The sequence below is a fragment of the Ornithorhynchus anatinus genome, chromosome X3, assembly GCF_004115215.2.
Source record: "Ornithorhynchus anatinus isolate Pmale09 chromosome X3, mOrnAna1.pri.v4, whole genome shotgun sequence".
NCBI lineage: Eukaryota > Metazoa > Chordata > Mammalia > Monotremata > Ornithorhynchidae > Ornithorhynchus > Ornithorhynchus anatinus.
This window is the reverse complement of record NC_041751.1, coordinates 27,059,422-27,347,779: the sequence shown is the minus strand read 5'-3', so window position 1 is coordinate 27,347,779 and position 288,358 is coordinate 27,059,422. Positions and strand designations below refer to the sequence as shown.

Sequence of the window (288,358 nt, the reverse complement as noted above, 5' to 3'; positions counted from 1 at the left end):
CAAGCTAATCGCGTTCGCCACTGTGTCCCACATAGAGCTTGCAGTCTTAATTCCCATTTTACAGATGAAGTAACTGAGCCACAGAGAAGTGAAGTGATTTGCCCATGGTCACACAGCAGACAAATGGCAGAGCTGGGATTAAAACCCTGGTCCTTCTGACTCCCAGGCTCGTACTCTATCTACTAGGTCATGCTACTTCCTGTCTAAGTAAGAGGGAGAACAGGTAGTGAATCCCCATTGGGCAGATGTGGAAACTGAGGCCCAGAGAAGTGAAGTGAGACTAGCCCAAGGTCACACGGCAGACAAGCGGTGGAGCTGGGATTAAAACCTGGGATTGACTCTCCAGTTCATAGAAGAGGAGCAAATTTCTCCCAGCAAATTGAATTGGAGAAATTGATGGAGAGCCTGAATCACCCAGGACGAGAGGCTTCCTGAATTTAAAGGGCAAGCACAGCAGTTAGAACACATTTACATTTCAAAATGGAAAATAATCCATAGCACACAAAGAGCATTCAAAGTCAATTTTCATCTACACTGAATTATTTCATGCATATAGAGAGTCTATAGTATTTTGGTTTTCTCCCACAGAGAAGACAGGCTGGTACATAATGATACCATATTATAGCCCAGGGTCTTTTTGATCATTTACAATTGTCTCATTTTCCTCTCTCCATTGTGTCTGTTAAAAGCATATTTAAGGAACTGGCTATTTCTTTGTAGAAGATTCTGTCCTAAAGAACTGAAATATTTAGCATTCAAACCATGCTTTCTCGCACTGAAATATTGCCAAAAAATGTAAAAACAATTGTACCCTGCGTGCTGGAAGATGCAGGTTTGCTCTGTTTTGGAACAAGAAGCATGGTCAAGTCATCCAAAGCTAAGTTTGGTGCTAAGCACTTCTGAGAAAGACCTGTGATATCTATAAAACCAGAGACTAAAACGGTTTGAGAATTATGACTCCTGCTTTGTGATTTGGACAGAGACACAGCTAAGGAAGGTAGAAGAACAGGGAAAGAGAACAGCAGATGAGATGAGACAAGGTGCTTGTGAGTAAAACGAAGTTCAAGAGGATCTCTTGGATGAAGAAATCAGAAAGAAAGGAGGGTTTGGGAATCCCATCATCATGATCGCCGGTGGGACTGATGGACTGAATAAGCTACAAGCAAGTGAGTCACGCGTGATACCCACTGCTGTCATTCCCACGAGAGGTGTGATAGGAAGAACACAAGAGACTAGAGCTAGCTGCCAATCAAGCATCTTTAAACCCACTCCTCCCCAGGGCGGGGTAACACTTCCACTCATTTGGGAAGCAGCATGGTGTAGATAGAGCAGAAGGTAGTCAGATAATAATGTTGGCATTTGTTAAGCACTTACTATGTGCAGAGCACTGTTCTAAGCGCTGGGGTAGACACAGGGGAATCAGGTTGTCCCACGTGGGGCTCACAGTCTTAATCCCCATTTTACAGATGAGGTAACTGAGGCACAGAGAAGTTAAGTGACTTGCCCACAGTCACACAGCTAAGTGGCAGAGCCGGGATTCGAACCCATGACCTCTGACTCCCAAGCCCGGGCTCTTTCCACTGAGCCACGCCGATAGTCAGAAGGTCATAATAGCTTCTAATCCCGGTTCCCCCACTTGTCTGCTGTGTGACCTTGGACAAGTCACGTCACTTCTCTGGGCCTCAGTGACCTCATCTGTAAAATAGGGATTGAGGCTGTGATAGGGACTGTGTCCAACCCGATTTGCTTGTATCCACCCCAACGCTCAGTACAGTGCCAGGCACATAGCGCTTAACAAATGCCATAATTATTATTAATTATGCTTTTCATAACCCCATCCCTGGATGACACAGTCAACTCCCCTTGGTCCTCCTGAAGATACTCCCCTCACCGCCCTCATTAGTCCCCATGCTGTCAGTCGGGTTCCGCGACTTCTCATTGGTGTTTGAGCACCAATTCGGTCTCCAGTGGTCCCCATCCGTCGCTCTTAATCCCGCCTCCAACGGGCCCACTGATCTTCCCCTCGTGGCCCGATCTGCCACCTCGGGGGCCCACGAGGATTGGGGTGGGGGGCTGAGGAGCATGCTGAAAAGTAGTACCCGTGGGCGGTGCAGGTACCTGGGTTAACTCCCTGGAGGAAGGCAAAGGTAAACCTATCCTTGAGGATTTTACTGAGCAAGATAAAAGCAGTCATAAATTAAGACATTTTATTTGCAAAGAAAAAGAGAGAGAAACAGACCACAGAATGCCGCAGTTTGGCTTAGCGAAAAGAGTAAAGAGTTGGGAATCGGGAGACATTTAATCAATCGGTGGTGTTTATTGAGGCTTTAAAGGTGAAGCAGCGTGACCTAGTGGATAGAGCACAGCCTGGGAGTCACAAGGACCTGGGCTCTACCACTTGCCTGCTGTGTGACCTTGGGCAAGTCACTTTGCTTCTCTGAGCTCCCGTTACCTCGTCTGTAAAATGGGGGTGAAGACTGTGAGCTCCGCATGGGACGCGGACTGTGGCCAACCTGATTAGCTTGTATCTACCCTAGCGCTTAGTACAGTGCCTGGCACCTAGTAAGTGCTTAGGTCCCATTTGTTATTCTTATGTGCAGAGCGCTCTACTAAGCACTCGGTAGAGTACAGTGCAATGGATTTGGTAGGCGCATTCCCTGACCCCAAGGAGTTTATGAATCTAGAGTGGGAGAGACGGGCATTAAAATAAATCACAGGTGAGGGAAGGGGCAGAGGGTCCATTAAATGGCGTGGGGCTGGGGGGTGGGGTGATTATCAGATCGCTTAGGCAGGCTTCTGCAGGTTGGGTTTTAGTGCATCCTCCCTCATCCTGAGGTTAGGTGGGAGGGGGAGAGCTGATTGAGTGCCTTAGTTGCCTCACCCCTAAAATGGGGGTAAAATACCTGCTCTCCCTACCTCTTCAGCCAGTAGTATTTACTGAGTATTTACTGTGTGCACTATGTTAGTACTTAGTTTGGGAAGGCCACTTAGGGGAGATATAATTTTAGCAGTGCTTGGAAAATGGAGAGAGTGGTGGTCTGTCAGAGGGAGGGAGTGAACCCTGCGTGAGACAGGGGCTGGGTCTAATCTGATTATTTTGTTGTACTCCAACATTTAGCACATGGTTAGATAAACGCCTAAAAGTGCCGAGGTGGTATAACCTGGATGGCGGAGGCTTAATCTTGGAATGCCTCCTGGAGAAAATGACTCTTTGGAAGGGAAGAGGCATGGTATTCCAGGCAGAGGAGAGGGCATGAGTCATGGTGAGGCAGAAAAATTTCAAGTGAGAGATGGTCAGGAGCAGGGCTGAATGTAAAAAAAAAGAAGAAAGAAAAGACATGACATCGTATGTGTTATGCCAGATACGTAACGTGTGCCGATGCTATGGGCTGAGTTGGATTAGCAGGGGGACAAAACTATAACTGAGAGAGGAAGTTGTAGTATGAATTCATGGCCTTCCACCTGGCGGGCAAGGGACAGAAACGGCAGCGTGGCTTAATGGGAAGAGCACGGGTTCCAGTCGTGGCTCTGCTACTTGTCCGTTGTGTGACCTCGGGTAAGTCATTCACCTCTTCTGCACCACAGTTTCCACATCCGTAAAATGGGGATCCAGTGCCTCTTCTCCCTCCTACTTTGATTGTGAGTCCCATGCGAGATAAGGATTCCCTTGTATCGACGCCAGCGCTTAGTACTGAGCTTGGCTCATGGTAGGTGCTTAACAAATACCACAGCTATTATTAGCAACCCCCAGGAAGGGGGCTCTAGCCTTCTCTTCCTTTCTCCCCAACACCCAGAGTATCCCAGTGGGACCACGAGCCCACAGTTGAGGTGGTACAAGGGCTATAGAGCCGGGCCACCCTTTCCCATGCAGAACTGAAGTCTCCCTCCTCCTTCCCTAACGTGTACAAGCCCCTCCTCCGCGGAACACCTACCTGGGCTCCCTCCCCTACTATTCCGGTGGCAGCGGGGATAAGGGTGGGAGGAAGGGAGCCTGTGGGCCACCATCACCCCCTTTTGCCCCAGAAACAGCCCGACTGCCAGGTTCGTGTTGGCCGACGAGCGGCGATTGGCCGTGGGCTTGGTGGCTAAATGGGTGGCGAAGTGGCAGCCGAGAGACCCGCCTGGTCTTTAACCGGACCGTGCCGAAGAGGCACAACGCAACACGACCCAGCCCTGTGTCCGTTAGGAGTGCAGGGCTTTTTTTTTTTTTTTTTAGGATGAGGCCTAGATTTGCATATTTTTGCCTTGAACATTAAAATTCCACTCTCCAAAGCCATTTGGATTGGCTCGTGTATTTTCCACCGGGCTCAGTATATCATTTTGAATACAAGGTTTCTTCAGCAACTGCTACAGTTCCGGTATCCGCAGCTCTATCCTGCCAGACATTTCCAACGGCTGCCTACTCTTGTGTCATCAAAATGATACCACTCACCAGCCCACGTCCTCTGTGGGAACCTCTTCCAGTGAATAGATCATACGCATTATTCAAAGGTAATCGCAGAGACGTTCTTTTGGCACCCTGGCATCCCGGCATCCCATAAATGTCCATAGGCGAGACCGGGTGAACGGGATGAGGATGGGGTTCCCTCTAAGCCGTAGGGTTCCTAATCCATCGGGACCCGCCACTCGACCCCAGACAAAAAGCCGCCCGATCCCTCTCGTCGAGGCCGGTCACGATTCCTTTCCATCTTTACCGCCAACCTGGCCGGTAGAACTGTAAATGACGTCGCCACCCAGCACAAAACGTGACGTCACATCTGTGTCGAGGCTTGAATTATTGCGATCCTGGTGTGCCGGTACCCAGCTGGGGGATGTGATGATAAAAGAGGAATTCGCATTTCTACAGATTGGCATTTACCCAGGGTGAGGAGAGGAGGAGGGGCTGGAAATTAAACCTCCCTCTGTCCATTGAAATTATCAGAAGAAGGCTGCTTCCCTGTTCCCCTACTTCTGGCCCCCTTAACGCACCAGGGATCGATACCCTGCCTTGACTTGCTCCATTCACCATGGCACCCTAATAATTCACTGTGGTATTTAAGCGCTTACAGTGTGCCAAGCACTGTACTGAGTTCTGCGGTAGATACAAGACAATCAATCATATTTATTGAGCACTTACTATATGCAGAGCACTGTACTAAGTGCTTGGGAGAGTGCAGTGCAGCAGAAATGGCAGGCACGTTCCCTGCCCGTAAAGAGCTTACAGTCAGATCAGACACAGTCCCCGTCCCACAGGGGGCTCAACGGTCTAAGTAGGAGGACAAAGAGCTCTTGAAACCCTGTTTTACAGATGAGGAAACTGAGGACTAGAGAAGGGAAGCGGTTTGCCCAAGGTCCCACAGTGGGCAAGTGGCAGAGCCGGGTCCTCTGACTCCCAGAGCCGGGTTTTTGCCACTAGGCTACCCTGCCCGGTGCCATGCCCAGCTCCCAACCTATCAGCCGCCACGGAACTGGAATCCACTCCACAACTGAAAGTCTGTCGGAGCTCTGGAAATTTGGCACAGTTAAATCCAAAACCCGATGCCTCGTTGGTATCCATTTGGCTCCGGTAGTCAGTCAATTCATTAAGCGGCACAGCACCGTGCAACAAAACTACATGCAAATGTTCCGTTCTGTTAGTCAGCTGCTAGCAACTGATTCTGCTTTTTCTTTGGAAATGAATTCTAAATACCACTGTCACTGGGTCTGAAATACAATGAGTTATAATAGAAAAGTCAAAGACTATCGAACAGATGCTTTAGCATATCCTCATATGACACTAGGGTATTAGTCTTGTCAGTTGTGCAGTATGTACTATATCGCTCTCCCCTCTGTTGCTAATATAATTCATGAAGCTAAAACAGAAGCTGCCCACCAGCTGGGAAAGAGTGTAATGTAAAGCAAAATCAAAATATTATGCTATTGAAGATATAAAAGTACGTATGTAATTATGCTGCTTCTACTTTGCTTTGGATTCTTTCCAAAACGGCAAGTACTATAGGCCCGTCTAGTTTTTTTCTATTTTCCCCGTAGCACGAAGCTTGGTGGCTGGAGGAAACTTAGGTTAAAAACTAAAGGGGAACCATAATCCATTGTTTGGCTTTTTATCATCTTTGAAACCAAATTATACTTGATATCGACTGGTATCCCTTAGGCAATAATTTGGTTATTCCAGGAAAGCCGTTCAGCTTTACCGTGTAGGGACATGTGCACTAGTCAAATTCTTATGTTAATCCACAAGAAGTGTTTACAACTGGGCTCCTTTACAAATCTTTCTCTTCCTAAGACCGTATTGCTAACACACAGATGTGCTTTCTGTGGACTGCCTGTTCTAAACCTCAACCGAGAAACCTTTAACAACAAAATACAATTTATTTTTATGAGATAGCTTTCACACTACATTTCATAAAATGCTTTGGAAAGACAAGTACAATGGAATGAGAGTACTTTACTGAATTGGTTACGGGTCCTTTTGCGCAACCTGGAAAGCACACTGACTAGTGGAAATGGGGTAGAGCAAAAGAAGAGAGCCCCCAGTTGAAAACTGGTGAGATCGGTGTGATCAAGTGGTCTGGAAATTAGTGAGCTGTAAGTGTAACTTAAGTGCCCAAAGTCACTCAACTAATTAACCTTTCAGGCTTCATTTCCCTTTTCTGTAAAGTGATTCAAAGGCACTTTGAAAATGTAAAATTCAAGAGAAACAAAAGAATTGCTTAACCTCTCAGCTCTACCTTTGCAAAATAGGGAATAATTACTTGATCTTAAATAAGAGTTAACTACCAAGTCCTCTCAGCTGAATGGGGCTCTGGCAGTTGACATGGTATTACAGTCAACCTTGATTATTCAAGGGGTTGAGGCTCCATTTGGTGATTATCCAGGCCCATTATTCTCCTCTTCTGCCCCAACTTCAGGCCATTTTGGTCCTCACTTAGTTCACACATTGGAGAAGGAAATTTAAGAGGGTCAATTGTATTGAAATCCAGTCTGACCTACACAGAGGATAGGGAAGGAGAGGTGGGGAAGGTTTTGGGAAGGAAACTGGACCTCCTAAACACTTGGGGTCTCACCCCAAAATTGCTTCCCCCTCCCTGTAATTTATTTTAGTGTCTGTCTGTCTCCCTCATTATACTGTAAGCTCCTCGAAGGCAAGGGATTCTGTCCAGGAACTCCACTGTATTCTCCAAACGCTTAGTATGCTGCTTTACAGAGTAAGCACTCAGTGAACACGATTGATCGAATGGCCTGCTAAAGGTATGTAGAAAGACACCTCATAATTTGTATATTGCCAAAACCTTTTCACTTTCATGATCTTCCTTTAACTTCACCACGTCCCTAGGTATTTTTATTTCCATTTTCCGGATGAGGAGACCGAGGTTCAGAGAGGTTAAAGTGTTTTGCCCAAAGCCATTCTGCAGCCTAGCAGCGGAGCTGGAAGTACAGTGCAGATCTCCTGACTCCCAAACTTGTGTTCTTTACACTAAGACCAGGCTGTCTGTGTCCCCGCCCTGCCCCCGGCCAACTCTCCCCAACTCTGAAGACTAATATAAGAGGAAGAATGCTCTGTCATCCCCTCTCCACCAATCCCTGTACCGGAGCATAAAGGATGGCATTGGATGTGTTGGGATTGGGATCGTGGGAGGAGCAGGAAGCAGTGTTCTTGGAAATTCTTTTAAGAGCACTTCTGCTACCTCCCCATTTCAGATAGATATTCAATAGTATTTTATTCAATAGTATTTATTGAGCGCTTACTAAGTGCAGAGCACTGTACTAGATAGATACTTTCCTTCCACATCAGAAGGTGCACACAGGGAGGTGAATGCAGCCAGGAATGCAATCCACTGTCACTGGACCCTCATTCTCTGCTCCCTAGTCTAAGCTCCTTGTGGGCAGAGAATATGTCTACCATCTCTGCTACATTGTACTCTCCCGAGTGCTTAGTGTAGTGCTCTGCACATATCAAGCGCTCAACAGATACCATTGATTGATTGATAAGCAGAGAGTATATGAAGAGGATGGAGGAAGGCAGTTGTCAAAGTGTTGTGGGAGCAACCAGAGAAAATAAGAGCCTACTTCATGCCCCGTGTAAATACTGTCGAGATGGGTTTGAGGGAGGAAGGTGGTTTCACTGGCTAAATTGAAGGTTTGCCTAATCCGTGGATTTTCATTGATCCTCATTATCCTCAGACTACCGGGAGTTGGTTGTACCGTTATTATTGATGTTCATGAGGTGTCAGAGGATTAAGTGGATTTTTTCATAGAGGAGAAAGACTTCACTAATAGCCAGTCCCATTAAGGTGAGAAAGAAACAGACGGAGACGTCAACGAGCGCTGGAAGGAAGGGCGATTTAAGACCGTAGGAAATGTTCTTTCCAGTTTTAAGTGGGGCTGTGGCATAGTCCAGTCACAGTTGGGGTGAGGTGGTGTGCCATGGGGGATTAGGAGTCAGGACCTGGTAGGCAGCAGGCCTGCCTCCCATAGAGCTCATTTTGTAGCCCCTTTTGTAACTCCTCACCATTAGCTTTCAAGCACTCAATCACCTTGCCCCCTCCTACCTCACCTCCCTACTCTCCTACTCCAACCCAGCCCACACACTGCGCTCCTCTAACCTTCTCAGTGTACCTGGAGCTCATCTATCTCACCATCGACTCCTCGCCCACATCCTGTTTCTGGTCTGGAATGCCCTCCCTCCATGCTACAGACAATTACTCTCCCCACCCTTCATAGCGTTATCGAAAGCACACCTCTTCCAAGAGGCCTTCCCTCACTGAACTCTTCTTTCCTCTTCTCCCACACCCTTCTGCGTCACCCTGACTTGCTTCTTTTATTCATCCCCCATCCCAGCCCCCCAGCATTTATGTACCTATCTGTGGTTTATTCATATTAATGGCTGCCTCCCCTTCTAGACTGCAAGCTCGTGGTGGAAAGGTGCAAGCTCGTTGTCTGTTTATTGTTATATTGTACTCTCCGGAGTGCTTAGTTCGGTGCTCTGCATACAGTAAGCACTCACTAAAAACGATTGAATGGATGAATTTATGGATGAATGAATATATTTATGAATGAATGAATGAATAACCAGACTTCTAGTCAGTCTGAGCTAGCACTTCAGCTTCCCTGGACAAAACAGAACTCTGGCATTTCTCAGCACCTACCTGTGAGGATGGGAGGGTTCAAAAATGAACATCTGAAACCAAAGGTTATTCTGGTCTTTAAAGACACACGGTTTGGGGCTGTGAAAGTCTGGCTTGCCCAGGAGGAGTCAAATGTGCCACTCTCTTAACACTGGACAGGAATGTACTAACATTTACTCAGAGCCAGTTTTATGCATGGTCCTGGGCACAGAATCCTGGATATCTCAGGCCTGCCTGGAGCTTGGGGTGACCCTGGGGAGTCTTCACTAAACAGCAGGAACTCTCAGAGAGATTAAACCTGGCATGGTCATTCTCCTGTATCAGGGGACTTGAGATGGTTTCCAGAAACCACTCCAAGCCTCCTGAAAAAAGGACTCTGGGGTGAGTCCTGTTAGGGGCTCCAAGATAGGTTGAGCAGAATTGAGAAGCAGCGTGGCCTAGTGGAAAGAGCACAGGCCAGGGAGTCAAAAGGGCTGGGTTCTAATCCCGGCTCTGCCACTGGTCTGCTGTGTGACCTTGGGCAAGTTACTTTACTGCTCTGTGCCTCCGTCACCTCATCTGTAAAATGGAGATTAACACTGGGCCCCATGTGGCATAGGGACGGTGTCCAACTTGATGATCGTGTATGTACCCCAGGCATAGTACAGTGCCTGGCACACAGTAAGCACTTAACAAATACCGCTTTAAAACATTGCGGCTACTCCTGCTGCTTTCCCAATTCACGGACAGGATCTCTGAAAGAGAAGTCTTTGTGTGCTTACCCTGCCTCTTCTGGGCCAGATATTTGGACCTCTGGAGAGACTCTGAGGAGGCTCTCCAGGCCAAGTTCGGGAGCCAAGAAAGTAAACAAGAATTAAGGAGGAATAAATGGCAAGACAGAGAGGTGCAAAGTTTATCTCTTCAGCATAAATATGGCAAGACTCAAGAGCCTTATCTGAAAGTGTAAATATATTTTTTTCCTTGATCAAGGATCTAAAACCAGCAAACAATATTTATTCCACGTGAAAGTTCTGCAGTCAGATTTCGGGGGGGGGGGGGGGAAGAGCTGAGTCATGAAGATTTAAATGAACTTCAGACTAGTGTGTGGGACTGATTTACTTTCCTTTCCAGGGACTGCTACACCCTGAGATGTTCCCAGAAGAGTACTTTATTTTACCTTTCTGAAAGGATTAATGAAGTATACACAAAGAAAAGTAAAATCCTAAATTTTTAAGTGAAAGCAGCCCATTGAGGAAACAGTTTGGAATGTCTTGGATCATGTAGAGTAGTGATTTAAAAATCACAGGGTATGATAGACTACATGCCCACCTGGACCACAGTAATCATGAATCAGAGAAAGAGCCAAGACTCACTTGGGGAGAAAAGAATAAAATTGCCTGGAATCTTTTTTTTTTAAATCAAATCAACACCCTAGATTTTATTTCAATTCAATTTGACTCTGTCGTATCTATTAAGCACTTACTGTGTGCAGAACACTGTACTAAGCTCTTGGGAAAGTACAATACAGCAATAAAGATAGACAATCCCTGCCCTCAACGAGCTCTATTTTACTGGTGATGGATATTTTCTTTCATTTTTCAAGTGTCTCGGTCACTTGTTGAGAGACTCTTGAGGGAAACCTCTGTCTGATTATTGTCAATCTTAGTAATTATAATAACTGTGGTCTTTGTAAAATGCTTAAAATATGCCAGTCACCAAACTAAGCGCTGGGGTAGATACAAGACAGATCAGCACAGGCCCTGTTCCACCTGGGGCTTACAGTCTGGGGGTGGGGTGGGGAGAACATGTATTTAATCTCCATTTTATGGATGAAGAGACTGAGGGACAGGGAAGTTAAATGAGTTGTCCAAGGTCACACAGCAGGCAAGTGGCAGAGCTAAGAAAAGAAGGTGGGCTCAGATTTCTTTTTAGCCCATAGAATGCACCTGGCCTAAATGGGGTGTGGCTAGTAGATGAAGTAGGGGACTGAGCCAGTGGCTATTCTCCAATCCCACACTGGTGGTTGGTATGTTCCTGAGCAGGGTTTCCTACAATCAATCAATCAGTTGTATTTATTGGGCAGAGCACTGTACTAAGCACTTGGAAGAGTACAATACAACAGAATTGGTTGCTTAGAAAGGCACTGGGCAGCAAGTGTTCCAGTGCCTTTGTAAGCAACCAATTCTGTGCTTTAGATTTATAATCCCCAGTGCAAAAGAGGAGATTCAAAGGCGTTGGACTGTATTGTGGCATTTCCTGAGAACTCTTCACTCAGATAGTTAATACTCACAGCTATCTCATGAGGTGGATTAATGACAGTGATAATCGTGGTTTTTGCTAAGTGCTTACTGTGTACCCAGCGCTGTACTCCAGCATAGGGTAAACTTCCCTTCTAGACAGTAAGCTCCTTGCGAGCAGGGAATAGGTCTTCCAACTCTGTTGTACTCTCCCAAGTGCTTAGTACAGTGCTCTGCACACAGTAAGCGCTCAAAAACATTGATTGATCGATTGGGGTAGATGCAAGACAATCAGGAGAGCTGTGTCAGATGTGTTCATTCCCATCATACCCACAGAGAAACTTAGGCCCAGGAAGTTTCTGAGACCTGTGGGCGAAAGTCCTCGAAGAAAGCAGAATAATCTTCACTCCTCTAACTCCCAGTCCATTACTACTCCTTCTGCTGAAGGACTGTCATTCTAGATTGTGTTATCTGTAATGCATGATCGCAAATCTGTGCTATGACACGACTAGCACTAACATTGCTATACGTTACAGTTCAGGTGGTCTTTGACTCAAGACATTTTGAATTACGACTGGCACTTGTGCTTTGAAATTTACATCTTGCTTCAGCTTTACAACAACAGATTGGTTTTGACTTTTTAAAAGCCATGATGGCGGGGGGTGGGTAGGAGAAGAAGGGAGAAAAGTTTAAAGAGCGTAGAGAGGCTAGGGTTTTCTGATCCCCAGGTGGAGTTACTAGGGAGGGTGACCGTGTCCACTTCACTTCCGACACCTCAAACTTAACATGTCCAAAACAGAACTCCTTATCTTCCCACCCACCCACTCCCACCGACTTTCCTGTCGCTATAGACAGCACTACCATCCTCCCTGTCTCAAAAGCAAGCCTCTAATCGTCACATTATCTTCGACTCATCTCCGTCACTGAACCCACATATTCGGTGTCACCGAATCCTATCAGTTCAAGCTTCACAACATCAATAAAAACCACCCTTTCCTCTCCATCTAAATTACTACCACGTTAATCCCAGCACTTATCCTATCCCGCCTTGATTCTTGCATCAGCCTCCTCTCTGACCTCCCTGCCTCCTGTCTCTCCCCACTCCAGTCCATACTTCACTCGGCCACCTGGATCGTTTTTCTACAGAAATGTTCAATCCATGTTTCCCCGCTCCTCGAGAACCTCCAGTGGTTGCCCGTCCACCTCCGCATCAAACGGAATCTCCTTACCATTGATTTTAAAGCACTCAATCACCTGGCCTCCTCCTGCCTTATCTCCCCGATTCCCTACTTCAACCCGGCCCACTCACCTCATTCCCCTAATGCCAACCTACTCACTGTACCTCAATCTCGTCTATAATAATAGTAATGTTGATATTTGTTAAGCACTTACTATGTGCAGAGCACTCTTCTAAGCGCTGGGCTTGATACAGGGTAATCGGGTTGTCCCACATGAGGCTCACAGTCTTAATCCCCGTTTTACAGATGAGGTCGCTGAGGCCCAGAGAAATGAAGTGACTTGCCCACAGTCACACAGCTGACAAGTGGCAGAGCCAGGATTCGAACCCATGACCTCTGACTCCCAAGCCCAGGCTCTTTCCACTGAGCCACGCTGCTTCTCAGATCTCACTGCTGACCTCTTACCCACATCCTGCCTCTGGCCTGGAACACCCTCCCTCTTCATGTCTGGCAGATGATCACTCTCCTCACCCTCAGTTCTTTATAATAATAATGTTGGTATTTGTTAAGCGCTTACTATGTGCAGAACACTGTTCTAAGCACTGGGGTAAACACAGGGGAATCAGGTTGTCCCACGTGGGGCTCACAGTCTTAATCCCCATTTTACAGATGAGGGAACTGAGGCACAGAGAAGTGAAGTGACTTGCCCACAGTCACACAGCTGACAAGCGGCAGAGCTGGGATTCGAACTCATGAGCCCTGACTCCAAATTAAAGGCAAACCTCCTCCAGGAGGTGGTATTCAACGAAGCCCTCATTTCCTCTACTCCCACTCCCTTCTGCATCATCCTTGCACTTGGAAGCAGCGTGGCCTGGTGGATAGAGCACAGGGCTGGGCGTCCGAAAGAGCAGGGCTCTAATCCCAGCCCCGCCACTTGTCTGCCGTATGACCCTGGGAAAGTTACTTCACTTCTCTGTGCCTCAGTCACCTCACCTGTAAAATGGGGATTAAGACTGTGAGCCCAGTGTGGGACAGGAACTGTGCCTGACCTGATTTGCTTGCATCCACCCCAGCGCTTAGCACAGTGCCTGGCCCATAGTAAGTGCTTAACAAATACCACAGTCATTATCATTACTTGTACCCTCGTCTACTTGGAAGCGGTGTGGCTCAGTGGAAAGAGCCCGGGCTTGGGAGTCAGAGGTCATGAGTTCGAATCCTGACTCTGCCCCTTGTCAGCTGTGTGACCTTGGGCAAGTCACTTCACTTCTCTGTGCCTCAGTTCCCTCATCTGTAAAATGGGGGATGAAGACTGTGAGCCTCACGTGGGATAACCTCATTCCCCCGTATCTACCCCAGCGCTTAGAACAGTGCTCTGCACGTAGTAAGCGCTTAACAAATACCAACATCATTATTATTATTATTACCCTTTATTAACCCCACTCTCAGCCCCACGGCACAGATGCACGTGTCTATAATTTATTCATTTATAAATAATGTCTATCTCCCCCTCTGGACTGTAAGCTCGTTTTGGTCAGGGAACATTTCTACCAACTCTGTTATATTGTACTCTCCTAAGTGCTTAGTACAGTACTCTGCACACAGTAAGCGCTAAATAGATATTGATTGATTGTTTCTGATGAAGTAAAAAATCGCCTACCCTATCGCAGAACCACTTAGATTCATTATAAATGCATAAACATAGCTCTACTGCTCATCTATAATTGACTGAGTACATAACTGTATAATTTAGGCAAAATTAGTGAAGATGGCTGTGCGGAGATATAAAGGAGTGGAACGGATGGGGTCACTGCATCAGTAGAGATGATCATCTGACAGGGCAGGCAGTATGGCGTTGTGGGAGAGCTGCGGCCCTGGAAGTCATAGGTCCTGGGTTCTAGTCCTGGCTCTGCCACAGGTCTATTGCGTGTCCTTGGGTAAATCATTTAACCTCCCCATGCCTCAGTTTCCGCATCTGTAAAATGGGGTATTATTACTATGGGGTATTATTACTACCTGAACCCTACCTCGCAGGTATGTTGTGGAGAGCAAATGAAAAATAACTAATGTAAGATGCTTGACAATGAAAGCACCAAATGGAAACTGAGAAGTAACATGGCCTAGTGGCTAGAGCACGGGTCTGGGAGTGAGAGGGACCTGGGTTCTAATGCCTGCTTCACCATTTATTTGCTGGGTGATCTTGGGCAAGGCACTCAGTAAATACTACCGAGTGACTGATTAACGGATCGAATTTTCCTCCTGGAGAAGAATTAGAAAACGGTTTTAACTTTGGTACCTCGCAATCATCAGCCTTAAAAAGCTGGCAGATAAAGCCCAACTTCCGGCCTCCTTCCTTCAAGCCTAGCCACCTCCATACACCCCATTCTCCCCAGCTGAGGCTCCTCCCTTCACCCTGCTTCACCTCGCTCCCCGCTGTGGGAAATAGGCATTGACTATACAGTGCTGGAGTGCTTAGACCAGTGCTCTGCACACAGTAAGTGCTCAATCAATACCATTGATCTAATGTTTTGAAACTTTTTTCAGTAGCATTCATACCTCCGTGGCAGACGTGAGCAGGCCCACTGTTTAGGAAACAGTGTGAGCTCCCGCTTAGAGCGTGAGCTCATGAGGGACAGGGACCGTGTCCGACCTGACTTGTACCTAACCCGGTGCTCGGAACAGTGTTTGACGCAGAGTAAGCACTTAACAAATACCATTTAAAAAAAAGCCCCTCTCAGTGCCTCAGTTTTGTCATCTGCAAAATGGAGATCAATGCTGGGAGCCTCATGTGAGACATGGACACTGCATAGCTACACCAGCGCTTAGTACAGTACCTGGCACATAGTAAGTACTTAAAAGATACCATTAAAAAAAAACAGGGAAGATGGGGTAAACAAAATAAAAGTAGACAGTACAAGGACAGAGGCATAGAGTCACAGGTGCTCCTGACTCCAGAGGGGTTGTGGTTCCCGCAGCTTTTTTATGCTGGACTCCCCACCTTGCTCATCCCAGATGTCTAATAAAAGCCCAAGAATTTCCAGCTTCGGCTGAGAAGGGCCCAGATGGAGGCTCTCTGGCCTATTCGCTCTTTGAAGGCTGTCTCCTCTCAGATCCCATCTCCTCCAAGATCACAGCTCCTTTCTGCCTCCCCACTCAAAGTGGAAAGTTGTGACTGTCCCTTATGCATGGGACAGTCATAAGAGCACAAACAACAGGCATCTATCATAGATTTACAAGGGCTTGCATAAGTGCTAGGGGTAGAATGGGATGAAATCATTCATTCCAACTTCACAACTTCACAGTGGTGTCGGCTGGTATTCTGTATTTTCAACTTCCTGAGGCCTAGACACTGTGAAAGTTCCACGACATTTCCTCATGGGCAAAAATTATATCAACAGTGCGGAAAAAGTCCCCAACAGGGTGATTTACACCCACATTGGGGGACCTAAATAGTAATCCATATTCTAGAGTACTTTCTGGGCTGAAAAAGAGCCCCAAAGTCCAGAAGCAAAAAGGTTCTCAATGAATGTGATCAATTTTCCCTTTTCGGGAAAACTTCCAGGTCTTGCTTCAGTAGAACCTTTCCACCAGGAGAAACCATCATCTGCTTGGAAAGAATTGTCTCCAGAGCCTGGAGGGGTAACTCCTGGGTGGGAACAAGGGATTATTCAGAAAGAGGCCTGGTTCTCTTTTCTACATCTTGTAATGACGGCCCCATTAGGCTGGTCACCTTGAAACACTGAAAACTGTGTCTAGATAAGATAAAAATGCTACCAAAAGAACAGATTACTTGGATGCCATTTTCCGTCTCTTCATAATCTTTTTCATGCAAATGAAATGATTCTGTGCTATTTTCTATCCTCATGAGCAATAGTTGTCAGTAGAATCAGAGGCAAGAAAAATTTACAAGCCTAACAGAGTTTTTGAAACACGAGTTTGCCATGCTACCGTGACCTTTTGAATATTCTGGATATTCAACCATTCAGCCGTTCTCCTTGTATTTCACGACTCTTCCCTAGAAGAGAAGAAGGTGAACTGACGTACAGAGTTGAACAAAGGAGTACATCAGAACCATTCAGAGGCAATCCTCTTCTCATAGCTGCTACTTTGAAGTGACAGAGAGGCAAAAGAGAGTAGTAATAATGATGGCATTTGTTAAGCGCTTACTATGTGCAAAGCACTGTTCTAAGCGCTGGAGAGGATTCAAGGTGATCAGGTTGTCCCACATGGGGCTCACAGTCTTCGTCCCCATTTTCCAGATGAGGTAACTGAGGCACAGAGAAGTGAAGTGACTTGCCCAAAGTCACACAGCTGACAAGCGGCTGAGCAGGGATGATTTGCCTCTGGTGGCACTTTGGCCATCTATTTATTTGTACCCATCACATAAGATCCGGCACCCCCAAATTAAAACCAAACTTGCCTCTTTGTCCTCTGGGTGTGGTCAAACAGGAGGGGAAGAAAGAAGGAAATAACCACCAATGTCTCTTAATGACTTGAACAATTCTGGCACCTAAAAAGAGGGGAATTAATCAGGTGCTATTCATGTGGGCCATCAAATATAGAGGGTTTCAGAAGGACCAAAATGAGGTTTATAAATGTATAGATAACGCCCCCCAATGGCATTTTGTTTCCATTTTGCAAAGACACTGGAGAATGCTCCAAAGCTGGAACCACAGTAGATGCAGCGAGGAGGCTAGGCAGTCGAGTTCCCTGAGATGAAAGCATAGAAATAAAAAGAAGGTAACTACATGATGATGGTGGTATTTATTAAGTGCCTACTCTGTGCCAAGCACGGTTCTCAGCGCTGGGAGAGATGCGGGGTAATCAGGTTGTCTCCGTGGGGCTCACGGTATTAATTCCCATTTTACAGACGAGGCAACTGAGGCACAGAGAAGTTAAGGGACTTGCCCAAAGTCACACAGCTGACAAGCGGCGAAGCCGGGATTAGAAGCCACAGTCTGTGACTCCCAAGCCCGTGCTCTTTCCACCGAGCCACGCTGCTTCTCATGGGCAAAGTAGGTAGCTCTCAGCAAAATGGGTGGTATTACATATTTGGCAGGCGTGAAAAGCTTCGTGACCTATGTTCAGTAATTAATTCAGGGTACCGAGGAAGAAACAGGCAAAGAAGAAAAAATGTATAGGGTGGCTATTAGCAACATGAAGCCCTGATGGATTTAAAATTTCAATTCTGATTATCGAATATCTCCTTAGAAGGATTAGCCTCCCTTTTTCGGAAAGCATTGTGGTGTTACGTTTGTGTGTCTAAAAAGAAAAAAAAGAAAGAAATACACTGGATATGGCTAGCCCTCCAGGCATTTCCTCAAGTAATCCTTGTTTGCTTTGATTTATGATACCTGTTAAGCGCTAACTATGTGTCAACACAGTTCTAAGCACTTGGGAAGGTACAAGTCAATTAGGTCGGACACAGTTCCCCGGCTCTCCTGGGGCTCACAAGTCTTAAGTGGGAGGGAGAACAGGTATTGAATCCCCATTTTACAGTTGAGGAAACTGAGGCCCAGAGAAGTTAAGTGACTTCCCCAAGGTCACACAGTTAGCACTTGGCAGAACAATAGGCAGAGCCAGGAATAAAGCCCAGGTCCTCTGACTCCCAGGCCCTTGCTCTTCCCACTAGGTCACTCTGCTTCCTCGTATTGTTAAAATCCATTCCAAATTTGGACATTTGCTCGCTAAACTAGTTTGAGGCAGAAAGCGGACAGTCCGGTCTTTCTTTGTAATGATACTTTCTAATTATTAAAAGCTGTTACTGATTTAATTCTCCATTTTTTTAAAAGGCTGTGCAAATTTGACAGATTCAAGGGAGGTTAGTAAGTGCATAGTGAAATATTGTTATTATGTTTAATTTAAAACGCATTATTTAACATATGGCACAATTTGCCAAAAAGGGCTTTCGTTATGAATCAGTTAAAACAAATTTATCATTTGATATATGACATGATAATTTACAGGAAATATTCATAATAGATTTTTTAAAACAAATTAAATGCCGCTTGAAGTGTTTACTCGTGAAAATATCAGCCATTTATTAGTTTATCTAAAATATTTGTGCTCCTCATTTTTAAAAGTTACATTACCCCAGCAGTAGTGGAGAAGAGCGCATTTGAAGTGATTATTCATTTTGCTGGCCAAATCTGGCGTTTAAAACTTCACTCTTTTTGAATTATCGATCTTCAAAAATCCCGTCAATCAATTAGTCGAATGGCATTTATTGAGCCCCACAGAGCACTTAGCCAGAAGCCTAGGCTTCACCGGTGAGTATTCACACAGAATGAAAGATGGCAGCATAGCAATAGGAACTGCAGGTGTTTCACCCTATGACATTAATGGCAGTATATATGTATGCCGACATACATATTAAAAAGCCCGAAATGATCTCGAGGGTTCTATCCGCCACCTTTTTTAAGGAGGCGAATACATTAGGTTATTTTATTCCTCCAAATTGAAACATACTGCCAGAAAATAGTACTTAAGGGGCCAGATGAGTTGATGGGTATTTGGACAGAAACTCTTCCGAGGTAATGAAGGCCTTCAAAGCTCCTATGGTCTGTGGCTTTTTATAAACCCAGTGTGACTTCTGGGGTCTGCAATTACATGGGCACATCTTGTCCGAGGCTAGAAGGCGGTGACAGATATAAGCACTTGACAAAAAGACTGACGTGAGGTGAGTTAGGCTGGAACTTTACAGCAGGGAGAAATCTCACTCCCTGGTCCGATGCTCCCTGTCCGTCTCCTGGGTAGGACGCTGCTCCTAGCGTCTTTCATTCATTGACTCAGATTTACTGAGCACTTACCGCGTGCAGAGCACGCTACTGGGCCCTGGGGAGAGTATTCTTTCGTCAGGGTCACATTTGCCTAAGACGGATTGCTGTACTTATTGGCTAGGGTCAGGGGTACGTTGGCATTACCGTAAATTCTTCTTTTGCTAAGCGACGGTGTGAGCTAGTGGATAGAACTTGGGCCTGGAAGGCAGAAGACCTGGGTTCCGATCCCTGCTCTGCCGGCTTTCTGCTGCGTAACCTCGGACAAGTCACAACTTCTCTGTGCCTCAGTTTCCTCACCTGTAAAATGGGGAGTAGATCCTATTTCGTCCTACTTGGGCCGAGCCCCACGAAGGACGGGGACTATGTCCGACGCGATAATCTCGCGTCTACCCTAGCGTCTAGAACAATGTTTGGCACGTAGTAAGCGCTTAATACATATTATTATTGTGATTATTTGAGTGGATTCAGAATATTGAGTGGAAAGCTCAGGTGGAGCATGGATTTCTGGCTGCAAGACTTGGACTCCACACGTTCGCTCTTTTGTTAAATAGTATTTTTTGAGCGACGACTGTGTGCAGAGCTCGGTGCCGGGCACTCGAGAGACTACGCTAGAAAGAGAAGACGTGGCCTGCTAATTCGGTTGTGTTGTACTCACCCAAGGGCTTAGTACAGTGCTCTGCACATAGTAAGAGCTCAATAAATACTACTGATTGATGGATTAGTCCCCTCCTGAAGGAGCTTGTATTCTAGTGTGGGAGAAAGGCAGAAATAGTATACTTTTATTCATTCATTCAGTCATATTTAATCACCTTGCCCCCTCCTACCTCTCCTCCCTTCTCTCTTTCTACTGCCCACCCCGTAGGCTCCTCTCCTCTGCCGCCCACCTCCTCACCGTCCCCCGTTCTCGCCGTCGTCTATCCCGCCGTCGACTCCTGGCCCACGTCCTCCCGCTGTCCTGGAATGCCCTCCCTCCTCACCTCCGCCAAACTAACTCTCTTCCCCTCTTCAAAGCCCTACGGAGCGCTCACCTCCTCCAAGAGCCCTTCCCAGACTGAGCTTCCCCTTTTCCCTCTGCTCCCTCTGCTGTCTCTCTGCCCCCCCCCACCTCCCCTCAGCTAAGCCCCCTGTTCCCCCCCTTTCCCTCTGCTCCTCCCCCTCTCACTTCCCCTCCCCTCAGCACTGTGCTCGTCTGCTCATTTGTATATATTTTTATTACCCTATTTATTTTGTTAATGAGATGTATATCCCCTTGATTCTATTTATTGCTATTGTTTTTGTCTGTCTCCCCCGTTAGACTAAGCCCATCAATGGGCAGGGATTGTCTCTATCTGTTGCCGAATTATTATATTCCAAGTGCTTAGTACAGTGCTCTGCGCATAGTAAGTGCTCAATAAATACTACTGAATGAAAGAATGAATAATGAGCGCTTAACTCTGTGCAGAGCACTGTACTAAGCACGTGGGAGAATACGATACAACAATTAACAGACACATTCCCTACCCACAATAGATACAGTGATACCTCCCAAACCACTCCTTTCCCAGGCCTCATCATCTCTATAACTTCCTTCCGCTGGCTTTATTGAGTACTTCTAGAAGCTGACAGTATGGGCCAAAGGCATTCATGTATTTAGTGTCGAGAAAATATGACTTTTAATAAATATTGTGAGCAATATTTCTATGGTTTAAGATGTAATAGTATTAAGATTTTAACACTGAATTCTAATCCTGGCTCCACCACTTGTTTGCCTTGTGACCTGGGGCAAGTTTTTGTTTTTTAATGGTATTTGTTGGGCACTTCCTGTGTGCCGAACACTGTTCTAAGCTCTGGGGTAGATAGAAGTTAGGTTGGGCACAGTCCCTGCCCTGCATGGGGCTCACAAGTCTAAGTAGGAGGGGAAACAGGAGAACCGAGGCACAGAGAAGTTAAGTGACTTGTCCAAGGTCACACAGCAAGCACTGGGCAAAGCTGGGATTAGAACCCAGGTCCTCTGATTCCCAGGCCCTTGCTCTTTCCACTAGGCCATGCTGCTTCTCTGAAGTCACTTTGGGCCTCAGTGACTTCATCTGTAAAATGGGGATTAAGACTGTGAGTTCCATATGGGACATGGACTGTGTCCAACCTGATTATCTTGTGTCTATTTCAGTGCTTAGTAGAGTGCCTGCCACATAATAAGCACTTAACAAATACCATAAAAAAAAATCTTACAGTTAAGTATAAGAACCTCCTGCCGGTCCCTTCTGGAGCTACAGTTCAAATGTTTTCAGAAGAAAATTACAATTAAATGGAAAAACAATCTGTTGTAGTTGGGCCCCATTCTGTGTTCTTCATTTGGGTAAAATAAGCACTGATTTGTCATGAGTAAACACTGTCACACTGGGCTGCTAAAAATAGATTGAGCATCAAAGAGTTATCAGTTTTGACTGTCAAAACTCTGCTTCCTTTTCCCCTTTAAGTTATTAACATGTCCTATTTTGCTAAACGTAATGAGAGAAATAGAAAGAATCCATACCTTTTTCCTGGCATTGGTCTAAGAGATCCTTTTCTGTCCATAATCTAGTGGGGCTGAAAGAGTAAGAGTAGACGGCTGTAGTTGATTTCTCTCTCTCAGATCATCCTGAAAATGAGAAAAGAGAGTGTTAATTTAAATTCTGTTGCTTATAGTCATCTCCAAGGTCTGCCAATTGCCCCATCCATGCTTTTAAGAACTTTTGCCCGGTATTTCATGAAATTCCATCTGGGCGGCATTATAATACTTATGGTATTTGTTACGAGCTTTCTATGTGCTAGGCTCCATACTAAGCGCTGGGGTAGATGCAAGAGAACCAGGCCGGTCACGGTCTCTACCCCTTATGGGGCTCACAGTCTAAGTAGGAGGGAGGAAACTGAGGGACAGAGAAGTGAAGTGACTTGTCCAAGGTCACGCAGCAAGTAAGTGGCGAAGGCGGGTTTAGAACCCAGATCCTCTGTCTCGCAGGCCTAAGATCTTTCCACCAGACCACACTCCTTCTCTGTCCCCCTTTCCATTTTGTAACTCTGACTGTACGCGTTTATATTCAACACCAACGTATCCACCGACATTGAAATCTTGGGGCACGAGGCATCTGGAAGGATTGCCCCAGGATCCCTAAGGTTCCTGGTGGAGGTGGCTCAGTGTGGTGGATGGGGTGGGATCGGAGGAGAGCCTAATTCAAGGGCCTTGGGACCCTCAGTTACCCTTCCGTAGTTCTGCCCGTGGAAGCCCGGGAATTTCTAGAGTCACTCTGGAGATGGAATGTTTTGAAAATGCCAGAACTCTCTAGAGCTTTAAATCCTCTTTCCTCCAGCACATATTTATGACTCTGAGGAGGGAAACGATTCTTGGTTTTTCCAAAGTGCCCCGTAGAGCGAGTGGAGCAGTTTCTGGAACTACAGATTTGGCATGATTAAGGGGACTCCCCGCCAAGCCCCCCACCCCCCATTCTCATCACTGAGTCAGGAAAAGGAAAGCATCATCGAAGAGGACACTGAGCAATGCAGTTTCCTCTCCAGAGGCTTCTCCCTAATTGTACTTTTCAGGTAGAGGGATGGGGGCTGCCAGGTGCTTTTAGCATTTGCTTCGGTCTTCATTGTTCCTCTTCCTCTTTAACATGTAATTAATCAGGATGACTTAATTTTGCATCCTTCTCAGCTGGCAGTCTTCGTTGTCAATATGTTAAATATTTGATTGTCTGACTTTCTCTATACACAAGGAGACTTAATCAAAAGTGTCAAGCAGGTCAGCAGAAAATCAAGGACTCCAAGTTGAGTTTGAAAGCAACTTCTCACTACCTCCTCCTCAGATCGTATTGTCACAGAGCACAGGCCTCCCAAACGTCTTGCTATTCAAATTTCTTGAATCCAGGTACCGCAAGAGAGGATTGCATTTGCATGTGATGGTGCATAGATGTTTTTATAGTATCCAAATCCTTCCCATTAAGCTAAATATTTAAAGGGCAACATCTTCAAGGAAAAAGAGATATTAAAAAAAACTTAGAAAGCGAATGTTTTGTTGGGTGTGGTTGGGCTCAAACGGCAGAGCTGCAGTCAAAAGATTGGAAAAGCTATTTTTATTTAACATCAAATATGAGGAAGGATATATAAGGGCAAATTATTGAATGAAGTGTGAATTCTATGTAACAAAATGGAAATGGGCTTCGGCTACAGGTCAAGCTAAACTGTTAAAGTGATTGATTATCTTTGCTATAAGAGAGTTGCGATCTGCAGACCTAAGACATTCAAAAAGTGGCCTACGGGTTGCCATGGTAACATCCCAAAATGTACCCTTGTACTAGTTGGGGGCATTTCTGCTTTGGGGATTGACAAGTGGCTGAGAGAAGGTGACTATTCAATTGGCGGCTTACCAAGGCAGTCTGTATTTGAGTTCAGAGGATGTTAGTTATCATTAAGTATTTATGTGTCACTTAATATTTTGTAAAGCACTTTTCTAGTCTGTGCTGGACCTTTGTTCCAACCCTGGGAGGCAATTCTGGAAGGTTATTCTCTTTCTACAGCTGAGGGAACGCAGAAATAGGAGGAGGCATCATTGAAAGGACTTCCAGAGCTCAATTAATCCATGCTCCTGCCTCCTCTCCACCTCGCCCCCGCCACCCGCCCCAACCCAGGGGAATACGGACAAATTCAGGGTAAAATCATTGCTTTCCACTCTTTGACTGTTGGGGACTTCTTATTTATATTGCTGAACTTTCCCAAGCACTTAGTAGAGTGCTCTGCACACGTTAAGCACTCAATAAATACCACCGATTGATCTAACTTGCATCTCTCCTGCCGCAGTTTGAGCCTATTTCCTCTTCTTCCGTTCCCCATGCACATGCCGGCCGAGTAGCTAAGGATTAGTCTTCAGTGATCTTTGACGCTATTATTAGGTTTCCCTTCTCCTCTCTCTCAGGCACAGGGGGTGTAAATCATTTGCCCAAAGTTAATCACTATAAGAGAGGCTGAGACTAGAAAGAGAGAGGGAGTGGTTCATTCATTCATTCATTCAATAGTATTTATTGAGCGCTTACTATGTGCAGAACACTGTACTAAGCGCTTGGAATGAACAAGTCGGCAACAGATAGAGACGGTCCCTGCCATTTGACGGGCTTACGGTCTAATCGGGGGAGACAGACGGACGAGAACAATGGCGATAAATAGAGTCGAGGGGAAGAACATCTCGTAAAAACAATGGCGACTAAATAGAATCGAGGCGATGTACATTTCATTAACAAAATAAATAGGGTAATGAAAATATATACAGTCGAGCAGACGAGTACAGTGCTGAGGGGATGGGAAGGGAGAGGGGGAGGAGCAGAGGGAAATGGGGGGAAAAGAGGGTTAAGCTGCGGAGAGGTGAAGGGGGGGTGGTAGAGGGAGTAGAGGGAGAAGAGGAGCTCAGTCTGGGAAGGCTTCTTGGAGGAGGTGAGTTTTAAGTAGGGTTTTGAAGAGGGGAAGAGAATCAGTTTGGCGTTGTTCTTGTCTGTCCATCTCCCCCGATTAGACTGTAAGCCCGTCAAACGGCAGGGACTGTCTCTATCTGTTGCCGACTTGTTCATCCCAAGCGCTTAGTACAGTGCTCTGCACATAGTAAGCACTCAATAAATACTATTGAATGAATGAAAGGAGGGAGGGCGTTCCAGGACCGCGGGAGGACGTGGCCCAGGGGTCGACGGCGGGATAGGCGAGACCGAGGGACGGTGAGGAGGTGGGCGGCGGAGGAGCGGAGCGTGCGGGGTGGGTGGTAGAAAGAGAGAAGGGAGGAGAAGTAGGAAGGGGCAAGGTGATGGAGAGCCTTGAAGCCTAGAGTGAGGAGTTTTTGTTTGGAGCAGAGGTTGATAGGCAACCACTGGAGTTGTTTAAGAAGGGGAGTGACATGCCCAGATCGTCTCTGCAGGAAGATGAGCCGGGCAGCGGAGTGAAGAATAGACCGGAGCGGGGCGAGAGAGGAGGAAGGGAGGTCAGAGAGAAGGCTGACACAGTAGTCTAGCCGGGATACAATGAGAGCCCGTAGCAGTAAGGTAGCTGTTTGGGTGGAGAGGAAAGGGTGGATCTTGGCGATATTGTAGAGGTGAAACCGGCAAGTCTCGGTAACGGATAGGATGTGTGGGGTGAACGAGAGAGATGAGTCAAGGATGACACCGAGATCGCGGGCCTGAGAGACGGGAAGGATGGTCGTGCCATCCACGGTGATAGGGAAGTCTGGGAGAGGACCGGGTTTGGGAGGGAAGATGAGGAGCTCAGTCTTGCTCATGTTGAGTTTTAGGTGGCGGGCCGACATCCAGGTGGAGACATCCCGGAGGCGGGAGGAGATGCGAGCCTGAAGGGAGGGGGAGAGGACGGGGCGGAGATGTAGATCTGCGTGTCATCTGTGTAGAGATGGTAGTCAAAGCCGTGAGAGCGAATGAGTTCTGTGAATTAAACATCTGAATGGAAATGCAGAGAATTCCAGTCTTGGGAGAACTCAAATCCTGAATACCATTGATTTATTAGTCTGTTTCGTTTTTTTAGTATATCTGTTAAGTGCTTACTATGGGTTGGACACAGTCCCCATCCAACATAGGGCTCAGACTCTGAGCGAGGAGGATTTAATCCCCATTTTATAGATGAGGTAACTGAGACACAGCAAAGTAGAGTGGTCACACAGCAGACAGATGGCAGAGCTGATATTAGAACCCAGGTCCTCTGACTTTCAGGCCTTTGCTCTTTCTACTGGGCCATACTGCTTCTCAGATTTCAAGTTACTCAGGTCCCACATGGGGGGTCGCAGTCTAAGTAGAAGGGAGAACAGGTATGAGGGAACCGAGGCTCAGAGAAGTACAGCGACTTGCCAAAGTCACACAGCAAGGACTTGGCGGGGCCGGGATTAGAACCCAGGTCCTCTGACTCCCAGGTCCATGCTCTTTCCACTAGGCCGCGCTGCTCCACACTCTAGCTAATCCTAATAGCAATAGCTCCACACTCTATTTCATCTTCCACATCTAACTGTAAACCCGATTAGACTGTAAGCCCGTCAAAGGGCAGGGACTGTCTCTATCTGTTACCGATTTGTACATTTCAAGCGCTTAGTACAGTGCTGTGCACATAGTAAGCGCTCAATAAATACTATTGAATGAATGAATGAATGAATAACTCTTATTATCCGTGTTGCTCCTCCTGCTCCCACTATTTGTAAATAATTTATATCTCCCACTCCTCCCATTGGATTGTAAACTCTTCGAAGGGAGAGTCCATGTCGTTTGCTTGAGTTGTACTCTTCTACATGATCAGTACATTGCTTTTCACACAGTAGGCCTTAATAGAGCTCTTTGCTTGACTAATTGATCTATGGACACTCCCCACTGAGATATAAACCACTAAAGAATAAAAAACTGGTTTCTTTGGTGCATCCTGGATCTTTTCTGGCTCTCTGATACTATACTACCACTCCTGGGAACCTCCTGAAGAGGTACCCGGACATCATACCTACAGGATCTGCAAATGTTAAAGAAAGTTTGCTCTGTTCTGCAACCATTTAGGAATAGGAGAGAGCTTGCCAGCTAGATTTATTGGAATATTGGATTTTATGTTTCTGGTATAGACTGCCATATTTTATATTGTTTACATCTAAATAAATCTGTCTTTTTTACATTACCCTGCTGTACTGGTGCTTATAGATAAAGGGTTCAAGTAGCATAATGGGATCTGTACTTGGGACATGCGACCGTGTATCAAAACTGAGGAATAGAAAGGATTTATCTGAAAATTTCCTGCCTCTGTGAAAAGTTGGGCAGCACCAGTTAAGTGTAAGCCCACTGGGAAAATTGAAGTTTCTAATCCAGCTCCACACAGTACCTAGCCCAGTGTCGATTAGCAGTAGAATTAAATCGTGAGGGTGGTAATTATAAGCTAAAATATAGGCCTAGAAAAGCCCTTGTAATGAACAGACCCAGTGCTTTCAGGAGATATTTGAAACATTCCTGCTTTATTCTCATCTCACTTTGATTAGGGGTTTGTTGAAAGTCAAATTTCCCTCTGCACTGAACATAAAGAAATTAGCTTTGGAAGTAATTATAAGGCTCTGCAGTCAGATTAAAGTCTGAAAAAAATAAAAATACTTAAACATGAAAAAAAATTATTTAGTGAGGTTACCACAATTAATGTAGCCCCTTCTTTGTAAGACTGAAATATAGAATTATTTTCTACTTATACCCAGAGTACAAAATAACATGTCCACTTACATTATAGTCTTCATGCATTAGTCTGCTTTATTATTTGATTTCATGTTTTCATTGTTCCAAAGCAATTTTACCAATTGAATCTACAAGGATTTTAAAGCACAAAAGTCATTTTCGATTCTACCTGGAGTTGATGCACCTTCTGCAGTTCCATACATTTGTCTTTGAAATTCCACAGCAAGATTTGTTAACTTTCCCTTGGTATTCCTTTTAAGCATCAAATACTTTTTTTAGCAAAATGATGCAGAATCTATAAATTATTGAGCATTTACTATGTGCAGAGCACTGTACTAAGCACTTGGGAGAGTACAATACAACGGAGAGAACAATACAATATAGTAAGAATGATAATAATAATGATAATAATCCCAGGGCAAGTGGAAGGGACCTTGACACAAAATCAGTCATTCAAAGAAACATGCTCTAACCTGCTATACACCACTTTGTTTTCTGCTCTTTTGTGGGGCTGGCCTGGGCCTACTTCTAAGCTCTCAACATTCCTGTACATCAGTGATATCAGCTAGAGGACTAAAAGAATGAAATCGGGAAATAAGAGCATTGATAATGGTCGTGTCTCTTTCCAATCCTATTTTTCTTTAGGACCCTTCTGTCCATTTGGATTCATAAAAGGAATACATTTGTTGACCTCCTTAGAAAGGCAGTCAGTGAGAGCTCGGTGTTTCTGTGAAATGAAGGAAAGCGAGAGATTGATCTAGGAAAAAGCCGTAATAACTCGTGAGAGCTCTGAGTGCCTGAGGTAGTCAACAGTCAGGGAGATCTGGTTTGGCCTTCCACCCAAGCTGTTTTATGTGGCTCCAATTTAGTCCCCACTCCTCAGGAGGCTACTAGTCCCAAATGCCTGCAATGCTAAAAATACCTGCCTCTGTGAAAGAAATGTTCATTCTGGCCATCCGAAGGGCAATCGAAAATCCCACTAAAAAGTCAGAATAGCTTTTCTGAAAAAGAATGGCAGCAGTGGGGTTTGAAGTCCCACCAGAGTCGTCCTCCCCATCCCCTCACCCTCGCCATCTTGGAACTGAGCAGCAGCTGGGGACAATAATTCAGCTTCTTTCAGTATGAGAAGCATCGGTCCCTGATTCACTTTTAAACCAAAGGACTGAAACTCCGTATTCCTTGATGGACTTTGGGCCATTCACCGTGGTAAAATCAATTTAAGATCTTTCTTTCACTTTGGTACCACTCCCTACCTCTACTTGAACATAGATTGCATGATACTGGTGACTAGAGGACATTTATAAGGGGGATGTGGAAGGGTGGGGAATGGGTAGGAATGGGCAGAAGACGGGATAGGTTGTGCCCATCTAACTGAGGAAAAATCTGAACATGGAATGGACCCCGTGTGCGGATTTTTTTAATCGTATCTGTTAAATGCTTACTATGTGCCAGGCACTGTACTAAGCGCTGGGGTAGATACAAGCTAATCATGTTGGGCACAGTCCATGTCTCACAGTCTTAATCCCCATTTTACAGATGAGATAACTAGGGCCCAGAGGAAAGCAGTGACTTGCCCAAGGTCACAGCAGACAATTAGTGGAGCTGGGTCTAGAACCCAGGTCCTCTGACTCCCAGGACAGTACCCTTTCCATTAGGCCACACTGCGTCTCTGTTTATCGTTTGCAACAGTAAACATGCTGCTGTTGTATTTCAGACATTAATTTGGGAGCTAAATTAATGGCCAAAAAATAGGCTGCCCTGGTTCCTAAAGGAAGCATCCAGAGCCGAGAATGACCTAGTTGCATGAGTTGTACTCTCCTCACCGTGTGCAGGACACTCTACTAAGTGCTTGGGAGAGTACAATATAATGGAGTTGGTAGACCCAGTAGTAGCCCCACAAGGAGCTTAGTGTCTAAGACAATGTTCTGCACCCAGTAAGTGCTCAATAAATACTATTGATTGATTTATAAAGATCTTAGACAAAATCAATCCCTAGCATCGATGCTTGGGGAAACATTCTATTTGCACTTCTCCATCTCGAACAGTAGCCATTTCTTCCTACCCTTGGTTTCCTATCTTTTGGCCAGTTGTCGATCCTCGAGAGAACAGGCCCTACAATCTCACAATTACTCAGTTCTTCTAAAAACTCTGTTGTGGAACATTATTAAAGGCCTCTTGAACATCTAAATATAGCTACAAGCCTGTGGACCCCTTCATGGGACTTAAGTAGATCAGGAATCATAGTTTTTCTTTATGGAAACCTGTTGTTTTCTCCAGCAGCTTGTGTTATCCTCAGTGCCCTCAGATTCTAAACTTAATTATTGATTCCACTCATCTTTCAGGCGTAGAAGTGATGCTCACTGATCTCTAGTTCCCAGAGTCACCCCTAGATACCTTTTAATAGATGAGAGTTCATTCATTCATTCATTCATTCAATTGTATTTATTGAGCGCTTACTGTGTGCAGAACAATTTGGCAACAAATAGAGATAGTCCCTACCCATCAATGGGCTCACAGTCTAGAAGGGGGAAGACAGATAACAGAACCAAACCAAACCACCTTCCAATCTTGCGATTCTGTGGCTGTTTGTGACAACACTTTCCTCCACTCTCACCAGGGATTGCATAACTTCCCCTCTGACCACTGGTGATTTGTTTATATCTAGTTTATCAGTGTGATCTAAAACGTTGCGTGTGCTCATCATGATGTGATTCAGTTTCCCTGTTCCCGCTTCTGATTCACTTGGAAAATCTTTTGTTATGAGCTTTAGCATCACTTGCAAGCTGCTCTTCAAATTCCTCTTTGGCCCACCAAATTTCCTGTTTGCTGGCCACTTTTTATGGTTTTGAATTTCCCCTCTGATGATCTGTCAGTGAGCCATGCGAGATTTCAACTCGGTTGCCTGTTGTTTTGTTCTGTGGTTCACATATCACCTGGTCCTTTATTCTGTTGTCTTCTTAACAGCCTCCAAGCTTCTACTGAATCATTTGTTTTTCAGCTACCTGTTTCAGTGTTTTCCTAACTAAGCTTTCCCTTTTTCATGGCAGGGAACATGTCTACCAACTCTATTGGATTCCCCCAAGCACTTAGTACAGTGCTGTGCATACAGCAAGTGCCCAATACAGTTTTTTAAATTTTTATGGTATTTGTTAAGTGCTTACTATGCGCCAGGCACTGTTTTAAGCACTGTACTAGATACAAGCTAATCAGGTTGGGCATAGTCCCTGTCCCCTTTAGGGCTCACGGTCTTAATCCCCATTTTACAGATAAGGGAACTGAGGCCCAGAGAAGTGAAGTGATTTGCCCAAGGTCATACTGCAGTCACGTGGAGGAGCCAGGATTAGAACCCAGGTCCTTCTGACTCCCAGGCCCATGCTCTATCCACTAGGCCACGCTGCTTCCCTTTGAAATGTAAACAGCTGGCTCCCAGATGCTCTCGTTCCAGACATCGGGTCCCACTAAAATGGAGTCCCTTTGAAAGGGGCACTACTGGAATGATAAGGAACATAGTGGAATTTTAAAAATAGGATTTGGGGGCTGGACCATGCTTCTCATCATCATAGGTGTAACGTAGAAAGCTCAATATTTTGTTTCTATAACCCGTCAGGATCAAGGGTTTTTACTTAGCTGCCAGGGCCTATTTTGTTAACCAGAAAATTGCTCTATAGTTATATCCTTGGCTTGAACGATGAAGGTAGAAGGAGAAAGCAACGAAGATTGAAACTTTCCATGCACTAAAGAGCAATCAGCTCTGAAACTCCCTCTCTGATTCTCTGGTAGCGGCCCAACCAATATGTGCACGGCAGACATAAGGGAAGAAAGAAGACTGAGAAGACAAACTACTTTGGGGAGAGGAAAGAAGTAAATAAAGAACTGGGAGAAAGGTGACTATGTTTAAGATTATATATTGGAAACTACCGAAATGGCATTCAGTGCTTCAGGCGAATGGTGAAAGTTACATCCAGTGCAGAGCGGACTCTGAGAACCCAAGCATTCAACAAAATGGACCATTGGCAAATTCAATTAGCAGGCTACAAGGTAAGATGGATCATTTCCAAACGACCCAGAGTAAATAAAAAGAAAAACTAGCGAACCTGATTTTATTTTGTATAGGTTAAAGAATTCATTGAGCCTGTCAGCCAACTCCCCTTCATCCCTGAGTGCACCTCTTTCCACATGATAGGTAAATGGCGTCCCTATTTCCCAAGCCAGCTTCCTGCTTTTGATGTATTTGGAAAATCATTTCCAATTAGTTTGAGCAATACATTGCAAGATGTCTCCTGATTAGAAATCACGTTAACAAATTATCCTAGTATTTAATACGGTGCTTGGCACATAGCAGTAGACCGTAGCTTCTTCGTCTAGATTGTGAGTTCCTTCAATCAATCGATGGTATTTACTGGGTACTTACTGTGTGCAGAGCACTGTATTAGGCACTTGGGAGAGTACAATATAAGGGTTGGGAGATACTTTCTGAGCCCACAAGAAGCTTACAGTCTAGAGGAGGAGCTTACGGTCTGGGCGTGGTGAGCTGGGAATGTGTCTATCAACTTCGTTGTATTGTACTTTCCCTAGTGCTTAGTACAGTGCTCTGCACACAGTAAGTACCAATAAATACCACTGATTGGTCGATTGATTGATTGATATCAAGTGTTTAACCAATACCACCATTTGAAAAATCTGGACGAGCACAATCCTAGTTTCAGAATCGCATTGATTGCCATTTGGTCTCAGTGATTTCCAACAACATTTTCCTGTAGGTTCAGTGTATTTCTGAATAATTTTGAGCAACACAATTGTATACAAGCTTGCCCAGGAAAAAAAAGCACAAAAACAAATAAAGGTCTTTTACCAAACTCTGAAGGTCAATGGATTCAGCTGATCCCAGACCAGATAACAAAGAAAATGTCAAACCTTTTAAGCAGCGGGGCTCAGTGGAAAGATCACAGGCTTGGGAGTCAGAGGTCGTGGGTTCTAATTCTGGCTCCGCCACTTTTCAGCTGTGTGACTTTAGGCAAGTCAGTTAACTGCTCTGTGCCTCAGTTACCTCATCTGTAAAATGGGGGGTAAGGCTGTGAGTCCCAAGTGAAACAACTTGATTACCTTGTATCTACCCCAGTGCTTAGAATAGTGCTTGGCACATAGTAAGCACTTAACAAATAGCATTATTATTATTATTTCACATTAAACATGCTGTACCCATTTTCCCAGTTCCTCTGAGAGCTCTGAGGGCTCTGTGGGTTTGTGGAGAATGAGATGAGCTCCATGAAATGTAACAAAGGGTCAATAGATGAAGTTTAGGCTTCCGAGCTGAAAGACCAGGCCTCGACACATCCTAGGAAGAAGAAAAGCTAGCAGTGTAGATAAAAGACTACAAGGGCATACCATTAAGCCATGCTGGATCTATGCAGTATTTACAGATGTTGAAATATTTTTATAGGCTTTACAGACACGAGCAATCTGATCTGATTTTTACAGACCGTCCATGAATTTATGGATGGTTGGCAACCTTGGCAGGTAGGCCATTCTGGCCCATTTCCTGTGTCATCGATTCAGTCAGAAAGAGGATTTGTTAGTACAAGTTAATATTCTAGAATAGGTGAGAATCAATAATCTGATTTTTAAAAGGAATTAATGGCACGCTTAAATTGTTTGAATGTAGATCTCATTTTCTTAGAAGGGATACATTAAACCCCGCTGATCATTAAAAATTTAAAAGGTCATGGATTTGGCATGCAGTTTTATTCTCCCTTTCTTACCTCAGGCTCTAGATGGGTGGCAATGCTAATTAGGAGACCATTTCCTCCAAAATGACTGGAGATTATACAATACATACCAAAGGCTGTTATCCATTGCTAAATATTAGTACCTTGGGTCAAAATTTTATGTTAGCAAATGTTCCTGTGGTGAATGATGATTGTCCTTAGTTTTAATTGTGTTTTTTTTTTCCTTCCCCATATCTTTTTCTCTCTCCAGAATGAACTACTGGGGTTGTACATCTAATCCATTGGCACAAGGTTTTAATTGTGTAGAAAACTGTGTGGATTCAGGGCTATTTTCTGCCATCAGGGCTGCAAATGCATGTCTCTGAGGAGTGACGTCGGAACCATCTGTCACCTTTAATTGGTGATGAAACTCCAGCTGACACAGGTGGATTGAAGGCTATAAATGGCGCCGGATGAGGTTAGTTCTGATTCCAATCTCTTCAGGGAGCATCTTCAGGATCTTTAAATTCCCCCACACCCAATGTTCCCGATATCAGATCTTCAAGTCTCCTTGTTGCAAAATCAAATTGGAGCGTAGGACATATACAGCAAAGGACATTTTGTCTCAGCATATTCCTAGGTAAGTGATAAAGACTTCATTTTAGGAAATTAAGATATCTTAGAATACAAAGGACACCAAATAATTGCCAAATCGTGTAGGATTAATAGGTGAATTGGATTATGCCATTTGGGGATCAGCTTCAAGCCACAGTCCAACTCATTCACCGAAGTTGGATGTGCTGATCACTGTCAAAAGGCCCGAGTATCATAGAGTTAACAGCTAGTATTCCCTCCAGACCTGTCCCACCCTTTATGCACCTCTTCTAATCACCTCCCTACTGACTGTATACTTCTGGAGGGCACTTAAATATCTCCCATCCTTGAGTCTCTGTAGTCACACTCACCCAACCCCCTCCCTGGAGCCCACATACCCCTTCCCTTATTAATTTCCCCACCTTCCTTCTTCCCCCTCCTCCACTTCTCATCTCCCAGTTAACTTCTCCTCCAACCCTCTACTTATTCTACCCCACCTCACCCTTTTACTACTCTAGCGATGGTCCTAGGCTGATGTTTAGATGGTGAGCCCGTCATTGGGCAGGGATTGTTGCTATCTGTTGCCGAATTGTACATTCCAAGCACTTAGTACGGTGCTCTGCACATAGTAAGCGCTCGATAAATACTATTGAATGAATGAATGATGTCCTAGTGCATCGGTGCAGTGGGTTAGAATACTCCCCTCCCAGAACAAGCCTACGCAGGAACTCCAGATAGCCTAATCACATCCACTAACTCATCAATCAATCAGCGGTATTTATTGAGTGCTGACTATGTGCAGAGTACTGTACTAAATGAAGGCGTAGTCGGGGAAGTCCTCTTGGAGGAAATGTGATTTTAATAAGACTTTGAAGGTAGGGAGAGTGATCATCGGTCAGATACGGATGAGGAGGGAGCTCCAGACCAAAGCCAGGATGTGGGCGAGGGCCCCCCACTGTGAGATAGATGAGATCGAGGTACAGTGAGTAGGAGAAGTGAACACGCTTGTTTGTAGTAGGAGGTTGGTGAAATGGGCTAGGAGGGGACAAGATGACGGTAAGCGGTTTAAAGCCGTTGGTGAGGAGTTTCTCTTAGATGCGGAGGTGGGTGGGCATCCACCGGAGATTCTTGAGGAATGGGGAAGCATGTACTGAACATTTTTTTAGAAAAATGATCCGGGCAGCAGATTGAAGAATGGACTGGACTGGAAAGAGAAATGAGGCCGGGAGGTCAGCAAGGATGCTGAGGCATTAGTCAAGGCAGGGAGAAAATATGGCTGAGGCCCATTAGATTAGAAACTCATTTGAGGGTAAGGAATGTGTGCCTTTTCTTCTGGTGTTCTATCCTAAGCACTTAATATAGTGCTTTGACCTATTTAGGTGCTCGATAAATGCTCCTGATTGATTGAGGGGATGTGTTGTGAGCAAGGACCACTAAACTATACAGGAGGAAAAGGCAGGTTTGGCAGGGGGCCGAGGGGTGGGGGTTGTTTTGTTTTCTGTGGTACTTGTTAAGCGTTAACTATGTGCCAGGGACTATACTAAGTAACTGGGGAGATTATACTAAGCTAATCAGGTTGGACACAGTCCATGTCCCACATGGGGCTCACAGTCTTATCCCCCCTTTACAGATGAGGGAACAGAGGCACAGAGAAGTGAAGTGACATGCACAAGGTCACCCAGCAGACAAGTGGTGGAGGTGGAATTAGAACCCAAGTCCTTTGGATTCCCAGGCCCGTGCTCTATGCACTAGGCCACACTGCTTCTCTCGATACAGCAGGAGCAAGAGAAGGGCTTTGTGCTACCATGCAACTGCCTTCAACCTTCTTTAAAATGGTCTTATAGAGACGTTCAACATAGCTGTCCTTCATCAGCCCTGACCGTACACATCCACTCCTTGGTGATGATGTAATTGAAGTGAGCATCAGGAGCTTGAAGAAGTGCTTAGGTTGTGCCGTGGATCATTGCTTTGATTTTTAGTTCATGTCTTGCCCGACTGCTTTCTTTTAGGCTCGTTGGACGGGTACATATTTGCAGGGTGACTTTAAGCCTCTCTTCTGTCAGTCGCCGTGGTCGTTGGAAGTGAGAGGGGATTAAGGCAGCTGGCACATCTTACTGAGGCATTATTAGTCACCTCAAAAGAGTGTAAGCTTTGAGGAGGCTCTGCTCTCAACACCGTGTCTGAAGGCTACTCTCTTTCCCCTCAAAAGAACCAATTGTCCGGGGCTTTGAGGCAAGAGCAATCTTAAGTCTGGATTTTGGGTTTCGCTCTATTTGAATAAGCGAATATGATTTTGGCCCGCAGCCTCGGCACTTCAAATGTGATATACCGAAGGTGTGCTGTGGGCAGAGCTTAAGGCCCGGGGTAATTGCCTCTAATCTTTCTGTTGTAAAACGGGATTCAGTCAAGACTGCCTCTGCCCAGCATTTCCTAGGTACGGTAGGGCTCTTTCTACCAGATGTGATACTTCTCATATGGATTCAGTCATAGCTTTCACTTCTGAAGAGAACAGTTCCTTGAAAAGACACCTGGGTACATTTTTGCTCCTTTCTTGTGTTAAGAAAAAAACATCCAAAAAACGGAATAAAACCAAAAAAACAGAGAAAAAAAGAATATCCTCCAGTTACTGCACCAAAATAATGCCATAATGAATGCAGAAAAATTGTGGTAATTACGTGCTGAAACATTCCCAGACTCTTTCTAGGCACAACAAAGGCCTCCTCCAACAGCTTTTCTCCTATACCATATTGTGCCTAGGCTTTTTGAGGCCCTAGAAGTGCTGTTCAGTCATAATGGTAATTTTCTTGTGTGTGCTTTTTATTGGTTTGGCTTTTACTGGTGGCTATTAAAATTCCTTTAATGTACTGTAGCTTTTCAGTGTGGACAGGAATGGGCTTGGGCAACATCTGATTTCAAAAATAGCTAAATTGACAGATAATGCTGACTGGGGAAGAGCCAGAAAACACAGAAAAACAGAGCAGATTATTTTAAAGAGATTACACTAAATTAGGCCCAGACCGGCAACGGAGGTCTTTCCGGTTCAGTTTACAAAACAGTAAGATAATTAGGCTAGGGACAAAAGAACCATGACGTGGGTTATAGACCGGGCCAAAGGAGGACATATTGTTACAGACACAAACAACGCCACAGACCAATAGTGATGGAGGATAATGCAGGGCCTGTGTGTGTGTGTGTCTGTGTGTGTGGTTTTGTTAAATTATAGATTATAAAATTTTATATTATGTTGTATTACAGGTTATAAGATGGAACTTTTGCATAATCAAATACATATTAGTAGTCGCTAAAGAAATCTCTTCTTGATCCCCTGATTTCTCCGAATGGGCTGCAAAACCTGGCTAGTCATTCTCCGATGATTGTTTCAAAAGATCAGAGGTTTTCCAAATGACCAGCGAGTTCAAATAAAGCCCTGGGAAAGGAATGGCCTTCCTTTCAGCTGGGCTAAAGTTAAGATGACCATATTTTTGCAGGCTCAAAATGAAACAGGAGGTGGTGCATCCAGGAGACAGGGCAGACAACAATATAGAGTTGGTTTTGTTTTTTTTTGTTTTTGGAAAGAAATGGTGATAAGTGAAGAGACAGGGAGAAAAAACAAACACTAAAACAATAAGAAGTAGCATGGTTTAGTGGATAGAGCAAGGGCCTGGATGTCAGAAAGACCTGGGTCCTAATCCCGGTTCCTCCACTTGTCTGCTGTGTGACCTTGGGCAAGTCAGTCAACTTCTCTGTGCCTCAGTTACTTCACCTGTAAAATGGGGATTAAGACTGTAAGCTCAATGTGGGACAGGCACCGCGTCCAACCTGATCAGCCTGTATCTACCCCAGTGCTTAGTACAGTGCCTGACACATAGTAAGCTCTTACTGAATATGATTAAAAAAAAGACAGAGGAGTAGAAAGACAGAGGGGACTGAGAAACTGAGAAAGGTGGAGACAAAGAGATGGAGGACAGCTGCCATCCAGGCTGTTGGGTTTTCTCTCACTACCCAGACAAAAGCAAGAACCTAATGTGTGTCCCAGAGATTTTCAAGTGGCAGTATAGAGAATTATAAAATTGTGACTATCCCACTTAAAGCAACAAGTCTTGGGTCACATTAACAGAAACCTTCCATTTCTAACCCTGTCCTCCTTCCTCTTGTTCAACTTCCATCACCCCTGACTCTGTTATTTCTCCCTGTGTCTCTTCCAACACATTTCCCTGCTCCTACTGACTCTAGAAATGAGTTCCCAGTTTTTGATTTCTTTTGATAACTGATGCCTTTGCCTCAAATCCTGCTGAGCGGAGTCTTTATATGCTAGTAAATAGACCAGAATAATATAGTCACTCTGTACCTGTAGGTGCTCAGATTTCCTTCATAAAGGAAGGCAACTTGTGTCTGAAGTTCAAAGCTTCCTGGCTTCTTTGTACAGTTTGTTACCAGTGCACATTTTAGTGCATGTTTGGGGATTGAAAAATAGAGATACCCCTCACTTCTGGCAACTAAAAACTTTTGTACCAGTGATGGAGACTTGGAGAGCTATAGTTGGTAGGTAGGGAAGTAAACTAGACATGGTGTACTGGGCACTGGGCTAGGTGCCTATAGAGAGAGACTACAGAAGCTCTAAGACACTGTCATCCGTGGCTGACTGCCCGATAGACTACCCATTTCCCACTCTGGGCAGTTGAATGGCAAACTACTGTTAAATGTGGGCACTGGACCGTTTCACCCTGGCACCAGCTCCACGATACAGCCTTAGTGCCCACCAGCCTTTTCTGCCTTATCGTCTAGAGTCACCGTCGTGGGCTTCGAAAACTCTGACCAGCTTTCTCACAGAGCAGTGGTCACCGGGGTAGGGCGAGCCAGCTGCTTGTTCGTAGAAATTTAAAACGTCAGGAGTAAGGTAAAAATGTCCAGGATGAGAATCTGGCTCCATGCCCTGATCATAACATTCAGTAGGCCTGTTAATGCCTAATCTTAGCTTGGAAGAGAAAGGGTCTTCCTGACGATAATACTGAACGTTAATTTTACCTTTCTAAAACACCACGCTGCAAACTAATGTTGCAGTTATTTGATTAGGACTTGTGAAGAAAACGTACATTTTCCATGCCCAAAACTTTGTAGAATAAGAATTGTCCACGGATGATTTCTTTTCCGTGGAGAGCTGAAAAAAACGTCATAAAGTGTTTCACTTTCCAAGGGCTTCTAAACACACAGCCCTGTAGCATATTATCCACATAAAGCTCTTAAGCCAAGCACTTAGTGCAGTGCTTTCATTCATTCATTCAATAGTATTTATTGAGCGTTTACTATGTGCAGAGCACTGTACTAAGCGCTTGGAATGTACAATTTGGCAACAGATGGAGGCAATCCCTGCCCATCAACGGGCTTACAGTCTAATCGGGGGAGACAGATGGACAAAAACAATAGCAATAAAGAGAATCAAGGGGATGTACATCTCATTAACAAAATAAATAGGGTAATAAAAATATATACAAATGAGCGGACGAGCAGAGTGCTGAGGGGAGGGGAAGGGAGAAGGGGAGGAGCAGAGGGAAGGGGAGGAGCAGAGGGAAGGGGGGGAGAGGAGGCTTAGCTAAGGGGAGGAGAAGGGGGGGGGGCAGCAGAGGGAGCAGAGGGAAAAGGGGAAGCTCAGTCTGGGAAGGCCTCTTGGAGGAGGTGAGCTCTCAGTAGGGCTTTGAAGAGGGGAAGAGAGTTCGGCGGAGGTGAGGAGGGAGGGCATTCCGGGACAGTGGGAGGACATGGGCCAGGGGTCGACAGCGGGATAGGCGAGAACGGGGGACGGTGAGGTGGTGGGCGGCAGAGGAGCGGAGCCTACGGAGTGGGCAGTAGAAAGAGAGAAGGGAGGAGAGGTAGGAGGGAGCAAGGTGATGCAGAGCCTTGAAGCCTAGAGGGAGTAGTTTTTATTTCATGCGGAGATCGATGGGCAACCACTGGAGTTTTTTAAGAAGGGGAGTGACGTGCCCAGAGCGTTTCTGCAGAAAGATGAGCCGGGCAGCGGAATGAAGAAAAGACTGGAGCGGGAGAGATGGGAGGAAGGGAGATCAGAGAGGAGGCTGACACAATAATCCAGCTGGGATATTGTGAGAGCCTGTACCAGTAAGATAGCCGTTTGGGTGGAGAGGAAAGGGCGGATCTTGGCGATATTCTAAAGGTGAGACCGGCACAGTAAGTGTTCAATAAATACGATTGAATGAATGAATGAATAAAGCCAGCCACGAAATCAAACACTTACATGCTAGCCTGAGTTGAGCAAGCTTTTTGCTGGAACAAAAGCTTTTTGAGCAACCTTATTTCGCTATGGGAAATAAGGTTGAGGGTGATATATATCTGTTGGGCAGCCGGTTTGAATATCTGTACCGATAGTGAGATTGTATCCGTGTGCGCAAGGGTGTTCGATAGAATCGATGAGTGACAATTGTACGCAGGTCAAGAGTGTCGTCGTGTTGCATTTGTTCCCCACGGCACCGGATTTTGTTTTTGTTTCTCCCTCTCAGTGTCATGGTCTTTCTAAAGCCTCTGCTTCCATACAGTCATCCGTTTCAAATCACTGTTCACCAGACTGACTCATCTTCTGCTGAGGGCTATAATTCAGTTCAGTGTCTGTCTCCCGCTGTAGGCCAAAAACTCTTTGTGGGCAGGGAGTGTTTCTATTAACTCTCTTGTACCGTACTCTCCTAAGCAGTTAGTACAGTGCTCGACATACAGTAAGTGCTCAATAAGTACCGTTGATGGATTGAATGAACTGTCTACATCATTTGAGTATTATTTGGTCTTGTGTTTCTCCTGCCTACCGTATTTTAGTTGCCCTATTTCAACGCACCGTAGAGCAGCTGTTTTGGTTTCCTGTTATTGCCCATCCTCTTCATATGTCCCAGACCCCGCTACAGACACACACAGGAAAGGTGTAATGTGATGAGCACTGCTTTGAAACTGGTGGCTTGTGTTCCACGAGGAAGGCGGCGATATCCAATAGAAAGAGCATGATGCTGGTGGAAGTCAGGTAACCTGAGTTCTAGTCCCAGCACTGCCTCTGGCCTGCTGTGTGGAATTGGGTGAGTCATGTAACTTCTCTGTGTCTCAGTTTCCTCATCAATAAAATAGGAATTATAATACCTGACCCTCCCTATTTATACAGTCATGTTGTGAGATAAAATGAGATAGTTGTTAGAGGTGCAGTGTGGCCTAATGGAAAGAGCATGGGCCCGGGAATCAGAGGATCTGGGCTCTAATCCCAGTTCTGACACATCCCGGCGGTGTGACCTCGGCCATGTCACTTAGCTTCTCTTTTCCTCATTTGCCTGATTTGTAAAATAGGGATTCAATACCTGTTCTTCTTCCCACTTAGACTGTGAGCCCCATGTGGGACAGGGATTATATCTGATCTGCTTATACCGTATCAACCCCAGTGCTTAGTACAATGCTGGGGACATAGTAAGTGCTTAACAAATACCACAATTAGTATTATTTTTTATGGTGTTAATTGCTTACTATGTGCCAGGCACTGTGCCAAGCTCTGAGGTGGATACAAGATAATCAGATGGGGCACAACCTCTGTCCCACATAGGCCTCGCAGTCTTAATAGTCTCAATCCCCATTTTACAGATGAGGTAACTGAGGCCCAGCAAAGTTAAGTGACTTGTCCACATAAATGCAAGGTAAAGTGCTTCGTCAAAACACGGACTGTTTCAGAAGGCATGATCAGAGAGACGGGCAGGAAAAATGATTTTGGCACTAATATGACCTGAAGCTGTTTGCTTCAGAACACAGAGCAACAACAGTATGAACTGCAGCTATGGAATCTGTCCGAGATTGTTCCCGATACCTCAAATCGTACATGTTGTTGTCAATTCTACAAATCAGGCAGTGACTGTAGCAGCCATTTCAGTAGTCTTATAAAGTTAAAAGGCATTCTAATTTTCAACATGGGGTAAGAGGAACTGAAGATTTCAGCAAAGCAAAATCCTGTAATTATAGATCTGGAACTTGTGTCTTCCAAGAAAACAGCTTTAGAGCATTTAAGACCAACCTCTCCCACTGCAATTAAAGCGGAAGAAGATAGATGGCTCTCATTTTCTAATGTAATGACCACGGAGCAACTTAATGAAACCACTGCAATAAAAGTTTATCTCCAAATTCTGACCAATACCTTAACTATAGAGCACTGGGAGGGAGAGATATCTTGAAACTCATGGCCTCATCTAAAAATAAATTCCTGTGTCCAAACTTAGGGATAAAGAAAGCAGGATAAACTGAGGCAGTGGGAAAGACAATAAGAAAAGACAACCCCATCTGTGCTCAACCATTCATCCCATGAGTCCATGAGTTTCTTATATCTAATAGCCTTTTAAAGACCTTCTGATATCTTTTTCAAACAAGTGTAACTAATGGGAGAAATCATGAAGAATGTGGACAGTGTTTTTGGGTTTTTTTATGGTATTTGTGAAGTGCTTACCATGTGCCAGGCACTGTACTAAACGTTGGGGTAGATACAAGCTAATCAGGTTGGACACAGTACCTGTTCCACATGGAGCTCGCGCTCTTAATCCCCATTTTACAGAGGTGGTAACTGAGGCTCCGAGAAGTGAAGCGACTTGCCCAAGGTCACACAGCAGACAAGTGGCAGAACCAGGATTAGAACCCAGGTTCTTCTGGCTCCTAGGCCTGTGTTCTATTCACTATACTGTGCTGTTTCTCTAAACCACGCTACTTCTCTAAGTTGAGCCAAATTCTACATTAGAATGAAGTTGGATGATGGTTGGTTCTAAACCAACAGACGGAAACACTTCAGGCAGCAGGTGGTAAGTATATGGAATTTATTGCCACAGGATGTTGCGCAGCAGAAAATATCAGTAGGTACATGAAGGGTTTGGTTAGAGAAGCAGCACGGCCTAATGGGGAAAGCATTGCCCTGGGAGTCAGAGGACCTGGGTCCTCATCCCGGCTCTGCTGCTTGTCTGCTGTGTGACCCTGGGCAAATCACTTCACTTCTCTATGCCTCAGTTCCCTCATCTGCAAAATGGAGATTCATTTTGCATGAATTCATCTCTATTTTGCAGATTCAATATGGGTTCTCCCTCCTACTTAGACCGTGAACCCCATGTAGGATGTGATTAACTTATGTCTATCCCAGCACTTAGTACAGTGCTTGGCTCATAGTAAGTGCTTAACAAATGCCACTGTGATTATTATTATTGTCATTATTATTCTGAATTCATGGGTGAGCAGTCCATAATGTATTACCATAATCCGTAATGGGAAAGTTGGGGATGTAGAGGAGGAAGGTTAGGCGTTTTAGATGGGGTCCACTAGGATAGGAGCTCTCCAGCTATCTTTCAACCTCTTTGGGTGCTTCGTCTTCCTAGTGTTGTCAGGGAGGACAACCGCTACACAGTTCCTCCGAGCATGTTTTTGCCACTGTTGGACTCAGGGCATCTGGCTGGTTGGACTATTGGTCTAATCCACTAATGGCCATTGCTTACGTCCTTATGGAGTTGATAGTTCGAACTCATACATTTTCCTATCTTCCTCTTTAAGAAAAGCTGAGTTAAAGCTGAAATCCCTGTGCTGCAACTTTGAAAATTGAAAAGAGAAAAAATTAGTAAAATCCCCGAGCACTAGGTCAAAAAAAAAAATGCTTGAGACGTCACCCTGCCTGAATGCAGAATTGCTATCAGGAGCATGGGTTACCACCTCTAGCCTATCTCCCCAACAATGAAAGAAAAAGGTAATTGGAAAGATCGAATGTGTTCACATCTAGTTCCTAAAAGCCATATCATACTATTTGATGAAAACAATAGATGAATATAAACATCAATGTGAAATGATTAAAAGCAACCACATGGAGCTGACCTATTTCTAAAGAACAGATGAAAAATGATACAGCTTCCTGGGTTTAAGCTATTCTATTTGGCAAAATGATATGGAGTCATTTCCCTGCTCAGAATAACAAGCTAACCTCCTTTTCCAGAAGGAAAATGGAAGCCCAATTATGGCCTTTCCACAGGTCATTCATTCATTCAATAGTATTTATTGAGGGCTTACTATGTGCAGAGCACTGTACTAAGTGCTTGGGATGAACAAGTCGGCAACAGATAGAGACAGTCCCTGCCGTTTGACGGGCTTACAGTCTAATCGGACGGGCTTGGCCTAACGGATAGAGTTCGGGCCTGGGACTCAGAAGTCACTTAACTTCTCTGGGCCTCAGTGACCTCATTTGCAAAATGGGGATTAAGACCGTGAGCCCCATGTGGAACTTGGCCTGTATCCAACCTGGTTAGTTTGAATCTACTCCAGTGCTTAGTATGGTCCTCGGCACATAGTAAGCACTTAAATAGTATATAAAAAAAAAGGGTTGGAAGCAGAGGTACAATTAATGCTCCCATTTGAGAAGTTTCCACTTCGTTTGCCTCCCTGACTAATACTGCCTCCCTGCTTTTGGGGCTAAACTCTTGCTTATTCCATGTTCCATTCTGAATGATCGCATGACATCTGTTCTGTGGAAAGGGCAGTCGCCGCCGTTTCTTAGGCTCTGCTGCCACAATGAATACTGGGAATTATGCAACGGTTTAACAGCAATAATCTCATTCCTAGGGCAGCTGTTGTCTAAAAACAGCATGCATGCTGTGGCAATCACACCAAAGTTGGTCAACTAATTGTGCCATTTAGATGATCTTCCTGGTATTTTATTACTGGGATAGCAGTAATAACGGGAAAAAATGAAGTGGTGATGATCAGGAATACCTTATGTGGATATATTTAGAAATCAACTGCTCAAAATACGTGAGAACATAAGCAAAGCCATTATTGGGTCAGGCCATTGGGCCATCCAGCCTACCCTTCTCTCTCTAACAGCGGCAACGAGACGCTTGGAGGAACTGGGTGATGGTTGTCCTGTTTGACATACATCCTAATAGATACGGATGCCTCATTTAAGATCCCGAAATTTTCCAGTTAATAACCTACGGATATTTTCGGCCTACATAACTTCCTGTGGCAATGAATGCTTAGCGTCCATTTTGTGAAGAAGTGTTTATTCTTCTTTTGAACCTACCACCACCTTTGAGGTTCAGTGGATGCCTTCTCTTCATGCTGTTTTGAGATTGCTCATCAACGATTCTGCATTTGGCCTGTCAATCAATCAATTAGTCCTATTTATTGAGTGAAACCTGCTAGGGAGCCTATTTAACCTTACAGCAGGTCCTGTTCTCGGAATAATCATGAGCAGATAAGAGAACTCTTTTGGTTTGTTTTTCTCACATAACAAAATTTCAGTAAGACAAATCCCTGGGGAAAGAGTAAAACTTTTCTTATCATAACAAATACAATATGTTATTCATCCTATTATATATATACATATATATATCACATAATAAGCACTAAAACACCATGAAAAAAAAATTCAGTTCTGCAGCTTGCCCAGGATGAACAATGATTTCCACCAGGTATGGGAAGAAAAATTCTGATTATTTTTCATTTATGAATTTCCTGTGAATTGCCGAGTAATAATTACAATAATTATGGTATTTGTTAAGTGCTTACTGTGTGCCAAGCACTGTTCTAAGCACTGGGGTACATACAAGTTAATCAGGTTGGACGCTGTCCCTATCCCACATCAGGCTCCCAATCTTAATCCCCATTTTATAGATGAGGTAACTGAGGCCCAGAGAAGTGAAGGGACTTGCCCAAGGTCACAGAGCAGACAAGTGGTGGAGCCGGGATTAGAACCCATGACCTTCTGACTCCCAAGCCCCTACTCTATCCACTACATCATGCTGCTTCTAGGGGAAGTAGGGGGGAGAGTGGGTAGGGGAGACTTGACCAGTTGAAAATGTAGGGTATTTATTTGTAAAACTGCACTATGTAGTATACTGGATTGAAGACAGAGATGATATTTCAAGAAAGTAAAAGGAATTCATTTTACACATTTTTTCAGAACATCAAAAAAGTACATATAAGTCTCTGCCAGAATACCAACTTGAAATCAAGTAACCCGCTCTGCTTTTTTTCCCCAGTAACCACTCTTAAATGCTAACTTAGGGATGGTTGCCAAACTAGATGAGCTTTTCCATTGCTTCAGAACACTTAAAGAAACCACAAAGGGGTGTCAGAAAACAAAAGAATAATCTGAGAATGAACCTGTTTCAATCACGTCCATTTTGGCTGAGGTGCAAAAGTCTTAGATTCCATCTAGATTGATTGGGTTTCCTTTGCCTCGTAAACAAGGGGGGATTTATGTTCTAGAGTGGAATTTTATCAGTTGAAATCTGAGCTCGGCCAGATTTGCTCTCAGAGGAGTTCTGTGTACGGAATATTTGCTTTCCAGCGAATCTCTGGCCCTCTGTCTATGTATACCTTAACTAATTTTAGAACTGGACAAACATGCGGAAAGATGCCATAGCATTAAAAACTGGCAAAGCTTTTTAAAAATCCTCAAATGGGCCCTGGCAAATTTTCTTGTACTTTTCTAGTTGAAAATCTGTCCATCCCCAAATGTGAAATTGAAAACAAGCAGCTAGATTCTCCCAGGGCTGAAGGGACCCCCCTGATTATGAGTTAGAAATCTTGGGGGACTCCACTGACTTTCAGGCCCACACCATAGCATTTATTTATCAGATTTTTCCAAGACCTGAAGACACGGATGAATATCTTTCAAACTCTTAAAAAAACAACCAGCTTATATATTACATATTTTAAAATGCTCTAGTCTTGAAAATAAATAGAGTGGGGCACCGAGGGAAAAACTAGATTAGCAAGGGAAGGTGTTGAAAAGAAGAAAGCAGACTATAGTAAAATAGCGAAAGAGAAATAATACGGTAAAGAAGAAAAATGCCTTGAATTTACACAGCTCTTCTCTTTTTCGAAGTGCTGTCACATCAGCAATCTCACTTTTCCCTCCTAACATCCCTGTAAGGTACGGAGAGAGAATTATTATTATCCCCCATTTTACAGCTGAGAAAATCGGGACCCAGAGAGGTTCAGTGGCTTTCCCCAAAGCCTCATAGCATTCTAAGTGGCAGAGCTGAGACTAGAATCTAGGTTTTTTGATTGCTAGCCCTAAGCACTTTCCATTAGCTCCTGCTACCCAATTTATTTAACAGCACCCTCGAAGTTCAAATGAATCAATATGTAGAAGCAGTGTGACCTAGTGGAAAGAGCGCAGGCGCAGGCCTGGGGGTCAGAGGAGCTGGGTTCTAATCCTGGTTCTACCATGTGCCTGCTGTGTGACCTTGGGCAAGTCACTTAACTTCACTGTGCCTCAGTCCCCTCATCTGTAAAACAGGGATATGATACCCGAGCTCCCTCCTACTTAGATTGGGTTCTAAGTCTACGTCTGTGTGGCTCAGGGACTGTGTCTGATGTACATATACTGTATTTACCCCAGTGCTTGGCACACAGTAAGCGCTTCCCAAGGGCCACAGTTTTATCATTGTGTCCGAAGAGGCCAAACAAACCAAAGGCTTTCCAGACTCACTAAGCCTTGGAGGACCCTGAAGGTAAAGAACAGGGACTGAGTTAATTTCTGTATAATAAGAAGCAGCGTGGCCTAGTGGATAGAGCCCGGGCCTGGGAGTCTGAAAGACCTGGCTTCTAATCCTGTCTCTGCCACTTGTCTGCTGTGTGACTTTGAGCAAGTCACTTCACTTCTCTGGGCCTCAGTTACCTCATCTAGGAAACAGGGATTAAAATTGTGAGGTCCATGTGCGGTAGGGACTATAGCCAAGCTGGCTAGTTTGTATCGCGTACAGCCTACAATGTGTGCGAGTCCCTAAGGTGTGTGGATTTTTTTTCTCGTAATAAAAACATTTTATTCATTGGATTTCCATCCCAAGCAGTCACTGTTTGTGCTGCTCCTTCACAGGGCATGTGGCAGGGGAGTAATTTACCAGTACAAGACTACAGCTACACCACGTAACTAGCATGATGCTATTGAAAAGTTATTGGCAAACCTGACAGTGAAGTGCTTTTGCGTTGAAGCGCTGGTGGTAGTAACCTTCTAGCCAATCTCTCCCTACTGTGATACAGGTGGGCTCCATCTGGAATCAAAAAAGCTGGATCCAGCTAGCTCTGGGTGCATTCATTCATTCATTCATTCATTGGTATTTTAGTCATGGTTATGTACGCTTGTCCGGGAAGGATTACAAAGAATTGAACTGAGGGCTATGGGAACATTGCAATTTAATGGACGAAGCAAATAAATTGTAGCCACCTGAGTTATTTTTCAATCATTTGAACAATTTATTCTTTTTTTACAATTTTTATTGATCCGCACCATTTTCTCGTCACTAAACCGACATCAAGTAGTATGACCCATTATCTCCAGTAGAGTATTTCTTTCTGAACTTTCATTCAAGGGAGAAAGCTACCTTTTAATTTCATCATCCAATGGCTCCTACTCCATTCTAATCCCTCTTGACCTCTCTGCTGCCTTTGACACTGTCGACCATCCCCTCCTCCTCCATACCTTATCTCACCTTGGCTTCACGGACTCCGTCCTCTCCTGGTTCTCCTCTTACCTCTCTGGCTGGTCATTCTCGGTCTCCTTCGCTGGCGCCTCCTCCCCCTCCCATCCTTTAACTGTTGGAGTTCCTCAAGGGTCAGTTCTTGGCCCTCTTCTGTTCTCCATTTACACTCACTCCCTCGGTGAACTCATTCGCTCTCACGGCTTTGACTACCATCTCTACGCAGATGACGCGCAGATCTACATCTCCGCCCCTGTCCTCTCCCCCTCCCTTCAGGCTCGCATCTCCTCCTGCCTCCGGTGGATGTCAGCCCGCCACCTAAAACTCAACATGAGCGAGACTGAGCTCCTCATCTTCCCTCCCAAACCCGGTCCTCTCCCAGACTTCCCTATCACCGTGGATGGCACGACCGTCCTTCCCGTCTCTCAGGCCCACAATCTCGGTGTCATCCTTGACTCGTCTCTCTCGTTCACCCCACACATCCTATCCGTTACCGAGACCTGCCGGTTTCACCTTTACAATATCGCCAAGATCCGCCCTTTCCTCTCCACCCAAACGGCTACCTTAGTGCTACGGGCTCTCGTTATATCCCGGCTAGACTACTGTGTCAGCCTTCTCTCTGATCTCCCTTCCTCCTCTCTCGCCCCGCTCCAGTCTATTCTTCACTCCGCTGCCCGGCTCATCTTCCTGCAGAAACGATCTGGGCCTGTCACTCCCCTTCTTAAACACCTCCAGTGGTTGCCTATCAACCTCCGCTCCAAACAAAAACTCCTCACTCTAGGCTTCAAGGCTCTACATCACCTTGCCCCTTCCTACCTCTCCTCCCTTCTCTCTTTCTACCGCCCACCCCGCACGCTCCGCTACTCTGCCGCCCACCTCCTCACCGTCCCTCGGTCTCACCTATCCCGCCGTCGACCCCTGGGCCACGTCCTCCCGCGGTCCCGGAACGCCCTCCCTCCTCACCTCCGCCAAACTGATTCTCTTCCCCTCTTCGAAACCCTACTTAAAACTCACCTCCTCCAAGAGGCCTTCCCAGACTGAGCTCCTCTTCTCCCTCTACTCCCTCTACCACCCCCCCTTCACCTCTCCGCAGCTTAACCCTCTTTTCCCCCCATTTCCCTCTGCTCCTCCCCCTCTCCCTTCCCATCCCCTCAGCACTGTACTCGTCCGCTCAACTGTATATATTTCCGTTACCCTATTTATTTTGTTAATGAATTGTACATCGCCTCGATTCTATTTAGTTGACATTGTTTTTACGAGATGTTCTTCCCCTTGACTCTATTTATTGCCATTGTTCTTGTCTGTCCGTCTCCCCCGATTAGACCGTAAGCCCGTCAAACGGCAGGGAATGTCTCTATCTGTTGCCGACTTGTTCATTCCAAGCGCTTAGTACAGTGCTCTGCACATAATAAGCGCTCAATAAATACTATTGAATGGATGAATGAATCTTTTGTACTGTCACTGGAAAATCATTTTCTAGTTCATTTTACTGAATTTAAAAAATAATTCAACCTCCCACACAGAATAAAAAAAATAAAAAGAATCAATTTCTTAGACTGAGCGGTGATTCCATGAGTAGTTTTCACACATGCTGCTAAGTACTACATAGTATTGCCAAGACCATCCTGTTTCTCTATGGGGAGCCATATCAGCTGTAAACTCTATTTGCTGTCAAACGTCTTCTGCACCGATGTCAGAAAAGATAGAAAAGAAGAAACATTCCCAGTTGAATCTTACCTTTATTTTCACATGATCTTGCATTGCCATTATCATCGCCATTTAGCATTTTTAGATTGGGAGCCCCGTGAGGGATGGGGACCGTATCTAATTTCCACTTGTGAAGTCGTCCTAGGTGTGTAGCACCACACACATACGGAGCTATGGTATTCGCAAAACTAATCCCTTTCATCAGGGCTAACCGAGAGGGAGAAGGCCAGTTCAGTTAGCAACAGAGGCATTCAGTCCACGTCTCCCCATTCCTCAAGAACCTCCGATGGCTGCCCATCCACCTCCGCATCAAACAGAAACTCCTTACCGTCGGCTTTCAAGCGCTCAGTCTGCTTGCCCCATCCTACCTCACCTCACTAATCTCTTACTACAGCCCAGCCTGTGCAGTCGGCCCCTCTAGCATCAGCTTACTCACTGTGCCCTGATCTCATCTATCTCACTACCGACCTCTTTCCCACATCCTCCCCCTAGCCTGGAACTCCCTCCCACTCCATATTTGCCAGACCAGCACTCTCTCCACCTTCAAAGCGTTATTAAGGTCACATCTCCAAGAGGCCTTCCCCAATGAATCCTTCTTTTCCCTGGCTCGCTGTCTTTTCTATGTCATCTTTGCACTTAGATCTGTGACATTTGGACGTGTGATATTTGCTCTACCCCCAACTCCACTGCAGTTGTGTGCATTTTAAATTATATATTATAAATGATTTATTCATATTAATGGCTGCGTCCCCTCTAGACTTCAAGCTCATTATGGGCAAGGAATGTGACTGCTTGTTCTGTTGTACTGTCCTCTCACAAGCGCTTAGTACAGTGCTCTGCACATAGTAAGCACTCAATAAATACGATCGATTGATTGATAGGGCCATTTTCCTGGTGACTTCAGAAGGAACACACTGGTTGGGGTGAGAGGAGGGAAAGAAAGAAACGGAGAGGAGAGAGAAAAGACCCAGATAAATACATCTTTGTGCGATCTTGGCCCTTATTATTTTTTCAGGGTTTTTGGAGAAGCACAATACACTCAGATCTGCCATAACATGGATTTTCAATAGCATTTTAGCTAGAATGCTCTTAAGAAATTAGAGAGCAAATCTTCCAAGAATGTGAGCCTGATTGGGCTCGGTTTTTTGTCGTCGTTGTTGTTGGTTTCTTCGGTTTTGTTTTGTTTTTTAATGGTATTTGTTAATGTTATTTGCCAGGCACTGAACTAAGCTCTGGAGTCGATACAGGCTAATCAAATTGAACACAGTCCATGGCCCACGTGGAGCTCACAGTTTTAACCCCTGGTTTAAAGGTGAGGGAACTGAGGCCCAGAGAAGTGAAGTGACTTGCCCAAGGTCACACAGCAGACAAGTGGTGAAACCGGGATTAGAACCCAGGTCTTTCTGACCCTCTGGACTGTGATCTAGCCACTGAGCTGTGCTGCTTCTTGGACAGAGGTCGTGTCCCACATGGAGCTCGTGATCTTAATCCCCATTTACAGATTAAATAACTGAAGCACAGAGAGGATAAGTGACTTACCCAAGATCACACAGTAGAGTACTGGCAGAGCAGGGATAGAACCCAAGTCCTTCTGACTTCCAGGCCCGTGCTCTATTCACTAGGCCACACTGCTCTCTCTATGTGCTCAGTGGGCCACATTATCAAAGAAACTGCTTGACTTATGTGCCTGGGTTTGGAATAGGTGAGTACAACAGCATGGGTTTTCCTTAACACAAGGTTTTGCAAGAAGGCAACCCTAGCATTATCAATTATCATCATCAGCAGTGGATTTATTGAGCACTTACTGTGTGCAGAGCACTATACTTAGCACTTGGGAGAGTACAGTACAACTGAATTGGTAGACACGTTCCTTGCCAACAACGAGTTTACAGTCTAGAGGGGGAGACAGACATTAATACAAATAGATCACTTATATATATGTGTGTGTATGTGTGTGTGTATATATATTTACATATATATATAATTAGTAGATCCCCATTTTACAGATAACGAAACCGAGACACACAAAAATTAAGTGACTCGCCCAAGGTCACACAGAAAGCAAGCAGCAGACTCGGGATTAGAACCCAGCTCCTCTGCCTCCCAGGCCTGTGTTTTTTCCACGAGGCCACGCTCTTCCCTCTGGTCTTTTCCGCATCATGAAGCAAGGAGAGACAGAAACCTCCCTAGAAAACTGTTATCTTAAGCTAAAAGAATTTACAAATGAAAATGAAAGCAACTACAAAAGACAAAAATATTTTGGTGAGCATTTCCTGCTGCACTGGTACTTTTTTCGCAGCTCCCATGAAGAAGAATCGGTGCACGGGAAATACGATCGCTTCATTAAGTTGTCAGCTGGTTAACCAAGGGAAGGAACCTCGTGTTTCTCATCTTTTGGAACAGATATTATTATGTTTCTCCAGAGAGAGAGAATGGATAGCTTAACATTACGCACTTTAGTATTTATGTCTAACATTGCTGAAGAGCACACCTGACCTTATTAGTTGACATAAGAACGAGCTAAGTTTTATTTTGCAAAGTAGAAATGAGATCCTTATTGATGTTTAAGATTCATCATGTCTAGGAGGCGAATTAAGAGGCTTAGTAGATGACCTCGAAATCAAGCAGAGAAATGGGTTATTTCTCTTCCAGAAAGCATTTCATGTCAGCTGAGAAATAAGGACCAGATCATGCGGCAAATTTTGTTTTCTTTTTTTACGGAATTTGGATTGCAAGACCTCAGCCTTGGGTGATGTAGCTCCAAATACGCTGTCAGTTTCCACCTATAAATATGACAGCTTTGTAACATAAATATTGAAAGACTAAATATTTACAGGCAAATTAATGAAGGCACCTTGTGAGAAGCAAATACCGTGTTGTGGCATTACCTAGGCAGCATGCTGCCCGATGACACCATGATAAATGGGGAAGCAGGAAACAGAATCGAGGAGGCCAGAATAACCTTTGGGAGGCTGTCAAACAGAGAGTTGAGTTATCAGTCTCCAGACCAAACTAAAGGTCTACAGAGCTGTCACGGTGTCCAACCTTCTCTATGGCTTTGAGACCTGGATATCCAGCCTCTCGGCCAGTTCCACCAGCATCACTTAGGACCATAACTCAGTGTCAGATGGCAGTATACCATCACTGACGATGAAGTTCTGGAACGGAGTCGGTCTCCTACCGTTGAAGATAAGCTCACTTTAACACAGCTAGCTTAGGTGGGACATGTAAGGGGAATGAAACAGCATGGCTTAGTGGATAGAGCCCGGGCCTGGAAGTCAGAAGGACCTGGGTTCTAATCCAGTCTCCGCTACTTATCTGCTGTATGACCTTTGGCAAATCACTTCTCTGTGCCTTAGTTCCCTCATCTGGAAAATGGGGATTAAGACTGTGAGTCTGATGCCCCGGAGCTTAGAACGGTGCTTGACGTTTAGCAAATACCACTGTTAATATAATAATTCATGATTATTAATATAATCATAATAATGAATGGTAGCGAGATACCCAAGCAACTGTTGTGTGGAGGGCTGAAATTGGGAAACCGAAAGCAAGGAGAGCAAAGAGAAAATTTTAAGCTCACAGTAAAGCAAAGCCTCGGACTGCTGCTTCCCAGCAGAAAATTGGGGGTCAGTTCATTCATTCATTCAGTCGTGTTCATTGAACGCTTACTGTGTACAGAGCACTGTACTAAGTACTTGGAAAGTACAATTCAGCAATAAAGAGTCACAAGGATGACATCAAGGTTGCGGGCTCGTGAGACGGGAAGGATGATTGTGCCGTCCCCAGTAATGGGAAAGCCAGGGAAAGGACAGGGTTTGGGAGGGAAGATAAGGAGCTCTGTCTTGGACAAGTTGAGTTTTAGGTGGCAGGAGGACAACCAAGTAGAGATGTCCTGAAGGCAGGAAGAGATGTGAGCCTGGAGGGAGGGAGAGAGAGAACAGGGGAGGAGATATAGATTTGGGTGTCATCCGCATAGAGATGGTAGTTGAAGCCATGGGAGCAAGTGAGTTCACCAAGAGAGTGAGTGTAGATGGAGAATAGAAGGGGACCAAGAACTGACCCTTGAGAGACCCCTACAGTTAGGGGGTGGGAGGGGGAGGAGGAGGAGCCTGAGAAGGAGACCGAGAATGAATGGCCAGAGATAGAAGAGGAGAACGAGGAGAGGAAGGAGTCCGTGAAGCCAAGGTTGGATAACGTATTGAGGAGAAGGGGATGGTCCACAGAGGCAGCTGAGAGGTCGAGGAGGATTAGGATGGAGTAGGAGCCATTGGATTTGGCAAGAAGGAGGTCATTGGTGACCTTGGAGAGGGCGATTTCAGTGGAGTGGAGGGGCGGAAGCCAGATTGGAGGGTGTCCAGGAGAGAGCTGGAGGAGGGGAATTGGAGTCAGCGAGTGTAGACAACTCACTTCAGGAGTTTGGAAAGGAAGGGTAGGAGGGAGATGGGGTGATAACTGGAGGGGCTGTGGGGTCAAGGGAGGGTTTTTTTTAGGATGGATGGGGGAGACGTGGGCACGTCTGAAGGCCGAGAGGAAGAAGTCATTGGAGAATGAATGTTGAAGATGGAAGTTGGGGGGGGGAGGGAAGGGGCGAGAGTTTTTATAAGGTGGGAAGGAATGGGATCTGAAGAGCATGTGGAGGGGGGTGGCACTGGAGAGGAGGCAGGAGATCTCCTCTGAAGATACTGCTGGGAAGGATGGGAAAGTTGAAAGGGGGGCCGAGAGGAGGGGGGATGGAGGGGGAGAGGGGTGACTTGGGGAAGCTCAGACCTGACGGTGTTAATTTTCCTAATGACGTAGGTGGCCAGATGGTTGGGGGTGAGGGATAGGGGAGGGGGAGGGACAGAGGGCCTGAGAAGGGAGTTAAATGTCCCAAACAACTGACGAGGGCGATGGTTATGGGTGTAGATAAAGGAAGAGAAACAGTTTTGCCGGACAGAAGAGAGGGCAGAGTTAAGGCAAGAAAGGACAGACTTAAAGTTTGTTGCTTCAGTTGCTGAGGATAGACCAGCATGGGGTACTGCCATCGAGCAAGGAGTAGTTCTCTTCCATCTAAAGTCCTGTAAAGAACAAGACACAAGGAGACAAAAGAGAACACCAGGTGCTACAAATATTACGTAAGACAACACAATACAGGACAGCCTATTTTGTGTGAACAATGTAGCTGTGACTGTGGATTCTGCCAATGACCTTTTCAGCAGCATGGATACAGGTGAACTTCACCATCAATGATGTCTTCTTTGAATAGGAAGGACAACTCTGTGTGTGTGTGTGTGTGTGTGTGTGTGTGTGTGTGTGTGATGCGTGTTCATGATACAAAGAGAAATATTAATTTCTATCAATTAAGAAATCAAACCTTTTACAACAGTATCGTAAATCCCGTCTGCAGTTTTGGAAGAAAAAATGGCTCCCAGGTTAAGAATTTCCCTCTCCCCTCCATTCATTCAGTTGTATTTCCACAAGAACATGCTACTTCTCAATGTCATTCAGCAGATCAGTAGCAGAGCTGGCATCAGAACACAGCCTTCTTGATGCTCAGAAACAGTATGGTGTAGTGCATAGAGCAAGGGCCTGGGATTCAGAAGGTCATGGGTTCAGGTCCTGCCTCCGCCACTTGTCTGCTGTGAGGTGTTGGACAAGTCACTTCACTTCTCTGTGCCTCAGTCACCTCATCAGGAAAATGGGGATTGAGGCTGTGAGCCCTACATGGGACAGGGACTGTGTCCAACCCGATTTGCTTGTATCCACCCCAGTGCTTAGTACAGTGCTTGGAACAAACTAAGCGCTAAACAGAGTGGCCAGTATATTCTTCCCTTCAGGATGTCTGGGTGAAAGAAGAATCTGAGAGTAGGGTGGATTAAGATTTCCTATTAAGAAACACATACTCGACCTCCGCTCCAAACAAAAACTCCTCACTCTAGGCTTCAAGGCTCTCCATCACCTTGCCCCTTCCTACCTCTCCTCCCTTCTCTCTTTCTACCGCCCACCCCGCACGCTCCGCTCCTCTGCCGCCCACCTCCTCGCCGTCCCTCGGTCTCGCCTATCCCGCCGTCGACCCCCGGGTCACGTCCTCCCGCGGTCCCGGAACGCCCTCCCTCCTCACCTCCGCCAAACCGATTCTCTTTCCCTCTTCAAAACCCTACTTAAAAATCACCTCCTCCAAGAGGCGTTCCCAGACTGAGCTCCTCGTCCCCCTCTACTCCCTCTGCCATCCCCCCTTTACCTCTCCGCAGCTAAAGCCTCATTTTCCCCTTTTCCCTCTGCTCCTCCACCTCTCCCTTCCCATCCCCACAGCACTGTACTTGTCCGCTCAACTGTATATATTTTCGTTACCCTATTTATTTTGTTAATGAATTGTACATCGCCTCGATTCTATTTAGTTGCCATTGTTTTTACGAGATGTTCTTCCCTTTGACGCTGTTTAGTGCCATTGTTCTTGTCTGTCCGTCTCCCCGATTAGACTGTAAGCCCGTCAAACGGCAGGGACCGTCTCTATCTGTTGCCGACTTGTTCATCAGGAGAATGCTCTGCACATAGTAAGCGCTCAATAAATACTATTGAATAAATACTATTGAATGAACATACTGCCCGCTGCAAAAGTGAGAATCCAGCAGGTTGTCCTTGTTGGAAAAAAAAAATAAAGCAACAACTTGCAGTGAAAACCTTTAATCAATCAGTCAGTGGTATTTATTGAGTACTCATTGTGTGCAGAATGTTGTAGTCAGCGTTTAGGAAAGTACAGTACAATAGTGCTGGTAACACAATCCCTGCCCACAAGGAGTTTACAGACCAGAGGGAGTTCAGGAATTTTATTCCAAGTAAATAATATCAGAGATGTGCCCCCAAACCCCCATAGAGACAATCTTCATTCTAGGTAATAAATATAATCAAGAACAAACAGTGCTATCTACCAACTCATTAGCACCTTCAGAACTATCTGGGGATTGCTGTCACCTACTGTAAAACCCTTTTGAAAGGAAAAAAAAAATTCCACTTTTCACACTAATTACTGACATTATGTAGCTAGCTGGTAATGGATATGGTATTATTTTTTAATAACTTCAGTCAGCTGTATACCTCGGAAAGAAAGGGAGACTAGAGCTCCAGGACTTTCTGGTCTCACGATCGGCTCATCATCTCGCAGGATACAAATCATGAAGCAGCATAGCCCAGTGGAAGGAGCCCCGGCCTGGGTGTCGGAGGACCTGGGTTCTAATCTAGAGAAGCAGCGTGGCTCAGTGGAAAGAGCCTGGGCTTGGGAGTCAGAGGTCATGGGTTCAAATCCTGCCTCTGTCACTTGTCAGCTGTGTGACTGTGGACAAGTCACTTAACTTCTCTGTGCCTCAGTTCCCTCATCTGGAAAATGGGGATTAAGACTGTGAGCCTCACGTGGGACAACCTGATGACCCTGTATCTACCCCAGTGCGTAGAACGGTGCTCTGCACATAGTAAGCGCTTAACAAATACCAAAATTATTATTATTATTATCCCGGCTCCGCCACTTGTCTATTGTGTGATCTTGGGTATGTCACTTCACTTCTCTGGGCCTCAGTTACCTCGTCGTTATTATGGGGCTTAAATTCTACTCCCTCGTACTTAGACTGTGAGCCCCTTGCGGGGATGGGACTGTGTGGCCAACCTGCTTATCTTGTATCTACCTCAGTGCCTAAAACTGTGCTTGGTGCTGAACGAGTATCAGATTTAAATCATGTAACAATACAATAACCATCTCATCATCAAGTAAAGTAGAAGTCTCTGGGAAAGTTATGTCTCTAGATTTTTGCTCCGTGTTGTGCTGGCATAAATGTTCGGCTGCAAGAGGGGAAATATTAACATTTGGAATGGCATTAGCTCCAAATTATTCCATTCGAATTCATGAAGTCTCCTCTCAGTTTGTTCAAAAATATTTTTTGATGCTAAAATCAGAAACTGATTAGGACAGTAAACTTGTCTGCTGGGTGATCTTGGGCAGGTCATTGAACTTCTCTGTGGACTTAGTTTTCTCATCTGTAAAATGTGGATTTAAATATACCTATTGTCCCTCCCCCTAAAACCATGAAATCCATGATGAACAGGGTCTATTTCTGACTTGATTAACTCAAATCTACTCCAGCATTTAGAACGTGGCTTGACATCTAGTAAGCACTTAATAAATACCATAATACTAATCATCTTCATCCCCATTGTACAGATGAGGAAACTGAGGCACAGAGACATTAAGTGTCCTTCCTAAGGTCACACAGCAGGAAAAATGGCAGAGTCAGGTTTAGAACTTAGGTCCTCTGACTCCCAGACCCCTGTTCTTTCTACTAGGCAACACTGCTTCTCTAGAGGCAATATTTTGGATTAGGCAGTTGTCCACAAAGCCCACATAAATATTTATTTTTCACCTGGACAGAAGAACAATTGAACACATTTTTATTGCATGGTTGGAATATAGAATTAGACTGTTTTTAGCCAAAAAAATGATTATTGAAGTATGAGTGACCCAGCTCAATACTTCATTTGGATCGTAGGTAGACGGGTATTAGAAACAGAAATGAACAATAAATACTGCATATTGATTTATGTCTTAAGAGTGTCCATAAGGGAATTTTATCATTGTATTTGAAAATGATGGTGCTGGAGGTAAGAACCTATCCGAGTTGTGAGGATGAGCCTGAAAAGACCAGTCCACATAAAGATTGTTGCTATATTTTCAACTCTTTATGTGAAAATCATAATCTTCTTGAAGACTCTTCTCAGGGAGAGAAACCCCTCTCCTAATTACTGTTCTCTGTGTGTTATTATTGTCTCTCCTAGTGTATTAACTTAACTCATTACCTGAGGGTTTTTTTAATCTTTCAAATATCTGATCTGCTTCGCTGTTGTAAGTGCCCTCTTAAAGGTCAGCAAACAGCAGCTTTTTGGAAATCCTAACTTCATCCATTCTCTTCACAAATCTCAGCCAGAAAAGCTACGTTGCTTTGAGCAGGGCTTCAGTCTTGGTGAACTGACCACATTCTAGGACCTCTTGTCACCTTATGTTAAAGTGTGGTGACGGTATCTGTTAATAACATGGTATTTGTTAAGCACTTACTGTGTGTCAAACATTGTCCTAAGTACTGGGGTAGATAAAAGATAATCAGGTTGGACACAGTCCCCGTCCCACAAGGGGCTCACAGTCTTAATCCCCATTTTATAAATGAGGGAACTGAGGCCCAGGGAAGTGAAGCGACTTGCCCGAGGTCACCCAGCAGACAATTGGTGGAGCCGGGATTAGGACCCAGGTCCTTCTGACTTCCAGGCCCGGGATCTAGCCACTAGGCCATACTGCTATCAGGGCTTGTAGCTGCTGCTGCTGGTGAAACTGCTTGAAAAAGTGGTTCTGTCTTTCTGGTGTACATCCTGGTCTTTCAGCTGTAAGGAAAGGAGAGACAAATTCCATTTTGTTGACCCTTCTTTGGGTATGAAAATTGTTACTTTATTAAAATCATTTTTTGTCTGTTACTCTCCTGGAGACATCATGGGTTCGAATGCCGGCTCGGCCACTTGTCAGCTGTGTGACTTTGGGCAAGTCACTTAACTTCTCGGTGCCTCAGTTACCTCATCTGTAAAATGGGGATTAAGACTGTGAACCCCACAAGGGACAACCTGATTCCCCTGTGTCTACCCCAGCGCTTAGAACAGTGCTCGGCACATAGTAAGCGCTTAACAAATACCAATATTATTATTATTATTATTATTATGGTGATTATATTTGTTAAATGCTTACTACTTGCCAAGCACTGTTCTAAGTGGCCTGGCATATAGTAGGCATTTACGAAATACCTTTAAAAAAAAAAGAAAGTGGATTGACACTATGCTTCCCAGCTTTGGCCTCAGCACTACCATACCGGGCCTTCAGGACTTTGTTTTCATGGCAGTAAATTAGTAAATTCAGTAAGTTAACAATGATTGGTGTAAAGCATTCTTCTAGTCATGGGACAGAACAGTAGTATAGGAATTTGCACCAGAAATTGTGAGTTATGTTGGTATCTTCTGATCATCTACTCCCTAATCTATGAAATACTCCTGAATCAATGGTTATTATAACATGATTTCCCAATAACATGAGGTTCTTTCCTCTAATCCCGGAGAGTGTAAAAATAGGACTGGGAAAAGGAGAGGAGAAATATGGGCAGGTGTTTGGGATATAGTCTTCATTTCTCCGATCGATCCATCAATCACTCGATCGCTCTCAGGAAAATCCAGTGGGAAATGTGGATTGAATTGGCCCATATCAAAATGATTTTGCAGCAGAAGCAAAGTAGATTTAAAGTTTGGGCAATCAGTCGTATTTATTGAGCACTTACTATATGCAGAGTACTGTAGTGAGCTCTTGGGAGAGTTCAGTATGACAAGAGTTAGTAGACCCATTTCTTGCCCACAATGGGAGATGAAGGTAAAGGCTTGGTCTTAGCATGTTCACATCCAAACTAACCTTCTGCCACTGAGGTCTTTCATCGAAAATCAGCAGAAAATTAAGGGATGTAGGAGACTGTGCCCACATAAGTGAAATGGAGTGGAGATAGATGTGATTTTCAAAAAAAATGCCGAGCAAAATTTGCCATTGTGGAAAACAGGGGAGCTTTTGTCCTAAATTTTCCATTTGGCTCTCTGCATTGATCCAGTTCGCTGGGTAATTTTTCAACTCTTCAGTTCATTTTGTCTGTGTTGACACAGCTTGGGTGTCCATGTCCTTGCTCTAGATTTTATTATTTCCGCTCCTTGGAGAATAAAGGCGTAATTAATCCAATTATTCATTTGGACATTTATTTATAGCATGATTTGAAATGTTACAATATTATTATGGATGATTAGGTATTAGATGTTAGGGTTTTATCCAATTTAATCCAATTTCTGCTACCCAGTAATTTTTAATTTTTAAAAAAAATTAGGGTTAAACCCTCCTAATTAAAATTTTTTAGAGGCGGAGTTTTTCGTAAATTTAAGCATTATTTACACTGTCAGGAACAGAATTGACATTCATTTTGGAATGTGATATCTGGAAGGTTTGGTAATTTTAAAATGCATGATTTTTATTTTTTTTTTTCTGGGGGAAATCCCCTTCTTCTCATTCGATAGAGTCTAGGGTTTCCTTGGGTAACTGGCACACATGGTCAGTTTTTGCCATTCTTCTCACTCCAGTATTCAGCCGTCCCCTCAAAACGAAGATTTGGACCTTGTTAGGTTTTAGATTAGCACTACAGTCCCATACCCTGTAATGAACAAGGTTCCTTAACATTCCTTCTTGCATCAGCAGGGAGCTGTAGTGTCGAGGATTTGTTCAGTCCTTTGCATGGGAGGCAGCATGGTTTAGTGGACTGGGAATTAGAAGGACCTGGGTTCTAATCCTGGCTCTGCCATTTGTCTGCTGTGAGTCTTTGGGCAAGTCACTTCACTTCTCTGTGCCTCAGTTCCCTCATCTGTAAAATGGGGATTAAGACTGTGAGCCCCCATGGGGGACATGGACCGTGTCCAACCTGATTAGCACATAGCTACCCTTGTGCTTAGTACAGTGCCTGACACATAGTAAGCGCTTAACAAACACCACAAAAAAAAAAAGCCAGAATGGAGCAATGTTGCTGGAGAAACACTTGTCATACTGATGTTATTGTATATCAGTCATAAAAAGGGAATGCACAATAACCCCCAAAGATTTTCCCCAAATCAGAAGACCGCCAATTTCCCCTGAAAAAATCCATGCGCTATGGACTATGTGGACTTCGGCCATTGATTTCAACTGTTTTCTGGAAGTTCTTCATCTTGTAGTTTTCCGTTTCGCATTTTTCTCCATCTTAAACCAACAATCTGGGCCATATCTACTTGGAGAAAATGAACCTGCACTGACGGAGCAATTCCGCTGTTGCGTCCGGAGGGGCAAACTCGATCCTCGTTCTCTGAGGTAATAGCAGCCTTCTTCGGTCTCGAAGGTTTGTAAGAAAGAGGAATACCTTATTATTGTAACGAAACGTATATTGAGCACTTTGTTTGCTTGGTGCCAAACAGAAGAAGTAACAGTTTCTAATCACAGCATCCTTTCCAGGTTGCACAATAAACATGCTCAAAATCCCCTGAAAATCATATAGCTGAAGAAGCACCATTTGAATTTCCATAACCACTGAAATAATGTAAATTGGATTCCATATGGCAAAGGAACTCCAATAATCAAATGTTTCTAAACATATGTAATGATTTCATTTCGGAGTACATCAGAATGTCAAAGTATCTGACATATTCTCTAAAGCACTTTGAAATCCTGTTCCCGGGTAAGAGAATTGCTCTTCCCCTAGAATAGGATCTCTACATTTAGAGAAAGGTATTTTCGGATGGATCATGAAACGGCATTTATCTTCAAGAGGAAGCATATGCTGAATATGCAAAGCGGGATTTTGTATACTTGTGTAGATGAGAAAGGGAGGATATATGTTCTCTCCTTTTATAGAAATATTCATGGGGAAAGGCTCCCTGTTGAAACTGATTAAAATGATTTCATTCCGATATTTGATTCTTCATAATTAAAACAAATTACTTGAAATGTAACCATCGGCTTCACAGTTCTGTTATAATTGGTGCTATTAACACATGGAGGCTAATGTGTTTAATGCTTGGTTTAGCATTTTCTAGCTGTTTCCTTTTCATTCATTGAATATTGTAATTTATTGTTATTTGCCATTGATTCTCTTTTTTGGTGCATTCTATTAGGCTTATTGTTTTTTGACTTTGACGTAATTGATATTTGACGTTACCTGCATCTCCTGGCTAATGTTAATTACTTTTCGGTAAAAACAAGAGTCACAGATAAAACTGCAAATTTTCTTGTTTAAAAGTAGACATGTGCTGACAAGGATTGAGCCCGGAAGTTCAAGCAGAAACCACAACTTTGACTCGCTCGATTTCTTGAATGAGATACCCACTAAACTAAAGAAAACTAAAGACCAGTTGCATAAAATATTAATCTTTCTTGAGAGAGAGATCTTCTGAACGATCCCCATTTCTGACATGGAGTTTGCTAATTTATGGAGATGATCAGCCGTGGTCTATCTCAACGGCTGCTGGAAATCAATCAGTCGACGGTATTTGTCGAGAGCTTACTACGTGCAGAGCAATGTACTAAGCACTTATACGATATAACAGAATTAGCAGACATGTTCCCTGCCCATAATGAGCTTACAGGCTAGAGGGGAAGATGGGCATTGATATGAATAAGTAATTTATAATATATAATTTAAAGATTACAGTAAAGCCTGTAAATATATATTTATGGTAATTGTTAAATGCCTTCTATGTGCCAGGCACTGTACTAAGCACTGGGGTAGATACAAGCTAATCAGGTTGGACACAGTCCGTGTCCTGCATAGGGCTCACGGTCTTAATCCTCATTTTATAGATGAGGTAACTGAGGCCCAGAGGAGTGAAGTGACTTTCCCCTCTAGACTGTAAACGCGCTGTGGGCAGGGAATGTGTCTGTTATATTGTTATAGTTTACTCCCCCAAGCTTAGTACGGTGCTCTGCACACAGACACACACAGTAAACACTCAATAAATACCATTGACAAACTGACACACACACGTTCCTCTCTTCCAGGAAGCTGAGAGGCCATGATGGAGAGTCTGGTCCTATGCCGTTGAGTCGTCTCGGACCCATAACGACGCTAAGGACACATCTCTCCCAGAACGCCTCACCTTCATCTGCAGTCGTCCTAGTAGTGTATCCATGGAGTTTTCTTGGTAAAAATACAGAAGTGGTTTACCATTGCCTTCTTCCGCGCAGTCAACTTGAGTCTCCGCCCTCGACTCTCTCCCGTGCCGCTGCTGCCCAGCACAGGTGAGTTTGACTTGTAGCAGATTGCCTTCCATTCACTAGCTACTGTCCAAGCTAAGAATGAAATGGGTAGGGCTCTGCTCGACTCTCCCTCTGTAGTCGAGACTGGTAGAGCACTGGAAAGTCTACAGGTGCGACCCCAAGAGGGGAGTGATGGAGAGAGAACTCACCTAAATACCTTGGATTTCTATAGGGCCTGCCCTCCAAAGAGTTCAAAGCAAATCATATCTATTGCCTCATTTATCTTTACAGATTTATTGCTGAAAAACATTTCTCTGGGGTAATGGACAAATAGGGACTCAAAAAAAAATCATTTAAAATTACATTATTTAAGAAAATCCATTCTTTCCTCTCTACCTTACCGGTCTATTGACCGCTTTCCCTTTCAATCCGATTTTATTCATTTTTCACATCATATTTCAGAAACTGTTACCAGAAAAGAATAACAGGGCCCAGGAATATACCCATTCCAGCCCCTTCTTCACTTTCTCAGTTTTCTCTCTTCACTTTCTCAGTTTTCTCTCTTCACTTCCTCCTTGCCCTTGGCATGGATTTTCCTCTCTTGTTCTTTAATGGCCTGGACTCCATATTTATCCTCTTTTATTGACCTTTTACTCCCTAGTTGTAATTTAGGATTAGAACTTGGGGCTGACTCTGAACAAGAAGTAATGAAAGCGATAGACTCAAAAATGATTGCCGGGGATTTTATTGCAAGTGTTAATAGCGGTCATTGGCAGAATGATACCCAAGACCCCAAATTGGAATCAGAGCGAGATCACAGATCATTTCATGCCCTTAAAAGAAAGAGTGGAACACACAAAAGAAGAGGTGATGGATAGTTGGGTTATCTAGCGCTATTATTCCCAACCAGTGGGTTGCCTCGGCAACTCTCCTGGTACGACCTGACGACTTCTGCGCGTCACCGTTTCATTGGGCAGGAGGTACCTGAGCATGCTCAGTCAAGTCAAAGACGATGATGGATCCAAACAGAGATCTCACCGCCTATGAGAGAGTGAACAGTGAGATCCCATTTCTGGCAGGAGGCAGGGAGGTTGGCACAGCCACAGGCCCCCTCCCATGCCATGGGCATGTCCCCAACCGAAGGAATGGATAGAGCACGGGTCTGGGAGTCATGAAGGACCTGGGTTCTAATCCCAGCTCCGCCACTTGTCTGCTCTGTGACCTTGGGCAAGTCACTTCACTTCTGTGGGCCTCAGTTACCTCATCTGGAAAATGGGGATTGAGACTGTGAGCCCCATGTGGGTCAAGGACTGTGTCCATCCTAATTAGCTTGTGCTTTATACTGGGCCGGGCACATAGTAAGCGCTTAACAAATGCCACTTAAAAAAAAGAGAGACAGGAGACCCAGATTCTAATCCCAGCTCTTCTACTGGCCTTTTGGGTAAATCTCAGGCAAATACTGCCCTCTCTGGGCCTCAGGTTCAGGGAATGTTTCTACCAACCAACTATATTGTACTTTCCCAAGTGCTTAATACAGTGCTCTGCACATGGCAAGCTCTCAATAGTAATAGTAAGCGCTTAACAAATACCATAAAACAAACAAACAAGAAGTCAGGGAGCCGGCAGCTCTGAATCCCTCCACCATCAATTAGTCAATCAATTAATCCTACTTATTGAGTGCTCACTGTGTGTAGAATACTGTACTAAGTGCTTGGGAGAGTACAATATAACTGAGCTCCCTGCCCTCAAGAAGCTTATAGACTAGGGGCTCCGGCAGTGCAGAGTCTGCAGCCTAAGCATGGCTCTGCCTGGAGCAGCGAGAAGCTCAAGGAGTCTTCCCTCCAACTAGTGGTGAATTTTAATTGCCTTTGCCCCATATCTCCATCCGTCCCCTCTGAGCCAATCGTGAACCAGGGACTGCGGCTTAGTTAACATCCATGTGTTCGCCAAGCGCTTAGTACAGTGCTCTTCTTTTGGGAAGAGCTCAATAAATGCCATTAATTGATGAATTGTTCTTCCGGGACATAAAACATCATGTCACACATTGTAAGTCCTTCATTAATCTTGCCGATGGAAGAGGAGAACGTAAAGCTGCCCATGCCACCATATGCAATGACGATAAACTCCCTCAGCCGGAAAATACGCGGCAGATGAAAACCGGAAGAAAGCACATATGTGGAACACAATTGTAGCGTATGCTGTTGGTAGGATGCTATGACAGAGGAAGAGATGGACTGCTACCTTCAAATCTGTGACAGATAGGCTGGCTATCTGAGTCTGAAGTCAGCGAAAAAATAAACGAGGAATGATTGTGTGGAGAAGATGAGAAAGGAAGGGTGATGAGAATGGAAGCAGGATCTCTAATCAACCAATCAATCAATAATATTTCTTGGGTGCTCACTCTTTGCATGGCACTGTACTAAGCATTTGGGAGAGTACAGTAAAATTAGTAGACATGCTCCCTGCCCTCGAGGCTCTTACACTAGCGGTTCCCAGTCGGATGAGGGAAAGGACCCAAAGTGGCTACAACTAGTGCTGAGGACAATGTTTGACACATAGTAAGTGCTTAACAAATACCGTTGTCATCATAAAATACCAAAAAAAGCAAAAGTCCAAGGAATAGTTTGGATGGGTTTGTTTGGTCTCCCTGTCAGTGTCTGCCATGTCACTCCTTTGCCTTTGTTTCAGTTTCATCTCTACCTTCTTCGGGCTTCTTACTTCTCCCCGCATCTGGTTTCCATCCCTGTCCTGTCCCCAATCTTACCGCTGCCTCTGAATATGTCTAGGTCCCGGTCTCTGTGATGTTTCTGTTGTGTCTTGGTTTCCACCATCTCTCTGTGACTTTTAGGGGCTGAGTGAAACTGTCTGCCCCTTCTCTTGAAAGCCCCATTCGTGGAAAACCTGCCCCAAGTTTTCTGTACTGCTCCAAACGAAACATTAGCTCAGGGAAGCAGCGTGGCCTAGTGGAAAGAGCATGGACCTTGGGAGTCGGAGCACCGGAGTTTAAATCTCGGCTCTGCCAACTGCCATCTGTGTGACCGTGGGCAAGTCACTTAAGTCCTCTGTGCCTCAGTTTCCTCTACTGCAAAATGTTCTCCCTCCCACTTAAGACTGTGAGCCCAATGCAGGATAGGGACTGTGTCCGACCTAATTGACGCGTATCTACCCCAGCGCTTAAAACAGTGTTTGACACATAGTAAGTGCTTAAGAAGTACCAAAAAAACCAACAACTTGCTCCTCTCTGGAAAAAGTGAGAGTTTTGCACTTCCCTCTCAGATTCTATTTCCAGAGTTTTAAACTACCCTTGGTTTTCACAGAGACATACATGGATTTCCTCACCCCTCTTACATGGACAGTAAATATAGCCAAATTTAATGGGGAAATAATTTACAATTGCAAAGAGCTGGTTTTATTAGTGCAGATTCGTTGATTGCCCTGTTTCAACACTACTGTGTAACATGGAACCTACATTATCATGAAAGAGATCCCTCCCACACTGAATTTTATACATCCAAAGAAATTGGGAATTTGTCACTCATCATAAACTTTTTTGAATGCTCAATTACATCTTCTACTAGTATTTACTAAGGACTTACTGTGGGCCCTTCACTAAGCACTGTGGGGAGAATACATGGGTGGGAATTAGAATCTTCTGGGTGAAGAACTGCTCTCAAGCACTGTGTTTGGAGAGATTTATTCATATTAATGCCTGTCTGCCCCTCCAGACTGTAAGCTTGTTTTGGGCAGGGGGACGTTTCTGCTACTTCTGTTGTATTGTACTCTCCCAAGTGCTTAGTAAAGTGCTCCGCACATGGTAAGTGCTCAAATACGATTGATTGATTGAGAGGCAATGAGCTTTACTCCTGCTTCCCCGTTTAGATTTTGAGCCCGTCACTGGGCAGGGATTGTCTCTATCTCTTGCCGAATTGTACATTCCAAGTGCTTAGTACAGTGCTCTGCACATAGTAAGCGCTCAATAAATACTAATGAATGAATGAATAAATGACACCCACTGTCATGTAGCTATCTGATTCGTTCCAGGTATAACTGAATTGTAAACTAGCATTAACATTTCGTTGCACTTTGATCCCTGGCTTGCCTGGACCTGATTTCATAAGGTTAAACATGTCATCAAGTAGACGGGGGCTCTGTTTTTAACCCTCCAGATGGCCTGTTTTCTAGGATGTTTTGGAAATCCAGTCAACATTTGCAGTACACTCATTCGTTCAATTGTATTTCTTGAGCGCTTACTGTGTGCAGATCACTGTACTAAAGCACTCGTAAGCTCAACTAGCACCAACCAGGCCTGGCCCCAAAATGCAGTCCACGGAGGGGTGGTCATGCCCACCCTGGGCCTGTGGAGGCTGGCGTTTGAGGCACTGCCGACCCTCAGCTGAATGAGAACAATGGGGCCATCGTTTTACCATGCCTGATCTGGTACCGTTGTTCTCTACAAGCTGGGGTGATTGGGTCAAGCAGGGGAGCGAAGGGAGAAGCGTGGCCTAGAGAAGCAGTGTGGCCCAGTGGAAAGGGTACGGGCCTGGGAGCCAGAGGACCTGGGTTCTAATCCTGGCTCTGCCCCTCATCTGCTGTGTGACCTTGGACAAGTCATTTAACGGTACTTGGCACATAGTGCTTAACAAGTACCACAATTATTATTTAATTTCCCTGTGCCTCAGTCGTCTGGAAAATGGGGACAAAGATTGTGAGCCCTTGTGTGGGAGAGGGACTGTTTCTAACGCGATTATCTTGTATCTACCCAAGTGCTTAGTACAGTACCTGGCACGTAGTAAACGCTTAAAGCATGCCATTAAAAAACAAATTGGAGGAGCCGTGAAAGGAAGGTTCATTGGCATCTTCAGGCGAGGGTGGCAACGGTGGAAGTAACCAAGGCAGCCTCAGTTGGGGGTGGGGAACACTGAGCCAGAACCCCCAAACTCTCTGCTGTCATAGCAGGAAGGTTGCAAAATGAGGTGGGGAGGGGTGAAATCCCTGCAACTTAACATGTCCAAAACAGAACTCCTCACCTTCCCACCCAAACCCTGTCCTCCCCCCGATTTTCAGTGCTCTGCTCACAGCAAGTGCTCAATAGATACGATGGAGCGATTGACTGCTCGATCGATCACTCCCGTAGAATCTAGGTGGTGACCGGGAGAGGAGGAATACACAAAGGGATAGTTGGAGTGGAGTGCTGGGTGAAAGGAATGAAGAGTGCGTGGCTTCCCATGCACTTCTCTCTCTCCCCTCTCTTCCCTCCTCTTCTCCAGCAATCAGAAAAGCGATGAAGGAGCACGGCTAAGGGGCTCCGGGCAGAGGAGCACATAAGAACACGTAGGGCAGACGCGTTACTCACGCTTGTTATCAGCAAGTCCCCAATCCAGGCGTTTTCACCCTTTGAAATATCGAACTAAGTGTTCCCTCTTGATTCGTCTTGCTCTGCCGATATGGCAGTCAGCTTTCTTGTGGGTGCATATGCGCTCATCTAGAGTTACAGGCATATGGTCTGTCTTGGATCGCTTGCAGATTGCAAGATGGCGTTGAAGCCAAGCTTGCTGCCTATTTCATGCCCTGCACATTTAATTACCTCTTCATTTGGATGCAGCATTTTATCAGGAGATGGGTGCCACCGAAAATTTAGCCGGATCGAGTCACGGGACACTTTTCAGCAGATCGAGGCAGTTTCGAACTGAAGTCGATGAAGAACGGAGCTTTGAGCTACAGAGCCGTCGGTCATACATGTTGTGAGTCGGTATGATCGTTTCAAAACTAGAAGATTAGTGCAAGCTTCTCCACTCAAGGGTTTTCAAGAAATTTACGACGGAGACATCTCCGGGTTCAGGCTTAATGAGAGATTCCCTTACTGGCGTTCAAACTGATTTTCTTCTTTTTTCTGCTCCCTTTTTAACTTTTATCGGTCTCTAGGTTTCAAGGCTTGACCTTTATTGGTGTTATGATTCTCAGCTCAATCAATCAATGGTATTTACTGAGTGCTTACCGTATGCAGAGCGTGCAGCCCCATGTGGGACAGGGACTGTGTCCAACTGATTAGTTTTTATCTACCCCAGTGCTCAGTTCAGTGCCTGGCACATAGTAAGTGCTTAACAGATACCATTTAAAAAACAACAACCAAGAAACAAACGAAAAACCCACCTCTCATTGAGCTTTTAAAATATTAGAGTGGGTGGAGGTCACTGGGGAATATTGGGAAAGTCACTTGATTGCTTCTCACCTCAGTTTCTCATAGCCAGATAGTTGCTAGTTCTTCTCACCTACTTCATTATTGCTTAAGAATGATAAGATCGTGGTTTTAAAATGTCTCGAGATCACTAGGTGAAAAAAAGGGGTTATGTAAAATCAATGTAATGCTGTGTATGTTATTTTAGGAAAATAAGAGCAATACTGTTATTGAAATAGACTCGAAAGTGAAGAGCATAGGAAAATGGAATTTCCTCATGCAGGAATACTCTGGAATATTTTCAAAAATTATTTTCTGGAACACTGCTGTGTTATCTTTCCAGATAATCCTTTCCCCTTCATATCTTTTCCCATTGTCCACCCCAACTCTTTCAGAATTTCAACAACCTCCTTAAACCCCCAGTAGCTCAGCCTTCCCCGTCTCTCGTCCCCTAGGACCTTGGAGTCATCAACAAATTTCTACATCAACAAAATGGAAATCATCAGATGTGAACTCCCCCAAATCTCCCCCTTGCCTGCCCAGACCATGACCCGCCAAACCCTCACCTACACTCTCTCATCCATCATTCATTCATTCATTCAATAGTATTTATTGAGCGCTTACTATGTGCAGAGCACTGTACTAAGCGCTTGGAATGAACAAGTCGGCAACAGATCCGTCCCAGTCGTCTCCCAAGAGTTCGCTCATCTCCTTTCAAAATTTACCCCTCCACCTGCATCTCAGACCCTAACCCTTCAGACTTCATTAAAACATTTGTTCCCACTCTTCTCCCTCCCTCACTGCTCTCTGTAACTGCTCGCCGCTCTTCTTCCCTTCCATTTTCAAACCCATCGGAGTACCTTCTTTTGACCCTACGACCCCTTCCAGTTATCACCCCACCTCCCTCCTACCATTCCACTCCAAACTCCTTGAATGAGTTGTTTACACCCTCTTGCCTCCACTACAGCCTCTTGCCTCCACTTCCTCTCCTTAAACTCCCTTCTAGACCCCCTTCATTCTGGCTCCACTGAAACTGCTTTTTCCCAAAGTCACCAGTGACCTCCTCCTTACCAAATCCAGTTCTCCTTGACCTCTCAGCCGCCTTCGACACTGTGGACCAACCCCTTCTGAGAATACTGTCAAACTTGGCTTCACCGACACTGTCCTTTTCTGGTTCTTCTCCTATTTCCTCGGCCACTCTTTCTCAAGTCTCTTTCACAGGCTCCTCCTCTGTTCCCCATCCCCTAACTGTGGGGGTCTCTCAAGCCTCGGTTCTGGATCCCGTTCTATTCTCCATCTACACCCATTCCCTAGGGGAGTTCATCTACTTGCACGGACTCAACTACCATCTCAATGCCGTTGATTCCCAAATCTACATCTCCAGCCCCAACTTCCTCCTTCTCTGCAATCTCCTCATGTTTCTTCCTGCCTTCACAACATCTCTACATGGTTGTCACCTCAAACTCAACATCTCCAAAACTGAACTTTTCATCTCCCCTCCCAAACTCTCTCCTTCCCCCCATGACTCTCTCATGACTGTAGACAACAACACTACCCTTCCTGTCTCACAGGCCCACAACCTTGGCATAATCCGTGACTCATCTCTCTCAATCCACAGAGTCAGTCAGTCAGTCGGTCACTAAATCTTATCTGTTCTGCCTCCACAACATCTCCAGAATTGACTTCTTCCTCTCCATCCCAACTGTTGCCCCACTGGTTTAAGCACTTGTCATATCCCGTCTCATCCCATCCCGACTACTGCATCAGCCTCTCCGCTCTCTAGCCTGTACTTCATTCTGCTGCCCGGATCATCTGTTTTGACCAAAATGGTTCTGTGCACATTTCCCCACTCCTCAAGTGCCTCGAGTAGTTGTCCATCCGTTTCTGCATCTAGCAGAAACTCCTCACTGCCAGATTCAAGGCACTCAATAAGCACTCTCTCCCTTAATAATAATAATATTGATAATTGTGGTATTTGTTCAGCACTTACTGTGTGCCAGGGACTATACTAAGTGCTGGGGTAGATACAAGCAAAGCAGGTTGGACACAGCCCCTGTCCCATATAGGGCTCACAGTCTCAGCCCCATTTTATAGATGAGGTAACTGAGCCATAGAGAAGTGAAGTGACTCTCCCAAGGTCACATAGCAGATAAGTGGCGGAGCCAGGATTAAAACCCAAGTCCTTCTGATGCCCAGGCCGTGCCTCATCTACTGTGCCATGCTGCTTCTCTCTTTACTTATCCTCACCCCTCTCCCACTACAATTCAGCCCGCACATTTCACCTCTCTAATACCAACCTAGTCGCTGTCCCTCGCTTTCACCTCACCAGCCACCGGCCCCTTTGCTCATGCCCTCCCTCCTGTCTGGAACTCCCTCCCCCTAAATCTCCGACAGACCAGCACTGTCCCCATCTTCAGAGTCCTGCTGAAATCATATCTCCTCCAGGAAGTCTTCCCTGACTACATTCTCTATCCCCTACCCTATTTATCCTTCTTACCGCCTCTCCCACGCATCGAGTCCCACCACCTAAGCATTCAGATACTCTCCCACCAGTCCTACACTACTAATACCAGCTGCTTCCTTTACCTCTAATTCATAATGTACTTTCCCAAGCAGTTAGTACAGTAATCTGTACACAGTAAGCACTCAGTAAATGTGATTGAATGAATGAATGAATGAACGAATGAATTTTAAGGTTTGCCTCCCCCATTAGACTGTAAGCTCCTTGAGAGCAGGGATCATCTACCAACTATGTCGTACTCTCCTAAGAGCCTAGTGCAGTGCTCTGCACAAAGTAGGTGCTTAATAAGTACCACTGATCACCTGATTGATTTTTAGGTGAAATGTTTAGGTAAAAACTACTGCCTCGGGTTGAGCACTAAGTGAGTGCTATGAAAACTGGAGTAGCTTGACTCAAATGGTATCCTTGCAATTTTGCAATTCAAATCAATAGTCTAGATGTGGTTCTTGCATCCCCCCGGTTAACCCATATAGAAGAGCCCATCCATAAACCACGTGCAGAAGAAAGAGAGATGGTTATTGGGATCAGCAGCTGATTTGCAAGCCTGGAGAGGCTCGGAGAGGAAACAATAAAAGTCAATGATCAGATCTGATATTTATAGTGAGAGGGAGGGAGGAGATGAGAGAAAGACTCGAAATGGGATTAAGAAAGTGTGGAAACCCAAAAGGCTTTCAACGTAACTTACAGGTTTCTTTCTCTTCTTTTCTTTTACTTGGTACAAACTCACGCAGGCAGATCGCTGAATAAAAACAAGAAGCTTGGCTGGTTAGGAAAAATCCTCTCCTCTCTCCATCTAGCTATGCAAGACCATGTGATTTTTCGAGGGAAGAATGAAAATGGCCAAGCCTAAATTCTAAGATGAGAGAGAGCGAGATGGTTTTCAGTAAGATGTTGAATTACAGCAGTGGTTGGATCTTTTTTCTTTTAATGGTATTTGTTAAGCGCTTACTATGTGCCAGGCACTGAACTAAGCCCTGCGGTAGATACAAGCTAATCAGGTTGGACACGGTCACTGTCCCACATGGGGCTCACAGTCTCAATCTTCATTTTCCAGATGAGGGAACTGAGGTCCCGAGAAGTGAAGTGACTTGCCCAAGGTCACACAGCACGCAAGTGGCGGAGCTGGGATTAGAACCCAGCTCTTTCGACTCCCAAGCCCGAGCTCTTTCCGCTAGGTCATGCTGCTTCATTTCTAAGTGACTTGCTGTGTCTTTGGTTAGGTTACCTTGTTTGTTGTGTTGATTATGTTACCTTACCTGTTGCTTTTAAAAAATGTAAAGAACCAACACTTTTCTTAAAAGAGAAAATTGAGGGGAAAAAAAATCCCCAAGTATTTCGAGTAAGAAGATGAAAGAAAGTGTAGCCTCTAATGAGGGCTATTAAAATACAAACCTACTATGCAGTAAGTGCACTGTCATTGCTCAGTAGTAAATAAATAGTAATAATAGTGAATCATTGGCAGCTGTGAGAGCTGGGCTCAAAATGCATTTAAATGCCACCAAATTAAGTAGGCTTAACACACCCTAATGCACTGTCACCATTTTCCATGGAGAATTATCAGGTTTTAGCTCCTGTTTTTGTGACTGTGATTTATTATTATCCCAGGGCAGATTAGACCGGGGTGCTTGGAATTTCAATTGACCGTTCCAGCTTAGAGATTACTTCCTGAACTACCTAGCAACAACCGCTAAATAGGACCAGCTTCTCTTAAACAGTATTTTAAAATGCGGTAATATCGCCCGTGCTAATGTGCCGCACCCTACCTCGCCTTTCCTCTGGACCTCTGAAAGCAGGTGATTTGTAGGTAAAGGAGAATCGGGTTCCTCTCAGTGGTGAGATCCAGCCAGTTTCAGATGTTCAGAGGCTCATTTGGTTTGCTGCTGCAATCAATCAATCAGTGGTATTTATTGAGCGCTTACTATGTGCGGAGCGCTGTACCGAGCGCTTGGAAGAGTATAACTGCGTCGATGGGCACAGTTCCTGCCCACAGTGAGATTACAGTCTAGTTGCTAGAGCGACTTATGAAATCATTTCCAATCGAGCTCTCTGTGCTGTGGCTCCACACCTGACCATAAGAAGCCAGGTGGATTTTCTCCCAAGTCAAGAAGGCAGTGGTCTAGGGTGGAACATTTTAGGGAGCAGTATATTTCGCGGTCACTACTCCCTCCTGCTCCAAACTGTCACCTCCCACCATGGTTAAGCATCTAGCTGCTCAGGAAGGTGCAGTGTGGATTAGCTCACTGTGGGCAGGGAACATATCTGCCAGATCTGTTGTATCTTACTCTCCCAAGAGCGTAGTACAGTGCTCTGCACATAGTAAATACTCAATAAACACCACTGATTGATTGATCGCTTGATCGGAGAAATCAAGACGCTATCTCAAACACCTGCCCGTATTTTTCCTCTCCTTTTCTCTCCTTTTTCAGCCCTATTTTCACACTCTCTGGGATTAGAGGAAAGGGCAGCATCCCAAAATCTAATGCTGATGGTAAAGGAAGCAGCATGGCCTAGTGGAATGAGCGTGGGCCTGGGAGTCAGGGACCTGGATTCTTATTCCAGCTCTGCCGCTCGCCTGCTGTGTGACCTTGGGCAAGTCACTTCACTTCTCTGGGCCTCAGTTACCTCATCTGTAAAATGGGGATTATGACTGTGAGTCCCAAGTGGGACAGGGACTGTGTCCCACCTGATTAGCTTGTATCTACGCCAGCACTTAGTACAGTGCCGAGCGCATAGTAAAGCACTTCCGTGGCTCAGTGGAAAGAGCACGGGCTTTGGAGTCAGAGGTCATGAGTTCGAATCCCAGATCTGCCACTTGTCAGCTGTGTGACTGTGGGCAAGTCACTTCACTTCTCTGGGCCTCAGTTACCTCATCTGTAAAATGGGGATTAAGACTGTGAGCCCTACGTGGGACAACCTGATTCCCCTATGTCTACCCCAGCACTTAGAACAGTGCTCTGCACCTAGTAAGTGCTTAACAAATACCAACATTATTATTATTATTATTATTAAATACCATTAAAAACAGGGAATTGTTGGCCAGCGAATTTAGGAGCTGTCCCTCTTTGCTCTCTGTCCAGCTACTAAAAGGAGCAGAAACTTAGTTTCCAGTGGTTGTTGAGGTCTGCAGTGTGTGGCTGATATCTTCACGGCAATAGAAAGGAACCGCGAAGGATGCGAGCCAGTGGCTGTGTTGGGTTAGATAAAACTGTGATGGGGAGGGAAGGAGTACATATGGTGCAAGGTTCTTTTCCTCTCTGCTGCTACTCAAACAGCAAAGGGAGAGTTCAGTAAGTTGCCCTTTAGAGAAAACAGGATGGAATTTTGACATCAAGAAGACTAGGAGTATCCATGGCAATGGAGGTGATCTCTGGGGATGAGTTCCTCTTGGCGCTTAGGCGATCACGTAATCGGGTCTAACATTTGTATATAGAAATGGAAAACTTAACTTAATTTCCATTTATTCTCTTATAAGCCTATCGAGTCTGCAGGGGAGAAGAATGATTGATTTTAAAATGCCAATCGCTCACCTCTGGAGTGGAAGAAAAGATTTATTTACAGAATAAAATATCATAAAGGCTCCATGAAGAAAAGTCCCTGGGACAGCTTTTCTCTTGATAGCCAAATTTTGTGTTGGCCAATTCTCTCAACCCCATCCACCTTGGTAGCAAGTTCTCCAGATAGGGAGGGGCTGAGGGAGTAAGGTGGAGGGGTGGGGGGTGCGGTGGGGGAGTTTTCTAGATTAAAAAAAGCTCATTATTCCTATTTTTCAAACCTACTCTGTGCAGAACATTGTACCAGGTCCTTGGGAGCAGGCAACAAAAGTAGAAGTCAGCATGATGTAGTGGCTAGAACACAGGCCTGGGAGTCAGAAGGACCTGGGTTCTAATTCTGACTCTGCCACTTGTCTGCTGTGTGACCTTGGGCAAATCACTTGACTTCTCTGGGCCTCAGTTACCTCATCTGTAAAATAGGGATTGAGACTGTGAGCCCCATGTGGGACAGGGACTGTGTCCAACCCGATTTGCTTGTGTCTACCCCAGCGCTTAGTACAGCGCCTGGCACTTAGTAGGCACTTAACAGATACTATTGAAAAAAAAAACAAAACAGGTTTTCAGTGAGAGCTCTCTGCTTTGCAATCTTTTTCATAAAAAAGTGCCGGCGCCCCGGCAACTGTTGACTAACACAGCAGGAGCTTAATGATTGTACCACAAGGAAGGAAATTATCCCCAGAGGGGGGGAAAACTCCCATAGTGGTTTAGTTATTCATTAAACCTACAAAAAAGGGAGGGGAGAAATTACAAAACAAGGTTTTCCCCTCCCACAAACCCCAAGTAAAGGCTTTTTCTATTCCCAGAAGGGCTCCTGCAGCTGTAGAGATCAAGTGGGTAAGCTATCTAAATTGCACGTAAAGAGCAAGAGACACATTAGCCCATTTTTCTGATTCAGAAGGACCCTGCCAAGGATGCTGAAAATGAAACTTGATGTTGCTGTTTTAACTTCCCTTTTCAAGGCAATCTTTAGAAAGTCTGTGTAACAAAATAGTTTCAGTCTGAATATAGAAAGAACGAAACAACCACATTTCGAGTTTTGCAACAATCCTTCTCCTAAAGGGGGAATCAGGGGTAGAACACTGCTTTGCCTAAAGTAGGGGCTTAATAGTTTTGAGGGTGATCATTCGTTCATTCGTATTTGTTGAGCGCTTACTGTGTGCAGAGCACTGTCCTAAGCACTTGGAAAGTACAACAAATAGAGACAATCCCTACCCAACGGGCTCACAGGCCAGAAGGGCTGACTAGAAGGGATAGAAGGGATAATGATGACTGGACAAGTCATGAACCTCCTCCAGGTGACAGCTGTCAACCACACTGAGCCCATCCATCATCACCTCTTAACTGTAAACTCTTTGTGGGCAGGGAACTTGCCCAGCAACTCTTCCATATTGTACTCTCCCAAGTGCTTAGTACAGTGCTCCGCGCACTGTAAGCGCTCAGTAAATACCATTAATTGAGCAGGTGCTGTCTCTGAGAGCCCAATCTTACAGGAGAAAAGAAAAATGTCCGCATGGCTTCAGTTGATCATGTTTCAGTCCTTTTTGCTTTATTGAATACTAAAAGTAGAAGTAGCAAATCTCTCTATCGTTAGCTGGTTTGTGAGGCAGTTTGTGTTTCCTTGCCAAGAAATATGTGCATTCTGAATTTTTTTTCTCACTAACATTTGTTTCATCCATACCCATTGACATCCAACATCCTAGTATTCTAAGACTCAAATATCTTAATCTCAAAATGATCATCTCCGCCCAAGTTCTATCTCCAGACATCGAGTTTGGCAGCAGGTCTGTTTCCAGATCCAACTTCAGTAGCGTTCTGGTCTCTGCTGGATACGCTAGAGCGGTAGATGAGTTCTCTAGGACATCCAGCGTATTAATTCACAGAATTTGATTTAGTGCCCTCATGGAATGTCCCTATTTTTAGAATTTGCGGTCCAGGAATTTACATAGCAGCCAAACCTCTATTAAGTTCAATTTTCCTCCGCAATTACGTAATTGTCAAGGGCTGAATTATGAATGTTGTCAGGGGATGAACTTTAGTTTAAGATGAGTCAGTGAACTAAGAAACTGCCAGCATGAAGACAGCAGGATAGAGTTTTTAGAAAGTAAAATGGGAAATTGTCACTGCCTTTTTCCTGGTGGTCCTAGGCTAGTTGCGGTAGTGATCCATAGTACCATTTGCCCAAGAAGTTGCCCAAAGAACAGCTCATGGGGGATTTCCCAGGGGAAATAATCATGTTGAGGTCCCTTGAAGTGTTTGTGGACGGGATATAAAGAGTCCCCTTTAGACAGCAAGCCCCATGTGGGACATGTCCGCCCTGATCGAGTTGGATCTACTATGTGCCTGGCACAGAGTAAGTCCTTAACAAATACCACAGATGGAATTATTATCATTAATAAGAAAGCCTCAGCGGCATGGCTCAGTGGATAGAGCATGGACCTGAGAGGCAGAAGGACCTGGATTCTAATCCTGACTCCTCCACATGTCTGCTGTGTGACCTAGGGCAAGTCACTTCATTTCTCGATACCCCGTCTGTAAAAATGGGGATTAAGACGGTGAGCCCCATGCGGGACAGGGACTGTGTCCAATCTGATTGAGTTGTGTTTACTCCAGTGCTTAGGACAGTGCTTGGCACATAGCGCTTAGCAAGCACCATAATCATTATTAACACAATGCTTGAGATATAGGAAGTTCTTAACAAACTTCCAAATTTAAGCTAAACAAACCACAGGTGTGATTATTGTTATTAATAAGAAAACCTCTAAGAACAAAGCCTTTTGAGGAAGATAAAAATGCAACAGTCAAAGAGGGGAAGGAGTGGCGTTAAAAACGTGATCTTGATGGATAGTCCCGATGTTGCCGGGCCAAAGGTTCAGCGCTTAGTACAGGGCCTGGCAAATAGCTGTTTTGGGAGGCATTTTGGAATTAAGAGGCAGATTAGGAGTTCTCTTGGACCTTCTGGCTACTTTGGGGGCTCTGGTTCTGATCAGATTGCTGCTGCAGTTTCAGGGTTCAGATGGTTTGTGAACTGGGTTCCCTCTTTCCCCTTTCCCCTCCTTAGAATCATGAAAATGAAAACATTCATTCGACACTTACTCATGTGCCAAACCTTGTGCTAAGCACTGGGTAGATCCAAGATAATCAGATCAGTCACTCTCCTTGTGCTACACAGAGCTCACAGTGAAAGCGGGAAGGAGAATCAATCAGTCAGTGGTATTCACCTAATGCTTACTATGTGCAGAGCACTGTACTAAGCAGCTGGGATGGTACAATTCAACAGAATTAGCAGGCACGTTTCCTGCCCATCACAAGCTTACAGTCTAGAGTCAAGCTTTCAGTCTCGAAGCAGTATTTTAGCCCCAGTTTGCAAATGAGGAAACAGGCACAGAGAAGTTAAGCGACATGTCCACGTTTACCTCATGGGCAAGTGGCAGAGCCACGATTCGAACCTGGGTCTCCCGCTTTCCAGCCCTGGGCTCTCCCGCTACGCTCCATTGCCTCTGTCTTCCCTCCACCTTCTTCTTATCCCTTCCTTTCTCCCTTCTCCCACTCTCTGGAGGGGCCTACAGTCGTGGGTGAGATGACAAGGAGCTGAGATTAACTGGCCACAGTCTCTTGTCGTTGTTATCATATGCTGTCGATTTGTGTCCAACCCACAGCGATGCCGTGGGCACATCTCTCCCGGAACACCCCACCTCCATCTGCAATCGTTCCCACAGTCTCTTACCTAGATTCAGATCGGCAATTGGTCTTTTTAAAAGCTAAAGAGCATTCTTTTATTTCCTAAGGAAGAAGCAGATTCTGACCGATCTGTCTATCAGTCCTTCAAACAGCTCCGCTTTGCACCAAGTAGTAAAATCGCTCGTGATTTCTCACTCCTCTTCCCGAGTACAAGGGGAGAGCGGGTTTCTGTTCAGAGTGATCTCAGTGTCATGGTGAGGTAGAAAGTGTGTAATGGCATAAAGGCAGTCCATTCAGGGGTTAAAACCTTTCCTCATAAATTATTCAGAAGGAATGCACGAATGCACCGTTGCTAATTTGCCTGAATGACTCAACATTAGCAAAGTGTATAAATGTATCCCAACCCATTGGCCTGAGGCAGTTCACTCCTAGAGAATATATTAAACTGTAAGGGCAGAGGCATTTGGTTATTCCAGTGGCCTTCAGAAACCAATCCCTTCGTTTATTTTGACTCGACTCCCAACAATCTACCCTACCAGTTGAATTTCGGTTGAAGTTTGGGATCTGATCACATCACCCGGGGTTATGAGAAAATTTTCTAACAACTGAATGACTGTCAAAGCAAGGAAGTGAATCCTAGGTATAAACTTTTCATTTTGATCTGGGGAGCAAATCTGGGGGGGGGCTTTTACAAAAAATGGGATTTTTAAACTCTCACTTTGTGTCAAACACTGTTCTAAGCGCTGGGGCGGGTACAAGTTCATTAGGTCGGACGCAGCCCCTGTCCTGCATGGGGCTCACAAATCTAAACAGGAGAGAGAATTAGGTATCCCCATTTTACAGTTGAGGAAACTGAGGCCCAGAGAAGTGAAGCGACTTGCCTGAGGTCACATGGCATGCAATTGGCAGAGCCTGGATTAGGAGGCAGGTCCTTCTGAGAGAGCTCGCTGCTCAGTGCTCTCTCCCCTAAACCATGCTGTTTTGCTGGGGGTGGGGGCGGGGCGGTTGATTTCTGCCCGGGTCTAAGAGTAGGTGGGTAAAAAGGCAACCCTAGAGCTGGGTTGGAGAGAGAAAACTGCTGGTACGGCCCAGGAACTCGGTGTGCATATACAAAACTCCCAGCTGGGCATTCAGCCAAGGCAAGAGAGCTCTGCACACAGTAAGTGCCCAATAAATACAGTTGAATGAAGAGAGCCACCCTGCCGTGGAGCACCTGTTTTTTTGTGGGGGAGGGGGTTTATATACATGGGAAAAATCAGGTTTAAATTTGAAAACCTGGATTTTTTAGCTTCTTTTTTTATGGTGGACATAGAGATAATAATAGCGTGTCAAGTGTTTCTCCAGTAAGAGCACTCCTTTGGGGCATTTGCAAATGACAAATCCTGGACCCCAGGCTTCCCTGCTGACACAAGGAGCAGTATTAAGGACCAGGGAGGCCTAGTGGAAAGAGCACAAGCCTGGGAGTCAGAAGGTCGTAGGTTCTAATCCCAGCTCCACCACTTGTCTGCTGTGTGACCTTGGGTAAGTCACTTCACTTCTCTCTGCCTCAGTTACCTCCTCTGTAAAATGAGGATTAAGACTGTGAGCCCCATGAGGGACTTGGACTGTGTGCAACTGATTAGCTTGTATCTATCCCAGCACTTAGTGCAGTGCCTAGCACATAGTAGGCGCTTAACAAATACACTAAAAAAAAGAACTTGTTTATTTCTGGGAAGCAGACTCCACTGCTAAATCTAAATCATTCACACAAGAGATGAAGGAAAACTGACCATGAGGGCCAATTCCCCGCAGTGGGGAGACAGGAATTACCCCAGAAAAACAAATTATGATGCATTTTAAAATGACCAACTCTCCTTAACACGGTTCCGTCTGAAGACAGTGGAGATAGTAGCAAGTCATATCACAGTGTCCTTAATCGACTTGCCACCCTGGCATGATTAGGATTGATTCGTAAATAGACTGTCAGTTTCGGCCGTGATAATATTAAGAGACAGAAAACTTTTTTTAACAATTAAATGTTTTGGGGTTTGGGGGAATTTGTCTAATTAAAAAAAAATTTGTTGGAGAGAAATCAGGTTAAATCGAGTAAAACTCCAAAAATCCTCTCATAGTTATATTAGTTTTGTAGCAAATCAGGATACTATCCCATCTTCTGTCCCTTCCTCCCTTTTTTTCTGGTAGTTACCGTAACGGTTTGGTGGGGGAAGAGTCTGGCACTGAAGTCTCCCAGGACTCTGGAGTATTTGCTCTGCACACAGTAAGTCCCAGCATTTAAACTGAGCAAAAGCAACTGTGATTTGGTCCGAGGCAGCCTGAACAGTTTAGCCAGCATAACCCCAATTCTGGTATATTTGCATATTTTTCTAAAATCACCCGGAACACTTTCAGCAACCTAAGACTGTCCCAGCTAAACCTGAATATAGAAGTTTAAGCAAGGATTTGGGGCAAATAAGTGTTTCCGTGACACTTTTAGAGCCCATATCAGAGTTTAGAAAGGATAGAAAGGAAATGCTATTGCAGTAAAAAAAAAAAATCTTTATATCACACGTGGAAGTTTCTCCTTAGAAAAGCCTTGTGGCTCATTGTTGCTGTCAGAAAGCACATCACAACAACAGCACCAGAACAACAACAGCACAACCAAACTGTGGAAGAATAAAAGCCTAGCTAGCTCACGGGTGATCAGAATGTACCAAGAAAAAAAACTGGGGTAAATAAAATAAACAGAGATGTGTACGAAATGAGAAAGAAGCGGCTAGACTGCACTTTAAAGAAACCCTCTCTCATAGCCATTTCTGGAAGTGTGTGGCAGCTTGATTCAAGGTCAAAATATCTGAGGGTAAAAGGAATCTGACTTGAAATTTAAGGTTTGTCATGGCTGATGGATAATTCTTTTGATGGAAATTCTTTGTAACCGTATGAATATTAAATAGAAGCACATTATCATCACATCTCCACCCATTGCTTTAATTTTTAATGTAATCATTTAGCCTGGCTTTGGATTTTTTAGATCTGTAAAGATCTACCAAATCCAGCAGAGAAGACTGAGGTTTATATAGAGTTCTAACATTTGGAAAAATAGAATTGCAATTTTATGTCACTAGTCAAATGGGAAAATAGACCCTCGCAGTTTTTCAGTTTAGAACTTTAGCTTGTTCACATTTCCTCAACTAGATACAAGATAGATCGGACAGTCTTATGTGGGGCTCTCAGGCTAAGAGGAAGGGAGAATATATAGTTAAACCCCATTTTACAGTGAGGAAACTGAGGCACGGAGAAATTAAGTCACTTGCCCAAGGTCACGCAGGAGGCAAGTGGCAGAGACAGGATTAGAACCTAGGTTCTCTGACTCTCAAGCCTGGGTTTCTAGGCCACGCTGCTTCTCTAAGTGCAGAAACATGAGAAAGATTTCTTGCCCACAAGGAGCTAATGGGGGAGACAGAACATAAAAAAAATTTGCAAATACGGTAGTCAGCATAAATAAATTGACTGTACATATATACATATATAAGTCCTTAGGGAGGATGTAGGTTAGGTGTCAGCGCTTAGCACAGTGCTTCAGTGCTTAACACAAAGTAAGCGCTTAACAGATACCGTCTTCATTATCATCATCATCGTCAACAGAGATCGGGTGGAGGAGAGAGAATAGGGAGGGATGATGGTGCTCTCCGTCTGCGACCAGATCTCCATCTTCTACACCATCGCCCAGTTCGGGGCGGCCGTCTTCACCGTCATCATGACACTGCGCCAGGCTCTGGCCATCCTGCTGTCCCGCTGCCTCGGTGAGCCCGTTGGTGGGCAGGGACTGTCTCGGTTTGTTGCTGAATTGTACTTTCCTAGCGCTTACCGTGTGCAGAGCACTGCACACGGTAAGCACTCAATAAATACATCTGAATGAATGAATGATGATGATGGTATTTGTTAAGCGCTTACTATGTGCCAAGCACTGTTCTAAGCTCTGGAAATAATGAGGGCATTCATTAAGCATTTACTATGTGCCAAGCAGTGTTCTAAGCGCCAGGATAGATTCAAGGTTATCAGGTTGGCCCATGTGGAGCTCACAGTCTTAGTCCCCATTTTCCAGATGAGGTAACTGAGGCACAGAGAAGTGAAGTGACTTGCCCAGAGTCACACAGCTGACAAGTGGCAGAGTCGGGATTCGAACCCACATCCTCTCACTCCCACGCCCGTACTCTTTCCACTAAGCCACGCTGCTGAATGAGTAGTTCAGTTTGAGACTAGTCTCTGCCTTGTCTGATTTAATATCACATTGCCCCACTTCTTTCACACAATTTTTGCTACATTAAAACATCAAAATATGGGCAGGGCAATTACACAGGCCATATAAGAATGAACCCCAGCAATAAGGGGAGTAGAAGAAGAGGAGAGGATAGAATGGAGTAGTGAGGCCTCGTGGTTAAAGCACAGGCCTGGGAATCAGAGGACCTAATAATAATGTAATAATGTTGGTATTTGTTAAGCGCTTACTATGTGCCGAGCACTGTTCTAAGCGCTGGGGTAGACATAGGGGAATCGGGTTGTCCCACGTGGGGCTCACAGTCTTAATCCCCATTTTACAGATGAGGGAACTGAGGCACAGAGAGGTTAAGTGACTTGCCCACAGTCACACAGCCAACAAGTGGCAGAGCTGGGATTCGAACTCATGAGCCCTGACTCCAAAGCCCATGCTCTTTCCACTGAGCCACGCTGCTTCTCACCTGGTTTCTAATCCTAGCTCCGCCACTTGTCTGCTGAGTGACCTTGGGCAAGTCACTTTGCTTCTCTGGGTTTCAGGTACCTCATCTGTAAAATGGGGATTAAGACTGTGAGCCCCATATGAGAAATGGACTTTGTCCAACCTGATTTCCTTGGATTTCCCCTAGCACTTAATACAGTGCCTGACAGATAGTGAGCAGTTAACAAATACCATTAAAAAGAGAGAGAAAGAGAAGGAAGAGGAAGGTAAGAAGGCATGTGAGACTATGTCTCGTACTTCAGTTGTCCTCTCCCAATCATAGCAAATGAGAAGCAGAGTGGCTCAGTGGAAAGAGCATGGGCCTGGGAGTCAGAGGTCATGGGTTCTAATCCCGGATTCGCCACTTGTCTGCTGTGTGAGCTTGGGCAAGTCACTTCACTTCTCTGGCCCTCAGTTCTCTCATCTATAAAATGGGCATTAAGATCGTGAGCCCACGTGGGATAACCTGATTACCTTATATCTACCTCAGTGCTTAGAACAGTGCCTGGCACATGGTAAGTGCTTAACAAATACTGTTATTATTATTATTATTATTTATATAATAAGAATAGTATTTTTAAAGGGCTTACCGTGTGCCAGGCACTGTATTAATAGCTACTCAGTGAATTAATTCTCCTTCCCTGCTGCATTGTCAACATCTCCACTCTTCTTTCTCCTCCTCCTCCTCCTCCTCCTCCTCCTCCTCCTCTTCCTCCTCTCCTGGCATCACCATCACTACATAGTTCATCCTCACTGGGATGTGGGGCCAAGCCAGAGCTACTCTCGCCTTCTGCCCCAGTGCAAGTGGGCCATCTGGAGCCATTCCCTGAGCAGGAGAAGCGGTGTGGCCTAATGGATAGAGCATAGGCCTGGGAGTCAGAAGGTCAGAGCGCATAATAAATGGCACAGTTATGACCACATCTCTCCTTTAGAAAGGTAAAACTATACTCGCGAATTACAGAATTTGCAAAACTCCACAGATCACAATGCTTCCTATATAGATCCCGTCTAATTTCCTTTGCAAATATCTGAGTGGGGAAATTACACAACGGAGGCAGTCCAGACTGTAAGTTCATTGTGGGCAGGGAAGGGGTCTGTTTCAGTCTTCTATTGTACTCTCCCAAGTGCTTAGTACAGTGCTCAGTACGCAGTAAGCACTCAATAAATGCGGTTGGTTGATTGAATTACCTTCGTAAGTACGGTTTATGGTATCACGGACTTCGGGTCTCCCTCTGTTGCAGGTGTGCAGCTTGGCTCTGGCATCTGAGTTTACAGGGACTTGGGAGGGGGATGCAGTGTCTCTGGAGCAATTGGGGATGGGGAGGGGGGACAACGGTCAGAGTCCCTTGGAAAACTGCTCTCATTTCAGGCCAATTGTGACCAATTCAGACTGGCTTCCGCCAAATGGCAGCCGTAGGACATCGTGGCGTAGCGGACAGATCACAAGCCTGGGAGTTAGAAGGTCAAGGGTTCTAATCCCGGCTCTGCCCTAGTCTGCTGCGTGACCTTGGGCAAGTCACTTAACTTCTCTGTGCCTCAGTTCCATCATCTGTAAAATGAGAGTGAAGACCGTGAGCCCCGAGTGAGACAGGGACTGTGTCCAATCTGATTATCTTATATCTACCCCAGCGCTTAGAACAGTGCCTGGCACATAGTAAGCGCTTAACTAATACCATCATTATTATTACTATCACGCCGGGCGAGCGCCGTCACAGTATGTGCTTAATACATTTATGAGTTAAATACAAGTAGACAGGGATTTGGGGAAATGTCTTGCCACGAGGCATGTGGGTGCAGCTTCACCCTAAATTTAAACAAAACATCCTTTATTTAGGACACTACGAATCGCAATCTGTTTGTTTAAAAAATAAAAAACTCTGGCCAATTTTTCAGGTATCGCACTAAAGTAGACATTCAGGAGTGTTTTCAAAGGTACCTCTGATCTGTACGATGTCGTGTAGGTACAGTGCTTGGCACATAGTAAGCGCTTAATAAATACCATCATCATTATAGTTTCACCTCCAAGTTGATGCAACTATTCATTCTCAGTGCCCCATATGTGTGTTTTAAATTGAAACTTGGAAGGCTCCGTCAGGACCACAGTCTAGAGCTTTCTTCACTGAAGACCACTGAAGAACATGGGGTTAGAAAATGCAGATACAACTGGCGAGAGAGGGAGATCGATCAATGATATTCACTGAGCACTTACCGTGTGCAGAGCACTGTACTAAGCACACGGGACAGTACAATAGAGTTGGTAGAGATGTTCCCTGTCCTCAAGGAGCTCGCAGTCTGGAGGGAGGAGCTTACGGTCCAGAGGGATAACAGTACTGGTGGGACAAACTGCATTAGTGATTTGAAAGTGATAAAAAAGAAAGTTAACAGATCCTGTGTGTTTCTTAATGGCAGCTCGTTTTGAGGCTAAAATCGGTCCCGTCTGCACAGAGCACAATCCTCTTCAATGCTGTGGGGGAGGGGGTCTGAAACGCTCTCTGTTAATCAGGAGGAATCTGGGGCAATCTCAGATGAGAACCCTGTTCGTTTTTGACCGCGTTATTCTGGAAGTCTAAGTTGGTGCTTGGCAGTAGACTTCCCCAAAGGCAGAAACACGGCCCAAACATTATGTTCTGAGGAAATTAAGACTGTGAGTCCCATGTGGGACAGGGACCGTGTCCAACCTGATTAGCTTGTATCTACCCCAGTGCTTAGTACAGTGCCTGGCACATAGTAAGCGCTTAACAAATACCATTTAAAAAGATACCCTTAAAGTATCACTCCCCCGACATCCTGACCAAGTATAGACACTTTCAATGGTTTCCACTTCCATATCTGTCAGAGTACTGTGCAAAAAGAAGACTTGGCTTGAAAATGTGTTCTTAGGTAGTAGATCTAAAAGAGGGAAGGGGCCATGCTGATTTAACATAATATCGTATGGCACGTAGAACAACTCCATTTAGTTAGGTAGAAGAGAAGGAGCATAGCCGAGTGGATAGAGCACGGGCCGGGGAATCAGAAGGATTGGTTCTAATCCTGGCTCTGCCACTTGTCTGCTGTGTGACCTTGGCTGAGTCACTCCACTTCTCTGTGCCTCAGTTACCTCATTGCTCCAGTGCTTAAAACAGTGCTCGGCACATAGTAAGCCCTTAACGAGTACCATAATTATCATTATTATTATTAAAGTGGGAATCCCAGCTCTGCCACTTGCCAGCAGTGTGACCTTAAGCAAGTCACTTCACTTCTCTGCGCCTCAGTTACCTCATCTGTAAAATGGGGATGAAGACTGTGAGCCTCATGTGGGACAACCTGATGACCTTGTATCCCCCCCCACCAGTGCTTAGAACAGTGCTTGGCACATAGTAAGCACTTAACAAATGCCATCATTGTTATTATCAATTAAGGGTGAGAGCGCCCTGTGGGACGGGGAACGTGTCCAGCTGGATTAGTTTGTATCTACCCCAGCGGTTAGTACAGTGTCAGACACATAGTAAGTGCTTAACAAATACCATAAAAAATAATAATAGTAATGAGCAGTCCATCACTGCTGGGACCACATTTCTATCCCCATGTCCCTGTGGGATACAGGGCTAGTCTCCAGCTGTGATCAAAGTCAGGGAGGGAAGTCACTGCTCTCGGCATATATGACCATTATGATGGTAGAAGGAAAGACAGTAGAAGGAATTTCCTCCCTGTTCTACCAGACAGCACAAGGTGTTTTGTTCCATTTTTTTCAGAATGACATCTCTTTAAAAACTAATAGATTATGGAAATTGGAAGTTTTCATGACGCAACACTTGTGGGTTGGTGTTTCACAGCAGCTTATGGGGTGGAAAATTCTCTCTTACCAGTAGAGAATAGCTCTTGACAGCTCTCTCTAGAGGACCTGAAAAGTTAATTATGTTAGGTTACAAAAGCAATTTGTTCTGTTGTTTTCGTTCCTGGTATTACTCTGGCAAAGGCTGGAGATCCAGCACCCAAGCCAGACCTGATGAAACAGTGGTCTCTGTCTGGGCCTGGCTTGGCTGGCATGGCAGCGAGATCACTCGATCGATCTTATTTATTGAGCGCTTACTATGTGCAGAGCACTGTACTAAGTGCTTGGGAGATTGCAATACAACAGAATCAGCAGACATGTTCCCTGCCCAAGATGTCTCACATCAGCCTGAAGTGCATCCGGCTAAATTAGAAATGGCTGGGAACTCACTTCTTGGGGGTGGGACAGTTGCTTGTTGAAGGCACATCTCCTCCAAGAGGCCTTCCCTGACTTAAGCCCTCCTTTCCTCTTCTCCCACTCCCTTCTGCGTCACCCTGATTTGCTCCCTTTATTCAACCCCCCCACCCCGCCCAGCCCCACGGCACTTATGTACATATCTGTAATATATTTATTTCTATTAACGTCTGTCTCCTCCTCTAGACTGTAAGCTCACTGTGGGCAGAGAATGGGTCCGATTATTGTTCTATTGTACTCTCCCAAGCATTTAATACAGTGCTCTGCTCACGGTTAGCGCTCAATAAATAAGATTGACTGACTGACAAACACGGGCTACTAAGGAGTTTGCAGGGAACCATACAAATCTGATAAGGATCAGCTTTGCCCAGTGGTTTGGATCCTGTGAGCTGAGCTCAAACCTAGCGATTGAAATTACTGCAGTACCACACTTTTATTACCTTATCCAAGGCTTGATCCAGAGTCGTGAACACATGGGGAGTTTAATAAAGACTCTTTCAGGGTCATTTTGCCAAAGAAATGAAAACTAATATTGAGAGGGAAGGAGCAAGAAAAATAAGTATGCAAAAATAAAAAGGATTCAAACAACTGCCATTTATTCATCTGTATGACAGGCCATTTTGCACGATGCTGTACAGTACACCGGCGAGCACTCAGTGGAAAATAGTTCAGTATGGGACTTGAAAATACTGAAGAAGGAGCTGCATATCAAGTGACCTTTGGGCCCCTGATAGTCTCCCCATTCCCAGCCTCACAGTATTTAAGTATATATATATATATATATATCTTTAAATTATATATTATAAATTATTCATATTAATATCTGTCTTTCCCTCTAGACTGTAAGTTCGTTATGGGCAGGGAACATGTCTGCTAGTTCTTTTGTTTTGTACTCTCCCAAGTGCTTAGTACGGTGGTCTGCACGTAGGAAGCCCCCGATAAATACGATTGATTGATATCTATTCATTAAGTGCTTAGAACAGTGCTCTGCACACGGTGAGCGCTCAATAAATACCCAAGAATAAAAGCTTGGGTATTATTTATGTTGTCCCTGCTGATGAGTTTGGTTCAATAGACTGTCTGCTTAACAATTGAACCCGACTCAGAGACTAGTAGTCCGATATGGAGGCAGGGAATGTCACTGTTTATTGTTCTACTTTCCCAAGCGCTTAGTACAGTGCTCAGCACATAGTAAGTGCTCAATAAGTATGACTGAATGAACGAGAAGGTGTTTACTCTGCTGGATTGCTGTCCCTGTTTCTTGTAGCTTGAAATTCCCCTCAAATAGTATCCATGCTCCAGAACTGACTGTGCTTTTGCCCATACTTCTGATTTTCTTGGTTAGGCAGTTGGATTATTTACCTGTAGAAAAGTTTGTCAGTTTGTTGCAGGCAAAACAAAGGCAATACTAAATATTTTTGAAATACAATTTGTTTGGGTAAACAACTCCGTGGAGGCCTTGAATGGAACAACCATATATTTACTTCTAACATGATGTTTATGTCTTGTTCATTGTAAGCAAACTGTGGTATTTTGACAGAGCCTGGGAGCGGATACCTCCGACTTCATAATGGCCCTGTGGTAATCAGGGAATCAATCAATTGAAGCTGTGTTGCCAGCCTGACTTCAATCCAATAAAGGGGGATTGGTAATGAGCTCTTCTTAGGTTGAAATTGACTTGGACTCACCTGGAAAATCTGGGGTAGGGCAGGACTTCTTGGCCCTTTGCTTGTGGCATATCACGAAGATTAATGTAATAGTCTGTCAGAGGCTTTGTTTCCTGTATAAATATAAGGTATTAATGTGATGGTCAGTATGATATTCTGAACTATGTGAGACCACAAAAGGCCTTCCTTCCCCTGCTCCCCCAACCCCTTTGTATCTTTCCTCTAAAGTCTCAACTTCTCCCCTGTCTTTCACTTGTTCTCCTACCACTTTCTGTGCAGGTCTTCTCTCGTATGATCTCCCGTTTCCAAGTGTGCGTATAGAAATTCTTTACCCTTTTCTATTACTTTGTCGGTGTCATTGTGTGTGTCCCCTTGTTGGACTCCCCATTTATAGTAGTTGCATTTGTATATGTCCGTGTATTTCCATGAATATCTCTTTTCCTTTGAAATTCTGCCCTGTGTGTGTCTGGGGGTGGGAGAGAAGGGGTGTCTTCCTGCCTCCAGCCTTTCCGTCCCCCGATCCAACCCCCTCCAATCTTCCCCAGTTCAACCCTCCAAAAATCCCACCTCCGCCGATGAACTCCGAACAACCCCACGGCCACCTTCTGCCCTCTTGACATCCGTAACACTGTCGTGGGTAGAGGACAGGAGTATACCTCATTATATCATATTATTCATTCTGATTCTATCCGTTGATAATTTCTTTATGTCTGTGTGTCTCCCTCCTTCCCCCCATGAGTCAGTTCCTTCTAGGCAGGGAATACATCTCTTTTTTCTGTTATTGGATGCTCAGTAAATACAATCACTACTAATGATCATTTCTTAGAAGTGACCTGGAGCAAAGGTTGAGGAACCTGGTCTCCTGTGCTCTTCCTCATTCTAACACTCTGGATTTGGGACAGGGCATGAGTTAAGCTCACCAGCGTGGGCATAGAGACCCTCTTCTAGACCTTAAGTTCATTGCGCAGCATGGCACAGTGGAAGGAGCCCGGGCTTGGGAGTCAGAGGTCGTGGGTCCTAATCCCGGCTCCGCCGCTTGTCAGCTGTGTGACCTTGGGCAAGTCACTTCACTGGGCCTCAGTTACCTCATCTCTAAAATGGGGATGATTGTGAGCCCGATGTGGGACAACCTGATTTACCTTGTATCTACCCTAGCGGTTAGAACAGTGCTTGGCACATAATAAGCGCTTAACAAATACCGACATTATTATGGTGGGCAGGGAATGTGTCTGTTATACTGCTGTATTCTCCCAAGTGCTTAGTAGAGTGTTCCGCACACAGTAATTGCTCAGTAAATACGATTGACTGACCGTCAATTATCGATTCGTTTCGGAGGGATAAATGTGGATATGCTCTGGGATTTAGCAATCCGTCGGTAAACAGGGTTTACTGGCGGCTCCCTTGCACTAAACACCGTACTGACCAGAAAGGTCATTAGAAATCATTAAAAACGACTGTACCGAGTATGACAGTACATGGGGTTCTCGTGTCTCTCAGTTTTACATCAACTACAGAGAAGGCGGGAGAGATAGGCTCTACCCCCATCGTTATTCTTAGCGCCTAATAACCTGGGGCTTTATCCCTCGGAGTCAAGCCTTTCCTCTCTTTCCTTATCTTCGTGGCTCAGTGGAAAGAGCCCGGGCTTTGGAGTCAGAGATCATGGGTTCGAATCCCGGCTCTGCCACTCGTCAGCCGTGTGACTGTGGGCAAGTCACTTCACTTCTCTGTGCCTCAGTTCCCTCATCTGGAAAATGGGGATTAAGACTGTGAGCCTCCCGTGGGACAATCTGATGACCCTGTATTTTCCCCAGCGCTTAGAACAGTGCTCTGCCATAGTAAGCGCTTAACAAATACCAACATTATTGTTATTATCTTGGGAAAACGCCAGCGGCTCTGGGGAAATTTGCATTTTGGGGGAAAAAAAAAGTAGGTAAAGGGGTTTTCTTCGATTTCCACCAAGAACCAAAATGTTTATGCACTGAGCTGCAAGTCCTTTTTTAACACGTCACCAATCGGTCAGAAGGCTCGTGGCTCAGTGGAAAGAGCAGGGGCTTTGGAGTCAGAGGTCATGAGTTCGAATCCCAGCTCTGCCACTTGTCAGCTGTGTGACTGTGGGCGAGTCACTTAACTTCTCTGTGCCTCAGTTCCCTCATCTGTAAAATGGGGATGAAGACTGTGAGCCCCACGTGGGACAACCTGATTTCCCTGTGTCTACCCCAGCGCTTAGAACAGTGCGCTGCACATAGTAAGCGCTTAACAAATACCAACATTATTATTAAGGCTGCCTCCACCCCCGCGGCCTCCCAGTTTGGTTTTTATCAGGCTATTTCGTAATATTACTTAATCCCGTTCCTTTGCGGCGAGGGTGTTCTCGTTTGGCATTCCGATGAGAAGAGGCTAGTTGCAACCTCCTCTGGGAGGGGGGGGGACTCGTCGGGCCGCTCACATCCGCCTCTGCCCCTTGTCAGCTGTGTGACTGTGGGCAAGTCACTTCACTTCTCTGTGCCTCAGTTCCCTCCTCTGTAAAATGGGGATTAACTGTGAGCCTCACGTGGGACAACCTGATGACGCTGTATCTACCCCAGCGCTTAGAACCGTGGTGGTGGTTTTTGGTGGTTTTTTTTCCCCCGGTGGGCATAACTTAGGTTTGGAGGATCGGGGGGGGGGGGGGTGTAAAGTGGTATAATAATAATAATGTTGGTATTTGTTAAGCGCTATGTGCAGAGCACTGTTCTAAGCGCTGGGGGATACAAGGTGATCATGTTGTCCCACGTGGGGTTCACAATCTTAATTCCCATTTTCCAGATGAGGCCACTGAGCCACAGAGAAGTTAAGTGGCTTGCCCAAAGTCACCCATCTGGCGAGCGGCAGAGGCGGGATTAGAACCCATGACCTCTGACTCCCGAGCCCGCGCTCTTTCCACCGAGCCACGCTGCTTCGCTCCCCGGCCGGCACGGTACCGTTCTCTTGCCTTTCTCTTTCCGCCTACAAGTTCGGGGGCGGGGGTGGGGAACGTTACGGTCCGGACGAGCTTCTCTGCCCGCTCCAGCCTTTTTTTCTTTGAGCTTTTCTTTCCGCCCGAGTAGAAGGGGGGACCCAACCCGCAGCTGCGGGGTAGCGATATTATCATTTCTGAGAAACAGCGTGGCTCAGTGGAAAGAGCCCGGGCTTGGGAGCCGGAGGTCAGGAGTTCTAATCCCGGCTCCACCACTTGTCGGCTGTGTGACCATGGGCAAGTCACTTCTCTGGGCCTCAGTTACCTAATCTGTAGAAATGGGGATTAATAATAATGTTGGTATTTGTTAAGCGCTTACTACGTGCAGAGCGCTGTTCTAAGCGCTGGGGGAGATATAGGGGAAGGAGGTTGTCCCACGTAAGGTCCCCAGTCTTCATCCCCATTTTACAGATGGGGGAACTGAGGCAGAGTGAAGTGACTTGCCCACAGTCGACAAGGGGCAGAATCGGGATTCGAACCCATGACCTCTGACTCCTAAACCCGGGCTTTTTCCACTGAGCCACGTTGGATTAAGACTGTGAGCCTCACGTGGGACAACCTGATTACCCTGTATCTACCCCAGCGCTTAGAACCGTACTCTGCGCATAATAAGCGCTTAACAAATACCAACATTATTTGTATTACTTCACCTCTCTGGGCCTCAGTCACCTCATCTGTAAAAATGGGAATTAAAAAGGAAAATGTGCGCCCCACGTGGGACAACCTGATTACCCCGTATCTCCCCCGTGCTCTGCACATAGTAAAAATGTGAGCCCCACGTGGGACAAGCTGATCACCCCGTCTCTCCCCCAGTGCTTAGAACAATGCTCTGCACTAGTAAGCGCTTAACAACTACCAACATTATCATTATTATTATCATCTCTAGGAGGACGAGAGGCGCGCGCCGGCTTGATCGGGCCGGCCCCTCCACCCCGCGCTCCTCAGCAAGCCTCCGCGGCCGTTCCGGAGAAACGGGGACGGAAGGAGAAGAAGCAGCTGCGAGAGCCGAAGCCGCTTCCCCGCCGCCCCTTCCTTCCCGCACAAGGGTTTGGGAGGCCTCCCCGGGAGTCGGGCCGGACGGGGGGGGGGGGGGGGGGGGAGGGCAGGGGACGGAGCCTTCCCATTGGTCGGCCTTGCCCCCCTCGGGCCGGCCCGGCCCCGCCCCCCGGGCGGAGTCCGGGCAGGGCGGCTTCCCATTGGTGGACCTCGCCCCCCTCGGCCCGACCCCGCCCCGCCCCGCTCCCCGTGCGTCGTTAAAGGAGGAAGGGGCGGAGGGTGGGGGTGGCGTGGCGTTGCTCGCCGGCAGCCGGCAGCGATCGAGCGAACGGTGGCGGCTGGCTTCGGGCCGTCGCTGCCTCCTTCCCCTCCCGTTCTGTGCCTCCTCCCATCTAGGGAGCGGGAGCGGGAGTGGTGTCCCGCCGCCCGCCCCGGGGAGAAGGAAGAGTTTCCTCCTCTCGTTGCCGCCGCCGGGGTGCCAGCTCCCCGAGGAGGGGTAGTTGGAGCGGGGCGTCCAGCCTGCCCGGATCCGGCGCTCGCTCGCTCGCCCGCCCGCCCCCCGGGGGTTCGCCCCCCCGGTCCCTCGAGCGGCGGGACCGACCCTCTGCGAGGAGGCGGAGGACGGAGAGGCGAAGGGGTGACGGTCGGTCGAGGTCCGGGCCGCCCCCGGTGGCTCCCCTGGCGAGCGGGCCCCGGGGCCGCTTTGCCGTCCGGAGAGCGGGGACGGGGACGGGGTTGACACCCGGGGCAGCGCCCCCAAGTTACCGGCTCGGATCCTTCCGGGCGGGGGCGGTTGACGGCCGATCTCCCCGTCGGGGACGGGAAGCGGAGAGCGGGCCGGAGCGGCGAAAACTTTTCCTTCCGATCTCGGCGGGGCGGCCGGGGCAGGAAATCCGGGACCGAGCTCTCCACCGACCCTCCCCTCTCTCTGCTTTCTCCTCCTCCTCCCCTCTGCCTTTTTCCTTCCCCTTCCTTCGCCGCCACGCTGTCGGGGGCCGAAGTCGGGGGGAAACAGAAAAAGGCGGCCCCCGCGCAGTAGAAGGCGGCGGCGATTCCCGGGACTCCGGCTCCGCGGCGTCCGCAGGTCGCCTCTCCCCGGCCGGGGGAGGAGCGGAGCCTCCCGTTGGAAGATGAAGTTGAGCCGCCAGTTCACCGTGTTCGGCAGCGCGATTTTCTGCGTCGTTATCTTTTCCCTCTACCTGATGTTGGACCGAGGCCACTTGGACCATCCCAAGAGCCCCCGGCGGGAGGGCACTTTCGCCAGGGTAAGGGACGGCCGAGATCTTCCAGGGGAAGGAAGAGAAATGGGGTCTCTGCGGGGGACTCTATCTCTGGGTCCCTGGAGGAGCGACTAGGGTGGGGGAAGGAATGGATCTCGAGGCGGCCGGGTGTCTGTCTTTTCTGGGGGTAGGCTGAGTTTACTAGGAGGTGGCGGGGGGGCGTCTAGGAAACCCGGGAAGTGTGTAGATCGCTTAGGGGAAGGAGGGGTCTCTGGGGATGTTTCTGGGTCTCGGGGAGTTTGTCTCCGTGTTGGGGGATCGGGGGCTGGGGTGTTCTGGGCCTCCAGGGGAGTGGGTCTCGGCGGGGGTCAGGGGTCTGGGCCTCGGGGGGGCTTGGAGAACTGGGGGAATGGGTCTCGGAGGGATGTGGATTGGTGGGTCTCCGGGGGAAAGCCTCTTGGTCTGTTTTCATGTGGGCCGAGTGGAGGGACGAGCCCGTGTCTCCCTTTTAGTGACCACCTGTTGCAGTGGGCATCCCACTCCCAAGAGCTGGCGGGGTGGGAAGTGTGTTACTAGAGCATTGAGGAAGGTGTGTGTGTGTGTGTGATGGGGGGGTGGTGGGGGGAGAGGGATGAGGTCCATGGACACCCTCCAGGCTGAGGGGGAGTCTGGCTTTTTTTTCTTTAACTCCTATCCCTCTGGAAAGGGAGGGAGGTGCAGCCATTTGTCTCCATCTCCAGGTGCAGGAAGGTGGTGCCTGCTGAAGGGGTCAGAGAAACAGGGTGACTGAGGCAACTTGCAAGAAACGTCTCTGCCTCTCTGAGGCCTTTTGGGGAAGACGGGGACGGAGTTGTAATTTGGAGAAGTGTGGGGGTAAGGGGGAACCTGCGTGCTCGGTGAGTGCACTGAGAGATGGAGCCGTGGCCCCCGATTTTCTCCTATTCCTTGGGGCTGGCCATTGCCTCGGGGAGCTGCATTCGCAGCCGAGGACGAGGAGTGTGGCCGCTCTGCCTTGCCTGTCAAAGCCAAGTGAACAGCCCTCTCGGTCTTAAGTGAACAAACGGTTAATCCTCCAGCCTGAAGCTCATTCCCCGAGAGTACCTTGCGGTGGATCAGTGGAACTCAACCACTGTCGATGGAGACGGGTTGGCTTTTTTCGAGAACATCTGAGTTGTAGGAAGGGCCGTGAACCTGTTCGATTTGAACAATCTGCAGGGGGTTGATTCTTGGGACGTCAGCTTTTTTTTTAATCACCTCTAGGTTACATTCGTGGTGTCAAGTAGGAAGAGAGCTTGCTATGCTTCGTCTGGAAGCTACGGGGCGGTCGATCCTGTGTCGTTCTCAGATTGACTCGACTTGCTTGAAGGCTGTGAGGCTTCGGCCTCCCGAAGTTAGTAACCAAAATGTAGAAAGACCCGCTTTTGTTTGGAGCGGTAAAAACTTCCTCCCGCAGCTGGGGTGTAGTGATAGAAGGGTGGTGTACAGATTCAGTCTGAGGTAATTGTACCCTTAGAGGAAATTCCGTAGGGCGAAAACTGGGGAGTTGACTTCCTAGTCCTTGAAGGGAATCAGAGTAACTCGGATCTATTGTTTGTTAGCCGTAAATTGATCCGGAAGACTTGATGCGGAAAAGAGGGGGAACTCTTTTGTGTGGCCACATAAGGATGAAGTGTCCTGCGGGCAGGGAACGTGTCTCCCGCCTCTGCCTTGAGTGCTTAGTACAGTGCTCAGTTCATAGTGGGAAATCTGGCATGAACAAATGGGGGTAGGGGATGGGAGGTAGGATGGAGCTCCTCTTTCTGTCCCCTGCCCTTGACAGTGGCCCACTCTGAAGGGCTCTGCGCATAGTAAGCTCTCAATGAATACTATCGATTGACAGTCCAGCCCATATGAAATCTTTAAATGCGCCGTCCATAGTCCCTACAGAGCACTGACGCGTTTTTGGCTTTGTCCCAGAGAGCAATGTGAGGGGAAGATGTGCTTGATACTTTTAAATAGTCGATTGCCCCCAAATGAAATGATGGCGTGTGAAGTGACACTTAACCGTCAGGAGTCTTGACGTGAATCAAGTGTGTGGGGCTTTTTTGATTACCTCACCCAGTAGCATATGGTAGGGTGGAGGGGTGGATGTGAAAAGAAGAGTAATAGCTGAAATAGGGGAGGGGAGAGAAATCAGCATGTAGAAAAGCACTGTGTTCCAGTTAGGTGAAGAGGAAAAGGCTAATGTTAGATGACTTGTGGTTTAATAAGTTAGTGTCACTAAAATAGTGTAACTTGCATACTTCTGTGCTCTTTAAGGAATCTCTCTAAAGTGCCTCCATATATCCTTTGTAATTATCTCTTAAGATCTCATTTCTTAAGTTTTCTAATTACATTATTTAGCAGTTTAGGAGACTTTCACTTAAAGTGAGCTGCACTTAAAATGGAATTCAAACTACTCCAAAGCATAAAATATGGCTTGAATTCTCCATTGTTCACTAGTTTTTTGTAATTCTCTCTTTGCAGAATTCTTTTTTGGGGCTACATCCAGAAAACTTGCTAGTTGACCTGAGGGAGCACTTAATGATGATAATGGTAATTGTGGTATTTGAGTGCTTACTATGCGCCAAGCACTGAACTAAGTGCTGGAGGTAGATTTAAAAAAAATCAGAAGCGGTATTGAACCCTTATTTTACAGATGAGAAAACTGAGGCCCAGAGCAGTTGTGACTTGCTCAAGGTCAGCCAGCAGGCAAGTGGCAGAGGGAGATTTGAACCCAGGTTCTTTGACTCCCTGGCCTAGGCTCTTTCCAACAGGCCATGCTACTTCCCTGGCAGGAATAATAGTCGACCTCTTTATAATTTAGGGATGATAATGCAGTCTGTGGCCTTGGTTTCTCCTTTTCCCTCAGGTTTCCTGTCTTTCGATCATATTGTGCACTGATCCTCTACTGGAGGGTAAACCCGGGAAAGAACAATACATTATATTTGCTACTTTGATTTAAAAACTTTTCCTGTTCTTTGTTGCACTGTTCCTATGTCCCATTCTCCCACTCCTCATCCTTGTATTTCAGCCTCATGTGTCATTTAGCAGACATTGGAGAAACTGTGGTTGCATGGTCTAGTGGGAAGAGCATGGGCCTGGGAGTCAGAAGGGAGTGAGTTCTAATCCTAGCTCTGCTGCTTGTCGGCTGTGTGACCTTGGGAAAGTCGCTTCACTTCTCTGTGCCTACCTCATCTGTAAAATGGGGATTAAGACTGTGAGCCCCATGTGGGATTTGGACTGTGTCCAACTTGATTAGTGGTTAATACAGGGCCTGGCACATTAGTGCGTAAATACCAACCCCCTGACTCCCCACAAGACTTAAAAAAAAAAAAAAAAAAAACTACAGGAACTGGGGGAAAGAGCCATCATCACTAAAGATGGAGCCAAAGGAAAAGCCTTCTGCTCCTAAGAAGAGATAGTAGTATGTTTTGGGGGAATAGGAAGGCTATTCTGTGCTTTAGCCAGAAGACCATTCTTTTGGACCCAACTTTAGCTTTACCTTGTTACCTAGCATGACTCTTTTCTCTTAGGAATGCACAGTCATCTGGTCTTTGGGAACATCCCTTCTCTTCTGATTCTCTGGAGAAAATGGTGGGAGCATATAGCTCTAAGCTATTCACTCCATCAGGAGCTGTATAAAGCTGAAGGAGATACAGCTGGTGCCATCTGGATCCTGTAAATCCTTTTTACGTGAGCCTTGCACCTGCATAGTAGATTACAGCTACCTGGCTACCCAGCACGCCTCAGGTTTCGGGGAACCACTTTGTCTATATAAATATTTTGAGCCTCTAGTACAAGATAAAAATGGAAAGGAAGATAGTCTTTTTGAATTCGTATTGGAGAAACAAACTCCAATTTCTTGATTGCCGGGGCCTCCTGGCTTTGTACAGCTGAAGGCTTTTAGACAGATGGCAGCCTTTCATTTTGAGAGGATGGCTGAATTTAGGGTGACACAGGACAGGGCATTGGGGAGTGAGGAAGGGGGGGGGAAAGGAAGGACACTTGAAAGCAGGGACTGTCTGTCTTAATTATGGTATCTGTTAAGCACTCTGTGCCAGGTACTGTACTAAGCCCTGGGGTGGATACAAGCAAATCAGGTTGGACAATGACCAAAGTTGATATTTTAACCAGTATTGCAAATTAGAAAGAATAGCAACAACAGAAAGCTCATGTGGGGCTCAGTCTTGATTCTCCATTTTAGAGATGAGGTAACTGAGGCACAGAAAAGCAAAGTGTCTTGCCCCAGGTCACACAGCAGACAAGTGGTGGAGCTGGGATTAGAGAAGCCATGACCTTCTAACTCTCCTGTGCTCTGTCCACTAGCCATGCTGCCTCTCTTAATCTCTCCCAAGTGTTTAGTGTGGTGCTCCGAACACAGCAGGTGCTCAATGACTGTGGAGAGAAGTTGTCAACTTCTCCTCCTGGTGAGGTGAGGATGAATCTCTCAGGTGCTGGGGATGGCTTGGGTTATGTATTGAGGGGGCAAAAAGGGGAGTATAACTCAAACTTGTTTGGTCTTTGTATGTCATTCTCTTAGGAATGCATTGCAGGGTCAGGCTTGGTTTTGAATTACAGTATTGTATTCACTCACATTTAGAGTATACCACAGAGCTTGTCTATTGTGATCGCTCAGATATTTCTGCTGTTTGGTTTTTGGTCCTCATATATTGCTTTGTATTGATCCTTATTGATCTTCATCCTCTTTAATTCATCAAGGATGATACATCACCTTTTAGATATATGGTAGCGGTTTGTCCTCTGTTATGGAAGCAATCCATCGCATCACTTGGAAACCCTCTAGACTGTAAGCTTATTGTGGGCAGGGAATATCTACCAACTCTGTACTGTACTTTCCCAAGCGCGTAGTCCTGTGCTCTACACACAGTAAGTGCTCAAATGTCATTGATTGCACCCCAGATCCGTTTAACCTTATTTTCGGGAGAGATTTTGAACATATTCTTGTCTGGTATTTTTGGATTACTTTACAGTGTCGCCAATGATGCGTAGTGCTTTAACCATCCCATTGTACTGGTAGCTCTTCTCATCCCAGGGTCTGTCAAAACTTCAACAGATGCACTCATCAAGGTAGGATTTTGAGAGAATCCTTCAGTTTGCCATTTGAGTTGTGCAGTCGTAGGGGTGATTGAAGGTAATCAAATCTCTTCTGATGAGTACCAGACTCTGTACATTTGTGTTCATAAGGAAAGCCGTTTTATTCTAATTATTTCCCAAATGCCTAGGATACATCATGACTGCACCCTAAGCTAGGTGCAGTATTTCAAAGTCCTTGCAACTGAAAAGAAAAAATGACCTTTGAACCCCTTCTAGTGGAGAAGAAAAACTGGTTGCCAACTAACTTGTTTGTTTTTTTTAAAGTAGTGAAATTCCAAAACACTGTGCTTGGCTATTCCCCTATTTCCATTGGGTAAAAAATACCTCTGTTCATTCATATATGTTCTTCAGATCAGTGATGTAGAGGCTAAAAAATTTTCTTTGATAGGCATCTTGATGGAGCCATCAAGCTCTTTAATGGGGTGTTTAAATATTGTACACCTGTGGATCATATAGCTAATAACATTGGGTGGATGTTTCATTTGGCTTATTGCATATGAAATACCTTAATTCTTTGGCTGTACATTCAATTAATAGTTTGAAAAGAACAGTCAAGATTGACTTCAGGGTCTCTTTATTGAGTCATGACAGGTAGCTCTGAGCCAATTATCGTTGGAATTTGGGATTATTTTTCCTTAGGTGTTTTATCTTGTACATGCTCACATTGATGCTCATCTGCCGTTTTTTCAGTTCATCCACTCAGCTTTGACATCTTCCTGCAGTTTATTCCCATTTTCATGAGGTTTCTCTTAGAACAGCTTGGTCATCTAAATACAGTCTTGGAGGCTTCTCTGCACACTTGCTCTTCCAGATCCTTTATGAAGATGCTAAAAAAAAAAAAACCCACCCAGAACAAAATATTGGTCCTAGCACAAGTCCTTGGGAGGCCACAGCAGAAACAGTGGGATCTCAACTACTTTCAGTACTCTAATCATTTTTTTTGGTATGTCTTTGCAGGGCATCCCAATCTACTGTTTTCCTTCTGCTTTCATCTGTGCTCTTCTTGCCTTCCATTTTCTGTATCTCTTCCTTAACCCTTCTTCTTCATGACCTTTTCCCTTTTGCTTTATTTGCTGACAAGACTATGTAAGAACATATAATTTCAGTAAATTGCTTCATAAGAGTGAAATTGGGACCACTTAGCTGCCTAACACTGTACTAAGACCAAAATTAGCCATTCAAGAAAGTTGGATGATTAGACATTCCAGCCAGTTGAAAGCTCTGTGAAAGCCCCAGTAATTATGGCCAAACCAGATTCTCAAACAGGACAATGTCCAAAATTGGTATTTAATCAATATTAAATTGGAAAGAATAGCAACAGAAAGCTCACTGACTTAAAACTGCAATTGCCAGGCTGGATTGTCTGATGAGGAAGCAATGGCTGTGGTCACCTTCAGCCTTTCCTGGGGGAAGTGACTGGGAAAGGGTTTAGACGACAACCCCAAATTAGTTCATCTTAGCTTCCTTTTACCCCAGGTGTAAGTTAAGTAGAGATCAATACTTTACCAATGAAACTCTTCTAATGTGGTCTCAGCCAAGAGCGGCTTTGAAGCACCACATAACCCAGGAACCTCAGCTAACAGCATTTTCTTGAAGCTCCTCAAGAGAACACCTAGGCAGAGGAGCCAGTTGCCTCCCAGAATGTCCCAGTAGCTTCTGGGGAGTGTAGGGGAGACCAGCCTCTCGGCACTGTGTACTGTAGTTTGAGCATCTGTTTCCTTCCAGGCATTTCTTCTGCTAGACATATTTTGAAATGGTTTTAAAACACAATGCTTTGGCTGTGACCTTACGTCTAACAATTCCTCCGGTACGGTTGCATTTGCAGCACAGTAGATATTCTGCATCATGTTTGGAAATGGATATTTCCACAATTATTTCTAGGCTTTTGTTGACAATTCCTTTTTTTTAAAAATTTTCACTGCAACATCCAGTGTTCTGACCTGGTGCAAATAGCTCTTTCCCTTGTGATGTGGAAAAAGATTTCTTGCGTGCCAGTCGGTGCATAATCAATCTGTTTTGGCTGACTCCAATGGGACTTTCATGTACACTAACATCATTTTAATATTGAGATTATCCTAGACAGAGAGCACTTGGGACTTGGAGCTTTCTGTTCACAAACTTGGTAATGAAGCATTCTTGATTACCCTTTCTCTCCCATTACACGAGTAAAGTTCCCTTGTGTCTTGTTGGAAGAATAGTTTCTACTTCCTATTGAAGTAGAGGCTGTGTCGAGGCTCACAGCGTGACCTGGTGGAAGTAGCTTGGGCCTAAATCAGAGGACCTGGGTTCTAATCCTGGCTCTGTCAATAATAATAATAATGATGGTGGTATTTAAGCGCTTACTATGTGCTAAGCACTGGAGTAGATAGGTCATTAGGTTGTCCCACATGGGACTCAAAATCTTAATCCCCATTTTACAGATGAGAACTGAGGCACAGAGAAATTAAGTGATTTGCCCAAGGTCACACAACAGACAAGTGGTGGAAATGGGATTAGAACCCATGACCCCTGACTCCCAAACCCAGGCTCTTTCCACTAAGCCACGCTGCTTCTACTTACCTGCTGTGATTTCGGGCAAGTCGCTCAAATCCTCTGTGCCTTAGTTTCCTCATCAGGAGAATGGGGATTAAATATCTGTTCTCCTTCCTTTGACTCTGAGCCCCATATGGGACAGGGAATGTGTCTGACCTGATTATCTTGTATCTACACCAGTGCTTGGCAATAGTAAGCACTCATCAGATGCCATAATAATAATGGTACCTCTTATTATTGTACTGATGTGGCAAATGTGTTGCTATTCAGAGAAATATAGCCACCAGTGCCTCTACATCCTTCAAGATAGATCCAGTGTCTCTAATTGTAGCTCCAAGGCTCCTTGCTTTACTGAGAAATAGTTGTCCTATAGAGTGGGTTTTCAATCTGTGTTTTGGTTAGACTATTGTGGAATTAGGGAATGTTCTTTCAATGCTATGCATTTGTCTGGGTAGAATACCATATAATAGCCGAAGAAAGCTGTATGCATGCTTGGGGTTGGGAAGCACCATGGCCTAGTGGCAAGAGCACGGACTTGGGAGTCAGGGGTCGTCCGCCACTTGTCTGCTGTGAGACCTTGGGCAAGTCACTTCGCTTCTCTGTGCCTGTTACCTCATCTGTAAAATGGGGATTGAGTGAGTGCCTCCTGTGGAACAGGGATTGTGTCTAACCTGATTACCTTGTATCTATCCCAGAGCTTAGAACAGTGCTTGGCACATAGTAAGCGCTTAAATATCATTTATTATTTCTGGTAAGTAAACGGCAAGGTTTTCATTTGGTCGTATTTGAGTGCTTACTGTGTGCAAAGCACTGTACTCTAAGAATGTGTAACCCCTTGCTAGCTGTCCTTCGTTGGGCAATAAATTCTCTAAACCTCCTAATTTCGTAGACGCTGCTGTTTGCTTTCACTTTCACAATTAAGATAGCAAATCGTATGTAGCAAGATGTGGGTTTCCTCTAGGCTTATTCTTAGCATACACTGTTGCCCCAGAAGATGGCTGTTTATTGACCCAGAAATTTGCTCCTGTTTTTTTCCAATATATGCCATCTTGGTGTTCTGGGCAATCTAGCGGAACATTCAGTTCGCCAGTCTTAATGGCCTCTGGTTGCGGTGTCCCCTCCATTTTGTCCAGGATGACTCTTGCATAATTCCCTACTACCCCAATCCCTAGTTTGACACAGTTTCAGCTTGGCTAACCCTACAAGAGCATGTACCCTGCTGTACTTTACTGTTGAGCACCCATTCATATCCACATTAAAGTAGGGAGATAGGATTTTGAATGGCACTACAGGGACAAAACTGTTGGGGAGGAAGCCAAATCCAGCTAAATCAATCGATTGCATTTATTGAACTCTTATACTGGCCAGAGTACAATACACCAGAGTTGGTAGACCCATTCCCTACCCACAAGGGATTTACAGTCTAGAGCTGGAGACGTAATTTAAATTCAACTACAGATATGTACAGAAATGCCGAAGGGTGAATAATTGGTACAAATCCAAGTTCAAGGGTGATGCGCAAGGGAGAGGGAGTAGGGGAAATGAGGGCTTTGTTGGGGAAAGCCTCTTGGAGATGTGATTTTTAATAAGGGTTTTTAAGTGGGGAGAATGATGTGAAGGGGGAGAGGCAGGATAATAATTACGGTATTTAAGCACTTACTCTGTGCCAGTCACTGTACTAAGCGCTGGAGTAGATTCAAGCAAATCGGGTTGGACGTAGTTCCTGTCCCAAGTGGGGCTCTGTCTCGATCCCCATTTTACAGATGAGATAACTGAGGCCCAGAGAAGTGAAGTGACTTCCCCAAAGTCACACAGTAGACAAGTGGTGGATCTGGGATTAGAACACATGACCTTCTGACTCCCAGGCCTGTGCTCAGGATGTAGGCCAGGGGTTGGTGGAGAGGTAGACAAGATGGAGGTGCAGTGAGCAGGGTGACACATTCCAGGAGCTTAACAAGCATGCTGGGTTGTAGGAGGAAATTGGTGAGGTAAGATAAGAGGGCTGAGGTGACTGAGTGCTTTAAAGCTGATGGCAGAGAGTTTGATGTGGAGGTGGATGGACAGCCACTAGAGGTTCCTGAGGAGTGGGGACACAAGGATGGAATAGTTTTGCAGAAAAATGATCCAGGCAGAAGGGAAGTATGGACTGGAGTTGGGGGGAGAAAGGAAGGGAAATGAGCAAGGAGACTGCAGTAGTCAAGGGAGCATAGGATGAATGCTTGGATCAATGTGGGAGCAGTTTGCATGGAGAGGAAAGGGCAAATTTTAGCGATGTGAATGTTGAGCCAACAGGATTTGGTGACAAGTGTAATATGTGGGTGGAATGAGAGAGGTGAGTCCAGGATAATGCCAAGGTTATGGGCTTATGAGACAGGGAGGATTGTGGTGCTGTCTACAGTGATGGGGAAGTCAGGGGAAGGACAGAATTTGGGAATGTTTTATTTTGAATGGAAAGGAATAATAGTGGTGGCATTTAAGTTCTTACTATGTGTCTAGTACTGTACTAGGCGCTGGGGTAGAATATTAGCAAGTTGGATACATTCCCCATTCCACATGGCGATCATCCTCTAAGGAAGCATGTGAACAGGTAAAGAATTCCTATTTTTACAGATGAGACACAGAGAAGTGATATTCCCAAAGTCACACAACAGGCTCTTTTCACTAAACCTGAACTGCTTTTTAAGAGATAATACTGTTGATAAGATTTCAAGATCTTGGAAACCTACCATCCATTAACTTTCCTCACACAATTCTTTGTCAATCACTCATAGTAAGCCAAATCAAAAATGATCTCAAATTGCATTACAAACCGAGAACAAACTGGATTTTGCTCACAATACTTGGCTACCGAGCACACTCTCCCTCTTGCAGCTAAGAGAAAATATTGAAAGTACCAAATCTAAGTTTGCTTAATGGCCTATTATAAGAACTCAATGATGTTTTCAATGAGCTCAGTGAACCTGAAACCAACTTGACTGAAATAAATCAATCGGGGGAGATGAGCTGCAATTGCAAAATGGAAATCATGGTGTTCAACAACAATATGCCTTGTAAATCTATGTAAAAGAGTCAAGTCGGGAGACAGTCTTGCTGAGGCTGTTGAAGATTGAACCAACAAACTTATTGGGAAGAAGGAATGGAATCCAATACCGAGGGCATAGGTTTAATTGTATTTGAGCGCTTACTGTGTGCATAGCACTGTACTAAATGGTATTGAAGTGCTTACTGTGTGCCGGGCACTGTACTAAGCGTTGGGGTTGGATATAAGCAAATTGGGTTGGACACAGTTCTCATTTACAAATTGGGAGGTGAGACTAAGGCACAGAGAAGTGAAGAGCCTTGCTCCAGGTCACACAGCAGACAAGTGGTGGAGCTGGAATTAGATCCCATGACCTTCTGACTCCCATACCCGTGCTCTATGTACTACACCATGCTGCTTCCAGATGCTTGGGAGTACCATATAATGGAGTTGGTAGACCTGTTCCCTTCCCACAGTGAGCTTACAGTCTAGAAATCATTTAGTTCTTCCCTTCCCTTCTAGATGCACTTCAGGACAAGTCTAGAGGAGGATGATTGTAACATGCTCCTTCAGCATGCAGATATAGGTATGTTGAGGAATTAGGATTGATGTTGCCAAAGTCGTCTTTAAAAATGTCTGGGCAGCTGGAACAGAGAATTGGTAGCCAAATACCAGCCTCAACTCACTTATTTCTCAACACTATATTGCTGGATAGGATTATTTCATTGCAAAATAATATGTTAATTTCACTGATATTTTTCTTTTCCCTCTTTGTAGAAGTCCAATTTTTCCTACCTGATTCTCGTGAGAAAACTGTCAAACATTTTGGCAAGTCCTTGTCTGGAAAATCTTGGAATGGTCGACAATGCTTGAATTCTTGTTGTTAGCAGTGTTTAAGGCAATGGAAATGTTATGCTTTGGAAGTTTTTGTAGTAATAAAATCTATGACATCCAGTTCTACCTCTTCTTAAATCAGCCTCAGTGGTTCTTGGGAACTACAGTACAAAAGAGTAGGTAAACACGATCCCTGCCCATTCATTCAATCATTTATTGAGCACTTACTGTGTGCAGAACACTGTACTAAGTGTTTGGAAGGTACAGTTCAGCCCTCCGGGAGCTTACAGACTAGAAGGGGGTTTACAGGCTGTGATCTGTAATGGTGCTCCACATCTGAAGAACAGATGAGGAGCAGTGCAACATACTGGATAGGACACAGGCCCAGGAGTCAGAAAGACCTGGGTTCTAATCCTGCTTCCTGCACTTGTCTGCTGTGACATTGGGCAAGTCACTTAATCTCTCTGTGCCTGTTACCTCCTCTGTAAAATGGGGATTAAAACTGTGAACCCCATGTGGGACAGAGACTGGATCCAACCTGATTACCTTGAATCTACCCCAGAACTTAATACAGTGTGTGGCACATAGTAAGCACTTAAATATAAAAAAAGAAGAAACATAGATTTCAGAAATGCCATTTTCAGGTACAAAAGTACTGCTATCAGTGTCTACCAGTTTGAGTGAAAAGCTCAATGATTAACCTGCATTTTTTTTTTTAATTCTTAGGCACGTGAGTTTTCAGTTAGCAAGTGTGAAATTCTCCTTCTCTGTCCTCTTGCAAGGATGTTTAGGAGAAATAATTTAGGAGCATTAAAACCTGTCTTTGCATGCCCACTAACAAACTTGGATGTAGATCAGATAGTAATTTGGAAGTCAGTTTCCTACTTGTTGGTTGGCACAGATCTTTGAAACTTCGACCTTATAACCAAAATGAACACTCCTGTTATATGTGCGTGTGTGTGTGCACACATGCGCGTGCTAGACTGTTTCAAGGGAGAGCAACCTCAGGCGGATTACTTTTTTTCCCCCCCAATCGAGGTGTGGAGTTTTTTGTTTTTTTAACACATTTAGGAAGGATGGGAGTCTGCTCTATTTAATTGGGGTGACCTTGGAGGAAGTTAGATTGGATCAGAGGTATAGTGTGAAATGGAGAGTAGGCTAGCAGATATGAAGTTATTAGGCTCTGAAGCTTTCCTTTCATGAGAATGGTGATAAATAGGTAAATGAGGACCAAAATTAGGGTTTCTGTGCTTGGAGCAATACAATGAAGGTGTGTGATTCGAGATTCCAGTCACAACCTAGTTTAAAGCTGTAAATGTTAAACTTGATTGATGGATTACTAGAAACCAGTCACCGTAGGTTTACTCATATGGCCATTTTAAGGCTTTGCCTTGCAGGAAAAGCGTTTAAGGGTTTACTCTACAAATAACTCCAAAATAGAACACCCTATCTTTCCTTTTACCCAGATATAGTTGAAGCAGAGAAATGCTTTGTCACGTGGAAGCTCTTTTTGTTGTGGCCTCAACTGGGAGCAGAGAATCAGTGTGGCTTAGTGGATAGAGCATGTACCTGGGAGTCAGAAGCAGCTGGGTTCTAATCCTGACTCCCCACTTGTCTGCTGTGTGACCTCGGCAAGTCACTTAACTTCTCTGTGCCTGTTACCTCATCTGTGAAATGGGGACTAAAGCTGTGTGCCCTATATGGGACAGGGACTGTGTCCAACTTGATTGACTTGTATCTACCCCAGTGCTTAGTACAATGCCCAGCACATAGTAAGTTCTTAAATGCCAAAAAAAAAAAAGCAGACCAGAAATACAGTTTAACCCAGGAATCTCAACTAACTGCTTCCTGAAGTTACTCCCTAAGGAGTATTCCACCTCCTTCCCTTGGGGAGGACATTCATACTCCTGGCAGAGGAGCTCAACTTCTCTCAGAATGCCCAAATAGTGCTTGTTTTTTTTAGTTTTTTTTTTTTTTGGTATGGTATTTAACAGCTTCTTGTGTGCCAAGCACAGTACTAAACACTGGGGTAGATACAAATTAATTGGATTGGGTACAGTGTGTCCCACATGGGGCTTAAGGTCTTAATCCCCATTTTACAGAGAAGGAAACTGAAGCACAGAGCAGTGAAGTGACTCCCCCAAGGTCACACATCAGACAAGTGGCAGAGCCAGGATCAGTACCCAGGTCCTCTGCCTCCCAGGCATGTGCTTTTTCACTAGGCCATGCTGCTTCTCTGTTCGTTTGGGAGAGTTTTGTGCTTGAACTTTAATTCTCCTGCTAGACCAGTTTTGAACAGGTTTTCAGCTACGCTGCGTCAGCTGTGACCTTGCTGTCTAACGAGTAGAAAATTTATTGAGATAAGTAGTTGCATGGGGTTGGAAGTGGGAGAAATGAATAAAAAAGGTTACTTTCCATGGAACAAAAGGACTGGACAGAGAATTGGGGAAAGATTCATTCAATAGTATTGAGCGCTTACTATGTGCAGAGCACTGTACTAAGCGCTTGGAATGAACAAGTCGGCAACAGAGACAGTCCCTGCCGTTTGACGGGCTTACAGTCTATGAGAGGGATGAAGAAGGCTAGGTTCCAAAGGGAATCTAGAAGATTAAGTAGTTGTCTTTACTGTATCATTTTCCGTGGCTCAGTGGAAAGAGTCGGGGCTTGGGAGTCAGAGTCCATGGGTTCAAATCCCGGCTCTGCCACTTGGCAGCTGTGTGACTGTGGGCAAGTCACTTAACTTCTCTGTGCCTCAGTTACCTCATCTGTAAAATGGGGATTAACTGTGAGCCTCATGTGGGACGACCTGATTACCCTGTATCTACCCCTGCACTTAGAACAGTGCTCTGCACATAGTAAGCGCTTAACAAATACCAACATTATTTTCACTTCGCAAGCTTGTTAGATTGTTGCAGGCAAGTAATGTTTCCTAAAACTACTTATAGAGGCACTAGTTGAGCCTGGACAACTTCCCCCCCCCCCCCCCTTTTTTTTTTTTGGCTTCATTCACCCATTTTAGCCAGGGTATTTGCTGGCAAGGTATGAGGTTGGTTGATAGCTCAGTTCAGAGTCATTTGGTCAGAGGAAGAAAGTTTATGCTCTGCACATAGCGCTCAATAAATACCATGGGTTAAAGAGTCAAAGGTCTCCTCTTAAATTCCTCTCCCCCCAACCAAATAATAATAATTATGGTATTTAAGTGCTTACCGTGTGCCAAACACTTTTCTAAGCACTGGAGGTAGATACAACGTAATCAAGTTGGACAGGGTCCCTGTCCCACATGGGGCTCGTGGTTTTCAACCTCATTTTACAGATGAGGCTTGCCTCAGGTCACACAGCAGGCACGTGGCAGACATTGTGCTCTGCCTCCTCACACCTGACAGACATTCCCCTCCCCATGCCACCATGAGGGTGGAAGGACAGTACTCAGTCGATCAATGATACTTATTGAGCACTTGTGTGCAGAGCAGCACTGTACTAAGTGCTTGGGAGAGTACAGTACAACAGTCTGTAGACAGGTGCACAGATGGGACCAGTCTCTGAGAGACCCATTCCTTCCCTCCCCTTACTGGGAATGCTAAGCCCTTTATTTGCCTCGATTTCTGTTGTTAATAGCATCCCAGAAACCTGGACCTGGAGCAGAAGCTGTGTCCTGTGGATGGCAGCCTATTTGGACAGTAGTTGTAATAGTATTTATGAAGTGATAACTGTGAGCAGAGCATAGTACTGAGTACTGGGAAAAATACACAGGTGAGAATTAGACATGATGCCTGGTCTTGCAGGGGCCACTGTCTACAAATAAGGTGAAGAAAGGTTTGGCAACAAGTGCAAGGAAAGATGAGATATTGTACATCATACATAATAATAATAATTATCATTAGAGTATGTGCCAATCCCAGTTCTAAGCACTGGGGTAGATACAAGATAATAAGGTCAGACATAGTCTTGGTTCCACATGGGGCTCACAATCTGAGGGAGAACAGGTATTGAATCCCCATATTACAGATGAGGAAACTGAGGCACAGAGTTGTCCCAAGGTCAGGCAGCAGGCAAATAGCAGAGAAGTAGCATGGTGTAATGGATAGAGCATGGGCCTGGGAGACAGAAGGTCAAGGGTTCTAATTCTGGCTCTGCCACTTGTCTGCTGTGTGTGACTGTGGGCAAATCATTTCTCTGTGCCTGGGGTCTCTCCTTCCATAAAATGGGGATTAAGACTGTGAGCCTTATGTGGGACAGGGACTGTGTTCAACCCAGTTTGGTTGTATCCAACCCTATTTGCTTGTATCCACCCCAGTGAATTCCCCTCTTCAAAACCCTACTTAAAACTCACCTTCTCCAAGAGGCCTTCCCAGACTGAGCTCCCTTCTCCCTCTACTCCCTCTGCTCCTCCACCTCTCCCTTCCCCTCCCCACAGCACTGTACTCGTCTGCTCAACTGTATATATTTCCATGACCCTATTTATTTTGTTAATGAATTGTACATCGCCTTGATTCTATTTAGTTGCCACTGTTTTTACGAGATGTTCTTCCCCTCGACTCTATTTATTGCCATTGTTCTTGTCTGTCCATCTCCCCCGATTAGACTGTAAGCCCATCAAATGGCAGGGACTGTCTCTATCTGTTGCCGACCTGTTCATCCCAAGCGCTTAGTACAGTGCTCTGCACATAGTAAGCGCTCAGTAAATACTATTGAATGAATGAATGAATTAGTACAGTGCCTGGCACACAGTAAGCGCTTAGCAAGTACCACGATTATTATCATTAGCGGAGTGGGGATTAGAACCCAGGTCCTTTGACTCCTAAACCCACAGTCTTTCCACTAGACCATGCTACATATCTAAAAACAACTGAAAAGACAACTTTTTAAAATTCATATTTAAGTGCCTACTATATTAGCCCCAGTACTAAGTGCTGGGATAGATACGGGATAATCGGGTTGGGCCCAGTCCCTGTCCCACTTTAGAGATCACATTCTTAATCCCCGTTTTCCAGATGAGGTAATGGAGATCCAGAGAGGTGAAGTGACTTATCCAAGGTCACACACAGACAAGTGGCAGAGCTGGGCTTAGAACTCAGCTCCTCTTGATACCCAGGCCAGTGCTGTTGCCACAGGCCACACTACTTTATTGGGAGTGGAGGCCCTGAGGGTAGAAATAGGAAGGTGGCACAGGTGTCCAGTGGTTTTCCTCAGCATTTTGGCAATAAGAGAGGGTGGAGCCCCTCCACTGCCCGGTGAGAACTAGTTGGTGATAATTATCTGTGTGGCTTATCCACATAATATTTTGTGTGCTTTCTTATTTTGAATACAGGGCCAGCTTTCAATGTTGCAAGAGAAAATAGACCATTTGGAGCGCTTATTAGCCGAAAACAATGAGATCATCTCAAACATCAGAGACTCTGTCATCAATTTGAGTGAATCTGTGAAGGATGGTCAAAAAAACCTAGAAGCTAATAACTTCAGTCTAGGATCCTTCTCTGAGCTTCTACCATCTGCTCCAATCTCTCTCCCAGTTGATCCCACGGATTGTTTGTTTGCATCAAAAAGCAGAAGTCAGGATTCTGATGTGCAGGTAAGATGCATGAGGATAATTTCCCTGAACTTGCTCATCTTTAGGACTTGTAAGAAGCTTCTCTTTTTGCCTCCCTATACTGTGTTTTTTTTTAGTTCCACTTAAATTGAAGCCCTTTCTTAGCTGCTGTTTGTTTCCTAGAAGGCTTTTTAAGAGCTTAAGTGATTTTTAAAAATGACTTGCCCCAAAGCCTTCCTTTTGGGGTGGGGGGGGGAGGGGGGAGGGAATGTTGTTTCCTTAGCACTTTGATCTTTTGCTCTGCCACTAGGAATATCTGAATTTTCCTCCTAAAACATAAATGCCTTAACTAGGTTGAGGTATCTTCTATTTTGAGGTCTGTCACTAACAGGCATTTAGTTGAATGAAGAAAGCTTGTTATATTGATTTTCAGATATGGAAAGGATAAGTGAATATATAGGTGTGGTGAAATTTTCACTCTTCAGTTTTCCTAAATAATAAAAATGCCCTTAGCAATAGTCTCGATTTTTTTGAAACATGCCAAATAATTGTAAAGTTAGAAAAACTTTCAGCACTATTCTAATTACAAAAACTTCATAAATCAACCTTTTCCCTTGTGTTTATATAAAGCTAATATCCCACAAACACCCTCCAGCTCTAATACCTGACTATGTAAATGAAGTGGAATACATCTCAGATGGCGAGCCTCCATGTTCTAATTTATCCTACATTGTACATTGAGCATTATCCCCAATGCTCAGTATTCTGTATATAGATGCTCAGTAAATATTACTGAGTGAAGAAAAACCATAAAATATATATGGTTAGTTTTAAAAGTGGTGGTCTTGGAAGTGCAAATATGTGTGAAATTTTTTTTGTGCCAAGAGGCTTTTATCCGATGAGCCGGAGTAGGTAACTTATTCAAAAAGGAAGAGCCATATATGAATGTGGTGAGAAGTTCCAAGATAAAGATGTATCTGCCTAAAATGATGAACGCAATCACTTTGCCCAAATTCTGGCATTCTCACTGTGTAAAAATACATAACTAGCATGTAAAACTGAAATTGCTGAAGTTGTTTTGGTGAACTTAAACATTGGATGTGATGTGCAAATTAGTGAGAAGTTGCTAATTTGTGAAAAGCCTGGTCTGCTTTGTGACCCTGAGCAAGTCACTTCACTTTCCTGTGCCTGTTACTTCATCTGTAAAATGGGGATTAAGACTGTGAACCCTGTGTGGGACAGGGATTGTGTCCAACCCAATTATCTTGTTTCTACTCCAGTGTTTAGTACAGTACCTGGCACATAGTAAGTGCTTAATAAATGTTATAATACAAAAACAACAAAAAAACTAAGACCTCCATCAGCATAAATTTAGTATAATTCAGGTTGATCAGATTGAAGATGAGTGGCTGCGATACTGAATATCATAGATTTGGGATAAGCACACTTATCCAAACACATTAAATTTATTGGACTCACCTTCTTTTTGATGGTTCAAGTGATGACTTGTCTATGAAGCCTTCAGCTCCTACTTGATGGAAAATAAACCTTATTGAATCTCATCTGTGATAACACTTCACTGAATCTGAGTTATTGGGATCACAGGGAGTTTTTTGATTGGGTGAAGCAAAAAAAATAATAATAATAATTGCTTAAATTGACCTTTGATCTTTTTAGATGTTGGATGTCTACAGCATTCTTCCTTTTGACAATCTAGATGGAGGAGTTTGGAAGCAAGGATTTGATATTACATATGATGAAAATGAATGGGATAGTGAACCACTTCAAGTGTTCGTCGTACCTCATTCACATAATGACCCAGGTAGTAAAAAAAAAAAAAAAAATTGACATTTTCTTGTTAAGCAATTTACAATCTGCTGGGTTGTCTTCTCCAGAAACCTCCCAAATTTTGATGTTTGGTGTTAAAACTTGTTCCATTTATTTTCAGTAATCTTCATTAGTGTATGATAGCTATCAGAATTGAGGATCCTGAGGAGATTGTAAGCTCCTCGTGGGCAAGGAGTGTGTCTACCAGTGCTATTGCATTATATTCTCCCAAGTGCTCTGTGCACACTTAGCTCTCAAAAAGCACTGACTGAGGGGAATGGTTCCAGAGCCCCCTGGAGTTCCCGACAGAGATCCTAGACCAAGGGTGGCAACCTATGGCTCTGGTTGTTCTTGGAGACCAATGTGGCTCTTGAGCATTGGCCCCCGCTCGGTGGAGGTCATAGACCCCAGAATGATTATCTTAGGATGTTGCCATTTATTTTGCTCCCATAGCTTTTTAGGCAGGAAATAACTGTCCCCATCCAGCCCCTCTGAGCCAAAGTAGAGCCAAGATAAGACTCCTCTCTTTAACTTGGTGGGGTTCCCCCCATCATCTTCAATCTATGGCTCTACCTCTGTACCCCACCACCCCCAACCCCCAGCCATGGCCTCAACCTCTTTCCTTCCCTGCCATTGAGCTGCTCCCCTTCCCTTACCATAAAACAAGAGGAGGAGGATGTGAGTGACTTCATTTCCTCTAGGAAGTGGTGGCCCAAATTGACAGTCCCTTTCTCTTCCCCTTTGAGAGGGAGGAAGCATTTGATTGAATCAGCTGCCTCCCTTCTTCCTTCCTCCGCCTATTTACAAGCACAGCTGTTTTGATTTTTTTAGATCCACAGGTTCCCCTGCTCCCAAGACCACCTCCCCTCCAGCTGAATGCCAGCCAAGTTTTCATTCATGTTGTAGACAACACCTTTCAGCAAATGTTTTATGTGTAAGCATGGTGCTTTGTAAATCTTGGCCTGCCCTCACCCCTTTAGAAATAAAAGTAACTAGGAATAAGTTGCTCCCTTTCACCTCGCCATTGCTCCCTCGATGGAATGTCATTGGCTTAGTAGGAGCCTTTTAAGGATGCTGCACTATCCTCCACAAGGAGAACTTCAAAGAGCTCCCCTCCTAGCTCTAGTTCTAGCCCTGGAAGACTTAAGCTAAACCAGTGGAAGCAGAAACTCACTCATGTTCCTAAAATGGGGGTGGGGTATGCAACAGCATCACTGGTATGAAGTGTTTACCGTGTGCGGAGCACAGTACAACAGAATTGGTAGACATGTTCCCTGCCCATCAGGAGCTTATAGTCCTAGAAGGAGAGACAATTATTAGAATAAATTACGGGTCTGTACACACAAGCTTTGGGGCTGAAGGTGGGGTGAATACCAAGTGCTGAAAGGGTACAGATCCAAGGGCATAGATGATGCAGATGGGAGAGGGAGTAGGGGGGAAGAGGATTAACTGGGGAAAGACTTTCATTTTGTTACCATACATGTATGATGTTTTGCCCCACTCATTTCACTCTCATTCAATTGTATTTATTGAATGCTCACTGTGTGCAGAGCATTATACGAAGCATTTGGGAGAGTACAGTATAACAGTAACCAGACACATCCCCTGCCCGTAGTGAGTTTACAGCCTAGCTTACAGTTCATCTCACCGTTTGCTCCATAACCCCCAACTCCTACCATCTTTGTGACTTATTTTTCCCTCTTGTATGTTCCTCTCCTCCCTTCATTTTCCCCCCACCTAGCTTTTTAAAAAAAAAAAAAAATATTGTCCTGTCCTAGTCACCCAATCAATCAGTGGTATTGATGGAGCACTTACTGTGTGCAGAGCCTTTTTCTACGTGCTTGGGTGAGTACAGTACAACAGAGTTGGTAGACAAATTCTCTCCCAACCCAGACCCCAATCAGGACCCCAAAATTTGTGGAGTGGTGCAGGTAGGGGAGGATAATTGAGAAGGAAGTGCCATAGCTCTTGCTCTGCAGCTTGGGGGTGGGGGCAGCTGATGTGGGAGAAGATAATGCCCATTGTTGGGGCCCAGGTACTTTTCACGAGCAGTAATGCAAACTCTTAACACTTTATTTTTGTGTAGTACCTTTCTTCCTAGAAACTTTAAGATACTGTATTTGATGAATCCTGACCTCTTTATGTAAATTAGAGGCAGGAGGCATTTTTAAAGGTAGGGCTATTGAGGCATAGACAAGTATCTAGATTTGCTTGCAGTCACACAGTGAACTAACTTAAAATGGGTTCAGAACCCAAGTTTACTAATCTTCTTCTATTCCTTTTGCTCTTCCTGCTAGCTCTCTTTGCCACCTGCCTTGATCAGACAGTTTGGCTCACATAATAGCCCTGTTTTCTGAAGCAGATTTAACTTTGTCCATATTTTGACATTAGAAAAAGCTTCTTAACTAAACCCAGAATTTGCACAGATGGTTTAAAGTAATTATCCATGGTAATTATATTTCAAACTTAAATACCAAATCACCTGCAGGACTTGAATCATGTAGATTTCAGTATTCTCACTGTTGAGGGGCGAACAAAATGGAAGCCATATAAAAATCAGTAAATACCTTTGAAAATAGTTTCTGCAATCAAAAATATTTTTCAATTGAAAGAGTTCTTAAGTCCCCCCCAACCCCCCGTGCCACTTAAAGATAGAGCAGTTGGAAGGATTTGGGTTCGAATCCCAGCTTTCATGAGTCTGTGTGACTTTGGGCAAATCCCTTCCCTTCTCTGGGCCTCAGTTACCTCATCTGTACGCCCTATGTGGGTCAGGGACTGTGTCCAACCTGACTACCTTAGATCTTCTCCAGTGCTTTAGAACGGTGCCTGGCACATAGTAAGTGCTCAACAAATACCATGGGAGGGGGGGGGAATAACCAACAAGACTGTGGATTTCACCTATGCGTATGTGTGTGACTGAAAAGGCCAATGAAAAATCCACAGTCCTGTCTGCATTGTTTGCAAAGTTTTGCTTGGTCATGTCTGACATTTGCAGGTCCTGGTGCTATTTTCCCTTTTGCCTCATAATAATTATGGTACCTGTTAAAAATCTGATCATATTGAGCACTTATTGTGCAGAGCACTGTACTAAGGGCTTGGGAGAGTACAGTACAACAATAAGCAGACACACTTTCTGCCCACAACGAGCTTATAGTCACTCACTATGTGACATACACTGTATTGTGTGTTGGGGTAGTTAGATAATCGGGTTGGACACAGTCCCTGTCTCATTGGGCTCACAGTTTAAGTATGAGGGAATAGGATTGAATTGCCATTTTTACATACGAGGGAACCGAGGCACAGATTGACAGAGGATCGCAGAGAAGTAGCAGAGCCGGGATTAGAACTTGGGCCTCTGATTCTGAGGCCCGTGCTCTTTCCTTTAGGCCATGCTGCTTCCCACCTCTATCTCTTTGCTCAGTAAGAGCCACTCCTTTTTTTGTGTCAGTGAAATTTTGATGACTATATGCAAAGCTAACTGCTTGGGTGAATATAACATGACAGAGTTGATAGACCCATTCCCTGTCCACCAGGAGCTTACAGTCTAGGTGGGGAGACGTTAATTAAAATAAATCACAGCTATGTACGTGAATGTGGGGCCGAGGACAGGTTGAATATCTGGTGCATAAAGGGTATAAATCCAATCGCAAGGGCAACACAGAAGATAGGGAGTAGGGGAAATGAGGACTTAGGGAAGGCCACTTGGAGATGTGTTTTTTTTTTTTTTTTAATAAGGCTTTGAAGGTGGGGAGAGTGGTGTTACCATTATTATAACTACTACTATGTTAAATGTTTGCTATGTGTCAAGCAGAGTTCTAAGTACTGGAGAAGGTACGAGTTAATCAGGTTGGACACCGTCCCTGTTCCACATGGGGCTTGCAGTCCGTCAGATATCAGTTGACTATGAAGAGGGAGGGCGTTCCATGATAGAAGCAGGACATGGGCCTGGGGCCAGTGGCGAGATGGATGAGGTTGAGGTACAGTGAGTAGGTTGGCGTTCCAGGAGCAAAGTGTGTAGGTTGTAATAGGAAATCAGCGAGGGAAGTTAGGAGGGGGCAAGGTGATTGTTTTATAGTCAGTGCTGAGGAGTTTGTTGCGGAGGTGAATGGAAAGCCACTGCAAGTTTAGCATAGTATGTAGAGCACGGGCCTGGGAGTCAGAAGGTCATGGGTTCTAACTTTGGCTCTGCCACTGGTCTGCTGTGTGACCTTGGACACACACTTAAAAATGGGGATTAAGAGTGTGAGCCCAATGTGGGACAGGGACTGTGTCCAATCTGAGTAACTTGTACTACCCCAGCTCTTAGAACAGTGTTTGACACATAGCGCTTAAGTACCATAATTATTATTTTTCTTTTTCCATGAGTGGGGAGTTATAGACTAAATGCCTTTTTGTAGAAAAATGAGCAGGCACGATAGTGAAATTAGGACTGGAGTAGGGAGACACAAGAAGCTGAGAGGTCAGTGAGAAGGCTGATGCAGCTTTCAAGGTGGGATAGGATATGTGGAGAAGCAGCGTGGCTCAGTGGAAAGAGCACGGGCTTTGGAGTCAGGGCTCATGAGTTCGAATCCCAGCTCTGCCACTTGTCGGCTGTGTGACTGTGGGCAAGTCACTTAACTTCTCTGTGCCTCAGTTCCCTCATCTGTAAAATGGGGATTAAGACTGTGAGCCTCATGTGGGACAACCTGATTCCCCTATGTCTACCCCAGCGCTTAGAACAGTGCTCGGCACATAGTAAGTGCTTAACAAATACCAACAAATACCAACATTATTATATGTGCTTGCTAGGATCAATATGCAGCTACCCATGGACTGTCTGCATTCTAGTATGAGGCCTTGTTTCACTATATCCTTAACGCATTTCTTCTACCCTTCTTGTTTTGGGTTTCCCAATTTCAGCTTATCACAGAGCAGCTGTTAGAATCCACAACCTGACTCCCAGTGAGCAATAAATACTTTGTTCACTTGTTTTATCTGCCCAGCAGAAAAATGAGGGAGGCAAAAACCCTAGTGGAGTAAAAAAAAAAAAAAAAAAAAAAAAAAAAACCCCCCAAAAAAAAAACAAAAAACCAACGAAAACAGGCTACATACCCTTCAGCTATTGAAATTTACCATGGTATCAGATTGGCTGCAGAGTGTTTGGTTCATCAAATTAATATTAAAACAATCACAAAGATAACATTGTTTTAGGTGGCTTTAGTTTCTACTTACAGAGAGCCTGAGCTAGACTTAAAAGGAAACAGATAAATATCATAAAATCTGTGTCACTCATGTAGGACCTTCTAATTGGTGTGTACTCAGGAAATTTAGAATAAGGCATGCAGAGGATCATGAATTGCTTCTCAGTATCATTATCACTCTGAATTGACGTTTAGTCCAAAGAAACCAAGGTTGTATACCAGTCACCACCTGACAAACTTATGTACGACCCAGCACATAATTGAATGCTGTCACAGAATTCTATTAGTACACTGTCCAAAGCTGTGGTAGATCTGTAATAAACAAGGAGGCTGCAAACTGAATCAACGTGGCTAATGTATCTTTTGGGAGACTCAACAATCATTTATAGCACTACCATGGTAAGATTCAGACCAAATTGAAGATCTAGAGAGCACCTGTGGTATCCAACTTTATTCCTGTGAGATCTTGGTTTCCAATGGATGCCACGTTTGACTTCTAGAACAGCTCCACCAGTGCAGCCTATGGAGAATACTTATCAAATGGCCCGACAGGCTCACGAACGATGAGGTCACTGAATGTGGTCGAGCCACCAATAGCGAAGCAACATTCATTGTGTCTCACCGTCAGGTGCAACAGGTGAGAAGAATGGATTGTAATAGGGTATCCAAATAGTGGTTCTTAGGTGAACTGGAGTGAGGTGACCATAACTCAGGTGGACAGAAGTTTTAAAGACCCAGTGAAGCAAAATATCCAACAAGGTGGCATAGCGGTGAACTGCTTGGAGGCAGCAATAAAAGATGAGGCAGCCTGGCGTATCGCAATCAGAAATAGGGTGACTATCTTGTCGTAAAGGTTTTGAGAAGACCGTCAGAGGAATGAAAAATGCACCAGACACTGGGTCAATGTAACAGTGCAGCCAAGATAAACCTCATTGTCATAGCATAGTATTTGAATACGAAAAAGCACTGTAGCAATCTCTTATGATCTGATAAGCTGTTTCCATCATTACCTGAATAATGAGATCTCTCGACACTCAGCTTGCCAGTTGAAACACCGGTGATGAGTTTATACAAATCTTTGTAGGAGTTTTTTTTTTTCTTCTTCTTCACGATTCATTATTTTGGGGGCATTTGCAGGGATGGAGATGACAGAGTGCTTTATTGTGTTTTTTCAAGGGTGGTCATGGTGTTCCACTAATTGTAAAGAATTGGTCTGCCTGACTCCTCCATTAAATCATGAACTCCTTGAAGCAGGGACCATTGTTTTGTTGGTTCTACTTCTGTAGCACTTTCCCAAGCACTTCTCATCGGAGTGTCTGTATCTTCCATAGTGCTTAGCGCAGTGCTCTGGCACATGGGAAGCACACAATAAAGATTGTAGGTCCAAGTCATCATCATCAATTATATTTGCTTAATAATAATGATGGCATTTAAGTGCTTACTATGTGCCAAGCACTGTTCTAAACGCTGGGGTAGATGCAAGATTATCAGGTTGGATTGCTTAGTGTGTGCAGAGCAGCGTACTAAGCATTTGACTAGAGAAGCAGCACTTCCTAGTGGATAGAGCAGTGGTCCCTGAAGTCAGAAGGACCTGGGTTTCAATCCTGGATCTGCCACTTTTCTGCTGTGTAACCTTGGGCAAGTCACTTAGCTTCTTTGTACCGCAGTCACTTCATCTGTAAAATGGGGATTCTGACTCAGCCCAATGTGGTACAGGGACTGTTTGCAACCTGATTAGCTTTTATCTACCTAGGGCTTAGTATAGTGCTTGGCACATAGTAAGTGCTTGATTAATACCATAAAAAATATAACTGAAGGGCATAGAATCTTTAATGCTTTAGGTCCACTAGTGGATTTTCACTTTTTCTTAAAGAGCTGGGGATGAGCCAGTGCTTATTTTCATGAATGTTTTAAATACTATTTGAATTTTTTTTCCTTTTGTTCTCATTGGAAGTCTATATGTATAATGTTTTCCTCCTGCACCCTCTCTCCACCCAAAATTGGTATACAGTCTGGTATTCTTGAAAACTAGATGTAACCCAGAATTCTTCAAAGCTGTTTGAATGTTTGAAGTGGAGATAATGTAGAATTCAAGGAAACAATTATTCTGTGAAAAATAAAGCCATCATTTTCTTCATAAAAAAAAAATTCATCAAGAAAACCAAAAGAATGTGCTCAAACATTCCAAGGCAAAATGTTGATCTTTTTAACTGCTCATCCTCGTAAAATACTGCTAAATGAATGTGTAATTAGGCAATTTACTCTCTAAATGAGATTTATGAGATTTGTTTGCGTTTTCTACAGCAACAATTTTTAAAGCAAGTTTCAGCTCAGACTGTCTCAGTATTGCATTGCTGTCCAATCCAGATGGAGATATTTTTCATGGATTTGTTTAAAATCCAAAATTTTGGCCTGTGTGCTGCAGATAGGTGCAATAAGGTGCTTTTTGAACTGTTTGCATGACTTCAAGGCATGCATTTGTATGTTTTAAATTTATGAACATTTATGAAAAAATTATTCAACTTTTCTGATTTTTTTTTTGGATTGACTTCACTATAGCAGGTGTCTTTCAAACAGCCAATTGAATATTGCCTGAAATTTATTGAATTAATTTCAAATGTGCCCCTTCAAAACACACTTGACATTCTGATCTACATGGCAGAGTATGATTTTTTTTCATACATAAGCCTATGTAAACTAATAATGCAAGACTGGAAAAAGTCAGCAGGAAAACTTCTGATAACTTTGTTTAATATTACCTTTGTGAAAAATTTCAAACCACTGACCATGAAATTGAAGGCTAGTTGATTGATATATGTTCATGTTGCATTTAATAAGGTGATTAAAACACAATTACCACACCTTTGTATCTACAGTCTGCTTTTCTGTTTCATTTTAGATAAACAGCTTAAATATTTAACTTTCTTGCCAAGAAAGGACAGTGTGTATAGAATAGATAAGAAATATATGAATTAGAGGGTGGACATTGAATAGTCCTTTATGCATCTTTTAATATTCATAGTGTATTAATTTGGGGGGAAATGGATTGTTCCAGTTTTCCAAAGTGGATGACTCCAAATTTTCCATTTTTGGAGGATTGTTAAACTAATTTGATTTTTTTACAAATTGTCATACTTCACAACTTCCAGGAGTATAATCCTTTTGAAATAAGAATTTGTGTGGAGTGTGGCCTATTAGGAGACAGGAGACCTGGAGTTTTGCTCTGGCTCTGCCACTTGCATGCTGTGTGACTGAACAAGTTATTTTAACTTCTTGGTGCCTCAGTTTCCCTATCTGCAAAATGGGGACAAAATACCTGTTTAGACTGTGAGCCCCATGTGGGCTAGGGTCTTTGAATGACCTGATTATTTTGTATCTAACCCATCCCATAGTAAGGACGAGACAGCCATCTTCTTATGTGCCAATTTGTTTAGTTATCTGTCTCCCCCCTGTGAGCCCGTTGTTGGGTAGGGATTGTCTCCATCTGTTGCCAGATTGTACTTTCCAAGCTCTTAGTACAGTGCTCTGCACACAGTAAGTGCTCAAAAAATGCTATTATTGTCACTGTATGGCAACAGTATTTAAGGACCTCAAAATGTGGGTGGTCATTTAGAGTCTGGATTTCATAGTCATAATTTGTATTAATGTCTGTCTCCCTTTCTGGACTTTAAGATCTTGACTGATGGTGCTGTGATTCAGTTTCAGCAATGAGGATACCTCTGACCTTAATCTTACTGTAGTGGTGGTTTTTCCTCTTCCATGGCCCTCCCTTCTTTTTGTTGTTGCAAATAACAACTACTTTTCTTGTCGCCTGCTCAAGCCACAGGACCAAAGGCTATTTTAATCTACTTGATGTTTAGATATTAGGCAACTTGAGTAAAAACCAGTAAGATGAGTTTTGCTGCTGCAAAGGATAGCTGACTTGCTAATAGGATTATGGTACTTCAGTGCTTACTATGTGCCAAGCACTGTTCTAAGTGCTGGGTTAGGTACAAGTGAATCAGGTTGGACACAGTCCCTATCCCACATGGGGCTCACAGTCTTAATCCCCATTTTACAGATGAGGGAACTGAGGCCCAGAGAAGTGAAGTGACTTGCCCAAGGTCACATAGATAAATGGTGGAGCCAGAATTAGAGCCCATGACCTTCTGACTCCCAGGACCATGCTCTATCCACTAAGCCACACTGCTTCTACTGTAGAAAGCCGGGTGATGCAGGACAATAAATAGAATAGTTTAATAGGCCTTAGCACTGCACAATAAATTACTCTTGTTAACAGGAAATGTAACCACAGTCTGTTTTCAAATTGGAAAGGGTCCCCATGTATAAATGAGTGAGCTGAATTCAGTATAAATGCTAGTTTTCATCTATTTGGAAAGGAAATTGCTGCAATGATTGTTACGTGAGCATTAGTGAGTGCATGCGCCTTCCTAATGCTGTCCCGAGAAAGCTGGCAGATTTCATCTTATGACGTGGCTTTGTGGAGTACCTGTATGGGCTATTTTAATAAGTAGCTCATGACACTTATTTTTTTAAAGACGACTAATTGGATTGCACAGAAATCATAAGCAACATGGGGAGTTTGGAAATGAATTTTGGAGGCAGTCAGAAATAACTTTTTGTCCAGTGCTAATTCTTAATCAAAAATTAGTCTTCATTGATTAGGGCATAGACGGTTTTAAGAGTTGCCTTAAAAAAAAAAAAAAATCAATACCAGTATTTCTAACCTCTTCAAATGGGATTGCAGAGGATGTTTTGAGAACGGATGACACATTTCATTGAGGAATAATGGGTCTATATGAGGCTATTTAAGTGCCTGTATATATTAAGTGTAGAAAAAATAGATCTCTTTCGGCTCTATTTTCAAATGGACATAGTGGGCCCCAAGGGCACAAACTTTAATTGAAATCTGAAAAAAAAAATACATTTGAGCCAGAGTTTTTTTGTTTTAAATAAATATGGTTCTTTGGAAAAATGTCACGCTTGGGGGCGGGGAGGAGGCCGGTGGTGGAGGGACTCTGAATTGAATGACAGTCCTGGGCTAAGGACTTTCTTTAATATTTAAAGGGTCAAGATGGGGGTGGGGGCGGAGGAAAGAATGACTGACTGTATTTTGCTTCCCAGGATATATATCGATCAATGGTATAGGTGGAGCATTTCCTTTGCACAGAGCACTGTACTAAGCACTTCAGAGAGTATACCATAACAGAGTTGATAGACATGTTCCCAGCTCTGCAACTTGTTCATTCATTCAATAATATTTATTGAGTGCTTACTATGTGCAGAGCACTATACTAAGTGCTTGGAATGAACAAGTCGGCAACAGATACAGTCCCTGCCGTTTTGACGGGCTTACAGTCTAATCGGGGGAGACGGACAGACAAGAACAATGGCAATAAATAGAGTCGAGAGGAAGAACATCTCGTAAAAACAATGGCAACTAAATAGAATCGAGGTGATGTACATTTCATTAACAAAATAAATAGGGTAATGAAAATATATACAGTTGAGCAGACGAGTACAGTGCTGAGGGGATGGGAAGGGAGAGGGGGAGGAGCAGAGGGAAATGGGGGGGAAAAGAGGGTTAAGCTGCGGAGAGGTGAAGGGGGGGTGGTAGAGGGAGTAGAGGGAGAAGAGGAGCTCAGTCTGGGAAGGTAAGTTGTGCACTTACTACATGCAGAGCAGTGTACTAAGCTCTCTCAGTGGAAAGAGCCTGGGCTTCAGAGTCAGAGGTCATGGGTTCGGCTCCCGGCTCTGCCACTTGTCAGCTGTGTGACTGTGGGCAAGTCACTTAACTTCTCTGTGCCTCAGTTACCTCATCTGTAAAATGGGGATTAAGACTGTGAGCCCCACGAGGGACAACCTGATTCCCCTGTATGTACCCCAGCACTTAGAACAGTGCTCTGCACATAGTAAGCGCTTAAATTATGTTCCTTGCTTTGCCAAAACCTGTTCCTATGTGTGTAGGATTTTTTTTAATAGTACTAGTTAAGCACTATGTGGCGGGCACTGTACTAAGCGCTGGGGTAGATACAAGCCAATCAGGTTGAACACAGGCCCTGTCCCACATGGGGCTCACAGTCTTAACCCTACTTCACAGATGAGGTTACTGAGGCACAAAAGTGCAGTGACTTAGCAAAGTTCACTCCGCAGACAAGTGGCAGAGCTGGGATTAGAACCCAGGTCCTCTGACTCCCAGGCCTGAGATCTCACATCATGCCCCTGATAATATCGTAGTGCACACTGGTGCATCATTTCTGACCTCTTGCCCTTAGGGGGTGATGTTCAGAAAGCATATGTGAATACAGTTTTGAAAGCTTAGTAACAGATTTGAGGGAGGTTCACCATTAGCTTAAAAGAATGGGAGGGGGCCTTTAGCCCCTTTGAGTCGAGAGAGAGCTCTCTAGTTAAGTTATTAATCAACTGATGGTGTTTGAGGGCTTGCTTTGTGACAGACATTGTATTAAGCACTTGGGATACCATACTATAGATTTGGTAGACACGATCCCTACCCCCCAAGGAGCCATTACAATAGCCAGATTGAGTTGTTTTCAGTGGCTGTCTTCATTAGTCCACACAATATGTGGGTAAATGGAGATTCTGAAAAGAGACCTTCCATGACTAAGCCCTCCCTTCCCCTACTCCCCCTCCCTTTGTTGCAACTCACACTTGAATTTGCACCCTTTAAGCCCTCGATACTCACCCTAACCTCTGTCCCCTGGCACTATTATGAATCTCTAATGTATTTTAATGGCTGTCTTCAGTAGTAGTTATTGAGCACTTACTATGTGCAGAGCACTGTGCTAAGCACTCAGAATGTACAATTTGGCAACAGATAGAGACAATCCCTGTCCAATGACAGGCTCACAGTCTAATCGGGGGAGACAGACAAAGCAAAATGGAACAAAACAGAAACTGTCTTTCTTTCTCTAGATTATATAAACACCTCTTGGGAAGGGAACATTTCTACCAACTCTGGTTAAATCAAACTCCCAAGAGCTTAGTACAGTGCCCTGGACCCAGAAAGCACTCAATAAATGTGATTGATTGATTAAACATTTTTCTGAGTACAAGAAACATAAAATGTTCCACAAGCAAAAGGAAATATTGTATTTACTATAAAGTGGTAAATATCCTTAATTCTGTTATTTGAAGGATTCCAAGGACTCAAAATTGTGCGTAACTAACTAGTTACTTTGAGCTCAAAAACTGTTTGAAGGGAATTCCACTTCTGCTCATCTCCACTTTCCTATCCAGTGCTTAGAACAGTGCTTGGCACATAGTGCTTAACAAATACCATCATTATTATCATTATTATATGCCACCTAAAGCTGAGTAGGAAATTAAAATTTCTGGCTGAATCTTAAAGAATGGTTTAAATTTAGGGGCATCTTAATAAATTGTCAATAATTGCAGTTGACACTTTTAACCTAAAAATTCCATTAAGCCAGAAAATGTTGGGAAAATGACAGTTGTGGTCACTGATTAGCCATCTGGCTTAATTTTATATAAAGCATAAGACTCATGCTTAAAACCTAGAGATTCACAGCTTTTCAGTACAAATTTCATTAAAAATGGTATTAAAGTATAATTTAGTCAGATGACAGTTAAAATATATTTATTTCAGTTAACCCTTGCTAATACATAATATAAAAGATAATGTTAGTTATCTTGATTCAGTAGATTATAAATAATGCATCCATCACATTTTAAACCTTTCCAGGTTTTCTAAAATTTTAGTGCTCATGTATCCTTTGTGGAAAATTAAGATTTAATGTTAACTTAGGAAAAGCCAAGATTTTCATTTATTTCCGGTATTAAAATCCTAGAAGCTTTATCTTTTACTCACATTGTAAGCCTTTCATAATTACTCATAGCTCATGTACCTTAAATACTTGGGATTGGGTTAAAATAGAAAAAGCCAGTAAAAATTTATGATTTTGAGACTTTAGAAATTTAGAAATCTGTGGCATATCTTTTTTCAGTTTGCTACTAAATTTCCCATAGGAAGAATTGTAGTTCATATGTTCACCAGTCAAATCCTACCTCTTTTTTTTTAAATCACCTTTTTGCTCAGCTATACACCAATGGTTAACTGCAGTTTTATAATAATTTATAAAAAGAAAAAGCAAATTCAGCATAAAATGGACTTCTTGATTACCCTATTGTGTAGCAGCAATAAAAGCTAATTTACTGTTATATTGCACAATATAGAAAACTGTATGAGGCTATCTTTCAGTTCATTCTCCATTAATTGTGTTTTATTATGATGATAGTATCTATTACAGTTGAGTTTCATGGTAGGTTTTTAATTCATAGCGCTGCTTGTATTTCTCTCATATAAATGTCATTGAAATCTTTTGTGATTATTGAAGGGCAAATGAAGTGTTGAAGGTACAATGAATTCATCAATCTAGCCAAATTTCTGGCTGGAAAGCCTCCAGTACAAAACACCTGAAATGGACTTGACTCACAGCAAATTATAGCTCTGATAAATGCAGCATGTGTGGGAAATAAAAGAAATGATCCAGTTGAATTAATTTTATTTTTCAACTCCTTTGAAGCTACAGCATCTTATTTTGTATTATCCCATTTAATCTAAAAATTGTTATTCATTTCGAAAATCCAACTTTATTTTTTCTTAATTCACTTATCCAAGTACCCAATGATGCATTAATTTTGTGCTTTAGATTAATCGTCATCATCTGTGCGGTAAGACCTTAAGTAATCCAGTCATGATAATTCAGATAATTGATAATCCAGAGAGACACTTAAATGAGGTATAATACTGAATATTTTGTGTTAAGCTAAACAGCCTAATCACAGCAGTGGTAGAGAGAGTTGGAGAACGAGTGAAAAGTGACTTGGATTTCCTTAGCAAACAAACCGGAGTCCTAGCTTTAGACTATGATGAATTCATTAATTGAATAGCATTTTTTTTGGAGAGCCTGCCGAGTACAGAATACTGTCCTAGGCACCTAAGAGAGTATCATGGTTTCTGCCTCTCAGTACCTTAGAATCTACTGGGGTAGATCTTTGAAAGAACCCAGTACCCCAAACTCTGGCATGAATTTCTCCGATCCATTAAATTGAATTGTTCCCCAAGCCTGCATTTTTGGCTGCGATAGAAATCTCTGTGGCTTTTTGCAAGCACTTAGTCCCACTGATAGCTTCAGACAACACAAGGGCATGGAAAGAAGAGGGTCATGTCAACTCTTGCCTTTTAAAAACTCATAAATCTATTCAAATCATTCTCAACCCTATTTATACTTCTGCCTACACAACTTCCGCTAGTAATGGATTCCATAAAATTACCACCTGGGTCACTGTAACCACTCCAGCCAAGCACTAATGTTCATATCTATCCTCTCATGTGTACATTATCTACATATTTGCACTTAAATTCTATTTTAGTGGTGTTTTTCCTTGTTCCCTCAGTTCATGGGGCAGGAATTTTGTCTTGTTCTTCTTTGTCAATTCTGAGTTTTACGGGGTTTTCACCAAGTAAACATTCAGACACAGTAAAATCTAGATTGTCTAGCTGCTTTAGGCTAGAAGATCATTGTAGGCAGGGAATGTCTATTGTTGTACTCTCCCAAGTGCTTAGTACAGTGCTCAAATACAAATGACTTTAATTTAGAATATTTGGGGCTTCCGGCTGAGGCTCCAAACCTGCCACCATTCTCTCGTCAGACCCTGCCACCATTTGCTTGGTGTGAGACTAATTGAGAAATGATATGATAAATCAATTAGCCATTCTGTACTCTCAAGGAGCAGACACCTGTCAGCTGTGTGACTATGGGCAAGTCACTTCTCTGTGCCTCAGTTACCTCATCTGTAAAATGGGGATGAAGACTGAGAGCCTCATGTGGGGCAACCTGATTACCCTGTGTCTACCCCAGCACTTAGAACAGTGCTCTGCACATAGTAAGCATTTAACAAATACCAACTTTTTTTTAATACCGGGGGGAGGGGGGAGAATGACAAATTACTTGCAGTCAGGAAGTAGCAGGAATATGGTGTTGAAGCATTTACTATATGCTAGGCTCTGTTCTAAACACTGGCACTGAGGTAGGTGCAAGATAATCAGGTTGGACACAGCCCCTCTCCCACATGGTCACAGTCTTAATCCCTATTTTGCAGATGAGGTAACTGAGGCACAGTGAAGTGACTTGCCCAAAGTCATACAACAGACTAGTGGCAGAGGCAGAATTAGAACCCAGTTCCTTCTGACTCCTAGGCCCATGCACTCTCCACTAGGCCACGCTGCTTCTCTGTAATAGTTCTCTGTAATAGTAATAGTGTTTAAGTGCTTTCCATGTGCAGAGTGATGAACTAAGCACTTGGGTGGGGCAAGGTGGAGATATAGTCCCTGGCACATAGTCCTTGGCCGTCCAGAGCTCACTAAGGATAAGGTTGGGAAGGGCTTGGGGACAAAGTAATTAAAATGAAAATGCCTAAGTATAAAAAGGCATAGAAGACAAAGCTCAGAGTAGATGGTATTTATCGAGCACTTACTATGTGCAGAGCACTGGACTAAGCACTGGGGATGATTACAGTGCAATAGAGTTGGTAGACACGTTCCCTGCCCAAAATGAGTTTACAGTCTAATAATGATTATTATGGTATTTGAGCACTTGTGTCAAGCACTGCTCTAAGCACTAGGGTAGATAAAAGTTAATCAGGTTGGACACAGTCCCTCTCCCGCAGCATGGCCTAGTGGCAAGAGCTCAGACTTGGGAGTCAGAGGATGTGGGTTCTAGTCCTGGCTCCTCAACTTGTCTGCTGTGTGACCTTGGGCAGGTCACTTAACTTCTCTGTGCCTGTTATCTCATCTGTAAAATGGGGATTAAGACTGTGAGCCCCATGTGGGACAGGGACTGTGTCCAACCTGATGACCTTGTATCTACCCTAGGGTTTAGAACAGTGCTGGACACATAGTAAGTGCTTAACAAATACCATTATTTATTTTAATTCCCATTGTGCAGATGAGGTAACTGAGGCCCAGAGAAGTTGTGATTCACCTGAGGACACAGCAGCTGCCTCCTCGTGGTCCCATAGGCACAGAGCTTGTCAGATGCCAGACCCCTGGTGGCAGAATAGGAGTGGCAGTAAAAACAAATAGGAAGCAATACCAACACTTAATTATAGTAATAATTGAGGTATTAAGTGCTTATGATATGCTAAACATAGTCTTTTTAAGGCAATGACCAAATGTTCTTTTAAAGCTGAATGTAAAACTTGTGAAGACTTCATCAAATGGAAGCCAAAGTAGATTTAATTCAATTCAGACTTATGTGGTGAATTTTCTTTTAATGTAGGTTGGTTGAAGACCTTTGATGACTACTTTAGAGACCAGACTCAACATATTCTCAATAACATGGTGATAAAGCTGCAAGAAGACAACAGAAGGAAATTCATGTGGTCTGAAACTTCTTACTTCTCAAAATGGTGGGATGGAATAGATACTCAGAAAAAGGATGCTGTTAAAAGGTTTGTTTTAAGAAATCAACTTGAATTTATCAATATCCATGGGGTTGTGAGCTTATTTGGTGAAATTAGTTTTATACTTATGCTCTCTGAATATCCATTGTGTTAAGAATCGAATACTTTTATGGGGAAATCCATGTCTTTTTCAAAGAGAGGTGGTTGACTTCTTTTGTTCAGCTTGGAGTGTCAGTACATTTTAAAAAGCCATCCTGCATCTGGTTGTGAAGTTGATATTGGTTGCAACCCTCCTCCAATTGGATGATTTCATGGACTTCCAATCTAGTCTCATTTCTGATGCTTGGGAGCTATTTTGGACCTTGGTTTAGTTCTTTGATACTCAGAAGCATTGCTGAATATAGATCTTCCTTCAGTTTAGTGGGATTATTCTGCCTGTTGAGCAGCTAAAGCTTTGTCACTATCAACTCTAATTCAAATCCAGTCTTTCGTTTAGGTTCAGAAAACCTTTGGATCCATCAACGTTTTCTATCGGCCCGGGGCAGTTTATATCCATCCTACCAGTATAGGGTCACCCCATCCCTTTCTTGGCTACAACCACCATTCTTCTTGTTCCTTGTAAAATGAATCTAAAAGAATGCCAGTGTATGCCCTTACGAAATGCAGATTCCTCTGAAAATGACAAAGCATAATAGAAAAGAGTTGAATTGCTTTTTTTGGACTGCTGCCAAGCTCCAGGTGTTAGGCAAGGACTAATTTGCAAGCCATAGCTAAGTGGAGAACTTGTAGTATGTGTAGTTTGCAGTGTCTGTTTTTCTTTGTATACAAATAAATGGAAGTAAATATTGGACATGTAACTAAAATCCTGTTTGCAGAGGAGCTAACTTTGAATTCCATAGCTAACTTTTCTTTAAAATCAGTTCTCCTATTGGAACACAGAGCTTACATGAAGGATTCTTTAAATACTCAAGAGAAACGGTTTAATTGATCAGTATAATATGTTCTGTTAGGCTTATTTGACTTTTAAACTCCACCTGAATTCTTGCGTTTATTTCAATAGAGTTGGAATAACTAAAAACATTTTAAAGTTGTATCTGGTGGTTTTTAATCAGTCACGTTTGGAATGAAAACATCTATGATTATCTTAGAAGCACTTTCTCTCTAAAGTTCTTCAGTGAACCTCACTGAAAATACATTTCAATAGAGATTTAAATGCATGTTAGAAAATTTCACATTCACTTTTCACACACTTGTCTTTTTTCTGAGTAACAGGTAAGTTGGGAAATCAACAACATGGATATTTGTGGTAAACAGTAAATTGCGAAGAGTCTGATGGGAATGGTCTTGAGTATAAAAATTGTTAAATACACCATGACATAGACCCGAGTGCCAACTTTTCATTTGCATCTGGGAGGAATGGGGAGGAAGGGTGTTGAAATAGGAGAGCCAGGGAGTGGAAGACTAGAGAGAGGGAAGAGAAAGGCAGACCAGGAGGAAGAATTGGGAAGCGGAGAGGAAGAAAAAGGGCTTACTCACCTTGGCTGCTCCTCAGTGAATGACCACTGTTTCAACTCCAGTGGATAGCCAAGATTGCCTGGGCAGATTTGGGTGTTGGGGTGGGAGGTAAGTGGACACCTCTTCCTGGTGCTTTGAGCAGAACTCTGAGGAAACCTTCACCCCCAGTCCTGGTGCCTGATGAAGACTCAGAAAATGACAGTGGTGGGGCTGGTATCCTTTTCTTTCTCCTGCTGTTGGCAGTGGGCGGATGGTGGCAGGTCTATCTCTACTCCATCTCTGATCACTCTGGGGCCAGGGGGTGCTAGGTATGGGTGTCTAAAAAGCTTTGGGGATGAAATCATTAACTTTGCCCCTTAGATGTCAAACCCATGAGGGCAATCGCCTCTGTTGCCCTCCATGAAGCCAATTCTTGTGGTATAGACTAGGGTGGCCAAGCCTCACGAACTGGAGAGATGTAAACTGAAAACATAACACGGCTGAGAGCCGCAGATCGACCAAAATTCCTAGAGCCCAAATGGCCAGCAGACATTCTGGAGGGAAAAGAGGGTGTGTGGTGGCAGTGAGCAAGAGATGGCTGGGACTTGATCCACATATGGGAGCTGGAGGAACAGCAAACGTGTTAATTGTATTGTGTGCAGAGCACTGTATTAAGCACTCGGGGAGAGTACAGTGCAACAGAGTTGGTAGACACATTCCCTGCCCACAATGGGCTTACAGCCTAGAGGAGAAGACAGATGTTAATAGCCGCACATAAAGCCTTTAGTTTTGATTTTGATAGTATCCAAAACTCATATTCATTAACCCACTGAAGGGCCCACTAAAATTACAGCAGTTTGAAATATTGCAACAACTTGGAAGTTGGGACATGTGCTCAGTGAAGGAACGTTTTGAACACTTAAACTGATTTGTCTCGCTCAAATAGGCCTTTACCAATGTCTCTCTTGTGCAGGCTTTTCAGATGACACAAGATAAAACTCTTGTGATCCCAAGCATGCAATACCAAACTTGCTATCATCAATCAGTAAGGGCACCCTGTCTCAATTGCTCCAAAAATGTGCCACTGCTTTCTCCAAAAGGCAAATTTAACCTTCTCGGTCCTATCACTTGCTGGGTGACTGAGGACTTTTGTTCTCACACTTAGATAATGTTTTTCTAGGACATTTGCATGATCTTAAAATTGAAAGAAAAACAAACAAAAATTAAATTAAGGGTAAATACCCGAAAAGCAGTATGGTGGAAATGTACCTTGAAGAGAATTCAACTTTTTGCATCTTGGCTATCAAGGAGGATAAACTTCAATTACCCTTCAAGTATTTTATTTCCACTGTTGGAGACAGACTGAGTTGGCTGAACTATCGGTCTGACCCAGTCATGGCATTTCTTATGTCATATGCGTAGAATAAATTAGATTTTATAAAGCCACACTTGATTTGCAGACCTTTGGAAAATGGTGGTATCCATTTTTCAAAAGTTACTGTAAAATACTGAAAATGCAAAATGAAGTAAATTGAAAACCAGTGAATCTTATGAAGAAAACCAGCAGGATGTTGCAGTTTAAGACAAGCCATTTGTATGTGCATGTTTATTAGGGTTAATATGAATCCAGCTTCTTAACATTTTTTTTGTTGTTGTTTTAATTCCCTTTGAGGTCAGGTTTCTGCAGCCAAAGTTTAAATACAGAATTGAGGCAATTATCTGGATTCATTGCTTTCTATCAGTTCTCTCCTTAAGTATCTGTTGTCTTTATATCCCAGTTCTTGCTCTCTACTCCTCGCAAGCTAACCTTATTAATCTCTCTCTCTCTCAACTCTCCTGTCTCTAGCACATGGCTCTCATTTAGGAAACTTCTGTCAACCCTGGCCATGTCATTACAACAGCTACCTTCAGCACTTGTATGTGTAGTGATATACTTCATACACATAGTAAGCACTTAACAAATAGCATATGTGAGTGAATGAAGTGCAGCTTCCCATAGGAAATAGTGTAAAGTGTATTAGTGTGTCCAAGTTCAAATCATTATATAATATGAACATACACATATACATACATATACACATACTTTCAGGTCACCTACAGCACCAGAGTTAAGTTCTTGTGAAATGTCATGAAAAAGTTGGGCTGTAGTGTTCACCTGTTCCTGACAACAGGCACGTGCACACAAGCAGTTTCTTGAGTCATGCAGCATACCAAGCACAGAATGACCTTGTCAAAAGACTGTTTTTTCATTCCTTAATCACATCTTAGCCAAAACATTTTTGAAAACATGCATTATAACAGGAGCATTTGTATTAAAAAAAAAAGTAAGACTATGGTAGAAAAAACAATACAGTTTCTTGGTCAAATTAGGTTTCCAAATGGTGTGCTTGAGGTGACTTTTTTGCTATTTAAGCTACTTTATAGTAGTTCGAAAACCGTGGAATTAAATGGAAGCAACGAGTCTTGGTAAGGACAGTAGATATCATTTGATTCCAACTGCTTCATCAAAGCATCCATATTTGAATTTTTATTTTTTTAATTCACCTTTAAAAGATTCCTACTTCATCCTTTTCCCCGTATTATCCTGGATATGTGATTATACATTCATGTGGTTTTCTCATGTGAAATTAATTTGAGTCTCCAAAGTTCACTTTAATGATGCATTGTTTGCTAATAAATTGCCTGTTTCAACTTCCCCATTAGGGAAAAGTTCTGTGATAATCATGTACATGTGATGAAACTTTAAATCTGTGATCATGGTATCTAGGAAAAAATAGGAATGATCAGGATTTTTTTTTTTAATGCTAATTTTGTAATGTAGTCTTTGTAATCTTGACCCGATCATAGAAACTTTGAGGGGACTGTGACAGAATACTGCCTGGGAAGTAGTGACTTGCACTCTGGAGTCCTAGTTAAGTGGTGAATTTGGGGTCTTGGGTAACAGGGCTGGGCTTTGTCATATTTTTTTGTTCCTCTAAATTTAATTAAAAAAAAATTATCTCAGTCCTGAGATACATCCTCCAGAACAACTTAAATTTAGGAAAAAACATTAAACAGCTACATCCTTCTGTGTAAACAGTAGGGAATCTATTCTGTTTCCCTGGATCAGTGGTGGCCAAACTGTGATTCACCTTCAGTTGCTGGGCAGCTTGCACACATATGATTTTTTATTTATTATTTTGCCATTGTGGCAGACTAGTGTGCTGCCATTCTAGCCCATTCAGTGTGGGCCTGGGCAGAGTAAAGGTGCAGTGAATGGCCTCAAGCCCCTACCTTGGCTGTCTCTTGGTTGCCACTGCTGCTGAACAACACCCTTCTCATTCATTCATTCACTCAATTGTATTTATTGAGCACTTACTGTGTGCAGAGCACCATACTCGCACTTGGGAGAGTACAGTATAGCAGCAGACACATTCCTGCCCATGATGAACTCAAAGTCCATAGAGAGAGAGACTGACATTAATATAAATACTAGTATATTATAAATATTATATTAGTCTTCTAGACTGTGAGCCCATTGTGGGCAGGTTGTCCCTGTTGCTGAATTGTACTTTTCAAGCTTTTAGTACAGTGCTCTGCACACAGTAAGTGCTCAATAAATACGATTGAACGATTGAATGAATAAACAAAATTTTTAGATATATACATGTGTGCTGTGGGAATGGGAGGGAAGAGGAAGGAGCAAGTGAGAGGCACAGAAGGGAGTGGGAGAAGGAGAGGGCTTAGTCAGGGAAGACTTCTTGGAGGTGATGTGCATTCAATAAGGTTTTGAAGTGGGGGAGAGCAGTTATCTGTCTGATAGGGAGGAGGGGGTTTCAGGCCAGAGGTAGGATGTGGGTAAAAGGTCACCGGTGAGATAGATGAGATCAAGGTACAGTGAGAAGATTAGCATTGGATAAGGTTAGCAATAGACTCTTCTCCCACTTTCTCTCCCCTTCCCCCTACACACACACACACACCTCCCAAGATCTCCCGTTCTCTGCCACTCATTGACATCACCCTCACTCTCCCAAGCATACCTCTTTACTCTTTTGGTTAAAGGATTTTTTTTCTTTTTTTTCCCCCATCTGCTACTTATGACCATACTATCTTTCTGGCTTACAACTCTTCAGTTCATGAGCCTTGGACATCCATGTTCTAGATCCTTTGAAAGTCCCCGCCCCCCTCCACACTTTGTCAATATAAATAGATTTTCATGGATGGGCAGCATCTCTCCCCTTCAGATTTAAGATTTATTAGCCCTTTCTGTATTATGACATATGTATATATAGAAAGCTGATCAACTATCGGCTAGAATCCTGATGGAAGGACAGCAGTAGGATCTAAAATCATCAGGACCATTGATTATCAAAAAGCAAACTTATTCCAAGAACTGTAAGCAGTGATGATGATAGTCTTCTAGAAGGTCTCTGGAAGTATGCCTTGGTAAATATTTTGAAGTAAGCTGCTTTTAAATATTAGCTTTATAAAAGTGTGAATTCTTAGGCAGTACATTTTAATCCAGTTCAGAGTAATTGGTCTAAATGGAGCTGTTCTCTAGGGAGAAAACCCAGTGTAATAGTACTCTGACAAACCACTGATTGTGATCAGTTAGTGTGGTTTTATACCTTAAATCATAGCCATTAAGATGCACTCAAACTATCCGCGTTTACTTACTGTGGTTAAAAGAAAACCAACAAACTTACCACAGAAAAGTGTTGTTTAATTTTTCAACTATTAAATGGTGTTGTAATGTATGGATCAATCAATGTTTTTTATTGAGTTCTTACTGAGTGAAGAGCACTGTGGTAATGTTTTACTGGTATTTTAAACTCATTATTTCTAAAACTGGCATCTTGTCTCCCAATTCCATGCCTTCATTCATTCAGTAGTATTTATTGAGCACTTACTATGTGCAGAGCACTGTACTAAGCACTTGGAATGTACAATTTGGCAACAGATAGACAGTCCCTGCCCATCGACGGGCTTACAGTCTAATTGGGGGAGACACAGACAAAAACAATAGCAATAAATAGAATCAAGGGGATGTACATCTCATTAAGAAAATAAATAGGGTAATAAAAATATATACAAATGAGCAAATGAGCACAGTGCTGGGGGGAGGGGAAAGGAGAGGGGGAGGAGCAGAGGGAAAGGGGGGAAAGGGGGCTTAGCTGAGGGGAGGTGAAGGGGGGGCAGAGAGGCAGCAGAGGGAGAGGGAAAAGGGGAAGCTCAGTCTGGGAAGGCCTGTTGGAGGAGGTGAGCTCCCAGTAGGGCTTTGAAGAGGGGAAGAGAGTTTGGCGGAGGTGAGGGAGAGCATTCCAGGACAGCAGGAGGACGTGCACCAGGGGTTCACGGCGGGATAGGCGAGAAGGGGAGTTGTTGAGGAGGTGGGCGACAGAGGAGCGGAGCGTATGGGGTGGGCAATAGAGAGAAGGGAGGAGAGGTAGGGGGCAAGGTGATGGAGAGCCTTGAAGCCTAGAGTGAGAAGTTTTTGTTCATGCGGAGGTTGATATGCAACCACTGGAGGTTTTTAAGGAGGGGAGGGACATGCCCAGAGCGTTTCTGCAGGAAGATGAGCCGGGCAGCAGAATGAAGAATAGACTGGAGCGGGGAGAGACAAGAGGAAGGGAGATCAGAGAGAAGGCTGACACAATAATCCAGCCGGGATGTTATGAGAGCCTGTACCAGTAGCATAGCCGTTTGGGTGGAGAGGAAAGGGTGGATCTTGGCAATATTATAAAGGTGAGACCGGCAGGTCTTGGTGATAGATTGGATGTGTGGGGTGAATGAGAGAGCTGAGTCAAAGATGACACCAAGGTTGTGGGCTTGAGAAACGGGAAGGATGGGAGGGAGGATGAATGAAGGGAGCAAATCAGGGTGACACAGAAGGGAGTGGGAGAAGAGAGGAGGACTTACGGAAGGCTTCTTGGAGATGTGCCTTCAATAGACAAGAGAATTGGAGGAGAGGAAGTGAAGACCAGTGGGTATAGACAATTCGCTCAAGGAGTTGGGAGAGGAGTGGTAGGAGGGAGCTGGGGCTATAACTGGAGGGACTTATGGAGTCAAGGAAAGACTTTCGGGCAGATAGGGGAGACATGAGCATGTTTGAAAGTCGGGGGAAAAGCTTGAAGATGGGGGCAAGGGCTTGGATAAGGTGGGAAGGGATGGTGTCAGATTTGCAGGTAGAAGGGGTGGATTTTGAAAGGTTGCAGGAGATCTCTTGAGATGATATTGCTGGGAAAGATGGGAGAGTTGAAAAAGAGGCAGGAGGAGTGAGACTGAAGAGCAGGGGAAATTTTAGGGAGATTACTCCTGATGGTTTTTAACTTCTGTGTGCATGGCTGGGTCACTGTGGGCAAGAAATGGGGGTGGTGGGGGGACAATGGTGTTCATGCTTCATTTTCTGACCGTTAGTTTTAAGGTACTCCATCAACTGTCTCCCTTTATCAACACTTTGCACGCACTACACACTTTATTTCTACACACAAACTTTCTCACTATGCCTTGTTCTCGACTCTCCTGCCTCTGACCCTTTGCCCACACCCTTCCTGCTTCTAACTCTCTCACACTTCAAACTGGGCACATCAAAGCTCCTCTCATCTTCAAAGCCCTCCGGAAAGCTGAAGGTGAGCCCTCAGTTTAATTTTTATCGCCAGTTCATATCCTCCCACTTACCACTTCAGCAATTAAACACTCACAGCCTTCTGTAGCACTTCTGTTCTCAGTGATTTGCATACTCTACTCTGTAAGAATCTATTTTTTCACCTATCCACTGCTTCAAGTCTCTCGCTCTCTCATCCAGTCTGCAAATTATGGTCTGCCTCTCCCATTAGATTGTAAACTCCTTGAGGGCAGAGGTTGTGAATTTTAACTTTTATCGTGCTTTCAAGTGCATCATACAATGTTCTGCGCAAATATGCATGACATAAATACTATTGATTTGCCTGTATCTTTTTTCAGTGGTAAGATTGTGGCCTGCATGGTATTCACATTCTGAGCTATTCCCCTGGAAATGTCATCTAATGAAGTTTCAACTCATGCCCTCTATCTGTCCCCAAAATAATTAGGGTAACTTGATAAATTCATATTTAAAAGATAAAGCCTCCATCATTTATTTCAGAGTTTATATTTTCTGAACAGATCTTTTGGATTGTTAAACCGGATTGGTCTAATCCCGGCTCCTCTGCTTGTCTGCTGCGTGACCTTGGGCAAGTCACTTCTCTGTGCCTCAGTTACCTCATCTGTAAAATGGGGAATGAGACTGTGAGCCCTATGTGGGACAACCTGATAACCTTGTTATCTACCCCAGTGCTTAGAACAGTGTTTGGCGCACATTACGCACTTAACAAATACCATCATTATTATAAACTACACACTTAATTTTTGATGGGCGAAGCTGGTGAGTCTGATGTTTGATCGGTTCGAATAGCATGCCTAGTCATCTCTTCTCAATAGAATCCCTTTTGTGATAAGAGGGAAGTGTGATGTGTCATTAGCCCTCTTTCATTTCAGAAGAGTGATTTTTGTGGTAATAGGTAGAATTCTGGTACTCTAATAGATTTGGCTACTGGGCTTACATCTATCAGTTTTCCTCAGGAAGCTTTTAAGTAATAGTTGAAATGACCAATCATTTTTGCTATATTACCTTCCATTGTAATTATTTTGAAAATAGCCATTATAATTGCCAGAGATGACTTTTCAATGGAGGAGAATATTACCAATTCATAAGCTCGTTACATTGGCTATACAGTCATATTGTCAATCAGTCTCACTAAATCCTGACACATGGGGAGAAAGAGGCTAGAAAGAGGAGAAACAAATTTAATTTAATTTTGTTCTGCTTGTAAAATGATGTATTCTGGTCTACAATTAAGTCTTTTTTTTTTCCTTCCTCGTAGAAAAGAGCATTTTCGTAGTAGTGGCCCTTAATATCATTTCTGGCACACAGTAGAAACTCTCTGCTCCCAAATCAGTCTACATTGGTTCCTATTTTTCTATTCTATAGGTCCTACTACTAATAGTGGTTAAACTGTCTTTTGGTTTTGAGAATTGGGATGATTTTCTTATCAAAGCATCTTCCAATTTTCTCCCACTCCAACATAACTGAAACAGCATTAGTGACTTTGAGGGTCTTAAAAAGGATGTGCCCCCATATGCCAGTTTTTCCCTTCCCTCCCTTTGAAATCTGTTTTAGAGCAATCCTATAAATCATATTTTTCAAGTTCTCTACAAAGCTTGATTAATCCCTCTGTAGGAATTAGAGGTGAAATCATGCCGAGCACTTTACTAACCTCTTGGGAAGGTACAATAGAGTTAGTAAATAGGATCCCCCTGCCCTCAAGGAGCTTACAATCTAGCAGGGGAGACCGACAATAAAATAAAATACAGATAGAACAGCAAAGATAGTTTATTGAATTTGAAAACTAGATGAGGCTTCAGTAGCGCTGAGCACAGACACCAGACCAGCCTGCTAAGGGCAATTATATTTGTCTCCCCCTCTAGACTGTAAGCTCATTGTGGGCCAGGAACATCTCATTGTTGTACTGTACACTTCCAAGTGCATAGTACAGTGCTCCACACACAGTAAATGTTCAATAAATATGATTGACTGAATAGTAGTAATCAGTATTTAGTGAGCTCTCATGGGGTGCTTGTGCTTTACTCTTTGACACCAGATCCCTGAAGAGCAGCATGAAAATCAATCAGTGGTATTTGAGCACTTATTGTCTGCAGATGCTATAAGCACTTGGGAGACTAAAGTATAACAGATAAGGTAGATAAGTTCCCCATCCACAAGGATGCAACTCGGAGCGATGGGAATAAATTGGAAGGCTTGTGGGAGGAGATGGGATTTTAGGAGGTTTTTGACAATGAGAGCTGTGATCTGGTACATCTGCGGGGAGTGGAAGCTCTAGGCTGAAGGAACTGCATGGATGTGGAAGCAGAGATAGGAGGGTGGGAAGCGAGGTAAAGTCAGAAGCCAGCAAGTCCGTTGCGGTTGGCGAGCAAGCCTCTAGACCAGAGTGCCCCTGACAGAGCTACTTCTAGTTGAGGTTGCTGCTCTTGATGCCTACCTAATGGTCCCAGTCTCCCTGCCATTTTGCCTATCACCACTTGAACAACAGGGATATCATGGAAGAACTGCCTGTCTACTTTTTCGTTGTCTGTCTTCCCCTTCTAGACCGTGAGCCCGTTGTTGGGTAGGGATCGTCTCTCTATGTTGCCGAATTGTACTTTCCAAGTGCTTAGTACAGTGCTCTGCACACAGTAAGTGGTCAATAAATATGATTGAATGAATGATGATAGTGAACATGGTATAGGTGACTCAGATCCTGAAATGGTGTCAGTGGCGATAGCAGCTGCATCATGGCTGCCCCTTCCTTTTAGGAGCCTGAGAGGGATTTGACTCCCTTCGCCTCCCTCTCAGAGCCCCGTGGATCAACACAGAAGCCATATTCGATTACCGTACCGGCACTTTAACTTTCTCAAAGTTGTTCTGTGACTGAGAGGAGAAGGCGAAAAGGAAATCTGATCACTTTAAAAACAATCAAACCTGAAGTATGTTTGAGGTCCATTAATTGAAAGTCTGAATCTATTCAGGTTAATAGTGTGGAAACATGGGAATTCTTGGAAGGAATTGTAGATGAAATTCGAAAGCAGGTTTAAGTATTTTCTAAAGGAGGTTGAGGGTTGAACATCAGTCAAACGCATGATCTCCAACCTCCAGGGAGAAATGGAACAGAATGATATAAGAGTAATAATTCCTAAATGTCTGTCAAACAGTCTATCTCCACCCCAACTTGGCCCTTTAGGTTTCAACTGCCCTTAGCAGCCTGATTAGTCTGTTCTGTTTATCTTCTGGAAGTAAGCACAAGAAATAAGCACAAAAGAATTTCATTGACCAGATGGCAATTTTTGAAACTTTTCACAGCACAGTCAGCTCTCATTTTCATAAACATTTTATTTTTTCATTTTTAAAAACAAAGTCTATTTGTGTATGCTCCTAAATGAGCCTGAGGTGATTTTAGGACAACAACCTTTCAAGTAAAAGCATACAGCTGGCTCCCTTCTGATTACTTAAAATAAGTTACTTTGGATTCAGTCTTTTTAAAAGTAAATTCTCCATTTTCTTCTGGTGAAGTTTGTCTGACCTATAGTAATTTTTTGCTGAATCCATTAGTTCCTAAAGACCAACTAAAAGCCTCTAGGCATTCTGATAGAATGTGTAGGCACTAATGCCTCTATGGTATATGAAATCCCAGTAGGCAATACACATTTTAGTAGTTGTCCTTCATATCCAAAGATGCCACTGATGGAGAAACTCATCTAATGAGTTTGTGTGAAAGATGCAATGTGGGTCCACAATCCCAGCCATATTGTGTGCACAGAATGCTGCCCCTTGTCACGTCTGATATTTGTAGGTGCCTGGCGTGTTCTTGCTTTTGCCTTCTTGTTGCATTCCATAAGGAGTTTTGCTCCCAAAGAGCTGGTCCTATCTTAATTGCAGTGCTCCAGGCTGGTCCGTCTACAGCATTTGACTTCTAGTTTTCAGCAGCATTATTTGAGGTTTTGTTTTACTGTGTCCTAAAGCATTTCCTCTGTTCTCCTACCTTTTGGTTTCCTATGTTCAGCTCCCCATACAGCTGTATCCTGCTGTCCCTTCCTCTTCATATCCGACAGACGATCACTCTTCCCATCTTCAAAGCCTTAGTGAAGGCACATCTCCAAGAGGTTCTCCCTCCCCCACTAGGCCCTCATTTCCTCTTTTCTCATTCCCATGTGTGTTACCCTTGCGGTTGGATTGCAACCTTTGTTCAACTCTCCCTCAGCTCCACAACACTTAAGTACTTATCCGTGATCTATATATGTTAATGTGTCTCCTCCTCTAGACTGTAAACTTGTTGTGGGCAGGGAATGTGTCTACCAAATCAGTTATATTGTACTCTCCCGAGAACTTAGTACAGTACTCTACAAACAGTAAGCAGCAGAAGCAGCAGCAGAGAAGCAGCGTGGCTCAGTGGAAAGAGCACGGGCTTTGGAGTCAGAGGTCATGGGTTCGAATCCCGGCTCGGCCACTTGTCAGCTGGGTGACTTTGGGCAAGTCACTTAACTTCTCGGTGCCTCAGTTACCTCATCTGTAAAATGGGGATTAAGACTGTGAGCCCCACGTGGGACAACCTGATTCCCCTGTGTCTACCCCAGTGCTTAGAACAGTGCTCGGCACATAGTAAGCGCTTAACAAATACCAACGTTATTATTATTATTAAGTGTTCAATAAATGATTGTTTTCAAAAAGTCATTTTACACTCTTCTCTGGAGTACATTAGCTCAGCCCAGTCTTCATCTTGATTATGTAGAAGGTTAGTGTATGTGATGCAAAGGTAGAGGACCACCCAATATAACATTTGCTACCTTCTCTTAATGTTGTTCTATACATATGAATCCATATCTGTGATGGAGTAACAATGAGTATTGTATTTGATGGTTATGGGTAGGGAATATATCTGTCAACTCCATTACATTGTACTCTCCAAAGCACTTAGTACAGTGCTCAATAAATATGGTTGATTTAGCTGAGTATCTATTGGAACAGGTCTGTTTTATAGGTTTTAGTAGTTCTTGCAGTGATATTTGAAGTGGATAGTTTTATTTTTTTAAGTAAAATTTCTAAAATGTACATTTCATTTTTTTTTTTCCCCCAGGTTACTAGAAACCGGACAACTGGAAATAGTGACAGGTGGCTGGGTCATGCCTGATGAAGCTTCTACACATTATTATGCTTTAATTGACCAACTTATTGAAGGGCATCAGTGGCTGGAAAAGAATTTAGGTACACTTATTATCCCCTCTTTCAATTGGGTATTTTCTGCTATCATGCATTCATGATCTTATTTAGTTATACGTATTAAAAAATGTGGCAGGATGCATTAGGATTATCAGAGCTATATAAAAAAATTGATATTTTGCACAATGAAGTCCCTGAAGGTGGCACTAAAATAAGCTCCTAAAATTAAAACAAAAAATAGAGCTGGCTTTTTTTAATAAAATTCATTTGTAAGAAATGTTTAGTGTCCAAAATTTGGGTGGGTTTTTTTCCTCTTTTAATCTCAGCCTTCGTTTAGCAAGCCATGGGGCATATAATATCATTTTTCAAAGTTGCATTTTAGGGAAAAGGTCTCTATTCCAGGGCAGATACTTTGAACTCATTTCTATGGAATGAAAGCTTATGTGTTTACCCATCTATACAAAAACTGCGTTTTTAAAAAGCTGCACACTTCACCCAACTCTGCTATAATGTGAGTTGCTTTCTTGCAAAATCCCATGTTGAGGAAAGCTTTCATTGTAGCTCTCAAATGCAGGTTCATTTGCTAACAACTTTGTATCAACACCACATCACGTTGTATCTGTAGCAGGCACATGTAGGCGGAAGAACGTTCCCAATTCCCAAACAACATTCTAGATAAAATGCATAATGGAAGCACACCTTATAGCAGAACTGAATGTACTATGATATTCTTTGGAAAGTTATTAGTGAATGTTATTAATTAAAACAAAAGGATAAAACTGGTGACTATAACTTTTCAATAATATCTTGAAGTGACATTAGAGAGCAGGACTTCCAAGGAGCAGGAAATGAATCTAGGATTGAGATGAGAAATGGCAGGGGGAGGGAAAGAAGTGGGAGGAGAACATAGGAAAAAAGAGTCAAGAGGAAGGAGCAATAGGAGGGATAGGGTGAGTGAAACAGGGGGCTCAGATTCAATTTTTTTTAGCATTATTTTAAAATGGCTTATTAATCAATTAATGACATTTGAGCACTTACTGTGCAAAGAGTGCTGTACTAAAGTATAATAAAACAGTTGGTAGATATGATCCCTGTCCATAAGAGCTTATATTCTACTGGGGGAGACAGACATTAAAGAAGCTTAGCCTTTGTGTAGTGTTTTTTTTTTAAATGGGATGGCCCAAGGATTAATTTTAAGACCATGACTGTAAGCCCGTCAAACGGCAGGGACTGTCTCTATCTGTTGCCGACTTGTTCATCCCAAGCGCTTAGTACAGTGCTCTGCACATAGTAAGCGCTCAATAAATACTATTGAATGAATGAATGAATAAGGTGTGCTTGGAGTTGTTCACATTTTATGAACTAATCCCATAAGAATGCATAAAGCAGCATGGCTTAGTGGAAAGAGCATGGGCTTGGGAGTCGGGTCATGGATTTGAATCCTGGCTCTGCCACTTAGCTGTGTGACTTTGGGCAAGTCAGTTAACTTCTCTGTGCTTCAGTGACCTCATCTGTAAAATGGGGATTAAGACTGTCAGCCTCATGTGGGACAACCTGATTACCCCATATCTACCCCAGTGCTTAGAGCAGTGCTCTGCACATAGTAAGCACTTAACAAATATCAATATTATTATTATTATCCTTGCACATCTTTATGACATTCTCTCCTCTCCGTGGGAATAGGGCTGTGAGTGTATTACCTTGTGAATTTCTGGGTCAGGCCACTTGAAAAAGAGAGTGGTTTGGGTGTGGTTGAGAGAATGTACCAAGCTACTGAAAGGTAGGTGTATCAATTTTTTTTTTCCCCCAAAAAAGGCTCTGTTGCAAAAACCTATACCTTTACCCCTTATGAGTAACTGCTTCAACTGCCTAACACTCTCTCGACCCATTTGCAGAATGGGGGTTCATCTCTCTTAGTCACTTAGGAGGTATATGATTATTTTATCGAAGGGAAGAATAGAGGTGAATGGGATGTCTCTATGGACTAAAAGGCAATGTTTGACTTTTTTGATCCCCTTTTAAAAATACTAAATTTCTGTTTGTCAACAGGAGTGAAACCTCGGTCTGGTTGGGCTATTGATCCTTTTGGACATTCGCCGACGATGACTTACCTTCTGAAACGCTCAGGATTTTCCAACATGCTTATTCAGAGAGTTCATTACTCGATTAAAAAATACTTTGCTACCCAAAAGACCTTGGAATTTTTTTGGAGACAGAATTGGGGTATGTAAAGCTCATTTAGAGGAAAAAAAAATCTTCAACTGCTGAATATGCTGTTTAACAAAATACAAATAACATTTGTGACTAAAACCTAAGAAATCTTCCGTTTTATTGACTAGATCTGAATAGCTAAAAAGTTGATTTGCCAAAGGATGTCTAAGGGTCATGCACTAGACGTATGCACATTTAATAGAGATGATCTGCACATGCTGTAATCTGATGCCTTTTTTTTATTGATTGCAGGCTTGAGACTTCAAGTAGGATTTTCCTATGAAAATGATGGGTATAATTTTTAGTTAACACAATATTTTAGACCACTTAAATAGTTATTTGGTACTAATTACAATTCTATGAAAATCACTGTAAAGTCAGGGGGCAAATTGGGAGATCTCACAGTAAAAAGAATCCAAAACCTAGAAGCATATCCCAGTATCAATCAATGATGTTTATTGAGCACTTACTGTGTGCAGAGCACTGTACTAAGTACTGGGAAGAGTACAGTTCAACAGACACATTCCCTGACCACAAGGAGCTTAAAATCTAGAGAGGGAGATTGACAATAGAATAAATTACAGATATGTATATAAGTGCTGTGGGGTTGAAGGTGGCATATCAAGTGCTTAAAGAGTACAGATCCAAGTACATAGGCAATACAGAAGGAAGAGGGAGTAAGAGAAATGAGGGCTTAATTGGAACAGGTGTCTTGGAGATGCAATTTGAAGAAGGCTTTTTAGGTGGGGAGAGTGGTGGTCTGTTGTATATGAAAGGGGAGGGACTTCCTGATCAGAGGCAAGATGTTGGAGAGGGGTTGGCGGTGAGATAAATGAGCTACAGTGAGTAGGTGGGCGGTAGAGAAGTGAAGCTTGTGGGACTGGGTGGTAGTAATAGGAAACTTAGTGAAATAAGGTAGGAGTATTGTACTTTCCCAAGCTTGTAATAGTGCTCTGCTCAATAAATACAATGGAATGAATGTATAAAAGGGAATTGACTGAGTGCTTTAAAGCTGATGGTAAGGAGTTTCTGTTTAATGCACAGGTGGATGGACAACCACTGGAGGCTCTTGAAGAGAGGGGAAGTTTTTTTTGTTTTTTTTTTGTTTTTTTTTTGTTTTTTTTTTTTAAGAAAAATGATCTTGGCAGCAGAGGCGGGGGGTCAGCGAGGAGGCTGATGCAGTAGTCAAGGCAGCATTTGATAGATGCTTGGATCAGTGTAGTAGTTAGTCTGAAACTCTCAAATACCCATGAAGCTCATAGTGGGCAGGGAATGTCTGCTAACTCTGTACTCTCCCCAGCACTTAGTACAGGGCACCCTATGCAATGTAAGCACTCAGTAAATATTGTGAATTGTGTTTATTTTTCCATACTCTTGCAATTACCAGTTGCTTTCCCCATTCTTGCTGCATGTATGCAATTTGTTTCCCACAGACTGTGAACTCTGCAATTGAAGGGATCATGTCTTGTACTCTGAGGTGCCTATTGAATTATTTGAAAGAATGCCTCCATCTATGGTGTTTTTTGAGCACCTACTATATGTTGAACACTGCACTAGTCATTTGAGAGGACACAACAGAATCAGTAGATATACCTACTTTCACTGGGTTTACAATCTAGCAAATGAAAGAGAAGCTGAGGTTCAGGTCAGATGTGCACCAAGAATATTATTCCTGAATGAGATCCACCTGATTCCGTAAACAGATGTTGGCCATTAGAAACTTGTGTTGTAGTAGAAAGATCATGGGCCTGGGAGTCAGGATCTAGGTTCTAATCCCAGTTCTACTACTAGTGTGCTGTATGGTCTTGAGCAAGTCTCATAACTTGTCTGTGCCTGTTTCCTCATCTGCAAAATGGGGGTTCAATACATGTCCTCCCTCTTATTTAAACAGTGGTACAGGGACAGTTGCTGATCTGATTAACTTGTATCGCAGCACTTACAACAGTGGTTGGCACACAGTAAGCACTTAGTAATTGCCACTTGAAAAATTACCATCTTAACTGTGCTGAATCCCCATATCATGGTGACTGGATGAACCTGTGCAAGGCCTAAAGGAGACCCTCACATCTGGAGGTGGTCCCCCATAAGCATGGTACCCCGAGGCTGCAGAAACCTGGAGGTGGTTGTCTGAGGGTGCTTGGGGATTATGCCACTCTTTTACCAGCAGCCCATGGGGGGCCTCCATTTCTCCACAAATTCTTTGGCAGGCTGTGCTCTAGTCACCACAGTGCCTTGACCCACTTCCCAAGAGCTAAAGATCTCTAGTTTTGTGGGAGCTGTTAATCTGCTTAGAATGTGACCAAACTCCCCTGTGTATGTGGAGGACCCACCACAAGGCTGTTGTGAAATAAGTTGAAATTCCCTCTCCTAATTTAACAGGTGAGGAAAAAGTGAGGCACAAGTCAGACTGCTGATTTCAGTTGAGATTATTATACTACATTGTTGGCCAAGACATTGTTGGCTGAGTGGGACTGAGAATGGTGAGCTTTATCAGGACTATGAATTGAATGCTGAATTGGAGGGGGGAATTAAAATGAATTTTGATGGTTAGATTTTTCTTGTATAGTTCCTAAGGCTTTCCTGGGCAACTTTATATTTGGTAACATTTTTCATTTGGATTGTTAAATTGTATTCAGTTTTCTTAGCCAGATATGGCCAAACATTTCTTATTCCTGAAGATGGAGGCAGTGGGACACTTTACATTTAAATGTAGCCTGAAGGAATGACATTATCAGTCTGGCTTTATGTGTTATCTGAATTAGACTATCTCTATAGGGGGTGGAATGTCTATCTTTGTGACTCATGCTTTTGACTAATAAAAAATGATTCATAAGCTGCATTTGCTTTAACCATGAATGACCTTTCTCTTGTTTAGAATGCACAAAATGGTAGTTCCTGCCAAATACGGCACGGAAATTGCTACGTAAAATTCCCAACCCCCTGTTTATTAAAAATATATATATATATATATATAGACATTTTTGGAAGAGAATGGGAGACAGCCTAGTCTATGGTCAGTGTACTGGGAGTTGAGTTAATGAAATGGCCTTGGAGGGGGAAAAAACATAGCTATGCTTGTTAATCATTTCTAAAATGGGAGGACTGACTTCCTTCCATTGCTGAATTTAACATATAAAAATGTCATAAGCAGCTATTTTGCTCCTTGAAGCTTTTCTTATTTCCAGATAACGCTCTCAGAACAAGTTTCCATGAACAAAAATCACAAATGATTGGTTGTATAAGTTGACCATGAATTGTAATATAAATGAAATATGTTTTATTTTTCTCTCTATTACTCTTTCATATTATTTATGGCTTCTGCATCTTTGATGGACTTCTTAAGCTTGTAAAATTGTTGTCATGAAGCAATCAGTCATATTTATTGAATGTCTACTGTGTGCAGATTCCTGAACTTTGGTGAATAAAATACATAGAGATGATCCTTGCCCTCAAAGCATTTATTATAGTGGCTGGGAGACAGACACGGGTAAACTCCTTGAGGACAGGGATATTGTCCATTTACTGTATTGTGTTCATAGACAAGAGGAAGATGGAAAAGGGGATATGTACACAAGTCCTTAAGTAATAGGGTAGATTTGATTATGTACATAAAGTGCCAAAGGAAGTTTTGACTCCAAAATGCTGATGTGGCAGCTTGAGAGAACACTGCTTTGCACATAGTAAGTGCTCAAATACCGCTGATTGAGAACTATAACCTGGGGAGATACGGGATTAATTGGGGAAAGGCATTTTGGAGGAGATGTGATTTCAGACCCAAATAAGTTTTCTTGACAAATTTCATCAAATAGGCTATCCTATTAAGTATGTAAGTGCTTGTAATGAATAATTTCTAAGTCTAGAAAATGATTTATTTCTTTCATTGTCTTTAGGCCCATAAGGAAAGTAGCTTAGCAATAGCTAAACCAAATTCTCACCAATCAATTAACCTGGCAGGAAAATGAGTAATATGTACTATGTCAAAATTACAGAATAAATACTTCGACTTCAGGAACTCTTTAATCTGGAAAATTCTATTTGATTTGCAGTCTTTTTTAAACTAACAGCAAATGAAGATCATTTTTTTTTCTTAAATCCAGATATGTAACAAAATGGCTAATAGTTTATATTAAGTTCACTGAAAATGGAGTTCGGAATGGGATTGGAATGTTTTGGCACTGAAATAATTGACCTTTCAAGGTTGCTTTTAAAATCCTTGTCCAACTTAATGTGTTTTCTGGGTTGTTAATGTGGAATAGACCAGAATCAGAACTAAATGATCAAGTAGTCAAAGGCCACATCTTACTCTTTGGCAGTGAACTGGCTTCTTGAGGTGTTCTCTCCCAAGCGCTTAATACAGTGCTGTGCACATAAGCACTCAATAAATACCATTGATTAAGAGTGGAGAGTCACACTGAGGCAGTACTTTGGGTCCTGCCTAGCTTATAAGCATCAATTACAGAGTATAACAGATTTTAATACTAAACAAACCCTTTACTTTAGAAATTCGGGTAGTTTTTAGAGCAAACTGAGTAAGTAAACACTACTCTCTTCTTCCCCTAGTAAAGCAAACACTAGAGTGATTTTTCCAATGGGCTTGAGCCAGGATTGCCTGGTTTGCTAGGAACACTAGAGCCACTAGTTGAAAAGCATTGCTTTTTGTCTGTAGTTGAACTTCATCAAAATTGATGTTTTGCTCTGTCAGTTGAATTTGTTAAAAAAAGAAGAAAAAGGTAACTGCATAGACAAGTTTCTTTTCAGGTGAATGTTAGATATGATTTCGCTCATGCAATTGTATTTGAGGGCTTACTGTGTGCAGAGCACTGTACTAAGTGCTTGGAAAGTACAATTCCGGCCTTAGTTAAGAAACACGTCAACTTGGAGATAGGAATGTGGTTTAGGGTAGTTTCTTTGGGTTTGACACAGATGGGGTTATGGTGGTGAGAACAGGCTGAACTTAAATAAATTCTTGCCTAGGGAATCAAGTGCTTTTTTGGAATCAGGTAAAATGGACTCTCTAGTTCTGCTGTTGATTTGGGGTAATCTTGAGCAAATAATGCAGTTTCTGGCCCTTTGAATTTAGTACTTATTAGCACTGCTGAAAAGTGAAGATGAATGAACATATGTATTCATATTGAGTTGGTTTTGCTACAGTACTTAAGTCACTTTCGGTCAGGTGTTAGGTGGTTAAGGAGGCATATTCTCTTCCAAGTCACCAGGGCACCATTTTGTGCATTTTGCCTGTTTTAAGCATTCTTAAAGGTGACTAAGTGCATTATGCACTAAATGGTACCCTGGTGGCTTGAGAGTTGATGTATCTCTCTAAGTGCCTAAATTACTACCTGAAGTGATGTAGCCCCAGAGGAAAATGTCACTTAATATGAGTACTTTGAGCATTTCTCGGGAAAGTTGACCTGAATGAAAGTTGTATGGCCTAGCAGATAGAGCTCGGGTCTGGGAGTCAGAAGGACCTGGATTCTAGTCCGGGCTCTGCCGTTCATCTGCCCTGTGACCTTGGGCAAGTCACTTAACTTCTATGTGCCTGTTACCTCATCTGTAAAGTGGGCATTAAGACTGTGAGCCCCATATGGGACATGAACTGTATCCAAACTGATTAACTTGTACCTAACCCAGAGTTTAGTACAGTGCCTGACACGAAAATGCTTAACAAATAACAGTAAAAGAAAAAAAGTACATGTTATTGTTTTCTGTCTCATTTTAGATTTGGGATCTAGCACAGATATCCTTTGCCATATGATGCCCTTCTACAGCTATGACATCCCTCACACTTGTGGACCCGATCCCAAAATATGCTGCCAGTTTGACTTCAAACGACTTCCCGGAGGCAGAGTCAGTTGTCCCTGGAGAGTTCCTCCCGAAGCAATTCACCCTGAAAATATCAAACACAGGTAGGAAACCTTGTATGTAACTTTATATTAGATAAGTTTCCCTCCCCCACCCCCACAACAGCTGTAACATTCATTGCATAAATGTTAATGGAAACTATTACAATGTAGTTAATTACATCATGAATTAGGCTGTCTAGGATAAGCAGAGTGTATCTATTGCATGGTAGGTACTGTAGTTCATTGTGCAATTGGTACTCTCCGATTTGCTTGTATCCACCCCAGCACTTAGTACAGTGCCTGGCACATAGCACTTAAATGCTGCAATTGTTATTACATTTCAATGTTGTCATCTCAGTCTCACAGTACACAGTAAGAGCTGGGTTATCTGGCCCTTTAACAACTAGAAAACTCTGGTAACCAGCATTACTGATAGCCCCATCATAGGACTAATCTTGGCAGAACAATATATTGTGGGGCTTGCTTTCACCTAAAAGGCAGGGTTTACAATGACCAGCATATGAGTTATTTATATGGGATTTTCTTGTGGAAGTTCCAGAAATTCTCTGGGATAAGATTTTTTTTTTCCCCCCCTCTGAATTTCCAGAGTCTACATTTCCACCAGATATATGAACTTTAAGTGTGGCTCAGAAGTAACTAATAAGCTTCTGTAAGGACTTTTATTCCAGATCTTATAGTTCTTACTCACCCTCTGGATCACTATGCAAAGTCCTCTCCCAAGGGTGGTTCTCTGGGTCAGCTCTGACTTGGCAGCCCTGCTTCTCGGCTCATCAGCACCTCTCATTCTCCCTGCATGTTGTATAACAAAGCTCTTACTGTACAAACTTCCATGCCTAAGATTTTTTCACACATAGCTTTTTGGTTTGTGTGATGGAATCTCATGACAGGGAAGGTCAGGTGAGCCTCAGTCTTAAGAATTCAGGACCAAATACCTACCCAGAAAAACTGTCATTTTATTGGCTTGTGGAGAATGATTCGCCTGCTCTTGTCCCTTCTGGTCCATGTTTGGTTTAGGGTACAGAGTGCATTGAGCAAGTGATCAGGCTCATTGAGAAGTGAATGTGCAGTCTTTGCCCTCATTTGTCTTTAGCTTCCAATTAGACGTAAAGCTGATATAAAATGGGGAAGTGGGGCTCTCTGAAAATGGTAGTCTTTGTAAAACTGGGGGCTTAAGCTAAAGTATATTGTCACTTATATTTCTGACTTGAAAAAATACGTGACCTAAATTTGGAAAAAAGGGAAATAGCTTTGAAATTTTTTCTAGAAGTAATCACTTTGCCCTGGGTAATTTGTTCCTTGTGTTTTACTTTTATCTTTACTATTAAGAGTTTTTTAATGTAAAAGCTGGCCTGTGTTAATATCTCCTATTATATTATATACATGCTTTCAGAATTCCAGCAACTATTTTACTTTGACTTTGTTACAACATGAAATGTTAATTTCATTAAGCCCCGTTAAAATTCACAGGGGCCAGATCTGTTGAGAGTTAGATTATTAAAGTGATCCAAAGTTGCAGAAAATAATTCTTAACTGATGGTGTATTTAGAGAAAACTAATTTAGGGTTCAACTCCACTAAGTGTTTTTATTGCCCTGTTATTGTTAGGCATTACATATAGCTGAAAGGCATATATTTTCTTTGAAAGACTAAGCAAGGTTAGTATCTGCTTTTCAGAATTGTAATAGGTCAGAACTGAACACACACTAGAGTGTGTGTATGTGTATAGCAATCTGTGTTGGATATGGTATATTGAAGCTACCTCAGTCAGCTACTTGAGAGAAGATGGGATGCTATTGTACAGTCATGGTCAAAGGGGAATGTAGACAGGGGATCTAGAAAAAAACTGGTAATGCTATTCTTCTAAGATGACTAATGGAAATTAGTTTATTAACCCTTATTTCAAATCAAAATTATTTTGCTTTTCTCCTCTTATTGACTCATAGAGCTAGGGGTATAAGCATAGTAAATATATAAAATAAACTTTGAACATCACTGAGCACTTATTGAAAGTTTCATATTAGAAATTTGAGGACTTTATGGAAGACTAGTCATTCATTCAATCTTATTTAGCAAGCACTTATTGTGTGCGGAACACTGTTCCAAGTGCTTGGGAGAGTACAGTATAACAGACCGACACATTCCCTGCCCACAGCAAGTTTACAGTCTAGAGGTTAACCTATATCTAGAGTGATCTAAAGAGCATATAATAAAGTGAGCTCGCTGTGGGCAGGGATTGTCACTGTTGTTGTACTTTCTCAAGTGCTTAGTACAGTGCTCTGCACACAGTAAGTGCTTAATAAATATGACTGAATGAATGAATTCAATACTTTGTCTTATTTTCCCTCTAAGTCACCCCACTGGTTCATTGTAAATTTTATGTTCATTTTTTTTTTTTCTAAAGGGCCTGGATGATTTTAGATCAATACAGAAAGAAATCAAAGCTTTTCCGTACAAAGGTGCTCTTGGCCCCACTAGGAGACGATTTCCGTTACAGCGAGAGCTCAGAATGGGATCAGCAGTACCAGAATTATCAGAAGCTTTTTGATTATTTGAATGCACACCCTGAGCTCCACATTAAGGTAATGTGAAAAATTTACTTAGTGATCTGTTTAATGTTGACCATTTTTGGGTAAAGGTGCTCTCAAGTGTGGTGTCCCTAATTTGCTTATTCTTTTCGCACTTATTCCTACATCATTTAGAATTTGTAAATTTTACTAAATTGGTAATGCACTAAGGTAAAAGTTAGCATATGTGTAAATTTGAGTTTGAGGTTTTTTGTTTTGTCATGGAATCAAGGCTTTAACTGTCATAATTAAAAGTGAAGGTGGATGCTGAATGATTTGGCATTTGATTTTGATAGCATCCTAATTTCTGCCAGCATTTTCCCCCTCTCGTGATTGAGTAGAATAACCAGTAGTATTAAGTACTAAGTGCTGGGGTGGATATAAGCAAATTGGGTTGGACACAGTCCCTGTCCCACGTGGGGCTCACAGTCCCAATCCCCATTTTGCAGATGACATAACTGAGGCACAGAGAAGTGAAGTGATTTGCCCAAGGTCACACAGCAGACAAGTGATAGAGCTGGGATTAGAACCCATGACCTTGTAACTCCGGGCCCATGCTCTATCCACTACACCATGCTGCTTTTCTGTTGCCCTGTCAGGTGTCTGGTGTAGTGGATTGGCCACTGGAATTCTGGAGAACAGTAGCAACCACATCAGCACAGATTAGTGTTGAATTGTCCAAAATGGGAGATGGGCACCTAAACACTCTCCTTCCTCATGCTACCACTGGCCATGAGTTTGATGTAATGTGCCTCAATTAGAGCAGTAAAGAATATCTCATTAGACTGTGAGTTTGCTAAAATATCATTAGTGGAGCATATCATTGGCGGTGTGGGTAGCTTTTGAATAATATGTCTATTTAACTTATGGTTCTCTGATAGATAATAGTATTTTGACTTGTATTTATATTATTGTACCAAGATGGACAGCCAGAAAAAACACATTTAAAATTTAAGTACTTCATCTTGTACAGGCAGTACCTCAGTGTAATATCCAAGATATTTGCTTTATGATTTCCAGTTGACAAGATGTTTCATAGAGAAATGGTTCATCTTCATTCCCAATTTGAATGTATGATTGTGGAAGTAATTAAGGATGGGGGAGAAGCTAAGCTATATTTTTCCATGATTACGGTATCTATTAAGCACATTCTTTGTCCTGAGCATTGTACTAAGACCTGGGATAGACAGAAAATAAGCAGTTGAAGCTGAAATAGATACAAACAAGATGAATAATTAAGACATGGTCTCTATCCCCTGAGGGTCACAATCTAAGTGGAGGAGTCTAGGTACACAGAAAATTGGACTATATTGCAAACTTTTAGAGCAAATTTTAATGTGCTCTAAATATGTCAAGCTACTATGGGCCAGAGTTACTCTTGAAATTTCAACCACTGTTTCAACTGTTAACATCCATGCTACATAGTTTGAGGTTGGGATTTATAGGGTCTTTAAATTCTTTCAATCATATTTAGTGATTACTGTGTGCAGAGCACTGTACTAAGTGCTTAAATAGTTTCTATTCCCTGCTCATTTGTAGTTATCCCACTTCATGAGGGACTAATATCCCAGAACTTCTCTGGTAATTCCATTTTTCAACTTGATATTAAGTATGGTTTGTAGGTGCTAGTAATGAAAGCTCAGGTGTACTGCAGGACATGTCTTCAGTGTGTTGCTTGAAAATGTGGGGAACAGTTGTATCATGGAGTACATTTTCCCAAAGACTTGCACATAGTGAGGTTTTGGTCCAGATTCCTTTCCCTCCACTACCCCTAGAGATTTGTCAACACCTCCCCCACACCAACCTAGGCATCCCAAGCATGACTTCCTTCTCCTCTGCCCCACCCAGAATTTTTTTTTCCCTGTAAACAAGTGACTTAAATGGTCTGCACTCAAGCCACGTGTTTCCTCTTCCAGCAGGAGGAGGGGCAGGGGAATGTTAGAGTCTCAGCTGGGACCCTGCTGGCTAGCTACATGTGTGCTGGGCTACTTACTTGGTTTGACCTCGTAACTTCCTAGATGATAGCAAATGCTTTTGTAAGATTGATTTATACAGATTAGATGTCTTGATGTTCCTTGTACCCTTGTATCTAGCAGGTGGCAAAGATCGTAGCCACTGAACCGTTACACGATCTAAATCTAGATTGTGTTTCTGAAAGCACGTTTTTAATGATTTCCTTCTGAGGATCCAGACTGGGTTCTGATCAGCAATGGATAGCAGACTGTTGGTTTTGTTTTTTGGGGTTTTTTTTTCCCACTTGCTGAATATGGTGATGGAATTCAGTAGCATTTTTTTTCAATATTCCATATGCTGTGGAAAAGCCTTTGCAGATGTCTGAGTTCTGTTTCTTCTCCATGTTTTAATTATTGACTGTGATGCAACAGATCTGGGAAGCTTGACCAGCTCTTTACGTATTAGCTTTCACTAGATCTTCACCCAATGTGGTGGGCAGTGTATTCAGGATAATTTTGAAGTATTGTTGGTTCATACACAAGATTCCTTCCTTGTCTATGATAGGGTGGGGTTATAGCTCTCAAGAGCATGAATCCATGTGCGAGTCCTTAGAGTTTATTCAGGGATTTATAAAATGCTGTAGTTTGGTTTGCAAAGCCCTGGAAATCCATTAGCCTTGGCAGTCCATCACTCTTTTTTTTCAATTTGGTATTTGTTAAGCACTTACTAAGTGCCAGTAACTGTACTAAACCCGAGGGTAGATATAAGCTAATTGGGTTGGACACAGCCCGTGACCCACATGGGGCTTAGACTCTTAATTCCCATTTTACAAGGTGAGGTAATTGAGGCACAGAGAAGTTAAATGACTTGCTCAAGGTCACAGAGCAGACAAAGGGTAGAGCTGGGATTGAAACCCAGGTCCTCTGACTCCCAGGCCTGTGCTTTATCCACTAGGACATATTTCATATGTTCTTTACTTTGATTTATAGACTTCAGTATGAATCCTTTATATTAAGATCTCAAGGAGCCATAAGATGTTGACAGTGCATTGCTTTCTTTACTGCAAGTGATGTTTTTTTCATTCGTGAGTCATTTTCATTGAAAATATTATACATGTATTTTTGGTTTGAGGTCATTTTTTCCTTTTCATGGAATTATTTGATTACAAGCTTATCTAGAGCATGTTTTATGTAGTGAGTTTCTTATTGAATGCACTGTTTCCTATCCTGTACAGTTGAAAAATCCTATTACCACTAGTTATGCTTTATCTCTTTAAGTGAAGTATAAAATTCCACAGGTTTGAAGAAGAAATCCATATGTGCACTATTTCCCTTTCTAGTAGCTTAATCCAGTTATTAACTTTAGCTTCCTTTTGAGTCTTTTCTATATATCTGTCATATAGCTGGTCATAAGGTCAAGCTCTGAATATTTCCTGATGACAGTCATGGTTCTCCTAGGGATAAGGCAATATTGCTCTTTGGAAATGGTAATTTTCTTAACCAGACTCTTCATTTAAAAAATAAAAAAATAAAAACTTTGTATATTTCTTGGACAAGCACAGAAATTGTCTGCCATGGTTCATTTGAGATGTACTCCAATGAATGACTTGGAATCAGTTGATTTTGATGAAAATAAGTGTGGGATATAGTAGCCTAAATCACTCCTTGGATATATAAATTTTTACCACCATAATTTTATTTCCCATATAAATTGTCAGCAATTGGAAATTGGAGATAATTGTTTTCTAACCTGTTTTTACAGATACGCTTTGGGACATTATCAGATTATTTTGATGCCTTGAGTAAAACAGCAACTTTGGATGAAAACAAATCAGCATTTCCGGTCTTAAGTGGGGATTTCTTCACGTATGCTGACAGAGATGATCATTACTGGAGTGGATATTTTACATCGAGACCTTTCTACAAACGAATGGATAGGAGTTTGGAGTCCTATTTAAGGTAAAGGCAACCACCTTGAAAGAGCTCTTTGCAGGTTAAATGCCAATAAAGCAGACTAGTTTCATGCTGTTGTGAAGATTTTATTTGAAAAGTAACATCAAAAAAACCCTCATCGTTAGAGTGTACAATGAAGCGGGTTGTAGAGCATCTTTTAGGAAATCTGGATCCCCTCTCTTGCCCCAGGCTACTACTCCACAGTGCAAAAACATCATCAGAAGCCGGGATTAATTAAAAAAAAAAATACTAATGCTATTTAAGCATTTACTATGTGCCAAGCACTGTTCTAAGCACTGGGGTAGTAGGTACAAGGTTATCAGATTGGACGCAGTCCCTGTCCCACGTAGGGCTCAGAGTCTCAATCCCCATTTTACAGATGAGGCAACTGAGGCACAGTGAAGTGACTTGCCCAAAGTCACACCGCAGACAAGTGGCAGTGCTGGAATTAGAACCTAGTTCTTCCTGGATCCCAGGCCCATAAATTCTGACAAATTTTCTAGAGTAAAATGATTCTCTAAATTATGGAATATTCATTCAATTGTATTTGAGCGCTTACTCTGTGTAAAGCACTGTACTAAGCACTTGGGAGAGTACAATACAATAGACACATTCCCTGCCCACAATGAGCTTACAGTCTCGAGCTGTAATGAAATCTAAACACTTGTGTGCCCCCTGGAAAATGCATTTTTGATATAGTTCAGAGATATGTAAGCTCGATGCTCGATCAAAATAGCTCATTGATTTACCTTCCTCCCTCCGCACCCACCCACCCCTCCCCCCGACCCATATAGTTGGGCTCTATTCCTGGGCAGACCATGGGGTACATGCTCCATTTTAGCATTAAGTACTAAAACTTACTCTGACTCTTTCTTGGGAATTATTGGGTGAATTTATGTGTTGTTGAACTCTGTCAGGAACTTCGATTCACTTAGGGAAACCTCAGGATTTTGTGTATAATTTAGTATCCTCAGGAATCCGCAAACTATAAACTTCATTTTAGACTGTAAGCTCCTTGAGGACACAGATTGTCAATGAATTCTGTAATGTATCCCCCAAGTGCTTAGTACAGTGCTCCTGCACACGTAAAACACTCAATAAATAGCATTGAACTGATTCAACCACCCATATTGCTTCTGGGCCTGGAATCTATCCCAAAGGTGATTTTTGGAGCTAGGGTATCCCACAACTTACCCAACTGATTGGCATTCACTCTTTTTGCTGTGGGATGCATCCCCATCTGGTAGGTTCCCAGCATATGCCAAGTGGAAAATAAACTGAGATTTCATACCTTCTGGAAGCCTGAAAAACATTATTCAACCCCTTCCACACCCTTGTCGTATTGAGATAATTCTAAAATCTTGTGTTCATCTTTTTTCTTGAGTTCCAGAGCAGTTCATGAGCTGTTTTTTTCATTGTTAAAGTACTCACCACTTTGTGTTGTACAAGATGGTTAATATTATTTTAAGTGGAATTATTATGGGTTTGTGTTTCACAAGAGATGTCCGGGACCATGCAGAAGCATTCTGGAAGTTCTTGAGTGGTGTCAAACATTTTTGAAAAGTATGTAAGCTTTATAGTATGGACTCAGCAGAAATGTTAAATTGTACATGAAGTTCTTTTTTTTTTTTTTCTTTGCTATATCATTAGGGCTGCTGAGATTCTTTATTCTTTGGCACTGATACAGTCCCAAAAGTACAAGATGAATGTATTTCCTTCTTCAGCACATTATAAATTATTGACAGAGGCCAGAAGAAATCTTGGACTCTTTCAACATCATGATGCAATCACAGGAACATCTAAAGACTGGGTGGTTGTGGATTATGGCACTAGGTAATGTAGTGAATGAAAGGTGATTCTTTGATTATTTTTTTTAAGTTGATTCAGCAATCTTCTAGTTTTCTGTTTTAGAAAGCTATCTTCAACGTACCTGCCAAAATGCTTATCAGGCTGCTGCTTTAGTAATAATACAAAGACATGCTTCATCAGAGGCCTGACAGTGCCAGAATCATCTCTCAAGAAACCCAAGCTGACAGAGTACAAGATTAAGAAAATCTTTCATGCTCAGTAGCTTCCCATTTCACTCAAACATTTTCCTTCACTATTAAGTTTTGCCATTGATTGTATGCATCTGGTTGTAAACCTATAGGATTGTGATATGAATCAAAATTGTGTGAATATTGAAATATGAAAAAATTTTCAGTTTTCTTTAAGTTTAGTCCCAGACTGCTGGCCATATTTTGTGCACTGCTATGCTAGATATTGAATTAAAATTCACATGAATTGGCTGAAGAATTTCGTATATTTAAATCATAAGATTTAAAAATTAGACAAAGCATTTGCTGTTTTTTTTTTTAAAAAAAAAAAGAGCATTCCATATGCCAGGTGAGTCACACAAGTGATCCGTACCACCCAGTATTCTGTGTCTGCCTGGAGGAACCCTGTGATGGTGGTTTAACATCCATTCTGAAGTTTATTAATCTAATGTCTTTAGTCTCCCCTTTCTACATTCCCACCCATTCTTCTAGTTTTCCATTATGGACCACTTATCTATGTATTTGTCTAAATCTCTCTTGAATGCACTAATGTTTTTTTTTGCCTGCACGGTTTCTAGTATGCCAGGTGTACCACTGTTTTATACAGTGGCAGAACTTTGCTTTTGCTTTCTCTTGTTTCCCTGATGTTGCCCAACATTTGATCAGCTGCATTGGGTTGTTGATTTAAAAGCACAGTTGATAGACTTTGAAATCTCTTTGCTAAATCATGAAAGGATTGTGGATTATTTTTCTCCATCTGTAATATCTTATACTCACTCACATGGAAACTCATCCACCCATTTTGGGCCATTCACTCAGGTGTATTAAATCATCCTTTTTTAAGGTATTTTATGAAGCGCTTACTATGTGCCAGGCACTGTACTAAGCACTGGAGTTAGATGCAGGTGGGACAAAGTTCATGTTAATTCCCATTTTGCAGATGAGGTAACTGAGGCCCAGAGAATTTAAGGGACTTGCCAAAGTCACCCAACAGACAAGTGGCACAGCCAGGATTAGAACCAATGTCTTTTTCACTCCCAGGCCTGGGCTCTATCCACCAGGCAACACTTCTTTTAGTAGTTTATCTCCATTTGCCTGGCATTTCACCACTAAGAAGAGCTTCGTGTCATCTGCCAATCTAGAGATTTCCCTGCTCACTGTTGATTCCAGATCATCTATAAGACTGTTAAATAAAACCATTCTAGTACCCATCCCTGAGGGACCCTACTATTTATTTACCCTTCTCCATTTTTAACGATAGCATTTACCCCCATGCTTTGTTTCCTATCTCTCAGCTAGTTTTCTATTCCTAACAGACTATAAAAGACCATTCCCTCCAATCCCACAATTACTCAGTTTTTTTAAAGTTATTGGAGTGGAACATTTGTCTACTGGCTTCCTTCTACCCTCATGCTTATCGATACCTTAGAAAAGCACAACCTGCTAGGGAAAGACAACATGGTTTACGTAAAGGAGTTGTTCAAAGTGCCCACTAATTCTAAACATATTCATTCTACTAATTTGCCACCATTTACTACCTGAAATCGTGCTTCGACTTCCCCAGAGGTGGTTAGAATTTAGCAGTGCATCCTGTCTGTAGTCTGCAAATGTACTTAAAGGAAAAAATAACAATTCTGTGAAGGAACCTGAACTTTGGCTAGAAGCAATTTGGCTTCAGTCTTGCCCTGTGATTTTCTTTTTTTCACTTTTTCCCTTCGTACTCTTTACTTTGAGTAAATGTATCAGGAAAACCGTTGAGTATTCTTGAGATTTGTCAGATAAGTGATTTAAGGATGAATTAAAAACAAATGTCATGAGAAGGATTGCTTGTTCCTTGAGCAGAGGCTTTGGGAAGATTGGGATACCAAGAGGCTGATTGAAAACCATCTACAAGCACTGTAAGTGACAAATGTATCACCGAACCCAAGGACAATCTTTATATCGACAGACGTTTAAGTGAATCGGGGAATCAGTAGAGGAGGTGACCCGCTTCCTTGCTAACTAATGAGACATCATTGCATCATTTTACTCTCTGCCCTGGCTACTTAGTAGAATAAAAGATCTAGTTAGGGATTTCAGAAGTGTATATTTCTTTCCAATCTGGCAACATCTGCAGGTGGTAAGAGAGAGCCAAGCAACCTGACCGATCAAACTTGGAACAGATAGGAGAGGATCGAGGGGGCAAGGTGGTGTTTTTCTTCGAGCTCCACTCCCATCAACCATCCACTCGCTTCTGACTCATTTCAAAGTTGATCGGTCATATCATTTTTTTTGCCATGCTCCTCAGATGGCTTCTCAAGGTTCATCATTCCTCAGAGTGATATTCTGCTGCCTTTTTTTCTAATTAAATATTTATATGTGCATTGGGCTCAGTGTCATGGAAGCACATTTGTAATTCTATAGCTCTTTAGTGGATGAAATATTAGACAGCGCAATAAAATTTTTGCAGAATTGAAGTTGTCAACTGAAGTTCCTCAAATGATGAAACTTTGGTGTTAATTCTACTACAATTTTCCATCTGACATGATTTTCTCAAAACCAAAACATTGGAATTGTATTGGCCCAAGCGCTTAGTTTAGTGCTCTGCATGTGGTAATCACTCAAATACCACTGAGGAATTGATTGACTTGTAAAAATCCAAGCATTTTGGTTTTTGTCAATGTGCTGACTACTAAAATCAATCAGTGGTATTTGAGGGCTTAACAGTAAGCGCTTGGGAGGTGTACAACATTCATTCAGTCGTATTTGAGTGCTTACTATGTGCAGTGCACTGTACTAAGCTCTTGGAAAAGTACAATGCAACAATAAACAGTAACATTCCCTGCCCACAACGACCTAATAGGCTAGAGGATGAGCTTACAGTCTAGAGGTGCACGACAGAGTTTGAAGAGATGGTCCTTACCCACACTGAGTTTACCAACTGAAAGAAAAGGTTTCATTTGTGTGTTATCAATTCAGTTTAGACATGAAGCACAAGAAAAATATAAGTACTCCTTTAGGAATGTGTGTCCATCAGCTCAAGGCTTAAGTAGGATATATATATATATATATATATATATATATATATATATATATATATATATATAGTGGAGCATCTGAGGGTTTTCCTCCAGATTTCATTCTGGGTAAAGATTCATCATTGGTTGGTGGACACGTAAAAAGGAGCATGATATTGAGAGCAATCTTAGCTGGTCTGGCGAAGGATTATTTTAAGAATTGATCTGTGTCATTGTATTCCAACAAGTCTTTCATCCCTCAAAGGCACAGCGTTCCAATATGAGTACTTTCGGGCCTGCCATAGCATGTGTTTTCACTATGCTTTTTGGCTAATATGTTGTTAGGCAATTAGAGAATATTCTTCCGACTGCATGAGCCAGTTTGGACGCAGAGTATCCCGTTATCGGAAGACGCTGCTCGTGCGCATGCTTGTGAAGCTGGCTTTGGTTTCCCTTAATGCGAGGCTTTGCAAGAAAGCATATCTTGCATTCTAGGAGAACTGGATGTACTGAAGCTACTGCAGTGAGAATGAATGCATACTGGGAAAATCTTGGGAAGGGGGAGATTTCCTTCCTCAGATCTTTATACTTCCATACTCATAGGTTGCATCTTTCTAATCACCTTGAATGCTGGTCAAATTCGTCAATGGGAAAGCTTACATTTATTTCCTTAAAAAAGAGTTTAGTCACATAGTTCTGTGATTTTTAGGTGGTATAATTAAACGGTGAAAAGATTTTTAGCTTTTAAATTGTTTTTCAAATGAACCTAATTTCTTTTAACAGACTTCTTCATTCATTAATGAATTTGAAGAGGGTAATCAGAGAGTCTGCTCATATTCTCATTTTGAAGGACAAGGACACCTATTCCTATAATCCCTCAACTGAATTCCTGAAAATGGTGAGTTGACTATCTCGTAGCTTTGCACTCTCTCTCACAAAAATATATTATTTTATTTTTGGCTTGGAGTGGGAGAATGGTGCGAAGCTTTGGGTGAAGAAATACACTGAAGTAAAACAACTATTTGACTGCATCGCTTAAAAAATTTGCCTTGTAAATTTGCTCTCTATTCCTCCCCCTGAATTCTGTGGTAAAAGTGCATATATCTCTTCTTTTGAATTACTTTCTGCCTGCCCTGGCATTGAAAGACCTCAGATACTAAGGTAGGCATGAGGGAGGGCAATAGGCTGAGAGATCAGGTGGAGTGGAAAAAAGCAGAGTGCTAGGCAAAGTGGGAGGGGGACAAACAAGAGAAGCCAGCAATTATGAGATAAGCAAAAGCATGGAGCAGGACAAAGGTTGACAAAAGATAGGCAAGGCAAAGACAGGAAAATTGAGAGCTGCAGAGAGAGGAATTCGAGGTAGAATTGAGGGGAGGCACAGAGAGAGGACAAAGGGTCCAGATTGTTGAGGGAAAAGATGAGGGGACAGAATGAGAGGTGTGTGTGTATATATAGAGACTTGTAAAAGTTGAGAGGAAGAGATAGACAGAAGGGTTGAAAGCCATATGGTGAGAGGAGAGTGGGAGGGAGTTTTCAGAAAGTGAAGGAAAGAAAAGGGACAGAGAAGAGGAGAAGGAAAAGTAGATTGGGCATCTCTTGTAATAACATCATGGTCCTGAGCTTTCAAAATTGATATTGCTGACATTTGAGATACGGCTTTGAGGTACAGCTGATTGTGGCAGTGGATGATCTCTTCTTCATCTGCACATGTAAATATTGTCTCATAACACCACAGCAAATTAGTTCTTCTCAATTTTTCTATCCTGCCTCTTAGTTTCGTGATCTTCCAGAAGCCTCTACTCTAAAAAGAATTAGTCCTTTCCTGAACATTGCATTATAGGTTAATCATCTTCCACTGTTGTTTCCCAGAAGTCTGTTGTTGTGCTGCATCATTTGAGGTTGCTTGTCAGTATATCTTTAAAATGTCTTAGGTTTTCTTTGCTTTTGGTTCCCCTCTGCCCTCAGGAATAGTCTGGATATGATGCTTTCATCCATTCTTGCATGCCCCCCCCCCCCCCCAGTGAAGCTGTAATGAGTTTAGCATTTCTTATTTTTTAAGAAGCTTTTCAGTCCATGTCTCCCCACTCCCCAAGAATCTCCAGTGGGTGCCCGTCCACTATGGCATCAAACAGAGACTCCTTACCATTGGCTAGAAAGCACTCAATAAGATCACCTCCTCCTACATTACCTTGGAGATCTACTATTCATTCAATAGTATTTATTGAGCGCTTACTATGTGCAGAGCACTGTACTAAGCGCTTGGGATGAACAAGTCGGCAACAGATAGAGACAGTCCCTGCCGTTTGACGGGCTTACAGTCTAATCGGGGGAGACGGACAGACAAGAACAATGGCAATAAATAGAGTCAAGGGGAAGAACATCTCGTAAAAACAATGGCAACTAAATAGAATCGAGGCGATGTACAATTCATTAACAAAATAAATAGGGTAACGAAAATATATACAGTTGAGCGGACGAGTACAGTGCTGTGGGGATGGGAAGGGAGAGGTGGAGGAGCAGAGGGAAAAGGGGAAAAAGAGGGTTAAGCTGCGGAGAGGTGAAGGGGGGATGGCAGAGGGAGTAGAGGGAGAAGAGGAGCTCAGTCTGGGAACGCCTCTTGGAGGAGGTGAGTTTTAAGTAGGGTTTTGAAGAGGGAAAGAGAATCAGTTTGGCGGAGGTGAGGAGGGAGGGCGTTCCAGGACCGCGGGAGGACGTGACCCAGGGGTCGATGGCGGGATAGGCGAGACCGAGGGACGGTGAGGAGGTGGGCGGCAGAAAGAGAGAAGGGAGGAGAGGTAGGTAGGGGCAAGGTGATGGAGAGCCTTGAAGCCTAGAGTGAGGAGTTTTTGTTTGGAGAGGAGGTTGATAGGCAACCACTGGAGTTGTTTAAGAAGGGGAGTGACATGCCCAGATCGTTTCTGCAGGAAGATGAGCCGGGCAGCGGAGTGAAGAATAGACTGGAGCGGGGCGAGAGAGGAGGAAGGGAGGTCAGAGGGAAGGCTGACACAGTAGTCTAGCCGGGATATAACGAGAGCCTGTAACAGTAAGGTAGCCGTTTGGGTGGAGAGGAAAGGGCCGATCTTGGCGATATTGTAGAGGTGAAACCGGCAGGTCTTGGTAACGGATAGGATACTATTACACTCAAACCTGCAGGCTTCGCTACTCTAATACCAACCTACTTGCTGTACCTTGATCTTGCTGAGTTCCCTTGCCCTCTTCCTACCTCTGGTCTGGAACTCCCTTCCCATTTATGCAACAGGCCACCACTCCTCCCCACCTTCAAAGCCTTATTGAAATCACATTACCTCCAAGAGGCCTTCCCCAACTAAGCCCTTATTTCTCCTACTCCTTCTCCCTTCTGCATCACCTGTGCACTTAGATTGTACCCTTGAAAGACTTGATATTCACCCCACCATCTGCCCTACAGGACCTTATGTACACATCCTTAATTTATTTTGATGTCTGTCTTCCTCTAGACTGTATGCTCCTTGTGGGCAGGGAATGTACCTATTAATTCTGTTGTATTCTTAGTGAACACCGTAAGTACTTAAATACCATTGATTGCAGAGCACTGTATTAAGCATTTGGAAAAGTACATGTATGAATGTGACTTATATATATGTATACACACATGTATATGCACACAGAGTTTATTTAATTTGCTTAGAGAACTTAGATCTACTATAATGCTGGTTATTTGGATTTATATGCATGACAGTATTTTGCAATTTTTTTCCTACTTGGCTTACCGCTAAACTGAAAGGAAATTCTACAGATAATTTTTTTTGGCTCAAAATAACATGAAAAGGGTTAGCTAGCCTCTTTTTAAATAAATAATAAATAATTATGGTATTTTTAAGCGCTTACTATGGGCACTTGAGTTGGTATAACACTGTTGTAAGCACTGGGGTTAGATAAAAGGTAATCAGGTTGTCCCATGTGGGGCTCTCGGTCTTAATCCCCATTTTACAGATGAGGTCACTGAAGCACAGAGAAGTTAAGCATCTTGCCCAAAGTCACACAACGACAAGTGGCAGAGCGGGCAGACATTAGAACCCATGTCCTCTGACTCCCAAGCCCGTGCTCTTTCCACTAAGCCACGCTGCTTCTTTAAAGGTCGCAGGAAAAATAACAGTGCCTGGCACATAGCACTTAACAAATACCATAATAATTATTATTATAAAAAATGTTAGGTGAGTGGATAACTAAAATTGCACAATTGATTGGATTAGCAAGGAGCGAGGGCCAGGTTGAGCCAGGCTAGAGCCGTAGCTGATATCTAATTCTGTTACATTGATTATGGAACTGATCCATCCTGCTCTTCTGCTCCAACTTGCTATCAGCGACAGGCTGAGCACAGTTGTTCCCAAGAATGGCAGTAATCCATGCCAGATAATCTACTGGCTAGAAATTTTCCAGGGTTTTCTTTCTTTGGCTAGAAATTTTTCAGGGTTTTCTTTCTTTGGCAATAGTCAGTCAATGGAAAGCTTACTGCCTGAGGTATATAAAATAAAGGAAAATATATATTGATGAAATGGCTCTCTGCAATCCACCCAATTTTCTTGTTTCTGACAGAGGTTTGTGTAGTTGGCGATAATATGAATCAGGGTAGATACCCCTTGTTTTCTAAGTGTTTTGTTTTTTTCTTATAGCATTTGCTGGGTTTTGCTTACTGGAGCACTCTCACGGCCAAGGATCTATGAAGATTTCATTTTTAGTGGTAGATGAGGTGATTTCTCATCACTTCATGGCTTAAATTCCAAAATGTGCAGAAGAAGAAATTCGTCCCGAGATTAGTTTTACTACAGCTCTTAGTATAAAAATACCTCTCTAAAAATTCCTGACATCAGAGAATTTTGAGTTGTTGTTGATCTTTGTTGAGCTTGACATGAAGGTGTTAGTGTCTTTGCTTATGATAAGGGAAAAGCTACATTTCTTAATGGTGTTGTTGAGCATTGCCTAAGATTGTTACTCTCTAACGTAGAAGTCCGCAAACTAAAATTGATTTCTTCTTATAGGAGGATGATCAACTTTCACAGGATTCTCTGCCTCACAAGACTGTTATAAAACTAAGTAATGAACCAAGGTAATATATTTTTCTCAAATTCCTATGTAATCACTTAATGGTGACTTTTTGGGTGGCTTTGTTTTCTTAGTAATACTGTGGTTTAGTGGATAGAAAAAAATGTGCAGCCCAACTCTTTCACCAGGATAATGGTTTTGTTGGTTTCTATGGGAATAAAATGAATTTAGGTGACTTTATATTCTATTAACTTCTGGCTTCACTAATTTTAGTGATCTGGGAAAGGAGCATAAACATTTTTCTCCTTTTAGAGGAGTTGAGAAGCATGAGGAGGTAAAGATGATTTATCCCTTTCCTTTCTCTTATGTTTTTTATGAAATGAAATTATATTGCCGATAAACTGAGTTATTTTTGAAAGTTTCTACCCGCATATTTTGTTAGATAACATTTTTATTTTAGAAGCAACAGCTACAATAAGCTCCATTTTGTATATGCATTTTCTCCTCATTGGCACATCACTATTGATTTACTGTGGTCATTGTGGAAGGTCACGTTTGGCAGAAACAAAGTGGAACAGATGACAGGCTATTCTGTTTGCGTGGTGGTATTTTAGTTGTCCTTGTATATTTTGGAGTTGTTAAACATTTTATGCTTGATCAGTATCCCCAGAATTATTTCATTAGTTTGATTTTCCTCCCCCACCCCCACATAGCAAATCAAATAGAAATTTTGTGTCAGGAATTGGTGTCTTTGCAATCAATCATATTTGAGTGCTTACTGTGTGCAGAGCACTGGGAAAGTGCAGTGTGACAGTGTAAGACATGTTCCCTGCCCACAAGGAGCTTGCAGTCTAGAGGAGGGGACAGATAGTAAAATTATAGATATGTACGTAAGTGTTAAGGGGCTGAGGGTGAGTTGAATATCGAGTACAGGGTTGACAGAAGGGAGAGGGAGTAGGGGAATGAAGGCAGCTGAGAGGTTGAAGAGGATTAGCAAGGAGTAGAAGCCATTAGATTTGGCAAGAAGTTGATCATTGGTGACCTTTGAAAGGGTAGTTTCTGTGGAGTAAAGCGGGCCGAAGCCAGATTGAAGGGGATCAAGGAGATAAATTGGAGGAGAGGAAGTGGAGGCAGCAGGTGTAGACCAGTTGCTAAGGGAGTTTGGAGAGGAGTGGTAGGAGGGAGATGGGGTGATAAGTGAAGAGTTGAAGGCGGTCAGGGAGGAAAGAAGGGAGGGTGTGTATTTCGAGAGAAGGTAGGAGATATCGTGAGATACTGCTGGGAAAGATGGGAGAGTCAAAGCAGCAGCAGGATGAAGAGGAGCATGGGAAGTTTTAGGGAGATCATGCCTAATGGTTTCAATTTAATCAGGAAAGCATGTGGCCAGGTCATTAGGGGCAAGGGATGGGGGATGTGGGTGACGGGGTTTGAGGAAGGATTTAAACATCTGAAACAATTGGCGAGGGCAATGGGCACGTGAGTCAATAAGGCTAGATAAATAATGTTGTGAGGTGGAGCAGAGAGCAGAGTTCAAGCACGTGAGCTTGTATTTGAGATGGATGAGGTCAGTCCAGATATCTGGATTCCAGAGAGCAGTGCTCTGTAGATCATTCATAGGAGCAGAGGGAGAATACCGTGGTGGTGATCCAGGGCGGTAGAGCGGTGGTATGAGATTGGTGAAAAGGTAGCAGAGTGAATGAGTTAGAGAGGGTGGTGTTGAGGGTGTCAATTTGTGCATCAGAGGAAGGTAGTTTAGGTGTGGTGACTAAATGGGGCATAATGACTTTGGAAAATTGGTGGGGGTTGAGGTGGGAAACCTCTGTAGGAGAACAAGACAGAGAAGCAGTATTGCCTAGTAGACAGATCATGGGCCTGGGCATCAGAAGGACCTGAGTTCTAATCCCACTCTACCACTTGTCTGCTTTGTAACCTTGGACAAGTCACTTTACCCCTCTGCTTCAGTCCCCTCACCTGTAAAATGGGGATTAGGACTTTGAGCCCCATGTGGGACAGGGACTGTGTCCAACCTGCTTACTTTGTATCTACCCCAGCACTTAGAATGGAGGCTGCCATATAGTAAGTGCTTAACAAATACCATTATTTTAAGCAAATTTAAACTAATTACATTATAAATTTATAATCACTTGAAAAATTTAGGGATTGAATATGAGAGAAAACAAGGTAAGCCATGGATCTTTAAAGAAGGGTCTATTTTATATTGACTAAAAGTCCAGGGCATAGACTATAGGCTAGTGACTGCAGAATTGGCTGCTAAATGAGGAATTAAAACCAGAAAAACCAGTTGAGGCTTGTCAACTTGTTTTGTTTTTTTTTTTGTTTTGTTTTTAACCACAATACCATGGGTTTCAACTAGGACCAAACAGCCTCCAAAATAGGTGTTCATTCATCAGGCTTGAAAATGTTCATTAAGCTGATGGTCAATATGAGTTCAAGGTAAAATAATAATGTTGGCATTTGTTAAGCACTTACTATGTGCCGAGCACTGTTCTAAGCACTGGGGTAGATACAAGGTAATCAGGTTGTCGCACGTGAGGCTCACAGTCTTAATCCCTATTTTACAGATGAGGTAACTGAGGCACCGAGAAGTTGCGACTTGCCCAAAGTCACACAACTGACAGGTGGAGGAGCTGGGATTAGAACCCATGACCTCTGACTCCTAAGCCCGTGCTTTTGCCACTGAGCCATGCTGCTTCTAGGAATGCAGACGCTATACCCTAATTGAAAATAATTTGCTAAATACTGAATAGGAACAGTATTTCTGTGCTGTTAAGAGAATCTATTTGCATCTTAATAGAACAACTCCCATGGCCACCTTTATGAACAGATATAAATAAGCATGTGTCCCGTCCCTTCTGTTTCCTGCCTCTCATAGCTCTTGACTGCTGCCCAAGATCTCCATATTGTTGGGAGACTAGGGAGCAGGGCAACGATGGCCTCTCCATTCACCTCCTCCCTCTCTTCCTCTTTTTTCAGCACACTCCTCTTTCCTCAAAAATTTCCCAAATCTTTAACTGCCTGAAATACTTTATTGCATTCTTAGTTTGAACAAAGTGGACTAGTAGGTGATATTGAAGAATTCATCTACAGAAATGATTTGGGCTGCTTGTGAATCTTATGTATTGAGCACATGAGTAAACTACAATGGAAATTAGAATGTTTTTCATTAAAATTGGCCAGTTGGAATTTTCCCCATTTTAGAACATAGCACGTCCAGTTCTCTGGAATAAAACAGGATGGCATTTTCCTCTGCAGTTCTTCCATGGCTACTTTGACCATAGCTTTCTAGGAGCTTAGAATAGGTTGGGACCATTTTTGTACTATCAAACTCCTAACTATTGTTGATCCTATTCATTTTTTTAGCCACCAGAGCAGATTTTAAAGAATTTGTTGTAATAGTAGTAATATTTGAGTGACCACATAGTGCAGTGCACTATACTAGACACTTGAAGTACAAAATGAAGGAGGGACATGCCTGTTTACAAAGAGTTCCACACTAACAGGGGAAACAAACATAAAAGACATTTGTAACTATAGTGGTCAGAATAATGAAGAAAATATCTGTGGACTCTTTGTCAATTCTCCTAGATCTCTCAGCTGCCTTTGATACTGTACCATATCCCCTTCTGCTGGAAACACCATCTAACTTAGTTTCACTGACACTGTCGCCTCCTGGTTCTCCTCCTATCTTTCTGGCCACTCGTCATCAGTTTTTTTTCTCAGGCTCCTCCTTTGCCTCCTACTTCCTAACTGTGCAGGTGTCTCAAGGTTCATTCTGGATCCCCTTTTAGTTTCCATCTATACCCACTCCTTTGGGGAGCTCAACCACAACCGTGACTCTTCCATTTCTATGCTGGGGGAGCCCCAAATCTACCTCTCCAACCCTCACTTTTCTCCTTCCCTGCAGTCTCACATTTCCTCCTGCCTTCAGGATGTCTCTACTTGGGTGTCCTGCCTACACTTCAAACTTCCAGAGAAGCAGCGTGGCCTAGTAGGTAAAGAAGGACCTGGGGTCTAATCCCGGCTCCTCCACTTGTGTGTGACCTTGGGCAAGTCACTTCAATGGGCCTCAGTTCCTCATCTATAAAATGGTGATTGAGACTGTGTCCAACCTGATTTGCTTTTATGCATCCCAATGCTTATTACAGTGCCTGGCACATCGTAAGTGCTTAACAAATACCACAATAATTACTATTATATGCCTGTTCTAGTAAGAATATTGAGCACTTGCTGTATGTAGAGCACTTTACTAAGAGCTGTGAAAGAATACATGGGGGGGAATTAAAGCCCCTCTCCCTGTATCACAGCCCAAAACAATTTAGCTATGTGGAAAAATAGTTGAATGAATCAGAGTTGATTTGCTCTTTCCTTGAAAAGGCCAAGATACTGGGGAGCCATCAGTAAAGCTTTGTGAAGATCATTTGTGCTGGACCCTTTTCATTTCCTCCTTGGATAGGTCTAGTGATCTGTACAGTTGTCATTAAAGACTTGGATTCCATGCCATGTGGCATTCTCAAAAACAGCTAAGTTGTCCAATTCCTTATTTGGTAATGTAGAGGACACTGGAAAATTTGAAGAGAATCAGAGATTGAGCTCCTGAACTCTGGTGAGCCATTTGGTGATAGGGATGAGTCACAGAGCATGGGCTGGGGAGACACAAGGTCATGGGCTCTAATCCCGGCACCACCACTTGTCTGCTGTGTGACCTTGGGCAAGTCACTTAACTTCTCTGTCTACTTCATCTGTTTAAAAAAAAATGGGGGTGAAGAGTGTGAACCCACTGTGGGGCAGGGACTGTGTCCAACCTGATTAACTTGTCTACCCCAATACTTAGAACAGTGCTTGGCACAGAGTAAGTGCTTAGAAAGTACCATAATTATTGTTAATAGCAAAACCTCCTGCCTCCATCACTCCTCTCTTCATGGTCACTTGTGTTCCCTCCTCTTATCCATCATAATCAACAAGATGAAATGCCCATTCCAGAAGTTTCATATCAATTGATCACGTTGATTGAGTGCTTACTATGTGCAGAGCACTGTACTAAGCACTTGGGAGAGTACAGTACAACAAAGTTGGGAGACTCGTTCTGTTAAAAACGAGTTTACAGTCTAGAGGGTTTTCTCTCATTCCCCATTATCACTTTATTTCCCACTCACCCCTCCATTCAATCAATCAATCAGTGTTATTTATTGAGCACTTACTGTATGCAGAGCACTGCACCTAATGCTTGGGAGAGTTCAATATAACAGAAGTAGGGCAGAGGATAAAGATATGTCCATGATTTAGGGGTGGGGTGTAGATCAAGGCATAGGTGACACAAAAGGAGGAACAAATAAAACTGGTCTAAGCACATATTCTGAGGGAATACTCTCTCCATCCTGAAGAGTGACTATTGCCATCATTTATTCTTATCCATTTATGCACTTTTCCATTCCTATTGGAGTATTCCTTCCAGTCCCAGGATTGTTCAATTTTATTCAGAATGCAAAACTGTAATGTAGATAAGCACATTTTATATTTATCCATGTGCTTATTTACCCTTTCAAAAGTTCCTAGCAGATTATAGAGGCGAGCTTTCTACCTTCGAGAAGCCATGTTATCTTTCCTCCAGTAGGCTGTGTTTTTCTGGGTGTCACTGATCCTAGAATCCTTGATTCTATTGAATTTCCCAGGTATGGAAGTGAGATTTACCAATCGTTAATTTCCAGGATCATCTCTCAGTGGTGTTACTTTGGCAATCTGCCAGTCTTCTGGTTCCATTTGTAAAATCTTGCCGGAAATTCCACAGTTTCTTGTTGAAATTCCCTCAGAACTCTTGGGTGGATGCCATCTGGTTCTGGTGATTGATGTGATATCTGTATTATTAATTTGGCTTAAAACATCCTGTATTGTCACCACAATCTGATCCAGTTCCTCTGACCTGTCTGCTGCAAAAAGCAATTTGGAAAGAACCTCCGTAATATTTTCTGCAGGAAGTACCAAACAAGATAATTTACGATATCTTCTTTTCATCCCCTGTACATTTTTTTTTGGCCCACAGTCATTAATTGGCCCTATGATCGCCTAGTTAGCTTCTAGGTTTTGATGTAGTTGATATATTTGGAGAGTCATTTGATATTAAATTGTAGCTCTTCACTCTTTTTTTAATGATGGTATTAAAGACTTACAAGGTGCCAAAGCACTATGCCAAAAGATGGGGATAAACATGAGATAATCTTGTATCTTGGGAAGCATATGGCCTAATGGAAGAAACATGGGCCTGGGAGTCAGAGGACCTGAGTTCTAATCCCTGCTCTGCCACTTGCCTGTTGTGTGACATTGGGCATTCATTCAATAGCACTAAGTGCTTGGGAGAGTCACTTACCTTCTCTTTACCCATTTTCTCAGCTGTAAAATGAGGAAACAATGCCTGTTCTCCCTCCTACTTTAAATGTAAGCCCCATGTGGGACAGGGACTGTGTCCAACCTGATTAACTGATATCTACTCTACACTTAAAACAGTGCTTGACACATAGTAAGTGCTTAGCAAATACAATAGTTAAAAAAAAAAAATCGCCCCTCATTTCCCAAGCATTTCTGTGTTTCAATAATGGTATTTAAGTACTTACTATGTGCCAAGTACTGTTTTAACCGCTGGGGGAGATATAAGATAATCAGGTTGTCCTCTGTGGGGCTCAGTCTTAATCCCCATTTTACAGATGAGGTAACTGGGGCACAGAGAAGTGAAGTGATTTGCCCAAAGTCACACAGCTGACAAGTGGTGGAGCTGGGATTAGAACCCATGACCTCTGACTCCCAGGCCTGTGCTCTTTCCACTAAGCCATGCTGCAACGTTCTTCATCACCTAAACTCTGAAAGTAATTTGCTGAAATTGTGGAAACAATCTGGAATTGAGAATAATAATATTAATAGAGAAGCAGCATTGTCTAATGGATCGAGCATAGCCCTGGGAATCAGAAGGGCATAGGTTCTAATCCTGGATCCAGCTGTAAAATGGGGAATAAGACTGTGTCCAAGCTCATCAGCTTGTATCTACCCCAGTGCTTAGTACAGTGCCTGGCATGGAGTAAGTTATTAAATTATCATAAAAGAATCAGAATGATCTATCATAGCAAAGAAAGCCACCTAGTCCAAAATGTACCTCAAAAGACTGTACTCCACTTCAAAGAAAACAAAGTCCCCTAACTGCTCCGGCCTAGTTACAGAGATGCCAAAATGAGCACAGGCTAAGATAATGTTTTCTGAATTAAAATCAAGGTTTCTGAAAGTAAATATTGTTGCATTTTGCAAATAAGGGCCACAAAGGTGTAGTAATCCCCTTCTTCACATTAAATTTTGAGCAAACACTATTGTGCTTTCCAAAAACGGCATTTGCCTGGTCAACTAAATACTGAAATCGAAGGTGTTTGTATAATTTTGATATAATTGCTGACAAGGTTGCTTAGCTATCACTAGAACTCTTTTTTTTTTAATAATGGTATTTGTTGAGTGCTTACTGTGTGCCAGGTACTATACTAAGCACTGGGGTAGATAAAAGGTGGTACACAGTCCATGTCCCATGTGAGGTTCACAATCTTAGTTCCCATTTTACAGATGAGGTAAACTGAGGCACAGATAAGTGATGTGACTTGCCCAAGGTCACACAGCAGATGTGGTGGAGTCATGAATCCAAAAGGAAATGCTGAATCCTCATCTCAAAATCGAGGGGAACAACTAAGGGAAAGCACTCATTGCTCCTCAGTTTGGGCATCACTCGCTAAAGGGGAAAAAAAAAACCAAAAACCATTTTCTCTGATGCAGTTTCAGTGCTTGAGTACGGAACATGGTTCCCATATGTTTTTGCTAAGTGCTTCAGACCTTTGGCAACTGAATAGCCATTGTAGATTTCTTTATGAAGTTTCCCACTGCAGTCAATTCTTCTATAAACCTGGTGATGCCTCAAAGCATGATAGACTTTCCAAAGTTCATCAGCAGCCACTTGATAGTTTTGAGGTGAGGTGGCTGGGTTTAAAAAGAAAAAAAATTGCGGTGGTGATGTACCTGCTCCTCTCTGAGCATTCCAATTGCTCTTTTCAGGCAAAATGTGCTGACTCAGATTTCCTTCTCGGTGGCTGCCGTTGATATCACAACAGCACAGTGCCTTTTGCTTTGGCATTTGGAGTTAGCGGTTCGCTTAGTTTCAAATTCTGTCGCTTGAATCATAGCACAAGCAACAGATATAATGCCAAATTGGGGGATGCGGGCAGGTTACAAGGGTACTGCGTGCGCGCACACACACGTGTGCAAAGAGGCTCTTTGTAGGAATTCACGGAACCTATATAACTGCAATTAAATGGAGTGCAATGATGACAACAGTGTTCATTTGCGTTTCTCTCACCTATGGTGTCTCAGCTGTGTTGTTGCCCCAACCTGGAACTCCCTTCACCCCACTTCTCAAATCTTTCAATCAGAGCTCTTATCTTTGCAATGCATCCTCCAGGAAGCCTTCCTGGGTTAATTCATGACACCTTAGTCATTTCAACCCAAGAACCACCCGTAATACTTGTGTATTTTATTTCATTCCTCAGCCCGTGTGTATGAATTGTGTGTATACAAATCTCTCTATACATTCAATTTATTCAGCTATTTCATCCTGCCATACTTGTGTTAGTTCCCGTTAGATCCTTGTTCTTCCTCCTGCTCCAACTGTTTGTCAGTAATTTTGAGCTGTGTGTCTCCCCCATTGGATTGTAAATTCCTAGAGGGTTGAGAACATGTATCTTCTGTTGTACTCGCCCAGGTGCCTAGCCCCGCATTTAGCACTCATCAAATGCTCAGTAAATTCCATTGGTTGATTCATTTGACTTAGATCACCTGTTAATGCCCATTCCAACTATATGATTCCGGGATTTACATTCTTAATTTAAGAATGTTAGTAATTTTGAAGCGAAATAAATGAAAATAGTCTTTATTAAGCCAAATTAATTTAGAGCTATTTCACTTTGAAAATAGAATTTTTCACGCTCCAGAAAGTCTTAGAATGTTAGTTAAGTAGACTCCCCCCTACTTCATTTTTTTTCTGGTACTTCCTAAGCAGTTTCTAAAAATGCTTTTTATCAAATGCTTGATTTCAGCCCTTTTTGAGTGTTAATTTTTCCAGACAAATCTAAAAATATGTTATTGGAAGCCTGCACCTGTGAATATTTTAGAGGGGAATGCTTCTTGAGGGCCAGGATGGGGCCGTCTTCCTATTTTTATCATACATTCCCAAGCATGTAGAACAGTGCTCTTCCAAATATATGAAGGTAAATACCAATTTTGATGATGAATAAGAAGTGGGGAAGGTTCAAGTGAAGTTCTCCATTATCCTTGACTTTTCACTTGTATTACACCCTGTGAGACTCGACTGCTTCCTTTCTGGTCAAAGTATTCACAATAGAGCTGGTAGTAATTTTTCATGGTATTCGTTAAGTACATACTATGTGTCAAACACTGTTCTAAGCTCAGGGGAAGGTACAAATTAGGTCAGACACATCCCTTTTCCACATGGGGTTCACAGTCTAAATAGGAGGGAGAACAGGTATTTAATCCCCATTTTACAGTTGAGGAAACTGAGGCACAGAAAAGCTAAATGACTCTTCCAAAGTCACACACCAAGCAGTTGGCAGAGCTGGGATTAGAACCCCAGGCCTCTGAGTCCCAGGCCGATGCTCTTTCCAAAAGGTCACACTGGTTCTCACTGTTACTCTAGTAATAGTATTTATGATGCACTTAGTGTGTGCAGAGCATTGTACTAAGCACTGGGTAAGGGTATACAGTGAGAATAAGACAACGAATCCTGTCCCTCTAGGGCTCACAATGTATGAATAGAGTTGGGAGGGGACTGGAGACACACAGCTGGCGCAATGAAATGATAAAGCCCTTAAACATCATCCAAATCAAATCACAACTCACATATTCAATAAAGAACTGTGGCTAGAGGAGCAGAATTTCAGGTTTCTCGTGATTCAGAGTTGAGGGCATACCCGTAGCCACAGCAAAGGCTACTGTGGCCACTAGCCTCCCTGGATTTATATGAGGCCTCATGTTGGAGGTGCGTTCTCTCTCCCATTGGGGAGGTAGAAAGAGTGGGATGGGGTCTCCTCAATGGTACCTGTTGGCCAAAACTTCAAGGATTCCCTGGCTCAGCTCTTGCTGGAGGAGCGAGTGGGTTGTGTTGAACATAGCTACTAGCCTGATGATCTTGCATTTCAGTAGGAGGATTGGGTAGGGCATCCAAAGAAGGCAGTGTTCCTTTTGCCAAGAGATGGAGAAAGTTGGGTTTATAACATTAGGAATTTCAGGAGAAACAAGTTGTAATCAATGTAGAGTTACAAAAATAGAATTATTGGGGAAATCACAGATTCTGCAAAGTTTCCACTGGAAAATATTAAGTGCTTCTTGAAAAAATCCCAAAAGGAGGAGATCATTTAGCTCAAATCTAGGTGATGAGCCTTTTCATATGGCATATTATTTCAGTAGCCCAAGAACCTGGTGATTCATGAGAATCAAAGTTGCCAGGGTAAATTACTGTGATTAAGTAGTTATGTTTTAATTTTCCCTGACACATTCAACTTTAAACACTTAAACTGTCAGGAAGTTGATGTTGAGTATTGATTTTTTGAAATGCTTAGGTTTTGCTTTAACCTCAATCTCTAAATGACTGACTTGGTTGGAAAAAAAAAAATGCTTCTTTCTATATTAAAAGCTTTCTCACACAGTTGTCCAGTCAATCAAATGTTGAAAAAAGCCAAAGTGGTTGGCTACCCAGTTCTAAAGCATGGAGTTATAATAGCCTTGATATGATTGTGCAGTCATATGTCTTAATTCATGTTTTTTTCTCTGTTCTACAAGTTTGATGTGGATTTAAAAAATTGTAGCATGTAAATAGGATGAGGCTGAAGGAGGAGTTGATAAAGGACACATTACCCCTTTGCCAGGACTTGTACTATATGTAACTATTTGATAACAGTTATGAGAAGCAGCGTGGCGCAGTGGAAAGAGCACGGGCTTTGGAGTCAGGGCTCATGAGTTCAAATCCCAGCTCTGCCACTTGTCAGCTGTGTGACTGTGGGCAAGTCACTTAACTTCTCTGTGCCTCAGTTCCCTCATCTGTAAAATGGGGATGAAGACTGTGAGCCCCACGTGGGACAACTTGATTCCCCTGTGTCTACCCCAGCGCTTAGAACAGTGCTCTGCACATAGTAAGTGCTTAACAAATACCAACATTATTATTATTATTATAACATTTTGAGGTTATAGTGTTAAAAATTAGGGAAAAAAACTGTGTTCATGATCTGGTCCTGAGTAGGGTAAAAGACTAAATAACCTCATGAAGTTCCCTTGATTTCCTTAGCAAGGCACCAATGTTTAGTGCATTTATGTTCAACTATTGTGTGCCAAAAGCTTAACTTTATTTTAAAATATAAATTTACCTGCTACTTTTGCTTGGTTATGTTTTCTTATTGTCCTTCCTTCAATCCGTTTCTTTATGTTCCTTCTCCCTTCTTATATGTAAAAGCAGTGGAGAATAAAGAGCACATTTTGTGTACCCTAGTTATTCCAACTATAAGGAGGACAGTAATAGGAGAAGCCATACCTTGAAAATGGCCACTCTGGCCATGTAATCCAGGTCCCAAGATGGTGGTGGTTTTGTTAAATTTTACTCATGTTATGACCTGGAGTTCTGCCTATCTTAAATCAATAGTTAAGCTTTCTCATTGCTGAGTAGAATGCTGTTAAGCATTTCCTCCTGCCTCATAAAAGCACACGTGGACAGAGAGAAATAGGGCTGATTGAAGAATTAACAATTGGGGAGAAGATAGAAAAATCCCCCAAATTAATGTTCCACATGAGGGGGAAAGTTGATACATCTACAGAACTATTAAAGATCAGTGGAGTTTCTGTTAATCTGTTAAAATTTTTATGAATAGTCTTAACAGTTTGTAATAGATTGGGCAGTCGTGGTTTTATATAGTTACAGCCTGGTTTTCAACTGGCTTTTCTCCTGTCCCATTCTAATATGGATCCAGATGTTGTTTTCCCACTCTAATATGGATCCAGATGCTCTTTTATGTCCATTGAAAAATATTTGACATCAAGTCCCTTGGCTGTGGTTTCTACCCTTGAGTTCCATGGCTCAGATGCTGCATCAGACTTGGAGCTGATATGGAAGGAAAGCGACTTGGTGCTAATGACCTGGCCAACGTATTTTATTGATAAAATTGAAAGCATCAGGTGTTTCTCCCTCAAATCTCCCCTGTTCCTCTCCAGGCCCTCCTTCCTTCTGGGCCCTCTTCAACTCTTCCCATCTTTCCCAGCAGTATCTCAAGAGAACTCCCTCCTCTTGTCAAAATCAGGCCCCTCTACCTATGCCTCTGATTCCATCCCTTCATTCCTTATCAAAACATTTGCTCCCCTCCTTGACTACCATCCTCAGCCATTCACCTTTCACTGGCTTCTTCCCCTTTGCTTTTAAATCTGCTCATTTATTCCCTATTCCTTTGCCCCATTGGCTCCCTCCAGTTATTACCTTATCTCTCTCCTACCATTCCTCTTCAGTTTCCTTGAGTGAGTTGTCTACACCTGCTGTCTCAAGTTCCTCTCCTTCAATTTCCCCTCCTCCAAATGCAGATTATTAAAATGTGCCTTTTAAATGGAACAAGGAAAATTTAGTGAAAGTACTTCTTGATCCTGAAAAGTCAAGAAGGGGCTACAAGCCCACCTTAGACATCAGAGTATTTCACAACTTTATGGTGACACAAATTTGAGAGCCCCTTTGGGCTTAATTATTTCCTCCTTAATTGGAGGGGAGTCTTTCTTGTAGATTTAAAAAACTATTGCAATAATAACGATGATATTTGTTAAGCACTTTGTGCCAGCCACTGTTCTAACACCCTAGTCTCAGGTTTGCTGAAAATGTATGACTAATTGAAAGAATTGTTGAAAGAGGGCTTTGGCCCACTGTTTTTTCCTCAAAGTAACTACTTCATTCTTTGTAATGTATGTTCCTTGTTCCCTCTAGCACCAATTCAGGTAGCTGATTTGGATTGGTGTGCCATCACCAGGATCATGTGAACGCATTAAGCTAAAATTGCTTTTGAAGATGGAAAGTCCTTCTATTCATGCCAACAGTTTTTCATTATATAAACTTCTCATGTGGCAATTTATTAGCAGGGCTAGATGAGCTCTAGTAATAGTTTTTCTGCTAGATTCACCAAGAAATTTTAGAAAGAAACATTTTGATCAACAGAAATACGGCTTAAAGCTCATTACAAAGAATATCATGATTTGTTGTATACTATCGTGAATAATTTTTAATTCCAGTAAACTTTCATTAACTCTAGTATATATTCCTATCCCATTATAGCCAACGCCCAAAAAGTAGTATGCTGTTTATTGACCATCTATTTGGTGCAGCACACAGTACTTTACACTTGGGAAAAACAGAATAAAGTGACACATTCCCTGCCCAGAAAGAGATTACACTATACTGGGAGATAAATATGAAAATGTTCCCAACTGGTGTGGCCAAAATGAGTACCCAGATATATGTGTACTATATGTATAGAGTACCCTGATAAATATGAGTACCCAGATATATATACATATATATATATACATACACCTGATGCTTTCAGTATATATATATACTAGGAGGCTTGTTTTTTCTTATTTTAACCTCAACATCCAAAAAACTCTGGAATCAAAGATTCTTAAAATGCAGACACCTGTAACTTTAAAGGACAACTTGGTGCAACATGAACCAAAATGATGAATTAAAAAATTTGGAAGGAACATTTAGAGCATTGATATTTCTTTTGCCCCCAAATTGGAAAAATCCCCAAAGAATACAAAACCTTCCAGAAGTTAAAAGCCCCAGTTAAGAGCTTATTGATAAAGTAAACAAAACTCTAGTGGAATTTTCAAATGTTCGGGGGCTGATATGGCATCTTATGAGGTTTATTTCCATTAGTGTCTGTTTCCCCATCTAGACTCCTTGTGGGGAGGGAATGTATACGGACTCTCTATTCCTCCAAGCGCTTAGTACAGTGATAAATAACACTCAATATTGCTCAATAAATACCACTGATTGAATGAATTGATGTATGCCTGAGTTGGTATGATGATCTGGCTCAGGTGCCAGGATATTAATTGGGGCAGAATTGGTGGACAAAGTGGAATTTTAGGAGGGTTTGGAATGTAGGGTTTTCTGTGGTCTGCCTGCTATAGGGAGGGTAGAAATCCCAGCATGAATGTGAGAGTTGAAGCCAGAGTGCCAAAAGCGAACCACAGCTAGAAGGCTTGCTTGAGAGTGACCGAAGACAGCAAATTGGGGAATAGCTACTGGAGACAACAGATAAGTAAGAATGGGGCCAGGTAGAGAACCTTGAAGACAATTGTGAGGAATTTTTGTTTGCAGACAGTTGCAGCATCATGTTAGGTAGACTAGAGGGGAGACAGGCAGGGAGATCCGAGACCAGCAATGAGCCTAATGCAATAGTGCCATAGTCACAAGTGTGATGAGACCAGAGCTTGTACCAGCATGGCATCAGTTTTGATGGGAGAGGCAGGGACAGATCTCTAATGAAGAATTCTCCAATTCTGATAATCATGTCTATAATCCATTCTCATTTACTGACTCCTGGCCATAAAGGCCATCTGCAATTCTTTGTGAAAAGCATTATTTTTAAAATTCAGAGCTGACAGCCATTTTTAGCCTCCATTTTCAAGATTGCAAGTTAGCGAATACAAGTATGTTGTTCACGTGCTCTCACTGAAAGGACATTGTTGTCCCTTTCTTCTGCCTTCACTGAGTGTATTTCAAACCTGGGAGTTGAGCGTGGCTTGAAGGCATTTGAGAGCAGTATTATTAGAGATATTAGAACCCATTGCAACAAGTTCATTGTTATAAAAAAAAAAAAAAAAAAAAAAAAAACCACCATTTGGGTGCCCCGATGAATTTTATTCATTATAAAGGAGGTATTAACTGACTCTTGAATTTGGGTATTACTATTCATTTTTACCTTGAAAGGGAAATATGGCCCTGGTTTTATTGAGGTATGGGGGGGACCCAGCTCTGACAACTCTTCCCCCCAACAAGCTACAATCAGAGCTAAGTGAAGAGCTCTGCCCTGCTTAGATTATCCCAGCCACCAGTAAGGAATCTCCAGGCCGATTGGAGTTTTAAAAACTCCAGTCAGATGTGTCGGTCCCAGCTCTGCCACTTAAGTACTGGGTGACCTTCAACAAGTCACTTCTCAGTTTCCTCATCTATAAAATGGGGATCAAATCCCCATTCTACCTGCTACTTTAGACTCAGAGCTCGATGAGGTACGGGGACTGTCGGATAGTCCGACCTGCTTATCTTGTGTCTACCCCAATGCTTAATACAGTGCCTGACACATAGGAAGTGCTTTACAACAGTTGTTATATAATATTCTAGTTGCCATTTGCCTCCATTCAGATATAGAGCCTTCTGCTACTACTCACCACTAGTTCTCATTGTAGCTGAACACACAGGACACAGACTCTGGGTAAAAATATATTATATCCCATGGAAGCTCATGAGGATCAAGTGGTTTGTAGTTGTATGCCAAGCTTTACCTTGAGAGATTGGTAAATTTTGAAAGTATATTTCTACCAGAAAGAATAATCCAGTGGAAGGCTAGATGTTCTACCTAAATAGTTTGAGATCAGGTAAGAAATGTATTTTCCTTTATTCTCAGACAAAAATAACATCTTGACGGAAAAGCGTGTCTCATCCAATTACTCATAACTAAGACATCTCTTTCTGTCACTTGAGAAAATGGCTCTCCCTGTGATTTCTGAATTGATAGAAATAGAATATTTGAAAATCTCAGAAACTGTCTAATGGTCCTTTCATTAGTAATGATCTTTTTAGAATAAAATGTGACTTAAAATAGACAATATTAGACTTGGTGGCAGCAAAATAATATAGGAGTAGAATTTTTGTCTGCTTAAAAACCTGTATTACTTAAGAATGTCAAGTTTTACATTAATCAGAATTGATGGTATCATTTTAAGTTACTGGCAGACCTTTATTTCTTATATATCACACAGGTCTGATGCTAAAGTTTTAAAGTTATTTTTAAAGCTCAGAAACTTAATTACTATTGTGACGACTTCTGCAACAATAAATTCTAAAAGCCCTTCATCATTCTAAACCATAAAATGCATAGTGTTCTGAAAATTCATGGTTTGTAAATTAATATTAGTGGCTCCTCTGAGAACCCATTTTTAGCTCACAAATAGCTGAAAGTGTCCCAATTCCAAGGACAAATATGTCATTCAAAGGACACTACTAATGAAAACATACAATCCATGGGTGGCAGCAAGGAGGAGTTCTTGAGGAGTGGGGAAACATGGACTGAACAGTTTTGGTTTGGGAAAAAAAAAAAATCCACAGCAGCTCTCTGCTTTGGGCTGGCTGAGGCAGCTCGGCAAAGAGAGATCGCTGTGTCTTTGGGCAGCTGTCTTCTGTCCCGGGCTGTTAGATGTCCTGGGCCAGCTGAGGCAGCTTGGCTGAGAGAAATTTCTCTCTTGGTAGATGTTTGATATGTCCCGTAAACTATGGTAAAACTATGCAGTTGACTGTGTGCCACTTGGCACTATGATACTCATCCCAGTCCAACAAGACTAATGTAAATATCCTTGCACTACTATTTCCCCTATCTGTAATTTATTTTAATCTCCGTTTAACCCTGTAGACAGTAAACTCCTTGTGGGCAGGGATTGCATCTACCAACTCTGTTTTACTGGACTCTCCCAAGCACTTTATACAGTGCTCTGTGCTCAGTGAGTACCACTGATTCATTGATCAGCTTGGCACTAGGTGGTCTCCCTTCGCCTGATGCCACCAACGTCATAAAGGGCCAGTTCACGGGCTATGAGACCTATCCTTTCTTGATGACAGCCGTTATCAATGTCATAGTATCCTGATGTTCTGGGCCATAATGGTTATTCTCTTGGTTTGTTGTAGTTTTGTATTGGTTATAGCAATGTAAGGCTGAAAATCACCAGCTGTGGCCTCTGATAAGCCTAATGAGATTGAGTGAGGCAGGCGGTTTGGAGCTCTTTTTCTATCCCCGTCCACTTTGAGGGTGAAGAATGCATTAGTAAATCAGGTTTCTCAGCTCCCCAAGATGTCACATAGCATTGCTGTTGCTTCTTTAGTGGTTAACAACCAATATCCTGGGCCACCTACTAATTTTATTAGAACAGGTTAAGGGGCTAGACCACACTCAACAGAACCTGCACTTTATTTTTCTAGCCATTTTGATGGGTTGTGCTGAGACTTCCCAACCCTCTTGGCTAGCTGTGGCAAAGTGAGGTGCCAAAGTTAGGGATGCAGTCGGTGTCACTTTTCCTGCCTTGTCTCCCCCTCTTCTTGGATCACTGTCCTTGCCCTCACGGAAGCCACAGAGCATCTCTAAGGAGGTAATAAAGTTCAGATCAGTTCTCCAATTGTATTTCCTTTTCTTCCATGTATTAATGGTTAGTATTCTTCAGCAATTTGCAACTTTTAAAAATGTGTTGCCAACATATGAATGTGTAATTGCTTAAATGGACTGCTCACAGGAATGTATTTGACATGCCTTCAATAGACGCTTGATTTTTCAGGTAAATTGGATGGTGCCCAGTGTAGTAAAAACTTAGGATACACTTTTTTGAGGTAATTCAAAGGGTGAGCTTAATGAGGCTCTTTTTTACCAGATCTGCTGTAGGCGCTTCTTATGTTTTGAGGACAAAAATCTAGGACTATTATTTCATCACTGATAAAGGTCTCTAGGTGACCTTTCAACAGTCACTTGGAAACACTCAACAAAAAGGTTTGTATTGTCTTTGGAATAAGTTCACTTTGCACACTGGTGTTAGGAAGGTCTGAATGCATTTTTTAAATGGTATTTGAGAAGCATTTACTATGTGTCAGGCACTGTACTGACCGATGGGGTAGATACATGGTAATCAGGTTGGATACTGTCCATGTCCCATATGAGGCTCACAGTCTTAATCCCCATTTTACAGATGTGATAACTGAGGTACCTTTATGCCACCACAAGTGACTGGTGGATGGGCAGTATCTTTGAACCGGTCTATGAAGATCAGCTTCTGTCATGTTTTTAAAAATGGGAAATCAGGAAGATATTTCAGTAAAAGGCTCCTTTAAGATTTGGGGCTTCAACTGAATGTATCTGATGGATCTTATAACTTTAAAATGATAATTGAACTTAGGGTTTTCCAAGATGTCCAAATCTAATTGAGCAATATTCTCAGTGCTGGTTCTGGAAAGTCTACGTACATAGACTCCTTCAATAATTAAAAATCCAATAATATACTGATTCTTTAGCTTCTAAGAGAATATATAGACAAAAGCATGAATGTGCTGATTATATACCTACACTCTTATATAAAGATGGAGTTTAATTCAGGGTTCATTAGATCTCTTCAGTTAATGCTGAGCTTAATGGTAATGGGAGTTATTTTTTTGTATTATTAGAACCTTTCTCTACAAAAGCAATTGGAAACCAACATGAGATTTTCAGAATAATTGCTTTATCCATTCTTGTAGTGACACCTAACAGAAATTTTTGTGCCAGGCATGAATGGTCAGTTCTTAGCTTCATCCCAGATTGGTATACGTGCCAGTGACTCTACTGCTTATGGGACTACTTATCTCCATAACTTGCAGGATTCAGGTCATTGCTCTGAACAACACTGCTGTGGGTCCTTTACTCCACCATCTTTCTCCATTCCTCCCAACCCAAGACTGCCCAGAGGTCTCTAATAATGTTGGTATTTGTTAAGCGCTTACTGTGTGCAGAGCACTGTTCTAAGCGCTGGGATAAACACAGGGGAATCAGGTTGTCCCACGTGGGGCTCACAGTCTTAATCCCCATTTTACAGATGAGGTAACTGAGACACAGAGAAGTGAAGTGACTTGCCCACAGTCACACAGCTGACAAGTGGCAGAGCTGGGATTCGAACTCATGAGCCCTGACTCCAAAGCCCGTGCTCTTTCCACTGCGCCACGCTGCTTCTCTAGTGATCCAAACAAGAAAATGGCCATGGTTACATTGTGCCTGGACTTTGCTTCCCCAGGAACCATTTTTAATTGTCATTGCCCAAAATAATATAGTGCTAGCTGACTGTAGAAGTGTTTGGTTTTTTTTAAAAAAACAAGCTGTGGGCTAGAAACCTCACAGAATGGTCACTCCCTAGTGGATTCATAATTTGCATCGGTGAGCAAAAGGAGTTTTAGATAATAGCTGCTCCCACCTCTCTCTCCTTCCTATTCATCCCCGCCCTTCCCATGTGATTCTCTTGCTAGCATATTTCCCTGATGCACAACCCTGTCCCCAGCCCCGCATCTATTTTTACAGAAGTGGATGTTGGATATGCTTTAATGCTCCATAAACAGAGAAGATGGCATGAGAGGATGTAAAGGTGAAGTGGAAAAAGAAAATAAAAGCAGGCGCCTGTGCTTAATGAGGGAAAATGGAGAAACATGATGAAATGAAATTAGGGGTGGTCTAAAGAAAGGATGTGAAATATAAACTTAAGGTGGGAAAAAAATTGAGCCATGAGTGAGGTAGTATTGATTTAAAATAGGATATTTGAATAGTTTTGGAGATAAAGGAAGAGAAGCTAGACAAGTTAGAAGTGGTAAAGTTTAGAAAAGAGTCAATTGTAAGCAAGGGTTTTCTAAAGTGCCAATTCATAATGCCGATAGCATGATGTACAACTTGCTTTCCTTTCTCTCCAAATCTTTGAATATGTTTATCAGGGTATAAACAGTGAGTTTTGAAACGCTTTTACATATTTCTCCTCTCAAAGGTGGTGTACTTTTTAGGAAACTTGAACCACAGCCTCACTTATTTGGGCTATTGTAGAGAGTCTGTGGAATTGATTTGGAACTACTGTTAGGAGCTGCCTACCACATTTAACATAGATGTATCAGGAAAAAATCTGGAAAGAGAGGAATGTCTCAGAGCGAATATTTAAACATCAGTCTTTATTGAATGCTCACTGTGTGTAGAGCACTGTAATAATAATGTTGGTATTTGTTAAGCGCTTACTATGTGCAGAGCACTGTTCTAAGCACTGGGGTATACAAGGTAATTAGGTTGTCCCACGTGAGGCTCAGTCTTAATCCCCATTTTACAGATGAGGTAACTGAGGCACAGAGAAGTTGTGACTTGCCCACAGTCACACAGCTAAGTGGCAGAGCAGGGAATCGAACCCATGACCTCTGACTTCCAAGCCCGGGCTCCTTCCACTGAGCCATGCTGCTTCTCAGCCAGCTTGGGAGAGTACAGCACAACAATTCCTGCCCACACTGAATTTGCAGTCTGGAGGGGGAAACAGATAATATAAATAAATTATGGATATGTACACAAGTGCTTTATGCATAAGGTACATATATACTTTAGGGGATATAAATGAAATGGCTATCCTGTGTGGACTAAAATAGTGAAGGCATAATTGCTCTTTGGAATACAAGTGATTGTAGCTATATAAGAAAAACTTGCATATATGAGGAATTAATGTTCACACAAATCCAGTTAGGTTGTAACTAGTGTTGTGCAACTGTTCTACAGCCTTTTACCAGGAAAAAGTTTGCCTCCTTTTGCCATAGTTTTATAATCTTCCAGAGAAAATTGTACACTTTATCTGGGGCCCCTCATGAATAAACTTAAAACCCTCAACCAGTACAAATATAATTGCTTTATTTAGGTGTGCCATCTTTATGCATTCTTTATAGCTATACTGACTTTTCATTTATTAATCAAGTCTTAGATTATATCAATGAAGAGACCTGATTTAGGAGCTAAATATTTCAAAGTCTCTCCCTCTTTTTATCCTGATCATTGAGACCAACTGGACAATTTAATATGTATCTAGAGGGGGGGATTTAATGTATATTCTCAAACTACCTTAACATACATGTATTTATAGTCAGTTCTCTTATAATGCTATAGTTGTGGCCTTAACCTCATGTTAAGGAGAAATTAAGTTAATGGAACTTAAAGTTTGACTGCTTGACTCTTTCTCTGCATTATATCCAGTCAGAACACTGAGGAAAAAAGGTTCTCTAATTCTTAAATAAAATCCGATTCAATTCTTGTAATGAAAACCTGTTGAGGCAGAAATGACTGATTAGCTGTCAATCTCTGATGAATTCATTCATTCAGTAGTTTTAATTGAGCAGTTACTGGGTCCAAATCACTGTACTAAGCACTTGGGAGAGTACAGTATAACATTAAACAGACACATTCCCTGCCCACAATGAGCTTAGAGTCTAGAATAAGGTAGAGGGAGTAAATATAAAGGACTAGATCCTTCACCTCGAAGGATAATTTGGAAGGAGGAGAAAGAGAAGGTAGGGCTAGTTGTGGGGTAAAGAGGGGAGTTCACACCATGGTTTCTCTTTCTACCAACTAAGTAGTTGGCAAAGTCATGAGGAGGTGAGGGTTGCTGGAGACTGGAGATTTCAGGAGAGAATGTGAAAGGTCAGACCCAGAATCAGTCAGCAGACAGGCAGCAATCAGTAATCTTCCCCCACCTGTTTGTGTGTACTTTTTCTTTTGATCCATATGTCCCTATATTGGCTTTGCCTCCAAAAGTGGTGTCTCCTGGGCCATGATTCCCCTACCTCATGACTCCTTGCAATGTGGTTCAACATATCTTTAATTTATTATTCTTCCACATTTTCACTATCTTCACCTGCCATGTCCATTACTGAGCCCCTTTTAGTTGCTAACACTTTGTACATTGGAAGGTAGATTTTTCCTCAACACTAGTGAACATGCTGAACCAAAACAACAGAAGGACAGTAAGCAGGTAAACCATTTATCTTTTGTTTTGGTCTTTTTTTTAAAAAAAAAAAATGCATCCTTTCCTCATGGTTTTCCCCCATTCCTGGCTTCCTCAGAAGTTCTCCTTTCTGAGTCAGAGCAGGAGAAGGGTGACATCACTTGTAGCACCTGGATATCACAGGGGTGGATACAAGCAAATCAGGTTGGACACAGTCTGTCTCACATAGGGCTCACAGTTTTAATCCCCACTTTACAGATGAGGTAACTGAGGCACAGAGAAGTGAAGTGACTTCCCCTCACAGCAGACAAGTGGCAGAGCTGGGATTAGAGCCTTCTCTCAGGCCTGTGGTCTATCCATTAGGCCCCGTTGCTTCTCACTAACAAGATCTTTCCTAGGAGAAATGAATTAATAAAACAAGACAGTGCTTTTGTGACAGTCTTCCCCCAAATTCAAATATGGTTAACTAAAAAAGAATACAAGTTGAGATGAATAGCTTAAAAATTGACAGCCACGAGGCTTTCTGAATAATTACACCAAAGAAAATTAGAATGCTCTCCCCCTCTGTATCACACATTTATACTCATAAGGCTATAATTTTGCTGGTGGTTTTAGAGCATTTGAGTTGATAATGCCCCCTCAGCATAGTCTAAGCCTGAATCTGGTATACAAAGTATAAAGATTTTGTATTGTACCATTGGCTTATTTTATGAAAATACCAGTGGGATTTGGATTTAGTGAAAGCTTTTAATCTTCTATAATCAGGGTGCAAATAAATGAAAACACCTTTAATAAACACACTCAGTTATTTTTGGCACATTTTGTTTTTTTTAATGAGACAGATTAATTTTGTTACTTCTTTGGGTACAAATTTGTAAATTTGCCAAACTATGGCTCTAATCTTTAGATACTGAAATGATATAGTGCTTTCTCTTTCTAATCTGTTTAGCCTAGCTTTGGGGCTTTGTGACTCCCTCCCCTGTCCCCTCGCCAGTGAAAGGAAACACCTCTTTTAAAGGCCTTGTATTACTATGTGAGAGGACTATACTTACAGGGAATTGATTTATTTACCTTGAACTGATTTACAAGCATTTGGTAGAGAAAATTGCATAATTCTACACAGTAGTGTTCCTTGAACGATGTTTTGCTCTTGAACCAACACATGACTGAGATGACTGAGCATGAAAGTGTTGGGTTTTGAAATATTATTTCTCAAATTGTATAAACAATCACTGTGAAAATATAGCCTTTTGCCTAAAATTAGGATTAAATCTATAAATGCGTATTTTTCCTCATTTATGTAATAGTATTAAGTTTGGAGAGAAAGGTCTTGAAATATCCCAAATACACTATTGTATTTTCTCTTGTGCATGTGTCTAGAAATGTTAGGGTTCTGGTCATAAAACTACCGTGGGTAATTTCAAACTAGAAGCTTACATTTTAAGTAACTGAATAGAACACAACATCCTCTGTGCAATGACTCCCAACTCTACCTCATTGACCCAAACCTCTCTCCTCTGCAATCCAGCATTTCTTCATGTCTCCAAGACATCTCGACATGGATGTCTATCCCAAATACCTTAATATATCCAAAACCAAACTCACCATCTTCCCTCCCAAATTCTCTCCACCACTTAACTTTCTCACTACCAACCATCTTCCACATCGCTCAAGCCTGTAGCCTTGGCATTATCTTTCACTCCTCCCTCCCTTTCAACCCCCATGTTCACTATGTTGCCAAATGCTAATAATAACTGTGGTATTTGTTAACCCCATTAATAATGACGGGTTTTTTAAAGTGCTTACTATATGCCAAACACTGGGGTACATAGAAGATAAATCAGGTTGAACACAGTCTCTATCCCACATGGGACAGAGTGGGATAGTCTACGTGGGAGGGAGAACAGCTATTGAATCCTCATTTTACAGATGAGGAAACTGAGCCCCAAAGAAGTGAAGTGACTTGTTTTAGGGCACCTAGCAGGCAAGTGGCAGAACTGGGATTAGAACCCAGGTCCTGAGACTCCCGAGCCAATGCTCTTTCCACTAGGTCATGTGACTTCTGTCAGAAGAATCTTGTTGGTTCTTCCTTTGTAGAATCTATACCCTCATCTCCATCTAAACAGCCATCATGCTGTTCCAAGTACATATACATTCATTCATTCAATCATATTTTTTGAGCGCTTACTGTGTGCAGAGCAGTGTACTAAGTGCTTGGAGTGTACAATTTGGCAAAAGATAGAGATGAGAGAAGGCCTTCTGGAGAACCTGAGATCAAAGAATGTGAGCTGGGACATACTAGAAGAGAGTGAATAATTAAGAGGGACAGGAGATTTTGCTTGCAGAGAGGAATGTGTAACCACTAAGGATTTTGGAGGAGTGGGATATTTGCTGAAAGATATTTTAGAAAAATGACCTGGACAGCAGAGTGAAGTATGGACTGGAAAGTGAAGAGACTGCAGGCAGGGCGATATTGCACTCTTCTAGTATGCCCCAGCTCACATTCTTTGTTTCTCCCAAATCAACCTTTGCCTCATTTTTCTCTTACCCCTCAGTGACCTCTTGCTCACACCCTAACCCTCCTTCCTGGACCTCTTCCCCTCCCATCTGACAGGCCATTACTTTCCCTCTCTTCAAAGCCCTTCTAAGATCTCAGGTTCTCCAGAAGGCCTTCTCTCATCCCCCCCACTCTATAATTGTGATGTTTATCAAGTGCTTGCTTTCAGTAAATGGTATTTGAGCACTCAGTGTGCAGACCGCTCTACTAAACCCTTAGAGTACAATATTATGATCAAATGCTGGAGTAGGTACAATGCAATCAGATCAAGACCCATTTCTTGCCCCACATGGGGCTCATAGTTTGAGAGGGGGAGACCAGGTATTCACCATTTTACAGATGAGGAAACTGAGGCACAGAAAGGTTAAGTGGCTTGCCCAAGGTCACACAGGCAAGTGATGGAGCTGGGATTAGAACTGAGGTTTAACTCCCCCAGTCCTGGGCCCCTGTCCACTAGGTGCAGTTGCTAAGCTGCCTTATTTATCCTGCCCCCTACTCATTGACACTTCATTTCCTGGCTATCCAAGCACTATCCAAGTACTCACATCACAACCTCTCTCTCTTCTCTCTCTACGCCCCCCCCCCCCCCCCCCATGTTGGTATCTTCATATGCTGTTGCTTCCTCCTATCTCCTATCTCTAACTCCTCACTCTAGGCTTCAAGGCTCTACATCACCTTGCCCCTTCCTACCTCTCCTCCCTCCTCTCTTTCTACCACCCACCCCGCACGCTCCGCTCCTCTGCTGCCCACCTCCTCACTGTCCCTCGGTCTCGCTTATCCCGCCGTCGACCCCTGGGCCACGTCCTCCCGCGGTCCTGGAACGCCCTCCCTCCTCACCTCCGCCAAACTGATTCTCTTCCCCTCTTCAAAACCCTACTTAAAACTCACCTCCTCCAAGAGGCCTTCCCAGACTGAGCTCCTCTTCTCCCTCTACTCCCTCTGCCACCCCCCCTTTACCTCTCCGCAGCTAAACCCTCTTTTTCCCCTTTTCCCTCTGCTCCTCCACCTCTCCCTTCCCATCCCCACAGCACTGTACTCGTCCGCTCAACTGTATATATTTCCATTACCCTATTTATTTTGTTAATGAATTGTACATCGCCTTGATTCTATTTAGTTGCCATTGTTTTTACGAGATGTTCTTCCCCTTGACTCTATTTATTGCCATTGTTCTTGTCTGTCCATCTCCCCCATTAGACTGTAAGCCCGTCAAATGGCAGGGACTGTCTCTATCTGTTGCCGACTTGTTCATCCCAAGCGCTTAATACAGTGCTCTGCACATAGTAAGCGTTCAATAAATACTATTGAATGAATGAATAATTTATTTTAATATCTGTTTTACCTGCTAGAGTGTAAAGTCCTGGAGGGCATGGGCTATGTATAGTAATTCTGTTGTACTCTACAGTGCTCTGCACATTAGGATTTTAATACATACTATTGATTCACTGGTAACTTTTTTTTTTTTGCAGGTATCTTGTGATCTATAATCCTTTAGAGCAAGAGCGTTTTTCATTGGTTACCATCCATGTCAGTTCACCAAAGGTTAAAGTACTATCTGCTTCAGGAACACCTGTTGTGGTTCAAATTAGTGCTGTGTGGGATGGGACTACTTCAGTTTCCCATGAAGCATATCAGGTATTGTAATATGAAATGAACCATTGACTCTGATCTTTTATCTATGCATGTGAAATATTTCCATTTTAATGGCTGTTGATAGAAAGATAAAAAAAAAAAAAGTTAAAAACAGATGACCTGAGATTTGGGTTTTGATGCTACCAAGGTACAGTAGTGCATTTCAGAAGTTGGAATAAAAGCCATGTTATCACGTTGGCTAATCTCTAATGCTATGCAGTGCCTCACTGTCCGTCAGAGAAGATGTTTTCCAGAAGTCAGTGCCATGAACAATGGCAAGCAGCCATATTGTGATAGCACACCTGCTGAAGTTTATAAGTGTGGAGGGGGGATGCCCAGCCTTAACATTTCTGTATATTAAGAAATCAAGGAGGAGACAGGCATTAATGTAATACTTGGTATTCAACCCATGTGCCCAAAGGGTTCAGATCCAAGTAGGATTTTAGATGTCACTATTTTCCAAAAAATGAGAGGAGGCTGAAATGACAAGGCATCTCCTGGCTTTCCATTGTTGGCAAATAACCAAATAACCAGAATGCCCCTCAACAGACTAGTGATGAATGCTGTTCAATGTGTGCTGCCATAACTACAAAATAGCTTTAGACCATAAGATGAAATAGCAGGCATGCTCATGCACAATGCCAGACAGGAAAATTTTGAGGAGCAACACCAAAACATACTGTTCTGAAGACCATACAGAAAGATTTGCGACCATCAGTGGACCTGGGCTCTGACAGCTAGTAAGGAAATTTTGCTTCCTGAGAAATGTGTGGAGAGACTAAGATTATTGCTTGTTCGTATAGCTAGACATGGCAGAGCAGAGAGTGACCTGCCTCACCCATTCCCTATTGCCAGTAGAGTAAAACAGAGCCATGTAAGTAGATCAACTTCATGTACAGTGGACCTGAATTCTGAATGTCCTTTAAATTTTTACCAGATTAGACTGTCACCTCACTTTGAGTAGTAATAATGGTATTTATTAAGCACTTACTATGTGACAGGTATCATGATAGGCACTGGGGTTGATAGATAATCAGACAAGAAGTAGGCTCTGTTTCACATGGGTTCACAATCTTCGAGGTAGGGAGGGCAGGTATCTTATCTTGATTTATAGGTGAAGTATGTTAGACTTTCAATTTTATTTTTCATTTACATAGCTCTCTTTTTGGCCTGAATTAATTTTTTATGGCATTTAAGTGCTTACTGTGTGTCAAACACTGTTCTAATTGCTGGGGTAGATGCAAGTTAGATTGGGCACAGGTCCTGTCCTGCAATGGGGCTCTCAGTGTAAGTAGGAGGGAGAACAGGTCTGTAGCTTCTTCTTAATGTTCGTGGATATTATAGATCATTTTTGAGTTATTTCAATGAAAATAAGGTATATAAGCATCACTGCCAGTACCAGTTTTCAGTTTTGGGATAAGGGAATATATAGCCTATCCTAAAACATATAAAGAGCTTTGTTGCAAATGTTTTAAATATTTTTAAACAAGGAAAAATAGGTTGTTCCTTCTGTCTTCATTATAAAATCACATTTTGTGTTTTTAATTGATATTCATTTAGATGACAGTTGATCATCTCATTGCTACCACACATGTAAAATTTGTCTTAGCAAATTGAGTGCTCTTCCTAGAAATTACCTTGATTCCTTCAAAAAATAATTTGTAAAAACCAAGAAGGAAAATAAAGTCTTGTTACATATGGTGGCTGTTCTTTACCCAAGTGTAATTGTGGTGTCAGTATAATGAAGTCTTCTGTGGGATTTCAGTGAGCCAATCACATTCAACAGGAATGCCAAATCACCGGGAAGGTTAAATTAACGTTATTCGAATGTTCTTCAATTCAAGTCATACTATCGAAGACAAGCTCCTCAGGGAAGCTGGCTGTTTCTAAGTACCAGTTTCCCTCATTAACCATGGTTCTTCCCTTTTATTGTTTTTTTGAAAATACACACTCAATTCTTTGAATATTATTTTGTTTGCTACCGTATGTGGAATTCACCATTTTCTGGGATTGTGGATTCATTCATTCAGTCGTATTTATTGAGTGCTTACTGTGTGTGCAGAGCACTGTACTAAGCACTTGGATAACACTGCCTGTCATCTTCAGATAGCTAACTTCTCTCTTGCTACTTCCAGTACTGGGATGGCATTAATGTCTGTGTTGCTATATCAGTAGTAAAGAAGCTCTATGGCCCCACATACCTACTACTTGGGCACAGCAGAAGAGTACATTTGAAAACCACCATTTTGTCAGGAATAAATGGGAATCAATACCTGTTCTCCCTCCTTCTTAAACTGTGAGCCCTTGAAAGGACAGGTACTGAGCTCAAACTGATCATATTGTATCTACTCTAGGGCCTAGTACAGTGCTCGGCACATAAATGCTTAGGAAATACCACCATTACAGATGGCTAGAACACTTTAATAACATAGTAACTCCTGAAAAATACCTTTCCCAGTTGAGATGGAGACCCTTCAAGATATAGATAGCCAGCCTAAATAGGAAGGCATGACTGTAAACTGTAAGCTCTGACTGTAAACTCCTTGTGGGCAGGGGTCATGTCTACCAACTATTGTTCTGTACTCTATCAAGGGCTTAGTACAGTGTTCTGAATTAGTAAACACTCAAATACCACTGACTGATTTGTAAAATGGGGATTAAATACCTATTCTCCCTCTTGCCTTCAGGCTGTGAGTCCCATGTGGGACAGGGTCTGCATTTGATTTGTATTGTCACAAAATCAGATTTTGTGTTTTTAATTGATATTCATTTAAATGAGTTGATCATCCCCATTGCTACCACAGTTATATAAAATTTGTCTTAGCAAATTGAGTGCCCTTCCTAGCAATAACCTTGATTCCCTCAAAAATGATTTGTAAAAGCCAAGAAGAAAAATAAAATCTTATATATGGTGGCTGTTCTTTACCCAAGGATAATTGTGGAGTCAGTATAATGTCTCTCCCATGATGCTTGGCAGAGAATAAGCACTTAAATACCATAATGGTAAATCTCAAAGCTGGAGTCAAGACTATGCTTCTGAGACACCAAGACATGAGCAGTGGGGGCTAGTGGAAAGAGCACAGACCTGGAAATCAGAAGACCTGGGTTCTAATCGTCCACCATGTGCCTGCTGTGTGGCCCTGAGTGAGTCACTTTATTTCTCTGTACCTCAGTTACCTCATCTGTAAAATGGGGTTTCAGTGCCTGTTCCCTCTCCTACTGAGATTGTGAGCCCTGTGAGGGATAGGGACTGTTCCTGATGTGATTACCTTGTATCTTCTCAGCACTTAAAACAGTGCTTGACTTATAGTAAGAACTTAAATACCACAATTATTATTAATGCTGTTTTTCCAGCTCAACAGGCATTAAAAGTCTTTGAGTTGGTGGTTCAGAAACTGCTGTGCACAGATGATTGTGTGCTAAAGGCAGTGTGCATAAGACATGCAAATGATTAGGAATCACTTTGCAGATTCAGCACAATTTTCTGTTTTTTCTGGAGAAAACTGAAGTTATGTAGCACCTTAAACCCAGGAAATCCTATACTCATCGCAAGGTCTTCAACAGTAATGTAGAACTTGAAGCTCACTGAATTGGGCTACCCAAACAGTATACTGTCTAAAGATGTACAGATAGCCAAAGAAACTTTCCACAGACTGCAAGGCAGAGTGTGGAGACATTTAGGCATGTTACATAGCAAAATTAAGGTCTGTATTGCTGTGATGCCTGGAATGACTACAGAAGATATACCCAATTTCTAGAAAAATTTTGCCAACACCATCTAAGAGCTGTACTCTACATCAAGTGGCAGACAAGATTACTTTTTTTAATGGTATTTGTTGAGAGCTTACTATGTGCCAGACACCATACTAAGGGTAGATACAAGCTGATCAGGTTTAACACAGTCCTTGTCCCACATGGGGCTCACAGTCTTAATCCCCATTTTACAGATGAGGTAACAAGCACAGAGAAGTAAATGGACTTGTCTGATGTCCCAGAGCAGACAACTGGCAGGACAGGGATTAGAACACAGGTCCTTCCGACTCCTGGGCCTGTGTTCTATCTACCAGGCCATGCTGCTTTCTCCCCCAATTACTTGGTCCCGCAATAGTTAGCTTATTAACATTTAAGCAATGCTCAAAGGAAAACATATGTCAGGGAGAAAATATGAGGAAAACAGATGACTAGTTGGGATATGGTGAACTGAAAGGGGACCCACAGTAGCTGGGAAGGTAGAATAAATTTAAAGACATAAGTGAATCATAGTTTTGAACAATGCACCCTAGCAATAGGCAAGCCAACCTGCAGAGCAATGTGAAGATCAGGATACAAAGAATCGGGCTGGAAAACAGAGCCAGGGCCTGTATGGGATAAACCCCTGAACACAGCAAGGAGCTACTTTGATGTGCAAATAACTTAGAGGGCAGTGTCAGTCATGTACCAGATGGTTAACATCTCAGTAATGTCATCTTTGGAAATGGACAGCTCTGCATACACTCAGAGCTATATTAATATCTATATAGATTGCCTTATCCCTAATTCATTTTCATCATATAGGAAATTTAATTGTTACGGTTATTTGCAATTAAGTAAGCCTGTGGTTATAACTGTCCCATGTGAGATAGGGACTGTCTGATTTGATTATCTTATATCTACCCCAGGGGTTAACGCACTCCACTATCACTGTTTTTTTATTGTTGCAGTGAACTTTAAAGTTATAATCAACTTAGCTCTGGGTAAAGCTAATGAACTACTGATTCTGTGAAAGAGAAGCACAATGTGAAGCACAGTGTGATCCCAGTGTTGGAAGAGTGCAGCCAGTTTGAAACAGACTTTTTTTTTATGGTATTTAACTGCTCACTGAGTCAAGCACTGCTTTAAGCATTGGGATGGATACAAATCAATCTGGTCAGATACTGTCCATGTCCCACATGAGGCTCACAGTTGAGGGAGAAGAGGTTTCAAATCCCCATTTTACAGCTGAGGAAACTGAGGCACAATTCAGGGACTTGACTGAGGTCACACAACAGGCAAATGATGGAACTGGGCTTAGAACCCAGGCCTGCTGACTTCCAGGCCCGGGCTCTTTCCACTAGACCGTGGTGCCTCCCAGGCATAGAATGCTTTCTCCCTAATCCACACAATCCCTGAATTTTGCCTGACATGACCCAGATGTGTCAGCTGCCATTTTGCCAAACCAGGTACTTCCAAGATCTTAGCTACCTCTGTTGGCAAGAGAGAAGTGATTTGGTTTTTGCTTCAGCCCCCCATAATGTATAATATGAAGTCTTATTTTTCAGAAAACAAGAGTAGTTATCAGCCAACTGTTTTAGCTCCTGTCAATATTGGAAACAAATTTGCTTAAACGTTCTATTTGTTGAACACCAACCTTTTCATTTCAACAGATTTCCTTCTTAGCCCATCTACCACCCTTGGGACTAGGAGTGTATCAGCTTTTGGAATTACTTAGTTCAGAATCACACCTGGCTGATTATAGCATATATTTGAGTGAAAGGAGTTCTGCCAAAGTCACTCCTGACAGAATCTTCAAGATAAAGGAGATGCAAAATGCAATGGATGATATAACTTTGGAAAATTCCTATATTAAACTCTGGTTTTCTGGATTATCTGGATTTATGGAGGTACGTTGAACCCAGTAGTTTCTGTTAGTCATAAAAATCTTATACAAACGCATTAAAGTGCTTCATGGGGGATGACTATTAAAGTGAGTGTATTAAATGAAACTATGCCAGAGAATCATTTTGCCAAAGGATGAATAAGAGGCTCTATTAGGGCCTAACTACGGTAATCCAGGGGTTTGCAACCTTTTCGTGCAGAAAAGCCAAACAAAATGAAATTACGGAGCATTCAGTTTGTAGAGAGCCAATCATACGATTTAAAGAGTGAGGGGAGGAGAAGAGGAAGGAAAAAGGGGAGAGGGAAACACTACAAATGTCTTTTTGGGAAGAGTGCCAGAGTTACAAAGCACTTGCTGTTGTTACATTTTACCTCCCTCTCCTCCTCCTGGGCTGTCTCTGCCACCATTCCAGACCTGATAAGCACTGGGGGGTGAATGCTTTCCTCCAGTGCTGTGGAGAGCAGCATCCACATTTTAAATGTTCCCTTTTTCTGCCTGGCTTGACTGGTCTGCCTCAGCACAGCTGCTGATTGCATGGGGGCTGGGAGAGGAAGAGCGAGAAGAGCAGCTCCAGCTTACACTGTTCTGTGGAGATGGTGGGACTCCACTGGTTCCCGGGTGGGGTTGGGGTAGAGGTCAAGGAATGGAGCTGTCAGCTCGAGTCTCCCTCTGCCTTTTTCCTGCTCAAAGGGGTGGAGTGAGTCAGGTGTTTCCTGCCCAGAAAACTGTAAGGTGCAGTTAATGTCATCACCCTCACAGTGCTGAGTCTGCCCACAGAATGGGTGTCTATGCTTGAGAGCAACATCTAGTTGCCATTAGGGAGCCAGACCATTGGTCTATACAGACCAATATTCTATAGCTGACAGTAGCAACAGGATGTTGGGAGGAACTTCTTGACATCCATCCTCTTACTTCAGGATGTACCATCCAATATGTCTCCACTATTTTCCTTCAACATCCCCTAACTTTCCTTCTAAGTCATTATGAAATTTATCCAAATCCTCGTGAACCTGCTAATATTATGTTCAACTGCTTTTCACCTTCCTTGCCTTCATTATGACCTTGCTAAGGGATGAACCATGCAGATGCACCACGGTTTCTGTTCTTCAGGTTCACACAAGCATTCCTCCAGTTTGCCATTATCCCTGTGGTAAACAGGGTAACTTTAAACCTAGGACAGCCCTATGACTGTCCAGATTACATTATAGCCATCCCAAACTGCACTCTTCATCCTGTTCTTCTCTCTCTTTTGATTGGTTGTAGGTTTTAAAATAGTCGAGGCAGGAAAGAGAATGCATATAGAGTGGACTCATAGGTGCTTCAAAGGAAGACAAGAAGGGGCCAACTTTGGTATCAGGGCCCACTACATTTTTACTGCTCTGCACCTACTAGGATATAAATCTAGCCCTAGTGGTAGATCGCTAATATCCACAGTTGTGTAGAAAAAATTGAGAGATTATAGTATGCCCTCGGGAAGTGTATCGATGTTCTGAGCAGTGACTTGCTACTTTCTGTCCTTAGAAAATGTATACAAAGGAAGATGGGAAGAATCATCATTTGAAGGTAGAGTTTGCGTGGTATGGAACTACGAATAGTAGAGACAAGAGTGGAGCTTATCTTTTCCTACCAGATGGGGAAGCCAAGGTAATGAACCATCCTTTTGGCACACATTTAAAATTATCATTGCCCAATTCACCCTCTGGAGTACTTTTTGATTTTACATAGTCTCAGTTTAATGATACGCAATAGTTTACCAAGTGAGATGGAGATTGCTATTTTTACTTGACAGCTGCAGAAAATGTGCAGGTTGATAGCACATAATTTCCTAAACTGGAATTCAGTCAGAACTCCAAAATTAAGCAAATCCTGTGGAAAGTTATTGTCTTACCTTATGTTGTCGAGTCATCTCCGACCCATACCGACTCCATGGACACATCTCTCCCAGAATTCCCCACCCTCCATCTGCAATCACTCTGGTAGTGTATCCGTAGAGTTTTCTTGGTAAAAATGCGGAAGTGGTTTACCATTGCCTTCTTCCGCGCAGTCAACTTGAGTCTCCATCCTCGACTCTCTCCCTTGCTGCTGCTACCCAGCACAGGTGAGTTTTGACCTGTAGTAGGTTGCCTTCCAGTCGCTAATCACTGCCCAAGCTAGGAATGGAATGGGTATGCCTCTGCTTGACTCTCTCTTCCGTACTCGAGACTGGTAGAGTACTGGAAATTCTCCAGGTACCATCCTGAGAGGGTAGGAAAGTTCTGGGGGGACCTTTACTGGCAACAGATAGTCAAGTCCTCAATTTAAAGAAACTTTGAATTTTACCACAGTCTGTTGCCTTTTCCAGCATAGATAAAATAGAGCCCTATATTTCTTCTCAATAAATCATATTTATTGACTACTTTGTGCAGAGCACTGGACTAAGAGCTTGGAAGAGTACAACATAACAGAGTTGGTAGTCACATTCCCTGCCCACAATGAGCTTATCCACTTTTCACCCCCCAGAATTGTTTTTCCTAATTTTTGCACATAATCATTGGTGGACTACTTTTTCCAGTTCTTCATTCTCCACTAGAAAGATGTAAAATACTTTCTCAGTTCACAGTAAATTATATCATTTTTCTGAAAAATGTGTATGTTTTGGAATCTAAGAAGTTATTTTAAAATTGCCTAACTGATCAACTTTATCCAGAATTGTAGTTTCTTTTGATGTAATTAGATTTTAAAACCCTGACGTAATACTTCCGTAATTGTACAAATCATTCATACAGGTAATTAAAACTATGAAAAGACTTTTAAAATCTGACTTTTATTGTACTCTTTATTGTAGTCTATGCAACCCTTTAAAGTTTTCTTTAGCTCAGTTTTCCAAATGAATATTCTTTTCACCTTCCTAATATTTAGACTGAGAACAGACACAAACCTATTTGATCAAAAGGTAATCTTGGAAGAAAATTACACTTCTGCAAATGAAATTACCTAAAGTAGTTTGCAGTGCAGATTTTTTTTCTTTGCAAGATTATTAACAGATTCCAAGCTAATTAGTCCCCTTATTTAACTGCTTCAAGTACTTAGAAGGTAATATGTTCTTCATAAGAAGCTCCAAAAAGTGTTCTCATCTACCACATAAGTTGTTTAACTCCAAAATTCCCTCAATTTGTAAGTAGAGTTGATGGTTTCTAAGTAGAGTTTCTTCAGGTGACCTTTCAGTTTGGTTGGACAGTTCTTGTGATGTACTCTTTGCTTGAGTGCAAGCAGAGCTCGAAGGAACCCTGTTGGAAAAGTACCGCAATTTTGTTCACGGGAATCACCAAATGTTGGTTTAATTTACCAAAGAAAAATTCTACTCTTGTGCTTTTACGTGCATCTGGTGGTAATTTATTTAGTTTGATGTCTTATTTCAATACCTCTGTGTCTCCTGGCACTGTTTCAATAAATTACACTTTTGGGGGTATCTTGAATGTTCGGTATGCACTGACAAATAGCTAAGTGTGGCCGTTCTCTATCTCCTACTATTCCTCTTGAAGGAGAGCTGTTCAAACACTTTTGCTTGAACTGTTAGGGATAATGCTACCTTTGTACTCCCACTGATACATTCGCTTTTTTTATTTGGCTTGGGTATGAGTCAAAGTCTGCCTGAATCACACATTTTGAATCATTTCCCACCAATCTCAGCCTGTACTTTTGATATGTGACAGAATCAGGGGTTTGTAAGAGAAAGGATACCTCCTTTCATTGGGTGTTGGGGGATCCTAGTAATATTTTAAAGGTCTGGAAGCTTGATTTTGTGTAAATGGCAACACAGAGATTTCCAGTTGTGGTTAATATTTTAAAGTACGCCAATAATTTAAAAATGCTAGTTTGTCATTCCTTGCTAGTAATTATGTGAATTTTTCTGCTCGCAATGGGAAAGTTTTATGATGGAGAAAAACCGGTTCTTTATTGAGTGAAAAATGTGTGTAATTGAATAATTACAATTGGGTGTTTGGTAAAATGCATTGATGATTTTGGAAAGAACTTTAGACACATGCATTAGAAAAGTGAAGAAAAGACAACATTTGGCTGAACACGATTCTCATTATATTGCATTTTTTCCCCTTCAGCCCTACGTGCTTACTGATCCACCCATCATCAGAGTGACACATGGAAAGATTTATTCAGAAGTTACGTGCTTCTTTCTTCATTTGACACACACCGTGCGACTTTATAATGTACAGGGTAAGGTGGCTCTAGAAACAGAAATGTGCAGAATGTTTTCCATCATTTTCTGTCAGTTTTTATTTTCTATCTGCTTTGGTTCCTTTTAATGCTCCACTTTTTCCGGCCCGAATAGTTGATTTGAATCAGGATGACACCGATGTACAGTAAAACTTCACATTTTCAAGCTCTACAAATGTGGAATTTGCAATAATTCTGACCCATTTCCCATTGTTTTTCCTCCTACGAGCACCGGATAATTATCCCTGCATACACTCGCTCCTGCTGGCGGAGCAAGGAGGTGGGGAAGGCGAGCCGGCTTCACCGACTGGCTGGGAGCAGGGTCATGGAGGGTGAAGGGCGACATCTCAGCCATGGTCATTTCCCTCAACCCCCTTCAGCCTCCCCCATGCTTCCTGCTACCCTCTCTCCTCTCCTTCCCTCGTGTGCTGCAACAAGCAGGAGGCAGTGCCAGCAGGTCGTGTGGGCAGGATGGGCAAAAAAAAAAAAATCAACCTGACCTTGCCAGCCAGTCAGTGAGCCGGGAGAGCTCTTCTGTGGGTTCAGAATCCCAGAAACCATCAGTGGGGATTGGGGGGAAGAGGGGGTGGAGGAGTGGGGAGGAGGTAAGGGAGTAAAGAATGTGCATATCACTCCAGCCTGTACCTTCAAACACCTCTTAAAGGAACTGCACAGAGTTAGGCAGGCTGCTTAAAGGAAGTGGGTGGGAGGCAGAGCCTAGTCAACAATTTGAATTTTCATTAATTCAGAGAGAACATTCCCCTATTACTCCAAACGCATGAAGCATATTGTGTTCCAGAATAATCCGTTTGAGTCCAAACTGGCATTGACAAGAAAAGTCTCTTAATAAAGTACCTGTCTACAATAAAAAAGCACTTCTAATGAGAGTAGTAAAAGAAAATAAGAATGCCATTTCTTTAAAATGTGAACACAGAAGGAAAGTAAAATAAATAGGATACGATTGTCTTGTAATTTCAGATGTTAAACCAGGTATTGTAAACTGTGGTGGAAGATTAGTGATTTCTTTTCTCTCTGAAGAAAAGTAGTTAGCCACTGTGCTAATAAGTGTTTAAAGTGTGGAAGGAAGATACTGGAAAACCAAATAAACTTGCCACTTTTGATGGCTGTGTTTTCTGTTCTGGAAAATGGGTTAACCCGAACAAGGGGTTCCTTTCCTTGAAGTTCCATGAATATATGTCTTCAGCTCTATTTCCTTTTGTTTCAGATCTGGTACAGAGTATATTAGGCTCTCTTTTTTTGTTGTTGTTTTTTGTTTTGTGGTATTAAGTACTTACTGTGTGTCAAACACTGTTCTAAGTGCTGGAGATAGATACAAGTGAATTAGGTTGGACATAGTCCTTGTCCCACATGGGGCTCACAGTCTAAGTGGGAGGGAGAACAGGAAAACTGACGTGCAGAGAAGTTAAGTGATTTGCCCAAGGTCACACAGTAGAGCTGGGATTAGGACCAATGTCTTCTGACTCCCAGGCCCGAGCTCTTTCCACTAGGCCATGCTGCTTCTCTTAGTATGATATAAATGATATTAGTATGAAGTACTTCATGTCAAATATTGTTCTTTTGTTGGCTAATCAGGCCAGACCTAGTGACAAAATTTTGAATAATCTGTGCTTTTTCTCCTGTCTCAGAACTATTCTGGCCTTGATGTAGCAATAACACTTATAAAATTTTAGAATATATCCATCAATATAAAATTAAGCATAAGCATTGCCATATTGCTTATAAGAGCAGGGTAGCTAGGGGTATACCACCTAACATCTCTATTCCCCTGGTTATCTCTGCTTTTCTCTCTTATAACATTACTACTAGCCTATCATCAGTGAATTTATCCTGATCCCTTCTTAAACTGTGCCGTCACCCCCCCTTCCTTTTAGTTATTCCCTCTTTATGCCTTGGTGAAGTTTTATATAATAGAAAAAGTAATTTTTATTTTATTTCTGATAGTGATCAGCATTATTTTGGCCTTTTTTGGTGCTGCTGCACATTGGACTGATGATTTTGAAGGAGCAATTGATGATAATTCAAAGATCTCTTTCCTGAGTGGAGCTCAGAGCCCATTTTATTTTGTAGGTATATATATATATATATATATACACACATATAATTTTCCCTTCTCCTTTATCTCAGCTTCCTCAAATAATTCCCTCAAGAGCCCCCAAGCACACGTACAGCTTCAAAGCCATCTCTCCCCCTGGGTAGTGATGCTAGCTATCATTGTCTCTGTTCCCTGTCAGAACTCTGCATGGGCAACACATTCTATTTCCTACATTTGTTTTTTTTTTCCCCCCCCATGATTCCATTGGCCCACAGGGTTAATTTCTTTCCATTTGGGCCTAAAGCCCATTAAGCGGCTTCTCCCCTCAGATGTATTTTTACAGACTAGAAGATGCTTTCAGGAGTCTTTCCAACTTCACAGATGTTTTCTTAATATTCAAAGTTCATTTAGTCTTTTTATGGGATTTCATTGTTTGAGAACACTAAGTTCTCTCGCAGGTGGGTATGGGTCTAGTCAGCTCATCAATTAGGTATCCCTTCCAGGTTGCCTGAGGAATCGGAGCTGCTGTTGTAAAAAAAAAACTTCAGGGTTGACCTGTTCATGAGACCTGGGACTCGCCCAGGAGGGTCCAAGCCCCACTCCCCAGGGGTCTCTGAGCAGGGCAGCCCTCCCTCTCCAGATTTCCTTTCTACGCGAGAGGAAAGAAAGCTGCGAACTGAAGCTCCTCCAGTGAACTTCAGAAGAAGCTTCTCCTTCAAGGTAAGTCTGTCCCTTTGCCCCAGGGCAGGGCAGGGGGTTGTAATCACCCCCTTCCCTCCCCCCCTTCTACCCTCCCCCCCATAACGTAGCAGACAGGGCACTCTATGCTCTTCGGCGAGCCCGAAAGACGCTTAATAGCTTCGCCTTTCCTTCTGGGCTTCCTGGGTGGAGGGGTGGGGCCATCCACTCTGTCTCCCCTCTAATCTGCAAGGGTCAGCATTCTCCCCCACCCCCAAACCTCCCCCCTCCACCCAATAGCCCTCTGGAAGCAGGGGAGGAGAGAATCCCCAGTGTGGAACCAGTTGTCTTTTCCCTCCCAAGGCAATGTAGTCAACTTACTACTGTGCTCGCCCCTTCCATCTTGGGGAGAAGCTAGAGCCCAGCCCCCTTTCTTCAACCCCCCATCCCCCGCCCCTGCTAGCCATTCTTGGGGTGTGGGAAGGCTCCCACACTCCCCTTAATGAGCCTGACTGCCACCCCCCAATTTATGATTGTCTTACACCAAGTAGACACAACACATGCTGATGAGGACACGGCCTTTTAGTGCTTTATCGAATATTGTCAGGTTTTATTTTATTCTCTTAATTGGGGTAAAAATCAGGTTTAAATTTCCAAAACTTGGGGTTTATTTCAACTTTGGTTTTCATGATTTGCTTACAACATCTGTATGCCAAACCCTTCTTTGGTGAGATTACTTCTTTGGGACATTTTTAAATGATTCAAATGGCTAAGTGAGGTGACAGCTTCCTGTTCGCATATAAAGCAATCTTAAAGCAGCCTATCTCAGGTTAGGGTGCTAAACTCCAGGACTAGTCCAGAACTTAATATCTAAGTCTTGGTTTGGAAGTGGGGATCTATTTTGGAGTGAAAATAATGAGAATGTTCATATAAAAGATAAGCAGAAATTAACTGTGGGTGACAGTTACCCAACTAGAGAGTCGTAAAAGGGGAAGCTCTCCAAGGGGTGAAAAAAAAAATTAACATTTAAAAATGACCAAACTGCCCAATATCACATTTCAAAATATCCCTTGTTTTGACAGTGGGCACACTGACATTTCATCACACAAATACACTAAATCAACTTGCTACCTGGCAGAATACAGATGGATAATTAAATGTACCTAGTTCTATTTAACAGTGGAATTGTTGAAAAGTTAATTTTTTTAAAAAATTCAATTTTGGTGTCCAGTCTTGCCTGATCAAGAGCAGCAGTAAAATAACCCCTTATGACTTTAATTGAAAGCTCCTGAATTTCCACTATTTGCATATATTTTCTATCTACCATATTGTGCTTTAAAATATCCCCAGGAATCCTCTAATCCATTGACAACCTCTGTCGTAGTGGATAGAACAGTGATCTAGGGATCAAGAGTACTGGGTTATACATCAGCTGCATCGGTGATTTGTAATGGGACCTAGGGCAAATTATTCTTTGCCACAGTTTTCCCCAATCTTTAGTTGATTAATAGTGTTCTTTTAGGCATACTTCACCGGGATATTGAAGATATTGAAATAATATCCTGTATGCCTTTTTAGAAGAAAGGGACTATAAAATATACTGATTTTTTTTGATTCAATGATTTTTGAATCATATAGTTTATAAATTTCCCAGAAAAAAATGAAAGGATTAAAATGAAATATAATTTTATTCTCTATAGTAAAACCCTTTTATGTCCTATCTCATGATATACTTTCAGAGTTTTGGTTTTAAGTATAATACAAATTTGATGCTTAACTTTAAATTACATTTAAAATCCCAAAATAAGATCATAGTTCTTGATATAATCAGGAACTTTTTCCATCTGTGTTAAATCTTAAACCGCACCTGCCTATAAGTACATAATATACAGTGTCACTGAACAATTATGATCTGTTAGTGACATTTTCTAGCTGTGGTTTCATTTGTCTTCCTTGCTGTAATTATTTGACTTGGGTGCCCTACTTTCTGACATCAACAGCTGCCTTGAAGTATTAGGTTGCCATGGGTTACCAATATGTCATGTACATTTTCAAACACTGACAGAAGGGTTCAAGCCCCAGATCTGTTATGATACATGTCTTAAAGTTTTCTCCAAGGTACACATTTTTTTATGACTACAAACCATAGTGTTGGTTATCATTGTGTTGTAACCCTCGGGAGAAAAATCGTAAATTAATACTTTTGCCTTGTCCCCTGCCAATGTATTATATGAACAGTATTTGTAATGGATTTTGCTAAAAGGAAGCAAGTAGCCTAAAGTCAAAGTATAATGAGCTGCCATCTAAAATGTATTGCAAAAGGACTTTCTTGGTTGGAATGATTGAATAATTTCAGAACACAGTATTTAGCAATCAGAGACAATGCAAAGTTTTTCTTTGAGGTAATTTTGAACATGAGCCTTACCTATTCAGTATAAGACTCTGCTATTGGGAAGCAGTAAAACAAACCTGGTCCCCTGAGACTGACCTATTAAAGCTCTAGGTGAGGTGAGTTCCTACACCGTCACTGTGAAGCAGTGGCTCGGCAATACTGCCTTCAAATATAATTATAAAAATAATGGCATTTTATTAAGCACTTACTACGTGCTAAGCACTCACTATGTGCTGAGCACTGGGATAGGTACCGAGGCTATCAGATCAAACAGTCCCTGTCCTTTGTAGCTCATCCTCATCTTGCAGATGAGGAAACTGAAGCCCAGAGAGATGAAGTGATTTTCCCAAAGTCACACAGCTGGCCAGTGGCCGAGCCCCAGTGTCCCGATTCCCCCAACCCAGTTCCACTAGGCCATATTGCCTCTTGACTAGTCATTGCATGTGCCTGCACCAGGCAGGCTGACAAAAAATGTCATGGAATTCATTGTCGTGTTTATTGAGCGCTTACTGCATGCAGAGCACGGTACTAAGCACTTGGAAAGTACAATTCAGCATTGAGAGACAATCCCTACCCACACTGAGCTTACATCTACTAGTTTGTACTGCTAACAGGACTGGATCAATTGGCAAGTTCATTAATAGAAGAGAGACTTAGTTATCATCAATCATCATCAACATCAGTGGTATTTATTAAGTGCTTACTGCTTGCAGAGCACTATACTAAGTGCTTGGGAGAGTACAGTACACTAGAGTTGGTAGTCACGTTCCGTGCCCTTAGTGAGCTTACCATCTACAGGGAGATTATTACTGGTCTTTTTTGGCTGGAAAGTACTTGGAAGGGCTCAGACAGTTATGTCGGGATTGCTTGGTCATGTTTGCCTCCTTAATTTTTTTTTTTTTAACATGGCCACACACAGCTGAGAGCTGCTTGAATGTTTTATGATTTTTGATGGATGTGGCGATACCAGGATTCCTATGGCAGAATCAGAGTCTCCCCCTCTAGACTGTAAGCTCATTGTGGTCAGGGAACGTGTCTCTTTATTGTTCTATTGAACTCTTCCAAGTGCTTAGTAAAGTGCTCTGCCCACAGTAAGCCCTCCATAAATAGGATTATAGGATTGAATGAATGGCTAGTGGTGCATGTCTCTTAGTTGGGTTTTTTCTGCCAACTCAGTAACCACTAACTTAGGTAGTTTGTTAGAATGAGACCCGTGTCATGCAAACTCTTGACAACAGGGAAATTTCTTCTGGAAAAGGCAGAAAACCTTGGGGGGTGGGAGTAGAGGGGTAAACTGTCCACCTCATGGAGACCTGTTCTATGTGGAATTTTTGCCAATCGCACCAGCACTGTCACCTAAACAGCTACAGAAAGCTGGTGGTGTCAGATGAAGTCAATGGTGGCATCTGATGCGCTGCAGCTGAAATCATGTATAATAATAATCTGGGTATGCGATAAGCATTTATTATGTGCCAAGCCCTGTATTAAGCACTGGGGCAGATAAAAGATAATAGAGTTTGACACAAACTGTGAGCCCCATGTGGACCAGGAACTAAGCATATGAAAAGTTACCGCAACTAAGTTTTTCTGCGATGCTGTTCCTTTGTGAAGCTTGTGTCACCAGCAAATTGACATGTGAACAATTGCTTGCGAAATATATTCTGCAGCACTGCAGAATTCCTCTCTTTCTAGATTCCTCCTTGGGGGTTATTTCCAAGCTAGTGTCTAATAGAGTGCCATGCACTCTATAGGTGCTCAGTATGCAGTTGCTTGATTTGATCCTAGGTCTGAAAAAAAGAGGCGACCCAAGTGTCTCTGTTACTTCAGGGGACAAGAACAATTTGCTGGTTATTCAGGTTTTACATTGTCTCTGGGAGCACTCATAAAAATATTTCCCTGTAAAATCAAATCATGAAAAATCAGAAAGTATATACATCTTTTTCAATAGTGATTTATAATTAATACATTATACCGGCTTTCTCTTGCATCTGTACCTTGGTGATTTGGATTTTAACAAAATGTTAAGCTTACAGTTCAGGAAGTCACATTGCATTTCTTATATTTATTTAAAGATCATAGATTTGCTTCCTTTCCTCTGCATAGTGCTCTCTACACTGTGGCATTAGTTTTTTGCTGGTCTGACTAGTGTTAATGATACATCCGTCAAGCAATCAATCAATGGTATTTAGTGAACGCTTACTATGTGCAGAGCACTGTACCAAGCGCTTGGTCTTACTGCTGAGAAACAGTGTGGCTTAGTGGAAAGAGCACAGGCTTGGGAGTCAGAGGACATGGGTTGTAATCCCGGCTCCGTCACTTGTCTGCGGTGTGACCTTGGGCAAGTCACTTAACTTCTCTGTTCTTCAGTTACCTCATATAGAAAATGGGGATTAAGACTGTGAGCCCCATGTGGAACAACCTGATTACCTTGTATCTACCCCAGCACTTAGAACAGTGCTTGGCGCACAGTAAGCACTTAACAAATACCATAATTATAATAATTGCAATACAACAGGACTAGCAAACATGTTCCCTGCCCATAACGAACTTACGTATTCATGTTTTTAAACAACAGAATTGGGTGGAGGTTTGGTTTGGTAAAATGATATGCATGGAAGTGTTGAATTGTCAATTTAAAAAGGAGCAGTCAGTGCAAAATATTTTGCAGAATTAGCTAGTCGAATGTATTCCAGAGAAGAGTGTAGGGATCGTAGTGGCCGACAAATTGAATTAGTCAAAAGTATGACACTGTCATTACGAAGGCAAATGTTATGTTGAGTAGTTTTTGATAAAAGTACTGAGAAACAAGCCAAGTAATGATTTCACTTGACTGGGCACACTTCTATTAGAGTTGTAGGTTCCTTTTGGGGTATCAAATTTTTAATGAGAGACACAAATTAGAGAATTCTAAATATTAACGATAAGAATAAGAACTGTGAGTAAAAGTTGGAGGAAATTCTAACCATTGCTATTTCAGTAGACTGAGAGGTAACATAAATTATAGAGGAGACCTAAAGCCATTACTCCAAAAATTCTTAAAAGTAATAGTTTGAGAAAAATTCAAACAGTGTCTGGAAGTCAAACTAGCTCAGCATTTGAAATGATTATGATCTTGTGCACCTTAATTAGGAGCTTTTATTCCATTTTTTAGCAAATTTAATTCTTAAAGTGTGTGACATAGGCTAAACGGACCAGGGCATTGTTTCACCCAGGGTGTGTAAGAACATAGACTATCTCAAATCATTAAGCAAATGTAAGTGGACCTAAGCTTCTAGATAGGCTGTGCCTCTTTAAAGCTCCTAAAAAATAACAAAATTCCAGGAGTGGTTTTAAGGGCAAAACATGAACATTTCCCAGTAGAATGTTTACTTTACAGTTTTCTCCATGTGGATAGGAATGTGCTAAAACACCTGAAACTACAGATGAATATAATAGAAACAAAAGGTACAGAGACGGGCAAACGAGATGATCAAGGGGGTGGAAGAGTTTTCATTTGAGTAGACTGACAAGGTTAGGACTCTTCAATCATTCCTTTGTCTTTCCAGATGGAACTCTACAAAATCATCAAAGGGATAGATAGGGAAACAGACAGTTGTTTGTCAAATCTCGTAAAAACAGGGTGAGGGGACACCCATTGAAGCTTAAGGGTTGTAGTTCAAAACAAATGAAAGGAAACACTTTGTTACATAGGGTGGTGAGCAAATGGAATTTGTCCGCAGGTTCAAAAGGGTTTGAATACATTCATGAACGAGCAGTCCGTAATGGGTTACTGGAAAGAAAATTAGGGTTAGAGCAGGGGAAAATTCAAGATGTTGTATGGTACCTCTCTGACCGTGAGGAGGGATTTCGCAGAGGGCAACCATCACACAGTTCCTCTGAGGAGCCTCTTAGCGCTATCAGGCATGAAATATTGGATTTGACGGACCGTTGACCTGACCCAGTAATGGCATTGCTTCGATTCTTAGAAGAACGTAAGAGGTTAATCAAAAGTTTTATTTCTTCTGGTGATGATGGATACCATTTTTGGTTTTCACTGAAGCCAGCATGAAAAATCCATAACCGCATGAACCTCTAGACTGTAAGCTCCCCTCTAGACTAGAAGCTCATTTTGGGCAGAGAATGTGACTACTAATTCTGTTGTATTGTACTCTCCCAAGCACTTAGTACAGTGCTCTGCATGTAGTAAGCGCTCAATAAATACAATTGATAGTCTGTCGGTGAGTATGGAGTCTCCGTCAGGGACAGCGGATGAGCCTCGGTCCTGAGACGTAAGGACCGAGAGCCTGTGGAGAGGAATTGGTTTTAGTACTAGTGGCGGCACAGTATCACTCACTCTCCCTTGTTCCTGTCAGTCACGGCCCCACTTGGGCATGACTGGGTCAGCACTTTGTGAAGTACATGTGCAGTCTTCACCCATGTTAACCAGCAACAGGTACAACAATCAATCGATGGTATTCATCAAGCGCTTACTATAGGCAGATAACCGGGCCAGAAGCCAGGTCTTAATCAATCAGTGGTATGTACTGAGCGTTACTGGGAGCAGAGCACCATAGTAAGTGCTTGGGTGAATACAGCATAGAAGTTGTTAGACACATTCCCTGCCCAAAACGAGTTTACAGTCTACTCTCGCGATTCCTAGAGCAGTGCTCTTTCCCCAGACCCAATAAGCAGTGCAAGAGCTTGTCTATAAGACCATAAAATCACTCACCAGCTACCTAAGACCTAGGCCTGCATCATAATGTGGGACTAGTAATAAAGATAAATCAATTCAATTTTAAAGATTCCTTGGATTTCTGTCACTATGGCCAAATTTGAAGTATGGTCACTGAAATTAGAGGGCCTTGATTTACATTTTGGAGATCTTGGAGAGTTTTCATTTTGTATCACAAGATTATGCACATAGGGGACTACATCAACTACAAAGTAGTTGTGAAGCAGTGTGGCCTAGTGGAAAGAGCACAGGCCTCAGAGTCAGAGGATCTGGGTTCTAATCCTGGCTCCACCACTTGTCTGCTTTCTTGACACTGGGCAAGTCATTTAACTTCCCTGTGCTTCAGTTTCCTCATCTGTAAAATGGGGATTCAATCCCTCTTCTCCCTCCCACTTAGACTGTGAGCCCCATGTGGGACAGGGACTGTGTCCGATCTGATTATCTTTGCATCTACCCTGGTGCTTAGTACAAGGCTTAGCACATAGTAAGCATTTAACAAGTCCCAAAATAATAATAATTGTTGGACTAATAGTTCCCCAAAGCACCTAATATCCCTGTAAAATAATTTTAGACATTGGAAGAATTGAGCACAAAGATGGCATTCAGCTTGGAAGCATCCCTGAACATTTTTGGTGTATATAGGAATTCCTGTATGCAAAGTATGCTTCAGTTTCCTCATCTATGAATGGGGATTAAATACCTGTTCTCCCTCCCTTTTAGACTGAACCCCATGTGGGTGAGGGACTTTGTCCAACCTGATTATCTTGTCTCAAGTACAGTGCTTGGCACATAGTACTTAACAAATCAATCGATCGTATTGAGGACTTACTGTGTGCAGAGCACTGTACTAAGTGCTTGAGAGAGTACAGTATAACACTCCCTGCCCACAATGAATTTACAGTCTAGAGGGGAGACAGACAATATAAATAAATTACAGATGTCTAAGTGCTGTGGGGCTAGGAGAGGGGATAAATACAGGGAGCAAGTCAGGATGACACAGAGGGTAGGGTTTGGAAGAAAAGGAAAAGAGGGCTTAGCCAGGGAAGGCTTATTGGAGGAGATGTGTCTTCAGTGAGGCTTTGAAAGTTGGAAAGGGGTGAGGGGGGTAATTGTCAGATATGAAGAGGGAGGGCATTCCAGACCAGAGGCAGGATGTGGACGAGAGGTCAGTGATGAGATAGACAAGATCAAGATACAATGAGTAAGTTGGCATTAGAGTGAAGTGTGTGGGCTGGGTTGTAGTAGAGTAGTGAGGTGAAGTAGGAGGGGGCTAGGTGATTGAGTGCTTTAAAGCTGATGGTAAGGAGTTTCTGTTTGATGCGGAGGTGGATGGGCAACTCCTTGAGGTTCTTGAGGAATGGGGAAGCATGGACTGAATGTTTTTGTAGAAAAAACGATCCGAGCAGCAGAGTGAAGTGTGGACTGGAGTGAGGAGATACCGGGAGGCAGGGAGGTCAGAAAGGAGGCTGGTAAAGTAATTGATAGGGCAAGTGCTTGGTTTAATGTGGGGACAGTTTGGATGGTGAAGAAATGGCAGATTTTAGCGTAATTGTGAAGGGTTGAATGAGAGGAGTCAAGGATAATGCCAAGATTATGGGCTTGTGAGACAAGAAGGCTGATGGTGCTGCCTAAAGTGATGGGAAAGTCAGGGGAAGTACAGGGTTTGGGTGGGAAGATAAAAAGTTCTATTTTTGACATATTAAGTTTGAGGTCACAGCAGGACATCCAAGTAGAGGTGTCTTGAAGGCAGGATGAAATAGGAAACTGCAGAGAGAGAGAGATCGGGGCTGGAGATGTAGATTTAGGAATCATCTGCATAGAGGTGGTAGTCGAAGCCATGTAGTCAAAAATATAATTTTTATTATTTTATTAGCATTATTATTCATATCATTACCATTCAATCTCCCCATTATGCTTGTTCAGTAATACACATTATCCTTCTTATTAGTACCTCAAATGGGCTATATGCGGTACCAAGACATTCACTGCTCCACAGAATCATTGTTTTATTCACAATTTTACAGAGCGATTCTATAATGGTGGGATTCATTCCCTCCACATGACCTGATAACCAAAGGAGGTTTGGGAGGTGGAATTTCCAGTGAATGTGCAGTTATTTACATAGATATGTCATTACCTCCTCAGCAATGTCAAGTCCATTAACAGAATCTATAAACGTAGGTCATCCTAATTGAGAAAATACTGTGTTCCAAAGCACCTCTGCTGTAGTTATAGCAGTGTGTTCAACCTGGCCAGAAAATGAATCCACTATTGCCAACAAAAAAGCATTTCCTCTAGAGGTGCTAAGGTTACTAATCAATATAATCAATTTTCCGTCATTGTCAGGGTCCTTCACTTGGCTGATGCATTAGAAGATTTCTGATCTCTATTCTAAATCCCTGTACTTTAGTGTGGGTTAAGCAATTGTGTACCCACACTTGGATGTCTTTAATAATCCTTGGCCATCACAGTACAGTCTTTAGTCCCTTTTAATAAGCGATCGATGCCTTTGTTTATAGTTTCATGACAGGGTTATACAGTCTGGAGCCTATTTGGGAAGGCACTACTTCCTATTTCCTTGGGAAGTTTCCGATTTGGGAAGCTGCTACTTAGGGAAGCAGAATTCCCTAGAGGAAAGCGCAAGGGCCTTGAATCGGAGGACCTGGTTTCTAATCCCGGCTCTGCTGCTTGTCTGTTGTGTGACCTTTGGCAAGTCACTTAACTTCTCTGTGCCTTAGTTTCCTCAATTGTAAAAGGGGGCACAGTACCTGTTCGCCTTCCTAATGAGCCTCAAGTGGGACAGGGACTCTGACCACAGCTCTCAGAACAGTGCTTGACATATAGTAAGTGCTTAATATAATTATTATTATTACATGCATACAGTAAGACACATGAGCATCACTGGGAAGTGTTTCTTCTTAGTGCCGATCTTCAGTGATTGTAATAATAGTACATTTCTACATTATTTCATTTCTCTAGCTTCTACTTGTAGCAAATCAATTTTCAAAGAATATATTTTACACACGTGAAACAGCACCAAAATATATGGACATATACATAATATAAATGTATGCATATACATATTGTATTTATTCACATTAGAACAAAACATAGTTGTGTTGATTTAACAAACTCCCAAATTCAGTTTATCATAAACTTTGTGGGATTTTTCCACAAAGTTACATGTTCTATTAGTGACTACACTGTGGGAGTTATTCATCTTTTAACAATCCAGATGGAGGCACTGCCTTCATGTGACAGTGCTGTACTTAACAAAGAAGTTATTTTGATAAATTATAATAAATCCCAATGCATGAGTTCAATGTTAATAACATTACTTTGAGAATCTGACCATAATATGTTTCAAGATTATCATAGAAACTTCTGCAAATGAAAGTTTTCAAGGTTTTAAATGAAGAAAAAAGGACCTAATAAATTTCAATGTTCCATAATTATGGACTATTAATATAATTGTCCTTCTTTAAAATGTATCTTGTCAATTTAACCTAAATTCTCTTCTAAAGATTTCACAATCCTGCTTAATCCTTCTGACCAAAATTCCAGCCTGCCACCTCCCTTTCATTTACTATGCACAACATTCCAACACTCTGTTATTCCTCCAACATAATCATTACAGGCATTGTGAAGGGTCATCAAAATTTTATGATGTTCTTCTCATAGGGAATAGTGAAGAGACATCTTGACCCAAAGCCCCCAGAAAAATACCAGATTTACCATTTAAAACTTTTTGGGAGGATTCATCTCCCCCTTCCATATGAATATTGTCAAAATGTAACTAAATTAAGGCCATCCTGGAATTAAGTTCTCTGTGCTGTCCTGTCTAATCTCTGGAAGTCCAGCTAGAATGAACAGTACAAGGTTTTTGGTTTTTTTCCCCCAGACTAAATGTATGAAATTAATGAAAAAGATAAACAGACATCCAGACTTAAACATATTACCACACATTTCTTTTTTGCCTAAATGCCTCAGTTTGGTCAATTTGAACACCAAGGGCTTACTCTAGCCAGTAGTAAAAATGATATTCTCCTTTTGCAAATTGCACTCATTTTCTACTAAACTGATCGTGATCAATTAATAGTATTTATTGACTGCTTTACAGTGTGCAGAGCACTGTACTAAGTTCTTGGGAGAGTACAATAGAATCAATAAATATGACCCGTGCAGTCAAGGAGTTTACAATCTAGTGGGTGAGACAGACATGAAAAGTAACTTCAGATAAGAGAATGCTATCGGGTATAGGAGGTATGAGGGCCCAAGTGCATAGGTGATGTAGAAATGCTGAAGTGGCACTGGCAGGTGGGGAGATATGGGGTGCCGGAATGAGAGGTTAATCAGGGAAGGCATTCTGGAGGAGATGTGATTTCTGAAAGGCTTTGAAGATGGGGCTTTGTGTGTGAATAAGGGAGTTCCAGGTAGCAGGCGAGGCATCAGCAAGAGATTGGTGGTGGGGGAAATGAGGAGGAGGCAGAGTGACTAGGTGAGTTTGAGAAAAACGAGGAGTGTGAGCTGGGATCTAATGGCAGAAGATGTTGAATAAGTAAAGGAGTGAGAGCTCATTGATCGAGTGCCTTGAAGCTGATGGTTAGGAGTTTTCACACACACTGGGAATACAGTAAAATAATAGTTTACACGATTTCTGAAGGTAAGATTTGAATTGTGAGAAACTAGTGGCAAGAGTGTGGGCCTGGGATGCAGAGGACCTGGGTTCTAATCCTGGTTCTGCCACTTGTCTGCTGTACGGCCTTGGGTAAGTCATGTAGCTTCTCTGTGCCTCAGTTACCTCATCTGTAAAATTGGGGTTAAGCCCAATTTAATCACTCAATCACACTTAGTGAGTGCATATTGTGTGTAGGGCACTGTACTAAGCACTTGGTAGAGTACAACAGTATAACAGACACATTCCCTGGCCACAATGAGTGTACAGTCTAGAAGATGAGCCCCACGTGGGACATGAACTGTATCCAACCTCATTAGCTCGTACCTAACCGAGTGCTTACTAAGGTACCTGGCACAGAGTAAGTGCTTAACAAATACCATTAAAAAATATATATTTCACCACAATATGAAAATACTGTAAGACTGGCTAAGCTACTCAGGTCTGATTCAGGAAAGGGAAAGAAAAAAGGAACCATTTTTCTCACCCTGGAGACTCGTCTTTTTGCAGTTTTGGGACATTTTTCAAAAAAAGAAAAATACAGGCCTGTCCATGTTCCTAAAATTGCTGAGGGTTTTTTTAATGTCACAATTATTCCTTATCATTGCTAATTTATGTTACGTTCATGGAGAATGGACTTGGCAAAAAAAAATGATGCTTATTTTCACAAATTATCCCTTGTTTTTCCTCTTTGGCCCCATGGAATCTGTTTTTCTTCTGCACCCATATCAAAACATTTTCACAATTTTCATGTTCTGTGACATTTTTCAGTTCTTGTGAGCTCAGTGAATGCTGTTTTCTCACAACCACTGGCTTTTTCTGGGTTCTCTTAGCCTGACTTATGTCTCGTATTCTTGCCCAACTTTATATCTGGTAGGAATCCTATTGTCACAGAATGACTGTTGGTGATTGTGAGAAATTATTCATTTTATCTACTCAGGGTACTTTTTTGTAGATTTTTTTCCCAGGGGCAAGGACTGTATTTAATGATGATCTCACTCGATAAAATATCGATACCCCACTGTTAATTTTATTAACTTGAGAAAAAAGCATTCCAGAAAGAAAAAACAAATTAGGTATAGAATTCCGAAATAATGAAAAAAACATAAAAAGAGAACCAAGAATCCAACAAATTCATCCATTAAAATTTGAGCTGGTTTTGTCTTTCATTGGAGTAATTTGAAAAATAATGCTTAGCAGGTGCTGCTTGTGACAGCTTGGCCAGAATTACTCTGTAATTACCACAGTACTAAATTTGTCTTGTTCCTGATTAAAAAAAAAAACAACAACTTTGGTCTGAGTATTATTGCTTAATCTCAGTGATTGCATTTTCAAATGTCTTCTCTCAATTCTTCAGTAGAATTTTGAGGGTTTTTACATGATTTGGATAGGCATTTTTATTACTATAACAGGCATGCTTGCATTTTAGTTTTTGAAGAAACTACTGCACTTCATACTTTGGGATATATCCTTGCAATTGTTTTTGTTGCAGAGATTGGGGGTGGGTTTGTGTAGATTTTTTGATAGCAACCTTAATGATCTTTTAACTGATGGCTGAGTATGAGCTTCTACCATATTTTGCCCAGATATAAATATGCATCTCATGTATAATTGGTCCTTTCATGTGTCTTGCATATCATCTTTAATTTGCAACCCTTACCTTAATTTGTAGCTATGCTTTATATAGCACTCCAGGTGAACCAACAAGGATTCTAGGAAGCTGGTGAAAGAAGTGTTCAGGTGCAGTAATGGGAGAAAAGAAATTCGGGAATTGGCAAAAGACATACGAAGATGATTTAGCTTGGTTTCTTTGTATTCTTTTGTCCTTTCAAAATAGTGGGCTCCATCCATGTGTCATTTTCTTAAATGATCTTGTGTCAATATTTTCAAAATAACCAAAAAGGGAAAAAAAAACTTTAGCAGCAAGAGGGAAAGGATCCAGTACAAGCCATGATATCTGAGTTGTCAGGATTATAAGTTTTTACCTGTATTGAGCCCAGAGGATTTAGGTATAGATGAGAGGAAGGGTGTCTGAGAGCACGGATAATTGATGGGGATTGAGTCTAACAGGAAGAGAGCCTGATGGCAATGGTCAAAACCGATTTAGGCTGGTAGAGTGTCTGGCAGTGATGGGGCAGTGGGAGCTAGTGAAGGTGTGTGTTGTTTTGCACAGATTTTGCTCACGGTTCTTCCCTGGCTGCCTGGCAAGAAAGGACTCAGCAGGAGATATTCAATATGGGATATAGAATGGAAACTACTACTGACAGCATATTGCACACAGGGGTTCCATTTCCCCCTTCCCCTGTTCCTCCTTCAGATAGCATGCATATTGTAAACGTTGATGTAGGTAATTAATGTAGATAGACTCCAAAATAGTATCGATTCTGATATAATTGGCAACAATATTTGCCCAGACTTGGAATCTTTATGCAAAAATACTGAAATTTCATGGTCAACTACTGAACCACTGCATCATATTCTATTAAATCCACATGCCACTGAACAATAGACTGATAATCTCACACTAAAATATAAAACTTCTAATATCCACTGAAACTATACCCAGCTATCAGGAAGGTAACAACACAATGAATTGATATTCAAGGAATTACTGTATCTATTGGTACATATTTAGGTTGAGTGTACGTTGTATCTCATCTCCCCTATTAAATTTTAAGTTCCTTGGAAACAGAGACGATATTCTTTTAACAAAGATGACAAAGCGTTGAGTTGACATTCAAGTAATTACTGTATTGGTACATGTTTAGGTTGAGTGTACTTTTTTATCTCATCTCCCCTATTAAATTTTAAATTCCTTGGAAACAGGGACTATTATTCTTTTAACAAGTTAGCTGCTCTGCACTTATGACCCATCAGTAAATATATGTTGACTGGGCTATTTGGATTTGGAAAAATTCCAGAATGTAAAAACAAAAAAATCCCTCACCATTTTTACACTGGTCATACATTAGTCATAATGTATTTCTTCTTTTGAATTCAGGAATAGAAGGCCAGTCGGTAGAAGTTGCCAATATTGTCGACATTAGAGGTGAATATAATCGTGAGATTGCCATGAGGATTTCTTCTGACATTAGCAGCCAAAATAGATTTTACACTGATCTGAATGGATACCAGGTAAATATCTCATCAAATTCTAAGCATATACTTGAAGTGAATTCATCAGTAATTTCTATACGTGTCATTTACTTGTTTGTTTTTGATCATTTAATTAAGGAAATCTCTAGACATTGGGATTTTTATTTTAAATATATAAAAAAAACTAATTTTTTTATTAAAAAGCATAACATAATGTTAGATCAAAACTCAAAAGGATAAAGGACAGAATTCTTAGAAGAGGATCTGTTTTGTCTATTTCTAATTATATTTCATAATTTATTTTGATATTTTAGAGTGCTGGGGGGCTGTTGGTCTTGGGCCACTAAATGTCAGCCATCTGCTTGAATAATTAATATGAAATTGAGTCTAAGGTTGTTTCTGCTTTAAGAAAAAAATTGTGCCTTTTTGGGAATGCCAGATAACTGTCATACTATGTGAAAGCTAAATGTGTCTGTTAGGAAAGAAGTAGTTTAAGCATCATGACAGCCTGTTGGTGTCTGCCCTCCCCCCCACCCCCCCACCCAAGAATTGGTCCTTAAGATATACTAACTTATTGCATTCATATTTTTAAAACACAGTCCTAATAATGTACCATGTTTATTATTTTCAGTGAGTTGAATTCTTGAATGAATTTTGCTCATCATTTATATTTCTGACTTTAAAAAAAAAAGCTTTGAGAACTTTGACATGTGAAGTTGTCAGATACCTAATTTCAAGGATATGTTTCCAATTCCTTTCTGTGTCACAGAAGCCCCATTTTATCATGTTTTCAGTATGCCTTTGGAATAGTAGAGTGCCAAAATTCATTTCAGAAAGTCATGGCCAAAATTGAGAGCACTGTATATTTGATGCTGCTTGCAGCAGCCCCCATCTCTTAGAAGATTTATAGATGTGATCAACTTGTTGCTTACCCATTTGTTTTAAACAATTTAAATGTTACTTTTTTTTTAAGAAGCACTACCCCCCCACACCAAGTATTAGCTCAACTGTTAAGGGACTCCGCATTTATAGTAATTCAGTTTCCCTTGAATAGCTCCATGCTTGAGATGTAGCTGTGGAAATGATTTAGATCTTGTTCTGTGTATTGCTGTCCAAGGAAAATTAAGCCCTATCAATAAATATTCCCTTTTCAAAAATGAAACCACAGAGGTATGGAAGTGTGGTTGCATAATTTTCTTAGTTTTTCTAAGAAAGGTAATCTTTCTCTGCCTCATGTAAACAATGTTCAATAAGAGAAGCAGCATGGCCTAATGGATAAAGCAGAGGCCTGGAGTCAGAACAACCTGGATTCTAATCTCGGCTCCACCACACGTCTGGGTGTGACCCTGGGCAAATCATGTAATTTCTCTGGGCCTCAGTTACCTCATCTCTAAAATGAGGATTAAGATTGTGAACCCTATGTGGGACAGGGACTGTGTCCAGCCTGATCAGCTTGTATCTACCTCAGCGCTTAGTATAATGCCTGACACATAAGTGCTTAACAAATACCATAAAAAGGGGTATTTGATTCCCTAAAACTCCCTGGTGGAATATTTTCCATCATAACCAAAGATAGTTGTAGTTTTATAAATAAATCAAGTATTTAAGATCCTTGTGATTATTTCATTTTTAAAAGTCAGCTCATTCCTTTTTGGTGCATAGGTAAAATTGTATTTTGGTTTTGGGTTTGTTTTTTGTTTGTTTTCTTCTGAACATCTTGGCAAGCTTCCATGGCCTTCCCAGAGCCTCTAGAGAATAGTAGCAGGGCTACTCCTGGCCCTGCTTCCATAGTCCTAGAGTTTCTTCATTGGTTTGGAACAGATAAACCTGATCCATCGAAGAACCGCTCCTTTATCTAGTCAGGCAGCTTGCTTAAGCTTGTCCTCCTAATCTCCTAGAGAGGGCTGGTAGAAGATGCTATTTCGTGGGCAGATTACTTAAGCTTTGTCACTAAAACCAAAATGCCATCCCAAAAGTTAAAGCACCAATTGGAGTTGTGTGTTTCCCTGTGTTGATTAAAAATTATACCTTCAAGAGGTCAAGAAGCTCCCTATCGATAAAGGAAAGTCAGTTAATAATCTATTCTGCCTTGGGATAAGAAAATAGAAGTGGTTTCTTTTGGGTCTATTCAGTAGTCATTTAATTATCATTTAATACCATAGAGAAGCAGCGTGGCTAGTGGTATTTTGAGGTATTTATTAAGTGCTTACTATTGACAGGCACTATATTAAGCGCTGGAGTGGATACAAGCAAATAGAGTTGAACAGTCCCAATCCCCATTTTACAGATAAGGTAACTGAGGCACAGACAAGTGAAGTGACTTGCCCAAGGTCACACAGCAGACAAGTGGCAGAGCCAGGATTAGAGCCCATGACCTTCTGACTCCCATGCCCATGCTCTAACCAGTATGCCATGCTGCTGGGCCTGGAAGTCAGAAGGTCCTGAGTTCTAATCCCAGATCCGCCACAAATGCTGTGTGAACTTGGACAAGTCACTTAACTTCTGTGGGTCTCAGTTAGCTCACCTGTAAAATGGGGATTAAGAGTGTGAGCCCCATGTGGGAAAAGGACTGGGTCCAACCTGATTAACTTGTGTCTACCCCACCACTTAGAATGGTGCTCGGCACCAAGTAAGCACTTAACAAGTACCATAATTAATATACAGATTTGTGGATATATAGAGCTTTTTTTAAAAAAAAAAAGTGATTCTCTAAGCATTTCAAGAATGACTTTTTGAAAGTGGATAAAAAACTATTCTGTTTTACGTTGATTACAAATGCATTATGTGAGTTGAGAAATGAATTCTTAATAACTTCATAATTTGTTTTATGCTAATCTTGAGGATGCAAATAGAGTTCTGTTCATTCTTTTTCTCTCTAGTCTGTCTAGGTTAACAAATAGGAATGCTTTCCATACTCTCACAACTCTGTGTCCAACTTAAAAATCACTTCACTTCACCTTCCTGCCCCATAAGAAGCTTACAGTCTAGGAGGTTCGGGGCCAGGAAGGTGTGTTATCGACTGTTTTATTGTAATCTGCCAAGCACTTAATAAAGTGCTCTACACATAGTAAGCACTCAGCAAATACCATTGATTGATTTATTGAGCATTTTTTGCCCATCCCTTTGAGGAACATTTCAATTTTTCAGGAATACTTGTTGAATTAGACAAAAACAGTATCATCTTAGAAAGGAATTTCCTCTGGGCTATAAGCTCCTTGTGGGCAGGGAACATGTCTACCAACTTAGTACAGTGCTCTGCACACAGTAAAGCATTCAATAAGTGCCATCGATTGTTCGATATGGTCTTTGAATGATGTAGTTAAAAAAAAAGTAGCCATGCTAATATTTTATATATCACTAGAATTTGCTAAAGATAATTTTGATATTACAGATTCAGCCTAGACTGACAATGAGCAAATTGCCTCTTCAAGCAAATGTCTACCCAATGGCAACAATGGCTTATATTCAAGATGATGACTTTCGTTTGACCCTTCTCTCTGCTCAGTCTTTAGGGGTTGCAAGTTTGAAAAATGGTATGTACTGTATGGCAGAGATTGAAAGAAAACAGTTTTAAGCTCATAAGACAGAAATGTTTGATATTAATATAGCATTATGTTGCTCTACTGATAAACTGCAGTCAATGTAGTGGTTTGTGGGCTTTATGCTCTTCTCCCTTTAGGGAAAAATGTAGGTTTCCTTCTCTCAAAGAATGTAATGATACATATGGTCAAACTGTCCTAGCTATCGGTGTGGGGTGCCACAGTTTGAAAGAGCACATTCAGAGGTTCTCCTGAGTTAATACCGAACCACAGAAGTTGAGAGGGTTGTCCTGGACATTTCCGTTACCATGTTCCACACCATCAATCTGAATGGTGGAAAAGAAAGCAGTTCCACTTATCCTCACCTTCCCTGGTCACCCAGTCAAGCTACGTGTGTGTACTTGCTGAAATCCCTTGCTTTGCTACATACTTTTTTATGTATTTGTCTTGAATTGATTTTTCTTTTGGGGGGAATAGCAGAAATTCACAGTGCATGGAGGTAGTTTAGAGAGATTGATTTGGAATGCTGGTTCCAGGTGTTCTAGAACTACTTCAAACACCACTTGTCCCTTGATATTGTCACAAACACTTTGAGCTTTTGTTCCCATTAAAAAATAAGGAACATAATTGTGTCAGAGTTTGATGTCCCCTTTATGGTTTTGAGAGTTCTGTTCGCTGTTTAGCTAAAAGGTCTTTCTTTTGCCCAATTTCTTTCCCACTACTGATTACTCAGCTGCCTTATCATACAAAGTGCTTTTTGTAAGTATTTGAAGTTCTGTTAAGGTTTTCCCACTAATGCCATGCTCTAGGAAGCCACCCCTCCCCCACCAGTCTGAATGCAACATGAGTGTGCGCGTAAGTATAAAATAAACCCAGAGAATGGTATATTGTAAACTGTGCCATTTTTGATGGCCAAATAGCACTGGAACCCCTTTTGTTTTGGAAAACGTATTTATGGGTTTCTTTTTGCTTTCTTTTTCCCAGATTGCAGGGTAAAGCAGGAGGAGTTTGATAGATCAAATATTTGGTGGTGGTGAAATTGATATCAATTATTCATTTTACTGTTCATATATTTATTTAGTCTTTGCCAGTGTTGTCACCCTAGGTTTTATAAGCCGTAGAGCATACAGTAGAATCCCATACACCCTGTAATAATAGCAAACAGAATGACTTCTAATAAGGACTAAAGCACCAAAGAAGAAAAGCCAAAAGGGTAACTATATAAGGAGAACAGGCAAGCTGGTAAAATGGCAGGTCAGCAGAGTAGTTTTATTTTGATATGAAAATAATGAATATTAAAATAACCAACATAATAGTAAAGCAGGAGTAACCGCCTAATGTTATTTATTACTGAATTGCCTTGGACTAGAGTACTGTGTCTAGTTCTGCATTTCACAATTTGAAAATGTAGGAAAAAAAAAATGCACCAGTCTAAATAAACGGATAGAAAACAAAGCCTGTAGGAACCCAGGATTACTTATGCTGAAATTAAGAAGAAGTTCAAGGGGTGATTTAATATTACTCTTTAAGTTTGTGAAGAGCAGTTGTTTTTATACGGGTGATGGGGCATCATCTTCCCTGAGGGGAAAATGTGCTTAAATTCCAGCATGAAGTTAGGTCTAAGGCATTGAGGGTTGTTAAACACTGGAATGAGTTAGCACAGTTGAGGAATCTCCCTTTTTTTGGAGGTCTGTAAAAGTAAGTAAGGTTCTCCTCAGGGATGGACTAGATGGACTCTCAAGTATCTTTCTACGTAGCCCAACAGTTCCGTGTTGTGATTTTCTGTAGTAAATTGTAGTGATACCCAGTTGTCCTAGAGCACGGGATTGTCTTCTGGCACAGCCCCTCATTACATGCTATGGTATTCACCAAGTCTGCCACTCTGCACATGTTATACACACACGTAAATATTGATTCTTCTGACACTGTTGCACCGTATCCAAATAAGCTCATGTGGTTGGGCAAATCTTCCCTAAATCCCTTAACTCACATTCTAGCAGAACCGACAGTATAGTAGTTTTGTTTTGCAGCAATCCCCCAAGTGACTCATTCATAGGAAGCACACCAAACTTGGGCTACTTTACTCTCTTAATACAGAATTTACAATTCTTTTCAGCCCCTTACGTTTATTTGCAACATCCCAGAATTTGGGGTCAACAGACAGTTTTTTAAGTGATCCATAATGCCACCCTAATTTTCAAAGTAAATGCTAGGGTGGTTTTCTGATATTTTGTTGCATAGCTTCATAATTAAAACCTTTCTTTATATATCTTTTATCCTGTACATGACAGAGATTGTTGTAATAAATTCTTATTATTCAGCTTTAAATCAAAATTTAAAGCAGGAGCTACTTCACCCACTAAAGGTTTTTGCATTTCTCCCTTTCTCATATCCCTCAAAATTCGATACAGTTCAAGTCACGTAAGGGCATATACAGATTTTTTTTCCTACTGTCACAATTTTTCAGTGATAAACCATTATTCTGTAAATACATTAACGTGGTGGCTCTGCCAATATGGTCTCATCATGAACAAAGTACCATGTATTGAGTGGCTAGTGTGCCAAACACTACAGTAGGAATAGTATTTGTTTAGCGCGTTTTGTGTGCAGAGCACTGGACTAAGCCCTGGGAAAGAATACGCAAGTGGGAATTAGGCACAGTCCCTGCCCCACGATGAGGCCCTCAATCTATTCTAGAGGCTTGGAAACATACAGTGGGAAGACACAGGCCCAGTCAGCGAGATGCGTATGATCATTAGCTGCCTGTACTTTGTTGTAAAATAATCTCGTAGCTCAAAAATCTTCCAAGATCTTCCAAATCTTGCAAGATACCCAAGTGTTCATTTTAACCTTAACCATTCAGCATTCTCTTGATGACATAAATGGTGGGGAAATACAGTTTCCATTTCTCCAGTCGGTAAAAGGTTTAATACTAGAAAAGTGATTCCTATTTTTTGGATTTCCAGTGTAAATTCCTTTTCTGTTCTAGTTTTTCTGTCGTCGTTTCCCAGCCATCTTAAATACATTTCTCTTTTCTCATTTCCAGATTATTTAACACCTGTACATACATTGGAAATGCTTAAAAAAGGACTAGACCCTTTTTATGCATGTGTTTCGATTCTAAGATTAGCATTAGTCAGAGTTTTAAAAGACATCTAATATTAGCAAGAAAGTAATTTTAAAGAACATCTGGCAATGCATAACTGTTTGCCTGAAGCGGACACACTACAGTTCCTGTGCTCTTCCAGGCTGTTGAAACATGCCCACAGTAAGAGAGGTTCCCTGAGGTTGCAGAGGAGTGTAGCACAAACTAAATTTGAACCCATTGACATTGTCACCATACAGTGTTATAATAACATCAACCCAATGTTTTATTCCTCAGGCCAAATAGAAGTCATCATGGATCGTCGACTCATGCAAGATGATAATCGTGGCCTCGGACAAGGTGTCCAAGATAACAAGATCACAGCAAATTTATTCCGAATTCTACTGGAAAAAAGAAATGGGGTGGACGCGGTAGGTGGCGTGGGTTTCATTGCAGTTCTTTTACAGGGCACTTTCAATCATATACTCACACTGTCTTTGAGAATTTCTCATTAGTACAAAACGTATTGATACTCAGATATCTGAGAAATGAAACTATTCTCTGATCGAACAACACAGAGAGCAAGCAACTGTATGCAGTCTTATAAACTCTGACTTAGGCTTGCATGATTTCTTTTTAGTCCTTGAGGGTTTTTCATTGCTATGTCCTTGCCCTCTCTGAAGTGCTAGAACTTGGCAGAGGCAGTGAGCTGAGCAATGGCAGTATGTCTAACTCAGATATATTTCCTCATATTTACCTTGCCTTCTGACTTATATTTTTAGTGAAATATATACTTTTTTAAAATACTGAAACCTGATAACTTAGTAAGTACTTAAGTACCATAATTGTTGTTGTTATAACTTACCCCCAAATTTATTCTGCTGTGTGACTTTGGCCAAGCCATTTCACTTTGCTGTGTCTGTTACCTCATCTGTAAAATGGGGACTTAAACTGTGAGCCTCACGTGGGACAGGGACTGTGTCCATCCCAATTTCTTGTATCCACCCCAGTGCTTAGTACAGTGCCTGGCACAGAGTAAGCGCTTAAATGATACCACAGTTATTAATAATAATAATTATAAGGGATAATTGATTTTGTTTTGTTTTGTTTTTATGGTATTTGTTAAGCACTTACTATGTGCCAAGCACTGTTCTAAGCACTGGGGTAGATACAAAGTAAACAGGTTGGACACAGTCCATGTCCAATGTGGGGCTTAGAGTCTTGACCCCCACTTTACAGATGAGGTAACTGAGGCACAGAAGGGAAGTGACTTGCCCAAGGTCACACAACAGACAAACGGCCGAGCTGGGATTAAAACTCAGGTCCTTCGGGCTCCCAGACTAGTTCTCTATCCACTAGGCCAAGGTGCTTCTCGTCCTCACTAGTTCCTAGTAGACCTGACTTATATCAGTCTAATTCAGCCTTTATGGATTGGGAGACCCACTTGCTTTCATCCTCAATTTCACTGTGCATGTGTGGTGAAATTAAAGATGGAAGTGATCAGAAGCTGTATGCTGTCACCTTGATTTCACCATACATTCTTGGGGGTGCTTTGAGCACATGTGCTCACCTATGTAAAATAAAAGAAAAATATCAAGGTAGCAAACACCTTTGTCCATATATTGTCTTTGAAAGTCAATTATTACAAACAATAGTCATGACCAGATTTGTGATGTTGTGGGTGGCCCCTCAAAATCCTTTTGAGCCATTATGACTGGCACTAGTCATGATTCCTGGTTAAATTAACTTCTGACAAGAAGGTAGGAAAGGAATTGTACTAGGTGGGGTCGAGAAGGAGTTAAGTAAACTCCTTGTGGGCAGAGAACGTATCTGCTAACTCTGTTGTTTTGTACTCTCCTAAGTGCTTATTATAATGTTGTGCACTTTAATAAGTGATCAGTAAATACCACTGATGATGATGTAGCCTTGGTGAGTATGTTCATAGGAGAGCAGAGGTTAATGACCAAACTTGTGGGGGAAAATTAATGCATGACTAGCCTGGTTTGAGATCCTCTTGATTCCGGGCCTGACAGATTTTCAAGCCCAGATGCCCATTGGAAGAAGAATATTTTTATATTTTCAAAAATGGTGTGTGGTCCCAAAAAAGAATGTACAAAAAGTCAGCAAATGTAAGTATCTTTCATTTCAGTGCTGGCTAGATAGAAAACACCCATTTATAGGCACTTCAGAGTATTCTAATGAGGTGGCAAATATCTTTTCAGATATATTTAAGAACTTTTAAATTCCAGAGCCAATTTCTGGGAAAAATTACATGAGTCTGTGAAATTGACATGCTTCCAGGATTTGTAAACCCAGAAGCCATTTGTGAGCAGGTGATTCCCGAGAATTTATAAATAACCTAAATGTACCAAGGAGATAGCATTTCCCAGGACATTTGCATACAGTAAAATTTACTGAGTAAAATTATTTTGTTGTGGTATTTAAGCACAATATGCCAAGCCACTGTACTAAGCACTGGGTATGATTTAAGCTAATCAATGGACACAGTCCGCATCGCACAAGGGGCTCCCAGTCTTAATCCCCATTTTACAGATGAGGTATGTGAGGCCCAGAGAAGTGAAGTGACTTGTTCAAAGTCACACAACAGACAAGTGGCAGACCTGGGATTAGAACTCAGATCCTCCTTACTCCCAGGCCCATGCTTTTTTCACTAAAGCCATGTTGCTTCTCGTGGAAAAAAATCTATGTGGGGAAAAAAAATTCCAAGACAACTTTTAATACATAATTTTAGCTAGCACTAATGATTCCGGAAAGAATACGGGAGGAAAGGAAGGCAACTGGGGCTTGGGATGATTTGAACTACTGCCAAGCTGATGAGTCCTGCTGTTTGGCAGGTTTTTGGCATTCTTCTGTAGCTTTGTCTCTGCTTTATTACTCACCACAAGATTCTTGCCACCGATGAACAGGCAACCCTCTATCTGCAATGCTGCATGAGATCATGAAATGATATGGTTGTGTGATTTTTGAGTTGTCTTTTTCCAACAGTTCACCCTTCATTTTGCTTAGAGCCTGAATTTCAGGTACTGCAGACTTTCATTTTACAAATCTGTTAAGGCACCTCTATTCTAAACCAGCGAGGGAAAATGAAAGCTAAGTTTGCTACAAGCAATTTAAGATTCTAAGATGTCTTCGTTCCTATGTATTACGACTATAATTTTGCTGCACATCTTTCTAGAACTTTGTCTTCTGGCTGGCCTAAATTGGATTGTTCTAACTGGACACTTTCTTCTGGTACCTTTTCCCCCATTCTAAGGGGAACCTTTCATTTCCATTTAACAATAGTAGATTAGTATAGGTTCTGCCTATACAACTTCTATTTTTTCACTACTTAACCAACCAAAACCTGAGACCTTCTATACCAAACCTTTGAATAGCTTCAAACTTTGTCAATCAAAAAATTGTTTTTATTGAGCACTTTCAGGGTGCAGAATACTGTATTAGGCGCTTGTCAATGGTAGAATAATGAAATTGCTTTTGGGGAGTGAGAGGCATACTTAAATTACTGCTTACAATAATTCCCACCTGGAAATTCTCTCCCAACACTTAGTACAGAACTCTGCACACAGCTCTTAATAAATACTATCATTACTACTTCCGTTATTGTTGGAGCACATGGCTGCTGTATCAACTCAAACTATAAGCATGCACGTGTGGCTCTTGCATTTGTTCAGCTTCACTTATAAAGCTTTGAAGAAAGACATTCATTTTCTCCTACAAGTCTTCTAGTTGGTGAATTTTATAAAGTGATAATACATCATTTGATATTTTTGCTTGTAAATATCATGTATGCACGTAGCAGGGGTGGCCAACTGCTGGCACTTCTTCACTTGTTGAGCAGCTAACACCCATGCTTTATTATTCATCATTTCACCATCACCACGGTGGTGACAGACTGTAATGAGCCACTGCTCCTGGCCTTCTGGCTGCACATGCATATTTTATGTGCAAGAAAACTTTCTGTGACTCTTAGAGACATGATAGTAATCAATCAACCATATGTATTGAGTGCTTGCTGTGTGTAGCGAACTGTGCTAAGGGCTTGGGAGAGTACAGTATAACAGAGTTCGTAGATACTTCCCCTGCCCCTGCCCAGTCTAGAGGGGGATACAGATATAAATAAATCATGAATACATACATAAGTGTGGTGGGGCTGATGGAGGAGTGAATAAAGGATACAAAACCAAGCACAAAGGCAACACAGAAAGGGAGCTGTAGAAGAGGAAATTACGGCTTAGTTGGGGAAGGCCTCTTGGAAGAGCTGTGCTGTTAATATGACTTTGAAGGTTTGGGAAGTGATCCTCTGCCATATATGAAAAGGGAGGGCATTCCAGGCCAGAGGCAGGATTTGGGTGAGAGGTCAGCGGCGAGATAGACAAGATAGAGGTTCAGTGAGGAGGTTGGCATTAGAGGAGCAAAGTGTGCAGCCTGGGTAGTAGGAAATCAGGGAGGTAAGGCAGGAGAGGGCAAGGCAATTGACTGCTTTAAAGCTGATGGTAAGGAGTTTCCGTTTGATACGGAGGTGGGCAGGCAACCCCTGCATAAAATGTACAGAGAAATGTAAATGTAGTGGAACAACACTATTTTTTTTTTCATTTATCCTAATAGAAAGAAGAAAAGAAGTCAGTCAGCTTTCCATCTCTCTTGAGCCACATGACTTCTTTTTTCATGAACCACCCAGTAATTCCAATGACAACACGTGCCGACATAGGTATCTCTCATATTCTGAATGACTTTTCTCCACTCGTTTCATCACTGCCATGTGACATTCACCTAGTTAACCTGAGGACAATCCAATCCAAGGTAAGCTGCTAATATCTATTTTTTTTTTTAATGAGCAAGCCTCCACAATGTTGGTTTTGTGAAAACATAATCCATCTTTCAAGGTAAAAAATGTTGTGTGGCCCTAGTCGCTTTAGTTTTAGGAGTTTAAAGGACTGTAGAATGCACAATAATTCATCGGATTCATGTATTTCAGTCCCCCCACCCCCCTTAACAGTGACTAATTCTCAATGCATCAGAGTTCCGTTAGAGTCATTGCCAGGGTTAAACCCAAGAATTGTATATTAAGGGAGGTATGAAATTAAGTAGACTGTTCGTGAACTCTTTTAAGGCATTTAGTTTAGCCCTTAAAACCTGAGGTTCATTCAATCTTGCTTAGCCAAAATACATTTGGTTGGACGTTCTTACTCAGAACTAAATGTTATTGTCAAACTAGGGGGAAAATAACTTGTGGCATTGTATTTCTCTGGGGTTGGCTTAATAGGAAAATAGTTTCCTATTTTCATCACTGACCAGAATGATGGAGTAGAGAGCATTCTCATTAAATTTGCAAATAACACCAATCTAGAAGAGATTGAAAATGACAGAAAACTTGACATTGGCAAATTGGAGAAATGGGGGCGGTGCGGGGGAAGGAACAGTTGACCAACTGCACAAAATACCAGTTGGAGTTTGCCTTGGAAAAGCATGCTGAAAGAGTCATAAAAAGGTATTTGGCCAGTGAAAACCATTAGGTAATCCTACCTGTTCACACTAAGGCCAAACACTTGTTATGGCTTTGAGTAATGCAATTTCTGTTTCTGTAACTCTAGTGTGTGTATTGTTTCATTCATTCAGTCATATTTATTGAGCACTTACTGTGTGCAGAGCACTGTACTAAGCGCTTGGAATGTACAATTTGGCAACAGATAGAGACAATCCCTGCCCAACAACGGGCTCACAGCCTAAAAGGGGGAGACAGACAGCAAAACAAAACAAGTAGTCAGGCAGGCATATTGTTTATATGAATTTTCCCACATATGTCCATGCATGTCGGTTTCTGTTGATTTTCCAAGTGTGTGTGTCTGTCCATGTAAGTCTGCTCCAGCCAGAAGGACTGAGGCAAGAAGGAGGTGAGAAGCAGCTCTGAAATTCTCAGCTTCCCTCTTATCCCATGTACCAGGGTGTCCTAGTGGAAAGAGCAAGGGACTGGAAGTCAGAAGACCCAGGTTCTAGTCCCAGCTCTGCCACTGGCTTTGCTGTGTGAGCTTGGGCAAGTCACTTTATCTCTTTGGGCCTCAGTTTCCTCATCTGTAAAATGAGAATGATAGCGAACTTCATGTGGGACAGGGACTGTGTCAACTCCGATAAGCTTTTTATCTATCCCAGCACTAATGGCCTAACAGATTGCATAATTACTATTAGCAGAGATGCCATGAAGAGAGAACTCTCCTGAGAAATGATTGTGTGAGTCTTGTTAGGTATGGAAGGGAGCAAACATTTTCCTTAAAGACATCCATTTCCTGTAGATGTTTAAAAGTTTAAAGGTTTAAAAGTAAACCTCCCTCCAGCCCATGGCTCTTTCCAGTTATCACCCATCTCCCTCCTACCATTCCTTTCCAAACTCCTTGAACGAGATGTCTACACCTGCTGCCTCCAATTCAAGGCTCAGTTTGGGGTCTTATTCTATTCTCTATCTACACCAACTCCCTCGGTGAACTTGGTGGCTTCCACTGCTTCACCTACCATCTCTACACAGATGACTCCCAAATCTACCTCTCCAATCCCATCCTCTATCCTTCTCTGTAGTTTTGCATTTACTCCTGCCTTCAGGACATCTTTACTTGAATGTCCTGCTGACACCTCAGCAGGAGAAGCAGCGTGGCTCAGTGGAAAGAGCACGGGCTTTGGAGTCAGGGCTCATGAGTTCGAATCCCAGCTCTGCCACTTGTTGGCTGTGTGACTGTGGGCAAGTCACTTAACTTCTCTGTGCCTCAGTTCCCTCATCTGTAAAACGGGGATTAAGACTGTGAGCCCCATGTGGGACAACGTGATTCCCCTATGTCTACCCCAGCGCTTAGAACAGTGCTCGGCACATAGTAAGCGCTTAACAAATACCAACATTATTACATTACCACCTCAGATTTAACATGTCTGAATCAAAACTCCTCATCTCCAACCCCCTTCTCTCCCTTGGCCTTCCCATCACTATAAATATCACCCCTCTCCCCCCGTCTCACCAACCTTGCCATTATCCTCAAGGTGTCTCTCTCATTCAACCCGCATATTCAGTCAGTCACCTAATCCTCTGAATTCTACCCTCACGGCGTTTCTAGAATCCACCCCTTCCCCTCCTTCCAAACTGCTACCACGCTGGTCCAAGAACGTATTATATTCTGCCTTAACTTACTGTATCAGCATTTTCTAAAACTTCATTCTGCACACATCTCCCCACGCCTCAAAAGCCCGTCTCGCCACATCAAACAGAAACTCCTTGCCATCGTCTTAAGGCACTCAATCAGCTCTCCCCCTCCTACCTGACCTTCCTCCTCTCCCACTACAACCCAGCCCTCATGCCTCATTCCCCGACTCCAGCCTGCTTACTGTATCTCACTCTTGTCTCTTTTTCACCATCAACGCCTTGCTCACACCCTCTCTCCGGCCTGGAACTCCTTCCCCTTTGATCTCCAACAAACCACCTCTCTCTCCCTCTTCAAAGCCCAACTAAATCCATTTCTCCTCCAAGAAGCCTTACCTTACTAACCCCTCACCCATCCGGTTCTCCCTCCCTTTTGCATCAGCTGTGGACTTGAAGCACTTGGATACTTGTCCCTCTCTCACCTCGACAACCCCTCTGTATATTTCCTTGTGCTCTTCATTTCCCCATCTGCCTCGGCCCTGAGGACAGGGATCCTATCTACTCCCTTTTGAGTCATACCATCCCAAAGCACTGAATACGGTGCTTTGCACACAGTAACCACTCATTTGATCCATTGGAGGTGATTCATGTATCCCTCATTGTCTTAAAGTATTGTCATCCTTAGGGAGATAATTGGAGCAAGTTGAGATGGGTATAGATTTAAAGTAGTCAGTAGTTAACAACTTTATCAGCTATTCTACTGCTGCTAACTAAAGAAAGAAAGCGGTCGTCCACCTTGACCTAACAGAATGGTATTTGTCTCATTGAGTTGAAAAAGCTGTTGGGAATATCTCATTTGGAGGGAGCTGTGCTATTTTGTATTATGCGGCTTTGCTTTTCTTTAACTTCCATCCCGACCCTGTCTTTTTTTCCTTTCCAATCATGCACATTGTGTACCTTTACTTTTAATCTGTGCTTTCTATCGACTCTTCAGAATGAGGTGCAGTTTTCCCATTTATTGACTCTCTCTGATTTTTACAGGAGGTTTTAGCCTTCACAAGGTAGAGAAGTATCTCCTTAATCTTTTGGGAAAGCCACAATTTTTTATCTTCTGTTTTTGCTTTTTCGAAGTGATAGTATTTTTCTACATATGTTCCTTCCCCCTTAGAATTGGAAAAAAAAAATGTTGGTTTTTTTGTGGTTTTATTATGGCCATTAGAATACGCCACCTAGAAGATGTTATTCCAACTGGGGATCGGTTCAGTGGCTCAGAACTTGTAACCGTGCATTTCTAGCCCGTCCATCTGTCAGTGCATTAAATCCACCGAGCAATGAACCACCGTGTGTGCTTTTGGAGGAGAATAATTAGTTGAAGTAATTTTTCCCCTTTGCTACTTGTAATTTTTTGCAGCATGTGCATTAAATAAATGACTTTATAGGAAGCTTTGGTGGGAGAATGAAACAATGGTAAGAGCTAACTAGGCTTTGAATCTCACGTTTAATCCCCTTATCAGTCCAGACTTCACAGAAGTACTTGAAGTTAAAAATGATCAGGAAAGGATTTCAAAGTTCTTCAGAATCAACGGAAGAGTGTTTGAGGCCAAAATCAGGGCACGGTTTTTTCTTTTTCCTAAATGCAAATGTACAAAAATCTTTTGCAATGCTAAATGGGAAAGTCTTGGGCTTTTAGCTGAGAAAAGGAAAAGCCAGGCATGCAGGCTTGAGTCCCTAAATTGAACTGAATATGTGCAGTGAATATTTTTCCAAAATCCTGGGAATCTGTGCAAAGCCACACCAATGTAGTTCCCCCAAATCTGCTAATCAATTCCAGACTTTATCCAGAATGAATTCAGAACATAACAAAATTAGGATAACTAGAAATTTCCACCCAAGACCTATCATTTCATTCCCCATGGGTACTATTCTGTATGTGTGGGAATTCAGAGACTGTAACTTTCCATTAGTGATAACGGATGATTAAATGTCTTATACAAAATCCTCTATCAGTATTAAGTAGTCTTTCTCATTTAAAGAGGAAGAAGAAAACGGTGTATGGCAGAGGTGGTGTAGGTGATATATTAGCATCATTAGTTCAGTGGAAAAATCTTCAATAATTAAAGGAGGTGTTTTTATTGCAGCCATTGGTAAGACTTTTGACATATAGATCTGATGGTGCAAACATAGAAAAGCACAATAGCATAAACATGATGTTTCTTATACTATCCCTTAAGAATAGTGAACTAGAAATGCATGATAAAAATTTTCAAACAGTGGCTTTATAGAGAAATTAGGACAGCTTAAACATTTGAAGCTATGCTGGATTATTATTTTCTCCTCAGGCATTTTCCTTGAAAAACAATTCATGAATTCTATATTGAATTAAAATAGAGACAATGCTTTGCCTTAGCATACCATTCTGAGGAAAGTGATGGAATTCTTCTCTGCGAGCCAAATGACAAATTCTATTTTCACAAAGAGAAATTCCATTTTCAGTGAATTGAATTTTCCGATTCCAATAATGAATTTGGAGCTACTTAAAGAATTATCAGGACCTCCTGGTAGGATTCTCTGAACTCCTGCCAATGCTTCCAAATGCAAGGCCCAAGAAGTGGGCAGAACTCCAGAGTTTTGGTTCTTGGATGAGACAGTGGTGAAAGGTTTAGAGCTAAGCAACTTTTGGAGAGAGGTGGAATGTGCTCAAGAGGGGCAGTCTGCTGGCCTACACAAAAAATCAAATTGTGGTATAACACTTTGAAAACTAAAAACTGGGAGAAAGCTAGTGAGTGAGGAAATGACAGGATGTTAGCTTAAGGTCCATGGCTCTGCTGGCATAGGGACCAAGGAGGAATGCAGTTGGAATCTTTCAATATTTTTGAGGGGAAAAATGAGGACAAATTAGAGGGAAATTGGCAGATGTGAAAGTTGGCTAAGAGGCAAAGCCAAAATATAGAACTGCTTCTACTCTAACTCTAGAATTCAGAAAAGTACCATGCATAAATTGTAGTGATTGCCCAGCTAATGAGGACCAACAAGTAATTAGCATCGCTGAGACATGCTGGAGAGAAGAAAACCCAATGGGATGCAGTGGTGCTAGGCTATATCACCATCAGTGGTATTTACTGAGCACTTACTGTGTGCAGAGCACTGTACTAAGCACTTGGGAGAGTACACTACAACAGAGTTGGTAGACATGTTCCTGCTCACAATGAGCCTACAGTCTAGAGGGGGAGATAGATGTTAATATAAATAAAAAAATGTATAAATTTGTAGATATGTACATAAGTGCCGTGGGGCAAATATCAACTGCAGAAAGGTCACAGATCCGAAGGCAGTACACTCTCTAGAAAAGAAAAAAGTGGGTAGAGACTTAATGATGTGGTACCGTAGTAACAGCAACAAAAAATTTTCCTCTCAGCCGGGCCCCATCCGGCAAGGTGAAGGCAACATGACAAGGTGAAGATGAAGTTACAGCATGCCCTTTTGAACTTTTAGAGCAGTGTGGCCTCGTGGAGAGAACATGGGACTGAGAGTCAGAGGACCTAGGTTCTAATCCTGACTTTGCCACTTGTCTGCTTTACCTTGGGCAAGTCGCTATAACTTCCGTGCCTCAGTTTCTTCATCTGTAAAATGGGGATTAGATACCTGCCCCCCCTTAGACTTGTGAGCCCCATGTGGGACAGGGGCTGTGTCCAACTGATTGATTTGTATCTACCCCAGCGCTTATAATAAGTGCTTGACAAATACCATGATTATTACTATTAGAGTGCTGGGATGGGGGTAGTTGTGGCAGTGGCTGATTTCACTTGTTGGATTCTAGCTAGCCTCAACCTGGGAGGCAAAGAGCATGAAACTGCTCCGTAGATGTATTGTTCTGCAGATCCTGTGTTGTTTATTCTTGTCCTTGTCTTTTTATGGGGGTTTTTTTGGTTATTGTTTCACCTTTCCCTATGTGTCTTTCTCCAACTCTTTTCTCCTCTCAAGCTAACGTTCTCACTGTCCCTAGTCTCACCACTCCAGCCTTCAGTCCTCTCTCCCAAAGCTGCTCCCCCAGCCTGGAACCCCCTCCCTTTCTAACTCTGACAGACCTCAATGCTCCCTGCATTCAAATCCTCCTAAAAATCCCACCTCTTCCAACAAGCCTTCCCTGTATAGAATCCTACAACCCAAGTCCAACAAACTCACCTGTAAGCTCCAGCACATAGCACTTATTTATACCCACCTTGAGCATGTTTGGATAGGTCACTCAACTGTACATTCAATTACTTTGATAATTAGTAAATATTTTTATGCTGGCCTTCATTAGAGTGTAAATAGTAATAACAATAAATAATTGAATGTGCAATTGAATAATCATCTATTACAAAAGGCATTGAATGGGGGTAGGGCCATGGTTTGTCTGATTTGAAAGACGTTCCAAGCCCGCATCAGCGAACAAAAACACATAGTAAGTGCTTAATAAATACCATTACTACTAGGAAAGTTGAGCGATATGGTGATAATGGTGATATCAACTGAGATGTGAAGGGAGGTGGTTTTAGGGGGAAAGAGGAGGAGTTATATTAAAGACCCAGTGATGGTAAGGAGGAGGAGGGAATGGGCCAGGAGTAAGTCGAGGTTTCCACAGACCACTGTAGAATGGACTTATGGGAGGCGAAGGTGGCAGGTGTGAAGAAAGGGGTAAATAAGGGGCAGTTGTGAGCTGACTGACCAGTACAAGATCTTTCTTACAACTCCCATCTTTTCCAGCACTATCTCAAGAGGTGATCTCTTGCTACCTCTCAAAAACCACCCCTTCCACCTGCATCTTTGACCCCTCCCTTCCCTTCACACATCTTATCATAACACTTGCCCCCTCCCTTCTTCCCTCCCTGACCGCCATCTTCAATTGTTCACTCTTCAATGGTTCCTTCCCCACTGCTTTCAAACATGCCCATGTCTCTCCTATCCTAAATAAAAGAATCTTCCCTTGACCTCACAGATCCCTCCAGTTATTACCTCCTACCATTCCTCTCCAAACTCTATGAATGAGTTTTCTGCACCTGTCCCCATTCCCCTCCTCAAATTCTCTCCTTGACCTCCTCCAATCTGGCTTCCTCCCCCTCCACTCCACAAAACCTGTCCTAAGATCACCAATGACTTTCTTTTTGCCAAATCTGATGGCATCTACTCCATCCTCAATCTCTCAGCTGCCTTCAAGGGACCACCCCCTTCTCCTTGAAACATTATCCAACCTTGGCTTTGCTAACACTGTCCTCTCTTGGTTTTCCTCCTATCTCTCTGACCGCTCCTGGTCAGTCTCTTTTGCAGGCTCTTCCTCTAACTGTGGGAGGCTCTCAAGGCTCAATTCTAGGTCCCCTTCTATTCTCCATCTATGCCCACTCCCTTGGAGAATTCGTCCATTCCCCTGGCTTCAACTACTATCTCTGCAGATGTTTCCCAAATTTACTTCTCTATCCCTGACCTATCCCCTCCTCTGCAGTCTCACTTTGCCTCAAGACCTCTCTACCTGGATGCCCCACTGACAACTCAAACTAAACACATCCAAAACAGAATGCCTCATCTTCCCACTCAAACCCTGTCCTTCCCTTGACTTTCCTATCACTTTAGACAACACCACTATCCTATCTCAGAAGGCCTTAACCTCTGAATTATCCTCCACTCATCTTATTTAACCCATGTACTCAATCTGTCACTAAATCTAATCGTCTACCTTCCAACATCACTAAAATCTGCCCTGTCCTTTCCATCCAAACTGCTATTATGCTGATCCAAGCACTTATCATATCTCCCCTTGACTACATCAGCCTTCTTGCTGATGTCCCTGCCTCCTGACTCTCCCCACCTTAGTCTATATTTCACTGCTGCCTGGATCATTTTGTCAAAAACCATTCAGTCCACATTTTCCGACTCTTCAAGAACCTCTAGTGTTTGTCCACCCACGTCTGCATCTAACAGAAATTCCTTATTATCGGCTTTAACCCCCCTACCCCCACTATTGGCTCACCCCCTCCTTCCTTACCTCACTGATTTCCTGCTACAACCCAGCCCACACACTTTGCTCTTCCAATGCCAACATATTCACTGTACCTCAATCATGTCTTTCTCACTGCCGACCCCTTGCCCACGCCCTCCCTCTGACCTGGAACTCCCTCTCCTTCCATACACAACAGACCACCCCTCTCTCCTCCTTCAAAGCCTTATTATAATCACATCTCCTCCAAGAGATTTTCCCTGATTTAGCCATCTTTTCCCTCACTCCCTCTCCCTTCTTTGTCACCCTTGCACTTATATCGGTACCCCTAAATGCACTTAATATTTGCCACACAGAGCATATGTACATATCTTTTATCTATAGTCTAAATAGGAGAGAGTTGGATTTAATCCCCATTTTACAGTTGAAGAAACTGAGGACACACAGAAATGAATTGCCCAAGGTCACACAGTAAGCAATTGGCCGAGCCAAGATTAGAACCCAGGTACTCTGACTCCCAAGCTACACGTTCCCTGCCCACGATGAGCTTACAGTCTAGAGGAAATATGTATTTTAGAAAGTCATCATTGGTCAAAGGCCTCTAATGTTCTATAAGCACAGCATAATACTATGTTCTGGGATAGATAATAATTATGGTACTTGTTAAGCACTTACTGTGCCAAACACTGTCAGTTAACACTGTTAACAGAGAAGTTAAGTGGCTTGTCCTGGGTCACACAACAGACAAGTGGCAGAGCCGGGATTAGAACCCATGTCCACATGACTCCCAGGCACATACTCTATCCACTAAGATACGCTGCTTCTAGATACAATCAGATCAGCCACAGTCCCTGGCCCACAGCTTAAACGGGACCAAGAACAAGAATTTTTTAAGGCTCATTGTATAGATAAGGAAACTGAAGCACAGTTAAAATGACTTGCCCAAAGTCACACACAGCAGGGAAGTGTTGGAGCAGGGATAAAAACCCAGGCCTCTTGACTCCCAATGCCATGTTATTTCCACCAGATAACACTGCTTTTCAATTATCCTTAGCAGAATAATTCTTTGTCAACCAACCCTGAAGAAAATTTTCTTCCATTCACTACTTTCTTCCAGGTACTACAACGTTCGGCCTAGTGGAAAGAGCCCAGGCCTAGGAGTCAAAGTTTCTGGGTTCTAACCCCAGCTCCACCACCTGTCTGCTGGGTGACCTTGGACAAGTCACTTCACTTCTTTGTGTTCCCTCACCGGTAAAATGGAAGTTAAATCCCAATCCCTCCACCGTGAGCTCCACATGGGCCAGGGACTGTGTCCACCCTAATTAACTTGTATCTACCTCAGCACTTAGAACAGTGCGTGGCACAGAGTAAGTGCTTAACAAGCACTATAATTATGACTATATATTAATGACTACATGCAGGGGAGAAGTTAACTGATGTTTCACTACCCCATTTTCCTAAAACTGGTACTCCCAAATGATACTTTATCTTAAAAATACCATTTGAGAATGTTTGTCCTAAAATGACCTATTAACAGATAGATTAATGAGAGGTAAAATTTGCTTTATTACATTCATTCAGCCCCCATCTAAATCTGCATCTTTTACCTTTATTTAGTCAAAAATCCTGTAGCAGTCCACTCAATACTGTCTGTGGCCATTCTCTTTTTCTACAATCAAATTCTTAGCAATATTGCTATTGGATACTGCAATGAAACTTCATAATGCAGATCTTTCTAGCCAAGACTACAATGTGAAGACCATTTTAAACTGTTAAAATGGATTAAAATCAAATCTGTGTGGCGGTGCTGGCAGCTGGCCAAAAAAATGAGGCTTCTGTGTGCAGTATATTAAGAAATTTTAACCCATAGTGATGCTACATTGTGGGCAAGGAACGTGCCTGCTAATTCTGTCGCATTGTACTCTCCCAAGCGCTTAGTCCAGTGCTCAGCACATAGTAAGCACTCAATAAATACGATTGATTGATTTAAGGACAGTGACAGGCATGCAGATCATTTCAGTGGGACTATCAGCATAATGGAGAACCTCATGCAAATGCTCCCATAGACATAATTGCACATTGCCTAATTCCTATAAACTCTTAGTTTTGTTTCTCCTAATAAATATATTTCAAATTTAACAGACTTAAAAAAGTCAAACATTTGGAAATCTGAGAAACTCATCACACCATTTACTGTGCAATTGTAAAGCAGGGGAATGCAAAGAATGCAAGTGGATTTAGAAAAGGCAAGCCGATATCCATAACTGACCATTTCTTGCATTACTTTACCCTTATGGGTAAATAATGTACTGTGATTTTAAATGTTTCAATAAACTGAGCTTAATTCAGATTAACATTAGCATGGAATAAGTGCAACTCATCCTGTGTAAATACCATTGGAAAAACAGTGAATTAACCAAATGACAACCATTAACCATTTGACAACTCTCAGATAGTGTTGATGAATACGCTTATTAAATTTGACTTAGGTACCCAATACCCGTATATGTGATAGCATCCAGGGTGAAGGATGAGGAGAGGAAAGGAGAAGAGGAGGAAGCAGATGAAGTACCAAGCACTAGGGTAGATATAGGATCATCAGCTTGGATGCAGTCCATGTCCCTCATGGGGCTTTAGGTCTTAGTCTCCCTTTTACAGATGAGGTAACTGAGGCACAGAGAAGCTAAGTGACTTGCCCAAGGTCACACAGCAAAGTGGTGGTCCGTCCATAATGCTTGCTTTCACTATGTTGTTTTGGATCCAACAAGAAACGGCTGTGTACATGGTGTTGGTCAAGGTACTTGTATTATAACACAGGGTTCATCAAGAACAGAACTCCTGCATTAAAGGAGAACTGACTGTTCATAAAAACAGGGGGAACTTGTTATTAAAGACAGATGTGATTAAGTCCTCATTAGTGTTGAATCGACTTCAATATCTGTAAACACAAGAGCTGTTCTTAAATGAAGAGCAGCCTGTTTAGTTCTTCTCTGAAGGCACTTAAGTGCCACAGCAGGATCTGGATGGCTCAGAATGGGGCTTACCTTTGCTTTCAAAGAAATTCCAGGTGTTTTTGAGACTTGAGGGAACTAAGGCTCATTTGCACAGTGACCCAGTGAGAGTGCTAGGAATATCTCATATTTTTAATGGTATTTTTTAAGCATGTACTACATGTCAAACACTGTTCTAAGCACTGGGGCAGGTACGAGTTAATTAGGTCGGATGCGGTCCCCGTCCCGCATGGGGCTCCCAGTCTGAGTAGGAGGGAGAGAGGTAATTTAATTCCCATTTTACAGTTGAGGAAACTGGCACAGAGAAGTGAAGTGATTTGCCCCAGGTCACACAGCAAGCAATGGGCAGAGCCAGGATTAGAACCCACTCTTCCTCATCCTCTAGACTGTAAACTCATTATGGGCAGGGACTGTGTCTCTTATACTCTCCCAAGCACTTAGTACTGGGCTCTGCACACTTAAGCACTCAATAAATATGATGGGCTGATTGATGGGAAGGACATCGAGGATAAGACCAATAGCTACAACATGGATCTCACATTGTGATCTATTGGGTTTCATGGTGTATTGACATTTTGTTTGCTTGCAGGTCGACCTCGGCCAATCGGGTGAAGCAGCTCTGATCCTTCACAGAAAAGGATTTGATTGTAGGTTCCCTAGCAGAGACATGGGACTCCTTTGCTCGACTACTCAGGGAAAGGTATGTTGAGAATATGAGCTTTCTTACGTAGTTGCTAAAAGGGTTTTGACCACCCCGTTTCATTGATACCTTCCAAGACATAATTAGGGGTCATAGCAGTGCCTCTCACTCTGATTTCCAATTTTAGGCACTGTATTTTGAGAGAAATGGGCAGATGTTAGAAAGAGCATGGGTCTGGGAGTCAAAGGATCTGGGAGTCAGAGGACCTGGGTTTTAATCCCAGCTCTGCCACGTGCATGCTTTGACCTTGGGCAAGTCACTTAACTCCTCTGTGCCTCAGTTACCCATAAAATGGGGATTAAGACTGTGAGCCCCATGTGGGACAGGGACTGTGTTCAACCTGATTATGTTGTATCTACTCCAGCTCTTAGTACGATGCCTGGTACACACTAAACGCTTAACAGATGTCATTTTAAAAACTACACAATGAATAAAAGTTAGGAAAATGAGACCTTTAAACGAAAGCAAAGCAAGTCAATGAGAGATTTCAGTCTTAACAACAAGAGTCTATTTAAAAATCAGAGTGGACCTAATGAAAATCAGATGATAGACCTAAAAGGAATAAAATGCACTACATTTTCTCATCCCTCATTATTTGGTTTTGAAGGGAAGCAAATTTGTGGAGGAACCCGGAGTATATTTACTGTATGCATTTATAGCCTCTTGCAGAAGTACTCAAATTCGAATGCAAGACCCTTAGGAGAGGGAGAGGGAAACTTCACAGGGGGAGTGGAGATGGGAGTTTTAGAGATCTAAACATCTGCGAGTGAGACTGTCGTGAGACTGTCGATAGCCGACTGGAAGGTATGTGAATGGCTGGGGGAAGAGGGGAATCTCAGGATTCATAAACAAACTTGAGAACCACCACTAGCCTAAGAATCTGGTGAAAAGTCCAGAGCAACCGGGCATAGCTAAATGCTGGTGAGCCAAATCTGATTTTGCAGGCTTAATAACTTTTGAAAGCTACTTGCAAGACTGGATTACTCAGTTATGAAGCCTGGGTTATAAAGAAGGTACTAAGCAACTATTGGCCACTGAGGAGAGAAAAAGGAAATATGAGGCAAAGACATTTTTACTGTAAAGCTGTCAGCCCCTGAATGAGTTATGAAGAAAGAGTGAGGAATTGTCTTCCCTGGAGACCTTTTACATTAGAATAAATTCATCTGCCTGTGCCTATTGGAAATGCTTAATTCATGCCAGGACTCAACCTTGGCACCTATGGTATTGGCAGGCCGTAGTCCAGGCCCTATCATTAATCAATCAATCATATTTATTGAGCACTTACCGTGTGCAGAGCACTGTACTAAGTACTTGGGAGAGTACAATATAAGCAATATAACAGACACGTTCCCCATTAATGGCAGTAATATCTCCACACCTTCAAAAAAGTCATTCTTAATCTAAAATTAAAATTGACATAACTATTTGAACCCCATGCCTCTCATTTACCAATTAAATATTGGGTTTGGGTTTTTGCAAATCCTAAGAGATCTCGAATAGGCATTTGTGTTGTACAGTGGACACAAGAAAATACTGTTGACTGACTAGACAGATTGGAGTTGAATTAAATGGGGTCTTGAGGTTCATTCCAGTTCTGATTCTGTGAATTTGGCCAGTTGAGTTCTTGAAAATGATAGAAAGCCTAAATGACATTTGCCTAGGGAGACCATCTGTATTCAAAGACTGTCTGCTTAAAAGACCTATTTTTTTTTTTACCCCAAAGGAATTACATTTTGAAAATGCAAGGACTCTGTGGCCTATCGCTGGCCTCCCTCCCTGCTGCTCCATTCCCAGTGGAGTTTGGATCACTGTTCAACTGGCCCATGAGTGTCCTAGGGTGCCATATGCCCAACTGGACCTCCAGGCAACCTTCTAAATGAAAGCCTGTCCCCTCTAAGATTAAGATCCCTGGAACTTTGAATTTGCATCCCATTTTTATTTTCCCAAATTTCCTTCACGTCAGTGATCTCAGTTTACTCCCCCAATGCCCTGGTAAGGTTGGGAGAGGCAGACTTTATCCTCCATTTTACAGATGGAGAAACTGAGGGCCAGAGAGGGAAGCAGCATGGCATAGTGGATAGAGCACAGGCCTGGGAATCAGAAGGTCATGGATTCTTATCCTGGCTCCACCACTTGTCTGCTTTGTGACCTTGGGCAGGTCATTTCACTTCTCTGTTCCTCAGTTACCTCATCTGGAAAATGGGGATTGAGACTGAGCACCCCACGTGGGACAGGGACTTTGTCCAACTCTATTTCCTTGTATCCACCCCAGAACTTAGTACAGTGCCTGGCACATAGTAAGTGCTTAACAAATACCACAGTTGTTATTATTATATAATAAAAAAATGACTTGCCCATGGTCACCCTGCAGGCCAGTGGCAAAGATGGGACTAGAAATATCTCTGCTGCCACCCAGCTCTAAGGTCTTTCCACTAGTTTACCTGGCCTGAGTTGGCATCCTCTGGCTCCCTGTCATCGCACCTTCCACAACCCATTCTGAGCTGCAGGCCGTTAATTAGAGGACTTTCTCATTAAGAGTGCATTCATTCATTCAATACTATTTACTGAGCGCTTATTATGTGCAGAGCACTGTACTAAGCGCTTGGAATGTACAATTCGGCAACAGATAGAGACAATCCCTGCCCATTGATGGGCTTACAGTCTAATCGGGGGAGACAGACAAAAACAATAGCAATAAATAGAATCAAGGGGATGAACATCTCATTAACAAAATAAATAGGGTAATAAAAATCTATACAAATGAGCAGATGAGCACAGTGCTGAGGGGAGGGGAAGGGAGAGAGGGAGGAGCAGAGGGAAAGGTGGGGAGAGGGGGCTTAGCTGAGGGGAGGTGAAGGGGGGGCAGAGAGGCAACAGAGGGAGGAGAGGGAAAGGGGGAAGCTCAGCCTGGGAAGGCCTCTTGGAGGAGGTGAGCTCTCAGTAGGGCTTTGAAGAGGGGAAGAGAATTAGTTTGGCACAGGTGAGGAGGGAGGGCATTCCAAGACAGTGGGAGGATGTGGGCCAGGGGTCGACGGCGGGATAGGCGAGAACGGGGGACAGTGAGGAGGTGGGCGGCAGAGGAGCGGAGCCTATGGGGTGGGCAGTAGAAAGAGAGAAGGGAGGAGAGGTAGGAAGGAGCAAGGTGATGGAGAGCCTTGAAGCCTAGAATGAGAAGTTTTTGTTTCGTGCAGAGGTTGATAGGCAACCACTGGAGGTTTTTAAGGAGGGGAGTGACAGGCCCAGAGTATTTCTGCAGGAAGATGATCCAGGCAGCGGAATGAAGAATAGACTGGAGTGGTGAGAGACAGGAGCAAGGGAGAGCAGAGAGGAGGCTGACGCAATAATACAGCCGGGATATTATGAGAGCCTGTGCCAGTAAGATAGCCGTTTGTGGAGAGGAAAGGACGGATCTTGGCGATATTATAAAGGTGAGACCGGCAGGCCTTGGTGATGGATTGGATGTGTGGGGTGAATGAGAGAGCTGAGTCAAGGATGACACCAAGGTTGCGGGCTTGAGAGACGGGAAGGATGGTCGTCCCATCCACAGTGATATGGAAGTCAGGAAGAGGACAGGGCTTGGGTGGGAAGATAAGGAGCTCAGTTTTGGACATGCTGAGTTTTAGGTGGCGGGCAGACATCCAGGTAGAGACGTCCTGGAGGCAGGAGGAGATATGAGCCTGAAGGGAGGGTGAGAGAACAGGGGAGGAGATGTAGATTTGGGTGTCATCTGCATAGAGATGATAGTTGAAGCCATGGGAGCGAATGAGTTCACCCAGGGAGTGAGTGTAGATGGAGAACAGAAGAGGGCCAAGAACTGACCCTTGAGGAACCCCTACAGTTAGAGGATGGGAGGGGGAGGAGGAGCCCGCGAAGGAGACCGAGAATGAACAGCCAGAGAGATAAGAGGAGAACCGGGAGAGGATGGAGGCCGTGAAGCCAAGGTGAGGTAAGGTGTGGAGGAGAAGGGGATGGTCTACAGTGTCAAAGGCAGCTGAGAGGTCGAGGAGGATGAGGATAGAGTAGGAGCCATTGGATTTGGCAAGAAGGAGGTCATGGGTGACCTTTGAGAGAGCAGTCTCAGTAGAGTGGAGGGGACGGAAGCCAGATTGGAGGGGGTCCAGGAGAGAGTTGGAGTTAAGGAATTCCAGGCAGCGAGTGTAGATGACTCATTCTAGGAGCTTGGAAAGGAAGGGTAGGAGGGAGACAGGGCGATAACTGGAAGGGGAAGTGGGGTCGAGAGAGGGTTTTTTTAGGATGGGGGAGACATGGGCATGTTTGAAGGCAGAGGGGAAGAAGCCATTGGAGAGTGAGCGGTTAAAGATAGAAGTTAAGGAGGGGAGGAGGGAAGAGGGTGATGGTTTTTATAAGGTGAGCGGGAATGGGGTCCGAAGCACAGGTGGAGGGGGTGGCACTTGCGAGGAGGGAGGAGATCTCCTCTGAGGATACTGCAGGGAAGGATGGGAAAATAGGGGAGAGGGTTGGGGGGCGGAGGGGAAGGCAGAAGGGGGAGGGTTGACTTTGGAGACTTCTTTAGACCACAGTCGTATCTCCATAATTATACTATGGTGCCATTTTTTTTTATATATAACTGCCCATACAGTATTTTGATGACGTGGTCACTGAAAGTTCCAAAATGTTGCCTCACAATAAAATAGCCTAAATTTTTATTGAAAATGGTATAGCAGAAAAGATCGGGTCTACGGTCAAAGACCACCTGTCGAAAAGGCCACTTTCTTGGGGAACTGTGAGTGATCACCATAAACAGGTTTCACTGTAATTTCAAAGGACTTCATTGGATATTTGAAAGGCTGAAGGTGCCGAATGAATCTTGGGAATAACATTGCCGCTGAAGCCTTTGAAGTAGTTTGTTCATGTGCAGTACTGATCTACTGTGCGGAACAGTTCACAGAATAGGTCTGATCAAAGCTAGAGATAGTTGTTGGCTCGAAGCATTTTTTGAGGTGGGGGCAAAAAATTAAATAAGAATAGGCTGAGTTGATGAGATCATGAAAAAGAATATATTAAGGTTAATTTCAAGCATCCCTAATTATAACTTTATAATTGGATTGCTATGTTCAGGTCTTTTTTAACATATTATCAAAACCTAAATATTCAGAGTCAAGGGTAACAGGTGAAATTAGTTTCTGATTACCTTAATGCCTAAACATTTTCATCTTTTTTTATGGTATTTGTTATACACTTACTACATACCACACACTGTACTAAGCACTGGAGTAGTTACAAGCTAATCAGATTGGACACAATCCATGCCCCACATGGTGCTCACAGTCTTAATCCCCATATTACAGATGAAGTAACTGAAGCAAAGAGAAGTTGTGACTTGTACAAGGTCACACAGCAGAGAAGTGGCAGAGCTAGAATTAGAACCCAGGTCCTTCTGACTCCCAGGCCCATGCTCCATCCATTAGGCCACGCTGCACCTCAACTCACTTCCACCCAACAGGAACAACAAAAATGTCTAGTTTATGTTGCAACTGCTCCCACCAAAGCGCTGGTTGTAACTCCACCACCAAAGTGGTCTTTTGGCATATTACTACATCCTAATTACCAAGAGGGAGCGGTTACAGGAAAGCTGAGCATCTGGCCTGCACACAAGGTGACCAGAAATCTGATATAATTGGGCGGGGGGAGGGGTGCGGTCAGAAAGATCAGGGGGAAGAAGAAAGGATTGGAGAAATTTGTGCAGCCCACAGATTTTTATTTGAATTGATCTAGCTAGAATCTCCCTCCCCCTTAGTATCTGGCAAGCCACTGCTCTCCCCATCTTCAGTGCCCTTCTGAAATCTCCGGGGGCCTTCCCTGATTAATCTATCTTCCCACCCTATTCTCCCCTCCCCCAAAACTGCCACTTTGGTACTTCCAACATCACACGGGTACCTTTGACACCCCCAACCCAGAGCACTTATGTCTATATCTTTATCCTCCATTTTTTCCTACCTGTAACTTTTTTTGGTTTCTGTCTGCCTTGCTAGATCACAAACTCCTTGTCTAAGTTCTGTGAGGGAGGGGATCTTGTCTTCTAACTCCCTTGTACTCTCCCAAGCCCTTAATAATGTGTTCCGCACAGAGCAAGCACTCAATGCTATTGATCGATTTCATTTTGTCTCCTGTTACCTTTTTCAGCTGTTGGTACACAAGCTGTTTAACAAGTTTACAGTGGAAAGTCTCATACCTTCATCACTGACTTTGATGCATGCACCTCCGGATACCAGAAATATAAGCGAGATAAATCTGAGTTCCATGGAAATCAGTACATTCCGAATTCGACTAAGATGAGCCTGATTTTCAAATCGAGAAGAATTGGTTTTTGTTTTTTTTTCCATTTGATGTGCAATAATGAAGCACACTGTTAATTGCAGCTTCTGGGTACTGTGAGGCCAAGCATTCTGCTTTTTTTTTTTTTTTAACCCAGCACAGTATGAAAGCCGTGCTATAAACAACGTTTTAGTTCTTTACATGAAATACCACCATTGGGATAAATTAATGCAACAAAGGAAGAAATCTCTAAGGACATTAACCTCTAAACAACAGATTGAATCTCAGGTTAAATGCTAATTAATTGTTTCTGTTTGGGGGTTGTGAGGAGGTTCTTAAAGTATTTGTTTTGCTGATCCGTGGATTAATTTATGTAAAAATTACAATGTTGAATTCCCCATAACAGTTGTAACTGAAATGGAATAAAAAAAGCTGTTGGGTAGGAGCTAATGGCCAAATAGTTGCAACCGTGCATAAGAGTGACAAGAATCTCAATTGATACCCTGCTGTGGAGATTTGAATTCCGTGGTAAAGTGCAATCTAAGAACCTTTATGATACAAATAATTGACTTTCATACCTTTCTCCTCTTTACCTTTTCTTCCTGCTGTACCCCACCCATATGTAGTTTGGGAGATTCCAGAATTTGAAGATTTGTCTTGTAGTAGGAAAAAAATAGGCATATTTATATGCTTTTTCATTACCTGGCAAAATAGGTGCAGTTTATTCACTGTCACTTCAAATGTGAAGTAATCCCATCAATACCATATCCATAAGGTGTCTTTTTTTTTTTTTTTACACATTTAAGTACTGATGTTCTCATGTGAGGTTTTCTATTTCAAGATTACCATATCAAGATAAATGTGCCTTATTTTTTGATATGTCTTGCTAAATCTTTTTGGTGTCCACATTACTGTGCTTTTGTGTGTGGGGCGGGTGGGCAGTTTATATAATACTTAAATTGTGTACCTTTCGTTTGACAATGCTGGCTCCACTCTGATCTGTGTTGTGTCATTAAATTTGTGCTGATGTTATTCTAAACATTTTGACTATTTGAATGTATTAGGATGTCAGAAAACAAAAACAGGAAGAAAAATACGGTTAATCAAAAATGTGCTGCTACCAAGGAAACTGCAACTGGATGCATAGATTTCAATGGGTAAATCCAAGCAATCCCTGCATTTCACAGGTTGTCAGCTATCACTGATTTGAATGTCAGAGTAAAGCACCAGGGCTCATCTTGACATTAACCTTATTAAGGAATGTCTTTTCATCTGTTTCAGATAGCTTTGGGGTAGTGAGATCAAGTTGATACCCACAGTCCATGTGCCAAAGTGGATCGTCTTTTTTAATACATATCATTTTGTGATTTCAGTGAATACTCCGATTCCTATGGATTTTAGATTTTTTCTGAGTTTGCTGTTAATTTACTTTTAGCTTTCTGTCGATTCTCACTTCCCTAAACGATAAAACTGAAATCTTGTTGCTGTTTCCCTGGGTGGCTTGAGTTTGGATTTCAAACTGTGGCTTTCTACTCATGATTTAACTACTCAGAATCTGGTTAAAATTACTTTATATACAGTAAATAAAATCCCCTCTACCAGTGTAATGTCGGTGTGGATGACTTCATACACGAAACATGGATTGTTGTTGCCTTGGTAAAATCTTGGAAAATTCTTCCTTTTTGTTGAAATCTACAGATCTTAGAATTGCCAGCAGAAAGTTCCAATAAAAAGATCAGTGCTTTCATTGCATCTTAAAAGTTTCAAACCTTCCTATGGGAGATCACTGTGCTCTGTGGTAAAGTGGTTATTTGTAATCTTTAAATTGTGATCAGCTGTAAAGACAAGCATCTTGATGCAATACAATTATTTTTGCCTCTTGTAATTATTTTCCTTATTGATCAGGATCTTGTATGAGTTTTTCATGTGTTGTCACCAAGTGTTCAATCAAAGTGTAAAAGTTATCCTGCACCAACAGGTTTCTGCTTTTTCTGCTTCATTTTAAGATAGAACAACAGGAAAATGAACCTTCTCCTTAAGTCGATTCTGATAAATCGGTTTTAATAATTCTATATCCTGTGACATTCGCTTTTAACTCTACTCCTTTGGTGGCAAACTTGGTGACTGTTGGTTGCTTATGCATTTACTATGAATGTACAGAGACCATCTTGCCCATTACATCGTCCTCTTACAGTTTTTTCCGTAGCTATTAATGATGTGTGAGAACTGTGTGGCTTAATTTCCGTAAATTCTGATGAAAATGCAGTAAAAGAAATGTTGTGAAACACAGTAATGACTTTCCATGTCGCTTATGCCTCTTTTGAAATGTTTTAACATTCCTTTGTCTTAAAGATCTTCGCTTTATGACCTTGCTCATATTTAAGGTGATCTTAATGACCTTGCTCGTACTGTCCTTGAAACAAATAGGTGGTTTTTGATATTTTCTCTTGGAAGGTTTTATATCTTTTTGGGGAAATGTAATATAAAAGCTCTAATAAAAGATAATCTTATGGTGTCTCTGCTGTCTTTTTGACTAGTTTTTTATTTCCACATTTGCCCACTCTGACTCTTTTTGACTAAACATCTCTCTCCCTCCTTGTGACTGTTTGAACACCTGGTTCTGGTTCCTCTTCAACTTCAACAAGTGGCAGATTGGGACCTACAGCCTGATTTTCTGTACTCTCTCAGCCTTGATTGACTTAGTCCAGGACCTTGCCTCCCCCAGACAGCACACTTCTCATTTTGCACATTTCCTAAAGTTTTCTAAAAGGTGGGGGAAATGATTTCTAAGGAACTTATTAAAAAAAGTTAAAAGCACCAAGATCAAGTGTTAAAGTTCCCCAAATCTTCATGTAACAGCCAGAAGCAGAGATCTTCCGAAGTACTTTCTCCCAACTGGGGCCAGTGTAGCTCTCACTTCTGGATTTCAGCCTGCCACTGGGCTTTTGTCTTTCAGGACCTGATCTCTCTATACATCTTGAGGTATTCACACTGGTTATGCCAAAATGAGCTATGAAAAGATGAAATCTTGCTTATTTCTCTCCCAAGCACTTAGTTTAGTGCTCTATACACAGTAAGAGCTCCATAAATACAATTGATTATTTCACCTACAGGAATGACTTTTTCTCCAAAACAGAAATATAAAATGAGAGTAAAAGACAAAACTCTTGTCTTTGCAAAAAGCCAACAAAATAGGCCATCCACTCCCTGTGGAATATCTTCTTGATGGATCCTTTAAAGGATGAGGCAGAAAACCCTTTTAGGAGTTCAGAATTTTTGCTATTTTAATCTGTTGGAGTTGCAATTGAGAAATGTATGTATGTCATTAAAAAAATAAGCCTACAGCCTTAATGTAATTATTAGTCAACCTCGACAGCTGTTCAAAATGCAGTCAATGTTATGATAGTGCTGCATTACAGTAAAATGTCTGTGGTCAATAGCATACCACCAACTGCAATCCTATATTACATTATTATTATTATTGTATTTATTAAGCACCAACTGTATTTCAAGCACTGCACTCAGCCCTAGGGTAGATACAAGCTCATCAGGTCAAATAGTCCAAATAGGAGGGAGAGGAGGTATTTAATCCCCATTTTGCAACTGAGGAAACAGACACAGAGAAGTGGTAAGTTTTGCAAACTCACACAACAGACAAGTGGTGGAGCTGGAATTAGAACCCAGGTCCTCTGATTCCCAAGCCCGGGTTCTTTCCACTAAGAGAAGCAGCGAGGCCTAGTGGAAAAAGCATGGGCTTCGGAGTCAGAGGACCCGGGTTCTAATTCTGGTTCTGCCAGTTGCTTGTTGTGTGACCTTGGGCAAGTCACTTCACTTCTTTGCACCTCAGTTTCCTCAACTGTAAAATGGGGATTAAATACCTGTTCTCCCTTCTAAGAATGTGAACCCCAAGTAGGACAGGGACTGTGTCCGACCTGATTAACTTGTATCCACCTCTGCACTTAGAACAGGGCTTGACACAAAGTAAGAGCTTAACAAATGCAACAATAAAAATAATAATAATACACTGCCTCCCCAGTGCTTTTATTGCCAAAACACATCACATTATCTCAATTGAGGCCTCTCAACATTTCTGAGAGGTAGGGCAGGAATCATTTTCTCCATTTCACAGATGTTGAAACTGGAGCTTGGGATGGTTATGTGACATTCTCAAGGTCACAGTAGGCAAGTGGCAGAGTCAGGACTAGAACAACCACAATATAATTCTTCCACTCATATACTTCCTGCCACAGAAGGGTAAGTCCTGGCATCTGCTAGTCTTTGTCCATCGTCACTTCATCCTCACCTGCTACAACTCTGCCGTTTCCTCAGCTCAGCAACAGTATTTCTCCTCCCTAATGGCGGGTCCATGGCCCAAGCACTATACAGTCTCAGTCTAAGGGAGGCAGGTGCTAAAATAAATCACCAGCAAAACACAAGCAACAGGAAGCTACCTGTCTGGATGTGGCCTCACAACAAAACTAATGCACACATTTGCTGCTTTCACATTAGACTGTAAGCCCATCAAAGGGCAGGGACTGTCTCTGTTACCGATTTGTACATTCCAAGCACTTAGTACAGTGATCTGCACATAGTATGCGCTCAATAAATACTAATGAATGAATGAATTATACACCATTTCTTTCTAACCCATAAGTTATTTTGACACATGATAAGTGTAAGCAACTCTACAGTGGGAACACTTGGAAAATAATTTCATTTCTTTCTGCAAACAGCACCTAGGTCCTCTCCTGGGGCAATAATGTATTTCACAGCAAATCCACCCATAGAGGAAAATAATGTGGCATTAGGGAGTCAAACAGATAGCAAGAGAATATCGATTGTCTAGTACCTTAGAGGGATGGAATATTTTATCAATAATCACTGTCTCTGACTGCCATCAAGGAAGGACAGAGCCATTGCCATCTAGACTTCTAAAATATCACTAGTTGATAAATGTGCAACATAAGCCCCATCGCTCCACAAAATGAACTGTAATTTTCCCTTCAGTAGGAGAAAAGAGTAAGTTCAAGATTAGTTATGCATTAAACAGTCCATTTGAGGAGACTAATTAGGAAAAGAAAGACCTTGAAATGGAAGTCATGGAAAAAAGGAAGCTGATGAGCCATTTTGGGAAGTCATTTGTCCTTTCTGATCACACACAATAGCATTTTGACTGCCAGTTTCTGGAGAAAGAGTGGATGTTAATCCAAGGCCTAGGCATAAGGTCCAGAAATGTCTTGGCACCACAGAAATGAGACACTGTTCATTCAGCACATTCAGAGCATTTTGGATACTCTATTTTCTCTGGCAAACTGGACTTCTAAATTGATTTTGAGAACAAAGTGCTATGAAACAGGACTGGGATAAGAGGTTATTTTATCCCTGGATCCTGAAGTCCTGGCCAGTTTAGAAGGGGCTAGAGAATACCTTACAGAGGTTATAACGAGTCAGTATCATTGTGAACAGAACTGCTAGCAAAAGCATATGAATTCCATGAAATCTTTCCCCAGTTTCTGGAAGCCACAAAACCAGCGCTAACAACATATTGACCAAAATGTAATCCATCCAAAAGCCACTTTGGTTTAATATTGGATGTTTTCATTCATGCATCGTTAATCAAATGCAAGAAAGTATTTCTCACATAAGTTACATGCCTCTTAGTTTTAGTACTGTGCTCATTTACAGAAATCCATATGCTGTATTTTGTTTTTCTATGGCAAAAATAGGTATTTTCTCTCTGTCTCTCTTCCCCCACCCCAACTCCACCAGACTTTGACATCTTAACATGCTGGCCTCAACCACAAAATTTTGTTACCAATTACTTCACCAGAGGACAAAAGCAACATTAATTTAGAGCATCTTTCACTGAAGTGGTTCATCTCTGAAGAGAAGACAACTCTCATCCTGTCTTACTAGCTTCTTTTTACAATGAAATAGTAGGTTTTAATGTTTAGAGGATAAAAATTGTAAATCAAAGGTGTGTATCTTTGGCGGGGGTTGGGCAGGGGGCAGGGGGTCCTCTAAGCATGTATTCCCCAATAAATCGCATGCCTTCCTGAAGTGACACTATCAAAGGTATTTATTGAGTGCTTACTATGTGCAGAGCACTGTATTAAGTGCTTGGGAGAGTGTGCTATACAACAAAATTAGCAGACACATTCCCTGCCCTTAACACTGCTTCTGCAGTGATTACCAGCAGATAAATAAATGATCCAAGGCAGCCTCCTTTATGGCGAGAGAAGCTGTTTTTTGTCTCAGATAAACGTAATCAGTAGAGTCGATCAGATTCTAAATTTTTCCTGTCATCAGAGTCTCACAGTTCAAGAACCATTCTTGTTCCATCGGGTTCCATTATGTGGAGCCCGATAGAGTGGCACTATTTAAACAATCGATAGTTCAGAGCTACCGGTGGGACCAAAGTTGCCTTCTGTTCCAACAGTTCGGCCATCTTCTCCGTTGGAGTGTTCTGAAAGCATTTTTGGCACTCCCCTTGTACTCAGTGCTGTAGGGGAGACCTGAGGGAGTTTAAGAGAAGTGCTAAGTTGCCATTGCAGGGCCTTCATTTTTCCCCTACTGCACTACGTCAGAATGGATTTGATAGCTTCATCTTTCTAACGGGGCCATGTAGTCCACGTGTCCTTAACCAGGTCTGGGGAAGTTTCTCACTCAAACTCACTCCTGAGAGGAAGCACTAGAGACCCCGTGTCTCTTGGGGACATCTGAAGAGCTAACTGGCTCCCGGTCCCTACATTTAGAGTTTCACCCTGGATGCCTTAAAGGACCTGTGGTCAATCAATCAACTGTATTTAGTGAGCACTTACCATGTGGAGAGCACTGTTCTGACCATGTGGGAGAGTATAGTGCATTAGGGTCGAGAGACACGTTCCCTACCCACAAGGAGCTTATAGTCTAGGAGGGAGACAGACTTTAAAATACATCATAGATTCAATAGTATTTATTGAGCGCTTACTATGTGCAGAGCACTGTACTAAGCGCTTGGAATGAACAAGTTGGCAACAGATAGAGACAGTCCCTGCTGTTTGACGGGCTTACAGTCTAATTGGGGGAGATGGACAGACAAGAACAATGGCAATAAATAGAGTCAAGGGGAAGAACATCTCGTAAAATCAATGGCAACTAAATAGAATCAAGGCGATGTACATTTCATTAACAAAATAAATAGGGTAATGGAAATATATACAGTTGAGCAGACGAGTACAGTGCTGAGGGGATGGGAAGGGAGAGGGGGAGGGGCAGAGGGAAAGGGGGAAAAGAGGGTTTAGCTGCGGAGAGGTGGGGGGGGTGGTAGAGGGAGTAGAGGGAGAAGAGGAGCTCAGTCTGGGAAGGCCTCTTGGAGGAGGTGAGTTTTAAGTAGGGTTTTGAAGAGGGGAAGAGAATCAGTTTGGCGGAGGTGAGGAGGGAGGGCGTTCCAGGACCGCGGGAGGACGTGGCCCGGGGGTCGACGGCGGGATAGGCGAGAACGAGGGACGGTGAGGAGGTGGGCGGCGGAGGAGCGGAGCGTGCAGGATGGGCGGTAGAAAGAGAGAAGGGAGGAGAGGTAGGAAGGGGCAAGGTGATGTAGAGCCTTGAAGCCTAGAGTGAGGAGTTTTTGTTTGGAGCAGAGGTTGATAGGCAACCACTGGAGTTGTTTAAGAAGGGGAGTGACATGCCCAGATCGTTTCTGCAGGAAGATGAGCCAGGCAGCGGAGTGAAGAATAGACTGGAGCGGGGAGAGAGAGGAGGAAGGGAGGTCAGGGAGAAGGCTGACACAGTAGTCTAGCCGGGATATAACGAGAGCCTGTAGCAGTAAGGTAGCCATTTGGGTGGAGAGGAATACGTACTTAAGTGCTGTGGGGCTGAGGGTGGGCTGGATAAAGGGTTCAAATCCAAATGCAAGGGTGACACAGGAAGAGGGAGGAAGGAAAATGAGTAAGGAAGGCCTCTTGGAGGAGATGGGATTTGAATATTGCTTTGAAGGTGGAGAGAGTGATCATCTTGTTGGATATGAAGAGGGAAGCGGTCAGCAGCGAGACAGATGAGGGCTTCCCCACTCCTCAAGAATCTCCAGTGGTTGCCCATCCCCTTCCACATGAAACAAAAACTCCTCACCATTGGCTTCAAAGCATTCAATCACCTTGCCCCCCTCCTACCCCTCCTCACTACTCTCCTACTACAACCCAGTACTCACACTTCACTCCTCTAATGCCAATCTTCTCACTGTACCTCAATCTTGACTATACGTCACTGACCCCTTGCCCACATCCTGCCTCTTGCCTGGAACACCCTCCCTCCTCATATCCGACAGACAATTCCTCTCCCCTCCTTCAAAGCCTTATAGAAGGCACATCTTCTCCAAGAGGCCGTTCATTCATTCATTCACTCAATCATATTTATTGAGCACTTACTGTGTGCAGAGCACCTTACTAAGCGCTTGGAATGTACAATTCGGCAACCGACAGAGACAATCCCTGCCCAACAATGAGCTCACAGTCTAAAAGGGGGAGACAGCAAAGCAAAACAAGTAGACAGGCATCAGGACCATCAAAATGGATAAATAGAATCGATATATACGCATCATTCCCTTTCCTCTTCTCCCACTCCCTGCTGTGTTGTCCTGACTTGTTCCCTTTATTCATAAGCTTGTTGTGGAAAGGGAATAAGTCTGTTATTTTAGTTAACTCTCCCAAGGGCTTAGTACAGTGCTCTGCATACAGTAAACACTCAATAAATACAATTGACTGACAAAGGAATTTTTCTGTTCCTTTCTTCCACAGACCTACTCATCATATCAGAAACTTGTGTACCAAATTGGTTGGCTAGCTGATAAAGGGTACCCAAAAGTTGTAATTTATTTGTATTAGTGCCTGTCTCCCTCCTAGACTGTAAGCTCATGTGGGCAGGGAATGTGTCTGTTATATTGTACTCTCCCAAGCTCTGCACATAGTAAGTGCTCAATAAATATAATTGAATGAATGACTGAATGAGTGAATGAAAAGCTATGTAGTGATGTGTGCCTTCTGGAGGGATTTGAGACGTGGCTGCCCAATCAGTGAGCTTTCTCAGATGTACTGTCCAACTCGTGGCTTTGGGATGGCTCTACAAGAGGCACATTGGGTTTCTAAGAATGACAATTTGTGGGCAGGGTGGGGGTGGTCCCCCCTCAGACCTCTAAGATGTAGAAGTTTTTACCAATGAAGAAAAACCAAAGAGAAATGAGGCAATAATAAATTAATAATGATGGTATTTGTTACGCACTTACTATGTGCCAAGCACTGTTCTAAGCACGGGGGTAGATACAAGGTAATCAGGTTGTCCCACGTGGGGCTCTCAGTCTTAATCCCCATTTTACAGATGAGGTAACTGAGGCAAAGAGAAATTAAGTGACTTGCCCAAAGTCACGCAGCTGACAAGCGGCAGAGTCAAAATTAGAACCCAAAACCTCTGACTGCAAAGCCCGTAATCTTTCCACTAAGCCCCGCTGCTTCAGTACTTGCTTGCTGTCACCTTGGGCAAGTGACAACTTCTCTGTGCCTCAGTTTCCTCATCTGTAAAATGGGGATTCAATACTTGTCTTCCCTCCTACCTAGATTGTGAGCTCCTCTGGGACAGGAACCATGTCCAACCTGATTATCTTGTATCTACCCCAGGTCTTAGCATAGTGTTTGGCTCACAGTGAGCTCTTCTTGTGGACAAAGAACACGTCCACTAACTCTGTTACACTGTACTCTCCCAAGCACTCAATAAATACAGTTAACAAATGTCATCATCATCCAAGGGTTAGAGACTCCTCAAAAAACATTGCTGCATTTCCCTACTAGGTTGCGGTGTGACCTCCCAAAGATGGCACCATTGCAACTGGGCCCATTTGGTAGAGATGGAAGCTGCACTTCCTTACTATTTATTAGGTTGCACACAGCAGCAAGGAAAACACAAGACAATTGGGTGATTCGATGGCAAAGGAAATCTCTGGTGCTGACTGGAAGAATTCCTTTAGCAACAAGTGTAATACCATGTGTCAAGAAGACAGGCCAATTTTGGGAAAGGTTTTTTGTTTTTTTAATGGTACTTCTGAAGCTCTTACTATGTGCCAGACACTGTACTGAGAACTGGGTTAGGAACAAAATTATCAGGTTGGACACAGTCTGTGTCCCACATGGGGCTCACAGTGTTAATCCCCATTTTACAGATGAGGGAACTGAAGCCCAGAGCAGAGAAGTGACTTTCCCATGGTCACACAGCAGGCAAGTGGAATTACAACCCAAGTTCTCTGACTGCCAAGCCCATCCTGCTCTTTCCACTAGCTCCTGGAGAGCTTAACAAATAAATTTGTACTGAGCTTTAAAAAAAAAAAAAAGGGCTACATAAACATTTTTCTTTGCCTGTTTCAGATCATGTTAATCAGGGAGGCTTTGAAAACAATATTTTTGTGGGTAGCCCAAATTCGTCCATACCCATTAGTTGCTCAATTAGGCGAAACAAACTTTTCATCGCATGCCAGAGGCTTAATTTAATTTGCTGGGGATCTGCAGCTAACCATATCTGCAAAGCCCGGCATTTTTTTATTTTTTTTTTAGAAATTTCCTCAGAGTAGTAAGACGAAAGCTCTTAATCACCATGGAAATACTGAAGCAGACAAAAAAAAAAAAGGGTCCCACCATGTTTTAGGAGAGATCCTAGGGTGAGGGGGTTAGTTGAGTCTGTTGAACACACATGCTGTCAACTCAGCTTTCTACAGCTCCTTCACTTCATTCTCAGTGCAACAAAACAGGTATAGAAAAGTTAAGGGATATGCTCAAGGTTCCACAGCAGGCAAATGGCAGAACCGAGATTAGAACCCATGTCCTCTGACCCCCAGGCCTACGTTCTGTTTATTCATTGAGTCTCACCAATGTGCTAAGTATGAGCCATTAGAAGGCTATCAGTAATGGAAATGTTAGCAAAAGAAAGAGGTAAATTTAAAACATGTGCTGAAGTATGCATGTCATTTCAAACTCTCTTCCATGTAAACCAAGAGGCTAAGGGCAAGAAGAACCAGGTTTCTCCAGAGGGCCCCAGGGGAGGGAAATGGAGATCTTTTTGTTGGTATTTGTTAGGTGCTTACCGTGTGTCTAACGTTATTCTAAGTTCTGGGGTAGGTACAAGTTAATTAGATCAAACACAGTCCCTGTCCCTCATGGGACTTAACATGTCCAAAACAGAATCTTCCCACCCAAACCCTGTCGTCCTAACTTTTCCATCACTGTAGACGGCACCACCATCCTTCCTGTCTCACAAGCCTGTAACCTTGACTCCTCTCTCTCATTCAACCCACATATTCAATCTATCACTATATCCTGTCGGTTCCACCTTCACAAAAATCGCTAAAATCCACCCTTTCCTCTCCAAACTGCTTCCACGTTAATCCCATCACTTATCCTATCCCACCTTGATTACTGTATCAGATTCCTTGTTGACCTCCCCGACTCCTCTCTCTCCCCACTCCAGTCCATACTTCACTCTGCTGCCCAGATCATTTTTCTATAAAAATGTTCAAGTCCATGTTTCCCCACTCAAGAACCTCCAGTTGTTGCCCATCCACCTCTGCATCAAGCAGAAACTCCTCAACCTTAGCTTTACAACACTCAATCATCTTGCCCCCTCCTACCCACCTCGCTACTATCCTACTACAACTCAGCCGGCACACTTCAATCCTCTAACGCAACTCTACTCACTGTACCTCCATCTCGTCTAGCTCTCCATCACAGAATGCTCTCGCCCAGAACGCTCGCCCTCCTCATTTCGGACCATTACTTTCCCCTGCTTCAAAGCCTTAAGGCACATCTCCTTCAAGAGGCCTTCCCTAAGCCATTTCCTCTTTTCACACTCCCTTCTGCACCAACCTGATTTGCTTGCTTTATTCACCATCTCTGCAGCACTTATGTACATACCCACAATTTATTTATTTATATTAATGTCCATCTCCTCCTCTAGACTATAAGCACAGGGCAGGGAATATGTTTGCTATATTGTTGTGTTGTACTTTTCCAAGTGCTTAGTACAGTACCTTGCACACAGTAAGTAAATACAACTGAGTGATTGAGAACAGGTATTGAATCCCCATTTTACAGATGAGGAAAAATGGAGTTGAGCAGTAAATACAATAGGCTCTGAGAGAGGGAGAGAGAGAAAGTGTGAGAGAGAGAGGGAGAGAGAGAGAGAGAGTGTGTGTGAGAGAGTGAGAGAGAGAGAGTGAGAGTATAATTTCTCTATGAATACACGAATACAAACACACATACTAAAAGAGCACGCTGATTTGTCCTAAACGGAGGGAGGTGAAAGAGACAGGAACAGGAGACCCAGGAGATGGCAATGATCTCTTAGTCGTACGTGCTCACATATCCAAATACCAGCAACAGGGTTAAGTTCTTTGCAGGTGGTTGGCCCATGTGAATAAACATGAGGTACGTTAAGAAATTAAGGAAAGATAAATCTAGCCCAAGTCTTCAGGAAAGCATTCCAGTGGCGAGATCTATTGGACTGTGAAATAGTCTTCCAGAGGAAAGGGCAGGGATCTCCATCATTGGAGACGTTTAGAACCAGAGTAGCCTGAGCGTTTGCTGGATTATTATCCAGCCGGGAACCATTCGGCCCTGGAAGCAGGTGGGGGAGAGAGGAGGGAGACATAAGGGCAGGTGGGGTAGAGTCTGTGAGCCTCACACTGGTGGTTCTGAATTTCTCAAGTTCTGGTCAGATGCTCTTAATATTTTAACAAGCCCATTTTAAGGCAGGGTGCATTTGGTGGACACGATCATTAGCTGCTGTTGTGGGAATATCTGGGATTCAGGGTCAGGTGGGAAGTTTAGAGCAGGCAGGGTTCAAGTGACACTCCTCTTACCTTTTCGAACAATCTGGACACGGTTCAGTGGGCAGGAGAGGTGGCAGAGGAGCTGGAGGAACAGCAGATGCCTCGCAAATTTGTCACTTTTTATTAAGTCTGAAAACTCCGCCGTAAGAATTTCAGGGTACTCCTTTACCTGCCCAGCAAAGTTACCAGCTTGATCAAAAAGCACAACATGTTCTTGAAGCGGCACTGTTTTCCATTTTTTAAGGCCAAGAACACGTGTGGCATCTGAGAAGCAGGGACCTTTGGTTCTAGACTGTAAGGTCATTGTGGGCAGGGAACATGTGTGTTTCTTCTTGTATTGTACTCTCCCAGGTGCTTAGTACAGTGCTCCGCACACAGTAAGCACTCAATAAATACAACTGAATGAAATATGATTGAATGAATGGGCGGCCATTTGGGCTGCCTATTTGAAGCCGCCATGCTCGGCATCCCTTTTTCTACCAAGTCTTTGCCCATGTGCACTTATTTTAATAATATATTGTAAATTACTTATTTATATTGTCTGTCTCCCCCTCTAGACTGCAAGCTCATTGTGGGCAGGGAACATTTCTCCCTAGTCCTTAGTACAGTGCTCTGCACATAGTAAGCGCACCACAAAAATGATTGATTACTAGGCTCTGATGTAGAGTTCGTTGTGGGGAGGGAATAGCTCCACCAAATCTGCAATATTGTACTCTCCTAGGCGCTTACTGTAGTGCTCTGCACATAGTAAGTGTGGAGAAGCAGAGTCACCTAATGGAAAGATCATGGGCCTGGGAGTTAGGGAACTTGGGTTTTAATCTCGGCTCTGCCATGTACCTGCCATGTGACCTTGGGCAAATCGCCTAACTACTCTGTGCCTCAGTTGCATCATCTGCAAAATGGGGATTCAATACCTATTCTCCCTCCAACCTGAGGCCCAGGTGGGACCTGAGTATCTTGTATCTACCTCAGAGTATAGTACACTACTTGACACATAGTAAGTACTTGAGAAATGCCATTATAGTACTTTTGTACATATTTATAGATTATATAATATAAATTCATTTTAATATGCTTCCCCCTCTGGACTTTAAGCTCCTTTTGGGCAGGGGACGTGCCTACCAACTCTGTTGCTTTCTACTCTCCCGGTGTTTAATACAGGGTTCTGCACACAGTAAGCGCTCAATAAAAACTACTGATGATATATGAAGTGGTCAATAAATATGATTAATTGACTGAGAAAAAGGCCAGTTGGTGAACTCCCCTTCCAACTGGAAGTCAAAATGGGACCAAACCTGCCCACCTTTATTTAGCAAGCTCAACAAAACGGGTCCTTTTATCTTGCTAATCTCACACAGAACTGACAAGTGTTTCTCTGTCTGGTAGGAAAGGCTGGAAGGACTGGAAATCAAAGAGGGGACTGAACTGTTCCTTGTCCCCAGGGGAAAGTGATCTCTAAATGCTGGATAGGGCCCATGTTGGACCTGAATGGACTTTTCAGATTCAATCTGGGCCCGGTTTCCACTAAAGACTCACCTCCTGGTGTTGCATTAGCAAGTGAGAGCAGTAAGACAGACGATGAACTGTTTTCCTGTTGCATGTCATTCAGTTCCCCCGCCCCCCAGTGATTCATTCAATCGTATCTATTAAGTGCTTACTGTGTGCAGAGCACTATGCTAAGCAGTGGGGAAAATACAACCGCGAACAGTGACAATCTCTGCCCACAGTGAGCTCACAGTGATTCACCTCAGAGTGAGAGGGGCTGGGAAAGGTCCTAGCAGATGGGGGCTGAATTGATAATAATAATAATGAACTGCACTAAGCGCTTGGGAGAGAATGCCACAACAATATAACAAACACATTCCCTGCTCACAACGAGCTTTTAGTCTAGAGGGAGCATGGGAGGGAATTGATTGTGTCCCTAGTTCAGCAGCCCCATCCGCTTGCAAGTTTATCTGTTCACTTTTGCTTAACCTTTAATATGTAAGGAGATGAGAGCCGTCTCCCACACACACATTTTTTTTAAATGGTTTTCGTTAAGCACTTACTATGTGCCAGGCACTGTTCTTAGCACTGAAGTAGATATAAAATAATCGGGGGGGGGGGGGGGGTACAGTCCATGTCTCACATGGAGCACAAAGTCCTAATCCCCATTTTACAGATGAGGGAACTGAGGCCCTGAGAAGTGAAGTGATTTGCCTAAAGCCATACAGCAGACAAGTGGCAGAGCCAGGATTAGAACCCTGCCCCGCCTACTCCCAGACCCATGTTCTTTCCTCTGAGCCAGGCTGCCCTTGATGCAGACAAGTGCTTAGGACTGCATTTGCTGCTGAATCTTCCGGATTACTGGTAATTCTCAAAGTGATGTCAAGGAGATGGGTTTGTTTTTGTGGGGGATTAATTTTAGCTCCTCTGGTAATTTGGGGGACTCGCCCAAAATGCCAGTGAAATGTATCTCTTCAGGAGTAAAGTACATTGCTATTGAAATTGGAAGAGGAATTTTTTGTTTGTTTTGTTTCCCTGCACAAAGTCCTTAGAGTTGAGACTCTTTCTCACCCTAAGTGTAGACTGCTTTTGATGAAGTCATAAATCCTGACAATGGGACCTCAATGATCTGAACCCAACTATTCTTGCCTTAGTTTTTAGTGAATTGAATCTAGGGTAGAATATTCTTCTTTGTGTAGTTTAAAACAAGGGGCAGAAGTGCTGAAATGTCAACCTTAGAACAAAAGGATCCTTTCCTAAATGTATCCAGGGCTTAGAACAGTGTTACTTGCACATAGTAAGCGCTTAACAAATACCATCATTATTATATAGCAAAATAGAAATCTAAGCACAATCAGATCATTACAGTTTACATCAGAAGTAGAGTATCACTGTCACCAGCAGTCAGGATGTTAGGCAGAATTGTTTCTTTTCACACCACTCTGAACAACACTAAGAATTGCCAGTCTGACTCACACCCATTTTACTTGAGTCTGTGAGCTCACAAATTCTGGGCAAGGAGACGTAAGCGAAGTCACACACGTCACGCCAGGAACATTGCAAAACTTCATGACGCTTCCCAAAGTGAGCCCCAATTTGGTGGATCCGGAGGATTCCTCCAGGGGGAGGGATCTGATTTCTCCACTTGGTCCTCAGTCACCGCCATGCTCTCCGGGCAGCAAGAACTGTGGCAGAGTGAGACCGGGAGCTTAAAATTTTAAAGAGACACAGAAAACCATCCGGTTCCATATCGATAGGGAACAAGAGATCAGCTGGCTGAAAACCAGACTACTTAGTGTAAAGCAGGTCACTGACCAGCCTGTCATTCTGGCCAATATTACAGGGACATTTAAACCAGGTGGAAAAGACAAGATGGGAAGCTGCTTTATATTCATTCATTCAATAGTATTTATTGAGCGCTTACTATGTGCAGAGCACTGTACTAAGCGCTTGGAATGAACAAGTCGGCAACAGATAGAGACAGTCCCTGATGTTTGACGGGCTTACAGTCTAATCGGGGGAGATGGACAGACAAGAACAATGGCAATAAACAGAGTCAAGGGGAAGAACATCTCGTAAAAACAATGGCAACTAAATAGAATCGAGGCGATGTACAATTCATTAACAAAATAAATAGGGTAATGGAAATATATACAGTTGAGTGGACGAGTACAGTGCTGTGGGGATGGGAAGGGAGAGGTGGAGGAGCAGCGGGAAAAGGGGAAAAAGAGGGTTTAGCTGCGGAGACGTAAAGGGGGGGTGGCAGAGGGAGTAGAGGGAGAAGAGGAGCTCAGTCTGGGAAGGCCTCTTGGAGGAGGTGAGTTTTAAGTAGGGTTTTGAAGAGGGGAAGAGAATCAGTTTGGCAGAGGTGAGGAGGGAGGGCGTTCCAGGACCGCGGGAGGACGTGGCCCGGGGGTCGACGGCGGGATAGGCGAGACCGAGGGACGGTGAGGAGGTGGGCGGCAGAGGAGCGGAGCGTGCGGGGTGGGCGGTAGAAAGAGAGAAGGGAGGAGAGGTAGGAAGGGGCAAGGTGATGGAGAGCCTTGAAACCTAGAGTGAGGAGTTTTTGTTTGGAGCGGAGGTTGATAGTCAACCACTGGAGTTGTTTAAGAAGGGGAGTGACATGCCCAGATCGTTTCTGCAGGAAGATGAGCCGGGCAGCGGAGTGAAGAATAGACCGGAGCGGGGCCAGAGAGGAGGAAGGGAGGTCAGAGAGAAGGCTGACACAGTAGTCTAGCCGGGATATAACGAGAGCCTGTAGCAGTAAGGTAGCCGTTTGGATGGAGAGGAAAGGGCGGATCTTGGCGATATTGTAGAGGTGAAACCGGCAGGTCTTGGTAACGGATAGGATGTGTGGGGTGAACGAGAGAGACGAGTCGAGGATGACACCGAGATCGCGGGCCTGAGATACGGGAAGGATGGTCATGCCATCCACGGTGATAGAGAAGTCTGGGAGAGGACCGGGTTTGGGAGGGAAGATGAGGAGCTCAGTCTCGTTCATGTTGAGTTTTAGGTGGCGGGCCGACATCCAGGTGGAGACGTCCCGGAGGCAGGAGGAGATGCGAGCCTGAAGGGAGGGGGAGAGGACAGGGGTGGAGATGTAGATCTGCGTGTCATCTGCATAGAGATGGTAGTCAAAGCCGTGAGAGCGAATGAGTTCACCGAGGGAGTGAGTGTAAATGGAGAACAGAAGAGGGCCGAGAACTGACCCTTGAGGAACTCCAACAGTTAAAGGATGGGAGGGGGAGGAGGCGCCGGTGAAGGAGACCGAGAATGACTGGCCAGAGAGGTAAGAGGAGAACCAGGAGAGGACGGAGTCCGTGAAGCCAAGGTGAGATCCCATGGGGGTCCTATTGTGAGTGGAAGAAAAACTTTTGAGGGGGATGTGTATGACAGATGAGGTTTCATAAATACTGTTTACGGTTCAGAGCAGGTTTTCCTTAATGGAGAAGCAGCGTGGCTCAGTGGAAAGAGCACGGGCTTTGGAGTCAGGGCTCATGAGTTCGAATCCCAGCTCTGCCACTTGTCGGCTGTGTGACTGTGGGCAAGTCACTTAACTTCTCTGGGCCTCAGTTCCCTCATCTGTAAAATGGGGATTAAGACTGTGAGCCCCACATGGGACAACCTGATTCCCCTATGTCTACCCCAGCGCTTAGAACAGTGCTCGGCACATAGTAAGCGCTTAACAAATACCAACATTATTATTAAAGACCTTTGATGGGTTGTGAGAGAGAGTCTGCTTTTTACACAAAACCAGAATGTACCTAAAGTGGATAAGCGACACTGGCTTTAAAATAGCAGATTATTTCCCTAGCTCTAGTTTAGAAAAAATAAAGGGGAACCATTTTGATGCTTAGGTTTTCAGGTTACTGTGAATGCAGCCTACCATCTCCACCAGAATGGATTCAGTGCTGCTGGCCCTGGAGGTACCCCCTCTTAGCAGATACGTTACTTTCTGAGGCAGGGGGTGGTGGAGGGGCATCTCCTTAGTCCCAACCAGAAGGTTCAGAGGGTGGGATTCACATAAAACTGATGAGCCGTCACTGTAGTGTGGCAGTGGTGGGTAGGAGATGGGGAGAGACAGGAAGGGCCCCCAAAGATAGTGGAAGAGTGGCTGAGTCCTCCCAGGGCAAAAAAAAAAAAAAAAATCAATGGTGCTTTGGGAGAGTACAATATACCAGAGTTGGTAGGTACAATCCCCGCCCCTAGTAAGTTTACAATCTAGACAAAACCAACGTATGCGGTGCCCAGGGCTGTATTAAACTTCTCACGTGCCCAGGTCCATTGGATTTTGCAAGACTCCCATGTGACACAAGACATCATTATGTTTGGCTGCCTTACCAGGCCATTGGAGCCAACTCCCTGGCTTCGCAGATTCAAGCCTCAGGAGGAGCCTCTCCAACTGGCACAGTGCTTCCTCCACATCATTCTCCCAGCCCAGTAGGCATTGATCCACTCTCAGGCCCGGCCCTGGCACAGCATGGCTCTCACCATTAACATTCACCAATCCCCTGGCTATTAAGTAATTAATGCTAACGGATAGGGTGAGTAGCGATTTCTAACTGATGGGGCTATTAGCTAGCTAATGGGCAGGGCTATTGTGCTGGGTGGCTGCTGGGGTTAGGGTTTTCTTGTCGACTCTGCCTGAGGCAGCTCCTTCACAGCCAAGGGATCTAGGGACAGGGGAAGCAGCAAGAGGAAAGGACTGATGAAGAAAGTGATCTTCCACTTCCCTTTCTCTCCCTATGGGTTTGTGGCTTTCTCCCCTTTCAGACATCCTCGAGCTGAGTCTGGATTGACTGAACTCCGTAGTTTGGGCCTTTGGCCCTAAGGGGTCAGAGTTCTGCTGCAGGAGAGAGGGGGGATTGGGAGCAAAGGGTGTTCCAACTGGAATGCTTGAGTTTGGCTTTGAGTGGGGGCTGTACTGTGGGGTGTTTGGCAGGGGGGTGGGGCCGGGGGGAGGGCAGGAGAAGAGGCATACCTTTGCGTTAATCAGGTCCTGACTGTGACAAACTCATCCAGAGCCTTTTTCACCCAAAGGCAGTGGACAATCTGAAAAATCTTGACTTTATATTTTAAACTGACCAAAGGCCATTTTGTCTTGCCAGTTTAGACATGAATTCTTAACCACACGAGTACATCCTCGTGTACAGATTGGTCCAAGAGTCAGCCATAAATCACAACCTTTACCTGCCTTGCCTCACTGTCAGACTGCCAAGTCTCTGGAGATTGCCACAGTGCTGCTGTGGCATAGCAGAAGGGTGGGAAGACAGGCACTGGAGACTGAGAATGTCCAAAATGCAGTCTGTCAAACAGATAGAGGCTGTGGGAGGAGATTAGTGGCACATAGGACCAACACAACACATAATAATATGGCAGCAGCACGGCCTAGTGGAAAGAGCATAGGCCTAAGAGTCAAAGGACCTGGGTTTTAATCCCAGCTCTGCCATTCATCTGATGTGTAACCTTGGGCAAGTCACTTAACTTTTCTGAGCCTCAGTTCCTTGATTTGCAAAATAGGGTTTTAAAACCTGTTTTCCCCTCCTATTTAGACTGGTAGCCCCATGTGGGACCTGATTATCCTGTATCTACCCCGATGCTCAATACAGTGCTTGACACATAGTAAGCACCTAAATACCAGTAAGCACCTAAATACCACAATTGTTATCATCATTATTATTATTATTATTGTGTTCAATGCTGGGGTAGTTGAGGGATAAAGATCAGACAGAAATTGTGTGTCACACACAGGACTAACAACCTAAGAGACAGCAAATACTTTCTCCCCATTTTACAGATGAGAAAAACTGAGGCCCAAAGAAATTAAATGACTTGCCCGAAGTCATACAGCAGGCCAGCGATGGAACTGATACTAGATCCCGAGTCTCTGAGACACAGGTTCATTCCATTAGGCAACACTGCCTCTTTTGCCCTATTAACATTGGTTTGGCACTGAGAGCTAGAGTTGTCCCTCGTAGATGTAGGACACAATAAGAATATTCCTTCAGAAAAATCTGTCTCCCAAACAGCTGGCCCTGGGAAAACCGTGCTTGTCTAGAGACCCTGAAGTGTGCTAGAATCCTCTTTCCCACTATCATAAACATACCTTAGCCCTCTTCCTTATGAGGTACTCTATTACCTTCACTTATCCACAGTACTCTAGAATGACAGAGAGGAATTGACAACTATAAAGGAAGGCACCAAGCAAAACAGAGGATTCTGGGGAAGTTATTTCCTGCTCAGGGGGCCAATAGGAACCCGCACAAGCCAGCAACACTAAACCTGGATTCAGAATTCTAAAAAATAAAAAATAGGCAATGGGGGCCTAAAGGCATCGAAGGACCCCTTCTTCTGAGAAGTAGGAGCAGAAGCCCCCAACTCTAAAGGTGGAAGCTCTCCTTCTGGAGAGGAAAGAGGTGAAACAGATGCAGACTGACCAATTAGCAAAGAGTAGATATGATAAAGTTGAAGCCTCGTATAAAAATAGCCCATGATGGGGACTCCTTAACCCAGGCACAACATCCAAGCTGTGCTCCCCTCTGGAAAGACTAACCCCATTCATTCATTCAATAGTATTTACTGAGCGCTTACTATGTGCAGAGCACTGTACTAAGCACTTGGAATGAACAAGTCAGCAAGAGATAGAGACAGTCCCTGCCGTTTGATGGGCTTACAGTCTAATCGGGGGAGACGGACAGACAAGAACAATGGCAATAAACAGAGTCAAGGGGAAGAACATCTCGTAAAAACAATGGCAACGAAATAGAATCGAGGCGATGTACAATTCATTAACAAAATAAATAGGGTAATGAAAATATATACAGTTGAGCGGACGAGTGCAGTGCTGAGGAGATGGGAAGGGAGAGGGGGAGGAGCAGAGGGAAATGGGGGGAAAAGAGGGTTAAGCTGCGGAGGGGTGAAGGGGTGGTGGTAGAGGGAGTAGAGTGAGAAGGGGAGCTCAGTCTGGGAAGGCCTCTTGGAGGAGGTGAGTTTTAAGTAGGGTTTTGAAGAGGGGAAGAGAATCAGTTTGGCGGAGGTGAGGAGGGAGGGCGTTCCAGGACCGTGGGAGGACGTGGCCCAGGGATCGACGGCGGGATAGGCGAGAACAAGGGATGGTGAGGAGGTGGGCGGCAGAGGAGCGGAGCGTGCGGGTTGGGCGGTAGAAAGAGAGAAGGGAGGAGAGGTAGGAAGGGGCAAGGTGATGGAGAGCCTTGAAGCCTAGAGTGAGGAGTTTTTGTTTGGAGCGGAGGTTGATAGGCAACCACTGGAGGTGTTTAAGAAGGGGAGTGACATGCCCAGATCGTTTCTGCAGGAAGATGAGCCGGGCAGCGGAGTGAAGAATAGACTGGAGCGGGGCAAGAGAGGAGGAAGGGAGGTCAGAGAGAAGGCTGACACAGTAGTCTAGCCGGGATATAACGAGAGCCCGAAGCAGTAAGGTAGCCGTTTGGGTGGAGAGGAAAGGGCGGATCTTGGCGATATTGTAGAGGTGAAACCGGCAGGTCTTGGTAATGGATAGGATGTGTGGGGTGAAAGAGAGAGACGAGTCGAGGATGACACCGAGATTGCGGGCCCGAGAGACGGGAAGGATGGTCGTGCCATCCACGGTGATAGGGAAGTCTGGGAGAGGACCAGGTTTGGGAGGGAAGATGAGGAGCTCAGTCTTGCTCATGTTGAGTTTTAGGTGGCGGGCCGACATCCAGGTGGAGAAGCAGCGTGGCTCAGTGGAAAGAGCACGGGCTTTGGAGTCAGGGCTCATGAGTTCGAATCCCAGCTCTGCCACTTGTCGGCTGTGTGACTGTGGGCAAGTCACTTAACTTCTCTGTGCCTCAGTTCCCTCATCTGTAAAATGGGGATTAAGACTGTGAGCCCCACGTGGGACAACCCGATTCCCCTGTGTCTACCCCAGCGCTTAGAACAGTGCTCGGCACATAGTAAGCGCTTAATAAATACCAACATTATTATTATTATTAGACATCCCGGAGGCAGGAGGAGATGCAAGCCTGAAGGGAGGGGGAGAGGACAGGGGTGGAGATGTAGATCTGTGCGTCATCTGCGTAGAGATGGTAGTCAAAGCCGTGAGAGCGAATGAGTTCACCGAGGGAGTGAGTGTAAATGGAGAACAGAAGAGGGCCAAGAACTGACCCTTGAGGAACTCCAACAGTTAAAGGATGGGAGGGGGAGGAGGCGTCAGCGAAGGAGACCGAGAATGACCGGCCAGAGAGATAAGAGGAGAACCAGGAGAGGACGGAGTCCGTGAAGCCAAGGTGAGATAAGGTATGGAGGAGGAGGGGATGGTCGACAGTGTCAAAGGCGGCAGAGAGGTCAAGGAGGATTAGAATGGAGTAGGAGCCATTGGATTTGGCAAGAAGGAGGTCACGGGTGACCTTAGAGAGAGCAGTCTCGGTAGAGTGGAGGGGATGGAAGCCAGATCGGAGGGGGTCCAGGAGAGAATGGGAGTTAAGGAATTCTAAGCAGCGATTGTAGACGACTCGTTTTAGGATTTTGGAAAGGAAGGGTAGTAGGGAGATAGGGCGATAACTGGAGGGGGAAGTGGGGTCGAGAGCGGGTTTTTTTAGGATGGGGGAGACGTGGGCATGTTTGAAGGCAGAGGGGAAGGAGCCATTGGAGATTGAGTGGTTAAAAATAGAAGTTAAGGAAGGGAGGAGGGCAGGGGCGATGGTTTTAATAAGGTGAGAGGGAATGGGGTCCGAGGCGCAGGTGGAGGCGGTGGCACTTGCGAGGAGGGAGGATATCTCCTCTGAGGATACTGCAGGGAAGGATGGAAAAGTAGGGGAGAGGGTTGGTGGGCGGGAGGGGAGAGGCGGAGGGGTAACTTTGGGGAGCTCAGACCTGATTGTGTTGATTTTTGTGATGAAATAGGTGGCCAGATCATTGGGGGTGAGAGATGGGGGAGGGGGAGGAACAGGGGGCCTAAGGAGAGAGTTAAAGGTCAGTCAACCGCTGCCGAGTCAGCGGCATTCCAGGGTACCCAGCCGGCCAGGCCTTCTCCCACAACTCCCTCTGGAGGTCGTGCAGGTTGGGTCACACCTTCAAATGGGTGTTGCCCTAGGATGACAGCTGGAGATTCTTGGGATTTCCTGAGATTGAAGTGGTGCCCATAACTGGAGTTTCCAAGGACTGGGGGAGGCAGACCCACAGATAAGTTCTCCCTTTGGGCCGGTCATCGAAAACAGGAGTTTGATCAAAGGATCTACAGTCAGTAAGTCAATCGTATTTATTGAGCACTTACTGCACATAGAGCACTGTACTAAGCACTTGGAAGAGTACAATATAACAGACCCATTTCCTGGACAAAACGAGCTTCAGTCTAACACACAGTAAGCACTCCATAAATACTATCAATTGATCAGCCTGCATTAAGGAGTGTCAGGCAATTGAGCCCAACAAAACAGGTGGTATGGAGAGAAATACCTTCTGTCAGCTCTCATAGTAACTGAAGGCCACAAATGCAAAGTGATTTTGGATCTTTTACTAAGATTCAGTATGGAATCTAAGTGGAAACTTGACAAGTTCCTGGAAAGAGCAGTGTATATCTGTGCTGATGGTATTAAGAAATCTGGAGGGGAAAAACCCAAACCCGTAGCCAGAACTGCAAAAGGGACAGTTAGAAGGAAAAGATCCTAGAGGCTTATTCCTCATCAGCAGGAAGAATCGGAGTTTAACCACACCAAGGGAGTAACAAAATGAGGATCTCTCTTCCAATTCCTCCTTCCTTCTCCCTCACCAAACCAATCCTGAAGGTCAGAGAAAGGACAGGCAATAAATGCAAAGCCCCTTTAGAACAAATGTTTCTACTCTTCCCTCAGAATTAAATGCATGTTCAGAATCCTCTTCACAACAGAATTGAGCTAGAACACAAAATAAAATCAATAGGAACATCAAAATTGCCTTCTTTCTGGGAAAGTGAACTTGACAAACACTATATGAGATACTCTATCAAGCTTCAATACCTGTTCTCCCCCTTCTTCAGATTCTGAACCCCCTTTGGGGCAAGGACTGTACTTGGCACAGAGTGCTTAAGAAATAGCACAATTATTATTATGTTAAGTGATTTCCTTTCCACCCTGTTCTCCCATAGTAATTATCCACATTATTCTGTACTCAGTTACCTCATCTATAAAATGGGGATTAAGACAGTGAGCCCCACGTGAGACAATCTGATTACCTTGTAACAACCCCAGTGCTTAGAACAGTGCTTTGCACATAGTAAACGCTTAACAAATACAATAACAATAATAATAATATTCTCAAAAAGAGCAAGATCAATGAGTCCTTTCGTTTGGGTCATGATATTTCAATATTTTGGATGTCAATGAATGCAAGCTGGGCTCCTGTCTCTGGGATTGCTTAGCTTAAAATCCAGAACTTCCCTGCCCAAGGATGATTCATATAGCTGCCACTCTGCCACCATACCTAAATGCCACACTATTAATTAATAAGGGAACCAAGAGATGTCTATGTGCCAAATTATTAAGCTAATCACAGGGGTAGATTCAAGATTGAAAACATTCCCTGTACCTCATGGGACTCACAGTCTCAGGAGTAGTGAGAGCAAGTATCTTATACTCATTTTTCAAATGAAAAAACTGAGGCACAGAGAGGTTAAGTTTCTTGCCCAAGACTATAAAACAAGCCAGTGGCAGAGCAGGGACTGTTGGAGTGACTGACAAAGTTTAAGAGCACATCAAAGCCTTTGAGGGAAACAATAATCAAAGATGAGTAGGAAGGACCAAGTCAGGCAGCTGTTGCCAGTAGTGAGGAAGCAAGAGGTGATTCTCTTCAGGGTAAAACAAATTGTGAGCCAAAAACGGTGGGGTGATCTGTTCATCTTCAAGAAATTAGTTAAATACAAAGGCTCAAAGGAGAACAGCAATTGTGGAGAAGCAGGAAGAGGACCCTTCCCCTCCTTGGATGATCAGATGAGAAGGTTCTCCAAGCACAGAGGTCATGTCTGCTGGCCTGACAGTGACCTCATGAAAGAGCTGCCCAAAATCTATTCAAAGAGAAGTATGGGAAGCTGATGATGCACCTGCTCCCCTCAGCCAGGAACACCCCAAATTATTCAGACAATAAGTGATGGAGGTGAGGGCTTTCAGGGGTGTAACCGGGGAGGAATGTGGGATATTGGAGGGGGTCAACAGGGAATTTGGAAGACAGAGCTCTGCTCTGCAGGTTGGAGGACCACTGGCCCATAGGGCCAGTGTGGGACAGCCAAACCTGTCTCTGGGATACAGCATTAATAGAAATCATCATCATCATGGTATTTGTTAAATACTATGTGTCAAGCACTGTAGTAAGACTCTGACCTCACTGCTGAACAAGCAGAAAAGATGGACACACAGCATCTTAACTAGAAGGAAGGTCATTGCCAAAATGCACAGTGTTTAATCGATGTCTGATCCAATCCAAATCTCATTTTAATGTTGAAATTTGATGTTCTTTACAGTGAACTCTAAGGGATTTTGTCAACATGAGATAACTCTCCTCCAAGATAATGACTACATTTAATCTCACATAAACCTGATAGCAGGCAAATTCTCTTGACAGACTTGAAACTGCTGAGGTTTGTAATAAAGCAGCAACTGAACAGAACTGGCTACCAATGCCCAAGGTTATTTGCTATTGTTTTAATGAGATGTTCATCCCCTTGATTCTATTTATTGCTATTGTTTTTGTCTGTCTCCCCCGATTAGACTGTAAGCCCATCAAAGGGCAGGGACTGTCTCTATCTGTTACCGATTACATTCCAAGTGCTCAATAAATACTACTGAATGAATGAAAGTGCTGGGGCAGACAGCCTCTGCTCAGCAAGGTGAGCAAATTTCTATGATATTGGAGGTACTGGGTGAAGCTTCCAGGGGCAGGATTTTGGGGGATTGGCAGAGCTCTAGGTGAGAAGGAATTTGAGATATTGGACTAAAAGTGCAGTTATCCTGAAGACCTCTAGGTTGCCATTTTTTTTTTCTCCCAAAGACATTTTTTGTGAAGTCTAGGAAGAGCTCTTCTGGACTGATTGCTGTCAGACTCCTCATCTTCTCCTTTCTGTTGCCCACCAGTCCAATGCTGATAATCCTGGTGGTGTCCAACTTGCCCATTTTGACATCCACTAGCCATCACTTCATTAGACTGTGAGCCCGCTGTTGGGCAGGGATTGTCTCTATCCGTTGCTGAATTGTACATTCCAAGCACTTAGTACAGTGCTCTGCACACAGTAAGCACTCAATAAATACGACTGAATGGACGAGATGGCAATGTATCTACCAACTCTGTTATATTGTACTCTCCCAAGCACTTAGTACAGTGCTCTGCACACAGATTGATTGGGACCATACCTTTCTCTTTCCCTGCAGCTTCACACACCACTATCATAGCCAGCCAGCTCTGCCACTTGTCTGTGACCTTGGGTAAGTCACTTCATTTCTCTGTGCCTTAGTTACTTCATCAGTAAAATGGGAATTAAGACTGTGAGCCCAGTGTGGGACAGGAACTGTGTCTAACCCAATTACCTTGTATCTACTCAGCGTGTAGTACACTGCCTGGCACATAGTAACCACTTAAATACCACAATTATTATGATGATGGAAGGTATGGAGAGAGAAAACAGAGGACAGAATCGAAAAAAGCTGGAGGGAGGAAGAGAGAAAGAAATGTGAAAGAAAGGGCAAGAGGAGCCCAGTAGGATATAGAGATGCAAAATATAGGAAGGAACAGAAGGATTTGGAACAGTGGGTACCACAGCACACAGTAAATGCTTAACAGGTACCATTAAAAAAAGTAGATGGGTGGGAGAAAATGAGTGGCAGAGTGGAGAAGTTAGAGACTGACAAAGGAAAATGAAGAGGTGGGATTTTCTGAGTTTGGGAATGGCCTAGTGGAAAGAGCATGGGCCTGGGAGTTAGAGGACCTGGATTCTAATCCCATCTCCACCAATTGCTTTCCATGTGACCACGGGCAAGTCACTTAGCTGCTCTGTGCCTCAGTTTCCTCAATTGTAAAATAGGAATGAAGTACCCATTCCTTCTCCTACTTAAAGACTGAGGGTCCCTTGAGGGGCAGGGACTGTGACTAACCTCATTAACTTGTATCTACCCCAGGGCTTAGAACAGTAATTGACACATAGTAAACACTTAAATATCATAACAACAATAATAAAAATAATTGATTCATCCTCACCATCATTATAGTATCTCTATTTTAAAACTCCTCCAACCCCAATGTCCTTCACCCCAAAGCCTTCCTGAAGCATTTTCCCCAGCAAATAAAAAGGCCCCAGATGAAGGCTTACCACCCCTATCTTACTGAGAGCACCCGAGAAGGCTTGTGACTGAAACCTCTACCTTTTTCTGATTTGCAGCTGGCTTTTCTCTCTGCCTTAATTGCAGGAAATCAACTTGCTACTGAGAAACCTTTTTGAAGTTGCCAAAACACAGATGTGTTTTCATATGGATTATAATATTGGGTCACAGAACACTTTGGATTACATCACAGCCTCACTTCCGTAAATAGGGATAGTGTACGCATGTATGCGTGTTTGTGTGTGCGTATGTAAAATGGGGTGGTGCACAGGGACAGGACTAACTTAGAAGGGATTGGTTGGGATGTTAGTAAATGCTTAATAAATACCATTAAAAAAAACACTTCATGCCAGGCACTGTTCTAAGCGCTGGGGTAGATACAAGGTAATCATTCAATTGTATGAGAAGCAGTGTGGCTTAGTGGAAAGAGCCGGGGCTTGGGAGTCAGAGGTCGTGAGTTCTAATCCCAGTTCTGCCACTTAGCTTTGTGACTTTGAGCAAATCACTTAACTTCTCTGTGCCTCAGTTACCTCATCTGTAAAATGGGGATTATGACTGTGAGCCCCACGTGGGACACCCTGACTACCTTGTATCTATCTCAGCGCTTAGAACAGTGCTTGGCACATAGTAAGCGCTTAACAAATACCACCATTATTATTATTGTATTGAGTGCTCACTGTGTGATAACGTTGGTATTTATTAAGCGCTTACTATGTGCCAAGCACTGTTCTAAGCACTGGAGTAGACACAAGGGAATCAGGTTGTCCCACGTGGGGTTCACAGTCTTAATCCCCATTTTACAGATGAGGGAACTGAGGCAAAGAGAAGTTAAGTGACTTGCCCACAGTCACACAGCTGACAAGTGGTGGAGCAGGATTTGAACTCATGACCTCTGACTCCGAAGCCCAGGCTCTTTCCACTGAGCCACGCTGCTTGCAGAGCACTGTACTAGGCACGGGCAGTGCTTTAAAAAAATTAAAATAATGGTATTTGTTAAGCGCTTACTATGTGCCAAGCACTGTTCTTAATCCAGTTGGACACAGTTCCTGTCCCACTTGGGGCTCACAGTCTCACTCCCCATTTTACAAATGAGGTAACTGAGGCCCAGAGAAGTGAAGTGACTTGCCCAAGGTCACAGAGCAGACAAGTGGCAGGGTCAAGATTAGGAACCCAGGTCCTTGAATCCTGTCCTTTCCGCCCCCTTCCCCCCGTTTGAAAAACAAAGCGATGGCCCATTTATTATGGCATTTTATTAAGAGCTTACTCTATGTCAAGCCCCGTACTAAGCGCTGGGGTAGAAAGGAGATAATCCTGTTGGACACAGTCCCTGTCCCCTCACAGTCTAAGTAGGAAGGAATAGGATTTGAAAGAAGACCGCTTGAAGTGGCCATCTCTCAGCTTGCCAATGAGTTGCCAGGCACTGAAATGATGGTGTGATGGGCTTTTAGCACTAATGGTGTTGGCAGGGTTTTTAAGATAATCTTAACGAAACAGGTTAAAAGGGGTCAGAGATTCAGGGACTGCCTGAGCTCTGTTCACAGGGGAGCCGGGGAGCCTCCAACTCAGTGTAGCTCCAGGGCATGGGGCCAACTATCTGGCCTGAGGGGGAAGGCCGAAGGGACTTCATCACAGCAATTAGTGGGTACTTAGTGCTGGAAAGGGGTTCTAACCTTGAGAGGCTAGAGGGTCTTGTGGCCCTTCTAAATGAGTTTCTCCTAACTCAGCTGATCAAACGGGTAAATAGGAATTCACAGCAGGACTGCATCGTTCGGGGCAGGGGGTTTGTTTTAAAAAGAAACATGGCCAGGAAAGTAGAAAAAAAGCCAGAGACCTGCTGTCCCGCAGAGGGATATAAGCCACAAATGACCTGCTCAACTTGGGTAAGGCTCCGCTCACTGTGTTTACAAGCGTTGGGCTCCAAACTTAATAATAATGTTGGTATCTGTTAAGCGCTTACTATGTGCAGAGCACTGTTCTAAGCGCTGGGGTAGATACAGAGTAATCAGGTTGTCCCTCGTGAGGCTCACAGTCTTAATCCCCATTTTACAGATGAGGGAATTGAGGCCCAGAGAAGTTAAGTGACTTGCCCACAATCACACAGCTGACAAGTGGCAGAGCTGGGATTCGAACCCATGACCTCTGACTCCCAAGCCCGGGCTCTTTCCAGCTTCTGTCTCCCAACCGAGGGTTTTTCTCTAGACTTCAAGCTCACTGTGGGCAGGAAACGTGTCTACCAACTCTGTTGTACTGAACTCTCCCAAGCGCTTACTCTCCGAAGTACAGAGCTCTACCCGGAGTAAGTGCTCAATAAACCGTTTAAACTGTGAGCCTGTTATTGGGCAGGGATTGTCTCCATTGGCGACTTGTACATTCCAAGCGCTTGGTACAGTGCTCTGCACATAGTAATGGCTCAATAAATACTATTGAATGAATGGATAAATACCATGGATACCCACTCTCATGCAGGTAGTCACAATTCTCAGACCCCCGCCTTTAAAACCACCGGAGGAGCAATTTGCAGAGAGGACTGGATTAAAGATGTCTGAGAAAGCAGATTCACAACCATGCCTAGGGAACTTCCAGTCTCAATGCAACAGACCATGAGTCTGATTAGTATTGGTCCCGAGGACCTAGAGATTTGGTCCTGGTTTACCTAATCATTTCGGTCTTCTCTAGGTGTAGAAGCTGATGTATGCCGAAGGGACTCTTCTTGGAATTTACATTCCTTTTAATATGCACTGGGCACACATGGTTATTGGGTTGCTCTGGATCCATAAGTCTTCTTTCATCAAGGGCTGATCAAAATTTAGTGTTAGCAGGTTTAAAGGGACAAGCTTTTAGGCCTGGAAATGTGCATATAAATAAAAATGTTGCTGTTGTTGCTCCATTGTTAATGAAGGAAAAATGATCCATGTCCTCTTCCGGGATAACCGAATGTCTGAATATATTTATTTCGAGATTTAGGTGCGGGGAGAGCAGGCCACAAATCACACAGCGGCCATTAATGAGCCTCTGTCCTTACCTGTTAAGCTTATTAACTGCCAGTTACCTACAGTTCTATATGCCGCTTGGGGAAACGAAATGGATGCTTCCACAATGCACAGACTGAAAGATATAGAAGTTAACTGTGCAGTGGAAACCAAATAATATAATTAGAAGATGGGCACTGGGGAAGACTGGGCCATGGTCTAGTTGGGGAAAGGGCACCCACTGCCTATGATGAGACTAAGAGTGGTCAGTCATCTGATTTTAGATTGGACAGCCCATTTCTCAGCTGGCTTGCCCAGTATACCAGACACTTTTGTGACCCCCCCCCCAAAAAAAGAGCTCCAAATCCCCCTCTCTTCCTTCCCCCTTCCTACTTCCCTGGGGTAAGTACAATACAATCATATTTCAGGGTTCACAATCTAAGGGGGAAAAAAAAGTGATATTTAATCTCCATTTTGCAGATGAGGAAATGAAAACCCAAGATCACTTCTCCAAGGTGGCAAAAGACTTGGGTTCTAACATGGCCTAGTGGATAGAACATGGCCTAGGAGGCAGAAGGACCTGGATTCTGATTCAGGCTCTGCCACTTGTGACCATAGACAAGTCACTTAACTTCTCTGTGCCTCAGTTTCCTCATCTGTAAAATGGGGAGTAAGATTGTAAGCCCCATGAAGAATAGAGATTGTGTCCAACCTGACAAATTTTTTTTTATCTCCCCAGTGCTTAGTAAAGTGTCTGACACATAGTAAGTGCTTAAATACCACAATTATTATCATTTTCTGCTGTTTGACACTGGGCAAGTCACTTCTCTGTACCTCAGTTACCTCATCTGTACAATAGGGATTAAGACTGTGAGCCCTATGTGGGACATGGACCGTGTCCAACCTGATTAACTTGTATCTACCCCATCACTTAGGACAGTGCCTGGCACATAGCAAGCCCTTAAAAAGTAGTACCATTAAAACAAATGTGGGAGTCATGATTAGAACCCAGGTCTTCTGACTCCAGTTCCATGCTCTTTCCATTAGAGGGTCTGCAAAGGGGTGCTCTGTACTCTCTGTGTGTTGTAGGAGATTGGCAAAGGGGCATCCTCTATTGTCCAGTGCTGTCAGTGGATTATGTGGAGACAGAACTACTGACAGGAAGCTTTACTCAATAAGTGAGACGCAGCATGTTGTAGAAGATAGAGCACAGGCCTGGGAGTCAGAAGGTCATGGGTTTTAATCCCTGCTCTGCCACTTGACTGCTGGGTGACCTTGGACAAATCACTTCACTTCTCTGGCCTCAGTTACCTCATCTGTGAAATGGGGATTGAGACTGTGAGTCCCACATGGGACAGGGACTATGTCCGACCCAATTTGCTTCTATCCACTCCAGCACTTAGTACAGTGCCTGACAGTAAGTGTTTAACAAACACCATAATTATTATTATTAAGTGCCCCAACTGCTTCCATTAATTTCAGTTTTGGGCTCCCCTTTTCACCTTTAGAATGGCAGGAACCATCCCAGACTTCTCCCCATAGAGAGACTCTTGAGGAGCTTCCAGGCAAAGATGAAGCGTGGAGACTAAAAAGCTCTTGTTTTATGATTAATTAAAAAGAACTCTGCAAATACAAAAAATTGCCCAAGTAAATGAAGAAATGAAGTTGCACAAATGGGCCTCCATATGTTAATTGTGGCTATTTCTCCTTGTTGTTTCACTGCTGTAACAGCCATCTCCAATTATCATTTGCTTTAAGGCATCATAATCAATTGACTGTACCATAAACAACATGTTGTAACGGTGCCATGGTAATATCATTTAGCCATACAAAAAAACATCTCAAAGTCCCTCCTCTTCATCACAGAACCCTCTCACAGTGGCTGCTCAGATTTATCAGGTCAAGATCTATTGAGAGATCCAAAGATGTTCTGTTCTTTCAATAAAAGGGATTTGGGGAGAATAGTAAGACTTTTATTCCTATAATTAAGCTATATCTGTTTCAGGGAAACAAGGCAATTGCTAACCTCAGGGTACGTACACTAAAACTTTTTTTTTAATGTATCTGTCCCTCTTTCTACTCTTTTCCTTCCCCTCTCGTTGCCCTTACCAAACCCTCCCACCACTCCCCCCCTCAAAAAATAAGAGATTAGAATCAGGTTCATTAGATAAGTTTATAAAAAGATACATTTCTGAACCTAAATGTCAGGATAAGACCCTGTTTTCATCATTTTCTTTTTCCTGGACTCTTCCTCTAGACTGTAAGCTTACTGTGGGCAGGGAATGTGTCTGTTTATTTTTATATTGTACCCTCCCAACTGCTTAATACAGTGCTCTGTTCACAGTAAGTGCTCAATAAATACAATTGAATGAATCCCCATCCTAAAAAAACCCTCTTCTTGATTCCACTTCACCTTCCACTAATCTCCCCATCTCCCTCTTACCCTTCCTTTCCAAATTCCTCCAGCAAATTGTAAAATGGGGATTAAGACTGTGAGCTCCATGTGGGACAGGGGTTGTGTCCAACCCAATTTGTTATATACATTCCAGCACTTAGTACAGTGCCTGGCACATAGTAAATGCTTAACATATACCCTAATTATTATTAAATACCATTAAAAAACTCTTAAACCCACTGCCTCCACATCTAATAAAAATTGTGGTATTTTTAAGCACTTACTAAGTGCCAAGCACTGTTCTAAGCACTTGGGAAGGAACAAGATAATCAGGTCTGACTCAGTCCCTGCTCCACACAGTGCTCATAATCAAAGGAAGGAAGGAAGAAGAGGTAATGAATCCCCATTCTACAGATGAGGTAACTGAGGCACAGAGAAGTTGTGGTTTGCCCAAGGTCACACAGCAGACATGTGGCAGAGCCAGGATTAGAACCCAGGTCCTCTGACTCCCAGGCCCATGCTCTTTCCACTAGGACATGCAGCTTCCTTACGGGATGCTGTCGTTACTGTCACTGACCAGGCACTCCCAGAGTCACACACACTGCTCCTTTGACCCCCTGCAATCTGGCTTCTGCTTCCTCCAGTCACCAGTGACCTTCTTCTTGCCAAATCCAACAGCCTTTTCTACATCCTAATTCTCCTCGACCCCCTCAGCAACCTTCCACACTTTGAATCATCCCTCTCACCCAGAAATACTGTCTCACCTTGACTTCACTGACACTGTCCTCTGTCGGTTCTATCTCTCTGGCTGCTCCCTCTCAATCTCATTGGGTGGCTCCTCCTCTGCTTCCAGCTCCCTAACCGGGAGTCCCTCAAGACTCATTTCTGGTCTCCTCCTATTCTCCATTTATACCCACTCCCATGGAGAACTCATTCGCTCTCATAGTTTCAACTATCATCTCTATGTGGCTGATTCCCAAATCTCTCTCTCCAGCTCTGACCTCTCTCCTCTACAGTCTTGTGTTTCCTCCTGCCTTTAGGACTTCTCTATTTGGATGTCCTGCCAGAACTTCAAACTTAACATACCCAAAACAGAACTCTTCTTCCTACCCAAACCTTCTTTTCCTGACTTTCCCACTGCTGTAGACTACACCACCATTGCTGCTGGTCTTACAAGCCGGTAACCCCGGAATCATCAACTCATCTCTCACTTAAGCGCACAATAAATACTATTGAATGAATGAATGAATGAATGAATATTTAGCCTGTCACCAAATCCTCTCGGTTTTACCTTCAAAATATCTCTAGAATCTACCCTTTCCTCTTATTCATTCAATCATATTTGAACGCTATCGCAGAGCACTGTACTAAACGCTTGGAAAGTACAATTCGGCAATAAAGAGACAATCCCTGCCCACATCGGGTTTACAGTCTAATGCTGGTTCACGCACTTGCCATATCTCACTTCAGCTACTGCCTAAGCTTCTTTGCTGAACTTCCTCCCTCTCCCCACTCTAGTTCATACTTCACTCGGCTGCCCAGATCATTTTTCAAAAACAAAACAGAAAATCTTGCACACCTCTCCCCACTCTCCAAAAAGCTCCAATGGTTGCCCATCCATCTCCACATCAAACGCAAATGTTAGACCAGTGGATTTACAGGGCCTCAAATCAGCTCTCCCCCTCCTTAGTCTTGCTCATCTCCCAGTACACCCCAACCCACACACTTTGCTCCTCTAACACCAACCTACTCACTGTACCTCCATCTCATTTCTCTCACTGCCAACTTCTCACTCACATCCTCCCTCCAGCCTGGAACTCCTTTCCCCTTCATATACGACAGACCCCCACCCTTCCCATCTTCAAACCCTTACTAAAATCACATCTCCTGCAAGAGGCCTTCCCCGACTAAGCCCTCATTTCCCCTATTGGCCCTCTCTTCTGTGCCACCTGTGCACATGGGTCTGTATCCCTTAAGCACTGTTACCCCACCCCTACAGCACTTGTGTTTATACATATCCTTAGACTCTGCCACTTCCCTATCTGTAATTTCTTTTAATGCCTGTCTCTCCCCCTCTAGACTGGAAGCTCCTTGAAGATAGGGGTCATGTTTACCAACTCTATCATATTATTCTCTCCCAAGCTCTTAGTACAGTGCTCTTCCCATGGCAAGTACTCAAATATCTTTTAGTGACTGAGACTGGGCACTTAAAAGCACTTGAGAAGCACTTGAGAAGCAGCGTGGCTCAGTGGAAAGAGCCCGGGCTTTGGAGTCAGGGCTCATGAGTTCGAATCCCAGCTCTGCCACTTGTCGGCTGTGTGACTGTGGGCAAGTCACTTAACTTCTCTGTGCCTCAGTTCCCTCATCTGTAAAATGGGGATTAAGACTGTGAGCCTCACGTGGGACAACCTGATTCCCCTATATCTACCCCAGCGCTTAGAACAGTGCTCAGCACATAGTAAGCGCTTAACAAATACCAACATTATTATTAAAATTAAAATACCAGACGAGAAGGCGCCAAATGCCGTATCAAAACGAGGCAGGGGAATGAGAAACTGAAAACCAGACTATCTCGAATAAGACTAGACAAACGGTCCCCCAAATAAGGAATGATCTATAGCTTCTTCTTTAATCCAGTTCTGCCCATTCTGCTTTATAGCCATCCTTTATATTCAAGACGATTCTGTTGCTGGCAAGATACTACAAAATACCAACATGGGTACACGTGATAGAAGCAAAGGATGGAAATTAAACAAGTGAACAACAACAATAATAATAATAATAATGATGGCATTTATTAAGCACTTACTATGTGCCAAGCACTGTTCTAAGCACTGGGGAGATATAAGGTAATCAGGTTGTCCCACATGGGGTTCACAGTCTTAATCCCCATTTTACAGATGAGGTAACTGAGGCACAGAGAAGTTAGGTGACTTGCCCAAAGTCACACAGACAAGTGGTGGAGCTGGGATTAGAACCCACGACCTCTGACACCCAAGCCCGTGCTCTTTCCACTAAACCATGCTGCTTCACTGCAACCCCAAAACAACCAGGCCTTCTAGGAAACACTAGCAGTCGGAGGTGGGGTGAGGGGCCAGTGCCTACTTTCAGAATGGGCTCCAATCTCTGCTGTGGAAAATGGAGAAAGAAGAGAATTGAAGACTTATTATGGGGAAAAGGACATTTTTCAAAAGCCGTATTTTTCAAAATGGTTATTGGTATAGGACACAACTCATTAGAACACAACTTGGGA

General features: G+C 43.0%; 1 protein-coding gene and 1 non-coding gene across 3 annotated transcripts; one reads left to right on the top strand and one right to left on the bottom strand.

The window, feature by feature from the left end:
• Positions 1-63,798: 63,798 nt before the first annotated feature.
• On the bottom strand, positions 63,799-63,935 carry LOC114807729. The gene has a single exon (XR_003755804.1). It is a non-coding gene; the product is annotated as a small nucleolar RNA SNORA7 (small nucleolar RNA).
• A 31,465-nt stretch (positions 63,936-95,400) lies between these two features.
• Positions 95,401-254,613, top strand: MAN2A1 (mannosidase alpha class 2A member 1). Of its 2 annotated transcripts, XM_029053956.2 has the most exons (22): positions 95,401-95,552; positions 112,337-112,597; positions 114,233-114,377; positions 130,884-131,055; positions 144,186-144,313; positions 146,318-146,491; positions 152,199-152,385; positions 154,744-154,921; positions 158,621-158,817; positions 160,462-160,644; positions 164,627-164,741; positions 168,862-168,929; positions 194,762-194,927; positions 200,327-200,563; positions 202,081-202,203; positions 204,657-204,771; positions 222,282-222,415; positions 225,768-225,909; positions 229,298-229,431; positions 233,627-233,821; positions 245,710-245,820; positions 251,965-254,613. In XM_029053956.2, exons 1-22 carry the CDS (start codon positions 95,418-95,420, stop codon positions 252,115-252,117), a joined length of 3,453 nt encoding a protein of 1,150 aa, XP_028909789.1. In that variant the 5' UTR covers positions 95,401-95,417; the 3' UTR covers positions 252,118-254,613. The 2 variants fall into 2 exon arrangements, with proteins under 2 accessions (XP_028909789.1, XP_039766589.1); XM_039910655.1 differs by lacking the exons at positions 222,282-222,415; positions 225,768-225,909; positions 229,298-229,431; ... (1 more) ...; positions 245,710-245,820; positions 251,965-254,613 and adding an exon at positions 206,734-207,098.
• The last annotated feature ends 33,745 nt before the right edge of the window (positions 254,614-288,358 follow it).

Bases quoted from the DNA above. Each gene is read 5' to 3' on its own strand.
- MAN2A1 (XM_029053956.2), top strand. From the start codon at position 95,418: ATGAAGTTGAGCCGCCAGTTCACCGTGTTCGGCAGCGCGATTTTCTGC. The intron at 164,742-168,861 runs GTGAGTTGACTA...TTCTTCTTATAG, and splicing joins CAACTGAATTCCTGAAAATG to GAGGATGATCAACTTTCACA. The intron at 194,928-200,326 runs GTATTGTAATAT...TCATTTCAACAG, and splicing joins TTTCCCATGAAGCATATCAG to ATTTCCTTCTTAGCCCATCT.